The sequence below is a fragment of the Falco punctatus genome, assembly GCF_963210335.1.
Source record: "Falco punctatus genome assembly, chromosome: 7".
NCBI lineage: Eukaryota > Metazoa > Chordata > Aves > Falconiformes > Falconidae > Falco > Falco punctatus.
In genome coordinates this window covers 50,247,725-50,536,082 of record NC_137587.1, presented here as the reverse complement: position 1 = coordinate 50,536,082, position 288,358 = coordinate 50,247,725, and the positions used below count along the sequence as shown (strand labels likewise).

Sequence of the window (288,358 nt, the reverse complement as noted above, 5' to 3'; positions counted from 1 at the left end):
CAGTCTGACAAGGTAACACCAGGAGATGATCAGCCCAGCAGCACTAATACACCGCGCAGTGGAAGCTCAGTTGATCTTGAGAGAAGCTACATCCCTGGCCCACACGGGCTCCTGGGAAAACGTCACAGCCTGACCCCCTGGATCTGCCTCCGTTACACCCCGGGTGCCCACGCAGCAGCAGGTAGCCGGCAGCAAGTAGCTGAAGCGGTGCAGACATCGGTGCACAGACGGACTGGCACTGCTCCATCCTGACGGAGAGCCGCACCACTCAGGGTTTTGACTGACAGTAATTTTACTGATCTGTCGAGTTTACACTGGGAGACCTCGCTATTTCTGTTCAGCTGTAACCCACTGGAAGATGTCTTCCTGGCTGCTTCTTGAGGGATTCTAGTCACATCTGAAGCTACTTAGGGAAGGAAAATACTCTTCTTTATGAGATTGAATTCACAGCTGCAACAACAAGGCCAGGAAAGGTCTAGGATTTACTATCTGTACAGCCCAGAAAATGGAAAGAGTTGGGATCAGAGGTCCCAGCCCATGTATGATAGCAAGCTATTAAAAGAACATGTAGCATTTCTCACAGCACTGTAGAGAAAAGCTGAAGCTAGAACTGTAACAATAAAGCTAACTTTTTCAACCACAGACTTTGACTTTCTTTGCCAGATATAACGGATATTTCATAAACTTATATCTCCAATTAAATTCCTCAGTCTTAGTTACTCCCTACCATGGCCCTATTTCACAGGTTTCAGAGTAAACGAGGGGTTCAATTTACCTCCCACTAAGAGCATTAATGCATTAATTTGTCATAACTTAATCATAAGCTCAAGAGCAACAGTGAGATAGTTTGATTCCCTGCTGGCAGCCGCCTTGCCTTCTCACAGCAGATCCTAATGTGGAAGCAGCTCCTGCTAACACACACACTCAGTCAGAGCTGCGCTGGGAAAGAAAGCATGTGAATAATTTATTATCATCGTCATTGGACCAAGAATATTTTAACCTCAGGCTAACAAGTCTGGGTTTCTTCCATGGATCTAGGGCACATGCGTTTGCCCCAGATATATGATGTAAGCTTGTTTAGAGCAGATGGAACAGACTGAAATGGCAAAAAGTCACAGTCACTACATCTTGGACTATTTTATTCCTTAGGTGGTCTAAGTCACTGTAGCTCCGCTGCAGTCGATGGAGCCCTGTCAAGTGACAAGATAACTATGAATCATCCTCTATCTAATCAGATCACTGCTTAAAAATGCATGTCTAATTTAACACTAGCACAACTCCAAACTCAGTCCTATAAAACCCAGGAAAGTTATTCTGTGAATATGTTTTAGGTCATTTGGCACTCACTGTCAGTGAAATGATTCTTTACCTATCCTTTCTGATTTCTGTCTTGCATATCTGGTAACATCTTCATTGTCCACCTGACATTACTGGTATTAACTATCAAAATTAGCAGCTAGAGATCAGTACAGAAAAATTTGCACTTATATTTTCACAATAATTTCATATTACTGGATATTACACTGTTTTCTAATATATGGTGAAAACTTTCAGTCTTTGGCTTCTGGATTCACTTAGTCATTTCAAAATCAATTTGCACATCCTTTGTATGTTCAAATATCTCCTATGCCTTTTCACACGCATGCCACGAAGATTTGGATGGTAGTTTTCTAACCAGTTTCTTAGGTTAAATGTGATTTGCAACATTTGCAACAACTATGTATATGCCATTAACACCGACTCAAGACCAAGCAATTGAAGGCAGAGACAGCATTAGGCACACGTTTAGCACAAGGGATCAGGGTATAGATCCCGAGAATCCAGGAGGAGTCTATCCTTAGCACACAAATAATTAGTAATTAATAATAAACTAACCTGGATTTAAAATCAGGACAAGGACCATGTAATCTAGCAGTGGAGTTTCTTCCTTTTTCCTTCATTTTAAACCAGTTCCCTCCTCTGTTTTATTCTACTTTATCCCAGGGGATAAGTGCATTTTGAATGTATTTCTGGAAGCAGCAACGTCTGAGGCAGGCAGGTCTGCAGCTGTGAGTCTGCTGCTGAGAAAAGCACCTTCTCCTCATCTCAAGAGTTTCATTCCCACGGACAACAGACTCCGAGGTTCAGAGAAGGTGTTCACCTAGGCAGGCCACTACCAAGAGCAGAGAGAGATGGTCTCTTCTGCACTGCCTAGGCCAGGTGTTCTGACATCAAAGTCAAGAAAGGCCAAAGCTATCGGTGCCACCTGAGATGGCAGGAAGAGAGCTCTGTGCGATGGGCTCTCAAGGCCCTGGGCTGCTCAGACCGCACGGGATGACACGTACTTGTGTGACTCCAAGCACAGCGGGGACTGGAAACAACGGTTGTCTGTAGCTGGATCTGGCCTTCCTCTTCCCAAAAATGCCTTTCTTCTGCACATAATTCTAATTTTTTTAATGTATTTTTTTTTAAACAGCATGCTTTGGATCATACCACAAATGCAAACACCTAAAGGATAAAGACTTACAATTTCTTTCTCTCAGTCAGTAAACATATAAGCCCATCCAGAAGTTACCACAGGCCTGATGAAGGAGACTGTCTTCCTTGGAGCACTCAGCTGTGAGGTGCATTTAAAATGGTTTCCCTATTGTCTTAGGCATGTTATCAAATACAGATATCAAACAAATTGTAGAAGGTACAGTCCATCATTAAAAACCGACAGTAAGTCTAAATCACTATCTTTACCTTTAAATCAAAGTGAGCAATTTTCTTAGAGTGAAGGTAATTCACACCATCCAAAATCTGCTTGATGAATCTGGTTGCTTCCTCCTCACTCAAAGACTCCTTCTGTGCTAGGAAGTCAAAAAGTTCTCCTCCAGAAACCCTGCAAAATACACCAGAAAACACCCACTTACCTACTGCTTTGTGAGACATAAAATAAACATAAGCACAGCAAACTAAAGTAACAAAAAACCTCCATACAGTTAGAAAAAGGCCACTCTTGCAGATAATTTAGTGTTTTGTGCTCTGGTCTCAGGTGGGCCAAAACCTCCTTTCGGCTGCAGCTCTCCCCCCTGTAAATAAATTAAGGACTAGCTTTCCGTAATCCATTGATGCTGCAAGGTTTGATTCATCAAGCATATAAAGGACCAGAAAAAGGTACATCATTTTATGAACATACAGACATACACGTATTTCCATAGGAAGGCTTTGATGTTAACCACTTCAACTGCTATCTTTCAACATTTTCTTTTTGGATGAGACAGAGGAAATGGAACAAGTTGTAGTAGTCCACAACTGTTAGAGGATTACTTCTCTTACTGGTTGCCATCAGAAACATGAGGCAGCCAGATCTGCCAAGAGAATCTCTTTTATTTGCCTGACAGCCATTACACACTCTCATACAGGTTCTTGCCTGACACAACTGATAGGAAAGCATTCCTTGTGCTGGATTTTGAAAAAGAAAGTAGATCGTACCCGCTTGGAAGGTACCTAAAATTGTTTCCCCAGATCAAGGAAGTGCTATTAGTTACTATGAGTTTTCACATTGAAATTGAAATACATTCCACGTGTATTTAGTACATAAGACTTCTATTTTCTTTTTCGTGCCTTGTATTGAGAGCTCCAGTGCTATTTTTCTATATATTATGAAAAAGGATGATCTAGGTATTGAATGGGGTATTGGCTGCAGATGTTGCTTATCATTCTGCTTACATTTACTGTTTCCAGCCATTGATATTATTCATTTATTCTCATTCAGATTGGTTGTTGGGGCACCCACAAAGCAGCCATTGCTCTTGGGCTCAGGTGTGCCACCACCTGTGCCCAGCACTCGGAGCGCAGGCGCTGAGGCATCCAGCAGCCATCTCAGACATCAGGGTTTTGGCCCGTTGTCTGGTGAAACACCTGTAAGAGAACCGGCAGGTCCCAATGCTGGGACTCCCGCAGTTCGGCCCCGCTGTGCACGACAGGGCCTGACCCCTGGCCCCTGTGCAGCACCGGCGGTGACAAGGCGGTGACTCCTGCTCCGCCTCCGCCAGAGTAAACTATGGTCAACAGCTACAAGAAGCACAAAGAGAAGTCAGCTGCAAACAAGAATAATGTGTCAAAGGCCACAAAGGCTTATTTCCCAGCTTCTGCTGTTGCTGTGGGTGGCAGCACGCCGTGCTGTCCGAAGGCAGCGGTGTACACAGCGCCTGTTGACCTGAGCATCAATTACCGGGTATTTTTTCGCAGCTCCCCCATAGTCAGAAACTCTCTAAGTAACACGAGGCAGGACATTTCACCTGAGCAGAAGCCACTTGGTGCTTCAATTGTTACAACAAAATGGCTGGCAAACAAAAATAAGCTTATATGATCTAGGAATATGTTGCAAGTGCTGTCCCTGACTGCTGCCTCCACCTTCCTATTAATCTCAGTTACGTGGCCTGAGACTCTTATTTGGTCCCTGATTTTCTTTTTAGGTGACACGTGCCAAGGGTATCAGCACCACCATCAGCCTTGCTGGGCAGGTTGTGTTTTGCCCTGTGCGTTTCAGGAGCCAGGGAACAGTCTCTTCCCCGCCTTGCAGTAGGTTTAGGAGCCTGGGTTCCTTAGTTTAAAAATTATTGCAGCTGACTGTGACAAGCCAGTAAAGAAATCGGTAAGCAAAACCTGGTAGTCTCTTGGTGAAATCTGCGCATGGCGAGCAGGCAAATCCCGTTTCCTTAATGATTTCTAGTCAACCTGCGCTGAAGCAACCCCCCCGGCAGGCAGGGCGGCGGGGGCGTCAGGAGCCAGCGGCACAGCTCCGCAGGGACACCAAAGCCAGCCATGCCGGCCCTTTACCCTGCACAATGTCCTTGCTGATTGCTCCTTAAGGTGGACTCATTAACCTGGACTAAGAATAAAACCAAATTCTGTCTCGGGCCAGGCTGACAGCCCACGTAGCCCAGCCTCCGGCTCTCCCGACACCTGCAAAAGAATGTACCGCTCGAGGCGAGCACCCAGCTGAGCCACTTGGCAAAAGCCCTTCCATCACCGTCCCCTGGCACAGAGGACTGTGCTAAGGTTGTCGCATGTCCGTGCCTCTTGCCTGCGTGGAGGAGACTGGCAACTTTCTTTTGAGGAATCTCCTTTGCTACACGGAAGAGTGTCAGAAAATTGTTCAGCTGCCCAGACTGGAGGTGTTTCATCCCTGTCTCTCCTGCTGCCCCCAAGAGTGGTTACTTAGTATGGCTGGGTTAGCTCCTCAGGGCACACCAGGGGTTTTGGTAACCTCAACAACGTCCCGGGCAGCCAGCAACACCTGAGGCATCACTGGAGAAACTGCACAGCCCGCAAGAGCGAGGATCGCAGCAGATTTACGTGCTAGCTCCTTGCTGTATTCTCCCTTTTCTCCAGTTCACACTAACCTTGAATCAGGCAAGGCAGCAGGGACTTCCAAGGTACAGAATACAGGTACAGCATAAAAAAGATTCCAGAAGGCTGAAGTCCCTTTGTTACTTTTATCAGCAAAAGGCTCCCTCTTACAGCTACATAAGCATTTCAGTTTCTGAAGGTCAGAGATCAGCATACGTTACAAACAGCCCAACACATCAGCCTAAGCTGCAAAGATCTTAAAAGCCACCTAAAGGAAAATTCAGTATGTGTGATTATTTCTCCTTAACAAAGACTCAGGCTTTAAAAATAGGTTTGAGTGAGTTGTACAGAGCAGTAAGCAGTGTAGTGCAGGATCATTCTTATCCAAGCCTGAGCTCAGAGAAACCCTCAGGCAGAAGAGACAAGCAATCCCAAAAGCCCTTATGGAATCCCAGACAAAGAAGCAGTTCAGCACTTCACTCCTTTGCAGTAGAACACTCATAACTGCACTACAGGTTACATTTAAACATCCAGGGAGGTGTGTTTTTTAAATCAGCACCACCTGTAGAAGAGCAAATGCTCCTTTCTCAAAAGACCTTGGCTTACAGAAAAATCCCTTCCTCTGGTTCCATCTCTTTCCCTTTCACCATGTCACCTTATTCCCAGGGCAAACAGAGCAGCAAGGGAATCGATACGTTTGCTCTTCCTTCTAAGTCTAATAAAAGACAAAGGACAACGCTGCCTAACTCCTGGGAACAGCTGTCTATTTTGTGTACATGACCTCGACACCACGAGAGGAGAGGGGCCTGACATATCCATCACACCTGCCTTCAGGTGTGCTCAGCGGGCTCAGCGATGCCCATCCTGCTCCGACCAGGAGGAACGGCACTGCAGGGTCAACCCTGCGCAAAGAGGAGATGGTCCTGCCTGTGCCAGCACAGTGGGTGTGGGACAGGGCCAACATTTTAGCCCAGACTCTTCTAAACACCGGGGTAGCTTCTTTGGTTAATCAGGAATACTGGGGACATCCTTCTGAAGCTGAACTCCACTGCAGCTTAACGCGAGATTAATTGGCCAGGTGCTGTAACACTTATTTTGATAAACCACAGGGAGCGTGCGACTCTGATATCAGAGTGTCAGGAGAAGAGATCATCTGCTTACAGAGAGAATTTAATTATCTTTATTAGCAATTATCATCATCCTCAATTTGTATACAGCAGCTGAATGCAGTGGCCTTAATCAGGTCAGAACTCTGTTGCATCCAGCCTTTTAGAAGTGCAATAAGCTACAGCCTGACAATAGGACACACAAAACGTATCAGGCCATGCGAGGACAGGAAAAAGCAGAAGGTAATGAAGCAAGAGGTTATTTTAGCACAAAGTAGCTGCTAGTCACAGAAAGCCAGCTCCTTTCCTGTTTTCCAGCACCGGCTACGAAGGCCAACATTTGGCCATAGGCATATACTTAAAAAGTAACAGATGCTTATCATCGCTCACATGCCACCTGCCAGCAGTCACATTAATCTTCAGGAATTCTCCCTGGCCAAAATGCTGGCTCCCCTGGCAAGCTAGTGGTTATTTCATCTCACTCTGGGATCAAAGCCTGGATTACACACACAAGGTCGAGGCAGGTGCCCTAGGGAACGTATGGTCTGCAGAACTTGAGCCACAGAGTCTCTGTATTTCCTGGTCATACATACAGAAAAATTGCATCAATTACTCATTACCTAAAAACTGTAGTAAGTAGAATACCTCAGGGTGTCTCCTCACTTACGTCTTTACTTCAGTACCATGAATTGACAGATAAAGGCTATGTCATCTTCTGCCCAGCTCCTCTAAGACTCAGAGCTTTATAAACTAGGTGGTATTAATTGCACAAAAGAGCAGGACACAGCCCCAGAAATCTTAAATCGATGTCTGTCTGCCTTCAATACATGACAAATTTCATCCCCTTAGGCCAAGACCATAGCTCCTGACCACAAAACTCCGTTTATTAGATGAGCTGCTTCCACTCCTGGCTCTGATGAGTACAAGCACGTGACTCTACTCCCTGCTTGGTGTGACAGTGTTCAGGTGTCCCTGGTTCTCAGTGGAGATTAGGAATGCCGAGCCACACAAATACACATAAATATAAATCTGCACCAAGATAATTTACAACCCTTTCAACTACTTAAGACAGACCAACAGCACATTGTGAACTGTACAGGAGATGCTTTGGACATATGATCATCCATGCACACAGTCACTCACTTCTATTACGGTCCTGACCCTCAGCCATGAAACACCCAGACTGGCAACCAAGTTTCACCCAAACTGATTATCCCAGTGTAAATTTCAGTATAAAGAGATCCAGCCACTTGGTGCCTCCCCTTTTTCATTTCTCGAAAAAGTGATTTTATCATGGCAGATTATTTTTTCACTCAGTAATTGAATTAGGCAACGCCAAAGTTTTCTTGAAATCACTCTGGAACTAACACATTGTCCTGGTTTCAGCTGGGATGGAGTTACCTTTCTTCTTAGTAGCTGGTGCAGGGCTGTGTACTGGCCGTGATGTGAGAACACCATCCATAGCACACTGATGTTGTTAGCTGTTGCTGGGTGATGTTTATACTCAGTCAAGGACTTTTCGGTTCCTTGGGCCCTGCCAGCGAGAGGGCTCGGGGGGTGTGGGAAATTGGGAGGGGACACAGCCAGGGCAGGTGACCTGAAACAGCCCAAGAGGTATTCCATACCATGGGATGTCATGCTGAGTATATAAACTGGGGGAAGAGCAAGAAAGGGGGGGGACATTTGGCATTATGGCATTTGTCTTCCCAAGTAACTGTTATGTGTGATGGAGCCCTGCTCACCTGGGGATGGCCGAACACCTGCCCATGAGAAGTAGTGAATGAATCCATGTTTTGCTTTGCTTGCATGCGCGGTTTTTGCTTTAGCTGTTAAATTGTTCTTATCTCAACCCTTGAGTTTTACATTCTGATCCTCCTCCCCATCTCTCCAGGTGAGGGGCAGTGAGCAAGCGGCTGCGTGGGGCTGGGTTGCCGGCTGGGGTTAAACCACAACACACACCAACCGTAACACTATTAAATGTGGGGACATCCAAACGTTCTACGGCATTCAGCTGCAGATGCAATGTAGAGGTGCAAGTGATCTTCCTGTGACCTCCCAGCCACGGCAGGTTAAATCTAGTGTCATCGGAATGCTGGCCAAATAGCACTGAGAACAGAAAGCCACGCAGCAGCAAGCGACTTGGTTCCCCTCCTGACTTCACAGTGAAGAATTTGCATCGCTGGGGTGAGCCAGGGAAGGTGAAATGAATTACAGTGACCTACCTAAGGTGATATCAATTTTCTGCAGCATCTGACACTTCAGTATATTCAGTCTATCTGATCAATCTGCTACTTACTCTAATAACCTTCCCTGGGTATTGCACACTAGTAATAATGAAAACTGCTGCAGCTGGTCTATGTGTCCTGCTCTAGCCCTGCAAAAGCAACACTTTACTCTTTTGGGATATCACTAGTCCCTTCCCCTCCAATACAACCTTAAGTCACATCATCGGAATCCAATATAATTTTGATTCATACTGGGTTGTAAGACCAAGAGGCAAAAATGCTATTTACACAGAGCAAAGCTCTCCTGCCCAGGCTGGAAGGAAGGGTATTTCTTCCTCAAAAAACCCTGAACCTTCTATTCATCTTTATTGATGAATTTATTGTAGTCCTTCTACATCACGTTACGTTTTACAAAACTGAAGAAATTCCAAAACATATGCATTAGTGTCAGCACTGAAGTGACTGTAAACTTTACCCTCCACACACAATTCAGATTAACGTCACATAACCAACCCCCTGCATGCAATGCCCAAAACATGACGCCTTTGAAATGCTGTTAAAATGATACGGCAAAAGCATGGTCCGGCAGGTCTGCCCAAACAGCGGATCTCACGCTGCCCGGCTAGGGATTCTGAAAGAGGCAGAACATGTTCAAAGCAAGTTGTGTTATAAGAGATTACATGGTTAGTCTGTGGTCTGCATCCGTTTCTAACATCTCACCTCAGTTCCATCAACCATAATGAAGGGCAGTAGGATGTAAGAAACAGCCAGTGGCTCTGGGATGTATTTCTAGGCTGGTGAAACAAACAGCCAAACAAAATCCACCAGGTAATTAAATAGCTATTGCAGAGACTGGTAATTTTGATACTGCTTCTTGTTCTAGTAAACCAGCATTTCTCTGCATGGTAAACACCTATTAGCCAGGTTCTCTCACTCCTTTTCAGTCAATAAGATTAAATACAGACAAAAGCATCAAAGGTGACCCCCTGAAATACAAACTCATGTTTCAGCTAAGCAAAGGCTCCTTAAACCAAGGCTCTGTGAAGATGACTCCTGACCACACTTCCAGCTTCCCTGGGCTATGCATTTACTCTTCCAGGAAGGGACACGCACAGGTTCTGCAGAACAAGCCGTTGTCCCCTCAGTCCAGACAGAGAGGCTGCTGCTAGCTTGCCTTAAACCTCTCTTCCACAGCATGAACCATTTTGCGGTATGTAGCCAACATATAGTTTAGGAGAGTCACCCTAAACCAGCAGCCTGGCTGCCCGAAGGGTCACGATGGGTGACCTGGGGTGAGGCTAGGGCAGCCCACAGGTCACCTGGCTGGGGGGCTCGCTTGTCAGCAGGACCTGCATGGCAAGGGCTGCCCCCCATCACATGGCAGGACACGAGCAGAGGGAGCAGCTCTTCACCCCTACCCTGCTGCTACTCATCCCCAACAGCCAAAGCCTAAGGATCAAAAAACCTCTTCCCTTGCCCTCCTCCCCTCTTCCCCCAGTCTCCTCTAAATGAGGAAAATACTGGAGCAGCGAGAATGGCATGGCTGCAGGGTTTGCAAAAGGCTTGATGGCTTCACATGCACTGGGAGAGACGAAAACAGGAAGGAAAATGAAACGAGTGTTCAGCAGCCATCGGTGCTCCCTCTGAGGTTCACGCCAGGGCAGCGCTAGGCAGGCACGAGGTAACGCCTCCACCAGCACACTGCTGAAGCTGACGGCACTCCCTGGCTCAGTGCCCAACGCCTCGCTGACGCCAGCGCGCACCTGTATCCCCAGGGCACGTGGAGGAACTGGGGGGCCTGTTTACCAGCAGCCTCACTCCATCGTCCTGCCAAGATCCGTGAGGCAGAACACCACAGCCACCGCCTCCGTGTTCCGCAGCCCCTGCAAGCCCCTTCCGGGTCCTGTTTACCTCCTCCTGCCCAGGAGGGTAGGAAGTCCCCTTACTCACAGCTCAAGGATGAGGACCACATCCGTCTTGTTCTCATATATGTCGTGCAGCTTGATGATATTGGCATGCAGGATCTGCTGCAGAATAGTAACCTCCCGTTCGATTTCCTCGCGTCTCACCCCTCGACGGCTGGCCCGGCTCTGACGTTTTTTAATGAACTTAGCAGCATACTCCACACCAGTGCTTTTCTCTCGACATTTCTTCACTATAGCAAACTGGCCACTGCAAGGAGAAGAACAACAATTCTCTTAAAGCTTTCATATAATCACAACTTTCCGAACAAGCCATTCATATACAAAGGTGCAACCCCTGAGCAACACCGCTAACTGTACAAGCTTGTTCTTGGTACAGTAGCGGGGACTATCAGAGTTCTGCAATTAAAGTCACCAGAGCATACAAGGCAGCCTCCCGCTGCGCCTGAAATGCAGCAAAACCGAGCGGGGTCTGACAAGGAGGGAGGACAGATGTTAGAATCCCTAAAAACCAGTTCATGTTTAAATGAATAAGATCTGTCCCAAAAGGTTCAAATTACCGCTCCTTCCCTGGGATGCTTAAGGCATTCACGTCTGCAACACACCATGGCATGTTCACGCATGCATTACGGTACTTCCCTTAAGAATAATCTCTCAGAAAAGAACTCAAAGGATCGATAACCCTTTGGAAATGTAGAACTGGCCTCCGGTAACCAATTTTCAAATAAGATAATGGTTTATTCATATTTCTGCACTCCGCTTGATGAATTAGCTGGAAATGTAACTACAGTAAGTGCAGCTTTCTCACTGCACTACTAGAATGTCCCACTGTACCAAGGAGTAAATTGGCTGCGTTAAAATTTATAAGGCATGTAGCTGCAGTTTGCCAATAAGGTTTTCCTTGCTGTAGTTCCTAAAGTAAGATATATTCCAGCCCGACTGCAATATTTGCCCCTGATCTCCTACGAGGGGAACGCGTGGAGGCCACACGATTAACTCAAAGAACAGCACCCGTGGCTGCAGCCGTGTCAGCGGGGAACCCCTCCAGAGGGAACGGTTGTTACTGACCCTTCAACGGCACAGTAGGGGAACCTGCCCTGTTCTTCGGGGGGGCTTTTCTTTCTCCATCAAGCTCCTGAGAGGCACTGTTTGAGTTTAGAGAAGGCATCATCTCCACAGAGACGATGTTCCCTCCTTCTCAGGTGTCTTCTGAAAAAATAACTGTGATCAAGCTGAGAGATGTTGTATCAAAATTAAGAAAGGTGGTTGGCAACTAAAGTAGGATTTGAGTAATACAAATTCTACATAAGGCAAGAATGTGGAATGAAACAGGGATTATTCAGAGGATCCTTTTGCTCCTCCTGTTTTGAAGGGACAACTGTGTTGTATCTTCGAAATGCTTAAATCATCCCAGCCATACAAACGAAGGAATTCAATCATAAGCCATTACTGTACGTTTACACCGCAGTCCACACAGGATGTGCTAAGAGAGCTACCTCTGCCTTACAAAAATTAAGGGAAAAGGATGGTCTGTAGCTTAAGTACTGGAGGAATTTGAGTGATCTGAATTTTGCCGTGTATGTATCATATACCCTTTAGCAATTCACTTTTGCCTCATCAGCAAAACAGGAAAGAGATTTTCTTCCACACAGAACGCCTGTGGGTGTTTGCACGCTGCTTAGCACAAAGGTGTCCGTTTCCGTCTGCTGCTACTTAACAGACATGTTAAGAACAGTCAGTGCTGTGCAATGGAATGGAAGGGGCTCCCCGCCAAAGTGACCCCCAAAAGCACCAAAACCCATGCTTAAACGGAAACACGTTTTTTTCATGAAGGATTGCTCAGCAGATTTAATTAAAGACCTGTAGCTTTTTAGGTTTGATTTAAATTTGTATTATTTAAATTAAGCAAAGACTAGCAGGCATACAGATTTAAAACAATATTAACTCCTTAGGTTGATTAATGAAAATACCTAAGTACTTGTTAGTCTGAAGTTACGTGAAACCTGTATGGTTTGAGGTTTCATCACAAACTCTCAATTTTAACTAGTCTTTACTAAAAGCAAGTTAGGATAAAGATTTTTCACCCAATGCAAAGTTTCCTTGTTTGGACACAAACACGTTCTCTGATTCCTTAGATCTTAAAAAACAGAAATTCAGAAACTGTCATGTTTTAAAAAAGGAAAACCTAGGTTAAAGTACAAAAAGCATTGATATTATTTTTTTCAAACACAACTGATGCAGACTCACTGCTCTCCTAGCTCAAGCACCTCCAGCCCAAGTAACAGTGAGGAGTAAGAACGTTTGGTCTTGACATAAACTTAAGTCAGTTCAAACATGAATGAGGCCAGCCCGTGCCACTCAGGATGAGTTCCACTCACTTCTCTCTCCCATCGTTCAATAGGAAGCCACCCGGTATTTTCACCAATTCAGTGATTTCAGTAACTTTCATACAAAGTATTAAAATAAACTACACTCGCTTTTGAACAAGTATGTACATTCTAATGAACCTTCTTGTACCAATGGTACTTTGGAATTTTTTATTACTTTACCTTCCCGTAACTAATTATTAGTGTAGACCCAGACATAGCGATGTGTAAAATACATAATAAAATGGGACACCGAATCTGAGCTGGTGGAAAACAAGGAGCTAGTGGGGAAGCACTGTAGCAGCAAGAACAACTGTCAAGGAAAATTACTCTAGCAGCAGTGTTTGGAGATTGAATTTGGTAAGTCTGATGGCAGGCTGCTGCTGCCAAGTCTTGAAGCAGTATCTCTGCAATATAATCTACAAGAGTATGAATGGAAGGAAAAGTTGACTCCTTTTGCTCGGACACTAGTTCAAGGACTTCATCACCCACCTGAGCACATCCGTGGTTTCAAGTAGCAAGAACAGTTTATTACCATCCCAAACCTCCTCTGCCAGAACCTGTAAGCTGAGGGTTACTTCTTTTTATTTATTTTTCTATTGCTAGATTTATCAAACTCCTTTTTGGCAAGAGGGAAAGAAAGAGAAAAGACCACAGAACACACCTTGCACACGGGCCACATATGTGCTGTTACAAACACTACTGTGACAGTGAAGGTGCACCAGAGAGCTGGAGAATTGAGCCCATGGATAAGGTCATGCACTTCAATCTGTACAATTTGTTTAAGTGTACAATGCGTTTCCTGATAAAAGTGAGATGAAAAACTGTAAAGCTGTAAAAGCTGTAAAAACAGAACAGGACTTTAGTTAAAGTCTGGCTAAAACTACTGCTTCACGGAAGCTGCCTTTTGTTTTGGCAACTTGATATCAAAAGGGGGCAGGGATTAAGCAAGAAGAGGCTGTTGACCAGTATCTGCAGAATCTCACTGATTCAGAGGCAAGGAGCCCCAGTTCAAACCCATGTTCTGCCCTTTTCATGTTAATTGGAATGAAAAACATGGAAACTTTAAGTCTGCCACACGTACTCCATACCCCACCAAGCATTCCTAAGTCAGAAAAGGCTCAGGTTTTACCAATGATTACCTGACAAAACCACACTTTTGAAAAAAAAAAAATATCAAAAACATTTCACTGCATTTCCACCAAGGGGCATAAATAAATGTTAAAGTCCTAGGAAGCTATACGGCCAGGGAGCCACCGTCAACTAATCAATTAAGCAGGGAAGCCTCCAAGAACAGTGCAAATAGCTCCCCTTGCCTGGCGTGTGTGAAGGCTGCAGTCATGCAAGACCCTACCGCCAAAGGAACCATCCTGCCCAAGCCTCTTGTCTCATCACGTTCACAGTCCCTGCTGATGTCCAGCTGCTCTACAAGCAGACAGAGCAAGGCAGGGAGCTGCTGCCTGCACCCAGGAGCAGCCCTGCTCGCCCTGCCACCGCGCATGGCATGCCACAGGTTGCACCCTGCACCAAAGGGCCGGTCTCCAGCCCCGAGTAGACATCCAGTGCCAGGAATTTCCTTAGTCAGAGCACCCAGACTCGCAAGGCAAAGACTCATCTTACAGCTAACCTTCACCTTGGCTACTGTGATTTTCTCAGCCAAGATCTCTCTATAAGGAACACAACCACGCTCATTGAGTGCAACCCCCCATGACCACACTGCAGAAGCACCGAACTGTTACTGTTTTCACTATTATTGTATCCTTCACTGGCAGGGGAAATGAGAGATGCAAGTACAGTTGGAACTTATTTTATGCAGCATACACAGCAATTATATTCAGAACCTCAGAATTATATAATGTACCTAGTGCTTCGTTAACACAGGCAGCTGGTTGGAGTCTGTCTTAAATCTACCATGGCAAAGAAATTAAAAATTACGGCTGTCATTTGGTGTTCGCTTGCTCTCAAAAGCTAAGACTCCGTGGCAGAGGCAGCCTCTCATTTCAACGGGTACAAACACCACCAGACAGCCTGAAGTACTTCTCGTTGGTTTTCATTTTCATACATATCCTAAACACCTCTCAGGAGAGAGGCGGGAACAGATGGGACAGTTGTATTTATGCCTTTAGGAATCATCCATCACAAATGGAATGGAGACTGCAGCCATGTGTCGAATCCATTAATTGATTCATATTTCTGCCTCCTGATTTTATCTTTTCATGCAAACCCTGGAGAACTTAAGAGAATTAAGCTGCTACAAAAGCCCCAAACTTGCCTTAAACATTCTGCTAAAAGAGTTTGCTCTGTAGCACTGAGAGCTGTTTGTGTAAAACACCGTGGGTTTCAGAAGGTTCTTGGTTTTTGTTCTTTTTTTGCAAGCCATGCATCTTGTTTGGTTGAGACCTTCTAAAGAGACATGGTACTAATGTTGCTTTGTTCGCTTCCTTGAATTCTCTCTGGGGACATAAATTTTGCCAGCAAAATTCCAGGAGAAAATATTATTTTATGAGTGTTGATTGTGGGAACGAACACAGTCATTTTTGCATTTAAAAAGTCTAGTGATACTGTAGGTTTTGTACATTTTTGTTTACTGAAAAGACAAAAGTAGTAACAACATAGCACAGGAATTCCTGACTTCTCCTTTTACATACTTACAGTGTGGGACAACTGTTCACTGTATTACCCGTTCCCCTGTAACATACCACTTCCCCCCCGCACGTGTACCCGCTGCCCTGGTTTCAGCCGGGACAGCCGATTTTCGCTGCGGTGCTGGTGGGAGCTGGGGTTTGGCTCTGGTGTAACAATGGGACAGCAGCCAGGGGCCCCGGTTTGTGGAGTGGAGCACGGGGACTGGGGGGCAACACGGCCAGGACCGGTGATCCGGACTGGCCAAAGGGATGCTCCATCCCACGGGACACCGTGCCCTGTACAGAAGCTGGGGCAGGGGGGTTGGCTCGGGGTCAGGCTGGGCATCGGCCAGCGGGTGCAAACAATTCTGTGTTGTGCATCACTTGTTCTCCTTTCTCCCTTCCCTTTGGATTTCATTCCTCTGCCCTTCTCCCTCCTTTTCATTATAACTACCATGATTATTATTGTTGGGTTTATTTTATTTCAATTATTAAATTGTTCTTATCTCAACCCTCGAGTTTTACATTCCTTTCCGATTCTCCTCCCCATTCCCCCTGGGGGGGAGTGAGGGAGCAGCTGCGTGGTACACGGTCACCGGCTGTGGTTAAGCCATGACACCCAGGAACACCCACTCTGCCTACCCACGTCCTGGTCTTCCTGCAATTTCCTTCATCCCGTAAAAACAGGCTCGTGCAGACAGCCTTAACTGAGAGAGTTTGTGACCGAGGAGAAGAGGCTGCAAGGCACAGGGCAAAACACAAATGCCCCATTTCTTAGCCCCGGACATTTAAGACAGATGTGGTGCTGCCCATGGCCCAGCCTCAGCCTTCCTACCCCTGCAGGGCATGCCGGCTTGGCCCGTGCCTGCTCCCTGGTTCCCAGGGCTCCATCAAAGCACCACAGGGTAACGCTGAAGGACCTCCCAGCCACCTTGAAGACTGTCATAAAGCAGCAGCTGGTGGCCCTCTCCGCAAAGCAGCCCAATGCTTTGCCAAGCACTGACACGCTCAAGTACACCACGAGAAGACCTCAAAGGCAGGGAGAAAAGTCTTTGCACAAGCGTTAAAGGGCGAGCACGCCGCTCTGCCTTCCCCCCAGGCACCATGACTAGCTCACACGGCAGCCAGGACAGCCACGAAGGGGAGGGGGTGGCTCACTGGTATCGTACGTAGTCAGACACACTCTGGATTTCTTGTTAACCACGGAGCCTGCACAGCCAAGGACCGACACAACACCGTTTCTGCAGCTCCTAATGCATTTTCATTGAACGCTGCAGAATCAAACGGCCTCAGCTTCCCAAAACTTTCCACCTAGGCTAAAAAAAAAAGCAGAGGAAAGGAAAGCAGGTCTGCCTCTGACACCCGAGTTGGCAGCAGTGAGAAGTTAAGCCATTTGCTTCATTTCACATGGGGAGTTCTGTGGCTGATCTTAAGACTCAAAACTAAATTTCACAGCTCAGATGTCCAAATTTCCAACAACTTCACCAAAAATCATGTCTTGAAGTATATCTCTGAAATGAAGACGAATTGGATCATAAACAGCAGTATTTAAAACGCACACAAGATAAGCTCAGAGGCTGACACTTCTGATTTTTTATTTTTTTTTTAAAGAAATGAAGTTTGTTCCCTTTCAGAAATATTTTGGACAGCTGTAGAAAAGCCTTGTCACAGATTCAAGACAGGCTGTCCTCAATTGTGCTACTAGCTCAAGAGTATAAACAATAGCAGCTGCAAACCATCAGTTATAATATAATTTGGTAGGACATCAAATCTGTCCATCGTTAATAAGAGAACTTATCCTAGCAAGGAAGATAACCTATTATTTGCATTGCTACTATCATCTAGGAGATCTGTCGCTGAATAAGACCACAGAGACAGTACTACTGGGTGGTTTGGAGTCCATGTCCAGAAGCATGCTTTAGAGGAACACAAGTTCAGCTTATTTAACTGTGCAGTTCAGGAAAGGATGTGGAAAGGACGTGGGGAAGAGAGAAACCGGACAATCCAGAATAACAGGATAACTTCTTGCTCTTTTTTCAAAGTTTATTTTTAATACGGGTTCTGGAGGGTAACGTTCTGGGGCAGAATGTGACTTGAGAGAACGGCACGAGTGCAGCCAGCCCGTTCGGAATGCCTGAGCGCATAACAGCGGCATTGCTACGGAGCACTGGAGTAACGACAGCCTTCAAGCAGCTATCTGCATAGCTGCGGGTTTATATGAATCTTCCCCTGATAGTCCAGGAACACCCCATCACTGAGGAGCTGTCATGAAACACTGGAAACATGCAAACAAAACACCAAGATGACAGTACAGGCTACCTGACTGCAGCCAGGCTCCCTAAGGCCAGGGTGGGGAGAAGGTCAGGGAGCCGATTCTGTCATTTGAGCAGAGCAAACCACTTCTTCCCCAGACACCACACACACATTCCCTTTCTGCATGGTCAACCTATTTCTTTATGTTCCATTCATGTTCAGCTTAATTTCATTCATGAAAGAATTCTAAAAAAGAGGATTTTCATCTTCATCATCATCACTATTATTATTATTATTGGTAGTTGTTAAAACTTGAAATTCCCATTAAATGGATGATACATTAGAACACGTTGACACATACACTTTACACTGAAATAGGTTTTCAAGAAGTTCTTTGAAAAGTTAGTGAACCTGGAAAAGGACAGTGCTCTGGCTTTCTGCCCATCAAGAGGCGACACTCAGTCCCCTAGATAAGCCAGGACAGTTTACTTTGGAACAGATTTGCAAGGGATTTTAGGCAGCAATTTCCCACTGACTTCAGCAGTAATCAGATTCCTACACACTTGACAGAAAATAACACCTTAGTCTTTCTGTACTTCATTTCCCGAAGTCTGTAAAATGCAGGTAATGCTACTGGAAAAATGAAATAAAATTGTAAGGGGTAAGCACACAGTCAGACCTACAAATTTCATGCCTCCAGCCATCATCAGAATTGCAATGATAATCATTCATATTTTTATTCACTAGGTACTCCTGCACAAAAACACATGACCAGAAAGGCAACTGAAATAAAACCTAACAGCATCTCAGCCAGTCTTTTCCCTGCCTAGAGGCACATGCAGACCGCCGTGCACGCAAGGCAGTTTAACCCTGCTTTTCACGGAGCATCTGAAAACTCAGTAGAGGATCTGAGCATGTAGCTGGAATTCCTTTTGTTTCCAGTTTGGGAGCTGTCTGGTGGCGGCGAGAGGCCACTCGGCTCAGCAGGGCCAGCAGCACATGGCCAGGGGTGCCACCACTGCCTACTGCACAAACCAAAACACAGCAAGACATTTTCTGTAGAGGAATGAAGCTGGGTTAATTACCATCGATAATATACAACTGTGGGCTGGCTTCGGGGAGGTGGGCTGGCTGATGTGGGTAAGGTGCAGCTGTGGCTGGTTCTGTTAAGAGGTTGGGCAGCCAAGGAAGAGAGAGAAGAAGTAGAGAGGAGAGAGAGAGTGCACCCTGGGTGAGGAGAGACCAGGAGAAGGCAGCAGAAGGACCGGCCTGAAGAGTATGTTGGTATGAGATGGTAAAAGACCTTGTTGCAGCCAGCTAGTTTTGAGAGTGCTGTGACATTTTCCACACAGTTGGGGTTCTTTTCATTATTTGAATGGTGCCATAAACATCTATTATGCTTTTTTTATGTTCATTTTTACCTACAGCAGGTGTAGGGAGGTGAAAATTCCTAAAAAGGTGACGGTTCCCTCTTCCCATTTGAGAAGAATGGGACACAGCAATGCGGAGTACGCTGAGCCACAGCGGTACGGATGCGGCAATACTGACACCGGCACAGCTGCTTTGCCCGCACCAGATGGGAAAGTTCATTAAACTGCAGTGGACACAAGAAAATGCTTTCCAGTGAAATGGAGATGACCTTCCGTTCCCCTTGATCCTCTCCTCCCTTGCATGTTTTGTTGTTGCTTATTATGTTTTAACAAGGTTAAGCTGAGCTCTTCCTTGCCTACTTCAGCTCTTGCTTGCATGTGCACATCCCTCAAGATGGAAGCAGAGCTAAAGAAAATGGGGCTGGCACGGCAGCCAGCTGGCTTTAACGGTGTGATTACATTCCAGGCAATGTAAGGGCCTTGAAGGAACCTCCTCACACCAGAAGCCTCAAAGCCATGCAATGTAGGAAGGCAACAAGACTCAGCCTGATTGCAACTCAGAATTATATTACGCACCAGGAAGGTAAAAGACACACTGGAAAACTTTCCCCTTTTTCGAGTGATCCAATTTAAACTGCTTCCTCCCCACGTACTGAGGAAAACAGAAACACCTGGGTGCTGAACTCAGATCGGACAGAGAGTGGAACAGCCTCAGGCACGTCACTTCATCCTACCTTACAGCAGTGCCCTGAAAGCAGCAGCTGTACCCATGCGACAGAACTAGACGGTTCCGACTCACATTTGCATCAAATTACAAACACACAATTCTGATTTAAGATAATTTTCTATAGAAGAGTAGGGTAAACGTTTCAGTCTCGCAGCATCCTTCCCCACACCCCAAAATGCACTCTGTGTATCTAAAAGCAAGGTTTGGGGCACAACAACGTACACAAGGCACTAAATGAAAAACACCACCTTACTATAGGAAGGAGCTTACAGGAGAACTGAAAAAATGAGCTTTCACAATATATAACAGTGATCACCATCTGAATAAACCTATGATTTTTTTATTTCTCCTTTCTTCTTTCCATTTAGGACATTCAGTTCTGGGAATGCAAGCCTAAAAGTGTTTATTTCCTATTACAAAGCCTACCCCAAACAAAGACAAACAACGCAACTCACGTATGTGGTTGCTTGTGCTTAGGAAGCTGAAACACAGCTCAGAGATCTAATTTTAGGTTTACTAGACTTTGCAAAGTTTGCCAGTCATTGGCTCTCTTTCTCTAATGAGATGAGAAATTATGTCTGGTCCTTCAACAGCAAGGATAAAAAAAAATGACACCCTATCCAGTGTCATATATTCTCTGAGCACTGAGCCAGTGTGCTATCTTTAACCCTGAAAACAATTTTATTTATGTTTACTGACAGCAATCAGTTACTTCACAGTCTATGTCATAAATCAAGTCAGGTTCACCTTCTGTTAGCATCATACTGTCCTTTCTCCAGTGAACGAGCTTACAGCATCCTTCACTTTCATTTTGCATAGTCTACAGTTAGAGGCAAGTACAAATCCTAAAAATATACTGAAATCATCATATCTACATTCTTAAGTTAATATACATAAACATAATCACGGAGAATAGTGTGAATAGTGTCTAGCTAACCTGAATGCAAGACTTCTCTAGATTTAAGAGGTTGGTTTATTTAGTTTCAGCAAAGAAGGGTCATTTATTCTCAGTTACAACAATTTTTTTTATGTCAATGGTTTTGTTCATCATGCTTTTTTGCCACTATTAAATTCAGGCTGGTTTTAACTGGCAATCTCAAGCTTAGAAAGTCTGCATCTTATTACTTTTCCATCTTTTTCACTCCTATTTCGTTTTCTTGAAAAAACTACCCTAACAATCTTATCCTTTCATGGTTGCATTTTTGTTAACTTTCAAAGCAAAGCCCTTGAGAACTGTTGCTCAATGCCTTTCTTAAAAAAACTCAAGCCTGAAAAAGCTGTTTTCCTCTCAAATTTAAGTGATTAGAGCAATTGCTCTACTGCATGTAATTTATCAAGCTAAATACTTTCCTCCCTCTTTCCTTACACTTCAGAGATGACTTCGGCTAGTTGTGATTGCATGCTCTTCCCAGCAGAGAGGACAGGAGCCTGGTAGGAACTTCTTGTACAACCCATTTGTACACTCTCAGCTCATCTGTGAAACACAGCTCACCCAAAGGCTGTGCAAGGTTCACAAAATACATGCATACAAGTACTTCCTGGAAGCTTTTTGTAGGAAGCCTGCGGTCACAGCCAGAAAGAACTGGAAGCCTTTTGTAAATGTATCATAGCAATAATTTGTAGTACGGTTTATTTTTTGAAGACTAGGGGTTTTGTAGACTAAACCAGGATTTGGTACAGCAGAAACTTAACCTAAGCAGTAAATTAATAGTATGTCCAACAGCACGATATTTACAAAGAAACTAGAGTACAATAGCTGAAACAACAAAACAGAAATCCTGCCACGACAAGCTCAGTGAAGGGAAAGTATCTTGCTGCTTCCCTACGACTTAACAGGATGAAAGTTAAAAAACCCCAAACCTTAATCTGTTAAATACTCTACTGACATCTCTTATAACTTCATAAAGAGCTTTAAAAATAAATTGTCACAAACATCACTGTACTTTGTTTAAGCTGCAAATAAAAAGTGAGTTTTGTTTTGTTTGGGATTTGGGTTTTTTTTCCCCAGACAAAGCGCAAACAAAGTGGCTACCTCTCCTAAAGCAACTATACAGAACCTAAACTGTGACAGACACCAGATTATGGCAGAATAATCTAAAATGTATCTTAACAGAGCATTAAACAGGAATCTTGCTTGGCTACTAAAAAGTAGGTAATTTCTTCACATGTGTCAAAGATACAGAAGTAATTCCAGTTCACAATATACTATGGCTCTCTTTTGCGCCTTTCGCACAAGATTATCATAGAAATATCACTAACTTAGCACAACCCTGTGATACGGACTGAAAGAAAATTGTTATGATATGAGAAATAACTAACATGACTTCATTTCAGGCTCGCTAAGTGCTCAGGCAGTGTCAGGGTGACTTCTAACCAAACCAGTTAATGTCATAGAAAGAAGTACCACTACTCCAACAACCTGCTGCTTTTTAAACCTAATGAGCTGCTACTTTATATAAAAAGAGGGGAAAAAATCAGCTGCCACGTTTAAATACACTGGCATTTTCACCCCCAATGCATGTTTTTACTAGCTGGTTATACAGTACTCTAGAATACAGTGACTTTACAGGGTAAGTTTCAATATTCATGACAGGGAGGTGCTGAGCACCTTTGGACATACCCCATCTCTAGGTAACATCGCTGTCTGGCACCTTTCATCCACAGTTCTTTACAGCTCATGCAAAGGTAACCAACACATCCTGGCTGCTGCCAGAGGAAAGTCAGAACGGTCAAGGAACACAGACTCAAACAGAAGGATCCACTGTACTGCAGCAAGTAGAGAGCAAATCAACTACTTGAAATTCAATGCAAGATTTAAAAAAATCTAGTGTTTCTGAACAATGCTATGAGTTATTACAGGCTATCAATAAAGTAACATGTTATTTGCAGTACAGCCAGTGCCTTCAACACCATTTTGGGTCATTAGCCCTGAGTCACAAGAAACCGTGCCACCTACTGAATCATCACTGGCATCTCCTGAAGCTGTTAAATGTTTTTTGAAACTTCCCAACCACGCAAGAACAAGCAACGTGGCCCTTATCAGCTCCCGAGGCTGACGGAGCAGAGTCTGCGGTGATAGAGCACGAGCCCAGCGATTCTGGCAGGTTCCTCACAGCCTGGCAAGCACTCTGTCTCAATGATCTCAGTAATCTGACACTCAAGAATAAAATGCACACAATAAAAATTTTTCCCCACGTTATCTATCACACGTAGCTTTTTAGACTGAACGTCAGCTCTCAGAGTGGCGATGAACAGAGTCCAGAGACGCAGGGAAGGTCACAGCTGACTCACGCTCAGCAGGAATAGCTGACTTGATAAGCTGTTCCCTCTGCTATGCAGCAACACCAGCGCGTGTGCAACCTACACGCAGGAGGTCAGCACACTGTACCTTTGTGCTTAAAGGTCCAAATCCAGCTGGATATCAACGGAACATAACATACCTGGGAGCAGATAAATTGTAATAGGGCAACAGTATTTTAAATGGTTAAATGATTTTCCTCCTTCCCCATATATGAAACAGATGGAAATCATGCTGGCATTTTAATCGAGGTATTAGGAAATCATCTGGAAGTCCAAATTCACAAAGGGTTGCTGAAACTCCCCTTTCACTGTTCTTTGTGGATTCTTCTGGTCTGCCAAAATAAGCAGTGGAAGTTGCCTCCTCATTTTATTTAATCTTTACTACGCTGAAGTAAACAATCTCCTCCAGCAGCAGGATAGCACAGAAGCTACATTATTTGTTCCCTCCGCTCTGCCTACCATAGCAAACAGACAGGTCACTGGAAATGCTCTTTGTGAGGACTGTAGGTCCACAGAACTCAGATATTGAGGTTAAAACCTTTCTCACAGAAGCTGTAGATTCTGTAGTAAGATTACAAGTCCTGGCTTCAGGATACACAGTCACTCACTCAGGGGGGTAACTGAACCTGCCTTACGGGCAGCCCAGAACAGGCCAGTGACTCCAACCCAAACACTCGGGCACTGGACAGAGAAGTCCAGTGATGTGAGTGATTTTTTTACGTGTCTCCTCACCAAAGCATCACTGTGCATCACGCTCAGCTATTACAACAGGTTTTCACTCCAGCTTAAAACTGCTGATGTAGAGTTTTAACAATGATTAATAGATGTCACCTCAGCCAAATTAAGCTTGACCATCAGAAGTATGTGCAAGCCCTATTCTGCATAAGATGGTAATAATCCGTCCAATGCTTTATCATTGTTAGTCCAGTGGTGAGCTGCACTATGTTTATTTTAAGTGTATTTTTACTCATAAGTAACATTTTTCATTTCAAAAGCATGGAATGAATACCATACAGGGTCTATTTTCTCAGCTGTTCAAACTTCCACCTGCTTTCTACTGCAATGCAAAGTGGAAAAAATAGTTTTATTTTTACAGAAATGGCAAAGCAAAGCCTTGGATTAAGCCTAATATTCAGTGATTAAAGACGCTACTGAATTTGAGTTTTCTGAGCAATACCCACTGGGGTCACCCAGCTCTAATTATACTTTCAAAGCCAGATATGGACTGAGGAGATACACTAAGATCACTTCCATCATCAAGATGGATGGTGGTAATAAGGAATTCCCTTGAAAAAAACACATGACACTGTTACTAAAGTAGGGCTAAGGCTAGTTCTAAATAACCAAGGCCAGTTCTTCTCAGTTACTGTAGGTAGAGCAGCTTTGTTATTAGAAAAAAATCCCACAAACAAACAACAAAAAAATCTCAGTATCTTCTCTGCACTTTCTGTAAGAAATCAAAGATTTTGGAAACAGTTGAAAGAACTAACAGGGAAATCTGTTTGAAAAGGAAAAAACTTAAGGTTACTCACTCTGCTAGAAGGAATTAAAAATTCTAAAAATAGTGACTGCATCAGACAGCAGATTACAACCATCGGGAAGGTGACCAAGTACCAGATGCCAAAATTGTTTCAGCAAAAGATTCAATATACATCAAACACATGACATAGAAGATTTTTGTAACAATAAATAGTAATAGAGGTGCTGGTTAGTGCTCAATAATTGAATTTATATTTTGCATCAAAAGCAAAAACTTGTTTTGTGTGTGTTGTAGGAAAAAATAATCCAAGGCTATTCTTCAAGATTTAAAGAACTCATTCCAATTATAACTTAATCTAAGAGCAGAGTTAAGGTTCAAGTCTGAGAAAGCCCAGTAGTGAACCATTCCTATAGACAGAAAAAACAGCCCTGGTGTGAAGATACTGTGCGATGTGTGTTAAGGGTAAAACTCCCAGCTGCAATCACACTGCTCTGTTTACAGGGAGTCCACCTAGCTGGATGACAGCACTTTTTATCATGGATTTCCAAGTTCCTCCCCCAAAGAATACCTCAGTTATCTCTGCTTTTTGTTTTCATTACGTAAACAAATATTTACCAGCTACGCTGTCAGAACAGCACTCATGTGCCAGTCCCAAGGTCCCATTACCAGCAGTAACGTGTGTGAAGCATCGCTCGGACCAAAAGGCTCCCCCTGCCTGGGTGCGCAGGGCTGAGCCTGCACGCAGGGAGCTGCAGCGGGGTACGGGAGGCATCACAGGCCAGCCATGAAAGATCTAGCTCAACGTTCATCACGAAACCGCTATTAAAAGAAACCCAGGAGACAACTCAGTGATATTTAAGTAGTGATATTTAAGCACCTACAGCAGCAAATTCCTCAAAGTGAAACACAGACCATCCTGATATGCATAAAAATGTCACAGCCTTGCTGTAAAATTAATTTCCACGGTCTAAGCCTGGTCCACTCATATTCAGCTCACCTTCTGATTAACCAGGCACTAACCTGGGCTTCTAGGAACTCCTCAGGCACAGGACCCCACAGAAAACAGCCACACCAGTGCTCTAGTTTCCACAACTTCAGCAAGCCCTACTTGTTTTTCTTGTCAGAAGAAAAGCTCTTACAATTTTAAAGACGTGCCAGCTGCCTTTCTCAGTGGCCACCATGCTGCATCAGCAACAGTCTGTCTGTCTTTCCCAAAGCAGCAGATTTCAAAGCAGCACGTGAACAAAATTCCTGTTCCTCAGGCAGACTGAAAGACTTGGGTTTGAGTTCCTATGAAGATGAGTTCATCAGACTATGCATCTCGTATCCGTGCAAGATCTCCTGCCTCTGCAGACAACTCAGCACAGCCAGACAAAAGCTGAAGCTACAGATGAGCATCGCTCATCGTCACCGAGGCAGGCAAGAAACTGGACAGGCAGGTAAGGCTGGCACACTGGGGGGGGAGGCAGAGCCCCTTTCCTACAGTAAAATAATAATGAAGGGCAGGAGCAGACTTCCTTACCCAGACACATCACCCCAATAATAACACTACTAGTAATGGTAGCACTGGTGTCTGTTACACGTGCCTAAGCTGTTGAGCACTGCAGAGCGCTGAGCTGCGTCGTGCGGCACGCTGCCTCGGGACAGCGCGGTGCCACACACTGCCCAGCGGGAGCACGCCGCCTCAATGGGCACTGCCAGGAAACACCTCCCGACAAGGTCCGTGACACTTCCTACCCTCAGCCCAGACGTGACATGCCACCATGACACTGCCCAGAAGGCACAGATGTCAACAGCTCTCTACAGCCTGGCTGGCAACACATGTAGGTACAGATTAATGACTCTGTGGTGCAACCTTTTCTAAATTACATGGCACATCTCTGAAATTCTAGCACCCTCTGTGCACCTACCACCACTGCCAGTGTTTGCTAGTACAACTGGAAAAGGCTCCTGCAGGTTTGTACAAGAACTCCTCCTGTGCAGCTAGACAGAGCTACCCATCCAAACCACAGGTCCTGAAACATTCTGGCAAAAGGCTCTCTAGCGAGCTTTATCGCTGCCACCTTCCTGGGAACTGTATCACTAGGTCAGGAGGCCAGTTCTTCCTTCTCTTGGCCTGCTTTGGCCTTCTTTAAGAGTTTCCATCCTTGGTTCTCTCTTGCTGCCACCTCCCTTGCCACAGGAACCAGTGGTTATTTGACCTGCTGCATGTTCACAAGCAGACAAGTTTGCATTCACTCCTTCACATTCTTCAAGAAGCATTTCCCTTGCCTTGGCATGCCATTCCAGCTACACACATTGCTGCTACATCACGGCAGGATGCTCCTCAAAACAGGCAAAATTGTTAGTAGGTTTCTTAAAAAGTTTATTATATCAATGGTAAAGGATGCACTTTGCCATTAATTGAATAAAAGTGACATCTAGCAACATAAACTCACATTTGAGAATGAACACATCTTGAAAACATTCTATGCACAATAATTTTTTGAGGTATCCAGTTTTGATCAACGCCTCAGACACAGAACAAAACTGAATCTACCAGGAAGTCCGATGCCTTCAAAGAGTGATAGCACTAAATGCTTGGGAGGACTGTATAACGTACGCCCAAATCACACCACCTACTGCCCTTGGGAGAAGGTGGGAGAGAGAGGAGAATCTTCTGCTACCTCTGCAGGCACCGATTACTTTATACTGCATTGCCTTTTAGCTCTTCCAGACTTCTAGGCTAACTAATATAACTGAGGGCATTTTAAAAAAATATCCCTATAACATACTAATATTCAGTTAAGTTTTCTAAACTCTTCCCTTCTCCTATCATAAATTTTGAAAAAGAAAAAAAATTCAATATTCTAGCAATAAGCTGTGTTACAGATGTTGAAAGGTTCTCTATTATAAAATGCTAAAATTTGCTAAATGCACTCTAGAGGCTCCTCTTTTTTAGGCTCCCTATCAGCTACTGCTGGAGAACCTCAGTCCCCACAGACTTCGAACTGACAAAGCGGCTGATCCTATCTTGCAGGAAGTAACTTTAAATACACATACATGATAATAAAGTATTGCTCTCACCCAGCCAAGGCCACGCTAACCTTTCTAAGTACAGCTGCTAGAGCAAACAAGCCCATCAGCAGCCTCTTCAATGCCACATCAGACTGACTGGCCCATCCCTGCACATACCCTTGGGGGAAGCCAGGCAACAGAACTGTAAACCTAAGATTAATATTTGAATGACTGAGGGAACGCTGGAGCTAGGCAGCTCATCACAGCACACAGCTGCAGCTACGGAAAACCTGCTCCCCCTTTCTGCAAAGACTTTTCTCTCACACCATTGCCTTGCCACAGGAGACAGCTACACCTCCAGGACCACCTGAGCTGCTTCTAGCTCAGCAGTGATTCCGAGAATGACCTTGTTGAGGAGCCACAAATGTGCCATTTGCAGCATTTTACGCAGCTGGATCTGCAGAGCCGTTGCTGCAGCCACCTTCAGTGCTGTACAGTGACAAGTAGTGTCTAATTTCACCACCAGACCAGATTTATCTAAGCCTCACGCAGAGCACTTGCAGTAGGAAAGGAGGCTCCTATTACATACGTGCTGTGCAAAGACTTTCAGAGGAACAGGTGCTGGCTCTGTCACTGAGATGCTGTATTTTAACTTCTGTCTGAATCCGAGCTAGAACAAGCATTAGGCCTCTATCAATGCCTACTTTTGTTCTCAAGAAATCACAAACTCCGTCAGAGTACACAAGCAGGACAGACTCATCACAGATGTTTGAAAACCTTTGTTTTGTAAGTGAGTTCTGTTGCCAGAATGATAATAAATTAATCCTGTACCTGTCAGCAGCTAACAGCTTGTTGCAAAAATACTGCACTAATAAATGTCATCTACAGGTTCCAGGGCATCGGTCAGCATTAGCATCAGTAGGTGCTGCTCAGAGATCCAGAGGCACGATAACCCAGCGACACCCCACATGTAGCACGCAGCCGAAACAAAAGGTCTGCAGAGCTCCTGGAAAATCTGAAAGAACACGCTGCCACAGATGGTGTGACATTATATTCATGGGCATGTGTAAAGTACACAACTTGAAGACGCTCAGAGTAAGGGAGCTAATCCCAGTCTTGTGGCCCTCTTTGGGGTGCAATTATAGGGCTTCCCCGAGAAACCGAAACAGGCAGCAGAGGTCTGTTTGTTACAATCCACCTGCTTCCTTCAGGTCTTGCAGGGAACACTTTTGCCTGCAGACCTCAGCACCAAGTCACGCTGGGTTTCTCACCTACAAGGAGTATTACACGTAAAACGCTGGGAACTGGAACGTGATTTCATAGTGGAGTTTAATATCCCTCTGTCGCGTGAGGATGGCACCTGCTCATGTATACCCCTCCTTCTTCTGGTTTATCTACAAAAGGTGTTTCTTGCAGAAAATACACCCATTAAAAAAGGCAATAATTTCAGATTCCATATCTGACTGTAGCTTCCTCTAAACCCAGCCCATCACCTGATACCAGCTCACGGCACAAGCCCGGGACCAGCCACGTCTCTGCGACACGCAGCCAGGGAAGGAGGAGGGATGCTGTGAGCACACCAGCCTTCGCCAGCCCCCCAGGCAGGCTCCCACAGCCCCCACCAGCCTTTGCCAGGTTGCTGTGAGTACACTCCTCCATTCAAAAGGTCTAATAACCATCAGCTGGATGTGGAGAGCGAGGTTCATAATCTCAAAAGACACTGGATTTCCAAATCCAATTCAGGAACCAAAGTAAAAATATGCTGCTCAGTTTCCAATTTCTCATTTTAGCAATTTGACTGTTACAGCGCATAGAGCCTCGTAGGTTACAAAAAGCACACCTTTTACACCCTGCATACATACACGGCATTTCTTTACTGCTCACTGTTTTCACTATCAGGCTGATGTTCTCAGGACTATCAATACTCAAATGTAAGCAGTTACAGAAAATTTAACAGTTGAGGCCTTCCTGACAGGGAAGGTAATGGGAAAAAAGCCCGACAAAGCCCCAAATCCAAAAAAACAACTCACTTAAAAGAAATATTCTCAACTCTAAAGATGAAATCGCTGGGAATGAAAAAGCCTAAGGTTTGGCAGGGAAACAGCTTCAACTGAAGTGTTTTAATGTAACTAAATTATTGGCCCTTGAAAAAGGGTAATTGCACACACACAGTCATTTATCAAAACCAACTGCCAGACTTTGGGAAAGAAGCCAACATGCCTATTGCCCTAATTTAGCTATTTGCATATTAAAAAGAAAATCACTGGAGGGTTGGACTCTGAATGACAACCAGCTCTCCTCACCCAGAGCCCCCACGTTGCTCAGTGACTGGGGGAGCCCTGTCTCACCCAGTTCACAAACAGCACAGTGCTTAAGCAGGTGCTTATGGTTAAGCAAAGTTACAGCTCATTAATTCCACCTGTAATTAATACCTGCAGGTAAGCCTTTCTAGATTAAAAGATAGATACAGGTATTAGCCAGTCCTGCTGAAATATTGACAGGTAAATCTTTTCAGGAATACACAGGCAGTGTTTTGCAGGCAGATATGAAGATGTTCCCAGGGTGGAGCCAGCTGAAGCAGCCGTCCGGTGTGGTGCGGCTTGAAGCACGCAGCCCAGCCAAGGGCACCAGGCGCTCCTGCTTCCCAGCTCTTCAGGGAACCCACAGGTGAGCTCAGTCTAAAGCACAGACACAGGTGACACCTATCTACAAAAGACAATGTAAACATACCTTTTGTTGTCCTAGTTGCAAGGAAAGAAACAGGAAAAATAGTTAGCACACTTACCCTAAAAATATTTTAAACATTATCCAAAGCGCAGTTTTTGTAAAGGGATGTGTTTCTATCGTCGTATGTTACAATTGGTTTAGGCTATCATTCAGAGTCATTGTTTTAAGATGTGGCAAATATCACCATGTGTCAACTTCTAGAACAGTGTGGTGTCATCAGTACAAACTTACCTTCCCAGCTCTTCCCCGATTTCGTAAACATCCTCCACCTTCTGTTGCTTGAACAATGCCATACTTGGACTTTTCATTGATGCACAAAGATATCGCAACTGTAATATCAAGAAAGAATGGCACAGATTACAATCCTCCAACAGGCAAAAAAAAATCAGTAAAACACGTTTCTGGTATAGTCACTTTGGATCCATTGTAGCTTATTCATGGCCAAAATTACCACTGATCAAAAGAATTAATTTAGCAGTCTCAGCCAAATAGTGAGGCTCCAAATCTGGAAAGAGGTGAACGCCCGTAAGCGAAGAGTGTTCTCATCCCTCGCTGAAGTACCTGAGCACGTACTTAACCAGAAGCACAGAACACGCCTTGAAACATAAATGTGACAGAAGTAAAGCAACCAAGTATAATTTAACAGACTTACAGACAACGAAGCATCCACACTATGCTAAAGAGAGCTAGCATGAGAATCAGCACTAGAGGCTTCTTCACAGAAGTGTCAGCAGTCAGACCACAAACCAAGGAGACCGCAAGGCAGCGTCTCCTTTTTTTCCAATGTCAGGCGGTGTTTCTGAAGCACACAGAAACCTGAACTGCTGCTGCAAAAAGGCATTTTGATTCCGTCCACCGAGTTTTCATTGCAACACCTTTTATCACACGCTAGATGTTTCAAATGAGAAAGACATTTCTTTCTCTACATTTCTTGCATGCACTACTCTGTGTAACTGTGAAATTCATTTCCTGAACACAGTCTTTTAAGTTGATAAAGTCTGTGAGGTCTGGAAAGATAAGCCTCACCTGGGTGCATTTGAGCGTCTGGGAGTGTATTATGCTGTGGCACTTTTGGAAGAGAAGATGATCAAAGATAACATTACTCCTCAGGATACACCCACACAACAACGTAGGTTACGTCAACAGGTTGGATTTTAACACAATAACCAGCCGGCCAGCTTACGGAATGTTTGGTGTTTCCCGTATAGACGAACATTATCACCAATGACCCCAACAACACGCACTATTTAGATCAGAAAGTGTAAAATAGCTGTAAGGCCTCTAGCACCACAACAAAGTCTAACTGCACTGAGTGGCACAGCTGTTCCCACACATCTCTAGGCTTCAGCAGCCTATCTGTACTTGTCAATGTGACGTACGTTTTCTTATGAATCCCAGATGCTGCTTGCTTCAGATTCACTGGGGACTTCCAGGTTCTCTATTTCTATACAGCTCCCACATGATTTTAAATAGCAGTGTTTGGCATCTGACTGTTGCACACTGCAAAGCATATTTCACAAGCAAACAAAGCTCTATTTCAATCCTTTAGAAATAAACTCAATCCAATGTTGGAAGAAGATCCAGCTATTCTGATAAATTACCAGGCTTATAAAACAGGACAAAGTACCAAGAGCAATGGCAGGGTTCCTGCCAAGTTGAAACACACATATTTCTTTTAAGATTTTTCTCTAACAAAAGCACATACCATAAGCAGCAAATACATTGTAAATATCTAACTACTTGTCAAAACGCAACCAGCTTTTGTCATGCACTCACCTCAGAAAAAAAACCGGCTGCTTTGTTTTCCACCTTCCTTTTTATAAACCATGGGCTTCTAACACATGGGAGGCATGCCGAGTATCAATGCAATCCCCTTCCAGATATGCTCCTTCTATTGCTTCAAAGGAACAGAAACAGTCTCTTAGCACTTGTACATAACTTTTTGGCTGATGTCAGCAAAACCTACACATTAGAACAAACTTACCCGATTGCTTTGTTTCAAGCAGAAGGGCTACTGCATCAACATGTACACTGATACCAGTTGGGGAATAACAGTCACTCTTTCAAAACCCAGTAACAACAAGGGTTATCAACAAAATCGGCCGTCCCTGTGTCCGGCGCTTGGCACCAGTTACAGAACACGCGAGCCGGGCAGCAGTACCTGCTTCCATGCTCCTGCGAACAACTCTGTAATTCCGTGACGGCTCTCACCATACCTGCACACCTGCATGCAGTGCGCCCTTTCCAATTGCCATTTCCAAAGCAAAAGGAGATCCAGGACTTTGTGACCACTCGCTCCCCTCCACACCATACTCGTTAGGTGGGGAGCCTCAGCCCACGGCCAGCCTGCAGCGTGCTCCCCTCCATGCTCTTCCTCCAGGATGGAGGAAGGAGAAGATACCAGGCACCGGCATTATCCGGGCAAGCTCCACTCTCTCTCCCCAAGGGACCCACAGCTTCACTCTTACCAGATAATGGGAAGTATTTCAGCTATACATCAAAACTGCATCCTCTCCTTTTTGAAGGACGCATATCTGCACGCCTCATGGGACAGCCTGCATATTTCACGTGCCATGACTCACACGCATCTGTCACAGGCCCAAAACACATCCATTTCTGTCATATTTCAGGAGTTACCGTCTCCACTGCACAATAGACACCTGCAGGCACCTCGTGGAGGAGAGGGAAGTGCAAGGTATTCCTAGCAGCAGCTTTCACGCTCCCCGTAGCAGCCTTGCTGGTGGTCTCCACCACAGCTGTGGTGGCTCTCCTGAGGGCTCCATGAGGACTATGCATTGGCATTAACAAAGCTGTTTAAACCTGCCTCAAAACCCTGCACCGGGAACAGGTCTACCTCCCACACCTCCCAGTATAACCGTGCTCTAGCAATGACCTCCCTCACCCAGCCACCTACGGCAAAGGACAGAAACCACACAGGCAGTGACACTGACAGCCAGAATAAGCACAGCACCGTTAAAGATCCTCTGGAAATCCACCCTCGTGTTGGTGAGCCTCCACTAGATGCATTACAGTGGGTTGGGGTTTTTTGCTTCCATTTTCCATCCCCATACTTTCTCAGGCGTTTTCTGGCTGTTCCTTACTTTGCCTATATTTTTACTGGTTTTCAAGATGAAGCCAGGTGACCCATTCTAGTACTTTGGTCACTAATTCCCTTCCCAAAGCCATGTTCATGCCTGGGATGAAAACGTCTCTTTTCCCTCCCAATGAAAACAAACAACTCAAATTCTGCTTTGTAAGCAAATTATTGTATTCCTCAATCAACCTTTCGTAATCTCAGAGAAAGCTCATTGACCAATACTGCTCAAGGCTTGAACTACAGTCAATGACTGCTTTAGTAGCATTTACAATAACGAGGACATTTCTGAGCTATTGGCTCCATAGTAAGTTTACATAATGCTGCTTGGAATTGTCTAGAGCAGGATCTTTTGAAGTGTTGGTGCAAGACCTAGTTCAACACCCACAAACTTCAGAAAAAGCAAACAAAGGACAAAGCCAAGCCTTGCTAAAACCCCCAAACCTTGTGCTCATCCTGAATTGCAAGATTAAGTTCTGAGTGGAGGCAAGAGTCAAGTATGAGAAAATGCTCACATCTTAGGAGACACTGCTGAGACTCGCCCAAAGACTACAAATCCCTCAAGCTGACTACTCCCTTCATCAGAATCCAAGGTACGTAGCTACAAAAAACATTAATGCAAACACACCTAAAAGAAAACCATTGTTCTGAGAGAGAGAGTCTGTCATTCAGAAGAGCAAGTTACAAACGCTGCTTTGAGGATGGGGAACCCACCCAAGATGCCTCTGGGAACCATCACTTTATGTTTGATTGACAAGTTTACTCATTTCCCAGCATCCTCCAAAGAACATACCTATCCCTGCAGATGCATAAAATCCATGCAATATTACCTCAAAAATAACCAGAAAATTCTCACCCCTTTTGCTGATCTTTTAATTCACACCCTTGTTCTGCAAAGATCAAACACCAGCAAGCTCACTCTCAACGCCAAGGAACCGTTCAAGCACCCAGGTCAGCCTAGAGCCCCGTTTCTGAAGTCTGAACACAAAACTGTTCCAAAGTGTTCAGACCCTCCAGTCGTATCCCCGATGCGCTGGCGTTCCCCATGTCTATCACTCTGCACCATCTGACACTGCCTTCCATTCTCATTACTTCTGCAGGCATCTCTCGCTGGCTTTCACCCAAGTCACAGTTAGATGCCCAAAATAGATCCCACACTTAATGATCCAAGACAACTGTCATTAGCAAATACACAGCATAAAGGCGATGAGATAATGAAAGATCACCTTCACACACTTAAAATTAATCTGAAATAAAACCACCATTCACAAGCATAAGCATAACCCTCCCCAGCTATTATGTACCGATCTTAGGAAACTAAGGTGGTTTCACATTCAAAGGTTTAAAATACAACGTTTTTGTCAGACTCCACTTGCAAGTACAGAGCACAAGTGTATCAAAGGAGGAATGAGAGCCTTAATTTTTTCCTCTGGTCAGTGATTTCCGCATGCTGGTCAGCGAAAGCAGGCTGAATTAGAGATGGTCATTCATCGCTTACTCATTCAGACAGAGAAGCTGTGCATTCATGACCCGAGGAAATAGCAACAGACAACCTGGTTTTCTAAGACACTCTATGCTATCGCTTCTGGGGCACGTGCCCAAACAATATCGCAATGCAATGAGTCAGAACCATCCCAATCACTTTGGGTCTGCACCAGAATTCATTAAAACCAGGATGGGGGAATCTGCTACAGTGATTTTTGGATCAGACCAGAACTTTTAAGAGCTCTGAGGCAAGCTCTGCAGAGATAACCTTCTGTGTTCTTTCACGGAACGTGCCATATCTATTCTGCAACCACCCTATGTTGGGACCATCTCTTCCATATCAGTCTCTTTCCTCTAGGATTCCTACCAGTGAGCATTTCAATACAGAATTCATCTTCCTTACCCTGTTTTCACAATACTCCACAGTGCGGTATATGATACTTCACCTGCAGCCAGCTCCCCTTTACACATCCCAAATGTCACAAGGTGGCAAACTATTGTTTATCTGATGCAAATGGTTTTCCTACAGACATGTAACAAAACTGTAGCAAACCCAGAAATAGAATGCAGACCTCTGAGATTCCAGTTTCAGGCACTAGAAACACGTCCCGCCTAATCTCTTCACATTCCTAAATTCTGTCACACCATAAAACGGGATCTCATTTACACTACGAAATCACAGTTTCCCACTGTGATCTAAGGCATAAATTTAAAACACGTGTATTTCATATCAGTACAAAATCTGAACGCAGATATTCTTATTCCAGTAGAGAAATGCCTTTTTAGTGCAGCTTGTGCGGCGTGTAAAGGAAATTGATCTAATGAAATCCACTCTTCTGAAGAGGGTGACAGAATCCCCCTTAAGAGGAGTGGAAGAAAGTCAGTCCTGTTTCTCTCTCTTAAAAAAGGGTTCCCTGCAGAGGTAAGTTATTAGTCTGGCGCTACCAAATTATGTGACAATCAATGACTGGACTATACGTGTCAGATCCACAATGAATGTCTACCCACCACTGAATGAGAGCAGGATTAGAGAAAACAGAGGTGTGAACAAAACTGTTGGATCATTTGGCCTGTCACCACCCTTACGTGTTTGTTTTTTTTCCTTAGGGTATCTTTTACACTGAAGAAAGCAGTTGCAAGTGACTGAGGTAAGAGCTGGATAATCTTACTTTCTCAAGCACACCTGACATGATTAAACCCTTTGCCAAACTCAGAAGCATCCCCTGTGGCATGTTTTTATATAACCAAACAAGTTATACTAAAGCAAAATCCAAAACGCATTAGAACAAAGTAACGACTTCTGTTGTAAGCTGGTTTTTAATACTGGAAAGCGAGCAGAACAATTTAGAATCAAACCTGGACTGTTTAAAATTAGTAACTGGGGGTGGGGGTGCAGATGACACAAAACCAAAAACCAAAGAAACACCTGAAAAAAACCCACCCACCCCCAAAAAAAACACCAAACAAATTCAAGTGATATTGTCATATAGCTTTGGTGCTTTATGCAAAGACTAAACAGATTTTGGTAGGCATTAAAGCGTTTTCTTCTTTCCCCCTTCTCCTTCCCTTTCTTTCTCATTTTGTCCTAGAAAAGACTAAGCAATTCCAACAGCAAACCCCGTGTAGTTTTTACCCTCTGCTTTCAAACAAACCTAATCAAAGCAAAGTTACGTTAATTTCAGGAAACCCTTATTTTCACTTCAATATTTTCCTGTCAGAAACCAACAGCAGCCTGAACGATTTGCTGTCAGAAAAGGGAAGCAGCTGTCCCTACCTGCGTGCCCACGGAGGGCACACACCGCGCCGCGCCAGCCCTTCCCTTCCGGGATACACAGAGGGATCCCGAGGGATCCCAAGGGATCCCCTCCCCAGATCGCCCTGCACTAACGCCCTACGGGGTGCCCGACCACAGCCGCCGCCCCCGAGCCTGCCCCCGGGCACAGGCACCGGGCCGTGAGCTGGGAGCCCGCGGCGGCCACGCACCGGCCGGCCCGGGCCCCGCCGCCGCCGCCGAGCGCCCCGACGAACGGGCACCGGGAGGCCCGCGCAGCCCCCGCCGCACCGCTGCCGCAGCGCCCGCTCCCCGGCCCGCCGGCGCCGTCGAGGGCTGTTACCGCGGGAAAACGCACGGCCCCTGCCCGCACGGCCCCTGCCCGCACGGCCCCTGCGCAGGCGAGTGAGTGAGGGTGAGGGCCGCGGGAAGGCCGGACACCTGCAAGTGCTTCCGACCCGCCACCTGCCGCGGGGCCGAGCGGGGCCGCCCTCGCCCCACGGTTCCGCGGCCGACAGCCGCCCCCCCACCCCCGAGCCCCGCCAGGCTGCACCCGCGGCGGGACCCCGCTGCCGCCCCGGGAAGGACTGCGAAACCCACCGGCCCGGGCGGGTGCCGGCGACACGGCCAGGAGGAGCTCCGGGGCGCGCACGATGCCCGTGCGGACACGCACCCACGCGTGGAGCCCCAGGCAGCCGGGCCGCGGGGGCAGCAGGGCGGCGGGTCCGCCACTGCCGCTGGCCGAGGGGGTGACCCGGGGAGCCTCCCCCGGCGGCGGCGGGGCGGCTGGCACGCACGGCCCGCGCTGGAAGCACCGGGCGGGCCGGATAACCCCAAGGCAGAGCGGCACGGCGGCCCTCCCGGCTGCCCCCCGCCGCCCGGCCCCCGGCCCCGCCGCTCCCCCGCCAGGCTGAGGCAGCGCGGGCGGCCCCGCCGGTCCCCCGAGCCCGCCCCGGCGCCGGGCTGCAGCCCCCAGCGCGGCGGGAGCGGCTCGGGAGCCGCCGGGCGGCACCACGGAGAGGCGGACGGGGGAACGAGAGAGGGGTCAGCGCCCACTTACCGGCCGCGTCCGCCGGGCTCCTCCGGCGCCGCCCAGGCACGCAGGGCCCCCGCCGGGCCGCCCCGCCGCCTGTGCGGGCGGGGGCCGAGGGGGCGGTGCCGGCGGCGGCCGCTCACCGGAGCGGGGCTGCCCGGGCGGGGCCGCCGCGCCCCCTCGCGTCCCCTGAGGAGCGGCGGGCCCGCGGCGGCGGGGGGTCGGCCTGGGGGGGGAGGGGGGCCGGGGCAGGGCCCGGCGCCCCCCGCCCGCAGGGAGAAGGCGAAACAAAGCCCCCGCGTGGTGCGGGTGTCCCCGCGGCGCCCACCGCGCTCCGGGCCCGCAGGGGCGGCCGCCACCCGCGGGGCACAGCCCGGGCCGCGCTGCCCCGTGCCCGGAGGGACCCCCGACCCCCATCGCCCCAGTGGCTCCTCCCTCCAGCACCGCCCCAGGCACCGGCAGCAGCTCCGCCTTCGCCTCGGGCACCGGCGGCCTCCTCCGCGGCGGCCTTGCCCTGGCCCGCTCACCCCGCCGCCGCCAGCCGGGGCGCCCCGCACCGGGGCGGGCTCAGCCGGGCACACGGACCGCACCGCCGCCGGGGCCGCCGGGGCACAGCCGGCAGCTGGCATCGCCCCACCCGGCCGGGGGCACAGGCTCGGCCCCCGGCGCCCTCAGCCCCCCGCGGCTCTCCCGGGTGCCGGGAGCCCTCGGAGGGGGGACCCTGGTTCCGCGGCTCCGGGAGATTCGGGACACACGAAGGCAACGGCAAGGAAATAGGGCTGAGAGGGACGTTCATCAGAGGCGCTTCATTTGCACGAGCCTTGTTCTGTGTTCAACACAGGTCGATGTTGTGTGGTCGCAGACTCAGTGTTACCCGGTGAAATTGCCGGTTGGTTCGAGAATCCCCCCTCACAGAAGGAAGGCAAGGGCAGCCGGTCCTCCTGGGCATCCCCAACCCCACCGTGACAGCGCCCCAAGCTGCCCCAGACCAGGCGCTGGCCACCACCACTGACATCCTTCATCTGTTTATTCTTCTGTCTTAAAAAGGTTCCCCAAACCTGTAAAACTAGATTTTCTCCCTCTTTATTTGGCAGACAGTAATTGAAGTAAGTACCGTTTGGCCTCCTTAAATTCTTCTGGGTGAGTTAATATCCAACATTTGTTAATGAGGAATGATGTGGCATTGTTCACACCTTCAAAATCAAATATGAAGGCCAGGCTGCCTTCACTTCCCATCCTCCACCCAGTTAAGATAACACAAAGCTACGCCTATTTATATATGGTTATTTTACAAGTTGTTTCCATTGCAACAAGTTGCAAAGACAGATGAATTTTAAAGTAATTTTATACTCGGCAAGTGCCTAAAGGCAGCGCTTTCTCTTACTGCCATTAAACTCTGTTTCAGACTTGCTCCAAGCCAGGACAACTGACCTGTGCCCCACTCGCCTGCCCCAGGAGTGGGGCTCCAGCCCAGGGGTCCACCCAGCTCTCCCAGCTCCAGGAGGACAGTGGCTGCAGCTGATACTGCACAGGGCAGGAAGCAGGAGCAACAGTAAAGGTTTCAAAGGGCAGCAGAAGAATTCAGAACCCTTTGCCAAGGAAATGAAGATATTTCATTCCTCACCTTTCATTCTGCAACGTGGTATGATCATGTGAAAGTCACAGCAATCCTCCTACAAAATTCTCGAGGAAAGGACACACGAAGGCCACCTCTTCGGTTCACTCCCAGCTGGAAGCAAGGGGACAAAGCAGCACAGCTTGCCCCTGAGAGACCACAACTGCTTTTCAAATCAGCACCAGATCCTGAACAGCCCCAGTCTGATTTAATATCTGCTGGCCAGCCCTGCAAGGTCTCCAAGAGCAAAGAGTAGACTGAATCTCATCCCTGACGCTACATCCATAGGGTTTGCAAGCCAAAGCACAGGTTATGCACAAGTAAGGTGTTGCTCTTACATGGTTCTTTCATTGTTCACCCTTAAAGCACTAACTCAGACTTCTTCGTAACACCTTTGGCAATCAGGGCAAAAGCCTTTAAGTGCATACAGGACATGAACAGGAAAGAAAACTCAAAGCTGAGTAGTGTTTGAAGCGGGCAGCACAAGCAAACGGCACAGCAACTTCCAGCCACGCACCCCCCAGTCTCCTTTAGGAAGTGATAAAAAAGCCCATACCTTATGTTCCAAGGGGCATGGGTGGGCGTAAGGTGTAAATACTTGAGAAAAACAGGTAAAGAGCTTATTCCACAGTTTAATCACCAGTCACTGCACCTGAAGACATCACTGAGTCAGTTCATCAGCTCAAGCCTGAAGCCTTTGAGGCAACTCACCGCAGACATCCAGCTGTTCTGTGCACACCAAAGGTACATTCATTTGAAACACACAGGCAAGATGCAGTCACTTAAGGCCAGTAAAATCCTAATTAAGGCCAAAGACACCTTATTTACCAGGTATATTCTAGTGCTGAATGTTTTAATTACTTCTCTTTACAGCACCCCAGGCTAGTTTAGGGTAGAGGACAGAATTTTCTTATTCAATAACTATTTGTGGTTTTAATATCACATCCAGTCCTTGGTTTTGCTTTCTAGTCTAACCCACTGCAAAGCTAGCATTGTAATGGATGTCACTGTAGAGAAGCATGGCTTCTGCAGCACATCATGATGAAAATACCACTCTAACTTCCTTGTGATTGAACCTTTTACCTTCTTTTCCAGGGGGCAAACTTCCAAGGCAGAGCACTCCCTTCCTTTGCATTATCTAAGTGAATGTACTCCATGTGTGGGAATTCTTAAATCTTCAGCACTACATGGGTTCTGCTTCCAGCGAGGTCAAGGAGCAGCAGATAATGAAGCTATGTTTAGCACTTCTAAGACTCCCACAGAACGAACACCTGATATACTGTAATGCCAGGAGACTTCAGCGTGTTCTCTGCACTTCTGAGACACCCAGAACAGAGCGTGACACTGCAGGTTTTGGTCTCAGTTCAGAGCAGGTGAGCTGCATTTGTCCTTTCTAAGTTAGTGCGTTTCCTAGGAGTAAGGTATTTAACAACATACATCAGCTATACGCATCAGCCACACTTGCATCCCTGTTGCAATTCCACGGAGAGCAGATGTCTCCAGCTCAGTCCCAAGGAAGAAACAGGAGCCTCAGCTGTTCTTTAACAGGCCCCAGCAGCTGCTAGGGCAACACAGCCTCCTCACGCTAAACATGCCAAGTGTCTGCAAGCAAGACCATTGCTCCCTACACACTCTCTTCCCAGAATTTTCTTTTTATTCCTTTGGCTTAAGTTTTTGGTATATGGGACAGGAGGTCCTTAGACCATAGTCATGTTCTGCCTCAGCTGCTGCTCTCTATCCTGTTCTGCAGTCCCTCTCTGTGCCAATATCTACTTTTAACAGCTTCCCATCCTGTAGCAGATACAGAGGACAAAGACTGTGCACTATTTACCTCTACTGTGAATGACCTGCTTGGACACGCAATTAAAGAGATGTCTCAACTCTTGTTTTTCTTCCCTCAGAAACATTTAGCCATTAAGTTATCTGAAGTACCTGAGATACCCGACAGCCTCTTCAAGTGAATCAAGGTAGCTCCAAAATATAAAAATCATATCTGAAAGACAGACATTGAGGCTAGATTTCCAAATTAATTCACTATATTGTTAAGTTTTCAAAGAGCTGAAATTACACACTTGGCTACCAAAGGCTTTAGGAGAACATCAGTGGCCAGGACTACTAAAGAGGCTTTTGGTGTCATACGAATACATGTGTTTTTTAGGAAGTCTGCTCCCTGTCAACTTCACCTCCCCTCCCCTCCCAAGAAGCCAAGGACACCAACCACAAGTCACCAGTCAGCATCACCTGCATGCAACACTTCTAATACTTCACGTCTTCATGCTTCAAAGCCAAATTTGCATGTATGTTCCTCTATAGACTCAAATCAGCTTATCAGACAAAGACACCAGCTTTAATACTGTTTTCTTCTGATGGCACCTGCAGTTATTTGCATGTTATGAACACACACACAAAAAGAACCAGAGCAAGCTGTAAAGTAATAAATTTATTTACATCAATCTTTATGAAAATAACATCACTTATGTTTTGTGATTCAATTTTCTTGTACCGCATATTGCTGATTTCTAACATGGCACTTAAGGGAACATTCACTTAAACAGCTACACAATTTCATGAGATGGATTAATTTTCCATTTCTCAGTTAAGCATGACTGAATATACAACTCTGTCAAATGTAAGACCATTCACTCATTCCTGATGTCTTAAGGAAGAAAAAAAAAAATCTTTCCCTTTCTGCTGAAATATCTTACCATGTTTACAAAGACTGAGGGGAAAGGGAGAATCTCTCACAGAACACACCTAAAGGGCAACAAAAAACCCTTTTCATTGATTACATAGCTGATTTTTTTTTAAAAAAAAGACACTGAACAAACTGATAACACTGGATGATAACACCACCTGTACACATGTACAGGTAAAGCTGAAATACTGTGCAGTTTTCATAGCTAGAGATGTAGTGCACCAATTTTTTGCCTATTTAACAGAAGAAAGTTTTAAACAAGTAAACAGAAGTTTCACTGGAAAGCCATGCATACATGTATAAAGATGAAGGAATATTCTGCAAGATGCAACTTAGTGGTTTAGTTTACATCACATATACTGAGAACCATGTGTAAGGAACTCTTTGCACATACATGCATGACCTCGAAGGTAGAACATAGCCTTAGCAGTCTGTATTTGCATTAGCAGGTCTGCTAAGTGGCTGGCATGAATGTGAAACCCTCACGCACTGTTCAGAAGTTTACCCCTGAATACAAACACTTGGTATCCATGCAGTTCAGCTTTCCCAGGCCACTGAGTCACACTGTGGTTTTGCTCATTTCATTGGGTTTAAATACTGCCTGTGTATCTTGCATGTCCCTAACTAGTTACTACTCCTCAAAGTTACCAGAATAAGCACCACTAGAAGACTAATAACCACCCAAAAACATTTGCAACAGCAAGGCAAGTTCCCCTTGACATTGCTTCCTGCTACGTGTGTCTCATTTTTGTTCTGTGCAGACTTCTAGCGGCCAGAGGTTAGATGCCTTTGCAATTTTTTGATCTTTTAACTAAGGCATCAGTAATGATGCTTAACAAAAGGAAGCCAGCAGCTCACTGGCAACTTGAGTGTAACAGCATCAACTCACTTCACATTTGCAAGCTAACAAAATACCCAGAGCCAATGTGATTTCCATAAGCTTCCCAACATTCATGTATTAAGATTCACAGAGTGGCTTAAGAAACTGAGCTACTTAGTTTTACTGTACAATTGGGTTACAACTTATATAATGAAACACAGCAACACACACACAAATTTAACCATCAGCACAACTGTAAAAAATCAAATGGTCCTGTAACACTGCAGGTCATGTTTTGTCAGCTAGAGAACTTCCTGAACAGTTGCCCTAAAGTTAGTTTTAAACTTGCAACCTGAAGACTTCAGGTCTAGAAACATCTCCTGAAGTCACAGGACTAGTTCATAGCAAAGACTTGAAACCCAGGAATAATAGACCTGTAGGAATAGGGTGGGTACATACTTCTAAATTCTTAACATCTCTACTGTTGCCACTGGAAGGAAGATCTTCAGCTTGGAAAGATTTCTTTTAAGACTTGAAAACAAGATTAAAACAAAAAAAAGTAGACATTACAGACTGATTTAGAGACCAGCTCTTTCAAAACCAAGACAGTGTAACTAGAAAACCTGGTCCTATTTTTATATTCAAACACTGATTGTAAGTAAGAAAAGAATACAGTACATGCAATAATATGAAAAAACCTGCCTAATAAACTCAAGTACACAATCAAGAGTAACTAGGGAATAAAAAACCCCAAACTACTGCTGACAATAGACAAGGTAGGGGACATTTTAGAAGACAAGATACAAATCAGGATGATCATACCATGTGTCCCCTCATTGGCAAGTATCTGTTGACTAAATAAAAATTATGTGTCGTATAAGAAGAAGCATACATTTTATATCAAAAGTAGTCCTGTAAGTTACATTGTTCACCACTGATTAAATACTTCCCTTCCAGATAAACTGACTGATAATATGCTTATTTAGAGAAGGCTACAAATACGTTCTCTGGGGGGGGGGGGGGGGGGAAAAAAAAAAAAAAAAAGTGCTGCGAAACAGAAGCAGGACTTCTCTCTGCACACACTTGTTTTAGAAAACAATTACATGAGTATATCTGATAAAGTAGTTCAACTTGTTCTCAGAAACCCGTGAGAAAACACACAAAGTAGAAGCCTGATGCACTTGACTGCTCCCGACCACCAGTTTTGGTTTTTAACAATTAACCACTTCCCCAGAGCTGAGCCATTTGATGCCTTATTTGAACACTAGTTTTAGCATGACGCATCCAGACACAACATTTAAGTCAACCCAACAACCTGAAGATTTAACAGTTCAGGAAAGAACACTGCAACAGTCCAGATCATAACCAACAAGAGAGAAACCTTCCTCGTCCTTATAACCGTTTAGAGTCTTGCTAGTCATCAAATGACAGCGAGTGGCCTCCAGTCACACCTCCCTAGCCAGGAATGCTACAGCTGAACACCCAAACGCTTCCTTACAGCTGTCTCGTAGGATGTGCATGCAATGCTCACAGCAAAGCTGAGCGCATTAAAAGAATATTGCATTTTACTGCTGCAAAAGGATCCTGAATTTCTGTGTGCATGCTGTGACCTTTAGGCTCCTCTGATTAATAAATATTTGTTTTAGGAATCCTATTGCTACTGCTATCATACAATAGTTACACATTCATGCAAAAAGAATGCTATGTTTCTTCTTGAAGATCAAGACTATCTTATTTTCAGTCCTAAATAGGAAGAAGCTTTGAAATAAAACAAAACACAAAAAAAACCCCAAACAAAAACAAGCACTAAGTCTTAACAGATACACAACCAGTTAGCTACTGAAACATGGTACTCTTGTGACAAGCTCCATTCTTCTTCCATAACAGCTGGGTTTTGGTTGTGGCTTTAAGACATTGCAATCAAAAAAGTCAACAGAAATAAAATTGACTAAACAGAACTCTATCTATAAACTCCTTTGCATTAATAAGAAACTTTATCGATACAGCTGCCCAGAAAAGCATAAATGATGTTTGATCTCACTGTTTCAGTACACACTGAACATTCAGGGACAAATAGGTACTTATTTTACCTTTACTTTAGGTACATAAGTTCAAGTGTTCTCTTTGATGATCCACTTCATGTCACTTCAGGACAAGACAAAGGAATGTAAAAGTTCCTCCTGTGCTTCATTCCATACTTTTCTAGTTTGTGACCTCAAGAATGGCTAGTTTATTCAAGGACAACATGATGAAAGCCATTTGTCAAACAAACCTGAAACCAAAAAAACTATGTCCTCCCACAGTGAACCTGCACTACAAAAAAAACCCACAATTACATCAAAAAATATGGAATGGCGATGAATGTAGTAAACAGAGTGTGGACTTCCCTTACTACCGTTTCACATAAAGGCACTAACAGTGCACTGTGGGAAAACAACTGGCAATTCAGCTGATTGACCAAACCGAGACAGATATTAAGTGCCCTACATACAATTCCATGAACATAAATGTAAACAGAAATGTTTGGCCTCCATACAAAGCAGTATTTTTGAAAGTGCTGGGGTTTGGAAATCTGTCCTGCATATTTCCAAAAGCAACCAATTTACATTCTGTTTGACAGGATTAATAAAGTGTTTTGGAGGTTAACTCACTTTGGTCATGATCCCAAAGAAAAGTTTATGTTGAGTAGTTTCAACTATCCTCCTCATCATCACTAATAAGGTCTCTTTTTTCTACACATGTCTCTCGCTCACGCAGGAAATCCTCACGAATGGCTTCTAGTTCAGTTAGTTCAAGATGTACTTTCTCCAGGTGATAGGTCCTCCGGTTCCTGATCTGACGTAACGGGAAAGGATTCAGGTCTCCAAAAGCAATACCAATCAGTTTCCTGTAAGATTGCACAACGTTAAAAGACAATAATTCATATTTTGTATTTTTTTAAATCAGTTTTGTACTTCATCCATATCAGTATGTAGTATGTGGCTGATACCCCTGGTCTCTTTCACATACCTGACTGGTCTCAGATGTTATTGGTATTGCAAGGGAGTTCTGTAAAGCGCTCTGTTTTCAAGTTATTTCAAGTGATAAAGTGTTATCAAACACAGAGGGTTTTTTTGTTGTTTTTTTTTAATCAAAAACAGTTCACAAAGCCACCTGCAAACTCTATCTAACACTATAGTGATTACAGCCCTGACAACACTGATCGAAGCCGTAAGCTTGCTAACCAGAGCTCCATGGGCTAGACTGAACGCTTGGTACACGCAGCTAACCCAGCACAGACGGGGTAACTTCCTCCATGGAATCACTGAACCTCACTCAATCCCAGGACAGTCAGCTCTCAAGTTATCCAAGAAGTCATGTAAGAGACCAGATAAAGCCTGGGATAATACAGACACAGACAAGGACAATACAACACATGTACAAGCCAAACTTGACCATACAATGAGAAAGCTCTGGGATTCTGCTGGCTGGAGCACAGACACCTTGGAGCTAGTGTCAACTGAAGCTTGTCAGCTTGCATAGCAAGACATGACAAGAGTATCTATCACCCTGCCAGAGTCACGCTGCCTCATGCTATTATTCAGTCACAGTAAAACCAGTATAACTGATCTGCCTGATCAGGCCAAAGAGAGTTAACTACATCATTACTGTTGATCTATACCAAAAAAACCCCAAACCTCTTTATTTACTAAGAGTAAAAGGGGAACTGGAATTTAACTTGTTCTAGTTATCAGATTAATAGATCTGATATTATCTTAATCAGAACACAGATATTAAGAAATTTGGACAGTTTATTTAAGGGTAAGCTCTCCCTAGGTTTGTATTTTTGGGTGAACAAGAACATTTTCCTGCTATTTATAAAGAGAATGTATTCCAACAGCTTCTCTGCCAGTGCGTAACATGCTTTGGAACACAACTTTCACCTGTAGAAAAATCTAACTATGACATACTATAACCTAGAGTATAATTACGCACATGTCTAGTGGAGAAAAGTCTTTCCAGAGAGGTTAAGCTTATAAATTCTGTGCAAAATAATTTTCTGACCCATTCAGGATGTCCACAAATTCTATGGAAATAATCCTGAATTTTTCCTCTACAAGATTATTTTTTTATCTGTATCAGGAAAGGCATCATTCTACATGCTTTTGTACTGTTTAAGTTTTGATGCTGTAAAACTTGTACAAAATGGTAGAATAGCAAACCAAGCAAGTTGACTCATGCTTATCAGCTCTAGCAGGCAAATTCATATCCCCTAGGTGGCCCTACATCACTACTTTCAACTCCAACTTTTAAAATCCTATGAGAACAGATATTTACAGACCAGCACAAAGCATATTTGTGCTGTAAATATCTCTGATGCACTGAATTCTGTCCTCACCTGAACTCGCCATCTGCCAAAAGACACTCAATTAGCTCATTTTGTTAACACCAAAATGAGATCTCTTCCAGCAATATTAGAAATCTTTAAAATAGGTAATTTCAGCACCAGAAAGTTTAGACAGGAGAACCAAGGCATCATTTGATAGATAACTGGAAAAAGAAGGGAAAGCCAAATCTGCAGCTCTGATTAAATATCAAAATTTTGTTAAAATTAGATACAAGCAAAAGGAATTTTTTTTCTCCCCTCTCCCACCCCCCCTCTTTTCTTCTGCAGTCTCTGGTTTCTGGCAGTAATGCTGTGGTACTACTGATACTACATATTACACGTTTGATTATAAGCTATAAAATAGCCTATTTATCAATTATAAAATATCCCCAAGTTTGTTTTATTAATTGTTTTCTGTTAAAAATACGTGCACGCTCTTCCAAAACTCAAGTACATACTTCTCACTTCCAGATTTGGAATCAAGAGTCAGCATTTATTTTGGTCACAAACAGCTGAGTACAACAACTGCCCAGCATTTTTAAATCAAAACGGGGAATGCTAAAATACAAAGCACCACGCAACTCCCCCTCAGGAGATTTTGGAGAGGTTTCAGCAGAGGAAGCAACATCTGTTATCAAGACTTTTACCATTTAAATCACTTGCAGAACATTCCCCCTGCATCAGTCCCAGCAATCCTTTTCAAGCACAGAGTAAGGCTATTCAGTTTTAACTTCTCTTGCAGTAGGAGCCAAAGTATAAACCTAAATTCACAGGGATTTCATTATGGTAAAAAACAAACACCTCATATTCCAGTATATAATTACTACATTCTAAATCAGTGAGTTCCAGTATCCATGCAAAACATGTTCAGACATTAAATCAACCCCAACAGAGCTTTTCTTTTTAAGATTAATCTGCTGCTCTATGGTCTTAAAACTAGGAACCTAAAAACACTAGACCCTAATTTAGAAACTGTAATTCCTATGCAAGGCTGGAAGAACAGAAGAGTATCTAATTTATATTTATTTGCTGGTTCAAAGTATATCTTAAAATCAGCTGGAGTTATGTGGCATTAGCCTATGTATTGATGATGCATAAGAGATCTAAATTTAGTGGGTCATAGCTCATGTTTTTAAATAAAAACACATCCTGGTGCAAGTATTATTGTAAAACATTTTACAACTTAAGTTGCATCCACAGTGCAAGGGAAGACTTCACCTATGGTTGAAATTATTGTGTTACTACCATGATACAATGGCTAAAAAAGACCAACATGGCAAAGCAGTGTCTATCATACCTAAAAATTTACAGTTACACATTCATCACTTGTGCCTTTGTCGCAGCTAGATGAAACTACTCATGAGAAATCTTAGTAGTCAATTTCATCTCTAGTTGCTTCTAAATTAAGATCTAGATAAAAACAAAACAAGAAAAACCCCACAACAGACCATTTCTGTGCCCCCCAACTCTTTCAATGACACACAAGTTTGAGTCACCCACCTGGCATCAAGTATAGTGCGCGTGAAATAGCGAAGATACTTGAAAATGGACATTGAATCTTGCCGTTTTAAGATTTCCTCCTCTTTATATTTAAAAAGTGCCAAGGCAAATCGGAATATTACCTGATAAAAATACATACAATGTTTGGTTCTTTGTAAGAACAGAATGCACCGATTCTCACAGTTATCCATTATAAACTCAAAGGAAAAGCGTTAGTCTTCCTACAAGCTGCACTTGCACTTTCTCATCACACCTCCCTCCATCTCCCTTCCCTGTCCCCCATTTCCAAAAGCTGCCAAAAACTTCTGTTGCAGCCTGAAACCAAGGTGTTCTACCGTTCTATCCAGAAAACAATACTGGGTTTATAGGATACAAATTTTTTGAAGTTTTGAGTGCCTAATTCAGTTGTAAAACAAACACTACCGGGCCTGTTGAATGTATTCATTAAATTGCTTCAGAGCTAAAATTAAGTTCTGCTTTTCAAACGGGTTGTTTTCCAATGCCTTGAATTTTCCCAATACACCGGGGGACTGATGCTGAAGGAATTTACGATACCAGTTTGTCAATGATCTTTGGCACGAGCTGGAAGAAGCATTATTTCCCTTCATTCTGAAAAGGCATCAGTAAGTTCTGAACTTTGTCAGTCTGTACCTGGCTGCCTTCACAACATACCACGATGCTTAAAACTGATTTGAATCAACACACAACCAAGATACCACTGTGTGTTCGAATGCTCAGATGAGACCAAATGAGACCAACAAGAAATCTGACTAACACACAGATTTTGTCTACTCATCTTATTGTTCTCTCCAATTGCCTACAACATCTGCTGTCGTTATTACTGTGTTTGAATACAATGATTTTTTTCCTGCACCGATTTTCTTTCACTGCAATTTGACAAGTACAGAACACATGAAAATTCTTTCACCCCCACCCCTTAATTTAATGATAGGAATCCCAACAGTCACTGTCAGTTGTACTTGAAATGTCTGCAGAAATAAAACAAGTAGCTGCTGCGAAGACAAGTTAAACATTGGCACTTTGTTACAACTGATTCTTACACCTCTTCAATACTTCTAACTTTTCCCTCCTTCACTTAAGCTTTCTTCTTTATAAGAGTAGCTCTCATTTTGATATAATTACTTAAAACTGATTGACAGCTGCATGTAGGAGTAAACAGCACTGCCTAAGCTTTATTTTTCAAACCTAAAGCAATGGGCGGTGAAAGGGAAATACTTAGCATTTAGAATTCTTCTACGTAACTCAAGCTTTCAACTTGCAAAACACAGATAAAATGGAAAAAGTTTTGACTGGTTATTCATGCACATTTTCTCCCCTCTTTTCCTACCAGTGATTTTAACTGACAGGTTTCTTGTGAAACAACCTTCCTCCACCCTGCACTCAGTAACACCACAGTGTTTTGTTAACCAGGCAATAACTGAAAAAACTTAGCTTGTTCAGTTCACCTTTGGTCCCTCATATAGGAAGGAGTCCCAGATTTTAAAAAGGATGTCACTAACGACACTGTCCACAAATACCACAAGAAACCAGTTGAAAGTTATGAGAGTATAGTCAACTTTGTATTGTTCAAAATGAGCATGGAGTCGTGGAAGCTTCTCACTCATTAAATCCTTGAATACTCGCTGGTCAACCTAAAGAGATGAGAAATATGATGTTATCACTCCTACCTTTCCAACACATCTCATTCAAAGTAGGGCTGTTACCAATCTGTAAGTGCAAGTCAAGAGCTAACCAGGAAACCTAGGGCTGTCTAGTTAACACTTCAAAGCCAGATCCACCCAAAGCATACCTGGCCACCCCAAGGCACACCACCCTTGCTGACACAACCTTTTGCTTCTTAATCCACACCCTCCTTAATCTCACAGGGCTCCTCACACGCAGATGTTGTGTTCCTGCTACAGGTCACTAGTGCTGCCCTGGTGCAGGAGCACCGGAACAAGCTGAGGGAAGACTTGGAGGAAGGAGGCAGCACGTACCAGAGCATCACCTGGAAGTGCTAGAGTATGTTGTTCACAGTACTGCATAATGCATTCTCACCCCCACTCTTCCAGAGCCCATAACTGCCCCACCCCCGCAATTCTGAGGAAGGAAACAATAAATCGGCTCAGTCAACACTGTAAAACCAGTAATCAGAAGAGGGGTTAAGGACTGGAGCTCCAAGCAGGTATTCCAGCATTATACTCAGTCTAAACCTTGTCTAAACAAGGGTCCTGGTGCCTGGAACTCACCTCTGTCACAACCCGTTCCCCCAAAAGGCTGACCAGACACTTACCAAGTTTTTGACTGGCTGCAGTTTACAGGACCAGGCTTTGTTTTTGCAGAGCACATACCTGAGATCCTAGCAGTGTCTTAGTGTAATAATCATGAGGCATGAAAACTTCCACTATTGTTACTAGACACCAAAAAGCATCTTCCTGTTCCAAGTACAGAAGCGCAATTGCTGCCAATCTAAAAACAGGGTTTATTTGGAGAGAAAAAAAAAGATCATTATAGTATCACAAAATGTATTAAGAACAATCACAATAAAGCCTTTGTTTCTGTTTAGCAGAAATAAACGTATAACAGGAGAGCACTAAACAGCAAAACCATTAATGAAGTTTAAGATGGGGCAAGGAGATGCCTTCTCAGTCACACCAAGTGTTTTTATTCAGTTTAATAAGTAAACGGATAAAGGCGAAGGTAAAGTGTTTTGCTAGAAGCTGTTTTTTTCTGGAACTAAGCCAAAATAACGAGAAGCTTCCAAAACCTAAATATACTGCTCCGATTCCCAGACTTTTGTCTTTCCTTATTGAGGAAGAAAAAGAACAGATGGTTCTTGCATTTCACACAAAATTATTTTAAGTTTAGAAAAATCCTTTCTAGCAAGTTGACTTACATTTATCTTAATGGATATAAAGTAATACTTCTGTCTTTATCTACCACTGTCTTTAAGGAAAAGAAAAAGCTCTAAAATTTTCCAGACTAAGCATGTTCTAAGAATTTCTTAAAGTAGGAAGGAAAAAAAAAAAAATAAACACCCCAACATTCCTAGTTTTCCTGTTCCCATGACTGTTATGAAACAAAAGAATACCAGGGAATAACTTCATGTTACTAACAGCTACTTGAATATGAAAGGTTACCGCCAATATATTTCTTCAGGTAAACTCATTTTATTTCTGTATGCAAGAAGAGTTGTAACAATATGAACTGCTTCCGATGTTACACAGCTTAATAAGGTGATCACACTTTAAAAGCTTAAGAGGACTGAAGCATGAAATAAATACCCAATTTGCTTTTAGCTTCTGCAAGTATACCCAAATGCAGAATTATTTACAAGAAACCCAAAAATGACCCAGGAAAAAATTATTCTGCACAGAGTTCAAGTTTAGCAAAGGCGTTTCTAATACCTTCTAGACACCAGAGACATGCTGCTCCAAGATTGCGACAGCTGTGCTCTTCAGACATGCCTTGTGACATGCCAGTGACAAAAAAATGCATGACTTGCCTATAAAACGTCACTACCCCTACTGATGAATGCTCAGAAAAAGGGATACTTATTACTGCATTATTCACTACTTCTACTACTGCTACCACCACCACCTCACTACCTCTATTACTCACTGCCTCTATTCTACTACTACTTCTGTGCAGTTTCAAATAATAAAGCTGCTCTAGACCGAAGTCCTTTACCCTATTCTAGTACATAAATCAGTGCTCAAATTGACATCTCTGGTATTATATTATAGCGATGAGGGGAGGGTGTTAAGCTAATACACCTGCTATCAAATAGCACCTTCCCTTACTACAGATCTCGAAAGTACCAAACTATTTCAGCAAACACCAATGGCAATGACTTCAAATTTTTCTTAGCATTGTAACACGAGAATTAGCCTTAAATTTATTACTGCAATTCTGATTGAAGACATCCTAATGGAAATGCTCAAATTTGTGGCCTTAACAGTACAAAAAGCTTTCAACCATTTGTTTCTGCTTGTTTTAAAAAAAAAAAGCAAAAAATCTAACAAATTCTTGTGCACAAAAGCAAAAAGATCCCCTACAATTGACAAGAAGACAATATAAAACAACATTTAAGTAGCCCATTTCTTATGTGAGTTAATTACAGTTCCAGTTCTTTTGCCAATATGATTTTACAGGTTTCGTGATCCAGGTCTTCTGTTTATTTATTGTTTAAAAAAAATGTCATAGTTATTTATTTCTTAAAACATTATAAATTTTAACATACAACCTATAAGGCAAATTGCTGCCCAAAGCATGTTGCTATACATGTGATTTGAAAGGCTCATTATGCATGTTTTACTGCATCGTTGTAATTCAAGATTTGCAAAATCATACCTGTTGAGACCTTGGCAATATCCTATATCAGGATTTCTCCACGAAAATGCCAGCAGCACATTTCGTAGCTTCTGGATCCCTTCAGATGTTGGGGAGGAATAATGTTTGTTGTTTGGCAAAGTTCTCAAGAGGTCCAACTCAATTTGTTTAGATGCAGGATTTTGTTTTTCCAGAGCATTCTGAAGCAAGGTTTGGAAGTACCCAGGAACAGTGCTTTCCTTTAATTTTTTAACATGGACATTGACACACCATTTCCACATCTTGGAACGATGTTCATGTGGAATTCCAGATCGAATAAGATTCTTCAGTTCTACACTACGCATCATCTCTCTATTCATTGTGCTTGCGAGATAATTTTCCCATTTCACTCCTGTGGAGATCTCTCGATTTTCACTGAGGGAAAGCGATCTCAGGTCCAAAGCTCGTGATTTTGCTACTAGTTTCTCCTCATCGTCATCCTCTGGGACTGTCTGAAAACCATATATATCATATTCACTGAAATGGAGGAGGGGGGAGGAAGAGAAAAGGCTTTTAAAAATGTGTTCAGTAGCCCTGAAACTCTTAAGTTCCCATCCTAAAGTTACTTCAAATATCCCTCAAGACACTCACCATAGTTTAAGTTTTAACGTGTTTAAATAATAATTGTTTTCTAAAGTATATCCTTTATTTAATAGTTATTTTTATAATCCCATATACAAAAGACTTCATCCCCATATTCCAATGGACACTACTACTCAGATTCAGCTATCTGTGTAAGAACATGGTCAAGTTCAAACAAACCCATCTCTTCAGCAGCTCGCCTTCAGCAGCTATATGGGAACATCTGAGTCCAAGTTCTATACTGTGTCTCAAATAAAGCAATAAAAGTATTTATACAGCCAAAAGGATTTCATGATGATACTGCTATTCATTAAGGGAAATTAATAGAAACCCCAAATCCTGCAACTATATCCCTGCTGTCTTGTTTTCCAGTGTTAGAACTGGGTCCACTAACCAAGATATACATACATTTATTTTAATAGGACCAAATTACCTGACCAGGTGTGGTTTGAAAAATGCTTGTTCTGGTTGTTCATTCGTTTCTGCTTTCAAGGCATCTTCCAGTAACTGTGTGATGACCTCACGAGCAGGACTCTGCTCCTCAGAACAAACAGGAGTTTTCATTTCTTGAAGCAAGATCAAATATTTACTTTCTATCTGACAGAGTTTGGCTTCCAAGCTAGTATACTGCAGAAAACAATATATAATATTATAAGTCCTCAGAAACTTACTTTGTACCACACTTTTAAAATCTGGCTTGATATTATTCTATTAGCTTACGTCACTTAGAAACCTGTAAGTCAAGAACAATCAGCTTTACTTCCCCATTTTTGTAGCACCATAAGACATAAAGCAACTCTTATGTGTGGAAAACAAAAGTTATATATGCATTATATTACACTACTGTAAAATTCTGTATACAATGTACTCGGGAAAGACACCACAGACACTTGTGGCTTTTTACATAAAGTCTTTTAAGGCAGAATAGCAGACCAGAGATTTTTCTACTACACGTATTTTTACATGTGGAAAATCTGAGCAAGCTTTCATTATTACATTGTACAAAGTACAACTCAACCATTTTGTGCTTTTAAAGTAACAGCTTTAGTCTACACATGTTTAAACAGAAAGAAATTAAATGGCGTTTTAAAGACACAAGTCAGGTAATAGCATGTAGGAATTGTACACATGCACCCCCATGCCAAAAACACAGCATTTAGCCCTGGGCTGCTGTGTGCATCGTTTCCAAGAAAATAAAAGCAAACCTTACCGAACCATAGCAACAGGTATCTTGCCTTAGCTATGGATGTGTGCATTTTTCCTAGCCCCAGGCAAGGGAAATCATTATTTACCTGCAACTTTTCTACACTCAAATTCATCTGTATGGAAACACACTTCCAAAGTTACCATAACACAATCATCTGTCATGTCCAGGAGAAAGCTCTACTTAGTGACATATCAAGTCTTTACACATCCTGTCTTTTGTATACTTCAACGAAATTATTACAGCCTTGATTCTGAGGAAACTATGTTTCAGAAATATACATGCCTGTGTTCATAAGCTACGAAAAAGTTCCAATGGTTAATGATATTTTAAAGTCAACTACTTCTTCCAAGAACCCATTCCAAAAGATTACCTAGTCTAAGGACTAGATTTAGGGGAGATATTTTTTAAATTATTACATTTAATACACTTAAGCTATTCCATTTCCATTCCACAGTTATGTTCCCTGCGTAGCTATACAACTGAATTTTTGAAAACTGCTTTAGACATCGCCAAAATAAGAACATGCTGGGTTAGTCTGACCTTTGCCTGCCATTCTCTCTCTCTTGCTTCTGCATTTCTTCGTAGAGCAGAAAGTTCCAAAATCTCCTTATTTAAAAATTTATTCTGGGTCTTATAACCCTGAAGATTGTCCTGTTGATAAAAAAAGCAAACTGGATTTTTAATAAAAAAATCTTACAGACAGCAAATGCCTACCAGTGAAAGTATACCTTCAAATACAGAACAAGCAACTACGAATAGGACTTAGCATAAAACATACCAGGATCAAGTAAAAATATTATTTTTAGCCTTCACAAGTCAAACACACATGCCAAACACGAGCACAGACGCCCTGCACCCCCAGCAGAAGCAGCGGGCTGCCCTTGCTGCCAGGAGGCAGGCGCAGCCAGGATGCGCCGGGGAGAGCACCAGCACCATGGGGCTCCCACACAAACACCTCGCAGAACCCACCGCGTGCTGTGCAGCGGCCAGAACGCTTCACATGCCAGGCAAGGAGGGGGGCAAATGCCAGGCCTCAGGTGATGTACAGCTTTGATGGCTGCCTCCACACAAACCCATAAACCCCCAGAGACAAGCTGCCTCGCCTAACCCGCGGCCCCAGGCTGGCAGCGTTGCCTCCGAAAGCTGAGGCTGTGGGAGAGGGGCATGCCGGTGCCCTCCCAGCGCTCACAGTACCCCCACGCCCCACAGCACCTACGGGCTTCAGCCTGCTTTCTGCCAAGACCATCATTTCTAGTTTCAATTCTATTTTCTAAAGCTTTGCGGGCTCACATATAGGAAACAAAATTAATGAATGCTTATACATATTTTAAGTGACTTCCTTTTATTCCAAATCCCTTGGAATGTTAAATCCATTTGGAATACAACATTTATCCAAAGGCAAGAAAGCATGTTTAGAGATAAGTGGGTAACTTCATTAACTCTTTAACTTACAAACTTCTTAAGTCTTCAAAGTCTTACAAATTTCTGAGACATTGACTGAAGTAGTTTAGAGGGGAAAAAAAGCACATTGATAACATCTGGAGTAGCACTAGTAAGAGAGGTGCTTATATTCCTTTTTTTTTTTTTTCTCCTCAGAGCTTCCCTTTGCTATTCCACATGCTTTTTCCTCACTTTCAATATTAAAAAAAAAAAAATCTAAACCCAAGAAATAAGCTTTCTAGTTGTTTTCCTCCATGCCTGTATTTTCCTCTTACCCTTACTTTTTCCTGTTCCTTTGACTACTCCTCACATCACTCCTCCTCCACACCAATGATTAAATTACTGAAAGTACTGGACACTGTACTACAGATATACAGACCAGCTCAAAGCATAAAAGTTCTGTTTAGATTACCACATAACAAAGTTGAAAGTGTAGATTCCAAGCAGAGAAAGCCTCAGTTGATGAGTATCTTGGAGAACTGCTGTAGTGACCTCCTCAAACAGTATAGCAGACTAGAAAGTAGTTTTTATAGGGAGTAGAGATTCCCCTATCCATCAAGACAAGAGACACTGCTCTTACTTTTAGTCTGTCCAGTTCCTGTAGTTCCTTATTAGTACAGGTGGCCATGGAAGAATTTACTGCTCCGCTTTGAGAGGATGTATTGTCCTCACATTCACTGAGTTGGCGAGACAATTTCATGATCACTTCATCTTTAGCTTGAATAGTTTCCATCAGCATACCCAGCCGCTCATTGAGTTCTCCAACTTTACATTTCAGATTCTTTACTTCCTGCTGCAGACTGTCTTTTTCCAGATTTAACTTTTCAAGCTGGTTGTTGAGACCCAAAATCTGGTCATCTTTTTGGTGCAACAGCTCTAATTTGTCTTTGGGAACCCCTTCACAAAGGCGGCTTGCAAAATATTTATCATATTGGGAAGATCGGACCGTTTGCTGCAGAAGTCGCACAAGTTCCTGAGAATTTTAAAAAAAGTTTTATAACTTAGAATAGTAACTTTTACAACATCAAGCAAAAGACAACTTTGGAATGGGTTTTGCGCCTGAATCATCAGCTTACAGAAGACTTCATGGTGGTGTTTTAAGGAAAAAAAGAGAAACACGACAATTTCTAGCAGGTTAACACCTTACATGACTGGCCTATACAGATGACTTAGTTGTCTCTCCCTGAGCCAAGAATCCTGCCTAGAAAGGCTACAACAAGTTTGGGCAGAGTAGTTGACAGCTGTGGCCCAGCAGTTCTTTGAAAGCTAAAAAAGGCTTACTTGTAAGAAGATAAATATAAAGAGGGCTTAAGCCCAAAAAATTAACAGGTGAACACTACAGCGTGGAAAAGGGAAAGAAAACTAATTGCTCTGTTCCCTAACAAATGCAGAGAAAATAAAAGAAAAAAAAAAAAGTACATGCTGCTTTGCTGAAAAGGAAGTCTTTGGAGGGCTGTTTAGAAAATCTTGCCACAGAATCAGCCAAGTAATTAACTGGCTTGCCACAAGGGAGAAAAGGGGTTTCTGTGGTCTTTGCAAAAGAAGACAGCATTGAAGGCTCTGAACTAGAACTTTATTTTGAAAACACATTCATCTAACAATTCCACCATTCTCATCTTCTATTCCCTCACACTAAAGGACAAGTACTTTTGCTCACAGGATTGCATAGATCCTGGATAACTACAACATTTACTCGCTTCCATGAAAGCTGCATGTGTTTTGCTTGGGGAATCAGAGGTACACACGCCTAAGAACAGCTGATTTTTAAGGGAGTTACACTGTAAGTAAAACCCTACTTGATTCCTTGCTGAAACGAGATTCTACTATGACCTTGGAGAAGCAAAGGCTTTACATGCAAATAAGTCAAAGTGAAATTTAAAAGAAAAGAAATACTGGAAGAGTTTGCTTTAGCTACTACCAAAAGCTCTCTGAAAGCTAAACTACAGAGAAAAAAATCCCACCCCACTAAATAAAGAACATATACCCCCCAAAAAAGCTCAAAAGACAACCACCAAAAAACCCAAAACAAAAAACCAAAAAAGCATATACAGGAAGATATCCAGATCAACAATAAATGCTAAGAAAGCACGAGCAGCAGACTGCTCACTTAGAAGTCTCACCAATCCGAATTATTACCTTTGCCAGTTCCCATCTTTAGTTAATGGTTTAACCCTGTGGAAACATGGGAAGGCAAGTTCAACCCTAGTAGCATTCATAATATTTGTTAATGAAGCTGGGATTTTTTTTAAAAAAAAATATTTTTTTAAATAGCTCTCTGACATTAATTAAGGGTACAAGGACAGAAATAGGAATTGTTTTTATGGAATTCCTGAGAACTTTAGTTCAATAATGTATCTGGAAGTCTACAATGACTTGGAAAGCCATAAAGCTACACCCAGAATAAGCCATAGTCTTCAGAGAGGTCTGGGAAGAAACCCTTGGATCTTGAGGAAAAGGTTTTGCTAAACTAGATTTTCTTCTTCTTTCCTTCGCTGCACTTAAAACATTTTTCAGGTATTATCTTAATGGCACCGGGCTGAACTTTTAACAATTACTGAACAGCTGGATGATTTCATGGCCATAGTTCAGTGACAACTGACCATTTTACTTATCAAAATCAACAAAGCCCAGACTGGTAACATACATGCCAATAACCATTAAGTTATCAGACAATCTGAGACAACAGGGACATGCACAATAGAAGATCCTGCCTGTAAGCAGCAGCTGTGGAGCAGGTTATAATTTCCTATCTACTCCCTAAAAAGTAACTAAAGTATAAAAATCTGTCTGGTCACATGGGCTGTCAGGAAAACATCCTACTTGTATGCTGCTGGCATCGACGACAGTTCTAAATCTAGCCCAGTATCAACAGTGAAATTATCTTCAGCTGCCTAAGACACCATTTCTCTTCTTATTAAAACAGAAGCAGCTGTGAACAGTGTTGCACTGTATCAGTGAGATTTCTCTCAGAAGCACAAATGTAGTCCCAGGAGAGGTAACACCTAAAATGGGTGTAAATATGGGGCTCAAATTCCTTCTCTGGTTTCCCTTTGATTATCTCACGCAACAGAAAACACAAATAGCAAAAGTAGCAACTCCATGTAAAAACTAAAAAATATTTCTTCTTAAATTCAGTAGAAATTCTTTTAGATAAAGCCAAGATACTTAATCTTTTACGAAGAAGGCACGAACACTCCATGAGGGCAGTACTATGTGCACAGATTCACAGTTAGGTCTACCATTTACAAAACCTGCTTGGTGAGAGAGGGAGCAAGAGAGCTAATAAACTGTGCAAATGAGAGTTTTGTGCAGGGACCTCACCTTCAACAGATGTAAAGCTTGGCCCTGCTTGCTTCAAGACTTTTTGTAAACAAAGGTTCATTTAGCACCATTATTTTATAACCACCAACCAGCTCTTAATGCAGTTAGATGGCCAGAAAGGGTAAACTCACAACCACTGGCCAGATCCATTTGCTTTTGTGCACTTTGCCTGAAGGCTTAATTACCTTTTGGCTCAAAAGATCTTTCTTTAGCTTTTCCAACTCTTCCTGCTGGCTTTGATACTTCAGTTGCAGTTCAGAGACGAGTTTGTTGCCATTACCAGAGTACCACTCGGTTGAAGAAGAGTCACTGCTGTTCCGGTTTTTGCTTGATCCAATCATGTCTTTTAACGGGCGCCTTGTTTTGTGTGGAATGCGGCCAAAATCGAATGGAAAAGCTGAACTAGTCAGTCCTGCATAAAACAATTTCTTCTAGTTCAGTTCACTTAGTAAAAAGACATTCCAAAGCATTCAGATTTCCTTTTAAAAATATGCTTATTAAAATTAGACTTTAAGCAGCATTTAAACAGCCCAATATAAGAGCGGTAAACATGCCGTGTTTTCCAAGTTGCTTCCTTTGGTGGGAAAAATAAATAGCTCAGTCTCCTCCCCTCCCAGGTAAGATTTAGCTCTTAAATTAATACTTGCAAAATAAGACATAAAAATAACTTTACAATTCATTACAGAAAATAAAAGGACGCTTAACTATAGCAAAGTAAATTTTGCTTCAAATTATTAACAGCTCAGAGGTGATCAGACCAAAACATCACTGGTATCACAGCATACTGTTCTTAAGAGGCATTCAGAGTAAGGTTTCACCTCCATTTATGTAACCTTGGGAGTATTCTTAGAGAGCAGGACTGTTTCTAACACACTGAATCACTTGGATGGCAGCTGAAATGCTCTTAAGGAGCTGTGAAAATCTTCACAACGTTATGCCAGACACCGGTCAAATGTGAGAACCAGTTACAATGCACAGATGACCTATCCCTGCATATGCATCCCAACTTTTTTCCGCAGTTTCAGAAGCAAGCCAATATAACATATATATACACATACTTTAAAGGCAATTCTGCTCCAATGGGCGACACTTAGCTAAGTAATCAGAAGCCTCCACATTTCCCTTCATCCTGTAACTTTGCAACTCAAGTGACAAGACTGGAGATAATTAACATGCTCAGGGAACCTGAAACAGTGGACAACAAGGCTTTGTGCTTATTCTACAGTATCTGAATGGCAGGGGACTCCAAACACATTGCGAGGAATTAAGTCTTTCAAAAGAATGTGCAGAGCTCTGAATGTGGTTTTTGAAGAAAAGATAAGCTTCCACTTATGCCCTGGAGACAGACGTCATACACTACATTACAGTAAAGAAAGTAGGGCACATGCTCCCCTTCCTCCCACTCCTACCTTTACTTCCTTCTGCCAGGTGTTTCCTCTTTTCTTCCAGGGCCATCGAGTCCTCCAAGTCTTTTGGGGTTGGATCCAGCAATTCCCACTCTTCAGTGGTATAAAATATGCTCTTGCGGTTTTCGTTATTTCCTTTTCTTAAAGAGGACATTGAATTTCTGTGAAAAAGACAACAGGAAAAGTGACTTCTCCATTTTGCATTGTTTTTATGAAGGGGTTTTCAAGACAACCACTGCAAACTAAAACTAAGCTAAAACACAGATAAAACCAATACCAATTAAAAGCTCAAATAAAATAAAGCATATCCTACTAAACAGCACCTACTATCAACAGTGCTGTGTTTCACAAATAGAACTATTTTGCTTTAACAGGATATTAATATCTAGGCGACCACTATGGTCTTTTGTGTCATCTTCTGTTTTATTCTTGTTTTGGCAGTGGGAAAAGGACAAAACAAAACAAAATTAAGATTTGGAATCAGCTATTGTAGCTTAGAATTTTAGAATAACTGCCAAGCATTAAACAGAACAGCATGCAGTCAAAACACATCTATGTTACAGTTTTATATTCTGGATTAAGATCAAACTTGGGATCACCCAGGAGACCTGCTGTAGCTGAATCGCTGATGACAGACTCCTTAGCAGTTTTTCTTTCTTAAGGCAGAACGTTGCCAATTATCTGCAGGAACATTTCAGAGGCAACCTCTAAATTCCAGCCAAATAATTCTAGAGAAGAACAGTACGTTTCATGAGCAAAATGAGATTATCCTACCCAGCCTCCCCCGCAACCATCATGCAATCAGAAATGTTTAACTCCACACTTATGTCTGTTGAGTATTAATGTAGCCCAGTACTGTAGTCTTTGTTCAAATAGAGAAGGAGATTCTACATCAAGCTATATGAATCAGTTTAATATTTTAAAGTTGGAGTTATATTTAGTATCTCAGCATTTTCTACAGTCTGCATAAGATGAAGGCCCACAAGGGCGCTTTCACTCCATCAGCCGCATCCTCTCTTCTTACTCCTCAAACCTTAAGCAGAAAGTAAACCGTGTTACATCTTTAAGGCCATGTGATGATCCAACCCAGTCTTTCAGCTTCACAAGAGATTTAACATCTGATCAACGTGAACCCTAGGCTAATCGTTACGCAGTGCAAAATTCCTGTAGTCTGGTGAACTGATATGCAATCTGTACAATTTGAAAATAATCCTTAAGGTTATTAATAAAACCATTCCAACAATCAATTTGCAAACTTGACAAAGATTGAATTACACTACACATTTAATCTTCTTCCAGAAAGAATCACAGTTTTGGCTGGGGGAACACTGAAGCCTCATTTCATTGTTCAGACCTTCCATTCCAATTAAATAGATCGAATTGGTTGACAATTGACAAATTTCCTAAGGCACCCAAAATTATTAAGTGTCACCTGGTATCTCTACAGCTATTCTCTGAATAGTAGCTGAACTCTCACCATGCAACTCCATAACCACCTGTTCTGCTCTTGGTCAACTTGGTATTTAAAGCCCATCTGAACACTACCTTTTAAGGCTTGAAAAAACCCACATCGAACAGGAAGTCAAATAACAAATAACTTCTAGAAAAGCTTTTCCAAAACCTGCTGTTAGGTCCATGAATAATTATAGCTGATGCTGAATTTTGTAAAGCTTTTGCATAGAATTATTAAGGGCACTGAAGCAGCACCACTTCATTGGTTTCTATCAGACTAAAAGTAGGTAGCTGAATTTAAAAGACAGTATTTATTTTCCTAAGTACAGTGTGACAAGTACAATTGGATAAACGACACAAGACCTGACATTTGATCTAATGATATATTTTGGGTATAAGTCTTATTTTATGATTAGATAATAGGAACTTACTTTAATTGTTTCCAAGTCCATATTCTGCATAAGTAAGAGATACAAGCAGCTGACAGCATAAAGATGAAAAAAATTCCAGCCTAAATGTCTATATACGCCACAACTAAGTACTTGAAAATAGATTTTTAAAAGCATGTTTCAACTTTAATTACTTTAAGTACACACGTGGCTTAACTCCAAGACACTCTTCACTTTTCTCCCATTATTATTTCACCACTACTACCTAGGATGCAAATGCAGTTATTTATAGCAATAGCTTCTCTATCAAACACACCATACATGTGTTCAGGTGGAAGGGCAATGATTAAGGCACCAAGCAGGTTCTTAACAAACACAAGCTGCCAGCAACGTAGAGAAAACTCTGAAGTTTTAAAAAACACCCTGAGCCATCCTCTAAGGCTGGGGTCAAAATTAGTCACAATCCAATGAGATACTGGACAGTGCACACACATTCCCAAGGTGATCAGATCCCACCCCTCCCCTAAATTGCATAGAATTGCTAGAGAATGGAGGAAAACAATCAAACATAACAGTACTGCTCTGTGATATGTTTACTATAATAAGAGTTGCTAACATTTTAGTGGGGTTTTTTTGCAGTCAGCTTTTACAGTCATGCTACTATGTAATTTTACTTTTCCAAGATTAATAATTAGCTTTCACTGTTATGGAAATATTAACAATCTTGTCCTGGTTCCACGCATAGATCCAATATAACTAACTAGACCTTCTTGTGATACACGCTCAAAGAATGCTGTTCAGCGCAGTAAGAGATCACTTGTCACTTCTTGATCGACAAACGAGACTGCATATGTTAAAATACAAGACTTAATGATCACTTAATGCTTTTTCACAGGAGTTCCATTCAGAATGCTCTGAGCATAAACCAAAGCTGCGTAATGAGAAAGGCTGCCATCTGAAGGACCCTTACACTGTTACTGAATAGTTTTGCTTATTAATTTGGCATCATTCATTGCAGGACTAAATGAACAAAAAATATAGGGAGTGGAAGCATGTAATAATTATTATCCTCAATACTTATGCAAAGTCAGTCCAAATTAAGATGATACATGCCCTACCCCTCTCTGGAACAGCTGACTATAGCCATCAGAAGGAAAATTCACTTGTCCCTAACCAAACCTATGCTGAAGAAAATCCACCTTTCTCATAAAAACTGCTACAGACTCAAGTCTCAGAGCAAATTTACCTTACTAGATACAGGAACCTAGGTGCTCTTGACCTGCTAGCTCAAAATGGGCAGGAGTAATGCTAGTCCATAGCTTTTAAGAAATGTCACTGCAAGGCCTATGCTAATGTGAATAAATTTGTCAGAGGTTCTAGCATATTACCACACAGCTAAATAGCTTCTTGACAAGGTTGTCAGGCTCTTACCTCAATGACAGAATATGTGGCCAGAGGTAGTACACAACTGTACACATTACACACACTTCAGATTTTAGCTGCCAGCTCAGTAAATTCTCTGCAAAATGACTTTTCAAAAGCTCAGAAGAGGATGTTGGAGCACAACAAGCAATTCTGAAAAAGACACCGTTTCCCACTGGTATCAGCTTGCAGAGGGGAATGTCTGCTTTAAAATTTAGTGCACATGGGGGCACTAAAGCACTCCATATAAAAAAAAATAAACAAAAACCTAACACAGAATTAAAAAAAAATAATCTGTTAGCAGATACAACAAACGTTATTTTCCCAGGAAGGTTTTCAGACAGATGAACCACTGCAGTTGAATATCTTCAGAAAGAGTGGAATGGTGAAGGCTGGCATTCAGCCTGAAAGATTCAGTATGGAATTTTCTTAAATGTTTATTCCCAGAGATCTGCAAGGACTCCAGGCCATTAGGATGATGGCCTTTCTTGTATGGGCTAACTCCTGAATACCGTGCTACAGTATCTGCTGGCCACTGTCACCAGCAACCCCTCCCTCCAAGCAAAAGTGCTTCCCAACCCACAACTCCACTGTGGCCTTTCTGCTCAGTTACAAAGAAACATTAACACATCAACCCAGCAACACCAAGCAGCTTACCCTGACACTGCACTTGGACCTAGACTTTCCCACAGCGTTATCATCTGCAATTCAGAAAAAAAGCTAACAAAAAATCCAGAAAAAAAGTTTAAAAAGCCAGAAACATCATTTCAAGTATACAGGAATTCACCTAACAGAAACTGGTTTATATTATTTTCCTTCTATTATGACGAAATTTTAGTTCTACCAAAGCAAAGTGGCTATGCAAAGCCAAGAAACAATACAAGGCTACAGTTTAAACAGGACATGTAGTAACAGGATTTGCATATTTCCCAACCCAGCCATAAACCATCTTTCCTATAACTTAAATGGTCTACACAGTAGTCTTAAAAAAGAACAAAAAGAACACAACCAAAGAAAACCCCCAAACCAACACCACTTCGAAACCCGTTGGAACTCTGTGTTTAATAGGAAAGCTTTAAAAAGAATCTGTTTAGCTCAGCACTGCTGATGAAAGTGAACAACATTTAACTCGCAGCCCAAGAGGGATGTGGTCAAGTTAACCAAGGCTACAGCTCTGCTTTGTGAATTGCTCTGCAGCAGCACTGTCATATCCCTTGAGTAGAAGCGGAAGATCCATCTATGGAGGCAGACCAAAGTCTAAAAACCTTTACAAAGAAACTGTAACATAAGAGCTGAAAATCAGTAGGACTGCTTTCCTTAAAGCAATTAATACTAAGGAGTAAACCCATTAAGAGTGAGGGGATAAGTTGTGGTTTTGCTATTGTTCAGAAGGGGTCTGCCTCATTGTTGCTCAGGAATTCAAAACTACATCAGTTTCAAATCTGTGCCATGTACTTTTATTTTTTTTAAAGAAGAAATGAAGAATGGTTATATTGTTTTGATTTTCATCACTAAAAATATTTCATAAGCACTAAATACTATGACTGCTACAATGCTACCAATTAGCAGCTCCATTACACAATGAGGGATAAAAAGTAATACTAGCTGAGCATAAAACTCCCAGCTCCCTGCTTGGGTTCAGAGGGCAAAGCCACCACCAGAAGTTCTTTACAGGTCTAGAGTCCCCCTTTCAGGTATCAGTAATGCTACACAATGACATTCAGCTATGCCTTTCAAATAAATAATTAGATTTTTTTTTAAAAAAAAGTTACACTTTAAGAGATACAGTCCAGTATACTGATCCACCCCATCACCCTCATTTCTTCTAAAAAGCTCCACCTACACACATCTTTCAGTAGGAAACAGATTCTATTCTGCCAGCTACCATCAATCTCACAATAACTCTTTCTTCCATGTTCCCAACTTACTTGATTTCGGTACTCCATTGTTTAAGCGAGAAATTGAGGGCACTCGGTTGGACTGGTGCAGGTTGGGAAGCTGCTTGTTCTCCCACCAGGTCTGTAGGAGAAGTCTCCACAGCTAGAATATTTCTAGCTCTCTCTGCTGAAGCATTTTGACTTAGGACACTCAAATCTATGTTAAAAAACAAAACAAAACACACACACAAAAAAACCACACACGCACCAGAGACAAAGAGAGAAAGAAAAATAGGTAAAACTTTCAGTAAGTATAAGAATAGTAGCTATATGAAGTCACATAGTACTAAGACTGCTAGTAACATAGTTAGGGTTTTATTTTAAATTGCAACATAATTTTATTAAATGCTTTTTTCAAAAGAACTTTAAAAATAGCACAGTTTTCCTCAGTGAGCTTTCACTGTAGCCACATACTTCTGATAACAGGCCTTGTGTGATGCTCATGAAGTATTATTTCACGAGTGATTTACAATCAATTAGCCAATACTGATTCATCTAGCCTAAGCAGCTATAAAGCCATATAAATTAAGATAGATGAATAATATTAATCCAAAAAACCCCTTTGTAAAACAAGCTCAGGTCTACCAGAACTCCTAATTCAGGAACAGTGTCACAAGAACACCGTGACACAGCTTTCAGGCTGTGCTTCATCCTACAAGTGACGCTGCTGTCGCAAGTCAGTGAGCTTTAACAGGCCTGAGCCAGCGCTGTGCACACCCGGCCCGCGTCCCCGGAGCCAAGAACGTTGGCGCGGGCGCCGCAGGCCCACCGGCGCGGGGGCACCGGCTCAGCCAGGACTTAGCAGCTCTGGTTAAGCTGAACACAGCTGTACCTGAACCCACCAGCCCAACCCCTGCGCACCTCGGCCACGCTGCAGGTCCGGGACAGAGCCATGGGGACGTGCAGCCCCGGCCTGGCACTGCACACATGCCGGCACACTCACAGCCTTTGAACAGCTCCACAGGAACCTGCCAGAAACCCGCACTACCCCTCAGCCAGAGCTAGATGTCCAGAGGATCCCAGCTGATCCAACAGAGCTCGCCAGGCCTCCAACATACCACTGTCCAAGACATGCTGTAGGATCTGTAGTGCGATGTTACCTCAGCGTTCCCGTTATCCTGGATAGCTTGCTTTCTCCCTCACCCCTCCTCCAGCAGGCAGAGGGAATAGGAAACACGGAGTACGGAATATACTATGAATAGCAAAAGCACTGTAGAGAAGCCTGAAGTGGTTCATGGGCTTCTACAAACCCTCTGAACAGGCAAGTTATAAACAAGCTCAAATGTAGTTTTCAGACTCTTCTCCATACCATTCACAAAGTACAGAGTAAATTAAAAAAAATGTTGAGGACACTGATGCTTGATTCAGCAGTTACATTAGAAAGTAGCACACTGGATGGGCTTCTGACTTAATTCTCTGCATGAAGGGAAAAATCCTGGGAAATCACAATACCCTGTTTTATCACTGGTGAACCTTCCAGTCATTGTTCTGAGGATCACTTGGCACTAGCAGCCAGACCATCCCTAAGCAAGCTCTACCCCCCAGTTACTCAGCAGCTGGTTACTTTTATTTAGCCCATATTGAAAGTTAGAGGTAAAGACAGAACATTTTGTGATACAGAATATCAAATATAAAAAAAAAAATTCATTGATACTACAAATCTCTCAAACCCTTGAAAAATTATATCTGAAACAGAAGTGTATCACGTCATCTTCCAAATACAGGTATAAATTACACTGTCTTGATTTATTTCATGAACAGTGCTGATAGAAACTTCTTCAGTGCCTTACGAGCCCAACTGAATTCCAAATGCTTTTGGACCTTGACTGCTTGAGCAGAACAAAATTCACCTAAGTTAGATAAAACTAACTTTTGATCATGTTCACTGTCTAATAAAGGGGAAGGATAATAAATAGGTTTCCACAAAAGAAAAACAAACCACAAAACACCAAACCAAAAAATGAACCACCCCAAAAAAAGAACAAACCAATCCCTGTGCCAAACAACACGTGGGCACCTAACCCCAAGTTGGAATACTAACATTCCGCTTTCGTACTTACAGCTTGTTTCCTCTTCTACCCATATGATTTGACAGGACTACAGAGTCTCTTTATAGTATGGTCCAGGTAAATTAATTGCTCAAGAGCTGAATTTGTAATAAATGCATTTCCTCCAGCAGGCGTGCTTATCAGTCTGGCCGAATTTTCTGACTTCCTGAGGTTGCTCGTTGTACGTGAAACACCACTTAGACCAGCCAGCTGACTGGTTAGAGGTACGGACTATGCAGCAGATACAGCACAGCAATATAATGTGGTTGCTAATGCAATCACCACAAAAAAATTACCTTGTTTTTCAACTTACTTCAAACCGATCTCATAAATACATCATATACCATTTTTTATTAATGCAAATTAAGAGCTGAGGAATAGCATAACTAAGAACTGAAATCATAAAAACTACATTAACATTCAATCAATTCCAAGAAAAAAAAAATCCCATATGCTATGAAGAATAAATCATTTATTTGACTTCCACGGTAGTAAGGCAGCTTTATGACAAATCTTACAGATTCATTTTTGTAACATCGGCTTTCCCACAACCCACTTGAAAAAGTATCTGAGAGTATTTTTCACTACCTTGAATATTCTTAAAAACTTGTCAAGCCTGATCCAAAAAGCAGTACCTTAGCTTTACCTATATTCCAGTTAGTCCAGATTTCTAAACTGGGGCTGGGGAAACACCACAGGGGGACAGGACAAAACAGGCAAGACTACAGTGAGCAATTTTGGTTCTAGACTGAAGACAGACTACTTGCCCATTTAAAACACTAGTGGTAGCATCTGTACTCAAGCACTAAAGCAAAAGAAACCAATTTCTGTGCTCCAGTATAAAGCACATCATTGAATGTGTATTTACTGGGGGTGGGGTGGGGGGTGTGACACAACAAACCAAACCAAAAACAAGACACATGTTGTAGTCATCAACATGGAATCAGAGCCTTAACAGCCCCCCAACTCTACAGGAAACTTTTGGAGTACTTATTTAAAAATGAAGAAACAATCATCAATCACTCTGGGTCTTCACTCTTTTTCCGCAGAAGAAATCCCAACACTTCAGTTTATGGTAAAGTCATTATCGTGACTTGTCCTCAAAAATGAGATACTCTAGATGCAGTTTCAAGTTATACATAATGCAGTTTAACTGCAGGCTGCCCCTTAAATGGATGGGTCTACTCAGCCCATGCAATTTATCTTGACATTCCTTGCTCTGGGTTTAATAATAATTGAATATTTTTTACAATTTACACAAATTGGTTCAGCTTGCTGATCTGCAAACCCCCCAGTGATTTAAAAGAAAGGAAAATATTCGATCAGTCATCTAAAGTGACTGGATTACAACTGCTAGATGCAAAACAGGAGTGAGGGAACAGCACCTACGCAGACCGCAGTGACAGCGGGTTAATTTTACATTGTTCCTACGCTGAGGGAAGCAGCACAAACACGAAAGAACAGAGACTTGGGGCCAAGTTACATATTGCGGCTGGTCTGATCCAACAAGCTGCTGCCAAGAGGGCGGTCCTGCCTGCTCATTTACACTGCCTTCCTGTATGTAGCTGCTCTGCCTCATTATTGCTATGACTTGTTCCCTCCATTCCTTCCATCAGTTCTGGAAGTCACCTGACTGCACAGTAAATATATTCCACTCATTAATCTAGCCGAAAAAAAAATTCACCTTCCTTTCTGGCTAACTTTTGACCTCAACGAACTCAACACAGGGTCAGACAAACACCACAAAATGCAAAAAGGTGGACTACGTAGCAGGGAGTGAGAGGCTGAAGGTAGGAAGGCCAATGTTTGAAAGAGCAAAAGCCTGCTGCCCTTTCCAACGCCTGCAAGCCGTTACATCTTTGTACACAGACACATGCATTCTTGCTGCATATAGCTTAACAAGCTGCTAACCAGGCTGTCTGCTGCCAGAAAGGTGGTGCCAAACCACCCCACTTCACGTTACCAACAACTCTCGCGGGCTGATGCTGGTACTCACCTGCCCCTACAGCAAACCACATCAGGAAGCTACCCTGGCCAAAAACCAACCTGGAGAAAAATGTGTTTCCTGCTGGCTGCACTCCCTGCGCTAGTGTAAGGAAGGATGAGATTAGCACCAGTGCTATGTCAAGGGAGAAAGCTGGGCATTTCCTTAATTAGTGACTAGCTGTTAGACTGGGATAGCTGAAACATCAAGCTGAGACCCTATGAAAACACGTACTCTGAAGCTAGCTGCGGTTGAGCAAGCAGCCGCAAGCAGACTGCTCTCAAATTAAAGCAGTAAACTGGGTTAGAGGACAATACTGCAGCATGGGACCTGAACCAGGGGAGGGGCGAGAAGGGTGGGGAAGACAACAGCTTAACATTTCTAGTTTTACAGTATGAGCAAATTGAAATGAACAAAATATAAAATCTGTTGATGAAATATGTCTGACCTCAAGACTCTGTTTAAACCCAAGAGAGTTTTACTAATGTCTAACTTGGCACAGAACAGGATTTTACTCAGTCTTATTTATGGGTAACAAAAATAAGCAAGCAAGCAATTTCTGTAATGATTCAGGAATAAAACAATTCAGAAGTGCTCAACCAGTGTTATTTGCAGAATACAAGGTAATTCTGCAAAAATGCAGAGCAAGTTTGCACGATACAGTGACACATTTTTATAAAACTCTTGATGTCAGTCTAAACTTACATTTTGCTTGACTACAGATTATTACTGAGACTGAATTTCACTTCTGTAGTATCAGTGCAAAATGTCTTCCCATTTTAAAAGACAGGAAATTTTCATCAGTCAGATAGATTCACCACACCATACTTTTTTGGGAACAAAGTGTGGTAATTCAGAATGCAAAATACACCTGTTCCCATTAAAAACTCCAGTTTACATCTCAGGATACTTAACACAGCAAGCTTTTAAGATACTGCAACTACTGAAAGACAACTATCTAACCTAAACTGTACTTTGCAACTTAATGAAACTTAGTCATAAGACTACTTCATTTCTAAAAATCTGTTTTTAAAGAAACCAACAGGTTTCATAAGACATGAAGTCACACATAAAATTACACTTACGTTAAATAATCTTAGCATCATTAACATACGCAAAGTTTACAGAGTTACTTGATAACAAGTGACAAAAGCTTCCTAAGACTGTTCTCTACCCCAGTGCTATGCTTGTACTGATTAACTGACACTGAACAGAAACATGCATTCTGATTATACCTGATTTTTCAACATACCAGGGTTGTCTTTGGCAACAAGACCTTTGGAAAAATCACTTGGTGTAGGGGAAGTTCTGCTGTCCCTTTTTGCTGCGTCAAGGTTGTTACAATACTCCCACCTCTTCTGTTGAAGTTCTTGAAGCCAGTATGTCATATCCTGACGAGTTGCAGCCTACAACACAAAGAACCAGAGCGCTGACAAGATCACTGCAAGTCTTTGGTATATGAATACAGTAATTCCAAGTGCAATAAAAACCCCAACCCAGATAATTAGCAAACCAGCAAGGTATCATCACCCCAAACCAGCATGATTCAAAATAACCACCAACGTACTAGGTGCACCTTGTGCAAACATAACATCCCTTACTTTCATGACAAATCCATTTTCCATTAGAAGTAGTCCCACTTTTTTTCCTCCAATTTTATACTCAAACGTAATACAGTAGTATCATCTTGTAATTTTATACACAGTGTTATTTAAATATATAACTACAAATCTACATTATGAAAAAAAAAGTCACACACACTCAGTAAGATTCCCATTTTATTTTTTTAACTTGCTTTATTACCAGCAGAAACCAACAAATTAATAAGGCACTGTAATGCCTCCTACATTAATGACTAAATCTACATACTGTTATTCCTCGATGATCCCACGAGCTAACTAACTTCTACAGAAAGGTCATATTTAACACCAAAAAGCCTAACAAGAATATTTAATCTACAAGCCTACAGTTGTTAGCATAAATAGGTCATAAGTGAGCTAGAACTCAAACCCATCTTTAAGCCTCAGTAAGAACCACAGCTGTAAGAGTCATTTCAGCATGTCAAATGACAACCTACAAGTATCAACAAGAGAGTAAACGATGGTAACTGGCACTGCAGGTGCTCACTTGGAAAAGTCATTTTTATTCCAATATACACTCTCAGCTGCCACTCTAGAACAAGCAGCTGACACTAGCATGTTCACCGTAGTACACCCTACGCTCGGAAACAAGATGTTAACACTTGTGAAGAGACAGCCACCTAAGTCCTTCAGCTTGTAACCACACAGAGCGCTCACCTTTCAGCCAGTTTTCCTCCTGCCTTCTCCCAAACTGCTTAGTGGTATTATCCATGAAAAACCCTCATTACTTGGGCAAATGACTGTGTTTACCCTTTAAAGACCACTTCATTTCAAATAGCTTCCTGTTGCCTTTGTCACCTCGGAAGAGGGTACCTGTCCAGGGTATAGCTGCAGAAGAGTGAAGAGCAGCAAACCACACGGATTTCCTTACAAAGGAAGTACAGTAAGTGCTGCGTAAAGCACAAATGGCAAAAATTAGTCTTCAGTTTTGATCTGAGAACACTTCTTGTCTAGTCAAACTAAAGATCCATTTACCACCATATTTTGACCCTGAGAGCAGCTAATTACAAGACAGAGCACAGGCTATGTGGCAAACAAGAACTGATGCTTCCCTGGGTGGTCCCTCTGGCTCAGCAATCTGCCATCTTAGTGTTCAAAAATCTATCTCTGTGATTGCTATTTTACAATTTGGCTTTTTGTATCCATATAAAGTTTAACACCCACAACACCTGACGGCAAATGGCTCTGAAGTGCTGTGTAAGGAAGTTAATCATAGAACAGACACAGTTACTCCTGTAGCTGCTGCTCCAGTTCCTCTCAGTACATCATACATGGGAAGACTTAAGACACATAAATCAAATAAACATTCATAAGTCAAATCAAGTACTGAAATAAACCAAATAGTGATGCAAGAGGATACTGTAGGCTCACTTTTCTCAGTCGGTAAGAAATGCATGTAAGCAAGATATTTCTTATCTGAAATAGGAATTAGTTTCCTTTAATCTTGATTGCTCACAGGATACTGGAGGAAAACATTTCCTTCATTAAAACAAAAGAAAAAAAAAGACATGGGACAAGAATAATTTAGAAGCGTCAAAGAACTGGACACTGGGGAACATCAATCCACACAGCCATCACTGCTAGTTTAGGGCCACAGCAGCAAGCTGAAATCTACAGCCTCCGGTCACTTGCTGCAAAGAGTAAACATCTCCCCTTTTATTTCTAGCACAAACATATTTCCTTTGGAGTTTTATCCAGTGCCAAGCCTTCATTTCTGGTAAATCTGAGGGCCTATATTCCCTTCACCTAGACTTGCACACAGGCCTTGTAAAGCTATGTTTTAGTGTGCTCCACCAAAAAACCACCAAGAATTCAAAGTTTCCACTAGCACAGAATGTGACACTTCAGTGGTTGGCTTCACTACCACAACCCAACTAATGAGGCAATTCACCTGGAGTCAATCTAGGTCATACCTGCAATGAACTTCTGCTCATCACTAGTTCAACATAATAAGCCTTTTTCACAATTTGTCCCATTATCCTCTCCCCAATAGCCTTCAGGAAACCATTATTTTTTTTTTATTGGAGTTGCTCCTTGTTGTTTTTAAATTCCCAGTTGCCCTAGTTCTCTGCTGAGCAGCACATATGCATCCTCAGTTTACAACTGATGTCATTGTTACATGTTGATTGGATCATTAGCAGCTATGGTCCTTCAACTAAGACAGGAAAGCAGAGCAGAAGTTTCTCCCTCCCCTATTTTAAGTAGTTTTCCCAAGAATTATTTGGTACCCTGCTGTTCCACCCTGCCTGTTACTTTGCCTTCCTTCTTCCACATACACAGTCTTCCTTCTCGTATGGAGTTTCCCACTCCCTCTGAACAGTTTTTGCTGAATGTATATAGCCATCTTCCTTATTTCACAAGTACAAGAGTGTCCTGAGAATCTCTGTTAAGATACTTCTTGATTAAACAAAATTAATCTTTGAAGCTTGTTGTTTAAAATGGACCTTTTTTTAAGCCACACACAGAATTATTTTAGGTCTCCCTTTCCCCCTACTCCTAAACAAAAGGCAAATTTGCAAACATTTTTTAAATTCACTTTACCCATCAAAGGAAGGAACACTTCCCTGCTTGCCCTATTTCTCATGGCTTCTCTGAGTATTTGGCTTCTGCCCACCATGAGACACAGAACATTTAACTAGGTGCAACATTGATCCAATCTCGCAAAAAAAAAAAATATCCTTATTTGTACTAAACTATTGTGTGGCTCTGCAGTAAGAAATAACATTAGCTAGTCATGTTTTAATGGAGGCATTTCTGCAAGAAGAAAAACCACCATGTTATCTGAACTGGTGAGAGATAAGGAATTATTATTGTAAACTTACAGACAACAGCAGCAACACTGTAAGTGAAAAGCCAGAGTCCCATGTATTTTTTAACATAAGTGATGGAAAATCATTTTAATTTACTTAAAACCATTCCCCTATATTCTCCCACTAAGGATCCTGCAGGAACTGATGCACACATGGCAAACAGAAGAATTACTTGGGAGAAAACAACTACCCACTGTCATCCTCTACCTGGACCCGCTAGTGGAACACAGATGCCAATATTAAACAATTTCAGTAAGAGTCCAAATAAATGCAACAAGCAGACCCACCATTCTGAGCTAACTTGTGAACATTCTTATCTCAATCCCCTTCTGAACATGAACAAACTCTCCCTCAAGCTTTTTTGTGAAAGGGAACGTCACCAAAAAGTTTGCATTTCTCAAGATTTACTAATCCTGCTACACTCAAACAGCAAATTTGGAGCCAGATGGCTTTTTTTTTTTTTTTGGAGGGCAGCCCAATTTAATTAAAGCATTGCAACCACTAACCAGCAAGGAAGAAAAAAAAAAGAAATCAGCTCCAAAACACCTTTGCTGCTGAGCTACCTTCTAAGCTGAGTCAGGCCCTAATGGTGTTTGGTTCTAAGGCAATACTGCTTGAGCTCGAGCACTCCGTTATTAATCACTGCCACATCCTTAAAGATTATTGACAAATTAGAGTAAAAGCTCCTAAATAATTCTGATTTCAGCAAGTTTGGTGCCCAATACTTTCAAGGATTTGGGCTCCAAAATCCGCAGTGTCTGGAATGCTTACCGCTTGGCAATAACCCAGCAAAGTTTTTTTTCTTTAAGAACTCTGTGCAATTTCTACTCCCCTCCCCTCCCAACTCACCACTGTTCACAAAGAAGTTATCCACACAAGTGGCTAGACACACAGCCTACCATCAGTGGCCAGCATTTCTTTGTTTCAAAAGCAAGTGAACTGTGTCAGCACAAGATGCTGCTTTAAAAATAAATGAGAGATGGGCCCCTGTGTTCATTTACATGTATTCATAATGCTAATGCTTTTCTCCCTTAATGACAGACCTCACTATGCAAACATTCACTTGTCTGTATTACCAGCATTCCACGTTACAGCAAGTCTTTGCAGGATCGGGCCCTTTCCATGAAAATGTTCTCAAACATATTCTATCTGTAATTTTCTCTGCTCCTTTACCTAAAGTGATGGCACCAGTTACATATTTTAGATGGAAAAGCTTTTTACACACAATTAGCTTCTTCTAATGTACTTAACTGTTGAAAATACATAGAAAAGCTATAATCATGCAAGTGTCAGGTTGGTTATCTACGTTTCTAAATTATAAACTATTTGCCTTATTTGCTGTAAAGGCTATCGTACATTTTCCCTGAAATCATTATCACATTGAGAAAAAAACCTAAGTATATTGTACAGTCCTCAGTTCCCATCAAATGACAAAGACTGAGCAATCCAGATGATGGAATCATTACATTAGCAAAAAACTGAGGCATTATGAAGAAATAATGCATTCCTCAACAGCACCATCATTTCAATCCAGAATTCCAGTTGCTTATTTCTTGTTGCTCCTCTCAGCTTATAATACTGAATGGGAAAGACCAGATCACAAGATCTGGAAATTCTGAACAAGCGGCAAATTGAGGAAAAGAAGGCATGTGAGTTTCAGGGCAAAGACTACATTTGACTTGACTCCTTGTGCTCAGTGTGTAATGTTTTCTTGATAGATTAAATCACATTTCAACAGGAGCTAGATCAGTCAGGGGGGTGGGCTGTTTTTTGGTTTTGTTGGGGTTTTTTTTAATCTAACATCTGGAATTCATTCTGAATTCTGAGTCTACCTAATTTAGCTGGAAGATGTTTTTAAAGGCCTTAAAGAACTATTGTGTGTTGGGTAGAAGAAAATTAATTCCAGCTGCAAAAGCCTTATCCCTTGCTGAATCACACAGCCACAAAAGGCCAGTTGGTCCCCCAATATCCCTCAAAATTTTCATTAATTCCTTATTTATTATATAAACACCTATAACATAATAGCATTGTTATGGGCAATCACTTGACCGCTTTAGGGCAAGCATCATAACAACATGAGAGGTACAAGATAGAAGGTTTTTTTTTCCCCCCGGCTAATTACAGAAATGACTTTGACTGCCTTAACTGGCACCTTTTCTCAATATCCTTAAGGGAAACATGAAGGGAGCTCCAATCCATTCAAGTTCTTTCCTAGAGAATATGGGGAGGGGGGGGAATTAATACAAAATGCATGGGCCGAACAGTAACATCAGACTAAAAAGATATCAGGAAAAACCTGCAATAGGAAATTCCCTGTTCCTTATGCTTGTGCGTCAGCGTTGAGTAGAAGAATGTTATCCTCATGACTGCAGAAGACACCCATGGCTGCTGCCAGATTATTACACAGGTGGCATATACTATTTCCTACTATAGTTCTCATCATGAGGTGCATGTTTCTCAAGACCGACCCTCCTATTCAAAAAGAATCCTCAAAACAGAAAGTGCATTATGTATTTTCTTGCAGTTTTCCCCACAAAAATCACTAGATACCAACCAAAACCGAACAAAAACCCTCTAGCTATTAAAAAAAATATCAAAGCTTACACTGAGTCTGCAGTTTTAAACTTCTGTAACATAAACACTTGGGCTATAAAGGCAGATTCACAGAGAGCAATAAAATCTTTAGTTACAGCAATACGAAGAAAAAGGTAGGGTTTACACATGAAGGCATGCAGAACTGCCAATCACATTGCTTTTCCTTAACCAAATATAGTTAAAACTATTATCATATTAGTTTTCCAGTTAATGCGCTTATTCTTATATACATATGTAAGAATATATACTTATAAGGCATGTTAATGATTCCCTATTTTGTCAACCATTCATTTTTATCAAAACAGAATACTAAAGAGCTTTATAAAGCCGTCCTCTACCATCGTGTATTGCCGGTGCTCAGACCGTCACCGTCGGCCAGGTGTGCAGGAGAAGACCCTTCCCAACAGCAGGGACCCGGCAGTGTCACTCGGGTGACTTCACGGATCGCACCCTGACGCCAGGGCCGCGCTAGCAAGGTCCATCGCCCGCGGCCGGTGCACAGGCACGGTGCCTGCGGGGAAGCAGCAATGGGGAATAACGGGTGCTCGGCACGGTCTGGACCCTCTCCACCGAGCGCAGGCGGCTTCCCGGGGTCCCACTCCCAGGCGCCCCGCTCCCGGGGGTCCCGCTGCGGGAAGGGCGCGGCAGGACCCGAGCGCCCGGGCCGGGTCGGGAGGCGGCGGGCGGGGAGCGGCCGCCACACGGCACCTTTCGGGGTGAGCACCCCAAAAACGACAGCCACCCGCTCCCTCGCCCCCACCCGCCCCATTTACTCGGAAAGGCGTTTTCCACGTGTGGCTCCCGCACAGCCGCCCCGCCACTGGGCCGCCCGCCAGCGCCCGCGGCCCCTCCGGAGGCGCTTTAACGGCGCAATCACCAGGGGGGGAAGCAGCCCTGAAAGTAACGCCCGGCCCCGCTGCCCTGCCCGTCGCCGGCGGAAACGGCGCTTTTCTTCGCTGGCAAAGCCGGGCTGGCGGCAACGACGGGGCCCGGGGGGAGCGGCCCGCCCGGCCCGAGGGGAGGCTGAGGGGACGCGGCGGCGGCAGGTCCCGCCCGGCCCCGGGCCTACCTTGAGCACGGTGACGGCGCCGTTGGGGCCGTGAACCTCGAAGGCGGCGGCCTCGTCCCCCGGGGCGGCGGCAGCGGCGGCGGCCTCGGGCTGGTGGTAGCTGAAGCAGGCGGAGGCGATGTCGAGGTGCCCGAGGGGCAGCGCCTCCTGCGGCCCCTTGAAGTAGTAGAGGTAGCAGCGGCGGGGGTCGAAGACGAACCAGCGGCTGCGGAAGCCGCGCAGGGGGCCCTTGCCCGACAGCTTCTGCAGGTACCCGCAGAGCTTGGGGGCGCCGGGGCCGGCCTGCTCCCCCGCCGAGCCGCCGCCGGACCCCGCGCCCTCCCCGCCGGCCGCCGCCGGGCCCTCCTCTCCCTCTGCCGGCATCGCCCGCGCCTCGCCTCGCCGCGACGCAGCCTCGCCCGCCACGCAGGGAGCCGGGCCGGCCCCACGCCGCGCCGCCTCACGGGACTTGTAGTGCGGCCGCCGCGGCCCGGCCCGCCCCGCCGCCCCCCGCCCGGGCCCAGCCGGAGGGCCGCCCCGCCCCGCCCCGCCCCGGCCCGGCCCCTGCCGGGAGCACGGGGCGCCCGGGCCCGCTGCCGACGTGGAGCGGCGCCTTCCGCCGCCCGCCCGCTCACGGAGCAGGCCCGGCCGCGCCGCTGCCGGGTGCCGCCGCCGCGCCGGACAGCGCTTCCCGGGGCCGGGCCCTCCGGCGCTCCAGCCCTCCGGCTCCCGGCAGCGGGACAGAGGAGCCGCGGGCCGCCCCGCAGCGCCCCCCGCCCTGCCCGGCCCCCCCGGCCCGGCCCGGCGGCTGCGGGAAGCCCCCTCCGAGCCGCGGCGCTCCCGGGGCGGGCAGGCGGCCCCGGGGGAACGCTCTGGCGCCGGGGGGCTCGGCCTTGCGAGCGGCTGCAGGCCACCGGCCACACGGGTGGTGTGTTCCTGCTTCGCTGCTACGTCCAGGCACGTTTCGGACCCCAGGGCACTTCCAGCGTTAATGACAGAGAGCTCCTGTAACAGAAAACCCCTCTGTGGAGAGACCACGCTGCTCCGGGGGGCACACGGCCTTCCACGGGGCTCTGTTGGCGCCCGGCCCCCAGCACATGCCCGTGCCATACCCGTGCCCAGCGCTCTGGGTACCAACGCAGAAAGCAGGCTGATGTGGCATCATCGCCCGAGAGCAGGAGGCAACCACTCCGCTCAGCTTTTCATTCCCAACCTCAGTTCCAGCACAAAGGGCTTTCTGGGAAAACAGTCATTGCAATGGTCGGAGCTGGTGGTTGCAACGGTGTTTTTGTTAGGATTATACTATTTATGAACTGGGTTCATTGGACTGAATCGTGACAGTTTGGAAGTCCAAGTTATCCAGAAAGCCTCAATGCCCTGGAGCTTCTTACTCTGTCCTCATTTTTAAATGCCTTGATTAAGTTCTCAGTAAAAAGTAACCACCTCACCCCCCAGACAGTATTTTCATTCTGTGCTAAAGGAGGTAAAGGATAGAAAGCACCTGGACATTCAGTGTTGTCTGTGGGTCCCACTTTGACATTGACATAAGGGATTGCACAATTCTTTGAGTCCTCCCCTCCGGATGTCACCTACTGATAAGAAATGTGTTGAGTGAGGAAATAGCCCATGTTCTGTCAGAGAAACTTGAGTAATGTGTTATAGAAACTGAGGTGTGGAAGTTATCTCCCCAGTCAACTCACATGACATGAAGTGTGCTATGCTGAAAGATTAAGTGTTGCAAACTAAGGCTAGACTTTTTTTCTTTTTTCTTTTTTTTTCCCCCCTCCAGACCAGAAGAATGATTTTGCTCTGTCAAAAGTTGAGGCTTTCTTAGTAAACGTGGAAAGCAAGAAGTGTTGATGGTGCTTAGACAACAGACCAGTAACGTTTCTTCCATATATACTGCTCAGTATCTTCTTTCCCAGATATAAAGTATTCTCTGTCTTCTGGTAGCATCATGCTCTTCCTTGGCAAGTGTCATTTGCCAGAACATGAATTACACAGGGAAAACACTGACTCTCTTTAGAAGCTGCCAGTTCCTTATCTCAGTCATTTAGACAAGTTGAAGTGCCCCAGCACTTATCCCTGATCTGTTACATTATCTCATCAACTTAATGAAGAGTGGCCTTGTTCTTTGTGTGCTGAGCACCCATGGCTCCTACTGCTGTCAATACTTACATCTTGCAATAAACCACAGAACCGATTCCTAAATCCTCAAAACTTTTGCTGTCAGTACTTCTCTTTTTTGATTTTCTCTTCAGCTTCCTCACAACACTAAAAGCAGGAGAATCCCCTGATTTCACAGTTGATTTATGTAAACAGAAGTTCCCCTTCTTGGGAAGTAAGTTCCTTATTTCATGTATGCCCTCCCCCCCAGCCCCCACCCCCACCCCCACCCCCCTTTGTTTTCAGCAACAGATCCAGACGTGGACTGGTAAATAACAGCAATTGTGAATATAACTGCTCTTCCCTTACCTGCTTCTTTCTTTCATGTTTTCATGTCCAGAATGCACAGATGATATAGGTGACATTCTGTTGCTAACCAACGTCTAGAAAACAAATATAAATAGCATCTCACAAGATATTTCCCTCCTGTTCAGAGGCGAGGGCCAATTTTGTGCGTGTAACTCCTAACCATAGTGCAACTGTCAAGTAAATTTTCTATATAGCAAACCAGCAGTTACACTCCCAAAAGGACCACAAAGCTCATTAAACATGAAAATATTTGAAATTCCCTTTTTTTTGGTGCGTTTTTCTCTCCTGAAAATGAACAAATATTTTAGTAATGGCACTTTCAGCTGAACAAGGCCATCTACAACACATAAGAAATAAAACTGAATTTACTCTCAAAAATGAGAGACTGGTCTAACTCATTACAACTGTAATGGTTTTATCTTATCATGAATATAAGCATTCACAGTTCTTGAATACATTCACATTTTATCCAAAAAAAGAAAATATGCAAGAAAAAGAGTCTATCATTAGATATGGAGGCAGAGAGAGTACAGCTGGTGTGTGCGCCAGGCTCATGCTGTCATGTTTACAGAAGTGCAGGAAACATCAGTCAATAACAAGCAGCACATCTGTACCATGCTCTTGGTTAAAATGAGATCACAGCTCCAAAATTAGAATGGCTGAGAGTGTACACTGCTTCCTTTCACAAAACAGAAAGCAAAAATTACTTTGTCTCTTGTCTGGTATCTTCTGAGATACAGAGATTTAATTAGAGATGAAACCCAGAATTTTTCAGAGCTCACACTAAACATCTACTGGTTTTTGCTTTCCAGAACAATGGAACTACAGACAGTTGTCCCCCTCAAACCCTCTCCCACATCGTGTCAGTCCAAACCTGCACGCTTAGATATAGGCTAAACGGTTACTTCCATTTTAACAAATATTTTGCAGAACGTTAATTGTGACCGTCACTGCCAAGATAAATAGTGTCACTCTCCTACAGCCTGGTTATGTATAGTACTTGCATACAGTATTGCTCTACATTATTTTGAAGAGTGAATGTTTTTGGCCTAATATTATTTACATTCTTCGGAGGTCAGGAACCAAAAATTTTCCTAAGCTTTCTTTTCCCAGTGGAGACAAATAGGCAAAAAAAAATAGCTCCAAATTACTGTTCCTGGTGCAGACTGACACACCATTCTGCATTCCCCTGCCTCCCAGTCACCACAACGTCCATGAAGAACATAATATTATTACATTTCCAACATAAATTCTTTCCGTATATGCAAACAAGTCAGCCAAAGAATTACATGGTCTATATGTGTTAACCGATGGGCGACGTTTCACATACTTTTCATTCTCCGGTATTATTCTTTAAACACTAGATGGTGCTCCTTTCCTGCGTCACATTCGCCATTTGCGTTCCCCTCGGAAAATGGAAAAAAGATGCACCGTGAGTAAGCAGGGATGCTTATTTGTAGTTTCTGATTCAGTAGGAAAGACCCAGTTCAGTTAATCGTCTCATGCAAAACCAGCTGAATATACAACAACATTAAATCCATTCTTTGTCCTTTTTGTTGCACTGCATCTTATCAAGAACTCTTCACTGCGAAAAAGCAATAATTACACAGTCCACTGAATGGCAGCATTGTTTTCTAGTTACACATCTGTGATCAGACTTGTAGAGGTATCCAGGCAAGTTGGTAGCCATGTAGAGAAAAGAGTCAAATTAGACCCTTTATGAATAGAAAAGCAGGAACTACTCAACTGTAGCAATGACCTGAGCAATCTGCACGCATATAGTTATCGCTTGTCAGCATCGGTGCAGATCCAGGCTGCCTAGAGACCTGCTGTACAGCTTGATGGGAATGCTGAAGGGTGTAAGCAGAAGAATTGAGAGTACTGTTGTAGAGACAAAGAGATCAATGGGCAAGGGATATAAAGACACAATTAATAAAACACAATTATTTCAGCTGCTTACAGGGGAATTTATTTCCATGTGTATACTAGATTCCCAGCCGGGAACCTAAGAATAGGTACATATAATGGGGACTTACAGAAGTATCCAGTAAAAAGAAAGATCAGAAGAGATCACAGAGTAGACTTTAATAAAAATCTTCACGTAATCCTTTTTTTTGGTGTGTGTGTAATTGTTTTATATTACATGGAAGCATTACATATAAGAAGAATCTGAAAAGATCAAGTGGGACAGAATGGAATACAAAAGATTTATATCCACTGTCTCACAGAGAGAGAAATAACTTAGTGAAGGGCTGCTGAAGATTATCTTTATTCCCTGTATAGCATCTTAAGTGATGTTGGGCTAAAGAGTTTAAAAGTGAACCCGGAACATTGACTGGAGGGATGATCAAACTCACTTCTGATCATCAGTCAGATTTTCTTAGAACAAAAGGAAGGAGATGCTGAAGAGTTATCCTGAAAAGTAAGAGCCAAGAGAGAAAGCAAAAGAGGTTAGGACAATTAATTTTGGAGTCTATCATTGATAAATGTTCCTGTGGTTAGAAGTCTAGCATTGCACTATCAGAATGGAGGAAAGGGATTTCTTTGGGATTAGATGGCCCGTCAGAGCGCTGGACTAGTGAACAGGAAGACAAGCAACTATCCTTGAGCTGCAGGGATTCCTTGCCTTGCTCTGTGTAAACTTTAATATCCTGCCCAGTGTACTACTTCGTAACAGAGCTGCAAAATGCGTAAGGGAAGTTCTGCCACTACATACGTGGATCATCAGACTAGCAGAGTTTGTAGTACACAAAACAAGCTACCTCACATAAAACTGAAAAGATGAAAAGAGGTGACAGGAAAAAGTGTATCACTGCTGTACAAATACATGGATGTTTGCGCTGGCATTTATCTACAGCATTTAGTGAAAACAGGTGTCATATAGTGTTTTCACCTTTACTTGCTCTTACGTAGTTCAGGCCAGTGTTAAGATGTGGAAACATACTACAGGTCTACTGGGTTATATATTTGTCTGTCAACCTCACTTTGCTGCGTAAGGCTCTTCTGAAAAATCTAAAAATACATGGTATTATTTACATAACAGTTCTACAGTCCATCAGTGGTTTATGCCATCACATCTCATTAGCATTAGAGATTTTCATTTTTTCCTGTGAGGCATTTACAAGCCCATTCTCCCAAGTGCAGTAGCTGGTACAGCTCTGCGCTAGCAGAGACAGCGCAGCATTTTTCTAACTCACAGCAACAACTGTCAGGATCTGTGATCTCAAAGCTTTTAACTATTCTCTACTCCAAGGTGTGCCCAAGAGTTGTTCTTCCTTTCTGCACAACGTTTCAGAGGCCCAGGCAGTTTTCTCACCTTCAATCACAGTGTGCCCATTTTCCTGACTTTCTAACTCATTTCTTGGTACACCGCGTCCTGGCTGACATATTTGCATTGTATTAACTGCAACCACAAAACCGCGCTTCTGCAGCAGCTCCTGAACTTCTTTCACCCCAGGTGTAGCAGCAGTGGAGCACTTCCCTCCCTCCATTTAAATCCAAACAGGGACCCCTCCAAAGACCTCCAAACGGTGCACAGCCAAGCCTTTATGCTGGTATGAGGTAACGTCAGTCACGCGTGTATCGAGAGACCTTTGCTGTCTTGTCGCAGTGGACTGCCCCAGGAGCTGCAGCTAGTCACAGCCCTGGCCAGCCCTTCCTCTGCGTGCCTCGGGGGTGATTCAGGGTTAGACTTACACACAGACCCATGGCTGGAATTCTGCCCCAGACCTGCGCTTCTTAACATTTTATCTTCACTTTGAATGTCCATCTCGCAGAAAGCTGAGATTTGTCTCCCCAGTCTTTAGATTTTTAGCCGAGGCTTAAAATCCGCACATGGAACGTATGTACGTTGTGAGTGGAAAGTCTGTTCGCTCCAGCTTCCATCCAGCATCAATGGCCAAACAGCAGAAACTGATGGAGAGCAAATCATTTCAGTGTTTAAACTTCAGTGGGATGAATTCCAGCCTAAATGCTTTGGGCAGGAGCTTTTCTTCCGATGTGGACTATGAAGTGCTTAACACACTCATTAGTGGGAAGTTACAACAGTGACACCGGTTCCTTGCAAATGAGCTTTCTTCAGATTCTTATAATTCATAATTTTATCACATGTCCATTCACCCTTTTTCAAGAAATAAATACAATATTCTAGTAAAGTGTAAATGTATTTGTCAAAGCTGAATGGGATTGAAAAAAGAACTAAAGATGGTGAACTGAAAGACATGTGTTTTAAATAAGAATCTGTAACTGATACACAAATAGGCAGATTTAGCCAGACTAAATCTAGTCTAAATCTGGTCTAGAATCCAGGCTACATTCCTCACAAGAAAATGACTTTGCAGGAAATCTCTCTTGCTGTTTGTTTCTGCTCAAGACAAATATTACCAGAGCAGCTTTTCCTGTGGTTTTCTGTTTTGGAACTTCTGGCTTTGGCTTTGGATAAAGACAGGAAGCACAAGGAAAACTGAGGAAACACAGATTCAAGAGTAAGTCACAACATCCAAATCTGGAGCCAAACTAACCCCAAGTCCTTTCTAAGACAGATATCAAAGAATAGTATTATCTAAGAAAACGTGAGGGGAAAACGACCCATCATCTCCAGACAGCTGCCCTCCTGTACCCAGCTTTGCTAGCACTATATGCTAAATATGCCATTATGTTATACCACTGGCTTACCTGGCCGTAATAAATGCTTGTACGTACCCTGTTAATATTAGTATCAAAGGAAATTTTGTGCAAGTCTAGAAAATGAGATCTGCATCCTAGAAAAAGATACAAAGTACGGATGGTTGAGAAGGGGGAAATGTTACTCCTTAAAGACTAAGCTGTGTTTCCATGGCATGTGTTCAAGACTGCCCCAAAACCACTTCAGTTTATTGAAGACAAATGTTTTCCATTCTCTCCACCTCAAACCCTAACTGCCTCTTGCAGCAGCGTCATTTATTAACACCAACACTAGCAGAAGTAAAACTGTAAGCGCTTGTACTTCAGGGAAAATCCAGTAAATAGCATCTGTGGTCAGTCTGAGGACTGCCAGCCCATGCCAACAATAACACATCCTTAGTGCCCTTTGAGGGACCTGCAAACTCTTCGCAAAAGCTATGGAATATATATACCTTACTCAAAGCAAGTAATGGCTACAGCAAACATTTTTATTTGGAATCTTCTGAAGGCCTCGCTGGGTTAATCTTAAGCATTTACCACATAGCTACCCAGCCACAACTGTTGTGTCCTGACATAACTCAGTTATTTCCTGAATGTGAGATCTACGCACAGAAGCAGCTCCCCCAGTAGTTCTTTCACGAGTTTTCATTTGAAATTAATTTCTCCTGAATTTGGGGAAGTATATGACAACATCAGATTTATTAAAACAAAGAACTTTCTGTTTCTTGAAATTTCTGTCTTCAGAACCTCCAATTGAAATGGAGTATCTTATGTTACGTATTCTGCAAACATAGCAGGATGAAAGGGTGGTGGGAGAAGGCTGGTGAAAGAACTGAAAATAAGGAGTAATGAGAACAACTTAAGATGGCTTATTTACTACCAGTGCACCAAGTGTTGATTTAGACTCTTCAGTCCCAAATGAGACACAGTTCCTGAAGAATTAAGTGATAAATTTACCTGAGGAAAGCGTAAAGGGGCAGGGTACGGAGCAATAACTGTGGTGAGCTCTAGCACCAAGCGTATTCAGATCATGAGACAAGAAACATCAATTAAGAATAAAATTAAGGAATACACTGAATAACACGACGTGACGCAGAACCACAGCCAGCACTGGGCAGTGTTTTGGCAGGGTCACTGTGCACCTACAGCCAGCCTTGTGCCGACAGGATACACTGCTGGGACTGAAGCCACCCTCGGCACACAAAACTGCACTCCGTGCATGAGTGTTCAAGCTCACCTCAGGTCGCATCACCCCATGCAAACAATGCTGTGACAATGGGAATGGGATCCAGCTCACGCTAACATGGATCTCAAGTTCCCACACTTATAAGAAACTCACGTCTTGTTTGCCAACCATATAGGTGTCTCTGCAGGGAGAGTGTTTAAGTTACATGGGTGAAATTAGCAGAAGAAAAAGCACTTGCTGAAAAAGGAAAGCATAGTCGGACAGACATTCATTCATTCATGTCATAGATAGCGATGTACCACGATAAGCTGGCAGTCACACAACTAGCGTACACCCTGCTCTGTTTCTCTTGGCCTATACTGTAATGCAGTTGGTTCGGTTCCATCACATCACCAGCACCTTGAACGCTTCAGCATGAGCCTGAGCAAAAATGCACCGTGTGTGCACCACCCCCAAAACCTGTCTCTACAGCCAGCTGATATCAGGGTATTTGGGTAGGCAAGTGACAGTCAGAAACACGTTTCATTTCAGAATCTCTTTTTCTATAAGAGGATTTAAACACATATGGTGTTTTTAAATGCAAATATGGAAGAGTGAAAAAGCCCAGACAGACATGGTTGCCTTTAAGCCCTTCAGATGCATGGATTCATTAAGGCAGCGTTCCTGAGCCACAATCAGCTCCTGCAATGGTTGAAACACAGGCTGGTTGCAGGCCTGTAAAAATACTATCGATGTGTAACTTTCCTACAGGGAGAATGAGAAAGGCCCGTGGGGGCAGCTGGCGGTGCTGCCTGCGGGCTGCAGCAAGGGGCAGGGGCAGGCAGGGCACTGGGAACCGAAATGTGAAATGCAGGCGCTGAGTCACAGAAAATCACTCGGGGATTAAATTATGCAGTTGCTGAAGCGCCTGTCAGAGTCCTGGGCAAGAGAGGGCAGTGCTAGGTCAGCAGCTGGATGGATGATCTTAAAGGTCTTTTCCAGCCTAAACCATTCCGTGATTCTCTGAAACAGACAGAAAGAAGACACTGTTGTCTCTTTACGTAACAGTTGTATCAAAAATGGCATGGCTTGTCATCTCAGCATAGAGAAGAAGATGCCGAGTTTCGGTTTTCATGCCTGGCGATATGCAGAAGTGGTGAAAAGTCTGTGCAGACAGTCGTGCACAGTGGCTGCAGAACAGAAAACAGTGGTGTAGTGCCCCATAATGGAAAGTGAAAGAAGGCAGAATTAGAAGGCGTAATACTGTTTCTTAGAAGTGAGGCTTGTAAGATAGCAAGGGCTCTCTCTTGTGGTACAGGCAGATTGCCTGTAGAATCGTGCTGAAGCTATTAGCTTGGAGCTTTCACCGCATGAGGCTGGCTGAATTTGTTCAGCTAATATTAAATGTTACCTAAAATTCATTCGACGTGTTCTGAATCATATCGGAAACAGTGCACTTCAGGGTTTCCAGCTTCCTAAGACTAAAAGGACTAAGAAAGAGCCCTCCTACAGAAATCATGGGGGAAGCCGCATGGTGCCTGTTTCCAAACCTACTTAGAACACTGCAACACCTACCATCATGACAGTGCTTCTACATTAGTAACTGTGTGAAAATGTAATCACCATAGTTGGTATTTTCTATATCACACTCGCTTCAAGATGGGCCTTCTGGTTTTGTTTGGGTTTTTTTTTTAACATATGTGTGTTTCTGAAAAACAGTCTGGGAAGGTATACAGAAACAGTGGCATTGCTCATGTTAAATAATCTTGCAACTGTTATGTTGTAAAGCTACAACGCACCATCATGCTCTGGAGTGAACAGCTAACACAGTCAAGGCAGGTACTTCTGTGTCAGGTATTTGTCTTGTGTGGACCTGTGAAACTGGGCAGAGCCTGGATCTGGAAGGACAACAGCAACAGAAAGAGAGGAGCCAGAATGGGAAATCAAAAACACGAGAGGGTGAATAAGTCTATAACCATGATATCCTAAAATTAATTTCTGATTTTTCATATATTTCCAGCTATGCTAAATAAATAAATAAATATATTTTAAAATGTACGTATGTCTCATTCTTCGGTAGCCATTCCAGCCTGAGGCTAACCTCTTACTATTGCTATTTCATCGTTCTTGCTCAAATAACAGAGATCCACATTGTGAGATGTAAAAGTCTAAATCCAGATAATAACAAAAGTTAAACATCATATGGTTTCACATGATGTCAGTCCTATCTCTAAGGATTTTCTAAATGGACAAAAGCAAACGAGAAAGAAAACTCAACATTAGGTTTGTGCACTGAGCTTTCCAAGGTTTACTTTCAATTTTGATTGTGCAAAGACAAGGAAAAAGTTTCCTATTCAAAAGTTCATCTCTGATTATTCAGATAAAATGCAGTTTGAATCCAAGTTCTCCTAAGTTCTGGGCTGCCAGGTTCGAAGTGAGAATGTCAAGCCACATCAGTGTGCTCCCAGCCCAGCTAAACTATGACTTCTGTGGCAGAGACAAAGACTGACGTTGGCGTTTTGTTATCAACCACCCAACTAATGGTCCCTATGTTATGTCTGGGGACACCTCCACTCATGAAAATCTTACAGACTGGATAGGCTGTTACCAGGCTTCTAAACAGAGCCTTTTGGAGAAAGTCGTAAAGTAAAGCAGTATTTATATGCAGTGTGCAACACTGCTAGTTGATTATCATCAAGATATCAAATACTGTACATTTCACTGTAAGCCAAACATCCAGTTTGATTCTTTCTTAAAATTTGCACGGATGAACTCAACTAACTGCTTTTAATTCTGAAATAACCTTGTGAGAACTGAAGAAGAATCAAGCTCTTTGAACTTAAGTTACACTTGGATATTTATTTCAAATCTTCATTGGAATGTCTGGAGAAAAATTGTTCATAGTTTTTATCAGCTTAGTAAATGTATCAATTATATGAGAAATAAATTCTATTTTTAATTTTTTTATATACATTCTCTTTCTTGTATAGTTCCACAGATTGTTTTCTGCAAAGCATACAAATTGTAATAGTCAGGATATGATAGGACTCTTCCTGTGGTATTTGCTCTTAGACATTAAAAGTCATCATGTTCCTTGTCTTTTATTTCACATATACGCAAATCATGATGAGTATTTTTTAAAATGTTGTCAAGCTTTTATTATATTGGTTAGAACTCATAACCTCCAAGTAGTCCTAGCTGGTATTACTGGGAAAAGGGTTACAAACAGTGTTTTCTGAGAAGGTGTAATTGGCTTTGAATCAAAGCAGCAGGAATTTTTGCCAGCAGTGGGTTTTGGTTTTAATACTCAGCCTTCCAGAGAGTTTTTACTCTTTGGAAGTTTTAATTGTCATTTCTCTGTTCAGACATCCTCAAGGTATCGTTAAGGACATTTACAGTTACAGGTGAATAAAACAGTTTAAGCAAAAGAAGAAAATAAATAACCCCCCCCCGAAAGACCCATTTGGGGGACAAACTCAAACCCTCTGGTTCATTTTCCTCTTAACTATACCAAACTTACAGGTGGAATTAGTTTTTTAACCAAGAAAAGACTCTTTCTCATAGTGTCTAGTCACTCTCCTGTGCTTTTTTGGAAGAGTCTGGATACAAACTATATGTCTTCTTCCTTGTTCAGTGATGGACAAACACAACCCTTCATAATAAAGACCTCTGCAGCCTCAGGCACAGTAAAATAAGGTTGGTGACATAGCAGTTTGGGCTCATTTTCCATAAGAATCTATCCAAAATTGTGACCAAGACATCCTACATCATCTTGTGAACTTTGGAAAAGCTCTATTAAAAAATCTAATAGTGCTCTGCACTTCGGCAGTTCAACAGGATTGAAGACAGAAACATAATGAAGAGCCATTTCTGTTCCCCAGCTCCCAAAGTAGGGGAGTATTCCAGAAGCATGTCAGCTATTTCCATTCTGTTCAGTTTGCTTTCACTGACCACGCACACTGAAAGAAGCAACAAGACAAAATTCCTTTCTTAGTGGTTATTAACATTTGACTATAACTTTAACTGGTTTCAAACAAATTCTTTTTAGCAGCCCATTATGCTTACAGATGAAAGATGCAGCCAAAATCATGTCAAATTGATGATTATAAATCAAAGCTGACAACAACAAAACTCCAAACTTCTATTGTGACCTAACAAAAATCATTAAACTAAAACAAAAAATGGATCTAAATAATTTAAGGAATTCAAGACGAAAAAGAAGAAAGATGTTGCCAGCAGCACTACCGCAGTGTCAAATTTCGCAGAAATATTAAAAAGAAGGATGATACTAGACGGAAAGCAAATCCCATTCACAAAAAAGAAACCATCTAGGAATCTTGATTAAAAATTATCACAATTGCCTTTTCCTCCTGTCCCTATAATGGATTTCTAAGATAAAACAGAGTTTAGAAATTGGCTGCCTCAGCAGTCATAGCGATGATTGAAGGTCCTACTTGCGGGCAGAATCAATCAGTCAATGACCAGGGAAGTGTCCTTGACTCTCTTTCCCTCTGCACACACTTCTTCATTTTCCCCCTTTTTTAGTGGTACATAAAAAGGAGAGTAATTAGTATCAAAGGCCACAAAGAACCACAATTATTTGTAAACTATCAGATTCAATAGCAGTAGATTAGCTATCAATTACAAAATTCTACCTGCTTTATATCTTCAGGTAAATAGGACAGGGGAAGGTAGGAGGCTTTGTGGGTTTCAAAACCCTGTTCGCTGAATCAAGCTTCCTGGGTTTCATCACAGGATTCGTAAGCACCTCCGCTTCATTTTATAAAGTCAAGATTTTTTTAGGCTCTTCTCATGTCATAGGCTTAATTTTTCCTGCACTGTTATTCTCAAGGTTAACACACAGATTAACTGCAGAAATACTAAGTGTTCCACCAGTTCTCTGCTGAAAATAAACAAAATGAAAAAAATAATGAGAATGTACCATAAATGAGTCACAACTGGTATGCTTCTCTAACAAAGCTGTATTTTTCAATACACTGAATGCAGCCGACTTTACTTCTATAGCTGTGTGAGCAGAAGAAGCCCCAAACTTCTTGGCAAACCTGCAAGACCTGCAGCCAAACCCACTGGTTAGTCCCCTGGTACATAACACACAGCAGAGATGCCCGAGGGAACCTTCACATGATGCACCAACATTTTCAAAGGGATTTAACAAATCTCAAGTTTCTTCCCAGGAGGAGCTTGGTCAAAAAATGAAGATACTGTTTCAAATATTTACTCTGGCTTTGCCAGATTTTGTTTTATCAAACGCTTACTGATAATGTGGAGTGCAGTTGCACTCAGTGGTAAGCCTGCAACCTCTGCGTACACCCTGTACTCCTTCCGAGCAAGCTAACGAGGAGGAACGTTAGCTGAGTTCACTCTACGGTCTTACAGCAAACCAACACACTGTGAACTCAGATGCCCGTGTTCTCTGTGAGGCCTCAAATACTCTTTGTTTAGACCGGTAAAGCAAGAACATTCAAACTAAACGTGGAAGGCGCAGATGAAGCGGCTGAAGAAGATTTTTTGCATTTTTCAGTAGTCTCACTTTATTCATGTTTTAATTCACTCATAAAAATCAAACGGACATCCTAGAGATGCTGGTGCTGTTTAGCACAAGTAGCATGGTACTGGACCCTCCATTCGAAGAACGAGGTGGTTTGGTGCCTGCCTCCCAACAGCAATTACACATGGCATGATTTAGCCAGCTGCACACTTACAGAGGAAGGTGAGTGTATATAAAAACCTATACCCCTATAGAGCAATGGATCCACTTCATTTCTGATGCAGGGCACAGACGAAGGCTGCTCACCCAAGGTGCACAAACACCCCCAACTCCCCATATCCCAACGGGCCCCTCGCGCCTGCTGCCCACCTGCCTCGGATGGCGCTGCCGGCGGCTGCGCTCTGGGCGCCAGAGAAGGTCCTTCCCCCTCGGTTCTGCTGGGTTCTTGGCCGAGTATATGAATGGAGGTTGGAAGGAAGGGTTTGAGAAAAACAATGATTCAAAAATTCACTGTTCACCTGCTCAAATAATACGCTTGACTTCATAGTTACACAAAGAATTACAGGAGAATTTAATAACAAAGGAGAGTTTCTTCTCCAGAACAGAACACGACTGAGGCTGAACTGGTCATAAGTAAAGAGACTTGCATTAAATTTCAAATATCTCTTACAGTGCTCCTGCAGGATGCGGCAGGAGTGAAGCTTGGTTTCACAAGCTGCTCAGAAATTCTTCCTTTCCTGCATTTTATTTAACATCTAAAGACTTGTTGCTCACAGCATTTCCTTTGATTCCCCCACCCTGCAAGGTGCCCTGTGTCAAAGGGAGTTGATTAGCAGCTGCTGAGCACCATTTTGACCCCAGCTGACCTGCAGGTCCCTGTGGGCAGGTGCGGCACCCCAGTCACAGGAGACTCAGGTTTGGCATTACCCAGGTATGGCCTGGCTTGTGAACTTCAGCAGATTCCCAAACCCATTCAAAATTCTGCCGACGACACAGGTTTCCTTCACTTCTGGCCACTATTATCAAACACTCCCCTTATTTCTCATATGAAGCTAGAATATTTTCTTTCATTTTACGTATTGTCTCATAAGGAAAGAGACAATAACAATACTGGCAGTAAATGTGTTTTCCATCTCTGACAGTGCCTGCTTATTAGTATTTCTTCAGAAACAGAATAATTTATTATCTGCAGTCCTTGGTATGTGGTTTATGCATTCCACATTTGAACAAAGCAAAACATGATTACTGACCTGAGCTGATGCCTGCATGCTGAAGCGAGCAGGAGCCTTCCTGTTGTTGAAACCAGGCCCTCAAGAATACCTGGCTACTACAGAATTACTACGGTGAGAAAAAGAGACTCCTCTAAGCAAAGCAGGCTGGACTCACTACACTAATAACCCAGTATTTAATTTTGTGAATTTCTTGGAATTAAGTATGACCTCAAAATACACCAACTTCTCTGGACACAAATTATACCCTCTGCTTTTTTAGCTACTGGAGATAACTGGAAATGGAAAAAATATTGAGAATGAGTTATGTGGGATTAAGTCATTCCATCAGGAGCATTTGCTAGCAAATTCTGCAGAAAGCCAAAGTTTAGAAGATGTGTAGTAATAGTGACTTGCGTAACTGTAAATTCTAATGCTGCTGTCATTGTTAGGATGTGTGAAATTACAATAGGGAATGTATCTGTACTTCCTTATCATATTTGGTTATATCATCAGAAGGAAAATGGTCACTAAAATCACAATAAAAGTGATGAAAACTTTTAAACATATGAAAAGCCTGACTGAATTTCCTGGAATTTAATTTCTTTCTGAAAATACACACATGAATCAACCTACTTGTTTAGGCAGAGCAAGCACAGTCTCAGGTTCAGATTACTCCTAGAGGGAATTCTCTCTGAATCTACCATGGGTTTCGTATGTAGAATCTTGTATCTGCACAAAAAAAGTTGCACAATCATTTTCTGAAAACCAAAAGAACCATTTTAGTCAAAAGCCCAATATTCTTTTTCCTCTCAGGGTCTACTAGGCCATAATGACAAAGCTGAACAGGTTCCTAAAGAGAAGATAATTTCTTCTTAATGGGGATGGGGTGGGGAATCTGGTGAATATCAATTTATCCAAGTGCCATTGAAGTAGCCTGGAATATTAGATCACTTAAAAAAATATCACTGATGATCAGCACGAGTTGGCCACCAGTACTGCCTGCGGGCTACTGTGAGGAGCAGTCCGTACCCCAGGGACAACAGGCCTACTAAAGAGCTGAATCCGGCTTGCGAGCAGGAACTGGGCAGGCGAATCCTTCCTCAGAGCGAGCTGAGAACCACTTCCACCAAGTACAGAGACACCTTGTGCCTGCCTTCTTGCACCGCTTTGCACGAGGGACCGGCCCAAAGCCTTCCGTGACGCCCCAGTGGCTACCATTCCACATGGCGCATTAGCCCACAGAAGTAAAAGCAAGCTTTATCTGTCTTGAATTCTCCCAGCTGTGACGAAGCCCACGGCAATGAGCTGCCCTGGTCCTGGCACGCTGCCACATCCACTGATTTCAACTGAGAAAAGCTACATTGAAAACCAGGGGGAGGCTGTACTGGTGCCCATGACCCTCCTGAGCAGAGTTACAGCACTCCGGTCTACGTTGTCGGCACACACACCTCAGCCGCCACGGCACAGACTCGGGGAAGGCCACACAAGCCATGGTTTGTACTGCAGGGCTTGCCAGCACGCACTCAACAGCACACGTGCCAGACCAGCCATGCATGTGCAAAATAGCTGTAGCAAGAGTCACGGATCAACGTATAAAAACATTTGGATCTGAGCAAATCTTAACTGAGAAAGAATGGAGGGGATGAGTAATGTATGATGCAACGTCAAAGCATGCATGGCTGTCACACCTGGCTTGTCGTTGCTCTGGCACGTGACAGGCAGTAGAAGAAAAGGGCAGTAGGGCATTTTGTTTGGAGTTCAGGTTGTGAAAGTTCTTTTTCTGAAAGATCAAAATGGCAGAACTTCCAGCTAAATAAAGGCACTTTCATCTGTAATGCTGATGCTCTTTCAATGCTACCAAGAACAGCCTCTTCGTTTTCCCCACCAAAGTGAATGTGACAGTCACTCAGTGTCATCAACACCTCTACGAAACACCAGTAACTGCAAAACCACACAGAGAAAAAAGCAGAACATCTCTTCACCATGTCCTTTACTCTGCCTCAGACACACATCTCTCTAAGGACAGGAACAATAATAACTTTATTATCTTTAATGTCTTCCTCATCAAATTTAATTCCACTGTCTGTCCCAGCTGAAGTGTATTGGGCAATAACATTACAAACTCTTTTTACTCCTGCTGTTATTTCAGCCAAATTCATTTATTTCAGATTTTGAGCTAAGTGCAGTTATTTCCATTCCACAACAAACCCCCTGTCTCTTATCTCAGAATATAATCTGAAACTAGTCAGGCCTCTAGAATATGAAGTTTGATAGTTTCTGCAACAAAATCCCTATTTTTTAAATTTTTAATGTGCATTTCAATTTTCAAGGATTCGAGTAAAAAACATTTCTATTAATACGCTGTTTTCATAAAACCCAAGAAACAGGTTCCACCTCTGTAAGAACAGAGATAATGATATATACGGGACCTTACCTCCGTTTGACCTTAACTCAAAGAAATGGTTCTACTCAGAAGAGTGTGTTTGCCACGTGTTGGACATTTGGCATATGCCATGGCATACCCCATGGATGGTGAAATACACAGATCATCTGCGACAGAGATGGTTCACAGCAATCACACATAAAACTTGTTAATGGAAAACATTATGGGAGATAAACTGCAATGCATCAGATAACACACGTCTAAAGTAACAGAGATCAAACGAATCCACTTGCGTGTTTGCTCACACCAAATACCACAGACCACCTCCAAAGGCTTCAGCATAGTGTTTGTCACTGTTCTGAGGCAAACAAGCTAGCGTAACTTACACAGGGTAAGATGGAAAATACAGAAGGCATTCTATAAATCAATGGTTTGCTGCTGCCCGCAACATCTGTGGCCACTGCGTTTCCAGAGAACACATGACAGACAATAGGAAATAATGACTTTTACAAACACAACCCCATGAGGCACTACTACTGCAAAATGGAAAAAAAAAAAAAAAAGAATATCCAATGATACTGAAAGACAGCAAGACTGAACAGATGGAATTAAAAGCATATTAACTCGTGAAAGGGGAAAAAATGAGCCCATTATTCTGACGAATATCAGGCATTACTGACACCAACATCACACAAAAGAAATTAGTAATTGTATGGAAAATTACAGTATCTTTGAGCTTTAATCTTACAGCGTTTGAGACAGAGTAAAAAATACTGTAGAGGAGTATTGTCATTGTACTGGGTCACAGTCCAGCTAGTTGTGTATCAAGAAAGAAAATCATGTACACAAATTATTCTATAAAATCGTTATGTTTTCACGTACCTGTTTCCAAAGTATTTAGTTTTACCCCTTGTAAGATTTAACACCATATATTTGATCAAACATGAAAATCTCTGTGTAATTATCTACAGTCTTAAAACCAGTAATTAACCACAGTTTAAATCTTCTTTTATTTGTGGCATCACAGATTCTATGTAGTATCCTATAGTTCGGGGAAACTTGGAACAGTGTGAGGGAGTCATGACTGCACCAAGGTAAGGGTGCCGCCTCGCTGCTGCAGCAAAGTGCCCCGGAGGTGCGCCAGGAGACAAACCAGCCCTGGGGCAACAGGGGAAGGAGCCCGGTTCCATGGGCTGTGAGGAACCGCGGGAGATTCCAACACTGAGCCCCCAGAGCAAGAGCAGCAGGTGGTTACGGACACACCGGAGAGCGCACAGCATTTTCAGCTTACATCCGAGGGCCTGAGAGAGCACAAAGCACTGCAGCAGCGCCCCAGCTGCTCTCCTCAACGCAGACCCCATTATAGACTACGAGTTAATTCCATTGAAGTCAGCAGACTTACTGATGGTGAGTATGGAAGTAATGAAAATCAGATTTTGGCCTACAGGTTGTTACAAATCTCAGCTTACAGTATTCCCTTAAACCAATGATCAGCTAAAGGGTGTTAATAAATAACGTGGTTATTACTTGCTTTTTGATGCTGTATTATTTTATTCACTTCAACCAGCTCCTTTTCGTCCCTGAGATGCTTTGAGTGTATATAAACTAGAGATAACACACGGATACACACTTGGCGATTTTAAGAGAAGTTTGGAGTCACAGTTTTCCTTTTTCTTTGTCCATTTTTGAAGGCAAATACAGAAATGCCCATTCATATTTAAGACCCTTTTTGCAATACAAAAGGCATGTCCTTTTGCTTTTAGGCCAAATCCAAACCTGTTGGAAGTCTAAATCTCTTTCACTGTTTCATTTTTTCTCTAAATTGCCCAATAGTTCCTTTTGAATAAGTAAGCCTAGCGGAAGAAACACTTGCTAGTGAATTTGTAAGATAATACAGCTGGCTTTTCACCTCGTAACACTCCTCAGCTTGTGATGCACTGTACTGCGCTCCTACTGACTCAACACTCTTGCTATAACAGAAGACACCCAACTACAGACAACAAAGGAACTGAAAATACAAAGCTTCTTTAGAAACCTATCCCTTACCTTTGCCATCAGGTGGTATAACTTCCCTGCTACTAGGCAGGATTATTTTGCTCCAGAAGCCTTTCGAGTACGGGTACCTCTCAAACCCCAAGGCCATACTATGTTGCTCAGCTTTTTGTTACAGGAGAGGAACATAAAGCAATAAAGGGAGTTCATGCATACATTCGTATCTGCAGTATCCTGCAAGATTTTTTCCTTTAACTATGGACTGGAATGTTCCTTTGCAGGATGCTCCTGACTTCTTTTTCTCTTTGCTTCTCAGCTCAGACGGATGACTGCAGGGTAAACATCTGACGGCCAGCCCAGGTCTCTCTTCAACCGCTTTGTGACATTCAGGTCAGGGAGAACAGGGTGACAACACACTGAACACATTCCAAGGCAACTGAGGTCCTCCTATAAGTGAGGAGGATGACCTAAACGTAGAATGACACACAGTGTCAGGAAGCAAAGAATTTTAGCTATCAGAGAGTTTAAAACACAGAAAAAAACCAGCTGATCCCATAAGGACCTGACCTATGCCATCAGCGCCAGATCCTTTTTGTCTGAATAACCTGGCCCAGAATCTTGCAACCTGGTATTTTACCATACATACTCATCATGACAGAAGAAACATCTCACAAGGCTTTCAAGATTAAATGTACGTCTTGAAAGAAATAAAAAACTATTAGGCTGACATTTCAAGGCATAGGAAGTAATTTTAACATAATCTCTCTTAATGCCAATGCCTTGCAAATTGTTTGAATCAATCAAGACATCTAACTTAATCTGCTCAAAATGAAAATGACTGAGGCTTGAATCTCTTCTTACTCAATCAAAACAGTATCAGGATGGATTTATGCTAATTTTAACTTGGGTGAATAAATCAAAGGGAATTTAGGCTCCAATTCATTTATCTAAACAGAAACCAGTAGGAAGAAGTATTAAAATGCCATAAACATCACTGAATACGATCAGTCTAAAAAATATTTTTAAAATAAATGTTATTATTAACACAGAAGTTTCATTTTCCCTAGGCTATCTTAGACAAGTCTGTCCTGTATACCTTGAATATACAGATTTCCATGGACACTTTCAATGTACAACCATACCGCTAAGATGCATACTGTGTAAATTTGAACAGCAAGCTCCAGTGCAAGCTCACCACACAGAAGAGGTTCCGAGGTAGATAAACATCATCATCCTACAGAAATGCCAAAAAGATTCATTTCTCTACTTTAACAACTTTTTCAATAAGAATAACACATTTCATCCTTTGAAAGATTTAACTTCACAGTAATTGGAATAGTGACCAGAAAGGAAATTACTGTGTGCTTAGCCCAAGAATCCTCAAAGAACAACAGAATGCGTCAAAAGTTTTAATTGTAATGACTTTGATACAGAAGCCATGTAAGTGACAGAGCCCTTCTATTGACTGTTAGAACAGTAATACACATATGATTGTCTTCAGGCCCCAGTACCTAAACAATACTGGAATTAAAAAAAAAAACAAACTAGCTGATTTCCAGCTGGACAAGGAAGAGGAATATAGAGCTGCATTCATGCGTTTTATGGGAAAGATTGCATAGCTGGTTTAGAAAGAAAATGTCTTTTCATGTCCTTAGTAGTTCTGTGCTTCTTTAACTTCTTCATGAGTTACAGATGATCATATTCTTCCATTCAACATTATCAGCCCATAGAATAAGTAAAATGCAGGACCCTCTTTGAGAATAAAGACACAATTTTAACATTTGTCTTGGGAAGAAATGAATCATGTATGCAGTTACCATATACAAAAGGCAAGTATTTCAAGTTTCATAAGGACACGACAATCCATGAAATACTGGTTGAAGGTAAGCACCAAACCCAGCAACTGCCATTTCAGTGACTGAAAAGCAAACCTGGGATGTGGTTGTCTTCAACATTGGGAGCTTGATCTCGACTGCGGTTCTTTCACCTAAGGTGATCTCCATGCAAGATCCCCAGCCGTACAACACAGTGATAGAGGCATCTCATTATTTAAGGCCCGTGCTCTCTTTCAAATACTCTTGCAGAAGTCACCAAAGCTAATCTTTTTGTCAATCTTTCTTTTTTTTTGCGCTTTTAAGAGCAGTATTAAATATTCATAAATATAAAAACTATGTAGAAATACCTTTAATAATACTCTGATGCTACCTGTTTAAAAAAAGAGAAAGAAAAGAAAACCCACCACCCACCACCCAACCATCTTTGCCAGAGTGCTTGGCCAGCAGTGAAGATACAAGTGCGACTGTTCCAAATCTCCTGTAGATTACACGATGCTTCTGTCTCTTTGTGGAGCAGAACAATTCCCGCATTCCCGCTGAGTTCTGAGAAGCCATAAGTAGAGGGCAAAAGCCTCCAGAGTGCCTGAGATTCAGAAAGGCTGGACTGGCAAGTCATTTCTGGTAACACTGGCTCATAGAAACATCTTCAGATTCTTATGTGGAAAGTACTGCAATGGAAAGGAAAAGATTAAGAGCTATAAACACATCTGTCATTACGCACAACATCCTCCTGCAAGTACAGAAAGGATGGTGCAGTGTCATCTATCTGCATCTCTTCTCGCGCGCTCTCAGGGAGAATTGAAACATTCCAGGAGAAATTTCCATCGTCTGAAAATGTCCGCTCAGGGGGCCAAGCTCGGCATTGCGTTAAATCAAGTATAAACTGACCCATTAACTGGATACACAGCAGAGCTAAATGTTTCCCAGTGGTGCTTTGCTATGGCACAGCATTTGGGTTCCTAAACAAGGCAAATTAGGCAGATAAAGTTGCTGTTTCTCTTGCTGGGAACAAGAAATCCTGACTGTTACCTTCTTTCTACTTGCACTGTGATGGGGTGAGCAGCATGCCTTACTACTGCTACTGGTTTTCAAAACAACTCCTGAGCATCATCTTAACAGGACAAGCAAAGACATCGTAAGGAAGGCATGCTGAAAGCTCTGGGTAGCAATCTCTGCCCAGTGTTGTGGCAGTATAAACTCTACGTTTTTTTCTTTCTTGACTGAAATCAGAAGGGAATATGATGTATTTTTGTATGCATATACTGTAAATTTGATGCCTACACCGAAAGAAAACTTCAGAGGTTTGGAGTGTTTGAGAGGCTGAAGAGTTCTGGATGTACAGTTTTGGGATTTTGTTATAGAAAAAGAATGCTCTACCTTAATCACTGCTATTTGATTTGAACCAGAAATTTACTTGAAGGAAGCTCTGTGGTACGGATTTAGAGGAGATTAAAATTTTATACTCAGGGTGGTACCTAGGAACGTTGTATCTAGGAATTTATTCAGTCTGGACGGCACTGGAAAGTATGTTGTATAGCAGTCTGGCATACCAGCCTAAGTACTGTGAAAGAAAGTGCACCAGCACTAAGGTTTCAGAAAAAAAACCCCACAACTATAAATATCCTCACAACTCAAGAGATGTCTAGAGCTCCATAGTAATACAAATTCTTGAAAATTTAAGCCCCACATAGACAACATCTAGGAAAAAAAATACACAGCATTGTATGTGAAAACATTTTTGGCATGGCTCCTTAAAAAAAGTCCATCGACGTACACTTCCCTGGAAAGGTACTGATCGGAAATATTTTTATTTCTATCTGAGTGTCATTTTGGCCTCTGGAGATTAAGCTTTTTACTAAGAAGCAGCTGAAATATTCCGTGAAAAATACCGACAAAAATGATTCCCTTCCACTGTTTTCTTGCTAAGCACCTCTTGCCAGTTTGTCACTAGCTCTAATTTTAGTCCTTAAGAACTGGATAATCCGCGCATTGGACAGGTCTTATGAGCTGCACATTCCCTGCGAGGGAGCTTCTGTGGCTTCAGCCACCAGTGGGACCGGAGCCGGACACCCACCGCTGCACAGGTGAAGGCCCCCAGAGGGTTCAAAAATCCTGCATTGCCAGTGACACCTTCTTGTTCCATCTGTTGTTTCTCTGTCCAGCTCTGGCAGCTCCCAGGCATTACTAATGCCATACTCTTCACAAACTCCATTTCAAATCCTTATAGTATGCTTCACCCTCAGGCATTCAAATAAGCTTAAACTTCCAGGATGATTTATAAAACAATTTCCTGTGGAAAACGTAACCAGTCTTGTAGAACAGAACATTTAGCTAGTGCCAGTTCAGACTGCTAATACTTCCATTAAACTACAAGCAGCTTCATAATGACAGCAATTTTGAGTGAAATAAACCCACTGGGATCAAATTTTCTGAACCAGCAGCTGTCATTATCATTTACAGCTTACTCAAGCTTCCGGGATAACAGCCAAAAATGCATGTATCTTCTTCCCTGCTCAACGATTAGCAGTGTTTTCTTCTGGTCTGAAAAAAATTCCTCAGCCACAGCAGCGCGAATCAAGCAACAGACTTTACTGCATCTTCATTTGCTTGACAGCGGCACGGAGCTCGTGAAGGCTGGTTGTAGAGATCAAACCTGCATGGGGCCAGGAAGGAAAGGTCTGAGAAACAAGTGATGAGATAAGGAAAATCAGTCAACGTACAGTGGATACACTTCAGCTCATGCCAAGTCAAAACCTGGATCGTGGTGCCGAAATCACTGCCTGCTGTACATATGCTAAGTATGCCCGACAGTATGACAGCCTAAAAAAGCCCGACATACTGAGCTGCATGAGAAAAGCGCTTCAAGAACGGAGTGCGCATTGCTGTGGGGTCTGCTCTTCAAGCATCTTCACAAACAGGGTAAAGGAACTATTCCTTTTCATAATTTCATACTTCATTTTAGCGATGATAGTTCCTACTATAAAAAGTCATCAATGTTAGAAGTCAGGCAAGCAGAGATCACCTCCTCAGGCAACGGCAGAGCCAGGGATACAACCTGACTGCGTCGCATCCTAAGCTTCTTACTCCTGTGATGTGAAGAAGTTGCTTTTGGTGGGGGGCAAAGGCAAAGAAGAGCGTAAGAAACACTTCACTGCACATAAAAATACTCTGGAGTCTGGCGAGTTAACACCTTCACGAGGATGAGACAGCAGGTGCCAGGATGGGGTTCAGGGATCAGACACGCAGACACGCTGGTGGCCCACGGCCTCCCGGCAAAGCCTGACAGTGGCACCCACCCGGCAGCTCCAACTGCTCCTGGCAATCCCTGCCGGAACGGCCACTGCTCTGCCACCCGCCTGTCTCATTTTCGCAGCTGCTGAGCAGCTGGAGGTGTAAATCACTAGGCACTTAGGCTGACCTGAATTTAAAGCCCAGAATGCATTCAACTGAGCACAAAAAGCAGAGACGCGCAAGGCCAAATGAATTTCTGACTGTCTCTGGACACTGATGGGTGGGTATTTCTTCCATGCATCTGCTGGAGATTTCAAAAGGGACAATTTTATTTAGATGAAAATATGTTTTCACGTAGAGGAATTATAGAGGACTGTACGAGAAGTTTATTTGTAAAAAGGTTGTGATGATTGTTAAATACCTAAGGTATGAAATGTTAAAAAGGAAAAGAAAATAGAAAAAAAAAGGGGGGAATTGTAGAGGAATGAAGCTGGGTTAATTAACATTGATAACATACAGCTGTGGGCTGGCTTCAGGGGCTGTGGGTTGGCCAATGTGGTTAAGGTGCAGCTATGGCTGGTTCCTGCGAAGTAGTTAAATAGCTCTAAGGGGTATGGAAGAGGAGCAGCCAAGAGAGATTGAGGAAAAGCACTGGGAGGAGAGAGAGCGCGCCCTGGATGAGGAGAGACAAGGAGAAGGCAGCAGAGGGACTGGCATGAAGAGTATGAAGAAACAGTATGAACAGTAGATGGACCTTTAAGACCTTGTGGGAGGTTGGTGGCTGTGCCAGGGCAAGGCATGCTAACTACTTACTGAAGTTAACCTGGTATGTGATGGTAAAAGACCTTGTTGCAGCTGGCTAGTTCTGAGAGTGCTGCAACATTTTCATATCTTTTTACAATATCAAGAAGATAGTTCAGGTGGCACACAGGGTGGATGATCCACTATTCAGACGCTCGCTGTGCTTTGCACGGTCCGTGTGACACTACACAGTGACAGTGCCCAGCTGGACTGCAAACAGCCTGCGGTCCTCGCTGTGGAGGAGCACTACAGCTGAAGGCACAGAGGAGAGGAAAACAAGAGGCCTGGAATTGAGCTGGAGATAAATTCAGAAAGATAAAAGAAATCACTGCTTTAATAAATGAATCTGTAATGTGTTCAAAACTGCTACAGAGTAACTGAACTCGGTGAATAAGAACTGGGTTTTTTGTGGGGAGGGATCAGCTGCTGGAGTTGCACTCTTGTCCCGTGTCACAGGTTCTGCCACACGATAGCGTATGTTGGCTGCTATCATAGAGCACTGGCTTAGTTGTGGTCCCCAGTTGGATCTTGGTGTACTTACTGTGGCCATAAAATTCAATGGATCTCGTTACAAAAGTCTAATCACTACCTCAGTTTAGAATGTAACATTTACACAGCATTTAAAAGATGAAAGTAAGCGGCTCAGGTATTAATGATGTCAGTCTGTGATGCAGTGCATGCAGAAAAAATATGACAAAGAATGACCTCAAAAAAATAAAAAACATTTACAGGCAAAACTAACAGTAAACTGCAATAAGGACGAGTTACCCAGTTTCTCACGACCTTGTCAGCTTTCCCTGCAGCTGTTATCTGGCTGAACCAGAAACTAAACCAGAGAAACTGCAAGTTCTCTTCTCGGCTCTGAGACTTCTTCCACTTACACTCTCATTTTGCAATACAGCTTTGAAGGTTAAAAACATGTTGCTGAGTTAACAGCCAGAGGCTCAGAATCACTGTTTCAGCTGGAAAGAAACCCCTGTTTTAGGTGATGTCACACCAGGAGCTCCTCAACCCGAGGACTTCAGAGCCAAATCCTGTGCCCCAGCTAATCTTCTGGACCTGAAAGGAGGGGGAAATTACCACTGCCCTTGATGCCAGGGATGGAAAAAATCTGCCTTAAATATACACATTGCCATCTTGATCATCGAGGAGACATCTCAGTAAGATGAGTTCACCATGCCACAAACGTATCAAAGTATGTGTGTTTAAACTGAGCAACTGGATGATCAGTGTTCCAACACTTCATAGCCTGGGGCTCTGAGATGATCCGTATAGTCGGTGATCCCTCCCTCTCTTTTCTCTTTACCTGATCTGGAACAAGCTCTGTACTTTTCACCTCACCTCTCTTTTTGCCCATCTTCTCGCCCTGGTGAGTATCCAGCACCCAGGTCTTTCCACTCCTTTCCTCAGCTTCCCAAAACATGACCAACTTGGAAAAGAAAAATAATTACGACAGCCATTCCAATGGCTACAGTGGCAAATACTCCTCTCTGCTACATTCTCAGGAAATGAGTGGATGGCAGAGCATCCTCCGCTTGGACCTCTCAGTCAGCAGTTTGTGAGCCTCTGCGACACGGCAGTAAAGCCAGCCAGGGCAGGGGAAGGTGCGACACCACGGCTGCTGCTGAGCCTGCATGTCTCCCTCCAGCTCCTCACCTGCCAGACCTGCTCTCCACCTGAAGACCACTTGCACATAATCTGCTCTCTATCAGACCTGTAGGTACAGTCCAGCCTTTTGATCGATTCCAGGCAACTCTACCTGACCCCAGCAGCTTCTATACAGGTAACAGTAGAAAGAAAACATTTTCTTAGCTGGAAATATATGTAAACAAAATATCAGAATACCTACTCAGCTAAGCCTCATTAGAACGATGATACGTATCTTGTTCTAAAAGTTTGCATTGATACACATGATTAATCAAGGAATGTCTGATACATTTCTAATGTATAAAAGACATTCACATTAACCTGTAAGCACATCCTCTCAAGATGCTGATGTTTCTCAGGGTCAACAGGAATCACGTCCTCATGCATTACTGCAGGATCATTTTGTTAATGCCTTTCCTCAGAAATTTCATTTATGAAAGAAACAAACTGTTCTGCGTTCTGCAGACACTTAAAACTCTTTAAGCTCCATTAGCATTAAGAGTATCAGTTCAAATTTTGATCTGTCTTAATTCTATCCTAACGTTTAGCCTTATTTCCTATGAAAATACAGTTTATTCAATCAGTCTGTGAGCTTTGCTAATCCTCTCCAGTAACTTCTGAATCCTTTGGTAGAATCCAAAACCACCTGACTGAGAGATGATTACGTTTCTGCCAATTCCCGCAAACAGGCAGCTGTGGTGTTTCACTTCATAGATAGACGCAAAATAATTCTGCACGTTTCCAGACATCAGAAAATCTACACTGATGAACCAGTCTTTGTGCCTTAACTGCAGCAAAAAATTGAAACTAAACTCCTTCCCAGATATCAGCCAACTAACCAGGAGACATAAGTCTGCAGAAACTAGAATTTACTAATTCCAACATTCCCAAAACAACTTACAATCGTACTGTACCATCCAGACAATAGTTGAATTATCTGTCTTCCCAGATGTTAGACTTTACGTAATCAGTTATCACCAGACAAGCAGCAACACTACCAACTTAACAAAAATATGGATGAACAAAGATTATAAAAAAACTTTTTCAGGTTATCAAGCATTTGCTATTAGACACAGTTAACTCAGACCACTGAAATTCCAGGAGGAACTGGACCCAGGTTTTAGCTTCAGCCTACTCTGCCAGTGGATTTAAGATTGAAATTTGAACTCCTCCCAGTCTGGCAGTATTATATTTTACTGGCTGATCCACTGTCATTTCTTAAAGAAGACCTATCCTTGTATTACTAAAGTAACAGCCTTAAATATAAGTCTATGTAGAATGTTTTATTTGTGTGTAAAAAAAAAAAAGTCATTGTCTTTTTCAAAAGGTCTCTTTAAATAGGAAACATGCCAGAAAAACTGTCTTAGATAGCTGGGTTTTATCTACAGATTATTAGAAACTCAGCAACAAAATTTAAAAATATCAGTTATAAAAAAACCCCACCCAGATAAACACCGGATCAAAGAAAGACTGTCGTAATTAATGATTCTAATTGATTTTCTGCCAACAGCATGAACTGTACCACTGTAATAACCTCTGGCTCTTACCTTCCCAACACAAAAGACCGATGTATTTCCACATATATTTGTAATTTATACATGATATTTACACACATACCTATTCAGACACCATGGATCCTTGCTATAAGCTTAAGAACAATATGAATTTGAGCTTATAATAGAACAAAGTAGTTTCCTGAAGAAAGAACACAAACAAACAGGGGAAAAAGGAGATAATTAAAAGCATTGAGCTCAGAGTCTTCAGGTTAGGAGAGAACTAGAATATGCTCTAGAAAAGTGCACAGAGCTAGGGTAAGAAGTCATCCTCCAGTCAGCTCCCTGGTGAAGTACCAAAGTCTAACATTTTATTATGTAGCGTAATTACGTAACATGTATTACGCTACACAGTGATATCCTAAAAAAAAAAAAAAATATGCAAGAGACTATCTTTTTCTTAAAACAATACCTGAGAAAGTCCGGTGCTTTGGAAATCATGTTTTCAAAATCTGCAAATCCTAGTTTCCCATCACCATCCATGTCAGCTTCTTCTATCACCTTCTCACACACCAGAGTGATTTCTTCTGCTGTTAGCTCTTCTCGGGTCAGCTTATTGAGGGTTTTTTCCAAGTCTGATTTACAAATGAAGTTATCTGTGTTAAAATCTAAACAATAAAAGAACCAAAGAAAAGATCACCAACAACTCTCATATTCCTTTACTTCAAACAAAAAGGCACACAAAAGCGCAGTACCGTAGATCTTAAAGGCATAGATTGCTTTCAGCTCTCTGGGAGCCATTTCACTGAGCACAGAGAACATATCCACAAAATCGTTGAAGCTGAGGCTCCCCTCTCCATCTTCTGAGAAAGACTCCACAATCCTTTCCTTGAAGGGATTCTCCTGTGAAAAACAGATACATCTTACTTTTAGTATTTGGAAGATCAAAACACCTGCCGACTCCCTGTTAATGAGTATTTAATTCCATGGTTAGCTCTCTGAAGACAACTTTTTTTTTTTCCTTCCAAAACTGCACCTAAAAAGTCACATTTACAGGCATCAGCAGACTGTGCTGCTGCACAGCCCCACTTCTCGCCCCGAGCATCTCAGCTCCGCTCTGAGCCATGCTCTCTGCACTGGTGCTCATCGCCTTTCTCTGGTGTGGAATACGCGCTTCATAATGTCAGAGCAAAGGTACTGAGAGTGTGAAGAGGGTAAAGGCACTGAGAGTGTGAAGAGCACTTGCCCGTAACAGGTTCCTGGCAAGGGGTCAGAGGGCCACAGCTCCCACATCAAGAAGCTAATGCACACCAGCAGGGGGTGGCAGGAGGGGAAGGAAACAGCAACCCCATGGTGGCAAGCCAGCAAAACAAACAGGACCTTTACGCCTTCTGCTGGCATCTGACTGAAGGCTGGAGGAAGGATGAAACCACTTCAAAAAGTATCTGCATTTCACACCTGATTGATGTGGAACCATCAATCGAACCATGTCTGTTCAATAGGGCTGCAGAGTCACATCCCAGTAGAAACTTGTAGAAAAGTCTTCCATTTTCACTCCAATACACATCCGTGCCCAGCCTCGGGTTGAACTGACTACAAATGCCAGAGTTTTAACTGAAATTTCATCTCCACAGGAGATGGTCCTAAGACCCTTTTCTAGCACCCTTCCAACCCAGCTGCTGTCAAGGCTACTCTGAGTAACACAACAGTCTAAAACCATCGCACAAGCAAGCATAAGTAAAGCTGCTTTACGACACTGAAGTCCAAAACAAACATCTTCAGAGTAACAAGACAACATCTTTCCATCAACTATACAAACCCCTAAGATTAATTTGTAGCTGTGTCTATAAAACTGGGAAAATCAATTCAGTTCAGTTGAATACAAATAAAACACACAGACATCATTTGGGCTGTGAGCAGCATCTCATGGAAGCTGTTCTACAGATCTTATCAAAGCCAAGACACCAATTAACGTGTTGATCAGCAACATGGACAGTGGGATCGAGCGCACCCTCAGCAAATTTGCCGACCCCACCAAGCTGTGTGGTTCGGCTGACACGCTGGAGGCAAGGGATGACACCCAGAGGGGCCTGGACAGGCTTGAGAGGTGGGTCAACGCGCACCCCATAAAGTTCAACAAGGCCAAGTGCCAGGTCCTGCATGTGGGTCGGGACAATCCCAAGCACAAACACAGGCTGGGCAGACAATGGATGAGAGCAGCCTGAGGAGAAAAGACTTGGGGGTGCTGGTGTCCCTGCCCATGGTGGGGAGTTGGGACTAGATCTTTAAGGTCCCTTCCCACCCAAACCATTCTATGATGCTATGATCTCCTATAAATGTAAACAACTTTAATGGTAGCGTATAGTTCATGATTTTTAATATGCATGCATAATTTTATTTAACTTTAAAAGAAGCAGCATTGTGAAAGCTCAGACTTCAATCATATATCTATTTAATTTCTTTTTTTCTGTAAGTTCAATTAGCTAACAGGTATTCATAAACCATCCAATCATTTCACATTACTTTTCATAAAACAGCTGTATTTGAGAGGTAAATGACCAGAAAAAAATCTTATTTTTCAGTTTACTTGAATTCTTTCTTGATAACCCACACATGGAACAGATGCACCTACAGAACACATTTTCTGCACACCTGTGGAGACTAAAAAAGTACAAGCAGCACGGACAAAGCAGAGTTACATGAATAGATTGACATTTTATATTAATGTAGTAAATAAATGTAATGTAGTAAATAAAGTAATCATCTTAAAGGAGCATGAAGTACCTTACAGAAGTATTGGGCTGCTTATGCAGCTGCCTCTGAAGTGAAACTCAACAACTGCTAAATAGTGTGCAGCAGCTTACAACAAAAGCTGAAGATAAAGACGTTCAACTGAAATCACACGGAGAACTTGGAAGCGTAATGAAATTTGTCACCCACACAGAGATAACATTTAAGATACATTTTTTTATAGCCGCAAATAATTAAAAACTTTCAAGGATTCTTGTTAAAAGACAAGCATAACATACGCAAGCTTAAGTTCTCTAAAAGAAATGGGAGGTGTGACTGTGCATGTGGACATTTCGAAGAACATGCAGTTCTGGGGAGCAGCCTGCCTTCCTTCTCCAGGTGACTGGTCACGGCGTGGACTCACGCCACAGGATGACCCTTTGCCACGTCCAGTTCCAGGACGCAAGTACAGAGAAGTGGCCAGCCATTTGTGGGGTACAGGGCACGGACTGACCAGGCCTGTACCGCACCTACACCTATTTGTCAAGTCATGTCACCCAGCAAATCTAAGAACAAGTCTCCGTGAACATCCCAGCTGGAACTTTGAGGTACTTTTTCACAGAGGCTATACTGGCCATTCACATCCTCCGAGAGCATACCTGATCCTGGCAGAAGGTTTCTACTTAATGATACCAAAGCATTCAGGATACATCAGCTATCTAATGAGATGTCTTTGCGTCTTGCTGTTTGCATTCTAGGACTACTTCTGTGGTAGAAAATAGCTGGAGCCTGGCAGAAGGCAAATACCCATCTACTGACAAACCATGTAAGTGTGCGTGTTGATCTTCTGAGGATGGCTGAGGTCTGAGAAGCAGGCATTGGAAGCGTAATTCCATGAGACAATCAAGATTCAAAATTCGCCGCTGAATGCCAAGATTTCTCCAGCCTTTCTGCCTCAGATGACAGCCAGGAATCAGGCTGTTTTAATGGATAGGTGAAGTAGAGACCACAGGGCCGTCAGCTCAAATGACAGCCCATTAAAGCAGTCAATACTAAATTGTCCTGCAGGATTCAATGACTGAAGTAATTCCACAATAAGGAGCATGCCTACAGATGTCAAAGGGAAGGAGATTAACGAGCTCACTGTGCTCTGAGCTGAATACTTCAGGCTGAGATCACTGCTCACATGAAGAAAAAAACAGCCCAAAGAAAAAATTAAAAAAGAGATTAAATAGCGTAGAAAAGAGGGATTCCTGAAAATAGAAAGACAACAGCCTCAAAAAAACAGCAGGGTCACATCTCTCAAAGAGTCTCACAATGAAAAACAACACCTCAGAATCAGCCAGATGGCTGAGAGAAAGTAATTGTAAAAGGATCCGTAACGATCGCTCACATCATGTACGCGATGTGTAGAGGAGGTATAGCAGGTGTGCATCTGGGAGTACTGCTGAGGCCGAAGTATCTGACTTGAGTGCTTGATAGACCTGTTTGTGCTGTGAATATACAGACAGACAGACGAGGGGAACGATTCTCTTGTTTCAAATTGTCAGTTTACTGATAAGCCAAAGTAAGTTTCACTGGGGCTGAAACACATGCAAAAGGCCTGCTCTCTTCCTAAAGGCACATTAAAAATTAGTGTCTTTGTTGAATGTTTAATATTAGAGAATGCTAATCATCAGAATGGATGAGAAAAGATGTTAGAAAAAAATACCTTTTCTATTTCTAAAATACTATATTGCTTTCTTTAGAAAAAACCTCATCAGAACCATGTGTCATGGTAACAGTTGTAAACTGACATCTTAGAGGCAGCATTGGGTAACGAACAGGGAATACACAGATGCAAATATCCCTATCAGCAGTGAATATCAAACCCAGGACTTTCTGCATGAGAAATGCTAGGCGTGATCTCCTGGACTGAATAAACATATTGCAGTTGCATAAGATGAACTGTCTATTTGGCATGTCAGAGATCTTGAAAACACAAATGAATTAACAATGAATTAAATGGACCTAAGCATACTTCTTAAATAACTCTTTGCCAAATGGATCTCTAAAACCTAAATGAAAAATAAAATCTTTCCTCATATTGATTTCTTTCCTTTAACTTTCTCATATTATGTGTCTTCAGGCAGTATATCTGTGGCTTACACAATGGAAAGTATTAGCTTACCTTCAGAGATACTTTTCACATCCTTTCTGTAATTTCATTACCTCTACTCCAAAGAGCACAGATTAGGGTTCCATCATATTTAAAGGAAAAGCCATGGGGGAAGGGAGTAAAGGGGGAAATTATACTGTTCCTTCCCAGGTTGTTTTCCCTTAAGCACTAATTGTTTAAAAAATGTATCTTTTTAAAACTAGAAACTTGCACTTGTCTTGTTATAAAGCTTTTACTGCCCTGTCACAACAAAAAGGAGAGGGGAGATAGAAACCATGAAGAATTGTTACAACTAAAACTCTTCTGTTTTGCAGATTGATGTAGTGGTTTGAGAGAATCCTCCTAAATGTGCCATCCATCTTTTTAACAATCACTTCTTCTACTCAGATGACTGTGTTTCTGTAGAGTTTTTGAGTGTCACATAGCATCTATTCCAACATACAGACCTAGAACACCACAGAATAAACCATAACCATTAGTTTTCTAAGAAACTATTCTGAAGTTTATTCCTAAGAACGCAGCTAAATCTTACCAAGCCACTTGTTCTTTTCCCTTGCCCTGTAGTTCCCCTCACAGGCTCTAGGAAAGCCCTGCACTGACCTTCTGCCCTCTCCATTCTGGAGATGAATGGATTTAAAGCACTGCACCCTATTTTCACAAGCAGACTGCATTGTGGAAATAGGAGGTTGCAAGTAAAGGTGTAAGACAGGCCAAGATAACTAAGCCAGAGATGCTGGACAGTCATTACAAAATGCTTCTCAGTTTTATATCCACAGAAACACGATGAGCAGTTTCTCTGTTGTACTCGAACCCAAGTCCCCACTGACGATAGGGAGGATATTTACACGCACAAAGCAGCCTGCTTTGCAGACTACTGAAAGCCAGAATTCCTTTCAATGCTTTAATCAGGACTTGTTCAGAACTGATCAGAAGCAAATCTTTCTCAAATTTTCAGGAATTATTCCTAAAAAATCAGAAATTAACTCTTACCAGCCAAACTTTAATATATAAATGGCTAAACTGTTCATTACCACACCTCCACAGGAGAGACTGGTGCTTTGGAAGGGAAGCATAAAGTGTCCCTGGAGCAGAGAAAAGCACATTTCTTTGTTGGCTTTAGGTTTATTTTTTGGCCTTTCTTCTTAAAATCGATTTTTTTTTTTCATGTGTAGATATTGTATTCACATCATTAAAATTCTCTGCAGTGCCTACAGGGTACTGATTAAGAAAACCCTGCACAAACCCAGGTGAAGATACAGCTTAAAAAAAAAAAATAATCACATCATTCTGTCAGAATGCAGAAACGTTAAGACAGTCCAGCAGTAAGCTTAGCTCTCTACTGAAGGCTGCACTACGGTCACAACAGCCAAATAACAGATGATTCCAGTTGCATATGGAATTGCTTAAGTATTACAGAACATAACAGTGTATCATGGGAACATATGGTATTTTAACAAAAACTGGTTCACTAATGATAGCAGGAAACTGCAGATGATACGGGTAAAGCCCATCAAGCAGGTACAGTGCTGGAGGTCATGGAGGGAAAATGGCCCTCGCCTACTGCACTTGCAGGGCACATGGTTGAGACACACAGTTAAAAAGGGGCTCCAGAGCAGCAAGAAGAGAGGTCTGAAAGGGGTAACATATCCACCCAGTCCTAAGGAGGAACACCAGGATGCAGAGACAAGGAAGCTGGGACGAGCTGCAGGTGAAGCGTGGCTAGAGCAAGGGGGGTGGGAGCAGCATCAGCCTGCCCGCTCGGTGCCACTGCCCGCTGCACGGAGAACTCTGGAGACTCACTGAAGCTGCTTCTAAAATTCCATCCTGTTACCACTGCAGGATGTGTTTTCATTCTATTTTGAAGCGACTCAACATGCATTCCTGTATAAACTTACGAAAAATGGGGTGCAGGCATCGGTTCCGAACATACGACAGAGCCCCAGTGCCCCACGTGCCCTCCCTCTCCCTGGAGCAACTCCCAGGCCTGCGGCCGTCCTGTCCCGGTGGCGTGTGGAGCCATGAGCTGCCCCACTCGCTGCCGCAGCTGGTGACCAGGCCTGCGAGCGTCAACCCAGTCACCGCACCAGCCAGAAGAAGAAAGCCGCCAGCTCCAAAGGGAGTGGAATGAAATGCGTTCCCCTCCAGGAAGGCCTTTGGCAACCAGCTCCTGCCAGGGGGCCGCTCTGCACCACCATGACCAGAGACCGGCCACACGCTGCTCTGAGAGCCCTGACAGCCAGGGACGTGTGTGTCACAGAGAGGGTGGCCGCCTGCCGCCTCTACAGACCGTACACCAGCTCTGCCACCAGGCGACATCCCCACATCCAGCTCTCTGAAAACGACAGGGATAACAGGAGCAAAATCAGTTTTGTTTTGAAATGAAATCACTTTTGCTTTCTACGTGGCTTCATACCAAACAGCTCATACCACTGCCACAATTTCACAGTATTAATTGCTGCACTCACAGGCACCCACATGCTCTGAATTTCCAAGGCTGTTGCCCGTGTAACCAAGTTTGTCAAAATTAGAGAGCAGAGACTGGAGTGGAACAGATGGAGCAAAGCAACTCTGTTACTTTGCTGTAACGGTAGACCTAATCAACTGAAAGTATCTACCCCGTCTTTATTTATTTACTTCTTGTCCTGACTTTCAACTTTTAAGAACCCTGAGTCAGTGAATAATTCATTACCAATTAAAGTGAGTGCGCGTCCGTGGCGGAGGCACCCGGCCCCTCGGCCAGACTAGCAGTGCTTTGGTACAGGCTGCAGAGGGGGCGCAGGCCCGAGGGGCAGTGGGCCCAGGAGTGCCCAGGGGAGCCCCCAGGCCGCAGGGGGACATGGCGGCCATCGGCGCATACGAGCCCGGGGCACCCATCGTGCCATCAACAAACCAACAGCCAGCAGCTTTTCCAAAACTCATGTATCGAGGCACAAAGAGATGGGTGCAGGGAGTCCCACGCACACCTTCCCATCACGCCATCTGACCAGCCACAAACTGCTCCACCCACAGACAGAGCAGCCTGAGCGCCTTCTGCCAGCAACCCCTGCACGGCGGCCACCTCCCCTGCAGCCAGGACACCTCTCACGGTTGCTCCTCAAGGCAGAGACACCTTCTACCAGTGACAGGTCTTTGGACCAGCCCAGCTTGAGTTGTCCCCAGACTGCAACTGGAGTATGTGCAGGTGACCCTCCCCTGGCACTGGGACACTGCTTACCATTGGAGATTCCTCACCCGAGACGCATTCCTTACCCAAGGCGGAGAGACTTCTTATTCACAACGGATCCTCAGAAAGCAACCGAGAGCATGCTGAATTAATACTGCTGAAACTTTACTTAATATTATTACAAACTTTGCATATATAAACCTTTAGACATAAACCGTTGACCAAACCTGGGACGAAGGCTGATACAGCCACAGCCAGACCCTCCCTAGGAGCTCAGAAAGAAAGGAGGCCGTTCCGAACCTCGTGACTCAACGGGAGGGTCTTCCTCACTGTTTGTGTTCCAGGTCTCTGCATAGATCATTCTAGCTCGACTCTAACTCAAATCTCCTTTGTGTGCTTCCTCCATGTAGTAAGTAACAGGGTGAACCCTGCCATCAAGCTTTGTTAAGCTGCACTTTTACAACGTCACATTAAAACCACTTTCGCTAAATCCTTTGACTGTGATTCTTTAAGTGATCTAAATCACTCATCCGTCACAAACTGGCACAGTCAGCAGGATCCTAGATCAGGATCCACGACAAATTGGCACAGTTGGCAGGATGGCAAGTAATATCACTGATTACTTACGGAAGCATGAAATAAGTCCAGAATTCTCAGAAGAACAGGCTCATGATAACTGGTATGACTGGGAAGCTATGGACAAACAGCCAAAGGTCGCCAGGCTTTTATAAAGGATCACAGACCCCATGCCAAACTGGCCCTGACGGACCCAGGAGACCTTTGCTGTTCAGCTGAACTGCATCATAAAAGTCAGAACAAAGATACTCTGAGTGGAAAAAGGGACTTTTGTCTTTAGTCCAAGCAGTTAAACAAGTTGAGGCACTAAGGGATCACCACAGAAAAATCCCACCAAGGCTTGTCTTGTTTTCCTTTTCCAGGAATGACACCGAGGAATGACAGCAGCCCATACTCCCTGGAGATTAGGTTAACCATCGAAGGAATGCTTATCCTCCTGGCAGGAGCAATCACCGCCAGCAGGAACCCAGTCCAGTTCACATAGCAACAGGCTCGACCTACAGGGCAGAGACCCTCACTCCTTTTATTTATGCTAATCAATATGGCAGCTATAGTATGTTCCACACCACACGTATCTCAGTTGTGGCTGCAATCTGCTGGAACAGCAGTTATAAGGGAAAGCGATGAGGGCATCTTGCCCCCTGAGATTCAGAAGGTAACCTGGGATTACACAACTAAATTTGAAAGGGAATGGCAGCCCTGGTGGCATCTAGTTCACTCCACTGATGACCCCACGGACAGTAAAGCCACAGCTTTTGTTCCGACAATACGCAATGCTTCGGTACCTACCACATATGCAGGCACTGCCTGGGATTCAGCCACCCGGGACTGCACTCCATCTGTTCGGACACACAATATGGGCCCAACAAAACACGAACAAATGGCAAACTATTGATGCTAACGCATGCGTTATACGGGAACAACCAGGAGGTATTTGTGAAAGTAATACCACTAAGGCCTAAGACATTTGTCTTGACACCGAACAAAACGTTTGTCATTTTGAAATAGGTCCTGATGAAACCCCTGAAACTCACCTGTATATGTTGCATATGGGTGTGTTTGCATGAGAACCCTTTGTGAGTCAATTTTTACAGATAACACCATTGTAGAAACGTAATCACTCAAATACCCGTGTTCATAATTTTACCTGTCACAACACACCAATTGCTACAATTTAACTACATATCGTATCAAGATTTACTGCCTACCTCCATTGGGATGAACCTTACATGGGTAAGAAAACTGTTGCAACATGATGACCTGCATCAACTGCTAAAATGAATTTGCAACAATGGCTAAAGACCCCTGACCACCGTCCCATCATGAAGCAGAGATACACCATGTCCTGGAAAGAGTGAAAAAGGATGGAGAACATCACTGGGGAGATACGTTACCCGGATGGTCACCAACAGCAACAGGAATTTTGAATCTAATGCTTCATCCAATTGTGATTTTATTAGCTCTAACAATATTACACTTATTACTTATAATAGTTTTATACGTAAAGGTTTGGGACACAACAAAGAAAAGACTCCTTGTTCATCACAAGGAACACCCCAATAATGTAATTAATAGTAATATTTTATACTAAAAGCTATTTGCTTACTGTAGATCTGCAAGTGACACCATCAAATCTTTTTTTTTGCTTTGAAACACAAAAATCCTGGCTCAAAACATTAACGTGTGAGGTAAAGGTCTTTCTTTATAATAGCAGAATCTAATTTAGAAAAGTGCATTATTGATTCTGTCCATTTGTCAGAATCTGCAGTGATATTGACCTCAACATTGCCAGTAACTAGAAATGTAATGTGTATATGAAAAAAGCCAGGTGCATTGAAATTATCACTAATTTTATTAGAATTCAATAGACTCTATTTTAAGATTTAAATGTTGGCTTTGTCTTCACCTTGATGAAAATTTACTGAAGGAAAAAAGCACCAGAATTATGTATTTAGCAGCCTGGTCAAACTGCAAAGGTTAAAAGGTTTTTTTTGGTATGAGCTAGAGTTACTACCTAGATTGCTTGGAAAATGAACTCTAGGGGAAACACTCTCTCCCCCTCCCCACCATCTGCACGGGTAATCACAAAATGCTCCATGACCAAGACTGACCCTCGTTTATAACTGAGATCCTGGGTGGCATTTTAACATCTCCTAGTGTCAATGTTTTAAAAGAGTTATGGAGTAAGATCTAGCCTCCTCTAACTGGTATTTCACTGGAAACGAACTCACTAGTTATTGAAAGCACTTCCCCTGTGAACTGCTAGAATTCCTGAAATAAAGTGAGTGGTTTGACAGCAGTATTTCTAAGGATCTTCCACAGCCTTGTGAGACCTGGGAGAAGATAGATGACAATCAACTTTACTTACGGAAGTCTATTATCATTACCACCTAACTTTGCTAAGGTAATGAGATGTGCTCCTGTATCTCAAAATCTAATCATGGTCCAGTATAAAAATTCTGGTTTATATCTCAGCTTAAGCACCAGGCTGCCTTGTAAATACAGTAGTAGCCTCCCATCTCTAAAGTTTTCGTACAATAAGCTGTTCCTTAACGTGCCCCCGAGTGTTCAACCCTGTATCACTGAAGCCAAAAAGAACCTGTGTGATTATCACTTCGTGCTTTCTTTTCTGAACTTTGCCTTGATTTTTCACAAAGCAGCTATCGGCCATCTGGCAGTTAAACTCCACAGAGCCACATAACTGAGCCTGAGAATTTCTGACTGCACTATCAAGATTCTAGAGATGACAACATAAAACTTAGGGAACACCAATGGTCCACACCAGAAGTGCCAGCCAGTACAAGCACCTAAGATGCTGCAGTGATGAATGAGTTGCAGACATGTTAGAGAGAAATAAAGCTACTTACAGTAATGGATGAATGAATCAAAACCCCTGGAGGATGATACATTTTATCACCAAGATAAGAATTCCGTATTTATGCACAAGCAAAAATAGCAGTTGAAAACAGAATACTTAAAGATGCTCCCACGTACTTAGGCTTTGTGAAGCCCATGCTGTTTCATCCTGCTAGCTACTAAGAAAGCTAATTGGTTTATTTTATTATTTTATATTCATGTATGTAAGACCGTTAGCAATTTTTAGTGTATAGTTGTCCATACAACACTAATGTGCATTTTTATTTACAGCTGTCCAACCGACATGACAGCACTTCAGTAAGCCAGGCAAATATTCCTATTTCAAGATCAAGAATGTTCTTGCTTTCAGACTAGCTGCTCAGCTTCACATGACCGGTTCCAGGTAACTTCTAAGAGTAGGTCCTTTGAGTAAATCACCTCAGACAAATCTTACTGGGGCATTAAGAATAAATCCAACAGATCTAGGGATTGCTACTAAGGGACACACACACCCTGCCCCCCAACTATAATATGGGAACTGTCATAATCATCAGTCTATCCAGCCCACCAGCCTAACGCTAACTGGAACCAGCAGCAGATAAGGCAAACATAAAAAAAAAAAAAAAAAAGGGTGATACGGCCATCCTTCCTATAGTATATTCTGAGATCAATGCAATGAGCATTTTGGGGACTTTAAGTTAGATATTACATCCAGTTCATAAAAACGAATAGCAATCTGTGGAATTCTGCTCTATAAAAGTACTTAAATAATTTTTGAAGGCTAATGCTGTCTTTGCCAAAATGTCTTGTGGCAACAAGTTCCTCAATACATTCACATGTTATGTCAGCTGTCTGTAATGCCATGCAATACTTCCTTGTCCTTGTGAAAAGTAGTGCATAATTGTTCTCTATTCACCTGTTGGTATCATTCATCCCATCCCACAATCTCATGGGCAGGACAAAGATGACCTAGAGCAAGTGTTCCAAGTCCCAACTTCTTGCTCTGGTGAGTAATTTAACACTATACTGCAGAATTCAGCCTAAGGGCCTGATTAGGGCTGCTCATGCCAACAACTTCTCGCAGGCTACTGACTTTGATGCCTAATTATGACTTAAATCTAATTTTAGATAAATTTGATTTGAAATCTTTGTTTCTATCTCCAAACTGGACTCAATTTAAGGTAACTAAAATGCAAGGCATTTTTGCAAAGTATTATTTTTGCTGTTGCCTAATTTCCTTATTTGTATAATAATAAAAGCGATACAAACATTTGTTTTCTACAAAACTTACATGAAATATTTATAATATACCTGAATGGTTAACCTATAGTAAGATATTTTAAGCAATTGGTGAACTGGAAAAAAAAAAACAACTTTTCAGCAAGATCTTTATTTTAAAGTTCCATTAACACTTCCCCAGATGTACTTTTTTCATTATTAAGTATACGGGCACATAATTTAGGCTCTTTTATAAACACATAATGTTGTTGAAAAATGTTTTCTTCAATGCTGCTGATACTAGAAGTTCACATATAAACACACCCTGAATTCCACCACTGTCGTAGCCTGTTCCTACATCACACTGCGTAACACACCGGGCAAAGATGAGAAGAATGGTTTTGTTACACTACAGTACCTGCATGATTTATTAAACGTCATTCATTTTATTTGAGGTGAGGTAGGAAGGTCAACTTTGCAAGCTGTGGAGCAGGGAATTACACTTACACCCATGGCACTCAAGGACATATGCTGGGCATGGCTGATGTGAAGCTAACCTGGAGCTGGATTCTAATTAGGGGTGGGTTATGCAGCTTCAGGAGTTTGAAGGGCGAGTAGCTTTCACCAGCTGATGAAAGAACCATTTTGAAAGCTCTATTAAAAACTCATCGCACACCACAGGTTTCCATTCTGTCACTATTTCGAGCCACAATGAGGTATATATTAATTTTATTCCTATACTATGGAATATTGGTAAGGAAGGTCATTAGCAAAACAGCCCTGCCAAAATCCTTAACTATTGATAAGTCAAATAACTCAATGTAGATGTGCTACATTGATGACAGTGCCATTTATGGCTTTTAGGATAGAATGAATGCTGTCTATAATTTTCCTGGCATTATTTATAAAATTTTAAAATTTACAATGTCTTTACTTTTTATGTGTAACTTTGGAATTAAAGCTAGCCACACCATCATCTACTTTATTACAAGGCCAACCCATCATTAGAAAGAGTATAAACATATACTAGGATTTTGCTGAGTAATTCCTTGCTTAGTGTGGAAAAGAATCCTAAATTATTTCTCAGTTCTTCAGAAACCCGAATTTCTAAGCTGTACATAGGTATCTGGTAAACCAGAGTCATAAGTGAAGGATGAAAATTTTTCAATGGCCGTCTATTAAATTAAATGCTCATATGTGTTTAATCTCTAATGTTTCCATTTATGTGAAATGCTGGTCAAACACTTTTTAATGAACATACTTTAGAGTGAAATATGCTCCTCGTTCAATAAATGGTATTGTCGCAGAACTAAACACGCAGTAAGTGTGGTAATAAAGGAACAAGCTCTGTGAACTTCAACCTGAAGACTAATTAAAATGTCTTTCACTATGTTGACTTAACCTCCTTCAAACCGAATTTCTAAAGCATTGCTTACGCTTGTACGCTTTTCCCCCAAATAATCAATGTCTTACAACATTAAGGAAGAATTTCTAAATCTTTCAAGTGAAGTGGAAGGCCACCAATTAAAAGGTTTTTATGGCATTGCTCTTAATACTTCATGCACAGTGAACAAATAGTTGTTTCTACATGATAGTAATTTGAAGATGTCAACTAATTTGCAGACATGATAAAAATAGACCACGGGACCAACGACAACATAACTGAATTAACTGTTTGAAAACTAAATGCTAAAAATCCTGTTAAAACCATATTCACTTGTTGAACTGGTAATAAAAACAAATAACATCTCAATTATTTTTGTACTGGTTGCTTTATGCTACTGCTTCTCTCATTTCTAGTTACATGGACTGTCTCTCCACTTCCTGTCACACAATGACTCCATGAGACATTGAAGCTCCTGGTAATTAAGAAACCCAGTATTTACGTGCTCTTGCAGCTGAGAAAAAAGGGGGAAACTTACTTTTGATCAGCAACGTTCTGCACACCTCAGGCAAATTTTCTATCCACACACTGAGACAAGAATTTCTGATTTCTAACCGGCCCTTCACACAGAGATCCCACCGGCTTCTAAGGGATCAATGTATACCAAGTGGAAAGATTGCTGAATGTAAGTTTTGTTCCTGCTCATTTCCTTTCACACATATCTCAGCTGTCTCTGCAAGACAGGCACCCACCCCACCTAAACACTTTCCAGTTTCTGGGGCTGGTTTTGCCCTTGACCAGGAACAGGAACGGGAAGACCTCAGCATGGCACATTGCTTCAAGATATCAAAATCACTTGGCAAAACCTCTGGCAGTTGAGCTACACAATTTAAGATACAGTTTGTAAGCAGTCAGAATTGATACCTTTAGCTCAGGCATGTTTATTATAAGCTGCATAGGTAGTTTAACATCTGGGTCCTTTGTATAGTCCATGGGCACAACGTTTGGTGCCATTTCATGGTATCGGCCATGCAACCTGTAAACAAGCAGAAAAAAACAGCCAATAACCAATTTTAAACAACCAATTCCATTCATACAGCAATCAGACACAAACTTGTCTTGCAGCTCTAATTCTTAGTATTTTTAGCACACAGGTCCAAGCCCACCAAATCCCCATATTTTTAGAGGAAAAAAGAAAAGGAAAAAAAAAAAAAAGGCTTTGATGCAGTACCCAGCATAACTGCTGCTAACACCCACGCGTAACTCGAGGCACATAACTCAGTAGCGTTTCAGGCTGCCTGTAGTAACATTTCAGCACCATACGCAGGCCTGGACCAAGGCACTAACACTGTGAGCACAGCCCAGGATCACATCCCAGGGGAGACTATTGGGCGATCTGCACCACGCCGGAAAGTTGTCATTGAACAACAGCTCAGAGAATTTAAAAGCCAAATATGCAACTATGATGCTACAGGCAACGATATCCTTGGGTGACACCACTTCTGAATTTAAAAAGCCCTTTTCCTCTCCGTGACTCACTAGCATTGGGATTTAGCCTTACAATCCTAGCGCTGGCCAACACCAGCGCACAGACCATGTCCACTCCATTCCAGTTCACGCAGCTTTGTTTCATTCTTGGCGCAGCTTATTCATCAAACCAGGGTATTTTAAAGGCAATGCACAAGTGTTTCCCCGAGAGATGCAAACGTTCATAAACTGAGTTTGACCCTCTAAGGCTCGCTTACCATGCGGACAATATCACGTCACAGTTTTGTAAGGGAGCTGGGAAAGGAAGAGTCAAAGCCCGTGACAAACATCAATGTTTCTAGAAGTTTAGAAGCTGAGTACCAGTAAATTGTAAAAACTGTCTGAGTCTCCTGCACAACCTGGGCAAAGACTGCATAAATGTTTCTGCCATGTTACCTCCAATCATTAATTGAATTAACACGTGCTAATCCCACCCTTTGTTTGCTGTCTCCCGATATTCTAGTGAATGAGCACAAAAGCAGAGCCCGAAAGCCAAGAGAAAACAGCCGGATGTAAAGAAAACATAAAATTCAGCAGGGTGTAACTCTTCAAACTATCTCAGCGCATTTATTCTCACCAGGGTGGCTCACTCAAATTAGGAGTGGAAGCGTTTCAAGTAAAACGGGTATTCAATCCAAACTCACCAAAGGATCTCAAATTTTGAGCTCTTAAACCACAGACAGACATTCCCTGGTACGTAAAACATTACCTGCTTAGAATTAATTCATATACTGGGGAGATTTAATTCTGCTGATTTTCTAATTGTACTGGTTGTAGTGATTATGTCGTTCTAGCGGACAAGTATCCAGAATCCCAAGACTCTGTCAAATAATAGCACAAAAAGGCTGGAGAGGGAACACCTGTATCCCAGTGCTCAAAGATCAGTCAGAGATCAATGGATCCAGCATGAACGTGGGACCCGCCAGCCCTCTGCATGTGTTAAAGGAATAGGAAGGAAGTGTAGGTAGCTGCTGTCCACAGAAAACTTAGAAATATGTCATGTACAAAATGTAACTTTTATCATACGTGAAAATTTTGTTTCACGCCTAATCCTTCATCTGCATAGGGCAGAACATGGTCATTTTACCACATCTTAGGTACTAACACAAAGCAGTCTGGTGTCTCATTAGGTCACATGTACTATTTACATATATTGAAAAGCTGTACGTATTTTTTGGTGACGTTTTCATTTTAACAAAACAGTCCTGCCTGCTCAGTAGGCACACTAACGATTACAAGGAGAGGTTAAGAGGTTTTAAACAGTGGAACAGGAACCACGCAGCAATGCAGCCTCCCCAGCCCCTCCGCCTTGCCAGCTGCAGCTTCAGCCCCAGCAGCCCCACAGCTATTCCAAGTTCATGTGGGGAAGGAATTTCAAAAACCAGGAGAAAATAATCTACAGGCACCTCTCCTCAGCATCTCTTCGGCCATCATTATGATGTGTCACAAAGAACACATGAAATGGAACACAGACACATGTTTTGTCTGGATCTTAGGAAACTAATGTCTTTACACCCTGCAGCAGTATTGTTGTGCCATACAGGAAATTAAATATCCACTGACTGAAGCATATTTCGGCTGCTTACCACAGCTCACCCTGACATCTCATAAATGCTCTGTCATTTAAGATGGAACAGCCATTTCCCACTCCAGTAACTGATTTCTGTCATAAACAGCAGCTACAAAGATGCCCCTAAACGCAACAGAAAAAAAAAAGCTTAAAAGCACTTAAAGGAAAGCAAACCTTTGCAACCAAATATCCATCTAAGGATTTATTTTTTTTTTTAAAGCTAGATACTGAAATGGTATTCTAGTCTTCATCAAAATAAAGCAATGCACCCTTGGAACAGCTTGACCATTGTGAGCAACATTTCAAAACACACTGGCTGGCGCTGCCTGCTTATTTTAACGGCCAGGATTGTCTTCCCTGCTTTCTCCAGTATTAGACTCTTCTGTCTTTGCTCTGTCTCCTCCAACAGGACTATGAATACAGATGCCGAGTTGGGCATCTTAAAGTTCTCCACAATATCTCTCAGAAGACACAGAAGGGGTTGGAATAAAGTGATCAGTATTTCATGGTTTACTAAGCTTGTTAAGTTAACCTAAAGCCAAGGTATGGAATTTCTCTTAGTCTTCAATAAAGAACTCCTAACAAACCCTCCTTTTTAAAAAATGAAAAAAAAAACCCAAAACAAAAGCTGGGTCAATTTCTACTGGGAACAAACAAGTGACAGCAGTCTAAAAATGTTGTGGGAAAGTATCTCTTAGTGAAATACAGGCATATCACAAGAATAAATAAACACCTGTTAGTAACAAAAGAAAGACCCACAACAGTGTGAATTTTAAACCACTTTAGTACTGGGAATAACACAGTGCTACCATAGAGACTGAGTACTAAGATGACAAAAAGTACTTACTACAGGTACATCAAAAAGCAGTTCATTGTCACCACCGACTCCCGGTGATCTGATACTCAGCGCTCTTTTGAAAGAAGTACTACAGCTCCGTATGATGCTCACCACCATCAAGTAAAGTAAGAAATTTTGAAATAGTATCTACAGAGATAGCGATATTGGTCTAACACAAGAAACAGCCTTGGAAGGCCCAGGACAGGTTCAATGCTGTATCCCAGCTGCCCTTTGCTATGAAGCAACAATCTTATCTCAGTGATGGAGGCTTAGAGGCAGAGAGACCCAAGAGCGGGCACAGCCACAGCTCTTCCAGCCGCCCATGGGCATCCTTTTCCCCAGGACAGGGGTTAGTCTCCTTACAACACAATATATCCGCACAGACTAAACCCATCTTTTCTTCCTGACAGAATTCACCATCTTGTCCACAGAAACCCAAATGACCTATTTATACTGAAGTTAACCCAAACTCTCTAGTAGCAGAAAGAAAAAAAAATCTTTCACCTGGAAGTTTGGACTTTTTCAGCTGGAATGTGTTGTGCTGTTGATCGCAGAGCAGTCTGAGTTTGTATTCCACCTTAGAACCACCCTTCTTGTCCCACAGGTATCAACTACTTTGTGTCTTCTAGTATAAGGCCAACAAAAGCACTCTTATTTTATCGTGGACAGGGCACCTACCGTGTGCCCACCTGATAGCACCGCGGTACATACAGTTTCCCCAAGACTGATGCATTCTCTCTGCTTGTGCTTTTCCTACTACTTCAAGCATTGAGGGCTTGCAGTTCCTTCAAGAAAACAAATACCACCCTATTACACCTCCATACCATGGAATTGTGCTAATTTCAGAGAGCATCTCTAAGAAAATATTCAAAGTATCTCTCAGAAGGGACCAGGTTTTAGCTAAAAACATTGCCAAAGGACACAGAATAAAAAGACATTCCTTTAGTTTGCTGCCAGAGATCATAATGGAACTGATTCCTCTTTCCTTTCTGCAAGGAGTTACAGCCAAGGGCACCGAGCTGAACACCACGTCTGCTGACAGAGCTCCATTTTTAGAACCGGAAAGGGAAATGCATGCCCAGGGATGGGAAGTGGGGGAAAACAACCACAGCAAGGGAACAGGTCCCACTGCCAAACATCTTTATACCATAACATATATATGTCCCTACCTGTGCATGTTAATACATGCAGCGTCTTTTATTCAGAAACATCCACGATGCAGAAAATACTTATTTTTACAGATATCCGTGAAGATAATGTGTTCCCAGCCCGTCCGTTGAAAGTTAAGCCTTTCTTCCACCTCTGCAGAAGAGCAGGAAGGAGCGGCCAGGCACAGCGCTCCCGCACGCGGCCCTGCGTACAGCAGGACCTGCCAGAATTTGCTGGAAGGTGGAGGATGGACACAGTAATCAGCAGTGGACCTGAGGACAGCTCTGGCAGCCTGCTCTCCTCCCGCTAACTCTTCCGCTAATTCACCAAATCTCTCCAAGATCTGTAGGCGTCAGAGCTTTCCACCTGAGTGGATTTCACACTAAAGCATCCAAACGAGCCTGTAGGAAGTGGCTGTGATCCAGCTCCCACAAACAAGATTACAGCCATAAAACAATCCTCCACCTGCTTTTATCTGCAAGGATCCTGCAACTCTATTTGTGATAGCCTTATTACATGGCACCATTAGCTAATTTCACAATGAAAAAGGCTGTAAGATTTCTTCAGCTCTGGTTCCAAACCCAACACAGTACGTTGCACAAGCTCCAGTATTCTTTATAATACAACTAACAGAAAATTCAACTAACCAACCACCAACAAAAAATATTAACTCCTTTCCCCGCTGAAATTTTTTGATGCTGGAAAGTCCTTCAGGGACACCATGCACTTTTTTATGACAAACTGGATTGCCAGTCTCCCAAATGACCAGATTTTGTAGAAAACATGTTGAAAAAATAGCAGAGCTCCTTCAGCCTCTTACGGGATCGTGAGAAAGCCCTGTATCACAGTGAAACACAGTCCCTTGGGCACAAGTTTCAGCAACACTTCTGTTTACTTGAGTAACCTACATTACACTGGGCAAGTACTTATTTTTTGGCAAGGAAACTGATTTCTGATCGATTTTTCTATAACACAACACAAAAATCAGTAGGTGTAAGGGTTATTTACACCTGTAACCCTCCTGCCTTTATGCAATACATCACTACATCAACTGCTCATACTACTGCCGCACTCGGACCAAGCACTAAAACCCACACTGAGTCAGAGTCAGCGATCACCTCCCAAACGCTGCTCTGACTGGCACTGTATGGATCACTGCCCGTTCTGACGCATCTCAATAACATTAATTACTAACCATAAATAGAAAATAAACAAAGCTCAGTGGTAAAAGCTCTAATATTTCTCCTGTTCTTACAGAAGCAGAAGGCACTTCAGGTGACCTGGCCACATCAGGAGCAGCTGTGATCTAGCCAGGAAAGGCTCTCTATCCTTTCATTCAGCACAGCCCTCAACAAGAAGCATATCTGAAAATAACCTAAAAGCTGCTTTAGCTATCTGCCCTTGTCACAGAAACATTTATGTCCTTTCAGGGGAGCAATGCAAGGTTTTGCAGTGCTGTCTGAACATGTACGGCTTCGGAAAGGCAGCCATCACCTACACAGACCATCATGTACCACCAGAAGCCAGGACTGGCACCCAGCTTCACTGTCTTTGCAGGAGAGACTACAGACCCTGCAGGCACATTTACTTCAAAAAATTCTTCCGGATGCATGCAGAAGCATTTTCACATTCCTGGATGTGCTCTTTGTTGCCAAGATGCCTTGTTTACTCTGCATGGAAGAACGAGAAGAAAAGCTGGCAGTGTTTACTCCCGCAGAAGCTGGCAGTGTTTACTCCCGCAGATGACAGTGGGAGGGAATGTAGTGACAAATTTAAAGAACAATTTAATTTACTGATGATGCCTTCTCCCCACAGATTTTGGTATATGATTACGGTTAACATACTATATCCAAGGAGTGAGGCTGTGACTCTACCACTTTACTCCAGTCTAAACCTAAACTGTGATCTGCACTTGCAGAAATTTCAAGCTCAGTCACCCACTCCCCTCCCTTGCACAAGCACTAACACTTGAGAAACTGCAGTGAGGTTCAGGGAACTGATGTGTTTTAAAATACACAAGGTTTTCACAGTCAGCTCCTTGAGGTAACTGATGCAGTTACACCAGCAATACTGCCTGGGCACGTAAATGGGGGTAGACTTTTTCTGTTGAATTAATTAAGGGCAGAACAAGACTTACCCCTGTAAGCAGCAGAAATTTTTAAATCAACCCAGCTGCCCATCAACCAGTGAAAACCAAAAAAAGCTGTGTTCAGAAAAAAACCGCAAACAACACAGTATTGCCTCCACAGCCTACTTTTTGTTGATGCTAACTTTCATTCTACCACTTGTGACCATTTTATATGGTAAAAAAGGTGGGTCAGCATCTGTGCCCAGTTCTCAAGGGTGCAGCATCCTGGAGTCAGCAAGGGTAACACTGTGTGGGTATCTGCTGGACATGGCTGAAATGCCTCCAAACTTATAGCCATGCCTCCATGCTACGCCTGTGTAAAACTGAAAAGCAGAGATTTCCAAGCTTACACCTGCAGCACTCGTTTTAGTTTGCTGTTGAGCTTTGAGAGAAAGTCAGATTGTACCCAAGGTCATCAGTGGGTGTGTTAAAACACAAGGCAGCTCTTCCCTGGCTGGATACTCATAGATCACCACCACTAAATGTAGTGACAGCACACTACAGCTGGCTGGGCTGCTTTGGAATAAGAACTCTGCACTAAAAGAGTGCTGAAAACAAAAGATAAAAGCTTGTAATGGCTCATTGATTAGAAATAACCAGAAGCTTTAAAGTGGCCTTTATAACCTAATAAACATCTCACCAACTCTGATCTGCCTTTGTAGCACCAGCCACTTGATTTGTGTTGTAAAGGGAAAACATTTTTATTCAACATCTTTCCTGTTGATTCCTAAATAACAGGAAGGCATTCAAAGACTTTAACATTCCGATCAAGACTATCCCAAAGAGTCAGTTCTAGATTGTTCGTCATATTCACAGAAAATAAATAGCAAAATGGCCTAACTGGGACACCGAGACGAAGTGGCGAGTGCTGACGAACAGTCCCAAAGGAGCTCGGAGGATGCCAGTGGCAGCTCCAGAGCCACACTCCCGCGCGCTTCAGTTGCCCTGTGGGTTATTCACCACAATCAAAGCTACAGGCTTCTGCCCAGATGCCAGAGCAGGACGGAACAACTGGAGGAGGACTTCTTGTAACAGGCAGAGAAGTGACCACCCCAGAGACCAGCAGCACCACTGGCCAGTCTACCCACAGCCCTGGAAACGGAGCGATCCGAGCGATCCGCCCTTCTGAGCCCCTGGAGACAGAGAGGGCTGGAAGCCAAAGGAGCAACAGCGTTCGAGATGGGATTGCATAGACTGCAGGAAAGAATGAATCGTGCCAATGCAAAGACTCTGACGGGAACTGATTTACAGCTGAGCTGATGTGCAGAGGCTGCAGCCCCCTGCCGATGCCAGTGGGTGGGGGGCGCGTACTCTTGTCCTACAGTGCTGTTACTGCGGATGGGCAGGCATGTGATCAGAGAGCTGGGGAACAGGTCCCGCCAGACCTGCGTCTGTAAGTCTGCCACACACAGAGAAAAAGTTGCCAGAGCTCAAGCAGAAGGAGGTTTAACATGGGGCTGAGAAACTGAGGAAGGAGGCACCTCCAGGGCTGTCTGCAACTGATAAAGTGCTTTCAGGGTCTCAGATTTATGCCACACGTTCACAAACTGCTTTTGCAATGACAGTTACATGTTGCACATGCTAGCTACAGCATAAATCTCTGTACTGCAGCAATTCCTCAGTGAATTATTTTCTCCAAGGACTGCAAGAGTTTGCAACAGTCTATCAGAAAAATGAGTCTACCATATGGAGCTGAAACCAAAATGATAGGAAACTTGGTGACACATCTGAAGGCACCAGCCAGGAACATCTGATAGAAACAGGAACTCCAACTCACTAAATTGCCACACTTCAACAAAAGGATAAAGAAAAAGGAACAGTGAGAAAGGCAAGCAGGAAGAGTTGAAAGGTGAAGGAATTTCGTTACATTTCTCTTACTGATAGGCCACATCCCTTCTGTGCTTCCAAATTGAAGTTATTTTCATTATGTCAGTAAAATACAGTAACTGGACACAGAAATCAGCTTTATACAAAGGCAGCGTAAGAGGAAGAGAGAAGGTGGACAGATGAGCCTTCAGCCAGCTTTTAGTTAGCACATCAAGTGTCCTTTCATCTCTGCAATGCAAAATGAAGCAGTATAGATGAATTCAAGACAATACTAAATAAACAACCTCCTACACCATCTGCAGTAAAATTAAAATGAAATTCTACACGAGAAACATTCGTGGCAGATAACTTATAATAAATTTATTCTACAAGATCTAGTCACGCTCAGGAAGGCTTTGCCTTTCAGTATGTGTAACTGCCATTCACAGAACTCCATGATGCACAGGAAGTGTAGATAAAAGCAGTTCGTAGTATTTTTCCTTCCTTGAAGCACCACCGAAGAACCTGTCCACAGGCCTCTCTTCCACTGGTGATTCAAAGAATCGCAGAATGATTGAGGTTACCAGGGACTTCCAGTATCACCCAGCCCAGCCCCCTGCCAAGCCAGGGCACCCACAGCAGGTTTCCCAGGACCGCGTCCAGATGGCTTTGGAGTATCTCCAAGGATGGAGACTCCACAACCTCTCTGGGCAGCCTGGCCCAGTGCTCCATCACCCTCACCGGGATGGCGATAGAGGGGCGAGTGCTTCCTTGTGTTCAAACAGAACCTCCTGCCTTCCAGTTTGTACCCGCTGCCCCTTGTCCTGCCACTGGGCTCTGTCCTCCTTGCACGCTCCAGATCCCAGCTCTCTCAGCCTTTACTCACGAGAGGTCCTGCGGGCCTTTAACGGTTTCAGTGGCCCTTTGCCAGACTCTCTCCAGTAGCTCCGTATCCCTCCTGTACTGGGGAGCCCAGAACTGGACACCGTACACCAGCAGTCCATCCCACACAGAACAAGGAATGATGTGGTCCTCCCCCGTGCCTCGCAACACGGGGGCATCCTGACTGGGACACGATAAAGGAGAGCGTTATGGCACGGGAGATGCAGGACTTGGCTAGAAGCCTTTTTTTTTTCTCCCCATTCATGGAGTATACAAAAACGTTATTAATAACAAGAATAGAAGCACAATTAACAAGAAGATCAATAGCAGCTTCAGGATATACATTCTCCCTGCATATAGTTTCTTGCACAAAGTTCAGGAAGGTTCCCAGCGTACAGGACTCCCCCAAACCTGAATTCTCTTGGCAGACGCATTCTTCCCCCAGAGCTGACAGCATGGGAACTCGCCCCGTATGAACCCCAAATTTTCTAAAGGCGTGATGTGCTGGAAGAACATGAGCTGTGCCCGACCCTCCCTCCACCCCCCTGTGAGCAGCCCCGCCCCCGCAGGGCAGGCTTTCGAGCACCGCTCGCCTCCCAGCTCGGCTCGCCCAGCACTCGGGTGTCAAACCCAGCACGCAGCTGGGCTGGCCCGAAGGGCTCCTGACCTACATTTTACCCATCAAAAACATGCCAAGAAACAGGCAGAGGAAAAAAAAAATGCAACAGAATGACTAATTTTCTTCTACAAAAAGGTTCAAAGGCGTGCTGGCTGCCCAGATGGTGCCCAGCTTGGTACTTTACTGCCGTACCCCCCCCCCCCCCCCCCCGCAGCTGGCCAGCTAGGTTAAGTCAGTCCCAGGCTACACAACTTTAATTTACAGCTCTTGTGCTTTTTGGCGAGGATGGACAACCAGGAACACCTGTGTTTGACTGCCTGGGTATTTGCCAAACTGTACTAGTCTACAGGGAGAAATAGAGACAGATGGGCTGGCTAACAGGTGAGCATTACTGCTGGAGTAAAAGCTTGTCTGTTAGAAAATCAGATTTACAAAACTGAGTAAGAGAAATACCACCTTAGAAGAGGCAGCTCAACCATTTGTTCCCATTTACAATAACGAAGAGGCAGCTCAACCATTTGTTCCCATTTACAATAACGAGAGGCACGTTATCTAAACAGATTCATTGCTATGACTGAAGTGTTTTTCCAACCTTTCCTCATATATCATGTTTTTCCCCGCATTCCTGTTTCTCTCTAGTGGACGTTTTTCAGTACAACAGATTGTTTTTGAATGGTGATGCCCAAAACTGAACAGTCTGTTCCTACTGAGCTCCCAACAGTGCTGACTGGAATAGAATTCTCCCATTTTATATACAATGCTGAGGTTAATGCATCCTAGAACAGCATTTCCCTTTTTTGCAAGAGCATCAGGGGGAGTTACGGCTTTTGTTCGTTTGTTAAAATTGTGCTTACTTTGCTTAGATCAACTACCCCCCACCCTGTATTTTTTGTTATGTTGCATTCTGTGCTTACAATTTTTTTCCTCAGTTCTTAGTATTCAACTCTGTGAATTTCCTCCTGCTCGTTTCAGATCTAATGATTTCTCTGACATACTGAGCACTGTTGAAAAAGCTAATCTTGATCTTCATAGTGTCTGCAACCCTCCTACCTCAAGGTTTCTCACCATTCTTACACATTTTCTAAGTATGTTCAATAGTACCTTAGCCAAGAGGCTAGCATATTTATACAGGTAGAACAAGAGCAACACACACAGGAATATGGAAAAGGCTTTACCAAAATAAAAGATATGTCATATCTATTTATGTTGTATCTGCTCCTTTTAGCAGCCAACCAAAGGAAGACATTGGCTTTTAATCAATCCACAGTGGGTGCCTCTGAGTTTTTGTTGTGTTCTAGACACTCAGGAACAGATTGTCCACCAGTGTGTTCTGGCACCTTCCAAAGCACCACAGTTATGCCCTGAAGTTATACATACGGGTCTAATTTCCACATGCTCCTTAAGAAGTGGGGCATGTTTTCAAAGCTCTAACACATACCTACCAAGGAAATCGGTAACAACTCTAAAAATTTCTCAGCTGTCCTATAAATATTTCAGAATTTTTTTCGAATCAATGATAACATAAATGCGTCTACATTATCTGACATTCTCTAATGCGTTCTTGTCCTGGGCCCCTGAGAATCCTCTTAGTTGTGTTAAGCACATCTCAAAACTAACAGTCTTTAATAAAGACTTAAGCGTGTACTTAGGTTTTCTGGTGATAAATAGCTATCAAGCACCAATAATGATCTATGGTTTCTATTTTTCTCTTTACCAGGCATGCTTGCCTCTGCTGCAGTCTTACTTAGATTTTTTTTTTTCCTAGATCCATTTCCATTATTCTATGTTCATTTCTTCTTCATCTTAAACTCATAAATTCTACTGTTTCCTAATAATGGGCAAATTATCCACACTCAGATTATCAATCAGGACAATGTGTCTGCCACCTCTTCAACTGCACCCTGCATTTATGTTAACTTAAATCCATGCCAGTATCAAAGTCTTACACACTGAAGTCAGACCAAGCCACTCCAACACCTTGCTGGTACCAAAACGTTAAGTCTTGCTCATCTCTCCTTTCCTTATTTTCAGTTCTGTTGCTTGCTCTAGCTCTTGTGCCAGCTTTACCACTCATCTGATCCCTCAGAGAGCTGATTCAGCTCATTAAACCAGCAGAAAATAGATTTGTTGTTGTTTGGGCTTTTTGATGGGCTACTTTTCCTGCAGGGACAGATAAAAACACTTAAGCCCATTTCACCTAATTGCAGTCTCATGCTGGTTCACATCAGTTTAAATCGATCTAAATTGGAACTGCCATGTTCGTCCCTCCATCCCCACGCACACAGCTGTGCCCCTTCCCTCGCGCCCTTGCCAACACTCATGCAGGCAAACGGTGAGCCTGCCAGGGTGGCTGACTCAAGCCAAAAAACTATTCCTTTTTTGTTTTGTTTGTTTGGTTGGTAAGGTTACTCGGTGCTGGATTGTGTCCCTGCACAAGAAATGCGGCTCCGCCTGAACCGCGCCTGACATGCGCCTCCCTTGCACGGTGCCCGTGAGCGCTCTGCGGTGCTTAGAGAAACGCAGAACAGCGCTTACTGCCTCTTAGTCCAGGTGGGGACATGCCAAATCTGGAAGTGCTAATTAACGAGGGGGTCATAACTCATTTTATGAGTAAAACATCACCTCAGGCATGCAGAAATACCTCCTGATGCCACCCTGTAATTCCTTAGACAGCAATGTGCACCCAACAGCTCGTACACAGCCAACACCCGCCACTGCTGGCGTTGCTGCCAGCCACCTCTCAGCCCGGTGATGCTGCCCCGTGAGCCAACACATCACACTGCGAGGCTACAGGAGCAGAGGAAATACAATGATTCCAAGTGACTAGTCCTTCTCCCGTGATTTTAGGACTTTACAGAACTACTCCTATGATCTTATTCTTCGAAGTATTTTCCAATCAGACATTAATATTTTGCATTTTACAGTGTACTTTTCAAGCAGAGCATCCATTTTTCACTGTCCATTAATCTAAGCTCTTACCCCAAAAACATCTATTGCTCCCAATCATATTCTAAGGTTGCACCATTCCTCGTAAGTATTTTTGGTTTTGCTCTTTCTGATGCAGACAGGGTGAAAAGTCACGCAGGCAGTGGCTCGCTTCTCTCCCATACAGAGCCCACAAGCAGAAAAGTTTTCTTTAGCCTAACATAAAGAATATAATTGAGCCTAAGTGCACGCTTTGTTCTCTTCCCAGGGTATAGATTGTTTCCTTACAACTCCAGTTACGAAATACAGAATGTATTGTTAAGCTGTATTGGAAGAAGCTACGCTTCCGTTTCACAATAAATTCTAACAATCTGGGGCATTATCATTGGCATCACTCATGCCCTTTCATGTTACTGAAGAAAGAAAAACAAACCAAGAAAAAAATCCTTATTCACATTTCTAAGCTTTTTAGAGAAACAGTACTTACTAACAATCTGTCAGAGTTGCTTTAACTTAAATACTATTTGTCACATTTGACACTTCACTGTTCTTTCATCGTTCTATTTAAATGACCAGGTCTACCATGACAACAGCACCTCTCAGAGTTACCATAAGCCTCAAAAAAATATTCAGAACAGCTTTTTCACTACTGTAAAAATGTAAAACCTACAACAAAGATAACTTTCAGCAAGCTGCATGTAAAAATAGTTCAAATTATCCTTACCAGACAGAGCTTGCAACCTCAGCAGGCAATATTATCCTCATACACACAAAAATATTAAGTGTTGGTAACAGAGACAAACTACAGTGGCAACTTGTCAAAGGTGCTCAGTTGCTTTCATAGGGAAGAGGCAGAGTAAGAAGCTACAGCAGGAGCTGCCGATGCCCCCCCGTCCCTGCTGCCCCCTGTCCCCACGCCAGACTTTCTTACATAGAAAAGCATCCACCCATTCCCGAAGAGCAGGAGAATCTTTTCCACAATTCAGTGCTGCTCCCTTCATCAAGTCCTATGAATTCTAGTAATCTCCTCTACTCTTAAGTCACACTTGCCAGGCAAGGGAAAAAACATTATCATATATATAATAAAATAATCTGTCTGCAAATGTAGTTTCAAATGACAGAGTTTTGTAAGAGATACATGTAGTGTTCTGTCCAGCACCGTGCCGTTTACAGTACTGTGTAATCTGCCTCAATCAAGGAGGAAATAAAGATCCATTTCTGCTCAGGTATTCTTTTATGCTGCCACAGTTCTCCAGGACCACAGAGTGCTCTTACAGAAATAAATTGTGAGCTGTTTTCACCATGACCAAAGGTCCCCTATCCAGTACAGTCTCAGGTTCTGCATGGGGCACACACTACAAATCAAGCCCAGGATATTGTTATATAAAAAATACTTGCAAATCCAGATCATTTATTGTTTTGGGGTTTAGCATGATCTAAAACATTATCTTTAGCACCCTGATATCAAACTTCAGTGTAAGTTTTTTCTCAGTCTCAGGTGTCAAGAAAAACTGAAGAGTGCATGTGAAAGTTTTATGACAATTCTGTACAGAAATCTCTTCATTTCAGCCAGTTTTTATCTGCTTGTCAAAGCTTCATATCGCAAACTCATTCTCTTCAAGTATTTTTTATCTACTGCAACCCAGAAAAAGAGAACAGAACTTGCTGACTCTTTACTTCATAGTCAGATTTTGCAATACTGTACATTCCTGCTTGCCTATCACACAAGGACATTTTCTGATTTCATTACTTTCAAATATCTTTTCTTGTAATCTGCAGTGCATTTTTCCAAGTACACTTTCTGTGTTTTCTCAGTTGCACATGATGGCTCAAATTTAGTTTGGAAATGTTGTTTTCCAGATTAAAAAAAAAGTTTGCCTATTGAGATTTAGCAGATTCCTAATTGCAACTTCCATAGAGATGTTTGATCCTTTATTTCCTTTTTTTATCACTGTAAAACACAGATACAGTTCCGAAGCCATCCTCCCCCCACCAATGTTAGTCTTACTATAAAACTGGTCACATTTTATGTCTTATTCTTTAAATTGGGCTCATACTGCACATGTTTTAGGCTTCCTATTTGTCCACAATTTTTTCTTTAGATGTGTACAAGTACCACAATGAGTCACTTTTCTTGCAGTGGAAATCAATGAGTCTTTCAGGCTAATTCCACTATTTCCTTAGACATTATCCCCAGGAAGAAAAAGAAATTACTCCTAAAAGCAAGATGACACAGTATCACAGTCTACAAACCACTTACCCTGGAAGGGTCCAAATTCTCCAATTAGGTCAGGTATACAAAGCAACAAAGAGAACCTTAGCTAACATAAAATGTAAAATCCTTAATTCATAATTATTTCTCTCATAGAAACATAGTACAAATACAATTATAAAGCTTTTAACAATTTAAAGGGGATTTTAGAAAAACAAAGCCTTTTTTTTCAGTTTATCCAATCCAAACAAATGGTTTCAGAACTCATGTCTCAAGTAGCCCTGTGAAACAGAAGAGCAGTATTTGTTGACTGTTAAAAGACTTAGAAGGTGGCTACAGGTCTGGATATACAACAAATCGCACTACACTGTTAGGTGTCGTGGCTTTTTTCTGCCTATATCATGTATGTATCTGAGGTTTGGTGCCTGCACAGGGACATCCTTTATTCTGTATCCAACTACTGGAATTGATGACGGTACAAGAACATCATCAAACCCCTCCTGACGTCTAAACCACAAAGTCTCTTACATGTCTCTCTCACAGCTGCTGTTCTAAACAAGTTGCCCTAACAAATTCTGGCTTTACCAAAGTCAGCATCCTCCAGCAGGACTAGCAACAGGGCAGCCCTGACGGAACATATAACTACTGTTCAGTTTTATTCAAGCTGCGCGACGTTTTGTAGGGCATCACCCTCACAGAACAGCACCTCTTTACAGCTAACCACTACACACCACCCCTGGAGGTCTGCAGCCAAGAAACACTTTGCTAAAGCAGTTACATTCATGCTATGGAAATTCCCTTTTGTGCAGCCCGGACTCGACCCAAGGACACCAGTGTCTCTGCTGGGGCCAGCCCGCACTAAGCTGAGCTTATCTTTAGGGAGCTGTCACACATCCTGACTCCGTCACACCGTTTACCATTAAAATGTACTCCAGCAACGTGACTAAATTTTAAACCAGAATAATTATAGAAGAGGGACCTGAACCAAATTCAATTCTGGCTGAGGTGGTGGTATTGCAACGTTGTCACTGCACAGCGGTCTCAGAGATGCGCGCTGCTGAGGAGCGAGTGCATCATTTCTCTGTCAGTAATGAGAAAAAGGGATGCAGGAAATTAGCTGAAATACCACCTCTTATTTTTCCAGCAAAAAACCAAAGCACCCCACTCAAAGCTGTTAGTTTTTGCCTCGACACAACATCCATCTTCCTGACATTTACAGCAACAGAGTGGTGGCAAAGAACGTTTCGCTCAGAGACCACGTCCGGTTTTGATCTCAAAGCAGTTCCCAATGTTTATGAAAACAAAGGCTTCTTATGTCTGAGAAGCTAGTCAAATTTGAGAATCCTGAAGCGTTATGAGCCCCTACATCTAGATACACACCACAGATTTATTCTCACTGCCTAATACAGCAAAAACCCTCATGAAAAAACAGGTATACTGACAGGACAGGATCGATGTCATGCTTTTACAGATCCTTAATCTGAATGGTTAGAGATCAAGAATCCATGGCAGGATCCTGGGCAAGAAGTCAGCCCATACATAGGCAGAAATTACTTCAGTTTGGCTCAGTCCATCACTGCTGAAACAACCCCAAGTCCTTCAATTGCAAAAAGTGACCCCAGCCCCCGTGACTTTCTGTAGGGAAAGTTTGCACAGGAACAAGCATTCTCAGCACTCTGCAACTAAAGTTCCACCAGTTTTCTCCACACTTGAGTCCATACCAAAACATGTACTGAATGAAGGATGTACCCTCAGATATGTGTGTGTGTGTGTATATATATGTATATATAACCGAGCAGAAAGGCAGCACATTCCTTTCATAAAAGTCACTGGCTCATCCCTAGAAAGGCCAATGATATTGACGTCAAGCTAATCAGCACCTGTTTCCTTAGACACATGTATATATTGTATCTTCAGTCCAGTCCTATACTCTCATTCATTCACGCAAAATAGCTGGCTTTATTTGGTTTTCCTCACAAGTCAGAGAAAAGATTCAGTCCCTTCCATACAAATCACAAAGGAAAAATTTGATACAATTTACTTACCGAAGAATTTCTTTCCGGGTGAAGAAGGTGCAATCCTGTTAAAAAACAAGATGTGTTATTGTACTATAGCGATATTGAAAACAATGGCAAAGAATTAATTTCCCATCTTTTTGAAGGAAATTCAGATCTGTCAGGAAAACATTAGATATGCCATCTGCTTTTGACTCAGAAAGCAATATATGCTACGAAATAACTGAAACATGCTAAGGACAGGGCTATCAATAAAACCAATTTTGTTAATAAGGAACTTTGGGAGAAAAAAAGCCCAGCTTGCTGAAATACTTCCCCACTGCGGAATGACCAGACTAGAAACAAAATTAAATCAAAAAAGTAAGGGTATAGGCCAAAAACATTCAATAAATGGATCTAGAAAGTTATAAATAACAAATAGATGAAGAAAACTATCTTCTAACTTGGATTATTCCCCTATTAGAGGCAATCGATTTAATAATAAAGGTGATGTACTTGGTTATTAACTGGTTTTGCTAACAACTACTTTGTGCTGTGGTCATTTTGGTGAAGCCTGCAAACTCCGGTCCGTCGGGACCATGGGGAAAGGGACAGCCCCTGCTCCGGACAGCAAACTGTTCCGCTGGCCTCGCGGCACCACAGCCCGTGGAGTAACTTACTAGAATGCAAAGCAGAGCTCTCTGAGCATGGAAGAAGAGCTTACAAACATTCACTCGCATTCTAAACGGCTCTGCGGTGGTACTGCATTCACTCCATAAGAACATCTGCGTTTTGCTAGAAGAATTCACACACTTCACAAAAGCGCCGTAGTATGAGCAGTGAAATAGTTTCCATTATACGTCTTTCTACATCAGTCACAAAACAAGTTATATTTTCAGGTGCTGTAAGGAACCACAATAATGAGTCCCGTCCATTAACAGAAATATCCCCTCATCCCCATGGTCTTGTCCAACGCGTATTTAGGGCAAATTCTGCCCCACATCCAGACCTGGGAACACTGGTGGCAATGGATTGTTGGATGATCAGTTTAGAACATTGCTCAGGTCGTACATTTAAAAAAAATATACATCATCTTGTCTTAGAGCCAGTGGCTGATGGGGATGTGTGCATTTAGGGAACAACCACGACTCTTGCTGATGGGGCACCTCTCCCACAGGCCTGCGGGATACAGCCAGGCACTCGCCTGGGAATTCAGCTCTTAGTAGTCTTCCTCCTTCAATGGAACCTTATTTGAAATTCATTGTATTTTTAAATCAGCTAGTGACAAGGTAACATCAGGCTTGGTAAGTCTGACCTAAAAGCACATACAACCGCCGTGACCCCCGGTGCTACCCTGCAGCCCGCCAGAGGACAAGTGCCTTCCCCGGGCTGAGAGCCACTCGGCCCAGCGCCCGTTCCGGCAGGAGGGACACGCACCATCGCAGCCAGCTGGGGCAAACGGCTTGTCGCGGGTGTGCGGGCACACCATCGGTCCCGCAGCACCAGTGACAGCACCTGCCTGCGCTCCCCGTACGACGTGGCGGAGCAGCTCTTCCCCCGGCACTGCGGGGCACAACAGCGGCACCAGGCGCAGCGGGAAGCACCGGGTGAGCTTCCGACACCCACGGCACATCGTCTGGAACCGCGCAAAGTGAAACAGGAGCCAGCTGGTTAAGTCTTCATTAATTCCAGCACATTCAACACTGACGGTCAAACTGTCACTTAAGGATGCTTCATTGACTAAGGTGAGGCAGGTGCAATTTCACCAATAATTGCAATGCCCTCGGCAGCAATCAGCCCGTAATTATACAGGCCTGAGAGAACGGCAGGCACTGTTACTTAACTAGAAAGCTGACAGGGAATTTATGTGCAAATGGAGATAAAGATGAAAAAGAAAAGCCACCCTTTACCTCGCAGGAATCATGCAAAAATACCACTGGAAGACACACCCAGAGGTCAGATCACAATCCATCCCCACTGGAGGTCCACGTGTCTGGGTTTTTTTTATGTTAACGTGAATCACCTCACATCTTTGACAACAAACAGTACTGTCTGCTTTTTTTTTTTTTTTAAATCAAACAAAATTTTAACTAACATAATCTAAACCCACTGATATTGAAAACCTTTACAATAAGTAGCTGCAACCGATGCCTGGCCACTGCCTGCCTGCAGCGCTCCAGCCGCGCCTGCCACCGACGTGGAATTGCGTGTTGGGGGGGGTGGGGGGTGGGGGTGTCCAAAAAGCATTTACAGTGGTTTAGTGGTTTCACAGGCCACTTGCCAAGATCTTAATGTCACTCGGGGTCAGAGCACCACAAATTAGTTGTGACCTGGCCCCTACTGTTGCCCCACAGCAAGATTGCACGCAGTGCTTCAGAAATGCTTCACCATTAGGTCAGGTCTGGGGCGGCCGAGGCAAACACCGCAGCTCCGAGCCACCACTGCATGGGAGCCCAGCCGCACTCCTGCTGCTCCCAGCTCCTCGCTCCTGCCTCTTCCCTCATGCCACCTCGCACCCACAGATATTAGAACTGCATCAGAGAACTCCCACGGAGGAAACTCACGAGTCTGGCAATGAACCTAGCAAAACCAGATCCACTCCCAGCTTGGATTGTTTCCATCCAGTGGCTTAGAACAGAGCACCAGCGGTGCGGGTACAAGGGATGAAGCTCAAGTATCTAGTATCTAGTGATGGCAGGAAAGAGGTGCAGGACTGGCCCTTTTTTTTTTTTTTTTTTTTTTTTTTTGAAAGCACAGCCCTAACTTGGATTAAAGTCATGATGGAACAAGGGTCTAAATAACAAAATCAGATTACATAGTTGCTGGGACTCCAGCAATTTAATTAAAGACTTTTGACCAAAGAAACACGGAGGTGAGTCATCCAATTTTCTTCTGGCTACTTCATTCATACAGAAAATACACAATGATGGACAATAAATAGTAAACTACCATGTTAAAGTTACTCCCTCATAAGGAAAGGTGAAGCGGGTCCTAGAAAGCATTTGTCATTTATGCATATGACGACATCCATCTCCCTTCAAGCCAGAGATATCATGGGACCCATCTGCTATTCTGTGGAATGTATTTGAGTTCATGAAGAACTCAAAGAGCAACTTGGCTGCTCTGTCTGGACACTAAAGCCACTGGCGCTCCCGCCAGGCCAGCGCAGAGTAAATACTGAACAAAGAAACGTTACCAGAATTTTTGTAATTCTTATTGATTCAAGATTTCTGGCAAGAATTTATCCTAAGAAACATTGCTTTTATTTCTAAGGCTATACAATAGCCTGAAAAACTCCTGCTAACAGAAGGCCCCTCACGGGTTTTAGGTTATTTAAAGAGAGGCTGGGAGGTCCCCTACCCCAGCCCCCGGGAAAACACATGCTCCTCTTCCAAGATCAACTGTCCCACTCAGTCTGTCCTTGTGCTCTTGATAATCAAATTAATTAGATGTCTGACAAAGGATCACTGGCAGTTTTGGGAGGGTAAGATACCACTTAAATAAATCTGCAATTACCCGCTTAACTTCCTTATGTCTAGCAAAGTCAATAAAATAAAACAAACAAAATTTCCTATTGATTTCAATGAGATCATTAGCTTGTATAATGGGACTTGGTTTTCAAATTTGACATTTAGGTGGCTTAACTGGTTCTTAAAATATTTTGCAAAGAAAAGAGACAGCTGGTGTATTTAGCTTCCACGGCTAGCTTTGCTCTTGGCTGGTAGCGTGACCTTCTGCAAGTCACCCAACACTGCCTGTGAAGTAGGGTTAACGGGCTCTGCTCTTAAAATTTACTTCCTAAAAGAGCAGAATACACAGGCTGTTAGAGCTCTATTCTTTGATTTCCTACATCAGGTGATTGCAGGTTTAGGCCAAAACAGGAACAGACCGACATATGGTGGTCCACTACCTTTTCCACTGGTCTGTAAGCCTTCGCTGCAAACTCCTAGGTCGGTTCTGCTTTATGTTTAGTTCTACAGTTATCTGAACAAAAAATAGAGATAATTGTGCTAAGAATGCTGGTACTTTACATAAAGCGTACACACAGAGCGTAACATGAGGTATGGCTCCTGTGTCAGACCACACGTCATTTGCCCTGTTGGATATGCTGCCAATACCAGAGCGCGGCGCGCAGTTTGTGAACGGCAGCAGAGGTCACTGAATGAGAAATTATCACTCACCACTTTTTGAAGCAAGTATCATTGTGCATAAAGCACAGGTTTCAAATAAAACTAAATCTCACACAGATAAGCAAAACTTTTCTCTACAGAGAAGAAGAAAAACTGGAGAAAGGAACAGGATGAAAGAATAGCAATGCCCAAGTACACAAAGCTACTGCGAAACAATATTTCTTAAACACATTAAATGCATGTTTCTCCTCTAAGACAATACATACATTCCGCCTTTTATATGTATAGTTTCATAAGAGCTGGTTTGTTCTGATCCTACAACAGCTCCATTGGGAATTTTTATATATAAGGAAATAATATAGAAGTCTTAGCAATACAAATTCACTCCCAATTAGTAAAACAGTCTCAAACAAAAGCCAGCAAGCCACAGATGAAGTAAACCAGCGACCAACAGCAGTTCTGACAATAACCTCAAGGCAAGACAGACAGCTGTGTTACTGAGCAGCTTTTAAGAAATGAGAAGTACTGGTTGCGGCAGCATTTTAAATGGCAGTGTTTCAAACAAATTATTTCAGAAGTTTCATTTTTAAAATCACAAATGATGTTTTGCACTGTGCCAGAAGTATACAATGCGTGTAAGAACACTTAATCAAAACACCATAAAAACATTGTCCTATAAAGTAATCAAAAATGTAAGTTAAAGGGTGCTAGATAGAAACAACAGAACTTTCATGGAAGATCTATTATTACCTATTCCAGTAACATTTTACAACTGCAATACTTTTATTCTAGCTGCCATACAACTAAGACTGATACAGAGTTGTGCAAGACTGAGTCAGCAAGATATTGATGTATTTTCATCACTGTGAATACATAAAGAGTTACTGGAAGTCACTGAGGCTAGCACCAGCCAACATTGCTGAGCTGGGCAAGTACTTCAGCGAATCCAGATTTAAACACTCAGAAAAATCCTGCCAGAGTTAGTATCTGCATTAATAATAGTATTGGTATATGGACTTTTATCATTAAAAAAAGCTGGTTACGTCAGAATGTCAATGGAGATTTTAACATCCAGACCACCTTTATTCGTAATCACGTACACTTCAGAGCCACAGGCAGGACAACTAAAACACTCACTGAGTTTCAGGAGGAAAAATCTGCAGCTGTAGACCAAAGAAGCAGCAAACTGTCAATAAATGGAATTTTGCTCAATCTATATATGCACTAGAAAACCAGTAGTGTATATAAAATATATATTCTGGTAACATAAAACCAGAATCTGACTAAAGGATAATCTCACAAAACCCTTGTTCCATGACCATGCTACTTAAATTTGCACTTAGGCAGCAATACTCTATCAAACTGGAAAATACTTTTTACAGAAGGACCTGGAGAACCTGTGATGATGAACACACTTTTATATTCTTGTAAAGGGTTCATTTTCATCAAAGATCCCAATTAAGTGAAGTACAGCTTTTTAAAGCAAAGGATAGCTAGCTTGATGACCCAGTTTCACTTTATAAATGGCATTTCTTGACAGATCATAACGTAACTTGTTTCATCAGGTTTTTCCACAATTCTCATGAATTATAGTTGAATCCCACTTTGACCAGAATTTTAATGAAAGCAAAAAAACTAGCTCTGTAATAGACAAGTTCTTGTGTAGAAGCAGTAAGTCATTATTTCATATTACTACCTTTTATTGCAATAAACTGCCTAGAATATAGCCAGGATAAATATCAGTCTGTTTTGAGGCTACATTAAATAACGCAGAGTAAATAATCTCATTAATGAACAAATAAAAAAAGAAACAGCTTGCAATAAAAACAGTAATATCTGATACAAAATATCTGTGCCCTATATTCTCTAGGTTCTGTCTATTAGGAAAAAAAATCAGAACCACGTTTGTATCAAATTCAGACCATTTATTCAATTAACTCCTGAAAGGGCGACAAGCTGGCTGAGCAGGGGTGCAGGCTGCCTATGCCCCCCGCGCAGCTGCTGCACATCCTGCTCGGTAGGAAATGCAGCGCCCTGAGGTCAACCCACGGCTCTGATGCCGCTGTACTGTATTGCCTGGATCTTCTATTGCTTCAAGCATCTTTATACAGCATCACTCAAAAAAGCCTACAATTCCTGTTCGTTTTCTTGTCTCAGTATGAGGCTTGACCTCCAAAACCTACAGACAACTTTTAAAAGATGAATTTTAAAATGCTCTTTGATGGCAATGAAACACATCTTTCTTGCTGGTTAATACTTACCTCTGCCCTAGCCAGACCTTGGTTAGATTTTGCATTTTATATAAAAACAAAAAACCCAAACAACCAAAAAAAAAAAAAACCCAAGCCGAAACCAACCCACAACCCCCCCTCCCAAACTGTCAAGCACTCGGAGGGCGTAAGAACCAGCAATCCCCTGTAGAATTCATTTTCTTACACAGCTAACTTTAAATGAGGTGAATCTCAGTAAGGAAACCAATGCTTGCAAAAGCCTAACTTCCAAAACATTTTGCTAAGTTTATTAATATGTGAAGACCTGTCAACTAGAACAGTAACTAAAGAACAGGTGATGAGACAGGGTGTGTGAGATCTGCAGCTTTCTGGTCTTTCTTCAGTTTGCCTCTACCTACTTTGAATGAAAAAAGCTGAGAGGCTTAATATTATTAAGTCCTACTATGCATCTCTTTTACAAACAGTTTCAACCGGCCACCCATCGCCAGTCTTAATGAAAAGTATTTAAAACACTTGTCTATTAAAAATATTGAGGTCATCTTGTGGGTGACCCAATTTACAGTTATTTAAGTGTAAAGGTTCTGCTAAAAAAAATGACTCTTCGATATGGCACTTCATATGCAAAAAAAGTTTATATATGGGCATTTCAGAAAGTTTTAGACAAAACAAATTTGGTTATTTTATTTCATTAATATCGTATTAACGACTTAAGATTTATGTATACTAGCTCTTCAAGCAGGTTATTTTTTCTGCAGCTTAATCTTTGCTCCTGGAAACCAAAGCCACTTACATACGGTTTTACCATACTTTGAGCACACGAACTTCTCGCTTTCCCATCTCATAGTATCTCCTAAGGAATAAGCGTTTAAAACATAATGCATTTTAAAAAATTATAAAAATGTCACTACTAAAGTAGTATTTAGGTGCTATATGCACAGTGCAATTGCATTAAAGACAAAAATGGCAGAAGTTACAACCACAATGGCCAGAAATATATTCAAATAAAGACATAAGTCTTAACATAAGGGGAGTGAAGTTTTGACCAGTCTTCTAGTAGGAACTGTTGGGGAACTGAACAAAAACCCGACCTATTTTACAAAAAGGAGCAAGTTGCCTCTTTGCTTCTGCCATACTGATACTACAGAGGTTGTAACCCTGGGTATTATTGTAAGGAGTACAGGACCAACTCACAGACATGCAATTCACAAGAAGTTGCCTTGTTCTTGTTTGGGGAGGGGAAGATTAATCAATGATCCATTTTAAAAGCAATTTCTATACGGATGCCTGGGTGCGCAGTGGGATACAGCTGTGCACAGAAGACCACTGCAAAGTGGACCCTGGTGGCCAGCATCTTACTGTGGTCCAGTGTTCAGAGGACCTGGCAACCCAACTGCCAGTTCAAGAAATGAAAAACCCACATTTTAAAAATGATGGAACCATCACCCCATTCTCCCCTTTTCCGTTCTGAAGGAACCACACAAATTGAGAAGGTGGCAGCTAAGATGGCAAACTCCAAGTCCAGCAGCCCCACTGGTACCACAGCAGGCACAGTGCTCCCCCAGAATGCAGGGCAGAGGCAGCAGCCCTGTGCAGATGCTACAGCAGCAAGCCCAGGAGTTGTGTGCCTCAGAGATCCAAGAGGTCTGCAGTAACTCACGGACCAGAGGCAAAGCACCAGCCACGTAAGTAAGGGCTTTATCTGATTGCTCATGGCACGAGGCTGATATTCCTACCTAACAAATTCTGGATGTTAGCCATCGCCCTGAAACTTGTTATTTTATTGTAGTTACCATGTAAAACAAGAGCTATTACTTGTCAAAAATTATCTTGCACTAGACTAATGAACTACAAGTTGGCCTGTAACAGAGAAATCCCTCAGCTGACTCCAGCCACTGAGCCTAACTACTACCAGGCTTTGAGATCAATTACCCAGCGTCACGAAAGGCAGGGGCTGCAAAAGCCATTAGAGAACAGCAATTTCTACATGAAGAGCAGTGGATTAGGGATGACATTTCAGCTCTTGCATTTGCCAGTTTATGTCGAGAAGATAACATTAATTACATTTGGATTTTGTTTTGTTTCACTGCAGTTGTGCTCTGTTCTGTGTTCACTTTCATTGTTAGTCAGAAGACAGACATTGGTGCTTTACAGACCTTTGATTTCCAACGGGGATGTAAAAAAGCGTTTTTGGGTCTTGGACTACTAAGTCTGAGACCACTAACTCAGACTAATATGTTACAGTGACAGACTGCTGGCAAGGGTAAGATGTGTGACAACACGGAAATTAAAGAAGCTCCATTTCTTGCAATGACAAGAAAAAGCCTAGGCATTTAATAAGACAATTGAATTTATGCCTTATTTTCAGCATGGGATAACATTTTAAAGTGTTTCAACATATACCCCTAACCTCAGGGATTGATCTGTGGCTAAATATCTACACCTGTGAAAAGCCATGTTAGCAGCAACTCCGAAGAAAATCAGTATTTAAAATCATAGGTTCTACTTCAAAGTCAAGTATGAGTCAAAGATGAAGGTAAAAAGGAAGGTATTTACTCCTGTGTGCGCTGGATCTGTCCCTCATGTTATCAGGAGATAAACCAAATGTGGATTTCCTGCGCTGTTAGTTCTGCCTGTGTCCATCCCCCAGGCACCAAGCAGCGCAGGCAGCCCTGCCTGCATCTCATCACCAGCGGGCAGCTGCCGCCCCAGCACGCTCCCACCCCTGCTTCCCCTCCTGCACTGCCTCGCTGTGTTCTAGCACACTCCTTCGAGATGCCCAGTGTGCAGAGAGTTGCCTGCAGCCCATTTCAATCAGATCTGCAGTGTACTGAAACGTGACAGAAAGCTAGGAACTGTTATTTTTCTACCCTGTTAGAAATCCAGCTCATGAAATGTGAAGTAAATAAAGTACCACCAATAAGCTATCCGTAGACATAAATCACACACTGCTGTTAAGGTAAGAAACTGCCACCCGGCAGTGGACGCAAGCACAGGGATACCTGTGCTGGAATTACATTCAGTGTGTTTCTGTGACTTGTCCTTAAAAGAAGTGAAATTAGACAAGACACACACACACACCCTCCTTTCCCCTCTACTGTCACCAAAGGCATCAGGCAGAGAAGGAGAGGTTATTGCTCCACTTTTCTCTACAAAACACTCAAGAGAAAGATCCTACTAAAAGCTCCCACTGTCAAGCTAGTCACAGTCTTCACCCTGCTTCCTAGTCCAGACCTTGAGGATTTGACTCTTTTCCCTGTATATAGAGAAGGGAATTAAACTGAGTATATTCAGCATCCCAGCCTCACAAGACTATCACAGCTGCTGGAAGGAACAGCAGAATATATGCCTGTAGGCTACAAATGAAGCTTGCGTTTATGTTTGGGAAAAAAACCCACCCCACCCCACAAACATACGAGGATTGCTCCCCTATTCCCCAGCTGACAGCCGGGGTACCTTACCTGGTAGGCGTCTAGCTGTTCATCAGTAAATATCGTTTGCTTATTACCCATCTTAAAGAAGGAATTCTTCCTCTATGCAGATGCATCCCATGGGAAGCAGCTGGGTTCCTCCGTACTGCAGGCATCTAGAGCGGGTACAGCCGGCGCCAAGAAGAGCGCGGAGCCCGCAGGGCGCGGGCTGTGCCCCCAGTTTTGCGGAGCACGGAGCGGGCTGTGCCCGCAGCTGCGCGGCCGGGCCGGGCAGGGGACCCCGTGGCGGGGAGGGGACCCCGGGCCGGGCAGGTGCCGCCCGCAGGCAGCCGAGCCCGCCCCGGCCAGGCTCGCAGCGCCCTCGCCACCCGCCGGCCCAGCAGCCGGGACTAGCAGCCAGCGGCGGCCGGTGGCCCGGGTGCGAGTCCCGGGTGCGTGGCCCACCCCGCGGCTGCGGGGCGCTGCTGGGCGCCCCCGGCGCAGCGCTGCGTCACCCGGTGTCGCTCGCTGGCGCCGCCGTGCTGCACCCGGGCGCATCGGCCCCCGCCGGCGGGGGTGGGCAGGGCCCCGGGACCCGCAGGTAGGGCACCCCCCCCGCAGGTAGGACCCCTCCCCGACACCCCTCCCCGCAGGTAGGGCACCCCCCGGTAGGGCACACCCCCCCCCAGGAACACACACACAGGCAGCCCCCCGCTCCCCCCCAGGCAGCACCCCCCCCCCGGTAGCCCCCCCCGGGCAGGGCGCCCCCCGGCGGCGCTGCGAGCTGACCCGCACCGCGCGGCCGTGGGCAGCCGCGGAGGGCGCCCCCCAGCGGTGCGGGGGCTCCCAGCCGACTCTGGTACCTGCCACCAGCCCTGGCTATCAAGGGTGGGAGGTGGCTAGCGGGGGTACCAGCCCCCCGGTGGCCCGGTGAACGCGAGCGTGCCTGCCCACGGCAAACACGCAGCGGGCAGGTCACAGCGGCTCAGGGACGCGGATCTGCGCCTCGGGCTCCAGCAGGCGCAGCTGGAGGGGAAAAAAGAGTTGTCACAGCCTAAAGCAAAGGTGGCAGGTACCACCGGAGGGCTCACCCTGCATCTGAAAGTGCTACCGCCCTACCGCCGGGGGGAAATAATAAAAAGGAAAGCATGTAAGAGATGCAGACAGACAAAATGAATAAACTCAAACAAAATCATGTTATCTAACATCTGCAGAAGGATGAGCTCTCCTAAACCTGTAGGAAGAAGGCTGGGTGCGAAAGGATGGAAACAGGGCGGGAAGACCTGTTGTAAGCTACTCGGAACTGCTCACTTCCCATCTGTGCGCATAGGAGTGGGAGAGGGTCAAATTCCCACTTTCTCTGTGTAGAGCTCTGCCAACGGTCACTGTTTCCTTAGCAAGTGAGCGTGTTTAATAAAAACACCCGGAGAATTATCCTGTGCTTTTTCCTATGGAATCTAATGATCCTGACCTGGCAACAGCATGGGATAATAGGAGTTCCATTTACCTTGGCATATACCAACAAGTAACAAACATCTAACAATGATACTGGAAGCAAATACACTGTATACATAGTAAAAATATCCTATGAAGTGAGTTGGATATGTAGTAAAATCATACTATGAAAGTGCCAAACTGCAGACTGTTCTGAGACAGCTTATTTAGATCATAACATTTAGAAATGCAGATTTGATTAGCTGCAAACCAGCACTGTTCTGAGCTACAAACCCACCAGGCATTACCCTCTATGCAAAATAAATGGCCTGGGATGAGAATGGACACCACAAGGCTTATTAGTGATAAGCAAACATCAGAGCTTTAACAGTGAAAGAAATGGCTCCTACCATTTGAACATACTGTAACCCAGTTTCAGAATAAGAAGGAAGAAGCTAAGTAGTGAGGAGAACACAGGCTCTGAGTGACCCACCAGCAGCCCAAGGGAGCAGCAAGCTCCTGTTCAGACCACAGCCAAGTGAATCTGCTCGGTGCATGGCCAGTGTGACCTCTGGTTCCTACCACTAGTGTTCTAGGATTTTTTCTTTTCCCCAAGGTACAGTGGCATTGGATTCTCATTATGTTCCAAAAGACTCTCCACAAGTAAGTCAGAATGTGAAGAAAAAAAAACCTCAAATCTGTAAAATACAGTATTTCTATTTATTAAAAGTGCTCTTTTAACACTTTTTTTGAATTCTTTTTTTGAATCAGAAAACAACAACCCATAAGGGCCCTTTGAGATGGAGAATTTTCACAGTTCTGAAAGTTCTTACACATCCTCAACTCTGAATGAGCTTCATAGTTCACTTTAGTGATCACGCACGTAGTTAAGCTCATTTCGTACCTCTGATCTGGTGCTACTGAGATGCAAGAGCTAGCAGCTGTTCCCAGTTGGGCCACACCAATGTTTAAATCAAGTGATTTGCATGAAAGAGTACTCCATTCACAGACACCTCCTAATTCAAACTGCCTGTCTATGCAAATCAGATTAAATATAAATGGCCAAATTATCTTTAATGACATTATACAGAAGTGAATTTGCACCAGAGGTGGATTGCCCTCCAAACTTTTAATCTTGTGATTCTGTATACCAAACGTTATTCTTACAGTGAAAAGACTGACATCTAATTTCTTCTTTTTTCACCTGCTTTTATATTCCTGGCTGCCTGGTCCTGCTGTATCCTAGATGTCACGCTTACCAGCTAGTGTCTGTCTTTAGAATCAGAATAACAGCAACCAAAAGCAGAAGGGCTGCACGGGAAGCACCAGCCAGGTAGGACTGAGGTGTGGTGACTGAGCAGGCCAGAGACCCCGAGGTTCACAGACATGGTCCCGTTTATTCCTCTGGGCCCGGCTTCCCACTCTGCCACCTCTGCTTCTCTCTTGTGTATTAGAAATCCAGCGGGTTTTTTCTAATGTAGAGAAATGATGCAGGAAAACTGGTATGGTTAAAAGAGTTGATTGCTTTAAAAGAATTACAAATTCTTGCTTTAAAAAGAAAGACTCAGCTTACCAAATGAACAGAATTCACCAAGCGTATGGACAGAAAACAAATTGTTTCTTCAATCCTTCTTTCCATGCTCTGAAGAGTATTTTTATTAGTAAATAAAATTGAAGTGCACAGATTTTTAAAAAGAGGATTCAAATACTGATTATTGGGGCTTTCACTATACTAGCTAGCTCTTCTCAAGCACACTGTAGTGGCAATTATACTTCACTGCACAATTATCTTGCTATACTAACTGGGTAGAATTTAAAGGTGGTATAACGCATAAAGTCTTGTTCACTCCCATCTGTTTGCACGTATCAAAGATCAGATAATTCTCCAGTTTGCTCTTTTTCACTTCTTTTATCTGTTTGTATTTATCTTTATTTGCTGGTGGCTGTGAAGCAATACTTACTCCCAGCACGTTACTGCAGCAGATCGATGCTGTTCTGTGTGCACAGCAGGAGCTGACCCTCACGCTATCAGTACCAGCCTTCTGTCACACTTCACTGTGTTTCCGTTTCTCTAAACTGTCTGCTAAAGCAAGTGATTTTAAGCTATTAGCAAAACACATAGCACACCCCTTGCAATCAGCTGCAGATCAGGTTTACCAAGGAGAGCAGTATATATACTACGGGCTTGCCGTTACACTGTCCATTGTATCAGAGAACATGGTGAAGGAGCCACTGTTCACCCACTCTAAAAGTTCAATTCATGGAGCAGAAAATACACTATCAACCGCGTACACCAGAATTGATGTGTTATAGCCAGGTGGCTGTCAGCTGCGACAGCCTCACACCCACCTACGGTTGCACTCAGCTCTGGCCGCCGGGACCTGCTCAGGGAGCGGGACAGACCATGCGGCGCTCCGAGCGCCTTCAGCGCGACACCTCCTGCTCGCAGCTCTTGCTAGCCACAGCTACCACGCCAGGCGACTGCTCTGATTAGTAGAGGTGGAAGTTTAACAACCTCCAACAGGTCATACGACCTTAAATTGCCTCTGTAAATTACGCAGTGAGAAGTTGACAAGGTTTAGGTATGAAAGCGCTTATCCTCATCAAGGGAAGATCAGGCTACTGCGAACAGAGATCACTTTACCTGTTAACGAGAGGATCCACTATACAGTTGTAACACTCACATTGCATGTCTGCTGCCTTCACCACTCAAGTTGGTTTGCTACAGCTTTTAGTTGGGGAAAAAAGAACCTGCAAGGCTTTATGCCCATTACATCAAGTATTCCGACAATTTCTCCCCCATGTACATGTTTCCTTGCAGATTAGCTCTTCATAAAGATTCATTGTGTTAGCAAAAAAACCCCAGTTTTGATCTAGCAGGGCTGCCTGTATATTTATTCTGGTGCTACTTTCTATAAGTCATTAGGGCCCCTGCCTACTGCAAGCGTACGCTAAGAACAATGACTACTGGCAATGACCACAAGGGAGAAGTTCTATCCTCCACTGACGCTGTTGAAATTCCCCCAATGTCTTTGGGGCTTGTTTTATTTACTCAAAAGCTATTCACAATTTTGTCTGCTCACAGGTAAATGACAAATAATGTTCACCTATTCTGTGGCACTAAAATAATTAAAACACTTGTGAGTTCCTCAAATAAAGATGCTACAGAGCTACAAAAGTTACTGTTGTAATATGCTACACCAACTGTTCCAACTTGCCTCTGACAGTTACTTATTACTGCAAACTATAAATAAAAAATTAACCATAACAAAACAGAAAACCTGAAATAAGTGAAAATGACAGTTTGATGCTACTGCTGTGGATAGAAAAGTTGCTTTTCTGCACACAGCCAAGAGGAGGATGCTTAGGCCCCACTCAATGCATCTGGAAATGCTAGCCTGTAAGAGAGCGCTTCATGGGACTGAACAAACAGAAATTAAGAAAGATGCAAAGCTCACAGCCTCAAACTGATGAAAGATGCTGACTATCTAAGTTGCATTTGTTACAACGAGCAGGGACTTTCTGTAGAGTTTTTAATGCTAAAGAAGACAAACAGAAAGGAAAACCTTGTGCCAAATTTGTTTTTTATGATCTTATCTATCTAGCTTAATAAAATACGCTGTCTTGGAAGATGGAGATTTCTGACTACGTTTCATTAAGCCTAATTTATCCACAATAAATCAAGTAAAAACCCTTTTTTTTAAAGATGCTTTACACAAGACAACACTTTGCCTCAGAGGCAAAATAACAAAAAAAAAAAAAAAAAATTATTTCCTAAGCAGATTAAATGTAATATAATGAATTTCATAATAGGGAGTCTCAATACAGTGACCACCAGTGGAAAGAAACTACTGCTCTCTCTCTATAGGCATCTTTTTTCTAGGCAAAATAATGTTGAAAATACATGGGGAAAAAATAATTTCTCCCTCCACTCAACCTACAATCAAAGTGTAAACCCAGAAATTACATAAGATACAGTCAAAAAACATAAGAAAACAGCATGAATCAACATAGTATAGCACATAATCAACACTAATAGTGTCCTTTGGTAAGCATCATGGCAAAAGAAACAAATATAAATAAACAGGTAGAATAGAAGTATACATCTCATGGGAAGCAGTACAGTAAAAACATTAAACATTCAGCCAGTGTGTGCTGGAAACATCATAGGTCAATGTGAGATGGGAGCAAGACTCAATTTACAAAAGGGGAGGGGGGGGTGCGGGGGAAGGCAAAGAACAGGACATGTAAGGTATGGAAACTAAAGATGGCACAAAAGAAGAGCCAATATGTGCAAAGTATGATCAAGCTTTGAACCTAAACAACTATTTTATACAAACATTTTAAATAGATATCTGCAGGGTCAATTTGGATTTTAAAGACTAAAATGAAAAACTAGCAAAAGTTACTAGAAGAAAATCAGAACCAAAAGGATTCTGCACAGTTGCCATTAAAGACAACATCTAAGCAACTATTCTCAATTCAAAGCATTATCAAAAACAGAACAAAACATACACACAGTAGGCTGTTTCAACAGAGGAAAAATTGTGAGCACCTCTGATGCCCCATCATAAAAAAGAAAAAGAGCAAGCGACCACCAGAAAATAGGGTCTGCTAATGCTATACATTGTTGAATGTCAATTCTGAGAACTTCTATTCACACTTTCAAGTCAAGAGCAAATCGAACACACAGTATTAGTCCTTAGTTTTCCAGCACATACAGGAGAAAGGTAAGTAAATGGAAAGGCTGCAAGTAAGCTGAGAACCCTATCGCCAAAAACTGACACCAAATTATACCAAGACAGAACCCAAATTTTTATGTTGCTGAAGTGTGAGAAACTAAATGTAGGTTTGGTTTTCTTTTGACTTCTGATTTCAAAGTTTCAGGATATATGACCCGTATTTTATACCACTCTGCAACCACTGAGTTTAGAAATTCAGTCTTGATTTTGTATTGATGCCTGGAAAGTTCTGAATAAATGACTCAATAGCCAAAGGGACTGTTAAGCAGGTATTTGTTTATTCAGCACTGGGTGCGTGGGGGAACGCTCCTCCTAACACACACGCTTTGTCTCTTCACTGATTTCCACTTTATATACTTATACATACTCATTACATGTCTTTACATATTCACAAACTATCTGAGAGTGGGTGGTGCTTTGTTAAAAATAAGGGAACACCTTCTTGGCGCTTGCACCCTGTCTCCTGGTGGTCTTCCCTGAGGGTCTTAAAGATGAAGGATCAGTCTTCCTCTGTGTTGGACTTTCTGCCTTGTTCCTCGAAGCATGTGCAGTGCTTCAAGGCCGTCATTCAAACCAAGAAGCAGTTCTGGACAAAACCCCAGTATACTTCCTTACCTGAACTGCAGCACTAATTGCTATTGGCTATGTCTGGTCAAGCAAGGACAAGTGTATCAAGATAGATAATTTCATGAATCTGCTGCTGATGTATTGTTTCCCTCTTAACTCGTTACTTGACTTTTTCAGTATCAGTATCAAAGCTGAGGTTCTAAGCTATTGTGCAATTGTTTGACGGGAGAACAGAACAGCTGAGATAAACCGAGTGAAGAACACGGCAGGCCACGGCAGCACCGGCACCGGCACTGACCACGCGGTGAGAGGGCCCCGCACCGCCGCCGGCTGAGAGGGCCCTAGGGAAGGTGGCGGAGCGTCACCACCGCGGGTGGGAAAAGCTGATGAAGGTCAGGGGCAGCGGTTACGCCCAGGGGCCTGAGCTCGAAGCGCCCTGGTGCCAGCTCACCCTCCGGCTGTCGGCAGGACGAGGCAATGGCCCCGCTCCCGCGTCCCGCGGTGGTGGCAGCGCTGAGGCAAGTACCTCAGAAATTCAGGCAAACACGAATTTTACAGTGCCCCTAACCCAGCGCCTGTGGGGGCTGGTACGTGGGGCACTGTTTTTCCCTGCTGCAAACACCGCTCACGCTTCTCCAAGGCCAACCGGTTTCTTCCTGCAAAGGGCCCGATTCTCGGAGCCGAGGCTTCATCAAACCACCAAACGCCTCGGAACCGGAGGCCGCTCCCGCCAGTGCCCACTGGCACCTCCCGGGGCCCGCTGCTGGGCTCGTCGGCCCCGGCCCGCGGCGCCCCCCGCCCGCGCTCCTCGGCGCCTCAGGCCCCGCTGCGGCGGCAGCGCCTCCGCCGCCTCGCACGGGGCGGCCGGGCCGGGCCGGGGGCACGGCGGGGCCGCGGTACCTCAGCGGGGCGGGGGCCGAGCGCGGGGGGAGGGGGCGGCCCCGCTACGGGCGGCGAGCGGCGGGAGGGGCCCGGACACGCAGCGGCCCCGGACACGCGGCGGCCCCTCAGCGCTGCCGCAGCCGCTGCCGCAGCGCCGGGCCCCCGGGGCGGGGCGGGGGCGGGGCCGGGGGGGGCGTGCCGCTCCCCGCGCGCCGGTTCCGGTCTCGAGGCGGGCGCGGGCGTTCCGGGCCTGAAGGAGCCGCGGTGCCCGCGCGCATCATGGCCGCAGCTGCGTGGATGCCGACGGTAACGGAGGGGGAGGGGCGGGGGCGAGCCCCTTCCCGCAGCGCTCGGCGCGGGCGGTCGCCGGGGTGACCTTGGCCGTGGCGGCGGCGGCTCGGGGCCGCCCGCAAGGTCGCGATGCCGCCGGGCCCGGGCAGCGCTGCCGGGCGGGCGCAGGGCCGCAGGCGGGCGGCGGGGTCTCAACCCCCGGGGGTGCTGCAGCCCGCGGCGGGGCCCGGCGGCGGCCCGGGGGGCGGTTCGGCCCGGCAGTCACCGGGCCCACTGGGGCGCGCAGCCGGGGCCCCGGGCCCGCCGCGGGTACGCGACGTTCCTCTTGGGCCTGAAGTGACGGCCCGCCGGGGGGGCGCCGCTGCCACGCGAGTGCGGCGGGAGCCGCGAAGGTTAATGGATCCCAGCAGTGTCCGAAGGGGCGGGTTCGGCCGGGCCCGGCCGCTGCGGGATGCGGGGGTGCGGGCCGGGCCCTTCCCGGGACTGTCGTACGCGGAGCCGGCGCTGCGCGGCCCGTTACGCGGCTGGCGGCGGCAGGCCTTGCTCGCCCGGTGCGGTGACCTTGTGTGGCTCACGTTGGGTCTGAAGGAACCTTACCTCCTGGCGTAAGTGCCTTGTAAACGCCTAGTAAGCCCACCTCCTGCCCGAAGTGCCCTGGCCCCCGGCGCGCCTCGCCACCCGCTCGTGGCTGCGCTGCCCGGGAGCCCGGCTGGCCCCGCTGCCGCGCGGGTGGGGGCGGGGCGGGGGGCGCGGGTGCCCCGCACGCGCCCGCGGTGCCGTTGCAGCGGGGCGGGGCTGCGGGCTGAAGCCACAGAGGGCTGAGACCCCCGAGGGAGGGGAGCCGGGGGGCGGCTGCGCTCCTGCTGCCCTTTCGTGTCCACCTCGCGGGGGTCTGCCCGTGGCGGCACGGGCGCGGGGGGAGGGGTCCCGGCTTTGGGAGCCGCAGATAGCTGGGAATATCCTCTAACTACGCTGTGGGGACCGGTCGCTGTGATGAATTTTGTCTTTAATGCGCATTCCGTTTGGGCGTTTAAAAAACCGTCGGGCATGCAGGAGGCAACGCTGCAAAAGCTACAGAGGTGGAAGAACAAAATGCACCAGAGTTGGAGTGGAAGAAGTGGCACCAATGCAAAGAAGTTTTGGAAACATTAGCTAAAAACATGTAAAGATGCTGTCCACCCAACCCTTGGTGAAAGTGTTCGATTTTTCCCTTTGCTTTCCACGAATCTTAATCCTTTGCATATAGTCTCCTTAGGAGTTACTGCATCCTTACGTCCCGTGTGCGGTGTGTAAGGACTGGGGTCACTGTGCAGTGCCTTCCCCACACCCCCGGGCAAGGCGGGGAGTGTGTGGCACGCTGCAGGGCACAGGTGGCTGGCCTGGGCTGACCTCGTGCTAAGAATATCCACCTGAGGTGTCAGTACCCAGAATGTTAGAGAGCAACTTGGCAAAGCGTTACTTACTCGTTTCATTACTAGTCTAAGATAGGAAGCTTAAAGTGATATGATTTTAAAATGCAGATTTGCTTCAATATTACTAACTTTTTTAAATCCCACTTGCATAGTAAAATAGTATCTTTTTGTTTTATATTCTTGCAGGTTTCTCGTTTGTTAGGTGCTTTCAAAAACCAAAAACAGGTGACCAGAAGTTTTGGTAGTGCTGTGAGTATAATAGTACCATCTTTTTCTTTTAAGAAGTTTCTCAAGAAAGGGGTTCCAAAATTGGCTTTTGTAAGGTTGCTGTTGTTTTTACGTTCTCAAAAAATAAGGCCTAAATAAGTGAGCATACATGCCTTTAATGCCATGCTGATTTTATATTGGTTTAATTGCTGTCTTCGGCAATTGCATCTTAAAGCATAAGCGATAACACAAAGGGCTGTAGCAAAAGGTAGAAGTGGCATGAATGCTTTTCACAAAATACGGACATAAGCCAGTCTTCTGCAACTCAGCTGGAAATGGGCAAATACTGGGCAAAGTTGTTGAGAACCTTCTCATTTTCTTTATTTTGCAGGCTTGCTGCCAAGATTGCACTAGATTTATTTTACTGCTGCTTTTAGAATACCTTGCATCTAAAGTTCTGCCTTTTCAATGCCCTCTTTAAAGTATTTTAGACACTGATTGTGTATTTCCTTTGTGGATGTTTTACCTTCCTTAGGTGTGTGTGTTTGCAGCGCCCACGGGCCTTTTGTTTTCTTCACTGAAGGCGGCTTTAAAAACTGCTTGGGCAGAAGCAGGGCTCAGCACCGCTGCATGCACCCTTAAGCAGGACTTAATTTTAAAGTGGAACTGTGGCTTTTAATTATAAGGTTTGTAGAACAGCTAGAAAAGAAACTGAAGGGTCACTCATACAGCATAAAAAGATTTAGGTGAGGTGCCTCGGGGTCTGTTTACACCACATTACTGTTCCAGATGAAACATTCTGTGTCTCAGGTGGGGTCCTGCCATGCTGTGAAGCAACAAGAGAGCACAGAACTAACCTTGAGGCATTCCACTGGTTCTGTGCTTGCTTAACAGCAGTGTTCTGTCATCTGAAGCTCTGCCTCTTTTGTTGTGCACAGTGAATTTGCTTGGCTCAAAGCAGTTAAAAAAATCAGTCAATACATATTGAAATTCTGAACATTTTGTATGGGGAAGGATAGCAGCGTATCTTGTGAGTTGCTTCTAACTGAGGTTTTGCAAATAATGCTGTATCTGAGCTGCCTTTTGTGTAGGTAATAATGAGCGCTTGCAGAATTATTTGAAATCCTTAAGTAAAACAAAAAGAGCTGGGGCATGTACGATTAGAATAGTGATCATAATTATTTTTTTTTAACCAAAGCAGCACACTTTCTTCCCTTGTTATTCAGTGAGCCTGGGCTATGCAATTTATTTCATCTCTTTGGTGATGATGAAAGAAACAAGACTGAGAACATTATGGGAAGAAAAGAACTTGGTATTGTTAAAAATCAGCCTGAGATTTTTAGGAAGTCACCTGAGATGTTTAGATATGCATTAGATCTTTTTTTCTAAGGTGAATATAGCTTTTCATAAGTTTAATCTTTTCTACCATGTGTCAGTATTACGCAGCATGTCGATACATATTGGAGACGTATGGGTAACCAAGCCATAACTAGGTAATATTAGCTCCTCACCACATTTTAAGAAGAAAGCATACTGAGATCATTCATTTCAAAGAGCGCTGGGCAGGAACCTGCCTTTCAGGTTAAACCTCTGTGTTTTGAAATCTGAATGCAGGCAGATTTTTAAACAATTCTCTCAAAGTATTTGCACGCTCCCTTTGAAAGCAAGCTCATCGTTCTCACTTCTGTCCAGTACTGCTGTTCTTTATAGTGAATATTTGGCAACTGAAACTTTCCGCTCTTTTCTAGTAGTTACTTGGTTCCTACAACACAAGAAAATGTTTTCTATGTAGAAAACAAACATTCATTTGTAGCAGTACTGGTATTTTTTTACCTAGGTACAAACAGTAACTTTAATCCCAGGAGATGGCATAGGACCTGAGATTTCTGCTGCTGTCATGAAGATCTTTGATGCTGCCAAAGTAAGTCATATTTGTCTTGCTGTAAGCGTTGTAAATTTAACTATAACAACAACAAGTATTAATAAATGTTTTCTCTTTAACTTCCAAAAGAGCAAGTCATGTTTAAGCTATTGAAACTTCTTAACAACAGACAGAGTCTGAAGCTTCAGCTAATAAAAGATCGGACTGTGATATCGAGGCAGGACTTGAAACTGTCAGCTGGCAGAGGAGCAGAGTTGAGAGCAAATGCCGTGTTTAATTTTTGGCAGTAGGAACTCAATATATCATGTGTAATCATCTTGTTGATGTAGCAACCCTGAGCAACTGGTAGAGGATGTTCTTTCATTCTTTATGACTTCCAGTGCAGATGAAAGTGTGTGTGAAAGGACTGGCTTATTCTTAGAAATCAAACTGCCGCACTGCCAAACACGTTCACTTAAGTGATACGAAAACTGAATATATCCAAGAACTGTTTTACTGCCTGTCTGAGGAACTTCACCAGAATTTGTCAAGTTTCCTTGAAAGGAAATACAGCTTTTCAGGAAAGATGTGTGTTAAATTGTTCCGTGTTAGTAACAGCACCGAGGCACGTTCCTTTTCTATGACAACTGTCTGACTTAGACGTTCTCTTTACCTATGTATGAAAATCTTACAGTAGTTTTGGTTGTTTCTGGGGAGTCAAGCAGGAGGTGTGGACGAATAAAACCTACGTTTGGGAGTGAGTGCATGTTTGCAATGCTTAATCAGATTGGTTTGTTTTAAAGGGGATTGTCTAGTATGTTATGCTTTGATTGGTTCTGTTTGCTTGTGAAAAGCCTTGTATCTTTGCCTTTATCGTCCTTGCTGTGAGATGAGTGAGTGGCAGCCTGCCTCCACTTACAAGATGCCCATAGTGAATGCGAATTCAGAAGGCACTGTGGAACACTTGCAGGTTTTCAGTTAGATAACAGATATATTATCTGTGTTATGTACTGTCTCACAGGCAGTACAGATGATGAGTTCTCGGCGAGTTCAGTTTTCAATTATCTTGTCTCTTGCATACGAGGAACTCAACAGCTCTTAAGTGCTTGAAAGAAGTAGCATGTATATTGCAGTTCTCACAAATTCTGTGTGTATGTTGCCTAGGGAGGCATTGTGGTATTCAAGTTTATGACGGTATGTTGCTCATAGTATTTCATTTTCACTTACCTAATCACATTTTTAAAAAATTGTTTATTTCTGAGTTCAAATATCTCATGCTTGCTTGCAGTCACCAGAGAAAAATTGTTTGGGAAAGCTTGGAAAAAAATTCCTTATGCATCTTTTTGTGTAAGGGAAGTTAAAACTTGAAGCAAAAGTCTTGATGTTTAAGTTAACATAGAGTAAATGTGTTCAGGCTCCTATTCAGTGGGAAGAGAGGAATGTTACGGCTATCCAAGGACCAGGAGGGAAGTGGATGATACCTCCAGATGCCAAAGAATCCATGGATAAAAACAAAATGGGATTAAAAGGTACTGTAAGGGTTAATACAAAGATACTAAATACTGTTCGTTTTATTGTCAGTCTAATTTAAAGTCCTTCATCTGTAGCACAATAAAATTGCTAATTACAGGGGACAGCCTGTCAGGTAGTCTTCTGTAATCTTAAAACAGCCTTTCATTTCAAAGCCGTAACTCATAGATCTAGGAAATGCATTAAAGGCAGGTATTACGCCATACCGACCTTTGGGCTGTGCAGAATGCATTTCTAATACTGTTGCTACACAATGGTATGCGATAACTAGGTTCCTAATGAATAGTATCTCTTTATGTTGTTTTCAGTGAAGACGTTTTGTCAAAACTCCTGTTCCATGTAAGAGTTGTAGTTTGGCCTTTTAACAGCTGATCAGCATCACTTAATAGCACAGAGAATTCCCATGGCGTTTCAGCATAAGGGTTGAATAGGAATTTGGAGAGTCGCTGTCAGGAGTACCACTTTACCTAGGGTTGCAACTCTAAAATTCATGGTGGGGGTTATCTTCTTACTCATTCTTACAATTTTCTTTCTTTTTTTTTTTTTTTTTTTCTTCAGGGCCTCTAAAGACCCCAATTGCTGCAGGGCATCCATCAATGAATCTGCTTCTGCGTAAAACCTTTGACCTTTATGCAAACGTACGTCCCTGCGTTTCAATTGAAGGGTACAAAACCCCATATACAGACGTGAACATCGTCACAATCAGAGAGAACACAGAAGGCGAATACAGTGGAATTGAGCATGTGGTATGTTGCTGGAACTGTTGGGTTTCTGGCGGGTTTTCTGTGTTTCATGAACGGTAACTTTGCCCGTCTCAGTGGCGTAGTACTAAGAGGTTGGGTGGTGTTTTTTGTTTGCTACCCATAAAATAGTTATTTTATTGTGAAATGCATTGTTGAGATGGCCTCACTCAGAATTCTACTACTTTATCCTAAACGTTCGTACTACCGACTTGAAAAACAAGCTTAGGTTTTACTAATAATGCAACTACTGTCTTTCAGATTGTTGAAGGTGTTGTGCAAAGTATCAAGCTGATCACAGAAGCAGCTAGCAAGCGTATTGCAGAATTTGCTTTTGAGTACGCCAGAAATAATCAGAGAAGCCATGTTACTGCTGTGCACAAGGCAAATATTATGTACGTTGACGCTTTTGAGGAGAACAACAAATAGTAATATGCATTTAATTATAAATAACTTTTTAAATATTCCTTAAGTGTATAACTTCTGTTGATGCTACTGGGAGTAAGTAAAATGGGAGATTAGTAAAGTAGACTCCTCCTAAGTAAAATGGACAATACTGACCCAGTATTGATAGGGCTATAATAATTACATACTAATGTTTTTATTACTAAGTTTGTAGTAATCCTTTGACTTTCCTTGCAAAGCTCTTATTCTAAAAGTAGTCTTAAACTAGGAAAATGTATTTAAAAACTGAGGGTGAAAATGGCTAGTGTCTTTTCCAGCTTCCAAGCCACTTTATATTGAACTGAGTCATAACATGTGTGATATTACCTGACATCACCTGTAAGCCTTTAGTAAATGAATACGAGTCATTCTGAGAATTAATGTATGTCTGTTAAACTACTGATACAAAAATATTTTAGGAGGAAATGTAAAAGGCATAACTTCTCTGATTGTAATATAATTTAAATATCGTTTGTATTTAACATAAGGGATGATGAGTCACAAATTAAGTTTCTGCACTCTTCATATTTTTATGTAATATTGTGTTGCATGCAGTTTTCTTTATCTTCAGTACTGCTTGCTTACAGTAACTGCAGTATTCTTTTGCTTATTTAATTGCAGGAGAATGTCCGATGGGCTTTTCTTGAGGAAATGCAGGGAGGCAGCAGAAAACTGTAAAGATATTAAATTTAATGAAATGTATCTGGATACTGTGTGCCTGAATGTGAGTATTTATATGTTTTAATTGTGGTTATTTTTTAGTTTAAATTCTTAACCTTAATGAGAATATACTTCTTTCTAGATGGTTCAAGATCCATCACAATTTGATGTGCTTGTTATGCCGAACTTGTATGGTGACATCCTCAGGTATGGAGGTTTTAATTTAAACTAACCCAACATGTAAAATACTGTTAACGTTCCAGACAGTTACTCAGGTTATACACAGCCAGATGGGTGATGATTTTCTGCATTCAGAATTTAAAACTTTATAAATTAGACTTTAAATGGGAAGAAAGGATGACATTGTTACCCTGCAATTATTAGTACATTGTTGGGAGGGGCTAGATGATGAGAATGTGCTTCTTATTTTTTTAAAAAAAAAAGTTTCTGCTTATGGAGGCTATGAATATTGTTCAGGTGGGGCAGAAGAGCTATTTCTCCAAATATGTGAAGAATTTAATGGCTTAAATTGTAATAAAGAATGCTTAGTTAGATATTGGAGAAAAAAAATTCTAATCTTAGCGGTGAAATGATTGTGCAAGATAACTGTAGGACCATGATGTTTACAGCAAGCTAGGCTTACAGTTAAATGGGTCTGCAGAGTCACTGAAGAATGACACAGGTGGCTTCTTGGTATCCTACCAGTGCTTGTTTTATGTATTGTATTTTTTCCCTCATCTTCAAATTAAATTTCATATTTGAGTAACATTAATACTAGAGGTTCTTGATGGCAAAATCCATCAGCACACATTTTCCATTCTGTAAAATGTTTAGGTAGAGTAAATTTAATTTTACACACAGTATTTAATTGAGTATCTTAACGCGAACCTGTAAGTGTGAAAAAAACACTGCTTCTCCTTGCACTTCTAAGGAGAGGTTGAGAAAACAGCCTGAATCAGAATATATTTCAAAGTTCAATGACTATTTAAATCTTAGAATCCATCTCCTGGCTTTGTACAGATAATAAATGTAAAGGTAGCGCATGTGTAAGAAGAAATGCTTGTTGAGCTTTTCTTAAAATTGCACTGTCTATGGTGAGGCTCTTGGTCTCTAAGAAAAACTAGACTCCAGCTAATGCTTCTTGCTTTCAGAGTTGGTAGAGGAGTCCGTAGGGCCCTCGCAGCAGCTGTTAGGTTGTTAACTAAAACAGATTTTTGAAGTGTGACCATAATGCCTACCAGGTCTCTTGGACTGAATAGGCACAGAAGGAAATCCCTTACCTTGAACCATTGAATACCTACAGCGACAAATGTAGACTGTATCCACTTTTCCCCCCCAGACTCTATACAACCAAAGCTAATCAGTTTATTTTAGCTTAAACTTAAAATACTGTTCTGCAAGGTCATCCAAACTTTTCTACTTGTTAGTCCTTGATTAGCTAAGTTGTAGCAACAAAACACTACACTAAAATATCAGACTTTTAAGAGCCTTGTTTATCGGTACGTTCAGCTTTGAGGGTACAGCGATGACGATAGGCACAGTTGGTTTGTCCTTCCCCATGTTAATTTTGGGGGAAAACAAATGCAAATTGTTTATGTTTGATGATCTGCTAATGTCAGACTTGTGACTTGTGGGCTGTTCAGGAGAGAGGGGGAAAGCTAGTCTAGTGTCACTTGGAACGTGTTCCTTAAGCTACATGCAATAAACATTACAACTACTAGTCATGTACCTGAGCAAAATCTTCCATGCTTTTTAGAAGGACTTCACATAAGAAAAGTAGTTCTGTGGCCTCTTTGGAGGAAATTAAAACTTGTGAATAGTTACAGGGAACTGTACATTACAGTTTTTGCTAGTTTTTGGGACTTTTGACAATACACATACTCTGTGCTTTGAGTACTTTTTGTCTTAATCTTAAAGACAACCTTTTGTCTTTGAGTGCCTGTGTCTTAATCAGCTTTATTGTAGTATTTGGAATTTCCTTTTGATTTTCCTTTATTAAATTGTCTTCTACTAGTAGTTCTACACAGTTTCAATTGTTCTAGTGGACTACAAGTGGCTAACAGCACCTGCTCTTTCCCAATATTATTCTCAGACTGTATGGGTATATAAAATAAGTTACTGTTGCCATAAAATGAGAAACAAAAACACTGTATACCTTGCAGTGAGGCAACTGTATATAGAAAAACTTGTGGGTTTTTCTGTTTGATGGTGTTCGTTTTTTTTCCAGTGACTTGTGTGCTGGCCTAATTGGGGGTCTTGGAGTAACACCAAGTGGAAATATTGGTGCTAACGGAGTTGCAATTTTTGAATCGGTATGTCTTCTTATGTGAGGTATAGTAGTAATAACTACTTTGCCTGAACCTGAGAATGTAAAACTTTCCCATGACATATGATGTGGCTGTCATTTAACAAAGTTCTCTGTAAAACTGTTGTGTTTTTTTTTTTTTTACTGTGAAGACACTGAAGCTTTACCCAGAGAGACTAGTTGAACGTAGTTTTTCGCATGTCCTTTTACTGACGCTTTTATTCCCCTCTTTTTCGTAAGAGAAATACCCTCTGTGAAATAGAACTTGAGGTGCATAACTGGAGATACTAGGTGACCTAGTTCCCACTTTCTGATGCCTTTGAACTGAACTGGTCTGGCATTTCCCGTCTCCTTTCCAGTAACTGTATTACAATAGTGCAGGAACTCCTATTTTAACATGCTTGTGCGTGAGGAGTATGTTTCAAGTTACTTACGTGCACTTGAATTGCCTAGGACATTTTAGTCAGCATATTGACATGGTAACAGGTAGATTCACTTTCATTTCTAGGTTCATGGAACGGCACCAGACATTGCAGGAAAAGACTTGGCAAATCCAACTGCCCTTCTTCTGAGTGCTGTAATGATGTTGCGTCACATGGGACTACACAAACATGCCACAAAAATTGAGACCGCTTGCTTTGATACAATCAAAGATGGAAAGGTAATATGAGGGTGTGCAAATAAACGCAGTGAGTTAAAATCATGTCCTATCGCAGCAAAAATTAACTTAGAACATTAACACCAGAACAGTGGATGACCTGCTGTGCTGGCCTGACGCATGAGCAGTGCCACTGTCCTCTGATAGCAATTACATTATCTTTGGTGGTATTAGATCTGCCCAGCTCAGTACTAAGGACAGGCTGTGGCATTTGTTGTGTCTCAGTAATGCTCGTCTTACATTTCCACAGCTTTGTTAATTCTAAAAGCTAGAACCGGACATCTTTTTCATGAAGGGGATTAGAGGATACAAAGCATATGTATTTACATCTGGATCCTGAAGTGAAGGATGCTTACTTGCCTTTCACAGGCTTAATCATCCACTTTGTTTATAGCATTTCAGTCCTAACTTTAATACTTCTGCTCCTGTTTTTTCAGGTTGGTTATTTTCTTTTTTTCCTCCTAACTACTTTCACTCCTTTTTGGACTACAAAAGAATTGGTTTTATCCAGCGTTTACTTTTTTCCTTTAAGATTTTATGATTTCTCCTTGGCAGTAAGCGGTTCCAGATTCAAGACCCAAATGGGATATTCTCGGGGGCTTACACTCTGAAGCCTGACTTGAATATCTGCTCCTAATGTTACTGGTTCACTCAGCTACTTTGACATCCACCTTTTCAAAACATAACTGGAAAGGTACTGAAGAGTGCATAGCAGTTAGCTGTACTGGTTCAGTTATCTTGAGCAGGAGCGTAAGAAGCTGCTTTGTAATTAAAAGTAACAAGCATGCTTAAACAAAAAGCTGTCATCATTTCATAAGCGGTCTGTTTGCAGCTATCTTACTGTGTGTAGGAGCCAGTTAAAAATAATCTAAACTTACAAGTGAATAAAGAGGTGCTCCTGTAAAGTTTTCCTGGAATTGAAATCCTCCATCTTCAGGTCAGTAATTTTATGAAGATAACATAGTGCAAGTTTTGTGACACGGCTACTTGTTTACTAGTTACTTACAGCGTTGTGATTGTATGCTGATAATGGAGAGAATATTTCTCAATTCAAAAAAGCATAATGCAGTTAAAATTACAAGATCCTGAAATAGTAACCTTGATTGCCGCTCCTGCTTGCTCTTTCTCCCTTTCCTCCCTTCCCCCACCCCTGCCATTTAATTAAGATCTCTCTGTGTGTCATGAAAGGGAAAAACTAATGTTTTTTTTAAAATTACCTCCTAGACTGCTTTATTTTAGCTAGGTTGGACAAGCAGTGTTGCCCACTTACTTTTTTTATTTTACTGTCTTCATGCTGCCAAACAGGACTTGTATCTGATGAAAAAGTTTTAACTCCGCATTTTTCCATCTCTTAACTAAACTAAGCAAACTTAAAGAACTGTTAACATGCAGCATTAAGACCTATGCGTGCTTTTTCTGTGTGGGTTTCCTTTTAAAAAAAACAAAACCAAACCCCCAAAACCTTACGGAATTACTCTCAATTAGTTGCCTCTGCGTGCATCATACATGAATTTTACTTCCAAAGCACAGACTTCTTATTGAAAACTTATACTTCACAGGTAGTTACACCATCAAGTGGCCAAGGGAATTTGCAGAGCTTTGGCCAAACATGCCTTCCTGTAGTTAAGATAAAATCATGTTGAAATCTGCTAAAACAATACTTAATGTTCATACTCGGATTTTCTCTACCTGTTCAGTCTGCATAGACCTTACTGAGGAGGGCTCTATGGGAAGCGGAAAAACTCAAACCCGATGTATTCCTTCTCACCCCTATTTAGTTTCCATACACAACATGTAAGAAGAATATACAGAATTGTTCAGAGATGAGACTAGCCCTGTAAAGCATTTTAGTAATACTATTTTTTTTTCTTTCAGGTCTTGACCAAAGATTTGGGAGGTAGCGCCAAGTGTTCGGAATTCACAGAGGAGATCTGCCGCAGAGTACAGGACACAGACTAAACTTTTCTTGTACTACTTGTAAGAACTCCAAAAGGATGGGTCACACAAAGTACACTGTATGTAACCTGACATCCATATGCATATAGTTTGCTTGTCTCTTCAGAGAGCAAACTTTTTAGTTAGGGCCTCTCCATTAATAAATTTAGTCCAAATGGCTACAAAGGATGCTTGTGCCTGCTCTCAGTGGACTTTTAAAATGCTTATTTATTTTTTTTTCTATCTGGTGAATATTTTTATGTAAGTGAATTCTTCTGTTGCCACTATAACTGTCTACCATTTTCCATTTCAACTAGAGGTTTTTACTTTCCACAAAGAAAAATTATGCAAATAAACCAGTAACAGAGTTGGTGAAATGTAAAAGCACCTTAATGGTTAAAACCTACTTTATTGATCTCACTGAAATTCAAAAGATAGGTTTTCAGCCTAACAATAGCACAAGATGACCTTCATAAACAGAAACGGGTATAAAATAACTTAAAATAGCAATTTCATGTTAAAAACTATGAAAAAACCACTTTCGATACTCTGGTGATTCATGAAATACATCCTTGCCCTCCAAGGGCATGAATAAAGAAATAAAAAATTCTAGATATTTATCTATTTGTGTATTTTTAAAAAGTCCACAAAGAATTAACCAGCAAGGGGGTGAGAATTAATGTTGAAAGTAAAGTTATTTTCCAAACCTGTATACCAAAATAATTCTTAGAAGTTTTCCTTTCTGAAACACACTTTACAACAGAGTTCTAATGAGAGTAAATCATACAAAATTAATTCTGCCGTATATTGAGGGGAAAGTATTAACTTTGCAAATTTATACTAAATATTTCATGACTTCTGCTAGAATGCTTTTTGTGCTGTACTTTTATGCACAGTGTTCAGTGTGTCTTACTGTATCGACTAGTAATTTTATTCTAGAAACTCTGAATGTAAGGGACTAGTCCTGAACGGATTAAGACAGATTGAAGGTTTGGCTCTGGTGCCGACGTTCCAGAAATACATTTCATCCCTATTCAAGGGGATCTGAGACTAATTTTTCCCTGCTTGCTAAGCTCAATGGGTGTAAAAGCAGGTCTCTTTCCTTCCCTTCATCGCATACAGATCATGTGAGCCATTCTGATCTGTATGTCTTAAGGTATGCTTCCATCAGCATACCCTAAAAGAGAATGTGTATTTTAAAACTCATGACTGTAGCACAGGATTATGCCTCCTGCCAGAACCAGGCTTCTTAATGCTCCATTCTATTAATAGATACTACTCCACTTCGTGACTTTCTATTAAGATTGTTGAGGCTGGTTGTTTCAGAAGTAAAATCAATTTTGAGTAACAGCTTCCAGTGCCACTCTATAAAGTAAGCATCCCAGCTTTTTTATACGGTCTAACAACATGTTGGAGGAGGGACAGTGAGCTTTACTCCTCACGCACTCTGCTTTTGGTGAATAGGGCAACGTTTCTTTCCGTGTTTTACAAGCTGCTGCTTCCTTGTTTCTTAGATTAATATTGTTGAAGAACTTCTGAATTACCATTGCGCACAAAATGGGGAAAAATAAACTTTTCAAAGTCCTGTTGCTTGTTTTGGTTTTTTTTAATCCTAGGCTGCTATCATCTTTTGTGTATTGAGCTGATTCTTGGTACTTGCAACAAATCTTAAGTCTGTAAAATGCGTTAAGACTGGTAATGGAAATTTCATGGAAACAACATCCAGTCCTACATGAGTTTTTTGATCGAGAACAGTGGCTGTAGCCTGCCTGGCTATTGTAACTCACCAACCACAAACACTTTAGACCACTTTCTGTCACGTATGTCCTTCACATAATGATTAATTTTTCCATATGGGGAAGACCTGCAGCTCACGTCTGTCAGAACTGGTACAACCTGAATACTGAAACATGCAAACAAACGTTACTTCTAAACTCTTTTGCTTAAAAGTGCTGTAAACAATTTCAAAGATGTTTCTGTTCTGAGAGCGCTTTAATGTGAGAGCTACATTATGTCTTCCAGTCTTAATGAACTATTCCCCCACCTTTTTTGATTATTTGTTTTTAGGAGCAATCAACATGGATTTAAGAAACTATGAGCTGCTGTTTTCACAAAAGTCTGAATTCTAGCCACTGTAAAAACAGAAGAGGAGTGTCTTTAGATTGTGAAATTTGTTAGTGAACAAAAAGAAACTCTTCCCTGGGAGAGGAAGAAAACCAGCCCTTTTGTGTTTGTTTTTTTTTAAATAATTATTATTGGAGTGGTGTCAGTCTCACTAAGCAGTACTGCTAACTACTGATCTACCAAAATATATCATGAGCTACAGGCACCATCCTGTAGAAGAAACAACAACAAAAAAGATCGCTATATAAAAAAAAAATCTGTTTCAGTTTAGAAGAATTAATTTGTTATACCTGCTTTATGCAACACAAAAGAATGTTTTTAATCTGAATCATGTAGGTCAAAGTAAAAACAGTATTAGAAAATGGACACGCTGCATAGATGCTTCTGTAAAAAGGACAAACCATCAGGTGAGTATCAGGAACAACTAAATTGACACAGCAGTTTTCTAGTGGTTCAGTTCAATAGACTACAAAATCAAAACGAGCATAAATCTTCGTTAATGCTTTGATTAGGAAATAGGTTTTTTAGCTCACAGGTCTTAATACTTGAACAAAAGACTTCTTACTCTTCATAGAAGGAGTCTACTTCACTTCTGTATTTCTCAAGCACAGTGAGCCGTTTTAGCTTCATTGTCGGACCTTAAAAGAGAGAGGGAGTCACAAAAGCAGAAATAGGAACAAAAATTCCTACTCTGTTTGAGCTTTGATTCTTAAGATTTTCTATTGAAGAGCTTGTTTGGAAAAACTTCTCCCACTCAGTGTAGAAACCTGCTAAAAGTGAGAAGCAAGCATGGTATGTAAAGTTGCCTCCACATAAGCAAGAGGACTTCAAAGGGAGCTGCAGGTAAAAGGGTGATGACCTACTACTAGTACTTTCATTAAAAATAATTAAAAGGATGATGGTTTTGAAAGCTTTTAAACAATTCCCAGTTTATTCAAAGAGCCTGGTAATGTGCTTGGGGCTCTGTGGGCAGGCTTTCACTTTCACTCACTGTCTTGCAGCTTTTTTTTTTTAAAAAAAAACAAAAAAACAAGAAATTTTCAATATTGTAGTCAACCAGCTCAGTATTAGATCAAACTCGAAATTTAGACAAAGTATGTGTGTGTATATATATATATATAAAACAGAAAAACAAGAAAGAATTTGAAAAATAGAAGATGTCACAAATAGTTAACAAAACATGGCCTTGGGAAAGGAATGGATACCATAGATATGTCAGGGTGGGTCATTAGAAGATAAGTTCAGAAGAGACAAATGGTGTATGAGACCAAACAGAAAATTGCTTGAGCTATATGTGAACTACCCTAATCAGCACACTAAAAGATCCACCCTCAAGCAAAGAGAGCCTCCTACTTGTTCAAAGCCCCCTCCCCACAGAAAGGTGAGGAAAAAAAAAAAAAAGTACATTGTACCTTTAAATGGAGACCAGGCTGGTAAGAACCAGCGAGAACTAGCTGTGAGGGAACCTAATTGTGAGCAGTTTTACCAGGCTGAAGAGGCGTGCTGCCTGGGTGGGTTGCCACCTAGCACCCATCTCCGCGCCGCCATGCAATAGAGGCTGTCTTGGCTCTGTGCGTGAGACTGGCTCTCTGCACCTGGGGTAATGAGCCCCATTTGTAAGACAGCGTTATTACTGGAGATAACCAATACCATAATGCACAAGGAATTAACCAGAATTGATTATTTAATTGCCCAAACAATCTGAAATTTAACCAGAGCTGTACTTGTAAATGAACACAGACCAATACATACATACACAGCAAACCCTCTGATTTTTCTGTGCGTTAACATATACTGCCTAATGGGTTTTTTCCTTCCCCTCCAGCAGTGGTACCCAGCATTTGACATACAAAACTGTATTTGAATACTCTTAGATCAGCAGCCTCTTTACTGTCTGTATACCTCAATATAAATAGTAAATCTTACCTAGTTCTCCCCCAGAAATGGAAAAATCTCTGGGCAGGACTAGCCATTTTTGAATACAATGCACCCTGTTGGTAGCGTTCATGTTGACTTTGTTGATTCCCTCCTGAATGGCCTGGTAGATCGCCTGGTCTCTTGTAGCTACAATCTCTGATACTTTGGTGGCTTTACTCCCAGTCTTCTGGCAGAAGTCTCTAGCTTGCTCAGTGAGAATGTCAGTAGGATCGGATGTATCTGGGTCCAGCACACTCTAAAATACCAGATGAAGTGAATCATCAATTGCTCACTCTTACAAGGCAGGAAATGTTTTTCTGATCAGGTCGTCCCTGACTAGTAAGAATCAAGAAGGCTCAGCATCAACACCCAAACATTTTATAAGCCTTAAAAAGAAGAAGCACCTGTGGATGACAGTGCTTTTCTTCCCACTTGGCTACCAAATGCAAATGCTTTTGGCTTATATACAGATGACGTGAACAGACTTAAAATACGTCAATGAATTAGGCACTAAAGTCCATCTATAGACCCTGAATTTCTACCATAACTACTCCAATGTTACAGGGGAACATTTAGCTCATCATTACATTGAATCACTGTGGTGTAACATAAACCAACTTGAGATAAAAGCATTCTTTGAAGTTAAGAGTTCTTAAATTAGCGTTTCTATCGTATCCCTAGATAGGGAGTATCAGTCACAGAGGGAAACAACTTGAGAAAAACAAAAGGGTTGTTCATTACGTATGTGCCCAGAACATAAATTACAAATGTTTTAGAAAAAAGTGATTTCTCAATTGAAGTGTATTCTACACCAAAGTATTCATTATTTTGTTCTATAGTCATCATTCTTGTGTCATACGAAGAGAACAAATTGTAGAGAAATGTTTCGGTTGGAAAGCCTGTTTCTGTTGGAAAGTTTCTGTTAGAAACTGGTTTTGCCCATAACAAAACCATTTGCTGACTTTGCTCATCTGTAAGAATAAAAGCTATTATTGTGCTCCTTTACAAAGACTTCTCAGTCTTTCAACATTTCTTAATTTAAAAATTGCATTTAAAAAATAATAGGTCTTATTATATGCATAGGAAAAACAGCAGTAAACATGTAGATGTTTAGCAGATCGTCTAACCATAATAATTTTAGACCCATCAGGATTCAGTCTGTAGTTGCTACACATTTTTTGCCCACTAACATCCTCCTAGCTAATTTTCCGTCTTTTTAAAAACAGCTCAAAATTCTTTTGTTAGGTTTGGGCGTCTGATTTCACTGCAATCGATATTAAAACTGGTTTACCTTTAGGGTCAGCAACATTGACAAAAACTTCTTTTTATCTCCAATCACCATAGCATTACTAACAATTGGGAGCTCTTTTTTAACGGCATCTTCAATTGGAATTGGAGGCACGTTTTCACCTCCAGCTGTAATAATCAAATCTAGGCACAAAAAACCAAAGGCTGTTAGTTGAATTCAAATAAATTCTGAAGATCAGGTTAATGTCTGGATCAACACGCTTTTTATTCTGACATAAAGAATGAGGGATTTTTTTTCAAAGATGTGTTCAAAGAGAAGAAAACCCCTATACATTAATTCAAAAAAGAAATGCTAATATTCTTCGAATACGTGCTCTGGCTTTCAGCTCTCCCTCGGTATAACACACTTGCTCCAGGTAATTTTTACATAATCCAGTAGCAGGTCAGTTGTTCTCAAGACACTGTTGCATTATCTGGAAATTCCATGTGAGCAGTCGTTTCTTCCAAACTAGCCTAGGATTCACTCTACTTCACTGGTACCTCGCCAAGAAGCAAGTTCATTGTTTATCATGATTAAAATCGATTCTTAACACCACCAAGAGGGGTCAGACAAAAGTAAGTTACTGCTGCAGGAAGGCACTGTAACAGCAACATGGAAAGAAAGGAGAGGCAGTGCAGGAGAGCTCAGGAGAGGAGGTTTGCAGTGGAGCAGTGATTCCTGCCCTGTTTCCACACCAGGGGAACGACCAGCTGGAATCTTTGTTCTTTTTAACGTTTGCAAACTACAGAAGTGATACCTTATTCTGTTGAAAAAGGCAAGTGCATTTTTATTTGAATGGATTCATTCTAAAGTACAATACATATATTCATTGGAATTATTACAAATTTGAGTGTTATCTAAGTAAATTCCAACTCTTTGCTTTCATTACAGTGGTGACTTCTCACTGTCCTTGCAGCATGTCAGAACATGCTTCAACAAATGATGCACACAATCACACCGTCCTTTGTGCGCTAACAACTAACGGCATGTGTTAAGGATCGGGTTGGTACCCAGTTCCCCGTCAGCGATAAACTTCAAGAATTTAGATGCAATCAAGGGAATACAGCGCCCTTTTGGTGTTCACAGGTTTGGGAAATTTAGATAAGATATAACTTCCAGTCTATATTCAACCTTCTGGTATGGAATAGGCATTGATCTCGTAACTATAGAAGTTATTTATCTCCCTAGTCAACGCACTGCACACATCTGAGGAAGAACAAGTGGTGTTTATAGAATGAAAGGCTTCTGTCAAACCCAAGATAAATACCAAAGTTAGTTGTATATCCAGACTTGCCTGGGTCTATTTTTTCTTTTCATTCCACCTTCCTTTTGCCTTAGTCCTGTCTTTGTCTTCGATCCTCTACCAATCTCTCTGGCACTTAGGTGGTCTTTTTTGTTGTTGTTGGTTTTGGTTTTTTGAGATGTCAGCTTTTTCCCAGCTGATCCAGACAACTAATAACTGTAACAACTTTTTCCACACCTCTATATACTCCCTTGTATGGACTTCTCTAGCTCCATCTTTGTGCTTTGCAGCTAATCCACCCTAAAACTCCTAAGAGCACAAACCAACGGACGAAGTCCTGCTTTGGTCACTAAAAGCAAAGATTCTTTACTATGTTCTGTTAGGTGTTACCTTATTTGGACTTGGAATTAAAACTTTAATGAAAGAGGATTTGCAGGTATTTTATCCCAGACGGTCTACCTATTCTGTAATTTAGAGTAATTGTTATTAGTTCAGCAGTCAAGGAAGATGTAAGTGAAGCACAAACGTTATGATGGAACGAGACGGAGTTGCTAACTGCTGTGCTAAAGGAAAATGAATCAGATAAGAGAGCAAGTTAAATATCAAGGTATCTGCGTTTGGTGCAGGCTATTAATAGTATCTGCTTAAGTCCTGATTCCTGACAGGACACTGTGCCATCCCCTGACAAATTCACCCATCCAGGTCATCTCCCTAGTGATTCATCATATAGTCGAAGATGATAGTTACTCAATTTTTAAATCTTCAGTTACATCTCAACTGTGAGCAATCCTGCTCTCTGAATATGTATCGTGACCAGTCTCACTCTTGCAAGACTTCCAGCTATGTACTGTAATAATACTGAGGTTTATTGCTTTATCTCTAACTTTCCCTCCTGCTCTCAGGCTTCACCACTAGTCCCTGCAAGCATCACATCAGGCATCAGAGGAGCTTGGCATGGACCCATCTCAATAACTTCTGTATCATAGAGGGGCATCTCTCGTTGATACAAGAGCTATTTTCTTTTCAAAAAAAAAAAAGAGGGGGGGAAGAAATATGTAAATATATTTTTATATAATATATATTTAAAAATAAAATAAATAAAAAAGGAAAGAATTTGAAAAACAGAGGATATTTGCTAATCCTTACAATCACCAGAACATGGCCTTGGGAGAAGGAGCAGACACCATAAATACCTCCAGCTAAGAGGTAACATGATAAGCTCAAGGAGAACCAGATGGTTAGTGCACCAAACAGAAAATTGTTTGAACTATGTGTGACTTATCCTATTCGCCACACTAAAAGATCCACCCTTGAGCAGAGAGCCCCTGCTAACAAAGCCCCCTCCCCACAGAACATGCAGGGTGAAGCTGTACCTTTAGATGGAGATGAGGTTCGTAAGAACCAGTGAGAATTAGGTGTGACTAAACCTAATTGTAGTTCAAAGTGTACAAAATGTTTTACCATGTGTTAAGATTTGTGGATTTACGACCCAGCAGCCATCCCTGCGGAGACACACTCCGCAGTAACATCTTGGCTCCGTGTGTGCAGCAGCTCTTGCACACAGGGTGAAGAGCCCAGGTTTGGGATAACATCGTTACTGTCCACACATTCTAACGTACAATTGAGCCAATTTAGCAAGTTTTAAAAGGAGACTGGACAGTTTAATGAATCATTAGAATCGAAGAAGACACATGAAACCTGCATTATTATTTTATATTACTAACTGTAATTAATACTGAATAAAGGTCTGGGAGATAGACAGCCTCAGCGTAGGAACCGAGTCATCTCCACCAAGTACAGACTAGAGGGAAACCTTTCCTGAACAGGGCACACCACGCTCTCCTCAGAGGAAAGTTTATTTTACCGTCCTGTTAGGTCAGTGCTGCGGCATAGAGGAGATACACCAAATTAGATGGGCCAGTCCTGACAGGTGACTGAGCAGTGCCCAACAGTTACCATAAACACGGAGCAAGATTTTGCTTATTACCTTTAATTCTTCCAGTGACATAGAGAAAGCCATCCTCGTCTAGTTTTCCTAAATCTCCAGAATGCAGCCACCCATCCTTATCAAAGGCTTCTTTTGTTTTATCTTCCATATTTAAATAGCCCATGAAAACAGTCCTCCCCCAGAAACAGATTTCCCCGTTGCCTTCTTCATCTTCGTCCACCAATTTTACCCTGCAGCCAGGGGCTGGTTTACCACAGCTACCACAGAAGAGCAGAAAAAAGCACAAGAAGCACAGAAATTATTAACCATAAAACTGATATGACATCTAACATGCCAAATCCCCCAACCTATCAAAATACTAGTGACTGTAGACAACGCCCTGTTACCTGTTTGTAAGCTATGGAGTGTTAACTTGCTAGGGCAGATATGTTGAACTATCTAAGCATTTTTTGCACAAACTCACAACAGAGTGGCAACGCATTGAGAGAAAACAAAATAAGCTATCTTTGCTGAACTTAGTAAATACTCTTCTCATATATTAGTATTCTCATTATTTATATAGATTCTCATATATTAGTAAATATATCTTCTCATAGATGTAATGAAACACATCATATTTTAAACAAATAAATAAATAAATAAGGTCAAATTACCTGTGCTGCCTGTAAATGTAGGGCCCAGATAAGCAATGCGGGCCTGTGGTCTCACTCATCCCATAAGCCTCGTACAAGGTGATGTTCAGACCCAAGAAGAAATACAGTGTTTCAGTATTGAGGGGGGCAGCGCCGGAGAAGTGCTTCTGACAGGCCGACAAACCCAGCGCGCTGCGAATCTTTGCCAGCACCAAGTAGTCTGCTAACCTTGCCCAGAACTGCTTTACATCGCTGCTGAGTACCGAACACACAAGGGAAGGAGACAGTAAGTCACAGCAACCAATGAAACTTCCAAAACAAAATCAGACACAGATTTTGTTTAGGGATGTATTTGGTTTCCGGTGTTGACAGAAGTTACATCGGTAAGAACAGGTCACACATTTGTCATTTTTTTCATTCATTCAGTGGCTTTCATTGCTAATGAACTCCAACTCTTGGGGTGTCTGAATACTGCAAATACATAAAGAATCTATAAAATTACATTGTAGAAAATAAAGCTCATGTATTCCTGATTCTTTATCAATTAAATGTGTCTATGAGAACCTATACTGCTAAAATCTGAACATTTCCAGCCCTATGTAAAAAGCTGAATTATCAGACCAGCAAAGCAGCATCACTGCACAACCTTTGGGAACACCATTTTCTGTAAGCACTTTCACACTCCATTGCATCACACTTTAAAGAACTTGGAAACAGGAAATAATTGTGAATAACTTAAATATCTGAATTTATACAACATTCTTTGTCAGGGCAATCTTACGGAGAAAAACACCAACATTATTCAGAACAGAAGTGATTTAATTAGAGCTCAGCGAGTTCTTCGGGGGTGCCCCTGATTTTCTGTGTGGCAGAGATGTTCCTACTCACACAGTGCACACCGCAGTGTCGTAAGCTGTTCTGTCTGGGCTGTCCCCCAAACTTGCCCCCTCACATACGCATCCTCCAAATCTCCTCTCAGCAGCACCCAGCTTGCAGCAGCACCCAGCTCACAGCGACACGCTGCATCAGGGCGCTCCCCCTGCCGAACACCAACCTCTCCAGTTCACAGACGACAGCGCTGGGGGACGTGTCAGTGGGAGTATGATCTCAGGAAGGATGGAGGGACACAACTGTCACCTGTGTTTAAGATCAGCCTACTTATCTGGTAGCTACACCCCCCTTCTTGCACTGTATTCGCTGTGTTGCCAGGCCAGATTTTACCCACTCACACTTGGAGTCCCGCTGCCGCACGCTTATTTATTTATTACAAGCAGACAGCCACTTTTAGGCTGATGGCAATCTTACCCTCTGCAATACATACCTGCTTGAGCACTTCAGGTTTCTCTCTAAGCTAAGTGCCATAGCCCATGACAGCATCTTCTTCTTCATAAATCCTGACTGAGCAGAAGCGTCCTTTAATTTCTCCATGATTTTCTCCCACACTCGGGGAACCCCCATGTGAGATGTTGGCTGCACTTCTCTCAGTGTGTTGATCAAGCTGCCCTGTTAAAATCGTGAAATCGTTTCAACATGCTGCGAAAGGCCCGCAGCAGTGCTGAAGGGGCTTGCTGATGCAGTCTGCATGGTGTAATACTAATGTGTAGAACCTCACTGAACACCCAGGACATAAAGAAGGACTGCTGAACCTGCTCCAGTCAGACAGATGCGCCAACACGTGCCAGCTCTGGCACCTCAGGGGAGGCACATGCACAAGAAGGAAAACACATGGGTGGTTTTGTTCCTTTTGCCTCCCTTTCCTCCAAAAATTGCTTATACTGCTTTCACTTTAGATGAATACTCTTTTGCCTTTAAAGACCTTACCAATCTAGATTATATATTTTAGTTGCAGCCTATAGCACTGGATCCCAAGTCTAATGGATTTTATTTTTCCATAATTTTTACAATAATGGACTCTCAATCTTCATCCTCTGCAACTCTTCAAAAATCATATTCTTTCCTTGGGATGTTATCTGAGAGGAAGAAGCACAAGCTTTATTAGGTGCAACACAAGGCAGGTACCTTCAGAGCATCTGGCTCAGCAAAGTACACTTGCTCGCCCCACTTGATTCCAGTCCACAGGTCGTATATCTGCGCGGCTATGTGGCTGAGCGGGAGATAACTGACTATAGATTCCTGCTGGACCTCTGCAGGTTGCATATCTCCTGCTCTGCTGCAATGTGCTGATGTCCAAGTTATCTGTTTAAATAAATAATAAAACACGTTAGGTATGATGGTTTGTTTGTTGGTATTTTTGTGTTGGTTTTTTTTTTATTTTTTCCTTTTAACACAAACTAAGGATCCTCATGCTGTGCTAATGTAACTATGAAGAATCTGTGCTCACAGAATTTGCTGAAGACATTGCAATCTTTGACAACACACCAGACTGTTAGTTCCCTGGGGGACACTCAGTCAAAAGCAAGATGAACACGGCAGCAACATAGACTTGCAGATAACGTAAGTAAACGCAATCTTTCTCCTGCCTGCCTGGGCTCTGAATACCACCAGCTCCCAGCCCTAGTGACACACCGAGCAGGGCAGCCACGGGCTGGATGGACAAGGAATAAATTGATCTGTCCCTTCTTTTGCAGCACTCCTACTGTGCATACTTTCCTGTCAAGCTGGCACTTTTCACCACTGCTACGTCTATACGTTTAGCTGAAAAAGAACAATAAATACTCAGTGATCAGTGAGCTCCAAGGACATTTCAGTATCAGCAACAAGCTCATTGTCTTGGAGTAACCATCCCCTGGCCAAGCACTGAGGAAGACAGCAGCTGTATTCTGCTCCTCTGGGATCCTCTGGTGTATTCACCGTGGGGGTTCACAAATGACAGCCCCCCCCCCCCCCCCCTTGAGTGGGACTCCATAGGTGAATATTTTTGAAGATGTGCTGCTTGACTTCTTAGTGAAACTGGATGATGCTTCCCTCCCTTCTTCCCAATTCCTAATTTATCTCAGAAGATGCAGTCCAGGGATGCTAAATATGCATGTCTTCATTATCAGAACATAGCATATGGAAGACCCACAAATATATGTGATGGTATATCTTTTCCCTCCCCCCTCAATTGCGCACAGCAAAAAAAACCCACCAAAAATCCAGTAACACACAAAAAACCCGAACCCATCCATCCCCGACCCCCCAAAAAAACACCAAAACCCTGAAGAGGAACAGCTCTTTCCCAGAGGAGTCTAATCTAAAATGGGGAGGGCAGGACACAGCAGTGAAGAGATACAAATCACATGCAGTATTGCTGTCACACTACATTCCTGCCAGCTCCTTTTCTTTGTACGGTACAAGTGTACATTTGGTCTAAGGAAACACAGATTCTGAGAGGTTTTCAAGGAGCAGCATGCTGTCAGGCCGGGCCACTCCAAGTTCAGACGGCAGCACTGGACAAGTGGCTATGGGGGACGAACAGAGCAGGCAGGATGGGATGTTTTTGAGATGTGGCTGTATCGATTGCTTACCCTTGTCCCCCCCAAGCCTCCCAGCCGCAGGCACACTCGCAGCAGAGCTGTGCGGGGGGCACACACAACTGATTCAGCACTGGTTTTGCACAGGGACAGTACCAAACATCTTTTGACTAAAGAAGGCAGCAGCACAGCCACAGGCAAGGCATGTTTTCCACTGTTCGTCAACATAAAAATAGCCTGATTGTGATCAGCAGCCAGGAATAGTTTGGCAGCTAACGTGGAAATGACACCAGACCCCTCTGAGATGGAAGAGCATAGGATGTGCAATGTCAGATCAGTCTTTTTGTCTACCACATCCACTGTGTTCTGCCTCCAGACACCACTGTACCGTTTCCCTACGTCTGGGCGAATTGCTCCTCACAGTGTGCACATCTGCAATAGTTTCTGCTTTATTTTGAGAGGAGAGGCCACAGCTTAGATCAGCCTTTTCACAGATTGTCTGTGTGTTCAGAAAGGCTCCCTGCTTTCCACTCCTGCTCAGCCACCCTAAAAAACTAACAACATAAAACCCCAAAAAACCTGCACTACAGATCTTTGCTAGCAGACCTCTGCAGAAAGTCCTTTTTGCAGACGACTTTGCTCTTCTCTGTCACTGGGAAATTTTCTGTTCACAGCAATGCAGGTGGGGCTATTCCAGTACCAGCACTGTGCACTAGAGTTGTACTGTCCTCCAGTGAAAGATGTAGAAACCCAAGTCTAGTAATACAATATCGCCAACCAAAGCAAAAAACCCCACACATTCACCCCCATTTTAATAAAATTTGCGAAAGCAGCCTATCAAGCTGTTCTGATAGATGATGTATATGATTTGCTTGTTTTAAGATGACTGTGACATCACCTGAGAGACCTTATGCCACTCCATGAATTCTCTTTATGAATATATGCATTATATCTCAAGAAAACCAGTGAATAATAACAAACTGTTCAGCCTTGTGAAATGCTAGTTTGAATGGAGTTTCATTCTTTTACCTTGCTTATACTTCACTGGAAATTGCTGACTGCGTTTTGAATATTGCTTTGTAGTATGCTACCCATGTTGCAAAAGCAAAAGCATTTCAAGGCTCTAGTACGTACATGTAATTTCAAAACACAGAAATAAATCTCCGCATACTTTGCTATCTTTATGGTAAAGGAAGAGCCTAAAGTACATACATTGTCATGACTCAGCATAGCTCCTTTTGGCTTCCCAGTTGTTCCGGATGTGTATATTAGTACACAGCATTGATTTGGCTTTTGGGAGTTAATAATATCATCCAAAGTAGAATCAGATACGTCATCTCCCAATTCCAGAAACTCTTCCATCTAGAATATGTAACAGAAAAGATAGGATAGAAAATGCTCCTTACAAGTGGGAAAAATGCAGTACCTTACCAGTCTCAAAAATGGCAGGAACCTTCAGTGCCTGGCTCTGAACGTGTTTCCCAAGCAGGTTTCCCCCGCCCACATTAGATATATGGCAAGGCCAGCTCAGAACGTTACGTGTGAACTGCACACAGGCTGTCCTAAACTGTGCTGCCATGAGGCTTTTCAGTGTCTAAGGGAATAGTAATACTATTCCTCCGCCAAGATGGATACTATGGAAAAGTCACAGAGGCTAAAATTCTGTTACTATCTCACACTATCACAATGATTTTTAATCTCATTTAAAATAATCTGGATGTACCATTTTTTTAAGTCAGAGTACACTTGTGACATTGCATCTACAATGCCTTGTCCTCTATATAAATACAAATATAAATCTAAGCAATTGGATGAAAAGTTTCTTTGCAAAAGCATCATTATCTAGATGTGTGAATGTCTGCCCAAATTATCTGCTATTTTATAGCAAACAGAGCAAACAGATGCTGGTCACAACTTCCATTCAAATTTGGCTCAATCTAGAATGAGCAAAACCTTTTATGATGCTGGACTTTTGTGCTGCACAAATTGGCCCAGCAGAATGCTGAACCTGATCTTCTATATTAGATTGGTTGCTTCCAGATACTTCTACTGCCTGCACCTGATACACTGCCGAGTGTACCGTTGATTTCTATGCTAATCGAAAACCAGTGTATAACAACATTTTTTAAGAAAGCCAATAATCAAACAGTCAGTTTCCCATGGGAATCAGATGATTGACACTGTGCTACAGAACTGTGTTATTCAAACACAAAATGCAGCACCTCCACTCCTCAGTGGTTCCTCAGAGATCTATCTAGGGCCACCCAGCAGCGAAGGGGTGATGCAAAGGGCAGCAGAGGTGAAAAAGGAGAGGATGTGCTTGAGTTCATCGTTTCCTTCAGACCTCTGCCATTGCCAGTGGGCTACTAAGGCTACAATGGTTAGCCTCTGTGGCACCTAGACTTCCCCTTCTTGGGTGGCAAGGCTACCCTAAGGATCCCTCATCAGTTTTATGCTTTCTTGCAACAAACCACATCTCTGAAAAGAGATGAAGCAGCTCTGTAGCAAACAGAGGCTTTGTCACAGCCTATCCCTTCCCAACAGAACGTGGCTGCATCAATCTCACGAGCTCCTGGAAAGTCTGGAGATGCCCAGGATGTAATTGTTTGTGTGTGACTTAGCAGTTGTTCCTGTTTTCCTGACCCTGCTGTCTTCTCAAACTAGAATGCATTAATCACTGCACATCTGTTGTCTAGGCTTTGTTTACTGAACAGGACCCGCAACAGACAGTGTGCCCATTCCACAGAGCATGAAAGGTACAAAAAGCCAGTCACACACGCTACTGACTTTGCATTTGCCTTCTGGAAACATGCACTCATCAGTGAACCAGGGCTCTGCCTTTACTGCAGCAACTGCTCATTACAGGTTAGCTGTCAACTTGCAACACAAATCCCTTTTATCACGTCATGTGGTTTGGGTGGTTTGTTTTACATCAAACCTAATAAACAAACATTTCTGCCTTCGGTGATTTGACCTCTGAGTTTTCCTCTAGCAACATAAACTATGGCAACTGTCAGACACTCTCACAGCTGCCCTTCTCCATTGGGAAAACGTGTCCAACGTGACACCTGAACAGGGGGTTGTCAAGTGTATCAGTTCTCGGGTATTCAGGTTTCAGCAACTGAATGGTGTTCTGGAATTCATTTCTAGTACTCCCTCTTCTTACTAAGAAATATAAATAGTAAGGTCTTCTTTGTATTAATTTTTTTATTGTACTGAGATGCAAGGCACACTCTACACCAGTATGTATGGCAGTGTAACGGTACCTGTTTATTACTAGAGAGTTACATTACATTGCTATGCCACATAGCAAAAGAAGGTATGATTAAAACAAGTGCAGAAGACTTTTCTTGTGTACCCCTCAGATTATAAAACCCACAAATATTTTAGAATACTTATATGCTGCTATCTTCATTATTTTCCCCAGTTGAAGTTTTTCAGCCTAAAATCTGACAATCTGTAGTCCACTTAAAATGCTAATTTTTGTATTCTTATTACTTAACTAGTTTCAATTATATTTTCAAAATATATTGGAATAACATGTTTATAAAAATCTGTTCTGCTTCAAGTCCTCATATTTCTTAAAAGCTGGACTTCTACCACTCAGTCCTTTGTCCCTTTTTCTGCTTTATTTTTATCATGTGACACAAAGCAAACTCTCCATGTGGTCCATAGTTATTTCTCTCCGCTTGTTGCCTGTGACCAGAAGTATTTGGTGCAAACAAAATGTGATTATCATCTGTAAAAGCACAAGTGTTTTCATGTTCTTGGATCCGCTGTAACTAACCACAATTCAGTTTTCACTAGCACCAGTGGACAACTGTTACTGTAGCTGTTCTGAGAGCGCACAGTCCCACCTGAAGCCTACAGGGGCTTCATTAACCCAGTCAAGTAAAAAGCCAAGAAGACCCAAGACAGACAGTTAAGCAATGTAGCTCTAATTTTAAGTTAAACAGAAAAAGCTGGTGAACCTTTTGAATGTGCTTGCTGGAACACAAGGTAAACATCCTACAGATTACACATAGTAGAAATTCATCAAATAAATAATATCCCATGAATTGTAACTCTGTTTTAGCATTCACATACCGTATACAAATTTGGATGTCTCTCTGGAATGGAATCCTTATATAGCACAACGGCTTTCAAGCGTGGCAAGCGATTCCAGATCTGTTGGATTTTTAAAAACAAATTTATTATTTATTACTTATATCTTGTGAAGTTTTTTTCCCATTAAAATACTGCCAAAACTGTAATGGCTTGGCAGTCACAAGAAACCCCGTTGCCCTCTACCCTCAAATATTCTCCCCTAAACTTACAACTAGCTCAACAAGGAGTGGAGGGGGGGAAGGAGGGGAAAAAAAGATGCTATAGAGTCTGCTCTAGAAAACCTGTTTTCAGTCAAAAGATGGGGGAAAAAATAGTACAGTAGAAATGGCTCCTCGGCATCCTCTCTTGTGACACACCAAAGGGCACATCAATGAACAGTCTAGGTCAGGCTAGAAGCTGATCTGAGCTGCTGTGGTTACTGATACAGATGGAGCACATCCCTCAGCAGCACCTTTTGTTAAACTGCTGAAGAAATTCCTACCTCCTTAAAGAAACAAAAGAGAAAGCTATATGCACTTTCTAAGAATAAATAAAAACATGAGACTGCGGGGCTTACAGGCCGACAGCAATACTGCTGCTTTCGGCAGCTCGCCCTCCACTTTGCGTGGCTGCAGACAGCATCTGTCACACCCACCCCTGCGGGACCCGAGCCCCACACGTGCCTTTGAATTAATCACATTGTGAACGGACTTGATCAGCCTGCCAGCAGCACAAAAGCGGTGCCTTGATGGTCACCATTACGTATATACTGTTCAGATCACAACTGAAATGTTATTATTTCGGTCTTAGGTTCTTCCTGAAAAAAACAAAAGCTTCTAAAATCTCTCAGCTGGATTAAGCAGTGCTGGCCAGAGCTGTCTTGTCTTTTTCTAGATAGAAATGTGTGTTAATCAAAGCCCTTGAGCTCAATTTACAGTCTCTCTGCATGTCCATGTCAGCACAGCACAGCTTTCAGTCCACGACACTGCAGGGCTTCCTGACTGTGCTTTTCCAGAATACTTACAAAAATCTCTCTTCCTCCAAATCACATGAAAAACAGAACAACAAAATGCAAAGTAATTAATATATAACCTATATGATGTGCACGTGAAAAAATCCCACAGACATTTTCTCTCTGGCAGGTGCAATGTTTTTGGCAGAAAACTCCACCATGGGCCCTCCACTCCACCCCCCTGCTTCAGCAACTGCAGCTGGTGCCAGTGCAACAACTCGTCTCCAGCCACAGCCCCCTGCACCCACCAGGGTGACCCTTGCCCAGGAGCAGGGCTGTGCCCCCTCCCCCACTCACACAACTGGGACCTTCCGCCAAATGGTCCTTCCACCTGCACGGACCCGCTCAGAGCTGCCACGGCCTGTCAGAACTGTGACCGTTCCTTAGAGACTCCTTGTCTCTCACAGGAACCTCTCCCACCAACCCCCAGCACCAGCGGAGACCTGGAGCTGGAAGGGACCCACAGGGACGGCGGGGCCCAGCTCCCTGTGCCAGGCAGGGCAGCCTAGCGCCAACCCAGCACCGCACACTGCCCGCTGCCCGCCGGCTCCAGGGCTCCAGCTGCTGCCACCAGCTCCAGCCACTGCCACCAGCTCCAGCCACTGCCCACTGCCACCGGCTCCAGCCACTGCCCACTGCCACCGGCTCCAGCCACTACCCACTGCCACCGGCTCCAGCCACTGCCACCAGCTCCAGCCACTGCCCACTGCCACCAGCTCCAGCCACTGCCACCAGCTCCAGCCACTGCCCACTGCCGCTGGCTCAGGCGTTTCGGGCTGCAGCTGCCCGTTTGTACTGAGGCAGGACCAATGGGATCCAGTGTACACTGGGACAGGGCCCAGTCTGTACTGGGAGGGGCCTAGCAAAGAGCAGTAAACTGAACAGCCTTTATGGTTAATACTACAAGCAGGAAAAGATGACACTTTGGGAAGACGAAATTCTGGACGCTATAATCTCTAATATTTAAACGGCAGGCCTTTCCAAACTGGCATCACCATAACCTCTTCCACATACGTGATCTGCGCTTTCCCAAAGAGAATCAGGTGGTGACATTATAAAGGCAGGATCTTTATAAAGAGTGGGGGGGTTCTCCAGGTGGGCTTGCAGTGCCCCAGCCCGTGAGCTCTGCTGGAGAGAACCAGAAGCGCCAAGGTGCCAGCCACCGGCACTGCAAGGAGCAGGGCTGCACGGCTCCCAACGGCCCAAACACCAGGCAGCAGAGTTCCCACCAGGAACATGGAAGGGTTCACAACAGAGATGGTGAATATGGTATTCGGGACCTATACAGCATCAAGAAATGGGAAAATTTTGGCTTTTCAGTAACCATTTGGCCATGTTATACCTGCATTATCTTGTCCAATTGTTTCCGGTTTTCCACAACCATGATATTGGTTTTGCTGTCATGAGCAATGTAGTGGCAGGCCTCGGGAGAACTGGTTGTATATATTCCTGTGACAATTCCTCTGCAGAAATAGATACACATAGAACATATATTTATATACATACACATACATATACATGCACTTAGTATCAAAACAAATAATAATCAAGGATTAAATGAAAGCTGAAAGAGTACGACTATGTGCAAGTAAACAGCAGCACGGCTGTCATGTTTATTTCAAGTATTCAGATATACATTAATATCCATCAATATCTCTGATATACGCACACGGTAAAAATTAATCTCTGACCTCTGTGCAGCAGAAGATGCCACAGGCTAGGAGTCAGCATTTTGACGCACTGAAGGCTATGTGAGAATTAGCTCAGGAAGTGGTAAAACACCCACTTATGTCCTCCTGCTGTTCAAGCTGCACAGTTTGAATTTCACTGGCACAGCAACAGCTTAAGAGGTAAAATCCAAATTGTATAAACAGGTATCAGTCAGTATTTATCTGTCACTTCATCTACTTGAACGTATCTTGCTGTAGACAAACATAACGTATAAAACTGGGAGTCTCATCTGTTTCCCACATCTTCCAGTGATAAGATACTGTACAAAAGCTTCTGTGTGACTGTCACAGTTATGTCCATAGCAAACAGGCTCGATTTCTAAGTGTCTGGACTATCTCAGACATACTGAAAGCTATGAGACTCCAGCAGGTTGGTGAACATGCTGATCAGCTGCAGCACAACTTCCAAGACAAGACAACAAATACTGATTTGCTATATTTCCAGACCTAGCAAAACAGAAATCCCAAATCCCTCACAAAATCAAGTCAAAAAGTCTTACCCAGCAAAAACAGCTCCAACAGCTGAGATGAACCATTCTGGAGAATTAAATCCAAGGATTGATACGCTGTGAAATCGTTCTAGACCAAGCTTAAAAAATAATAAGCATAAGGTTGTATGATATAGGCACATTGGAGAAAACCATACAGCATTAAACATAGACACAATATAAAGCATGGGAAGTTTTGATATACTTCTTATTTCAGTATTGCCAAGACATGTCCATGCACATCTCTGTGTTGGTATCCAGGCAAACCCAGTATTTATCAGCAATTCACGTGATGCAAACTTTCCACTACCTGCTGTAGTCGGGCTGAGCTCTGCTGCCCTGAAGGGCCCAAAACGTTTCAATATGAACAAAAGCGTGAGTACTAATCTTACCCTTTATTTCGTCTGTTTCAAAATCTGTCCTTATCTTGCCAAATTCAGTGCAGCTTTCACCTGTTTTTCTTTTTTTTTTAATCTTCAGGCCTTATACTGATCTTTGTACTCATGCCCCTTCAAGACAGTGCAACACAGCAGCTCCTCACTTGCAGTCAAGTTCACTTGACAGCAGTGTTATCTCTTCGACCAAAACCAATTTTCATTGTTGTCATTTCAATAAAGAATGTGACTACTGACCTTCAATTAATTGGGAAAAGCCTTTTATATTGGTTTTGGTGGGTGGTTTATTTATTTATTGTTTTGTTTTGGGATTTTTTAAGGAAACAAAGAAAAAAAAAGGAACTGATTTTGTTTCCTGTACCTACCTTCAAGAAGCTCTTGGCTGCTTTCCTGGAGAGGCAGTAATACTCTGAAAAAGTTATCTTCTCCCATTTTCCATCCTTTTTGCTGGCCAAAGCATTAAGAGATCCATATTTTTCTAGACTCTCCTTGAACATCTGATGAACTGTTATGGGAGTCTGTGGACACGAGTTATCTATTCGCAGCCTGACTCTGCCGTCAGCAAAGGAAGTCCACAGAGACTCTGGGAAGTAAAGCATTATCGTCAAGGAATTCTGTCGTTGGAAAAACACTGTGTGACTGTGTACCGAGACAAGGGGATTGATAAAGATGCAGGACCAAGCACAACTCTGGCACTTCCCACCCTTTGAGAGGAGGGCTTTACCATTTTATAACTACCACCAAATATGCCATGCAGAAAGGGAAATCTTTATTTCTTACGCTTCTTTGTGCATTTTGAATAAAATGCCATCATACAGAATGATGCTGATCTGTGTGTTACAGGCACACCACCAATCCCAGCAGATTCTGTTAGCCCACACTCAGCCCTGCACAACCCACTGCCCTTGAGCTAATGGAGGAGCTGGTGAATCAGAAGGCTACAGAGATCTGAAAGATCCGAAACTTCCACCCCTGTTCAGCACTCAAGCTCCTTTTGTTTGCAGCTCTTTCCTCCCTCCTTCCCCTCCAGCTATTCTCCTTCATCCTGCCCCTGTTCCCCACTACTCCGCACAGGTTTTTTGCTTGGTCATCTGCCCTGTGTCTAGTACGTACATCCACTTCACTCCTGTCCTGCCCTATTTCCACATCATCTTTCACCTTCTTCTGCTCTTGCCTTCCTCACCCTCTGTTTCTGTCACCCACTTTTTTAGCCCTGTATTTTTCCTCCCCTTCCTTGACAGGACACAGGCACAGAGGAACCACTACCATCACCTGGCTCTCACGGCTGGTGCCAAAGGCTGGAGCAGTCCCTGGCATTCACCAGGAATGACGCTCAGAGACTCTACTTGGCTCTTGCAAACCCAGCAAGAAGCAGGCTGAGTATAAATACACTCCTTAGAGAATGTAGGCGTTAGTAAGTTGGCAAAATTTAGATGAATTCCCACAAGGAAGACAAAAAGACACCCATGACTCCCCAACCAACAAGTCAGTTCCCATACTTCTGAACCAAATAGTACAAGAACATTTTAAGGACATTTTTGCCTTAGATTTACTTTCATAAATTTAGAAGTATTTTTACCATAAACTTAAAAAAGATATATATTCTATAGAGAGCTCGTGGAAAAATTCACATCAAAGACCTTAGGTTTGTCAGAAATTTTGTCAGAAAATACAACTTTTTGAAGTTTCTGATACAAGTTAATAATCACGATTGTTTTTACTACACCTACGGAAAGCAAAACCTGTATAGAAAGCTCAGCTAGTATCTATACTGTTTCCTGGTACCTCAGTGGCTGAAAAGAACAGTTCTGGAGTGCTCAAAATACAACACGTTTCACATCCCTCTCAAATGCTGTTCCTCTAGGTACTTCATAGTGGGCCCCCAAACTACCTCTGAGCATTTCTGGCAATGCAGGAACTCATCAGCCAGCGCTGGATCCACACGCGCGCTTCAGAACACGCTTGCAGCCTCACTCAGCTCATGTCTACAATCTGCACAGAGAACCAGAGGCATGGCCAGCTATTGTAAGCTCACAAGTGTACATAAAGAAAAAAGCCAAACTCAACTTTCTCTTGTAGCAAAAAAAAATTCATTCCTTAGCAGTGCAGAATAGCTCATGCACAGTCAGCTGGTAAATGAAGAAACACCAAAACAAGCCTATTCTGCTGCCAGTACTCCGTGAAACTATTTCTGAAGATTTCACTGCCCCATGCTATTTCCTAGCATGTGCAGAGTATTTGGGGGGGGTGTGGGGGTGTGGTGGAAATTCACCTTTTTATCCCCTCCCAGGTAAGGAGATAAAACCCCTGGTACAGAAAGTGAACGGAGCAGCCAGGCTGTGATGTGTTTCCATCCAGGATTAATGGCCCTGGCTCACATTATGTTCCATTCACCATCCTGACTCACAGTCTTGCATTTGTTCTCTTGACAAACAAAGTAATAATGACAGCAATAAATACAAATAAAGCTGCTTTATCTCCTTGTGCCTTCATCTTCTCGTATGTAAATTGCATATAATGATTTTCAAAACATAGGTGTGGAGCTTTGCTTCGGTCACTGGAGGAAGGGCATCAAATCCAGACAGTTTAGAAAATAAGTATCTATAACAGATTCTAGGTAATAAACAGCCTTTATCGAAGTGTAAACAAATCTGTTATGAGTAGGTGTTTCTGCACTTAACCCCAACCCTGGTGTGGAAAGGACGAGCGAGCGATAAGGGCTCTGAGAGAAGCTGGCATTAATTGAAATGCTTATTTTCTGCAGTGACACACCAAAGCCCAGATGAAAAACTCTGTGTCATGTTCTGGCTTCTAAACCAACGAGGCTGGCAGGGATTGCAGGTGTGACTGGGCACAGGTGGGTGACTGCTCTGTTCAAAACAAAATCATACCATAAAGAGCTAAAATACATTCTATTCCATTTATTATTAAAAACGCTCTTGAACAAATAGTATCTGTCTTCACAGGAACTGAAAATATTAGCAACATTTCTACAACATTACAGAAGTTGCATAATTACTACCTTTTCACTGCAGATGTACAATAGATAACAGAATAGCTTCTATAGAGTGAAAATCAATCAAATCATTGCATTATCTATACACAGAAACCAAAAATGTACTTTGAAACTTTTGCTTTTCCTTATACAGTTCTTTCTGGTGTCAAAAAGGTATCTTTGACAAAGAGTAAGAACAGAATCAGTTTCACGGAGACTCAGTAAATCACTTTAATAATACACAATATATACTGCAAAGGACTATCAACTTGAATGACCATTCAATGTCTATTCTTGCATTTATTTGCAGGTAGAACTTAAATCTAAAACCAGTTTCCAAATCTGAATAAACCAAATAACCCTGAAGATCTAATTATTCTGTCCTATAGAATTCGTAAAAATGGCACAACATGAACATACTCTGCTGTCAGTTTGCGGAGGGATTTTGAGCAGAGCTCATCCTTCTCCGGCAGAGCCTGGGGAGGAATGGCTTGCTAAATACTGAATGAATAGATTATAAACTTTGGGAAAAGCAAAACAGCGAGCTGTGCCTCACTAGCATCTGAAAGTCAAACTGCAATGTCCAGGCTGGAAATTAACTCTAGCACCTGAAACCAAAGTGGAAATCGCAATAGAGATCCTTTAAATACATGATTAGCATTGGTACATTATACACCTGTAAGTTTACAGAGAGCATAAGAAAAAAACTAAAACAGCATTCCAGCTCAAAGTACTCAATGCCACTGCAAACAAACAGGAATATTTGTTGCTTCCCTCTTTCTTCCAGTAACTCCTATCACCTGCATTATTCTTTGTACCCAAAATGCTTTTTTCATTCACTACTATGTGATCTTGGCTCGTGTCCTTCATATGATGAAGGTCAGAGATGGTGAGAAAAGATTTGCTCCTGAATAAGACTATTTTGTCAGATAGAACAAGAAACGGCAGAGATTTCATTGAGATAGGTAGTCTTGACTGTCACTGTTTGAGCCTCTTCAAGTGTTCCCCCTCCGTGTCATTCTCTCCAAGGCCAAATTCCCTGATCAGATTAAATTTTCCATGATTCACTGTTTTTGCTGCTGAAGGACGAGATGGCGCAGAGTAGTCTCATAACATACAGTATGTAACAGGGTGACGGTACTGCAGTTTGTCTTAGGAACTGCTCTAAGCACAGCTGTTCTAAATATTTTGTATTTTAGGTGTACAGTTTTTCCACTAAAGTCTAGTTTTTCAACAAGAAACTTTACAGGAGAAGAGAAAAAAAGTTAAAAGCTTTGTTTACCACTTAAACACCTGGAGAGTTTCCAGTTATCTTTTACAATATAATCCTAGACTTGTGAACCATTTACACGTGAATACTGATTTATAAAAGCACATTTGTTATTTAATTATTTTCTACCAAGTCTGAAATAACATACAACATAAACACATTACAATTTTTGTATTTTTATTAGCCAATTGTTATTCCTTTCCGCTATGTATGACTGAACAGTTGTGGCATAGTACAGGCTGGCTGTCCCAGCCCAGATATCAAAAATTACTTTAAACAGACAAAGTAAGTGCGAGTCCTTCTGGTTTTTTTCTCTCCATGAATAATCCAGCTGGCTGAAATTGCTGGACCTCTGGGATGCATGAAGGAGACTGTGTACTAGTTTAAAAAAAAATAAAAGGAGGAAAAAACACTAATCCTACAGTTTAAAGCTAATATATGAATGAAACCTCCTCTCTCTTCACTATCTGACCTGCAAATATCCTGGTGACTGCCAGAATGGAATTTGGGAATGTAAATGAATCCTGATGTTTATGGAAGAACAACTCCCGGAGCCGATAAAATGCAAAAGAACCAAGGTCACCTTTCAGACAGGTAAGCAGGTGGGCTGTGGAATGGCCCTGCCACACGACCTGAGCAACTCTAAGTGGTATTCCACATATGTGATGCCAAAACGGCACAGAGTAACTGCTCAGAGATGCATTGTGTCTTTAAGCAGCAACGGTATTTATTTCGTGCAACGTTAGGGAGCTAGCCGGTTTGCACCGGACAAACTAACTCCAAAGATTTCAGTGAAAAGTTAGGTATTTTACACAGTTTTCATAAGAGGTTACAACATCTTTACATGCATACTCATTTGATTTTGACACCTAATCATTCCGTTCACAATAGGTGGGATCTAGGTGGAGCAGACCTTTCAATTTTCTTTGCTCAATGATTTCCTGACTTGATGGTCTCCTTATCTCCTTCAGGTGCCCACCTTTTCTTTTCTAATTATTCAGAGTACATTCCTTTCTGAACACAAACAGAGCATCACCCAGAGCATTGTACCAAACTCATCCTGACTAATCTTTTTATTTTAAGACCTTGTTCTGTTTCAGATGTGCCCTGGGAAGCAGGAGCAAAAGCAGTAATTTAACTTCTGCTGGAAAGTGATTCAGATTTAACTCGCAAAACAGAATCTTGATTATATGCCAGTTCCTGCAAAACATCACTCTGCTCTAATGATGAGAGAAGGTATTCTGGCCTTTGCTGGAGGCGTTTCTGCCTGACAGTCATCATCCCAGATTCCACTGCCATGATGCCATCACATTCTGCTGACAACACAAAGACATCATTCCTCCTCTCACCTACTATTTTTTACTTTTCTTCAAGATGTCTGTGGCCCCAAAAGCTTAACTTCTTTTTAGTAAAAGGTAGAGTTGAGTACACACAGGTTGGAGTCTGAGAGCTTGGCATCTGTGTCAAGCTTCCCCTTGTGCCAATGAGCAGATTAAAGAGAAGCAGAGAACTGGATTTCAAGTGAACCTGAAGTATCAGCCAGAAGACATACATAGCGATTCTTTAAAAAGAAAAAAAAAATAGAAACCAGCTTCCTGTTGCTTGCCTTACCACAGCTAGGGAAGAGAAGGGTTTTCTGCTCTATTGCCACTTTTCCACCACAAACATGTAACTTTAAACTCTCAGACAGAAAAGACTGAATGAGTAGTGGAAATATTTTTAAATCAGCCAAAACACACACAAATATTTCAGTTAATGGAAACTTGTTGGAGGAAAAAGGAACATTTATGAATTGCAATAAAATATACTGCTCTTCACATCAATAAACTACTACCACTGCGGGTCAGAGATATCCTCCAAAGAATGCCTCTAGAAGCTGACGCAGAGGGAGTGGTACATCAGGATGAGTACAAAATAAGCTTCATAACAATACTGACGCTTCTGAAACTGATTACGAGGCACCCAAATGGAAGCATGTGGAGGGTGCAATCAGGAGGAAACATCACTACAGAAACGTTGCCCAGGCACGCAGAAATGGAAAGTCAACACTCAGTTGGAACTGAAATTGGTGAGTGATATGAAGAGCCACAAGAAGGGCTTCTACAGGTACGCTGGCAGACAAAAGGAGAGCCAGGGATCTCATGGGCAACTTACTGATGTAAGACATGGAAGGGTCGACGTACTCAATGCCTTCTTCACCTCAGTCTTTACCGACAAGATCAGCTTCCTGGGTTTCTGTGCTTAGTGGCAGGTGAGAAGTTTGACCTACAACATTAGAGGAAGATTGAGGTAGGGACCGCTTAGGCAAACTGGACACATACAAAAATGTCAATGGGCCCAGATGGGACACTTCAGTATACCCTGAGGGACCAGGCCAGAGTCATTGCTGCTCTCCAGAGTCTTTGAAAAAGCATGGCAATATGGCAAGTCCCCACGATAGGAAAAGGGCAAATGTCACACCTGTCTTCAAAAAGGGGAAGAAAAGAGGATTCAAATAACAAAAGGCCAGGCTCACCACAGTCTATGGAAAGGCAGACTCTCCAACAAACAGAACAAACTCTCCTAGAAATCATGTTGAGCTATATAATGGTGACTGAGACCAGCCAGAATGGCCAGACTTGATTCAGCCTTGGTAAATCCAACCCAACTGCCTTCTGTGATGAAATGACTGGCTCCGAGATGGGGAGAGCAGTGGCATGTTGTTTACTTCACCTTTAAGAAGCTCTTTAACAAGGTCTCCCCTGGCATTTTTGCAAGGTTTAGACCGGATGGAGTTGGAGTTACAGGTGGATAAAAAATTGGCAGGACAATTAGTCTTCGAGAACAGTGGTCAACATTTCTAAGTCCAGCTTGCAGTCAATTACAAGTGACATTCCTCAGGGGTTAGTCCTGAGAACGACACTGTTTAATGACAGCATTATTGTCTTGGACAACAGAATGCACCCTCACCAGCTTCAAAGAGGACACCAAACTTGGGGAATCAGCCAACACACCAAAAGGCAGGGCTGCTGTTCAGATGGACATTGACAAACTGGAAGAATGGGCTGACATACACCTCCAAGCTCGACAAGGGTGAATATAAGTCTTGCACTTGGCATCGGACTAACCCCCTGCAACAGCACAGACTGGATGCCAGCTGGCTCAGCAGAAACTCCCCTGTGGTTCCCGGTGGACAAGATGAATGCAAGTCAGTGGAGATAAAGGTTAACTACAACCCAGGCTGCATTAGCAAGATTATAGCCGGCAGATCAAGGAAAGTGATTGTTTCTGCATACTGAGTACTCATGAAGGTACACCTGCAGCACTGTGCAGCTTTGGAAGCCCCAGTACAAGACAGATCCTGACAAATCAAAGCAAGCCCAGACAAGGAACTCCCAGATGGTCAGGGGCCTGGAGTGTACCATGTATGAGAAGTCCCTAAAGGAGCCAGGTTTCTTCAATCTGGAGAAAATAAAGACTGAATCTAACTGCAGTCTGCCACAGGCTGAGCGGGGTGCTATAATGAAACCAGATTCTTCTCAGAGGCACACAGCAGAAGAACAAGAAACAAAGGACATGAGCTGCAGCCATGAAAACTCTTGCTGGATAAAGAAAAATAATTTCACAATGCAGGTGACAGCCTAAGAAGAGGGACTGAGAGGCTGTGGAATCTCCATCTTTTCAGGTTTTCAAAACTCAGGTGAGCCCTCCTATGAGCAGAAAGCTGGACTAATTGGCCTCCAGTGGTCTTCTCCAACATAAATTATTTTGCAATTCCATCAGTATAAAACCAGCATGAATTAGTTCTCTTTAACCTTACCCCTGTTTTAAGCCAATATAATGTTTGCTGCCAACAGTAAGGTTACTCTGGATTTGAATATACATTAGAAGAACCAAATTGTGGCCTGCTTCCAGAGGAATGAGCCTCTATACATCTGTAGGAAAGAATGGGGAAAAAATTCCAGAACAATCTGTGGTCCTCATTAGACAAATTTACTTCTGAGGTTGCAGAACATATCAATTATAAAGAGAGACAGACAGTTCTGCACAACTAGAAAACATCAGAATCTCCTCCTCCTCTCTTGATATACAAAGCAGACCCACCACAACTAGACACCGAGCTTCCTTCTCCCAAAAGATTTTTTGGGAGAAGTTTTTGACACAGTCCTCACTTTAGCAGCCAGCATCTGCATAGCTGTGTGATATTTCCAAGTCAAACACTGCTTCTCATTTAAATGGATAACAAGTAATGCCACAGATTCTTGAAGCCAAATAAAAGACAAAGGCTAACTTAAATTGTAGGCTTCTGATTCATCAACCTAGAAACATATCTAAATACAAACAAAGGAACTGCTTAATTAAAATGGATGGGGGGTGAGTTGTGTTTGTACGAAAATTATGATGGAACAGCTGGAATGGCTTCTGCCCTCAGCTGTTCACCTCACCTTTCTTCCAGAGGCTGTGGGCACTGCAGGAGTGGCTGTAGGCATGTGGGGTCCCTCCTGAGCACTGTGGCTCGTAGCCGCTCTGAACTGTGGCCAGCAGCAACCTCTGGGAGAAAAGCCGAGCAGACAGCTGACAGCAGGAACCAGCGTCCCAGATAAATTCTTAGAAAAATAGGTCAGAGCCTTCACCAGCACACAAGCAGAACCACAGTCTCAGCAATAATCTACGTATACAATGTATGTCTCAAATAGTTCAATAAAATACCCTGAAAATTGGAAAACAGAAGTTAATAATCTTATCCATCCAAATGTATTTTCTGCTTATTGAAAACCAAAAAGCAATGGCTAGCAGTTCAATTATTGGAAAGAAACCCATTCTGTACCAAAGAACTGCCTTTTTAAAAATAAATATATATGCATACAGGTATACATTTAGACATATGTATGAAGTCTGCATGTGAGATTCCTACATAGATCTGCTTTTTTCTTAAAAAACACTTGCAGTTATTGCTCTAATTGTCTCATAGAACAAATATTCCCTGTTTAAATGAGCAAATTTAGACACCAGTGGCAGCCTCACCAAGGCAACAGGGAGCTCCTTCAGGGCTGCAAACCTCCCAAAGAACCTCAGAAAGTTCTGCTCATAAGCCTCCTTTAAGCCACACAGTAGCACGACTAGGTTAACTTACCCCCGCAATCGGTTTAAAATGACAGTAGCATGCATTGCTACAACACAACCAAGAACTGACCACAGTACAGATATTCCTTTACAGCCCCAGTCATTACACAGTACGCCAAAACCTCAATAGCTGACAGCCGGTAAGTAGGCTGCGATGCCAAAGGTAACACAAGAATGGATATGATTTTCCATGGGATCAGGCTGTTTTTTACTTCTATCTACTAATTGTCTACAAAACCCAAGAGAAACGATTAAATTTATGTAAGTTTACAGAAAGCTCCTGAAAACTTTTCAGTTGTCCTTATTTACTTCAGTTCAACTTCATTTTTTGCTGCCTCTCCTTATACCAGCCCTGAAAAAATGTCAGTCATAGTTTGATAGAACAGACACAAAAATTACATTAAAAAAATTCTGAAGACAGCTTAAATTTCCAAGGATCGTTTTTTACATACTTACCTGTTGGCTCTATGCCTTCATCTTGGGTCACCTCCAAATGAGGAAGCCAGTCTCTGCAGACAGTCTGTGCATCTGGAAAGGTTCTAAAACAAAATATACCTATTAAAAAGTTATCCAGGAGTGCCAGTAGGGTCCACTACAACCAACATACAATGTATCCAAGGGAAAAGGAAAACACAACTTGCAAGCACTTAGAAATACAAAGAAGAAAAAACAGAAAGCTCAGAGCAACAAAACCCATTTTGCCTCTTTGTTGCAAACTCCACCACAATCAGGTTAAACATGGATATGCCCGCACTCTTAAGGATAGCATTCCTCTTTCATACAGTGGCCTTTTGGTTTCAACATCAGGGAACATAGCAGATGGAGACACTAATTTTGAATCTCAACAGAGAGGCCATGAACCATGCAAGGATGAAGAATGAATTATCCATCTTAGCCTTGATCGTACTGCCACTAATATCACAATGCCTTGTCACTGTTGATACTGTTGAAGCTCTGAGGTTAGGATTTTTTTTGTTTTGTTTGTGCTTTTTATTTTTTTAAGGCTAGGAACAGAAAGAGATTTAGTTCCTAACAATAGAGTGTCTCAAAACATCACCAAAGCACCAAATTATCACTATCACATGGATAAAATTAACCTTTCTTGGCTTTAAATTAACCAAAGTTTAAAGCACAGATTAATAGCAATTCCAGACCAGAAAATCTGTAAAGTAACAGACTGCAACAGATTATATGAGCAAAACTTCTAAAAAATAAGTAAGCATTTAGAAATGACTAAATGCATAAAGCAATGCACTGCAGATTATTAATGAATAGCAGCATGCAGATTTTCTAGTTTAGCTGACTTCAGGAGAGCAAGGGGTAGGAACCAGCAGCCTTCAGGGGCCATGAACAAGTTTGGATTGCCTTCATTCCTTCTCAACAGGTACAGCAGAAGAGTCCTGAGTGCAGCTCAGGAAGTCCTTACCCTCCACAGTGGAATAAATTAACTCAAAATGTAAGTCCAAGCAATGCCCTTCCCACCTTTCAAATAAATAATAAAGAACTTCAAAAGCAGGGTTTTTAGACAGCGGTGTCGGGGAGCACACAGTAGGACCAAACAATACATCAGATATTATTTCCTATCTCATATTCACAACTAGATTTTGTAGAATACCTGTATGTGGGACACTCCTAGAATTTTACTGTTATTCACAACGAAATCATACTCCAAGAAAGCCTTAACCAAGCTGGCTCCCTTTCACAAGAGTTTAGCAGATCTGGTAACTATTCACCCATCGGCAGCGACAACCGCAGTCCATCTGCCCCCTTGCCACTACCACGCAGCAGATCTCCGTGTCCCCGAGCAGAGGAGCCGGTCACAAAAGCAACTGCAGGAGAACGAGGAGCCATCGCCCACCTTGCCTGCGAGGACCTTCCTCTCTCGTTAACAGCGTCACAGGACACAACATGGCAGCACCTGCCCGGTAAGCAGGAGTCAGGCGCTGGGAACAGTCACGGGCTTGGAGAAGGTGGATGTTGTTGAGGAACTGAGTAATTTAAATATAGAAGGGGATTATATTGCATGTTGAAATATAAACCTGTGTTTGATGTATGGGAAAATGGTGACTTCATGAAGTGGGATTGCAAGGACAGACTGACAGACCAGGAAGACTTATTTGGGAATAAAAATAGACCATATAAATAACTGAAAAACATGTGTTTGGCTTACATCTCAAAACACTTGACAGTTCTTGAATTTTTTTCCTATTTTAAAGAAAAACTACATTTGATATTTAGAAATCCAGTGCAATCTTTGCCTTTAAGTATCTTTTGAATACTAAAGCTTTTTAATTTTTTATTCTTTCACAAAGCAAATAAAACCAAGTCTTAGCCAAAAGATAACCAAACATTACTCTTGGCAAAAACGAATAGCAAAAAAGCCCTCAGAAGAAAACAATCTCATTAGCAATATATCAGAAAAGCCTCCTTTGAGGCTGCTCCAAAAACTTTTAATGATCATCATTAATGACTTTTCCCGGATAAAAATCTCTTTAGCTTGCTTTATTCTCATCCCACTGTTATAGGATACTCGTTCAGTTTAAATTATGTTCCCTTAATAGAAAAATAATCAGCCTACAAGTCTGAACTTCTGGACTTGCTCTGGTAATGCTTCAACATGCAACCATTGTATGAGGAGCTCTATGCACCTAATATCTCAGGAGTGTTGATGCCACACGCAAAGCAGTTGATACCTGCCTCTATGGATCAAGTAGCCAATTTGAAAGTTGGATTTTTTTGCCCTGAAAATACAATTAAGAAATTTCCTCTTCCACCAACAATTTATGTGTACATTCAGAACCAACCTTTCCGACTGAAAAAACATGTTTTTAATGTTGTTACTTTTAGCTTCTGTTAGGAGTCATTCCTCTAAAAAAGAAGTAAAGATCCAAGAACGATTACATTATCTAGAATTGTTTGAGTAAGACTGAATCAAGAAGAATTCAGTGGGACTGCCTGATCAGGAGCTTACCAAGCATACTGCAGCAAGGAGAAAACACTGCAGAACTACAATTTGGTGGTGAGATGCCCCAGCAAAACCAAAATGCTTTGGAAATCTGAACTTTGGCTGTTAAATCTGTTGATAAGGCTGCAATTCTGCATAAATTATTTAACGTTATTGGTGCAAGGACAGCATGTTCCAAAATCCAACTACCAGTTTAAAACTGGATTTTCTACATCCAATTTCTGAGTTAAGAGAAAAAAGTTTATGATTCCAAAAGGTAATCCATAATATGTAAAAACCTCTACAAAGCACACACAGAGGATTTGACAGTAGAGGTCACTTTAGCAAGCCAATTAAAACAACCTGAGTGCACGTAGCACAACGTTGACCAGCTAGAACTAAACAAAGCATACTCCTATATAACTCCATTAGCAGGAGTGGGTTTGGAACGACAGTATTTCCTGATATAATTTGGGATTTAATTTCAAGCTACTATTCTATCCTTGGATCGATGGCCTCACCTGCTGCCTGCATTCAATGCACACAGACCCCCACCCCACCCTGCCGGAGGGACAGCATGCTTAGGCCAACTGCCTTATCCAGAGGTTTGAGGCAAACCCTAATGGAGCACAACGTGAGTCCAGTGACCCCCACTCCTCTGTGCCAGTCAGATGTTACAGCATGCTGAGGCTGCTCTCAACCATCAGGCCAACAACCTGAAACAAAAGAATTTGAATATTCTCTATATTGGATTAACAAAGGGAAGGTTTCCTTTCCTTCCTTGTTTCCAAGATTGTAGTGAGCTCTAGTGAGATTAATCTTTGCAAACCAGTGGCAGTAACGCATGTGCAACTGGTATTATAATAGTAAAATAGTGACTGATGTAACTGACAGTCCTTGCTCCTGGTGATGAACCACCAGAAGCAAAGCATCCAATCTGAACTTGCTAGCACAGCAATTTCTTTATTTTCTTTCTTTAACTAAGTGTATTGAAATTGAAAATATTTTCTTTAACTAAGTGTACTGGGTGGAAACCAATGAATACAGTACAACTTCTTATCGTAACTACAGAAACAAAATGTAACAGCTAAATCTCTCCACTTTTATCACTATGAAATGGTAGTGCTTTTTTGCTGAAGTTAAACATTACAAAAGCTGTTTTTTCTGTTACCATCATGATACGAGTGTCTGACTAACAGCACTACTTGCTGTGATACTAATGTCCATAATTTTTTAGTTTTAAGGGACTTTGGAATTGGCCTTTTCCTTCCATAGGCTCTATGCTTCCTTCTCCGGTAACGCATATTCTAGGCCAAATATAGTCAGATACCTGCTGTCCCCTAAATTCTCTCCTCTTAGTAAAATCTTGTGAAAATACAAAGAATAAAACTGACAAGAATCTATGAAGTCAGTGTTTAATATGATAATGTACCGATGATTTCTACGGAGAATATGTTTTACAGAAATTCTCACTTTACAGAAAAACTCACAGAATACAGATTGTCCTGTATAATTAGGTTAGAATATTTTCTCTCAAATTTAAAAACTATGAACTTTATGTCGTAGGGTTCATTATATTTTGGCCTCAGTTCTGCAGAGTGATTTCTAAGATCACAAGTTACACCAATAGAATATGAACACTGTTCATGAGATTTAAGGGGAAGCTATTCATTAAACAGATCATGTATAGCAGCAAATAAAAAAAGATAAATGTTCTTTTTTTTGTGTTACTGTTTCTTATCACTAGCATTCAACTCATGTAGCTTTGTCAATGTTAGTTTTCACCAGTCGGCTCTCTACAGGGTTTATTAGAATTTTAGAAAATAAACTAGTTTTATGTATGGGAAATGTTCGCTCTTGAAGATACTGTATTCATAATATGTATTATCAGATAAATTGAGATTAATATGATGCCTAATTTTAGAAGAACAATACATTCAAGGTGCAAAACCATAGGGCTATACTCAACCATGTTACTGCAGTTTGTGTCTGCTTAACTTCCAAAGCTTTATTATAAACTATTGCATGATTATAGTTCTTTCATTACTTAAAAATAAATTATCCTGCAGATTTTCTGCAACAAAGAACGTAGCCGTTAATGAGGAAATGCTCAGTTACAGTGTCTGCTGAGTACATACTGTCACTTACATGCTTTTTCCAAAAAGCACTCCATTCATCCTCTCCCAGGAATCTCTCATAGCACTGCTTCCCAGCTCATGGCTCGCAGGAAGGCTCACTTGTGTTTGTCCATACTGTGATGATCCAAAGCAGGGCAGCTCCTTCATCTGCTTCACTATTCCTCTGAGCATATCACTTACAAGCTCCCTCACCAGGCTACTTTCAAGTGGCAGTAAGCATGTTACTACCTATTTCTTACAACACAGTCTCCACCTTATAATTAAACTCCTTTCTCTGCCTGCCTTGCCCAAAGAAATGCTTTGTAGCGGGCAGGTGTTTATCTTAGGGAGCAAGGTGTACAAATCCCCATTTGCACAAGTGCTTTTTTCTCAAACACTTCTGTTGAATTGGCTTTCCCAACTATTAAATATTAATCCTATTTAATACACAAAAAATAGGCCAAACTGGAAAATACAGATTTTTTCCAAGGCAGGACTTTTTCATAAACTTTGTTTCAATCTCTCACTGCTGGCTTCTCCTGAGAATGACTTGGTGAATTTCATCTCTAAACTCCCTACAGCTTGGCTGTTTCATTATTTAAGTAATTCATAATAAAGCAGACCAAAAAAGACTCCTTCCTCCAATCAGTGTGCATCTTTTGCTGCTTCATTCTTTGTGACAAGCGTCCTAAATATATATCTCTGTCCTGACAATGGGAAATTATGGGGTTTTCCTAAGTTTTTGTTACATGATCTCCAGTACAACTCACCTATATACATTCCACCAGCCTTAATCTACTTTAGAGCTGCTTTTGGTAGTATGTTTTGGGGTTACATCTGCACATTCCAAAGTACTTTTCATTGGGTGTTAGGCATTTGAATTAAAGATGGAATCATTAAGTAATCATCTGACAATTCTTCTGGCAGCAAAAAGCAATGGCTTAAATTACTTATGGGTACCTCTGAAAACTGTAATGATTCTGGCACTTTGCCTAGAAACTTCAGAAACTCAGCATCTTCATCTGGATCCCTTTCATTCATGAGTAATTCTTTCCCGATTCCCCAGGCATCCTGCAAGTGCTGAATGCAATATTTTGAAACAGAGCTCTGGGGAGAGGTTGTAGGAGGGAGCGCAAGACAATTTAGAACCACAGATCTGTCCTAAAGCTCTAGACAAAGACAGTAAAATCACTCTGACTTAAATCAACATAGCAACATAGTACCACAGCTTTGATAGCTCAGCAGCTAAATAGACACCTGCCACCAGCACATAAAAACCAAGTATCAAATACTGCACCTCCGGACTCTGAGAAGCTGTGACATGTTACTCCAGACATTTTGATGATGTTTTCTTGTTTTCTACAGCATAAGGAAAAAACCCCATAATAATGACACACAACACTAGTTCTTTAAACCCTAATTTGGTATTACAGGTAAAATTCTTCCTATATTAAGGAGCAAAGCAAAGAGTCACAAGAAGTCCTTACGGTCCTTTATAGGGACATTGCTGTCTATTATGACTGGTTGTCTTATTTACTAATTACTCCTCTATTCAAATTAGGGCAATATTATAACACACTCCTTATTAGTTCTATTTCAAATTTCCCTTTGTCCTTGAAGAACAGGTTAGATGTAGGTTTTAATTGGTTTTCATGCCCTCGTGAGACTTAAAAAGGGGGCCACTTATCAGCCCCGATATGTTCCTACTCTTGCAAAAAGGGCCAGCTGATTTGACAAGCAGTTTGCTTTTCAGCGCACAAGAAACTAGTCTTTCTCAAATTTCATATAACATCTTCCCACACAAAGTTATATTTAAAAGCAAGACAAATGCTTAATAAAGAACAAAGTACTAAGGATAAATGTAACAGCTGAGACCTATTTAGCCATATAACACAGTTGGCACACACCTTCCAGTAAAACCTCTCTCTTTACTTGCAAAAAATAAAGTTGTTGGTTTTTTTCTTTTGTTAGGTTTAAATAGCCTCAAAAATCAGGCCATGTATTTTGGTGAGCAGACCAGTTTTACAGATAGCTGAGAACTACGTGGGTGAATGGGGAGGAATGAACTATGTGCTGGGTTAACGACTGGACTTGGTGACCTTAAAGGTCTTTTCCAACCTAAATGATTCTATGAAGCTCTGTATTCAGCCTTGCCTCCCACAAAGGCTCTATTGAGCACTTGAGACTGTGCTACAACCCTTCACTGACCTTGGTGTAGATTTTCTGTGTTCTTCCCTGCAAAGCAAAGAGCCAGACCTGAAGCTGAAATCTTCGAGTAGCTGCCTCTCTATGGCTGTGTGCAGGGAGTGCAGCAAAGTCAGGTCACACTGCACTCATTATTTCATCTCTTCCTCATTTTTTAGGTCACACTGATTGAATTTCAGCCCTATAAAAAGTCTTTTCTTCCTCTTTCTATTTTGCTAGGATTTTATTTTCTTTGTCTAGTCCTTTCTACTTGGAATCCTACTTGCAGCACACAAAAAAGGTACATAGTTTGTTACCTAACTTCAAACCACACCAGCTAAACAACACTATTTAACAGGACAACATGCACCGACTTCTTCAAAAAAACTAACAAAGAAGCATTTATGTCAAGAACTTTGAATGCATCAAAAGTATTTGGAGTTCTAGCGCCTGTGATATTCTTTCACTAGAAATTCAGAAACAAACCAAATACTAAACATGTTTCTAATACAGGAAGCTTAATTCTCCTTTTGCAGTGGGTGCAAACCACTGTATGTATTTTTTAATATCTCTTTTAGCTTTTTTTTTAAATAAAGAAAACATGGAAACTTTTTTTTCTTTTTTTTTTTTCCTTAAGCATGTCACAAATAGAAGCATGCATGGACTAAAACAGAGGCATTATTACTAATGTAGCAAAAACCTAACTTTCATGAGTCAGTGTGTACATATACCTATACCGATCAATAGTCAAATACTGCTTCATGATCTGTGGACAGGTTAAAAAAAAAAAAACAATTCTAGTATTAACTGCATTAGGACTCCACGAACAATAACAAAACATTCAAGATTTCTTAAACTTTTTTCTTTTCTAAAAATTTTAAGTCTGCAGTTTGCTCCTAATGACGCTTATCCAGGATTACAAAGCCCAGAACAGAAGAAACCATTATGATAAAAATGATCCCAACCTACCATTTACCTGAAAGTGTTGAGCAAATCTTCAAGTCACATAACATCTAAGCTGTTATCTAAACAAATGTGAAGCTATATTTAACTTAAGAGAAACGTTAACCTGATACAGTAGCTCTGCCTCTGGGAATGGGTAATTATTACTCAGCAATACTGACAAACTTAGATTAATTAGAAGTGAAAATATTTCCTGTGAGATGTGGTGTTCTATTCTTAAAACAGGTACTTCCAAAAACTCTAGAGATGGGGACCTTTCTTTAACAGAAGATGCTGTTCCAGCGACAGAGTAACAGGGAAAAACTAATATTTTTCCCTTTCATGCTGCCTAGGACAGCAAGAAAACAGCAGCCAGGAGGGTTATCTTAACTGTAAAAAAGGTAATATAAACCCTAAACCAAACTCTTCTAAAATTCAGTTCCCCACTCCCCTCTCTAAGATATGGATTACCTGGTTAAGTTCTGTTACCTTTGATGGGAAGAAGATGCTCAATCACAAAGGCCAATTATTATCTAAGGATTATTCCCCCAAATTCAGAAGGGAAGAGAGACCTACTTCCACAGCAGCAGCTAGGGCATTCTGGAAGGTCCATTCAAAGTCGATTCTGTGTTGTAGGACATACAGAGTTACCGCTACTGAACTTCTAGAGTCTTAGTGCAGCTCTTACCATCAGAGACACAGGGCGATGGCACAGGAACATGGACTGGCTTAGTGTTTTCTTGACTGTCTGAACTTTGCTATTTTCTAGTATTTGAGAACGCCTGTAATCTCACTGCATGGCTGAAAATCCATTAATCATTTAACAGACTGAAGCATAAGAGCCTAGTAGCTTACCAGTATTTTCAGCTAGCCTTCCATATTTTTGCTAAGCTATGAGCTGCTGACTCACAGATGCTAAACATACCTCTTGTCAGAACTGCTACACATGAACTGCTGAGCCCAATTCTTGGCTAAGAGCCTCTGTGCTACCAAACAAATACTATACAACTAGATCTATGCAAACAGGATACAAGCAACATCGTCCATACGGAACTACTGTTAGGTCTAATGACAACCTAGAAGTTAGCATAGGAGAATAAATCCATTTAGAACCTTCAGTAAAATTTTCTCTCATTCTAGCCTGAAAAGATACACCTTAGTCTGCACTGGATAGCAGAGACATCATTAGGTAGACAAGGTTCTTGTGGATCTGTGTGGTAGTAGAAGACAAACTTCTGTTGTGAAAAATATCAATTTGTTAAAATAAATACTCAAGCTACTTTACCCATTTTCAGAGCTTTCTGAAATATTCATTGCATTTTCATCTTGTAATTTTTTCGTAAGAGTCTCTCCACTGCTAGGCATGCTGACAAACCCGCTAAAGCTGGTCACAAAAATGCTGAAGGACTGTGTGGGTCAGGCAAAAATAAGCTACTTGGACAACTGAAGAAACCAACAGTAACCGGTTATTTGTTAAAAAAACCCAACACGTAACACAAGAGGAGGAGACTACAGCTACAAAAGCTATTTCTTTCCGATTTTAACATGCTTGAAATGTCGCAGTGCCTGTGAGCTGCTTACTGTTAAACTTTCCTTTTAATTCAGTTTTCTTTAATTATCCATGAGAAGAATTTTAATGAGTCTACAATGCTTTAAGATGCAAATCTCTTTTGCCAAGATTTTGAACGAATTTGTTCGCAGAAGTTCAAGCAATTCTAATTTCATTAACTTCAGTTTCAAAAAAGCGCATTCAATGAAGTTATTTCCTTAAACAAAACACAGATTAATTGCATTAGGAAATGCCTTCAAGCCGGTTATACCTATGAAACCCAGCACTGCAACAGCCAGGCAGTTCCTGCAGCATCGCAACTACACCAGCACTTCATCAGCTTCACCCAACCAAGCCTGTCATATCCTGTAGAAGTTCCTACACCTGACTAAACAAATAACTTCCCAGGACGTAAGAAAGCCTAGTTTAGCTACTTTGGCTACCTACTAAACAAAAAAGATCCAGAGAATGGCTCAAGCCACGCACTGTGAGCACCTTCCCTGGGAGGGTTTTGCTCCGTGCTAACTGGCATTTCCCTAAGCCAGGGGCTAACCCGGGCCAGGGGCTGTTCCTGGGAGACAATGTTGATGACCACCCTGTCTGGAGGAGGGAGAGAGGGATGTAAGCTGTGCCACGCCGCTGGCATTCGGAGCCAGAGAACACAATCTAGAATGTTTTATTTAGTGGTACAAAGACAGCCGCAGCCATTAGGAAAATGTGAGACAAGTCAACATCTAACTTTACAGAAAGATGTGGATTTTATTCCAGAGCATCTTGCACCATATCGAAACACCTAACTGTAGATAACACAATTTGAAATGAAAAGAGAGCAAGCTTCACAGTGGGATTCTGAGGAGTCTATTCTCACACCAGAAACTTGCTTTGAAAATACCTGAACACAGAACAGCGGATATTTCAATAGTAAACAAGTGTAAATAGTAAACATATTTGTCAGGATTGATTTAGTTCCTTCATTTTGGGATAATCCTCTAAATTCCAACTTTGTTCCAACGGTTCTTTGCAGAAAGCCACTAGCTTTCTTCCCTGGGCTTGCAATTAGTTTTCCAGAAATATCATAAAGATGAAAAGAATTAAACTCTGCTGCAAGAAATCTTACTAGTGCTTTTTTTTTCTGGTCATCTAAAATCTTTTACATGCTATGTTATATGAAAGAATACAATTAGGCGACCTTGTTGAGCTGCATCTTGGGTGTTGAGTGGCTAGGTAACAGGCTGGTCTCATGGAAGGAAAACAGCTTGTTAATTCTCTAAAACCTGTACTTTCAGCAAATAAATAGAAAACCTCAAACATACGTCTCTTCTATAAATACAGTTTAGAAAGGACTTTTTTATATATCAACTTCCTTAAATTGACGGTTAGAAAATTATTTTGACGCAATTGAGGATCCTTCGATGCTCAATCACTCGCCTAGTAACAAAAGTGGCTGCAGGGCAGCCAGGCTGTGAAGCAAGGGGGATGTATCTGGGGGGACTGGTAGAGAAGAGTTGCTTTTGGACTGTGTATTGTTTGACTATAATAGGAAACTCACATAACTGAGATAATTGCAGGAATCTTACCATGTGTCAGCTACAAATATTCCTGTCATTTTAACAATAGGCTTACGAATATCATGCTGTAAGAAACAGCTCTACACGGAATTTGCCTTTGTAGTTGTGGTCCAACGTTTCTAGGGACTCTTCAAATTTCAAGTAATAAATCTTAACAAATGAGGCTGGAAATTTATGTAGAGTTCAGTAAGGAATGACCTTCACCTTCAAATGATTTTTACATGCTGCAGATCCCATGATGCTGTATTGTCCTTTTCCTTATGCCTGTATTTACCTGCATGCAACTTGAACAAGACTGCACAAGACTCAGCCTGAATCTTTGCAGTGGGATGAGCTGCTTTTTCCAGCTACAGGTTAAGATTTCTGGGCATTGACAGGCTCACAAAGCTATTAAGGAAAGTAAGAGGCAACTAAAGCGCACATGCTGCTCATGTCCTTTGCTCTACAGTTATGATTGGTATCCTTCAGGATTTAGTGACTGATACTGAAGAGCTGAAGACACTGTCACTACAAACTCGCGCTGTCACAAGATCCAACACAGAAATATTACAGAGGCCAAAACAAAGCCACGTTGTTACTAAGGTCAGTAACCAACTGAACTGTGATGCATAGCCAGCCTCGGCGTGGCTGTGGTGCATGGCACCCTTCGTGCTGGGGACAGAACCTTTCAGGTTCAATTCAGAACGCCACTATGGCAATACACCACTGCCTGTAGCTGTGTACTCCCCCATCTCTTTACTTGCAAGGGAAGAATGTTTGTATTTCACAAAAAAACTTGTATTTATTTAAAACAAATGGAGGAGTATACTAATTCTGGATGCTCCTTGCTGTTCATCCCAATTAGTTTAGAGCAGGTTGTTGATTCATGTAATAAAATAACATGTGATTGGCTGCCTTTTTTTGTTTGTTTGTTTAGTTTTGTTTTGTTTTAAATCACATAACTGGTTACAAACATCTTGGTGTAAAACAGTGCTTTTTGGTACAAGCATAACGTTGAACTGGTAGTCCTATTATTATTCCAGACCTCCAGCACCAAGTCTAAAACAAAAAAACAACTCACTCCACAACTACCACCAGCAAAGCATCTAATAAATTTTACAGTTTCTATTTCAAAGGCTCTGTTACATGGCACCACTTGTAATCTTTTCTTCATTATTTCAAATCAGTCTTCTTAAAGCCTGGTAGTTTTTTGGCTTGCTACTAATTGCAGCCCTCCGTCAGCTGTGCTTCTGAATGGCTGCTAACTGCATTCGCTGTGACTATATATACACACACAATACATTCATATTCCTCCCCCCCTCCCTGTTTCTCATAATTAAAGATTTAATTTTGGCCTCTAAACCATTTTAGCTAAAATAAAAACATGATTGATTCCACAGTGACTCTTAAACAACAGTAGGTTTCAGGGTTTAAGCGAAATTCTAAATCCAAACATTACTATTGCTAAGCTGCCATTAAGCCTTGGCAAACAAATAAGTCTCAAAGCATACCTTAAAGGTCAGGAAATTTACGCTAGCTTGGGCCAAGGAGCAGATTCCATAATGAAAAGCCCCAGGCAAGCAACAGCTCACATACACTTTTAATACTAATTCATTTCTAATGAAGGAATTCAGACTAGAAAAAGGGCAACTTTTACACCCTAACTGTGGCTCCCCATACTTGCAGAACTGAAGAGAATTTATCCATACTCAAATCAGCATCTCCATCAGGTGAAGCAGTTATCCCACACAATGCTTTGCTATCCACAAGCATAACCAGCTGCATGATTTCATGAAATTTCCAGTAGTGATCTCTCTGTAAAAACGTTTTCTCTCATTGACCATGCCACAGCAAGATGAAATTTCATGCTGCTTTCTGCTTTCTAGGGAAATGTTTCACAGTAACATAGTGGAAAAACACAGACTGGTTTGTGCAAAGTTTCTGGAATCTGAGTGGCAATAACAAAAGCACCTTAGATTTGACTCTAACCACCAGTTCGGATGGATTAAGAAAGACAATCATAAGCAAGTGGGAAAAAAAACAGAGCAGATGCAAATACACATCTGGAGAAAGAAGCAGCAGTTTCTGAGCAAGTGGAGAGCGGCAGAACATCCTGTCAGGTCAAGACAACAGTTTGTCTGAGGACAGGCACATCTAGAAACAGTTTTGCTGCTTCTTTCTGAGGAAAAGATCGGTTTAGACTCAAAGGAAGTAGCTTGCATTTTCATGTTTACCTGTAGGTGTTCATTTATCCCATCATATTTGCAGTCACGTTTTCTGCAGGTCCCAAACACAGAGATGCCCAGCTATTAACCAACCAAAACTGCCATGAACACAGGTCTCTCTTACTCCTTCTCTATTACTAGCAATAAAAATTAATTACTACAGATAGTTGCATTTTAATTAAAACTTGCCTCAGAAAACTATTCTAAAGGTCCTAGTCACTGACTGTACGTTGCCCTAAACCAGCTCGAAACAACTGCCATCATTTAACTTCTCTTGCACATACACATCTTTTACTTTCTATCACAGGCAAAAAGGTTTTCCTAAGAGCTTGTTTCTGTACCAAACATCCTTTTCAGACATGAACTATAAGGAAAAAGCTCCAGTACCATTAAAGGCCTGCTACATGAAACTGTCATACTTTAAATAGCCTTGTTTAAAGTATATTTTAAATAAGACAAAAAAAATCATAGGTTAAAAATATTATTTAAATTTCCTAACAGCTTTGTAGAAATCATGGCACCTGCTCAGGTTTGCATACTGAAGGAATCCAGCTCAACACCATGGGAAGCCTGTTGTGATTCTGATTTCACCTTCCAGAGGGGTTCCTGAAGCTCTTTATGCAAATTTAGTGTGACTGAAAACAGACACAAGTTTCAACCCCTCGGATTCCCAATTTTTTTTAGGGTGTTTGTAATGAAAGTTATTCTTGGAACTTCAATTCTTAAAAAAAATGAATAAATTGAGAGTGCTGCAAGAAATGGCAGCTGCAATTTAGCAGATTGTACTCGTACCTGTGTAGCAGGATGCTGCTTCCAGTTGTTCAGAAGTCATGATTAATGAGAAATGGTAATATGGCCAGATAAAAGACAGAAGTGCAAACAAGGAGCTTCTATGAGTATCTGTAGTGGGTTTGTTTGACAAGGGGTTGCTAGCGGGGGGCTACAGGCATGTAGAAGCTGTTAGATGTTTCCCCCACACCCAATGGAGCCAATGCCAGCTGGCTCCAAGACGAACCCACTGCTGGCCAAGGCCGAGCCCAGGAGCGAAGGTGGTAGCGCTGCTAGGATAATGTATTTAAGAAGGGTGGAGGAAAAAAATATCTGTGCGATAATCGCAGCGGAAGAGAGGGGTGAGACGGTGTGAGAGCAGCAGCCCTGCAGCCCCCGGGCCAGCGCAGCAGGGGCAGGTGGTGCTCCAGGCACAGAGCGGGGATGCCCCGGCAGCTCTCGGTGAAGGCCATGGTGAGGCAGGCTGTGCCCCCAGCCCGGGGGGTAACGGGGGAGCAGATCCCCCCCAGCCTGGGGAGGGCCCCACGCCGGACCAGGGGGTGCCCCAAGGGGGCTGGGACCCGAGGGAAGCCCATGGTGAAGCAGGTTTGCTGGCAGGACTTGTGACCCTGTGGGAACGCATGCTGGAGCAGCGTGTAAAGAACTGCAGCCCGTGGAAAGGACTTATATTGGAGAAGTTCATGGAGGACTGTCTCCCACAGGAGGGACCCCAGATTGGAGCAGTGGGAGAACATGAGGAGGAAAGAGCAGCAGAAACATGTGATGAACTGACTGTAACCCCCATTTCGTGTTCCCCTGCGCCGCTCAGGGCGAGAAGCAGAGAAATTGGGAATCAAGTGGAGCCCAGGAAGAAGGGAGGGGTTGGGGGAAGGTGGTTTTAAGTTTTGATTTCTAGTTCTCATTATCCTACTCTGATTTGAATGGTAATAAATTAAACTAATTTCCCCAAGTTGAGTCAGTTTTGCCCATGACAGTACTTGGTGAACGATCTCTCCCTGTCCCTATCTTGATACACAATCCTTTCATTATATTTTCTCTCCCCTGTCCAGTCAAGGAGGGGAGTGACAGTGGCATGGTGGGCACCTGATGTCCAGCCAGGTTCAAGCCACTATTGCATTTCATACAGCAGAGATTAAAAGATAAATGCATAATTCCTGCAGCATATGAACATGAAACATGCTGTATGCTCTCAGGACCAGGAGGGAGGCAGCCTTTTGACTCCTGTTTTGTGCTAACAGTGGGAATACCTATTTCAGAACCAAAGGCAGAGTCCTCCAGTGGTTAAATAAAATAGGCAGTAGGATCTAATTATTTCCCACTCCCAGTCCAGTCCTGCCTACTTGCTGAGAAGGGAAATTCTCTGCTTGTTTTCCTGTGTACACCCACAGAGACATTTGATCCTGTGCAAGCGAAAAGTGACAAGGTGATTCACAGTATGTGCAGCACAAGGAAAAGGAAGAGAATAAAATAGTAAAAGAGATCACCTGTTCATGTGAGAAGTGGGTAAGCAACTGCTGGTCAGGAACAACTACAGACTTAAGGAGGCAAGGTGTGTAGCAAAAGAAACAGAATTTAGCATGTACACACTTGATGACCAGGTTGGTTGAGTAAAGACACCACCACTGCCATTGCTGAGAAACATGCATATACATATGTCTAAAGGCTGTATTACTTTTATTACTATGTCAAATTAGATGAGTATAAATCAGCTGCTGAGGATTCCTACTCTGTTCCACAAATACAGGATGGATAAATCAGAAATGTTTTGCTTCATACAGCTGGAGAAGAACAGTATTCCCATCGGCTATCATGATGACTGCAGTTCTCGGACTAGACCAATGCAGGAGATAGAGATGATGTGAATAACGCCGATGGGCTGGTATCTCTCCTACTTTTCTAATCCAAAGCACCAGCCCTTACTACTTTTCCCACTAATTCTTTGAATAAATAAGGAATTTGTTTGTATGAAATGGAAGAAAAGATGGAGAAAACAAATACTGAGTATTAGAGATAAAGTAAATATAACCCGATAGCTCCCTCTAACAAAATGAAAGAAAAGCAAACAAAGCAGGAGGCTCAACCCTCTTAAGCAAAGATCCATGCCAGTGAAGTTTTTGGCTGTTACTACTAGTAACAGTTGTTACTAGTAAGAAACCACCCACCAGCCTGAGCTCAAATATCTACATACCTACACGAGGGTTTCTACTCACAGAAATTATATGCTGTCTCCTTACAACATACTATAAATTGATCTTTAAAAATAAATTCTCAGCAAAATTCCTTATGTTGCTCTGAAAGCCTCTCATCTGCTGAAGCATTCAGCTACTGCAAAGCTGTTACCAGATTTATAATTTCTTCTTAAATAGGAGTATCATCTTCAGGACTGTAAGATCATATCTAATTTATCTTTTAAGGTGAAGACTATTACTAGAATAAATGGCTTCTTTCTTTTTTTAAAAAAAGAGGCATATAGTTCTCAGCCTAGAAAAAAAAAAAAAAGAACTTTACAGAGTAAGTTACTATAGTTATTTTAGAAAGTAATTTCTGTATTTACTTGTGAATGTAATTTCACAATTGCAAAACAAATATACATGTTCAGCTGCTGATAATTATGCTTAGAAAAAATAGTAGTTACTAACACGGATTTCTTTCTTGTGGCTTTGAACTGTTCCCTTCACTGATGTTTTGTGCTATTTTTCTGTAATCAGCTCCCCCTCCTTTAGTAAGTCGACATGCTTGATGTAAGCAGGAGTACACATAGAACAGATAGCATTATTTCAATCTCCTAATATTATTTACGTTAAATAAGTGGGAAGTTCATTGTAACGACACTTGAACTTTAAATCTCAACAATATTTCATTCAAAACCCACACAGCTTTCCTGTTTTTCCCTTTTCTGCTGTTGGGCAATGCAGCCCAGCTCTGTTCTTCAGTCATCCTAACTTTTTGCTAGTACGGTGGCTGATGGAACACTGCAGCCTTGGGGTTATCACCACCACAGGAGACACTGCTTTGTAGAAGTGTTTCCAATAATAAAAAAAAAGTTTCCTGAACTAAAAAAAAAAAGCTCATAAGCATTTCTGCTCGAGTTTGAACAAAATCCATTCTTAGGTCATACAGATTTTCTGTATTTCCACTTGTGATTTTCAGTATTAACCGGCCATCTTCTGTGACAATATGCTTTCAGCCAGCTCCCACGCCAGCACCAGGGGTCTTTTTTCACCTGAGCAGTAAATAATTTATGGAGACCTTTGGTTGCCTGGAGAAAAGACGCAAGCCACCCAGCTTTCCCGCCGCGGCAGTGAGGGAAGGGGACACGGCAGGCAGCGGGCGCTGGGGCACCGCTGGTTGGATCGCTGCAAATCGCCCAGGCACCGGGGGACGAGGCGCCAGAGGCCGCACCGCCAGCTGAGGGGCCGCCGGCTGCCGCCGCAGTACGGCCTGCGGTGCCCGCCCCGCGGGGAGCAGCGGTGCCCGGCGGCCCCTGGCCAGGCCTCTCCCCCGCAGGGAGGCGGGAGCCGCCTCAGACAGGGCCCGGCCCCCCTCAGCCCTCAGCGGCTCTCGCGGCGGCTGGTGTGGAGCGCCCCAGCTCCTCCCCTGTACGTACCGGCGGTGACGTCACGCGCGGCAATTCTAGACCGTTCCAGGGCCGTGACGTAGGGCGGCGTCATTCCAGAAGATTCGGCCGGTGCCCATATAAAACCCGCGGAAGAGGCGGGGCGAGGGTGATCGGCGAGCGAGGTGGTGGGAGCGGCGCGTCTGTGGCGGGTGAGTGCGGCCCGCTGGGCCTGGGGGCGGCCTGCGGCGGGGCTGGGCGGCCCGGGCGGCGGGGCTGGGCACGAACGCGCGGTAACGCGGCCGCCTCTCCCGCAGGCACCATGGTGAAGGAGACGGAGTACTACGATATCCTGCAGGTGAAGCCCAATGCTTCCTCCGAGGAGATCAAGCGCGCCTACCGCAAGCTGGCGCTGAAGTACCACCCCGACAAGAACCCCAGCGAGGGCGAGCGGGTACGCGGGGGCCGGGACCGGGCCGGTGGGCCGCCCGCCGTGAGGCGGCAGCGCTGCCTTGCGCGGGGCCGGGACCGGGGCCTGCTCGCACCGGCCGGGTGGCTGCCGGGGTGCGGGGCGCCGCGGGCCTGGCGGGCGGGGAGCCTTAAAGCGCGGCCTCGCCTGAGGGGGGCGCGTAATGGCTGACCCGCAGCGGGGCGCGGGCGCGCCGAGGCCCCCTCCTCCAGCCGCCGTAGGAGACACCTGAAGCTGGCAGCAGGCCCGGCCGCGGCGGGAGGGCGCGCCTCAGCCCCTCTTTGGGCCGCGGTTCCTCCCGGTCTCCCCAGAGCTGCCAAAGGGAGCTCGCTCTTAGAGAGACGCTGCTTAAAGGAGGTAAATCTGACAGGATTTCCAGTGCCCTAATGGCCGTCGGGCTGTCAGATATGGCGGGTCCAGCTGCCAGCACTACTGTGCGCGCTGGGTGCTACTGGATGGATCTGTGTTTCCGAACAGGATGGGTTTCCTTCAGAGAAAATGGTAATGCAGGTACACGAGGTAACTGTCCAGAGGAAACCATTGGGCTGCACATGGGTAGACTGTTTACAACAGAACCGTTTCACGTCTTCTAGCAGAGACCCACTCAATTCGTTTGCCTAGGAGGCTAAGTCAGCACTGTGACTGGAGAAACACTGAATACTTAAATGATACTTAAAAGTTGTTCTGATAATACCTTAACATGGGACTAGAAGTTCCATATTTTTTTTATCTAGTACACTAATTCGCAAAACTCAGGCTACTTAAATAGTAGTATAGTCAAAGGTTAACTTTTTCTGCTTTTATTTTTGGCCTGCTTTTTTTATGTATAGCAGTGGTAATAAGTGTACATACACACTTAATGTACGCACACCTGGTCATAAGTGAATAATGTTTAAAATGAAGTCGTTTCAGCAACAGCAAACTGTTTAAAAATTGACTTAGTCATCTTAGTAATAGGAAATTCTTGATGGCTATTTAAAAAAATAATCCCTTAATTTTCATTATGTGGCTATTTTGATGTGTATTTAAGTCCTTGTATTCATGATCAGTAAGCAACACTAGTCTGGTCACTTACGTGTCTGTTCAGTTCTAGCTGGATGTAGCAGCTCAGCAGGCATGAAGGATCCCTGTGTAGCTCTAGAATGACTAGCACTGCTGTGGCCATTGAGTGTCTGGGGACCCACAAGGCTTTGGTGATAGTATCCTATACCTTTCTAAATGGATTTGTTAGAGGTATATGAAGTTTGCAACCACAATCATCAAAGCACAGCTTTCATATGCTTGTAAGTTCAATGTGAATCTGAATTAAGCCCACTTGTAACATGGGAGGAGGGAGGCGAGGGAGAAAAGGGGTGGTTTTCCTGGACAAAAGTGTACTTATGACACATTTGTTTAGGAAGGTTCCTCCTGGAAAAAGACCAGTGCCACAAGAGAGTGCTGCAGTGGTGCAATATGAAGACGGAGTTGTGTATAAGAGGGTTACTTTTCCTCTTGGTCGTAGTTGTTCAGAGCTTCTTTTTTCTTTTTAGTTTAAACTCATATCCCAGGCATATGAAGTTCTGTCGGACCCAAAGAAAAGGGACCTCTATGACCAGGGTGGGGAGCAGGCTATTAAAGAAGGAGGCCTGAGTGGCGGCAGCTTTTCTTCACCCATGGACATCTTTGACATGTTCTTTGGTGGTGGAGGCCGAATGAATAGAGAGAGAAGAGGTACACAGTTCTAAACAAGTTCTAGAAACTCTAACCATGCACTTAAGCATAAAACAACTGTGCTATGGTACTGCTGTTCTGCTAAGTGCACATAGTGTGGATATTACTCGTTGCAACCATAGATGAAGTAAACTGGGTTGACTGGGTTGTTGTTCGTTTAGTTACTCTAGCATTAAGATTCTAATAAAGTAGATAACATGATGCAGCCATAGCAATCTTTCTGATGAGTTCTGTTTAATTTTCATTAAAGTGGGTGTGGGTAGTCTGTAGGGGAGGGGGAAACTTTGGCAGGTTGGAGCAGTTGAATTAGACCTGTTTTTTAAGTTACCTTTTTTCCAGATCTGTGCCTCACTTGCTCGTATGCTTTGGGCAAATTGCTTCAAAGGACACCATCAACTTAAAACTTAAGCAATGTTTAATCTCATGAAAATATTTGGGAGAAATTAAGTCAAACTGAGAATGGAGTGCTGCCAAAAGCACAGTATGCTTTTTGTCTTGTCCCATGCCCCTCTTCAATGCTTGAAGGAGCAAGCAGTAACTTGCTGTAAAATCTTTGAAGTCATGCTATGAAGTGGCATGGAAATTTATAGGTAGGCATAATAGCAACTTCGAAAGCTGGTAGTGTCCTTGCATCTTGCTGTTTCAGTTAAGCTTACACAATTAGAGGTAGGAGCAGGGATAGGGTGGCTTTGATGCTTTGCTTAATTGCAGCTAAACCTTGTTCCGACATACGTACTTGAGTGCAGCTCAGTGGAAGCTGATGGAACTGCACGTGTTTTTAAGGGAGCTGAACTGTGCTCAGTTTGGAATTAACTTTACATTTCTTCAGTGAGACTGCATGTATGAACATGAGTAGAAGCCTTTAAATAAACACTTTTCCTTACAACAACTGAACCGGAATTAATCCTATCTTTTTTTTTTTTTTTAAAGGCAAAAACGTTGTACACCAGTTAGGTGTATCACTTGAAGATTTATATAATGGTATTACAAGGAAACTGGCACTGCAAAAGAATGTTATTTGTGGCAAGTGTGAAGGTAAAAAAATACCCCAATGGTTCCAAACCCCTCTTACTCCATGGTTTTTATTTTTTTAATATTGAGGGAGGGACTGGGAATTAAGTGCATGTTTTCTTATTTGTATGTTTTTCTCCTTCCTGCCCCTGAAAGTCTGCCAGGGTATTTAGTTCTTACTTAAAGTTATCCAGGAATAAGGCTTTCTTAAACACAGTGTAATAATTGTTCTAGTGGCAGACTTAAACTCACTGCAAATCATAGGTAAGAACACGTAAACTAAAAGTGTCTTAATCCAGAACTTTTTTAAAGTTCAATGAAACAGCCTTTTACTAAAATTGCTCAGGGTAGAAGTCTAACTTGTATTAAGCAACTCATTTTACTGCTATTAAGTATCCATAATGACTGGTCGTCTTTGAGATAAATCCTAATGAGGTCTTGTATCTTGATACTCAATTAAATATTCAGCAAGTGGATTCTTTCCAAAGTATTAATGGAATGTCTAGGTCTTGAAGTCAGTATTCTGTTAGATTCTTGAAAACCAAGATGTATTGGGAGGTGGGGCAGAGGCTGATAAAGTGGTATATAGAAAGCTCGCCTTTCTTCTGCTTGTAGAAATTTCTAACTTACGGAGCATGCTTCATGAAGGAAACTAAACTCCAGTTAACATTGGAAATAAATCACTAAACTACTCTTAAGTTGTCCTAAAGGTACTCTTGAAGCCACTGAGTTCCAGCCTGACTAGAGTTAACTTTTCTCTTTTTGAGACTGAGATCAGATTTAACTTTTTTTCCAAAGGTTATGGCGGAAAGAGAGGGGCAATAGAAAAGTGCCCTGTGTGTAAAGGAAGAGGAATGCAAGTTATAGTTCAGCAAATTGGACCTGGTATGGTACAGCAAATTCAAACTGTGTGTCCAGAATGCAAAGGCCAAGGTGAAAGAATAAATCCGAAGGACAGGTGTGACAACTGCAATGGCTGTAAGGTTGTAAGAGAGAAAAAGATCATAGAAGTTCATGTTGATAAGGGTAAGAACCCTGTATTTCTTTTATGTCCCTGATCATTGCCTACAATTCTGCAGAGAATAAATGGGTTTCTTCTCTCCAGGTATGAAAGATGGTCAGAAGATAGTATTTCATGGAGAAGGTGACCAGGAGCCTGATCTGGAGCCTGGTGATGTTATAATTGTGCTTGATCAAAAGGATCACAGTGTCTTTCAGAGACGAGGGCATGACTTAATCACAAAAATGAGAATTCAACTCTCAGAGGCTTTATGTGGTTTCAGAAAGACCATTGAAACTCTGGATAACAGAGTTCTTGTTATAACATCTAGGCCAGGTAGGTCTTAAGAATTGTGATGCTACATAAACTGCTTGCATGTTCCAGCGTGCCTGGACTGGGTTTTTTGGGGGGTTGGGTGTGTGTTTTTTGGGTTTTTAACAAGTTGATGCAGTAGATTCAAACAGTTGTTTAGTTTAGTTGGTTCTTTGTTCTTGCCACTGCTTCTAAAGCATTACATGCAGAATTACAGCTAAAGCTGTCAAATGCCTCTTAATGAACTTCACCCTCGGTTGGTGATAGCCAGGAAAATACTCAAGAGGCCAGAAACTTAAACTGTTAGATTCTGTTAATTCAGCCTGAAAGCAGGGCTAAGAGCAGCTGAATCTCTTACAGTAGAGCAAATAGTCTAAATGGCCTTACTTCTGTGTAGCTTGGTTGCAGTGCTTCCCAGTCCGCAGCCTTTTCTAGGGGTTGCATAGTAGTGTCCCTCAGATGCTGTGGGAACGCTGCTGGTGTACAGCCCAGCTTTTCATGGTTGTGCAACGTCTGTTTACATAAGCTTACTTCCTGCTCTTACCTCCATGTAGGTGAAGTGATAAAACATGGTGACCTAAAGTGTATCTACAACGAAGGAATGCCTGTCTACAAATCTCCAATGGACAAAGGCAGCTTAATTATACAATTTTTGGTAAGTTGACTGCTTTTCTCTGTAGCAAAGATACGTGTGTTGGCAGGAATAACTGTTCATTAAAAAAATACATTAAATTGTAGGTCCAGTTCCCAGAGCACTACTGGCTCCCAAGGGAGAAACTGTGTCTGCTGGAGGCTCTGCTCCCTCCACGAGAAGATGTCATGATCACAGATGAGATGGATCAGGTAGACCTTGAAGACTTCGATCCAAGTGAGCAAACCTACCGCAACAGTGGGGGAGAAGCATATGAAGAAGATGAGGAGGGTCCAAGAACAGGAGTACAATGTCAGACATCTTAAAGCAAGGTGGAATGGATGTCATCTCAAATGTAAATTTTCACAATGAAAACTGCATGGCTGTAATAGCCACTGCTTGTGGGTTTTGTGTTCAGCAAATTGAGTTGCTGCGCTGTCAGTATCACCTTTTTGTAACTAATTTATATTGTGTTCTTGTAGTCTTTATATATAAAAGCAAATGTCACACAGCTGAGAACCAACTGAGTTGGTATACATTTTCCTTTGCTGTGAAGGTTCTCGATTTATTTCACCAATGCTATTTATATAAGACTTTGGCAATATTGATAGAGGCTAAGTGGAGTGTCTTATGTAAATACTTTCATACTGGAAAATTAATTTCATAGAATAAACCATAGTAGAAATAACTTCTAATAAATAGAACTCTTCACATTTTATCATGTTTTGCTTGTACTTCCTAAGCTACTCTACAACCCCTTACAAGTAAATTTCTTTAAGCTCAGGCTCCTATCACCTGGATCACTCTTGGTACTGAACATCATTAGCTGTAATACTTGTACTTGTCTCATTTTGTGTTGTTCAAGCAATTTGCGCTCACTGCGTAATGGCAGCCTTTCCTGTGTTCGTCTGTTGGTATTAAGAGTGTATTCCTCAGCTCTGTACTGTAGTGTTTATGAGGTATCCTTCTACTGTGCATAGTGTACCCCACATACTTCAAATGTACAGACAGGCAAATACTTGATCTTTCAGCATCTCAGGCTCTGCATTTCAGCCTTCCCTAGTATGTGGTACACTAGAGCCTTAAGATGAATAAATCAAACCTGCATGCCCTGGGTATGCTGCTGCGGTCCTGTAATGTGACAAGGTACCATAGCAGAATGATCACATTGAAGCCTTTTTTTTCTTCCCCCCCTTTTATCTCTTTTCTGGTAGTGTGTACAAAGTCAGGGTTGGAAAGAACTAGCACCCTTTAGTGAAATGAAACCCATGATGAATTAAGCTACATGCCACCATACAATTGCTGGAACAGGTGTTGAACTTAAGTGACCCTATTAAGCTCACTGGGGCAGCACAAAGATGAGAGCAGGCTGTCATTTCCCACGCATACACCATCGCCTCAGTTGCTTTTCCTTTTGCTAAAATAAGCTGCTGCGGGACTTCGTCAACACTTCCCAGCTCCAGTCTATTTATGTATAAAGTCAGGGGAGATTAACTGAGCAGTTACTTCGCCCATGACTACATATTTCCAAAAATACCTTTTTCCAAGGATTAGACACGTTACTTGCATCTGTAGCTTTTATTTTTAAAAAAGTAAAACTTGCTTTCATGCAAAATAAAATAAAGATTACATATAAAACATATCTGATTTTGCAGCTCTGCATTTTGCAGTACCAAAACATGACATGGAAGGACAGTAGTACAAATTTGCCACAAGAGTTAACCAAAGGGCCTGAATCAAGATATTTAAATTGGACAGTCATAAATATGGATTTCTTGGTCATCTCCAACAGATACAATTTTGGACCCACTTCCATTGTATTTCACTCCCCAAACCTGCAAAAAGCACATGGGCAAGGTTATCAATAGGGCATGGAAGAAAAAAAAAATCTTGACAGCAGTCACAGTTGTTGACTACAACAAGCAGAAGAGGGAGGATTATTTAAGATCACCTTATTGGAGCTGGCCCACTTATGGCTTCTGCTTTAATAGCAGATGAGGTTGATGAACCAGAGGACACTGTCACATAGCAGCCTGACACGATCTTACAGTCCACTTCTGACAATGGATTACAGATAACTTGAAAAAGGCTGAAAAATCCTTGTCCCAGTTTACATAAATAAAACCTAACATTTTCACTCTTGCACATCTCTGAAAAGAGTATGTTACAGTGCTGTCTGCAAAGAGAAGTATTTTTCGTGTAGACTGAGACATAATGACAGACCGAAGGATGATCCAGTTTATCCTTGGGCTAATTAAGACAGCCGCCACTTACCAGTGCAAAAGAGAAAAATTCAGGTCAGTCCTCTGGCTTAGGACAGTTACACAAGCAGTTAAGTGACCCCCACCTCCATCGTGAGGATGGTACCAGCAAGAGTGAAGGGCACCCACGTTAACACACGGGACTGCAGAGTGGGTGGGTGCTGACAGCAAAGTGGGGGACTTGTACACCATTTGGCATTAATGCCTAAAAGCCAGCCTTCCCATGAGCTGGTACATCTGCCTTCCACAAACTTGGAAGATTACGGACAACAGCTAAAACACCACTGGAAATCCAATTCCACTTTGTTAAACCCGCCACGGCTGAAACGAAGGTTACAGTAAAAAAAGTACTATGGAAAAAAGAGCCCAAATAAAATCTGAAATAATTTGCTTTGTTACATCTTCCTCTATGGTTTGTTAAAAAATCACATTCTTCTACTTGACACATAACATTTGGAAAAAGAGTAACTTTGTAGATGCCTAACGTCCCTCATGGGTAACTATCACTGAGGAAAACAAAAATTAGGGTGTTACATTTGAGGAGGGAAAAGTCCGAAGTTTCAAGTGTGCTTTCAAGCATCCTTTTAGGTAATTCCATTCCTTTAAATAAGCATTCTCCCCTACAGGCACGTGCCATGTAAGTGACAGAAGTAAGTAAGACCGTAGACAAAAGATAAAAAATAAAGTCTGAAGAATGCTTTTGGCCACTCAGGATTGCCCTTATTTTGACTGGAAAAAATTAATTACATGGAAGAGATCAACCTACACAATTAGAGTATCAGTTCAATATTAAGTGCCAAATAATCATGAACAACTTTTAAGATTTTCTTACAGCAGCCTGAAGTTTAACCCTGAAGCTATAGCACCAAGTTGAGGCACAAACGTGCACAATGACACAACAAAGTTCGCCTGTGAGCACAGTGACCCAGATAATTCAATAGCAGACATACCTGATCCTGGTGGTCGAAGAAAGTATGAACGCAGGTTCTTGTTCCAGCATCCCAAACTTTTACACTTTTATCAGATGAACTGGATGAAAACCAGTATTGGATCAATGTTTAAATTAGTAAGAATAACTCTAGTGCAAAGCTTAAAAGCTCTCATACAGTAGATATAAGAAACCTTCTTCCCCCATCAAATACAGGGATGAAGTAGCAAAGAAGCGCATCTTCTGCCAGGTCCCAGTTACCTTTAAAATACACTTACTGTTTCAGTAACAGTAACATGTTAATGAGACTCCCATTTTAGCCAGAAAACTCTTAGCAGCAAGTTCTTTGGATAACGTGTTACATAGACTCGGTGCGCCAACTGCCTGAGCTGTTCTAAGAGTTAACACTGAAGTTCAGCTAGATTAATGTTCTACCACATTAGGTTGTACTTTTTAATGCAATGGCAATTTTTCAGCTGTTTAGAATCAAATTGCCCTTCTCTTAGATGTTCTGCACTTGTAGGGAAGTATGCTGCAATGGGATGACTTACACTATGAAATACTATTCACTACAACTGGTATCACATCACAGATTGGCTCTTGAGTCTTTAATTGTAACATATGCTATCCCATTATAGATTTCATGGTAATGTGTACACGTACTTTTTTATGATCCATCTTCCTTTATAAATATAAAGTTTGTTTGCTTGGGGTTTTTTTTCCCCCAATAAGCATAAACAAGTTAAATTGAATACCTGGAAACAAAATGGGTATCATCAGGACAAAAGGCTACATTTAATACCCAGGATCCGTGACCACTTAATGTGCCTGCCAAGTTCGCATGTTGCCTGTGGAAAGAACAAATTTTCAATATTTGGTGTGCAAATTCCAGGGAAGGAGCAACAGGAATATAGCTAGTGCAGTCAGGAATGGCTCAATGCAAGGTCATGGAAGGTGACTTCTAGAGATTTGTTCATCCAAGCTGAACTGGTGTTACAACAGATTTTCCATTTCAAATGGTTAACATAAAAAGAAGTCACCAAGAGTATATATACGTCGGTGGTCAAAACAGTTTCCCCACGAAGAAGGCAAAGTAACACAGGTTTAGGGGAGTGAAGATCACTGAACAGTGCCTTTTCCTCCACAGGGTCTTCCAAGTTTTTGCACAGTGCAAGAGAAGTAGGTCATAAATGATTTCTTGGGTACAGAACAGATGTTTAAGATGGGTAAACATAAACATGCAGGACTGATACACAAAAAAATTAGCCTGCTGCCTACAGGGCAAATATAGGGAAAGTAATTTGAAGGCTGTCATCCACCTATGCACTTTTTAAAAACTATCTCAGGGCATAGTATAAAGAAGTCACCAGAAGCTGAAGGGAATTACAGAAGCAGAAGGTTTGATATATTTTTTGCAGTATCAGCCTCTCTGAACAGTTAATTTCCTTTTAGCATGTCTTGCAAAACAACTTACACATCGTAGATTTTGATATAGCCATCATCTGAAGCAGTTACAAGTAACTGTGAATCTGGAGAAAATGTCAGTGAACGAATAGGCATCGCGTGACCTGAAATTCAAAGTTTTATATGGCTTAGAATGTAACTATTCCTCTTAGTAATGGCAGTGCTTAAGAAGCCACACCACAACACTGTTCCCTGTTGAAGCAACCTCTGAAAAGTCTTCCTCTCCATGCCTCTTGTGGGCTTCCTTGCACAACATAAAATGCAAACTGACAGTAATTCTGAACTTTGAATGTTAAGCCATGTCCACTGCAACAAAATCCACTGCTCTGGATCTATTAGCTAGGATGTCATATTTTCTAATATAATTTCATATTTTCAAGTGGTTGGGGTTTTTTATTATACAACTGCACAGACACTGCATGAACATTAAAAGCCCATTTATCTGTTAGAAAAATGCACGTCTTCTACAACACAAAATGTTTGGCTGTTTTTTAAAATGGGAATAAAACTGATACCATAGTAAAAAGAAAAATGATACATGTGGCAGCATGCAATTGGCTTAGCTTCGCTCCCTTGTACCGCACTACAATACAAGAAGGAACTGCAGTTCAAGAATTTAGTTAAGCATTACTGACTGTATTTTTTGAGATACGCATTTTATGATGAAAGCCTGAGTTCAGGGTTTGCCTCTAATATTTCAAGTGGTTTAAGTTACAGCACACTAAGTAACTGAATACTATCTAATGGACAGAAACATCAATTCATTTGTGCCATGGCTGTTGTATCATACTCAGATTTGGCGTTATATCCTTTAATTTTGTTGAGGAAGGAAGGAAGCCAGAACTTCAGTACTGCAAATACACAAACCATTACCTTCTAGCGTATGCAGAAGTTTTCCAGTGGCAATATCAAAAATATTGATAATGCCATCTATCGCTCCACTGGCTAAGTATTTTCCATCTGGACTCTGTAATAAAACACAAAAAAAGTATGCATTTAACAACAGTATGCATTTATGCTGTGCACCCTGTCATTCTCTTGGCAACTTTTAACAATTATGATCTATGCAAGATACCTGGGTTCCAAAAATCCTAAAGACTTCAGCGGACTTACTCACAATACGTATATAAGCAAGAACAAAGTCTATTTTCCATATATGCAGTGGGGGAATATCATGCAGTTTATATCTGGAACTATCAAAGTATGACTGTCATTTAGTATTACGTAGAGATAAACTGACAGGTGAAAACAAAAGTATCTGATTTACAATGTATTACAGCAATAGCAATCTCATATAAGACATTATCAGTTGTTCTTCTTACATATGCAATGCTAAGGATGAATTTCCCTCTGGTGTCCAGAGAATATTCCTTCTTTCCAGTTTCAACACCAAAAATATTTACTTTTCCCACATGACTTCCTGTTGCAAGGTACTGGGAATCGGGTGAAAAAGCCAGGGACCAAGCATCAACTGTATTAAAAAGAAAACATCAGTTAGCTGAATACTGTTTCTATTTAGACATTCACACACACACCATTTACTCTAAATACTCTAAACTCTACTATGTACTCTTAAGAAGAGTGTACGAGCTCATGAAAGCTTACTTCCTTCTATGTCATTAATGGAGCATAGCTTGGGCCGTTTATTTCTAAGATTTTGGGCTGATATTTCTAAGATTTCTAAGATCTAAGAAAGATTACATTTTCTAACAAGACCCTGAGCTTATTAGACTCTCCTGTAACAATAAATTCAGAATTTAAGACTGCAATGAGTGAAGTGTAAATACTTTTCTCCTGGTACCAAATCAGTAAAAGAAAGCAAAACTAGTATGTAGCGAAGTACAGAAGATGCAGGAGAAACAGATATATGACTGTAACATAGATCAACAGGCCTTGCAACGGAATTCAAAAAGCCATACCTTATTACAGCAGTACAACATATTTATCTGGCACGATGTAATTCACAGGGTTTTCTTTCCTATAAGCTTAATATTAACTACCTAAAACCTGCAAGATTGTTCTTAAATAAGGGACTGCCAGTGGACCAATGAAATATTTAGAGTAAGATCTTAGGCCCAGATTTCCAACTTGGAGGACATAACATTGATCCAGAGTTCAGCTTTACTGTGTTTTGACATGCTTACTCAGGATTGGATGTACTACATAAATAAGCATCACATATATGGCTCAAATTCAGTGCAGTGCAGTGCTTACGATGAAAGTTCAGGCTTTGTAAATCAATTTGAATAAACATTTTAATTATTTTTTAAGACATCCTTTAATCAATACATCTGTAAAAACAAGCTGGCTTCCACTCTGCTTTATGCATCTAGCAAAAAGCATATCTAAATGTATCTGAAAAAGTGTAAGTAGTGTGAAAAAATACATGTAAAATTGCCTGATACTACTTTATGCTGAGTTTATAAAAATCACAAAGATTTTTGCAGACAAATAAAGATTTTATAAAAAAGGAAAAAACCAAACAATTTAGGCACCTCATATAGCCTAATTATACACCGTACAGTATTTACTATCCAGAGTAAGTACACTTCATATGCAGAAAAAGCTAAACACTGATATCTTACCAGGACCAGCATCTATTGACTTGATTTGTTTGCCAGTTTCTAAATCCCAAAGGCGAATATGGGCATCTAGGGAGCTGGATGCTGCAATGGAGCCTGTGTGGCTGATATCCACAGATACCACGCCCAGCTGGTGACCCTCCAAAGTCCACTGTAGATCCAATTTTTCATCATTCCTTTTGTTCAAAGGATAGAAAAGCTTAGTTATGAATAGCTGGGGGTAATTAACCCATCTACAACCTCAGACGAAACAAACAAGACAACCCACGTTTCTCCATTTTCTTCAACAAATGGGGAATCCAACTTCACCCACAAAATGTGAAAATATCTACGCACAAATTGCTCTCTGTACTTAAGGGAAAGAACTGATACATCAATTGTTTGCCACATTTCTGCAAAGCATCATCTTAAGTTTGTAAGCAGTCCCACTGAAACATGACCATTACACGTCAATGCACCGGTACTTACACAGCAGACTCTCAATCTAGCAGCAAAGCACAAAATGCAACGACCATCATTTTCATAATTGCCACAACCAAGCTACTCGTGTTATTGAAGTGAAGCACATACTTAATACTGCTTTGGCTAAGAGAACAGTTTCTTCGCAAAAGCATACTTCAGTGTCACTTGTACAAGGGTTATGAGGATTTTTTTCAAACAGTAAGATGTCACTTCTTCTTTTACTCTGTTCTCATTATTCCTTTCACAGTACACATGCTCCCAATGCATTGTTTCAAAAAAAGCTGCACTTCTAATTCTTTGGTTTAGAAATACAAGTTGTACTACTCTCTGGCAGACAATGTGTAAAATTTGGCTTGCATTTTCAGAAAGATTTGCACTCTTTTAATAAAATTAAATAAATGTAATTGAATTAAAGCACATCAGAATGCTACCACTCCAAGAGAAAGCATGCACCAATGAAGATAAGCTTACTCAAGAGATGTGCCAGGCTACCCCTTCCCTGATACAACTTCTAATTTCCCTACAGATTGTGGAAATTCAAGACTGCTGTATCTCCATAGTGACTACTTCCAAGGCTTAGAATTGGTTAATACGGTGCACTTACCACTTCCAGACCTTCACTAGATCATCCAAAGAACCAGAGATCACTGTTTCAGAGCCATCTTTTTTATTTTTTCCCCAGGCAACTGACCAAATGGCATCATCGTGAGCTACAAGAGAATATAAACATAGAAATTAAAAATAAAGTGGTTTCTTTTGATGGAAGACAACTACCAGTTTTGGTCATGCTAAAATTCCTGCTTGTGATGTTGGCAATAGACCCCTGACTCTTCAGGTCTATCAGTGCTCCAAGAGTCTCCTCACCGCTGTCATTGTGATGTATTTTGTTCACCAAGGTCACTGTTGAAAAAACTGCATAGCTATTTCGGAGTTACTCTGATTTATACTTCATATAAGCACAATCCAAGTCATCTCACAAGTATATCCGCCATTACCGACTTTACATCATCCAAGAAGGCCAGTATTATTTAATACATGTCAGTGTTTTCTCACCTTGCTCTTGCTTGAAGAGAATACCGTACTAGAAAGAAAAAATAATTAATATTACATACGAGCAACCTAAAAAATAATTATCAAGCTAGCGATTAGTTTAATTAACCATGTTTTTATTTACCTGTGTGGTCATGTCTTTACGGGAGCGGTCTTAGCAGGAACGCTCTGGAAAGAGAAAACCCATAAGGCTCAGCAGTAAGGCCCTGCCTCACGGACGGGCTCCGCAGCGGGGCCTGAGGGAAGCGCCGCGCCCAGAGGCACCAGCCGCGCAGGGGCCCGGCGCCGCCGCCTCCCCGCGGGGGCTCTCGCCCCGCCTTCGCCCTCCCGAGCCTCACCGAGCCTCCCCGCGCCGTACCGGGCCGCCCCGCACACTCAGCCCCGGGCCCACGGCCTTCGCGTCACCGCCGCACCGCGATGACGTGTCCTACCACCGAGAGCGCGGCAGGAGCGCCTCTCCCCACAGCCCTTCGCCGCCGCGGCGGGGGGCGCCTGCCTGGCGCTCTCTGCTGCCGCCGTGTGGCCGAGAGGGCGCCCTGCGGCCTCGTGGGCCCGCCGCCCTCCGTCGGCCGTGCCCCGGGGCGGCGGCCCAGCGGCCTCCGGCGCTCGCCGGCAGCAGCAGGGCCCCGGGCAGCGCCCGGCCGGGCTGTCCCACGCCCCCTTCCCGCGCCCGGGCGGCATCAGCGTGAGGGGATGGCGGCGGGATGGCGCCCGCCGTGCCCTGTCGGCCCTGCGCCGCGCCGCCCCCCTGAGGGACCGAGCCCCGGGCGGGGGCCGGGCCCCGGCTGTGCAGCAGGGACTGCCCGCGCCTGCGACAGAAGCGGCAGCAGCGGCGCGGGCTGTGGCGGGCGGGGAGGGGCAGCAGCGCCAGCACCCGGGGGGCGGTGGGCCCGTGCCGGGCCGGGCCACGCCGTGCCGGGCCATGCCGTGCCGTGCCGGGTCATGCCAGGCCGTGCCGTGCCACGCCGTGCCGGGCCATGCCGTGCCGTGCCGTGCCGGGTCATGCCAGGCCGTGCCGTGCCACGCCGTGCCGGGCCATGCCGTGCCGTGCCGTGCCGGGTCATGCCAGGCCGTGCCGTGCCACGCCGTGCCGGGCCATGCCGTGCCGTGCCGTGCCGGGTCATGCCAGGCCGTGCCGGGCCACGCCGTGCCGGGCCATGCCGTGCCGTGCCGGGTCATGCCAGGCCGTGCCGTGCCACGCCATGCCAGGCCGTGCCGTGCTGGGCCGTGCCGTGCCGTGCCAGCAGCTGCTCCCGGCACAGGCCGCCGTGCCCACTCTGCGGCTGTGGCGCCCCAGCCGTGCCCGGTGTGGCGGCAGCGCGGCGGTGGCTCTCCGGCTCATCTGCCCCTGAAAAACCAGCCCGGGTGTGACTGCTGGGGAAACTGGAGGTGTTTTCATGTTGCTGCCTCTGCTTGAGTTAGGAGTGTGGGGGGGGGAAATGCCAGAATTAAAGTTCAGGAGAGTGAGTGAGATTCCCTGTGGCTTAAAATTACCGGCAAAGGATCCGCGGCCTTCCGCGGCCGGAATCGGTCCGATGTGGGCACAGAGCTCTTGGCGATCAGCGGCGCTTGCAGCTTGCCTGAGCAAGCAAGGTAACCGCCAAACCAGGAATTCCCAGTGTCTTAACACAGTTCTGCAATTAAGAATGAAAATCTGGGTAAAACTCTTACACAGAATTACAGAATCCTTAGTTCCCTGATTATTTAGATTGAGCTTTCAGAGGATTTTAAGGCATAACTGCTTTAATATATTGAATTTCAGAAATATCATTTTCTTGTTACTAATCATGCCACAGTAAGCACTTTCCAGAAGTCAGAGAAAATACTCTGTTCCGATTTCTTAGCCGGATTCTGCTAATAATTCTTCCACTTAAATTTGTTCTCAAAATGTAGTATTTTACCTTACATTTAAACGATCAGGATTTGGTTTCGCAATCCTGTATCGAGCACCGCAGTACTGTAATATAATCTTTGACAGGCAAAGTGTTTCTAATCCCTCTGGGGTTTTCACGTCATGCAAAGTTCTTCTACACGCCAGTATTGACTTTGTACATGGAACACCTCAGACCGGTGGGGTAAGGGTTGGTATTTTTCTCCTGCAGCGCACAGTGAGATTGTGGGTTATTTCCTACATCCCTTATGACACAAATCTGTATTTGTTAAGGCTGAAAGCTGATTAGATGCTGCTTTGGTGCATCAGGAGGATAATCTGAAGCAAAGTGTGCCACATGTTTAATTTGTAGATAAACTGCCTCCTTGGAATGGTAACTGAGAGCGTGATTCTATGTTTGTCCTTGTTCTGGAGGACTAGCATGCTTTGTATCTATATAGATATTTCAGCCCTAATCGGAGTAATACTTTATGAGTGCATATGTATTTAAATGCCAGGTTTTTAAACAATGTTACAAGGAAAAAGCCTGATGTATGTAAAAACATTATGATCGCCTTGATATTGTGCTAACACAGAGAAGCGAATTAGGTCAAGTCTTTGAGATGCTATATAAATATTGCAGATGGCGTTTCCTGTCCCAAAGCTCAGTTGCAGAGAAATAACAGAGCAAAACACTTCGTTTCAAAAATAATAGACTGAGTGCCATTGTGGCCAGCTACGGCAATCACAATTCCGATCAGCATTCACAGTTCAGCACCTGCTCAGCCTTACACAGAAGACAAATGCCAAGTAAGCCGTGATTTATTAAGGTCTTGAAGACACATGAACCTCCATAGAACAGTAAAGCTATATAATTATCTGGGAGCTTCAGCTCTGCAGGTACACGAACACTACAGCATTCAAACGCTGTCAGACATGTCAACTCCTCTCCCTCTCCACACTAAATAATTCACTTAATAGTGGGTTTGAGGAAAACGATCACGGTATTTAAAGTTCTGTGTGGTGTGTGCCAAGTGTGGGTAATACGTGAATATGTATTCTTGTGGTTATTAAGATGGAACGACCTTGTCAGTTCCAGACCTATGTGTAATGTAACTGTACCTGCAGAGGTTTGGATTCAATTATAGGTCCCTTTCAGGGCTGATCCATCAATTTTGCGTTTGATTTTCCGTCTTAGGCTTCAGTGTCGGATCAGTCACAGAAACCCGCAGGCGCTGCATAAACAAAGGGTGACTTCTCACAGAGCTTGGAGCCTGCGTGCAGATTTTTACCATCTGCCCATTGCGGGACAGCAGCATCAAGACAATCTCCACCTCTTCCCAGTAGCAACGAGTTGGCATTCACAATGAAACATTAATCATTCACGTCCTTCTGTGTCTGGGGACTCTGAACCGTTGTGGCAGGAGTAAAGAATCCTCTGCTTATGTTGCCTGATGTGCCTGTAGGAAACCATTAAGGGACTGCTCCTGGGAGTGAATCGGAATGGCATTCGCACTGTTAGCTCATTCATTTCAGATATCTGTCCCCTGCATCAAGTTCCAGGAAGACAGTTACACACAGTACATATACCTTTGTCTTCAAAGAGTGCAAAAGCATGTATAATGCTCCCATCAGCACTGTAGTGCATTAGCATCAGGGTAGTTGAGGCAAAAGCAAGAGACACAGAAAATCAGATCCTAATACAGTCTGCAGTTCCACTTTTGAAGTTACTTCAGTTGCTTGCATGCAGATTTGATAATATTTCTTCTTTGGGTTTTTTTCCCTCTGCTCACTTATTTCTCGGTTATATCTTTTTCAGCTGCAGTCCCCTTTCTTCCGTTTTCTTGGAACTTCATCTGCTTTTTCACTGATAGGTTTGTCTTTGATGGTCTCAAGCAGCTAAACTGGGATGTGGAGTCAAGTATAAAGTTTCCTGAAGCTCAGAGTTTCACATCAAGGCTTTGCTTTACAACAATCTCTCCTCTTATTTTTCACACATCCATTGTAAAGGCAGTGCATGTTCCAGGTGATGGCACCACACCCAGCCACCAGGCTTTATGGGATACAGAGTTGGAACTGCACACACATCTTTAGTCCAAGTGCTGGCCCAAGCAGGGAAATGATTTAATGGAGAAGCTCTTCTTCAAGATTCTGAAACCAAGTCCAAATATTAATGACATTCTTGCCCTGTGAGTTAACGAAGGATCATTATCCCATTTCACAGATGGGTGAAATCTGAAGCAAGGTGACGAATTTAGTCAGTGGTAGCTCAAGGAGTGGAACCCTTTTCTCAACCTATTGGTATGTGCTCTAACTCAGTCTGTACCTACACATTGACATTGCTTTAAGCTTACACTTAAATATTTAATTGCTTCTCTAGCAAGAAAGCAAGCCTTTCAATGTCTTCAGTCAACAAGGAGTGAAATGTTCTTGGGACAGACAAAAACAGAAAAGAAAACCAAAACTGCCAGAGACAGAGCCAAACAGGAATGAAAACGATCGCGCTTGCAGGGAGGAATTTGTCTGTCTGGCACTGTGCATTTCCACCCCAAGCTGTCCTTGCCGGGCACTGGTCAGGGGAAAGCTCAGCCCGGAGAGCACTTCCCTTCAGAATGGATGAGGTTTCTTCAGACTGCATGCAGTGGGCAGTGAGATCGGAGTGAATGAACAGCTGCTGCGAGGAAGGAAAGAAGAAAATACAACAGTTAATTAAACAAATAAATCCTAAAAGCTAGACTCCTTTTTCCATGGAAGCAACCTCATCTCCACTGTCACCTGCAGAGAAGACAGAAGTTAGATGTAATTACAGGCCTTTTAATCTCCTGCTTATGGCATTTATAGGTCAAAGGGAACCTTTCAGAGCACAGTTGTTTTGAAAGGAGTAATAAAATAAACCAAAAATAAGCAAAAAGCATTGTGCTTCATGAGAGATTTTCTAACAGTTGGTCTGTGCTTGATGATAACTGAACCCAGACATTATTCTCACCCTATCTTCTCTTTGTCCTTGTGAAAAAACTTCAGTTCTTCCTTTATTATATGCTGTATTTAATCAGAATTATTTTATTCTTGATTTTGTTCTCTCTTGCAGCCTCTCATTTTTTATGGGGCAAGAAGTGGGTCAGAGGGTTTCTAAGACCTCAACATGAGCCTGAAATGTTGAATGTCTATATAAAATGCAAGTACAATAAAAGAAACATCTGGTGCTCATTTGTCAGGATTGGAATAACGCCCCTTAAAACATCATGCATGTAGTAGGGACTTGCTTTTAGAAAGCACAAAGTTGCAATCCATCCATCAAATGTAGCAATAAGACTTTTCTGTCCAGTATGATGAATGTCACATGTTTTACCAAAATTAATGTCCCTTGCTATTGTGGCTTCAGATACACATGACAGCTAGTGACCTGATGTACCGAAACTGAAGTACTTAAGCTCTATGGAAATATTTTTGGCTGTCAGTTAATAATTGTCTGTTTAGTTGTGAGCAACTAAATAAAAAACACATCATCTAAGCCACTATTTGAAATCTGATTGTGTACTTTCTACTCTGGGATCCATGCCTGATGCTGTAGAAGAAGATGCAGTAAGAAACACATGCATATTGGTAGGCTTTTCTGTGCTAAATGTCGCCCAAGTGATGTTCAGTTCTCAAATGTGAATGAATGTCTGCAGTTATTACCTGTAAAAAGCAAGATACTATTCTCATAAAGCAAGAGTATGAAAGCATCAGGGATCCCATGCACTTTTTTTACCTAGAATGCTAGTTTTTCTACTTGCATCTGAGTCATGTGAATGTATGGAGGGTGGTGGCAAAGACAACAAGAGAAAGCAACTTTTTTTTCTGGTCTATGTAGATGAATGTTTGAATATGTTGCTGGACTGGGACACAGGGAGGAAGAAAGGAGTTTCCTCCACCTGCTGTGGGACATTCTCTGCCTGACCAAGCTGCTCACAATTCACTATTGCTGGAATGAAGGCATCATGGTCTCTGGGTACATCGTGTACTCCACTGTAAAATGTTACTAATGTTATGCTTCTTAGGGATACTATTTTTTAAAAAACAACCAATCCATTTAGCAGGTAAAATTGAGTGGGGAGCTGGAAACTGACCTGGCAATGTGGCACCTTTGGAACTTCAAGGGTCTTTTTGGTATGAAAAAGTTTTATAGGATCAAGTATAGAAGACACAACACTGGCTTTTGAGAATAATTAAGAAAACTCAGGAATAAAACCTTTCATTCGTTGTTAGTATATGCAAAAGTTTGTCATAATTAGCTCAGATACCCTCAGAAACCTGTAGTTATATTTAGTAAGTGTTTGTTCCTATGTATTTTTGTGTCACGGTCTGGAATATATTTACATAAATAGGCACTTAGATCTTCAGTGCCCGGTATCCATTTGCGTGGGTTGCTGGCAGGCAGCTACATGGATACACTTGGCTCAACCAGCCAATTACTTTGCCACTTATCTTCATGTCACTGCCCTGCTTTGTTATTGCAGCCTTCAATGCCACTTCTGTCTTCATCAACACTGTCTCATTCATGCTGTTTGCTTTGATGACTTTGCTGGGCAACCTCTTTCGTGTTCTTGTCTCCTTGTGAGAGAGGCTTATTCTTCTTCAGTTTGCCTGCTTGGCTCACAAACCCTTGTGAATCAAATTGACGGTATTAACCTTACACAGAGGAGCTATGCTGGAGGATAAACGCCACTGCTCTGCATGCTCTGGCTCCCATGGCAGTCAGCGGGAGGAGGACTAAGCATGGCACATCATGCAACAGTACGTCTAGCTACTTCTGGATGAGGTGCTTGAATCAGACGATGTATGTTTGTTAAATCTGTGTCAGTTGCTGGCTGTGAAAGCCCATTTTACAGTGGTGATTCAACATACCATTTCTGCACGGCAAGGGCATGTGTTCATGTCTCACAGATTTTACTAGGTCCTGAGCACATGTTCAAGTGTGTGCTGAATTGGTTCCATAAATACCTCACATAATGTGCTGTACACTTTCCCCTGCTATTGTGAGTTCCCATCATAGGTACTTCATTCACATTTGACGTCGCACCAGTGATGGGTGTTTCATATAATGAATAAAATTCCTGACTTCTAATGAGATGATTATTTAACTAGTTTGGTCCCCCTGTGTTTAGCAATGTGTTAGTGACATGAGCAGAAGCATGACATGAGGAAATAACGGATTTTGTATGTGAGGTAGTCATCCTCGAGGTCTCAAGCTTTCTAAGTCAGATACAGAACCAACCAACCAAAAAACAAAAACAACAACAACAAAAAAACCACACACACACCCCCCCAAAAAAAAGAAAAAAAGAAAAAAAAAGAAAAATGCTGCCTGATTTCACTGTGACTGGCGGATTTTTGCCAACAGCACAGAACACTGTATTGGAATTTGGACACTGTGATGCCAAGGAAATCTTCAGTTCTGTGTGTTTTCCCTGACAAGAAAACTTACCCTTTGAGAACTGTAACATTTGAGTTAATTTATGAGGTGACAACTCGCACCCTGTGCTCTTGACAAAAGATTCATGAATTTTGCTGGCTTGGAAATACCATCTAAAACGCAATGTCCTTTCCAAACTGGACTTGCAAGTTCCCAAAACCATGGTAGGAAACTTCTGAGGAAAGGTTTTCTTCAGCGATGGATGCATGGAAAATACTGAGAGTGCAATGTTCCCTGTGGTGTCTTGGCCCTCAGGAGCAGACTTAGAGGTATCAAGGGTGAGGAGCCCTGACGTGCTCATCGTATGATGTTTGGCAGGGGTTAGTGAGCGGCTTTTGCACTGTGCAGGAGTCAGTGCCCTCTGCATCCCTCCGAAAGAGGCCAGCTGGCTTGTGCGGCTGTGCTGCGCGGTCCTTCCATCGGTGACCCCGTTAGCTGCAGCTCTTGGTGCTCCTTGTGGCGTGGAGTTGTGTGCAACGCGTCGGTAACAACACCTGGGCCAGAGCTGATCCTGCATGAAAACAATTACCTGCTGACCCCCAAACTCTGATGTCGGGAATGAAGAGAGTGAGCTTTCAGGCCCTTGCCGTGCGCCGTCAGGTTCCGTGCAGTGCAGTCTGTAGCTCTCATTTACTCATCGTAGTTCATATCTTGGTTGCTGGCAGGCACGTAGAGGTTTATTGTTTGAGGTACTGCGGTCACCATGAAAATGACTGGGATGCTTCAAATTTTATATGTATTATTAATATTATTAACAGTAAATATAATAATAATTAAAATAAATAAATAAAAATAATTGCCTAAAATTAATAAATAATTAATATACATTTTTAAGATTGATATTAATAAATTAATACCATTGCTGGGTATTACTGTGATATATGGTGTCTCACAGTAATAGCATACGGGACTGGTACAAGTCCATGACTGGCAGTTTCACAGCAAAAGCTGCGTCACAGAAATTTTACTGCTGAGCAAGGTAGTAGCAAAAATACGCGAGTGTTGGCCAGCACAGCAATCACCGGCCTAGTGCAAACAGACAGACACAGGTCTGGTTCTTGCCCACATGGACGCGATCTTAGAAAGCAGAGAACCGTAGTTTTGGCCCAGTAACTCAGTACTGAATAAGAGAAAGGAGAGCAGTGCTCCTGTCTGGGTTGCCATTACGAATGGGGGTCTGTGAGAGTGCTCGGAGGGCAGAGGGGGTTTGGCTGGATCTTTTGTGCTTCTGAACTAAGCACATACAAGTGTGCTCAGGTCCTGACCCAGCAGCATATTTAAGCATACACTAAGTGTTTTAACGCTGAAGTGAAAGTATTTTGAAGCATGATGCTCAAGTATTTTGCTGGTTCTGAGCTTTACTAACAGGAGATGAAGGTAATAAACGCCCTCTCCCAACTCCTCAGTGAAGATTGTTGCCCAAATCCTGAAGAACCAATTTTAAGGAGATGTTTTAGGCTGATGTTTTGCCAAGGTCAGTATCTCCAGTTCCTAGTTGGAGATGCTCCTAGGAGAGTCTCCAGGCATTTTGATAAAATGTGTGCAGGTTTTGGGGCCCTCTGTGAGAAAAGTCACTTTTCAATATAAAAGGTGCTCTATCAAACATCAGAAGAGAGAACGGGAAATGCAGCTTCATAGCTGGGTGGTCTATATATTGGCACATGATCCTCTGCAGCAGTTTTAGATTGTGAAAAGCAGCTTTTCCAGCACGTGTTTAGAATTGGAATAATTTACAATGTGAAGAAAAAACAAATTACAGATTTGCAGGGTAAGTATCAAGGACCAATCGTCTCCTGTTTCCAAATACTGATTCCAGGTTTCGGCTTCTGAGGAGCTGAGCAGTGCCCAGAAGGCAGCCTTTGCTGGGAGAGTAATGCACAAAAGCTAAGGGAGACTTAGTAATATGAGGTGGAATCTGATACACTTTGGAGCCTTAAGTCCTGGATAGCTAGAATCCAGTCATCCTCCTCCTGACCCTGTAAGTGGAAGGGTAGTAAACCTGGCTGGCTGTTTATCCTCAGCACAATGAACAGCTTCTTTTCCAGAGATGGGAAGTTCCTGGGTTTATTACGTGTGGTAATAGAAATATGTTGCAGCAATTGCTGATGAGGTGCTGATTTAAAGACTGTAAGTCATGGGTTTCAGTGGACAGTTTTACCTTAGAAAGACTGAATAATAGCAGGAAGGTTTGTGATGTCTTCAGTGATCAACATCTTGAATTTGAGAGCTAGGATTCCTCCAAAAGCAAGTGGACAAAATTCAGTTGTTAACAGAGTAAGTCTGTCTGTGAGGATTTTACATTGCCTAGCTCCTTAAAGAAAATACCAGCTTGCTGAGTAAACACAATCCCCTTTGCTTTGCCATCTTTGCATTGCACAAATTCTTTTTGTTGTTGCTGGTCTGGTTTGTTGGGGGCTTTTTGTACGAATTGGGTCACTTTCCAGTCTCCTTGCATTAGAGCATGGTAACAAAATCCAATGTGACAGTTCCCCAAACATTCCAATGTTTTCAAGAGGGAGGTGTAAGGCAGTAAAGAAAGGCTCTGCCCTTGAAGGAATTTAATCTCTTGGAAAACACAATCTCGGTTCCTTCCAAGCGCTTCATTGACCGACTTTTCAGCAAACTGCTGAAAACCTAATTGGACTGTGTTTTGATTGGTAAAGCAGATCTGGGAGGCAGTCCATAAGGGAAGGGGAAGATGAGCAGGGAGATCTGAGATACATCCCCAGTTAGGGTGGACTGACCATCCTCTCAGGCTGATCTAACTTTCTCTGACTGCTACACCGTGCAAGGAGAAAGGAGACAGCCCCAGGCTACTGCTTCTTTCTTTACCTGCTTTTCTGTGGTGAGGTCTAGCTACTGCAAGTCGAGTAGACCTCAGCTGAGGCAAGAGGAGCCGAGCTGGGCAGTGTGGGCAGTACTGGGCTCCAGGGAACCAGAGCTCCAGCACGTTTAATGGGGGAGAGGAGGCTGGAGGGAGGGTGGAGGGTGTGCTCTCTGCTGCCCTTGGCACTGCTGCAGCTTGCTGTCCCGTGAGTGGATGCTGCTGCACACGAAGTGGCTGGGGGTCACGACTACCCCTCTTGCCAGAGTTTCTTTCATCCCTTCCTCCTCTTTTAGGTAACTGCCCAAAAAAGAACACAAGAAATCCTAGGGTTTGCTAGATGGTGCTGCCCTAAGGCAATCCTGTCAAGACAACACATTTTTTTGACATCATGCCAAACTCCTTGCAAGAACAGCTATAACCTTTCCTCTTTGGAGTTTTTGTTTTTACCTCTGATGAACCCAAAGTCCATGACCCATGCTCTGCAACACAGACCATATACTGAATTCTGATCAGAGACATGTTTATCTCAGGATTAAGGTGTTCAGAACGTTAGTATCATTACAGTGCATTCCACTGCAAACACACATGCTCAGATAAATTAATGCTGTAGGCAGAATATTTGTGGTTTAGGTGCGTTTTTTCTTGCAGAGTTGTTACAATTAAAAGCACTGATATCAGAGGTCCAGGAATGTAAAACTGGCATCTCTTGCCATCCTATATGAGGCCTATGTGAGATAAAGGATTCATGTGGAGTGTAAATAAAGTTTGCACCAGAAGACAGTGAGCACTGCAGAAAATCAGGATGTAAACATACAGCTGAAACAGAGAAGGAAGAACAAACCTGAGGATTCGGAGCGAATCCAGAGACCCCATTCTAGTAGGTGAGTGCAGATTTCTTCTGGAGATCCCCTTCTCTGTGTAGGGGCGAATGTTTCCTTGATGCTTCTGGCTCCCCACTGTTTCAAAGGAAATGCATTCTGTGTGTAGCTGTAGGTGTTCAGTTGTATTTGGAGGTAGAACTGACCTTGTAAAATGAGTGTAAAATTAGTAACAGCATACAATTACTAAAGCATATTTGTTGAATAAATCTCTTTCTTGCCCATCTTACATTACCTCTGAGTAACGTCATTTCCTACTCCAGTTCCAACTGGAATCACTGTACTTGTGTCTCCTAGGTCTGTCTTTTTTCATTAAGGCCTCACAACCAGCTGAAGTTCAACCTAGCCAAAAAGAGCTCCTTATCTTCCCTATACCCTGACTCCCCCCTTCCTTTCTGCCTTAAGTCCATTTCTCTGTGTTTCCCAGTCGCTGAGGAAACCATAATCATTCACTGTATTTCTCAGGTCTGTTTCTCAGACTTGGGCTTCACATTGGACTTGCCTCTTTTCTATGTTATTATAAGCCTGCCTCTAAGGCTTGTAGAGTCTTTCTCCGTAATAGCTCTGTGGTTATGACAGCCACAGGGCTAAGCCTTCATCCTGGGACTTGAGTCTCTGCTGCTGTAATATTCCTTTCTCTGTCTTGATGCTTTGGATTGCTTTATCCAGAATGATTTTGCTATAACCATTCTGATTCATCTGTGCAGACTCACTTGTTCTTTTGTCTTTATCACACTAAGCATAAGCTACTTGTCTTTGCTCTCAAGACCATTCGTAGCTATGAACCGTGGCCCTTTTATCGTCTGTCACTCGGTGTAACAGGTTCTGCAACGATCATGGTAACAACAGTCATGGGATGGAGTCTGCTTCTCTTTTTCACATGCAACAGTATATTACTCCTGGAGTAGCCTCTTTGGTTTCAATCGGCGTACTTGAGAGATTGCATACAACCCATTCTGAGCAAGGTTAGGAAAATCTGCTCTGAATTATTATTATGTAATAAACAACGTCCAGATGAAATAATTGGATCGATTTCAAAATCGGTATCCTTTGAAATAGTAAAGTAACAAGAACAGATGTATCGTCATGTTAACATGCATTACAAATGGAGTAAATAGATGCCTGAGCCGGAATGCCCTGACTGTTGTAACATCCATCAGCTCATGTTTTATAATAACAGGGGTAAGGAAACCATGAATAATTAGCATAATAAAATAAACTTATATACAATGAGAACTATAATACTGCACCATTAGCTAGTTTAGAAAGCTTTCAGAGACAGATATAGATAGACTTAAAACTGCACTGGTGAACAATAAGCTGATATATTGATCTTTGATATCCCTGTGCCCAGGGCTACCCTCTTTGCAGTCAACCTCTTTGCAGTCAATAGTAGCCAGTCTTGGTAATGATGAAACTGTTTAAAAATGAGCATTAATGGAGACTTAGTTAAGCATCATCAAGCAAACTAGAAGTAGCTCTTGTGGCCACAGAGAATCACACAATCATTGAGAGATGATTGGATTTAACAGTTTTGCTGAACAAAACAGCTCCTTTCAAATCCAAGATGCAGACTTTCCTAGAACAGCAGTTGGAATTCTTTGCTGTTTGGTTTGTTTATTTGTATAGTGGGTAAAGATCTGTTTCTGTGTATATTATGCTTTATCAGAAAGGTAACACTACCTACTTTGGAGTAGATAATAACTAAAAACTTGGTGACTACTAACGTTTATTTTTTAAATGGTGTAGGGTGAAAAGCAATGGTTTATGCAGACTCCATGATGTAAAAAATACATCTTAAACTCTGAAAGTGGCACAAATAAGTCATTAGCTGCTTTCTTTATAATTTCCGTTTGAATATATTCCCCCATTTTCAATTGCATTAAGAGTTCAGTTACGAGTACCTTTCTAAGCTGGTGGGAAAATGCTCTTTGTGTGTGACATGCATTTAATGAAAGGGATAGCAAATTGCTCAATTTTTATAATGTTCCAGATAAAATACTGCCTTCTTATAAAAGCTTGCTTAACAGTGAAATCAGTCTCATAGGTAAAGTATTATCATTCTAGCTGCAGGATTGCAGCATTCGGTGTAGGGAAAAATGGTGAGGAGGTGCTGTTACAAAAGTGTACATATGTGAAATACATTAATTTGGGTTTTGGCAGGTGAAGTTCATAGAGATCAGTACAGTGACATCCATTCTGGTAGGAGTTAATCTTTGCAGGACAGATCCAAGTGGAGGAGAACTAATGGTTTCCTAAAGCAGCAGACCATAATAGCATTTGCAGCGGCAGCCTGTGCGCCTGCCACATTGCCCCGCAGTGCTTTATACCACAGGGGTTCCTCTAGAAGCGTGCAAGTACAGCACTCTCGTCTTTGTTTTCTATTCGTGCCTGACCCAGAGGCGTATTCTGTCAATGTGCTTTCCTGTGAGGACAGGGATAGAACAAGGATTTTTAAAACATGATTTCCACATTTTTTTTCCTTACTGAATTCCAATTCTGGCATCTCACTTAAAAGTGTGACTTTGCTTTCATGCTGTCGCTGTAAATATGTGCTATGAGAGTGAGATACAGCAGGCAGAAAATCTAATCAATTTAAAGCAATGCGTTTAGAACAGAAATAGGTGCTGCATGGAGTCTTACTGTAGGTCTGTGGCTTTGCTACCACTTCTAATTTTTTAAATGCTTTTCTCTATACTGTTTATTTGGTAAAGATATGAACAACTAAATGCTGTGACCCTGCTACCACAAGCCCATGGATTGCCACAGTGACCATGCACAGTCCTGGTTAAGATTCACTAGATTTCCCTCTCATCTCCAAATTGAAACTAACCCCATAGGGCAGAGCTGGATCCAGAGGGAACTGGAAGAAAACATCAGGATTTACTGGGCCTTACATTTCACAGGGTAAAGAATCTGAAAATAATATCAGAAGAAATTTTTTCTCCAATTCTTTACATTTACAGGAATTTGTAGGACAATTACAGACAGATATGATTTGTTTCCTTCATTTGTGGCACCTTAAATTATATCAGTTTTATGTAAAAATAATATTAAGATACATAGTATTATCTACAGTACTATTCTTTTAAATTGCAGGCTAAGGGAAGTGATTTTTCTTTGTATTCTTCTGATAAACTTCCAAATATACATTCTTTCTTTTTGTACACGTACAAATGAAACAGCCTGGGGGAGATGCCAAGAACTTAAAAACTGTTCCAGTGTGTTGGCTTGTACGCTTGATGGCTTTGTAAAGTAAATGTTTCTAATATTCCTGTTGTCTTTCTGCACATGCATACAGTGCTACCCTAATATTCTCATCTGCTACAACATTACATGGTGTCTAGAGATCACAAAGAGTCACTCGAGCAGAGCTACTGCAAAACAAGCAGAGATATCATGAATAAATGACCTTCTCTTTTCTACTGCTGTCAGTGCCCAAGGCCAGGAAATGAAAGGTTTTAATCTGTTCTGAAAGCGGAGTGTTGATGTGCTGCTGTTGGGCTGTGACAAGCAGCAGTAAACAGTCTAGTCACAATAGTCAGGACTGTCATGCACTTCATCAGTGCTGTATGAGCTCTAGCTGGCCTTACAGACTATTTACATTCCACTTTTGATACACATTTAGAATTGGGAGACCATGGTGCAGATCTTTTTTTCCAGCTCATTAATGGGTTTATTGGGAAGAGCTAAGGTCTGTGCTAGGAAAATCAAGATACAAATCCTGCAAGGTACTAAGGGCTTTTAATTCTTGCTTCAGGAAGCATACGGCAGTACTGCTTCAGCTGGAGTCCCACACAGGTAGTCAGCTGTCTGTTTGTCTTTTCAGTCTGTCACTTATCCTTTCTGCTCCTGTCTCACTTTTCATTGCCGTCGTGAGTCTGTTTCGTATTTAGCACGGTGGCCCACCTACTCTTCTTGTCGGATGTAATTAATGTCACAGCATCCACAGGAAGGAATGACATTTGAGAGCTGGCTGCACAGACTGGTTCCCTCAGCAGGATCATACAGTATGACTAGTCAAACACTTCACCTTTTTTTTTTTTTGCCTAGCCTTTTCCAAAGTTGGGAGCTCTGTCTGAAACGTGTGCCAACTGAACTGGCCAGGCAAATCATGTCAGATGCGTGAGATAATGGCTTAAGCCAGCAGTACGTTACATGTATTTATGGGCTTTCTTCCTACCCAAAGTGAGTAGTGGTGTGACATGCTCTGTACAGTCAGTGTCACACCACTTGCTGCATGTGAGCATGGTACAACTAAGCCTTTAGAACCATCAGATAAAAGAGAGTTGGAAACCTTTAGCCAGCAGCAAACTGTGCTGTCACAGGCATTAGACTAAAGAACCCGGGAAGAGCATTAGAGATTGCTATGGAAGTGTGTCCTGCCTAATCACAGCCACAGGCAGCGTCTTTCTGAAGCAGGAAATAAATCATTGGAATGAAGGTCTGATTTAGCAGCAGAAAGTCAGGAGGCATTTATATGCTGTTTACCCTAAAAGGGATGGTGAACCTTGCTTTTTGCGTCTATAATTGTTCTAATGAGTTAATGTAAATGTTTCATTATTAAGTCCATGGTGCTTAGCCCATTTTGCAAAGGCAAATATTGTTTCTGGAACTGGGATATCTCAAAATCATAAGCAGTAAAGTGGTGTTCTTTTGCAGAGAGGTTTCCTGGTGTCACTTGAGAAGACCAGCAAACCTCTCACACAAATAAGAGCGGACAAAGACAATTGTAGCTGGTGTCACAATCCGTCCTTGTGTGCCTTGTCAGGAGAGCACCGTTCCCTTGTGACCGAACCAGTGCTGAATCCTGCCCAGCTCTTAGTTCCCTCCCTTGTCAGCGCTCGTGCCCCTCGGGTTTCACCCACCCGTATAGCTCCTGCGTCTGGGCCTGCAGGCGAAGGTGTTTGGTGGCCCATAGGCTGATTGCCTAAGCATCGCGCCAGCTGTGCCACAGCTGCTACACCTGTGCCACAGCCTACTGAAATCCACAGCGTATCAAGTCCTGAACAGACACTGAGTTTGAATTACTAGAGCACAACAAGCTCCCGAATACAGTTTAGTTGCCTTGACCTTTACCGATCTTTCCCTCCTGTTTTGGATCACAGACAGCCCAGTCATCTTTCTGCTGATAGTGGAACGTCTCTTTGTTCAGAAAAGCAGCCTCCATTACTAAGCTCTCTTCCCCTCTAAGTTGGTTAGTCTGAGTCTTTTCGTTACTACTACTCTAGTAGCTGATCACGGAATTTCAGAAACAAACCACCAACAACAAAATTAGAGCGTCCATTCCAGGTCAGTGGTATTCTGGGCAGAACTCTTCCTGTTCCAGAAAGGAAGATGCATTCAGCTGAGTGGCTTTCTGTCATAGCTCATTAAGCAAAATCAAAATTAATCTGTATACTACAATTTCTTTATTTCCAGATGTCAAAATCTTGAGTTATGTCTCTGACATATGGGCTCCATTTCTCTGTAGCAATTCTGTTTAGCCTCGTAGACTTCTTTTTAGCAGAGGTTCAGCAGCCTGGGTCCTAGATATATACATTGATCTGTTTGTGCCAAGAAAATATCATTCATGATTATTTATGAATAAAACGATGTAGACAGAATTACATCTGTAGCATGTGGTATAATGGGGACTTTAATCTTGGCAGGGCCTTTTTAATGTAATATTAAAAAACAGTGCGTAGTTGAAAAAGATTAGCGTTGTCCGTGTTCATAGGCCTTTTTATGATTTAGGTCTGGCTGTTTACATGGAACTATTGAGTTTTTCTTCTGGGTGTAGACTTAGTATTGCTTTTAAAATGTGCTCATAATGACATTTCTGCTTTTGTAGACTGTCTGCCCAGACACAAACACTCTAAATGATAGAACAAACAATGCCATTCTTTTTTCCTTTTTTTTTTTTTTTTATTTCTCCCCTCTTATAAAGGGAGAATCTCTTGTATGGGTTGCAAAGCCATAGCCATCTGACGCTCTGGTGGCAAAAATTGAGTTCAGATGAGGAAAGTGCTCTTTATTCAGTGACCCAAGGCAATTAATAGTAAAAAGGAAGTGTTTAGCTTTTTACTTTAAAATCTGTGGTTTGGGATTGCTGTTTAGATTTCTCAAATGGAAAGATGTTAATGCTCTTTGCAAAATAAACTGATATGACATCGAAATAAAAATTTAATTACCCCTGCAGCTTCACTGTGGCCCCTTTTTCTGCCACCTCTGATCTGAAAAGTAGAGAGATTACATCAGCACAGTCAAGTTTAAAGTTCAGCAGTTGCCCTTTGATAGGGGAATACAGATCTATTGTTTGTGGGTCAGCTTTTATGAAGATGCCCTCCTGAAATGCAGTTGTACTATTTCACCTAGTCTTACTTGGAGAGTTGATGTCTTGAAATTACTTGACATAATATCCTGTCCTTCTCCCATGTTTTTCCTGTTAACATTATTGATGGAAGATGCTCATAGGAAACTGCTCAAGGCCGAACGCATCTGGGATGCAGATGGAAGAGCTACATGGGGGTGCAGCGACACGAAGCTTGTTCTGCACTAGGTGGTGCTGATGGGAGAACTACAGCCTCTACTCCTCCAGCAGATTTACTGCCATCATCTTTAAAATAAGAGTTCAAAGACATTCTGAGATGTACAGAACAGATTTCTTAGATTCTTAGATTTTGAATGGGCTCTTTTGAGGAAGGGGCTCTTGAGAAAAATGAGACAAACTCCGTAGGGAGTTACTTATTTGTACTAATGGATTGTGTGAATGTAAAAATGTCTGCTGTTCTTAATGGACTGAAGCCCGTAGTAGTATGCCCCCGTATCTCTGATATCTCTGAAAAGCCAGAATTTCTGCTTTTCCAGGACGTATTATACGAAGATCCATCAACCTGTACATCCATTCAGAACATCAAACTTTTTATGTCTTACCTAGAGAAAAGGGAAAGAATTTTCAAAAATAGGTACTTCACTCATAAGCACTTTTGGAAATCATGTGGATCCTAACCTATACATGTAGAAGCCTAAATACAGCATCTTCTTTTGAGAATTTTGTTCATACTTTCCAAATTTGATTGCTTTCAGCTATTCATCTAAGCATACAGTGAGGCACGTAAAAATATTGCTGTTCATGGAAGAGCTGACTACCCTCTCCTTTTACTGACATCAGCGGGTGTTCAAATTATTATTAGTTCTGAAGGCAGAGGTTCTTTCATTTAGACACCTTATTGTATAGTTTGCTACAAATTTCAGCATCCAAGTTTGAAAATTGTGGCCATAATCACTTAGGTCCCTAGAGATGACCCCTCTAATCTTGACTGACGAGGAAGTGGCTTGAGTTATCTTGATGCTTTCCAGATAATGTTTAGACAAAGAATGTCTGCATTATTCCTTTTCAGTCTGAAATCTGCGGATCTAGTACTAGGGAGGAAGCCTGGAAAACAATGACCTCCTTGTCAAAGACTCTGGTTTCAGTTGGGAACGGTCACTTGGCCTGTTTAGTTAATAAGCCCCAGAAACCTTCTGAATTAGAAAGAGCAAAGGATGTTAGTTTAGAAGGTCAGAGGGTTAACAATGGACGGAGCAGTTGTACTCAAGGTCATTTTCTGAGCAAAGTTTAGCAGGACAAAACAAAGATGGGAGAAGGATTGGTAGGAGTTAGGACACCTATGGCTTACATATTTCTAGACCTCATCTTCTGGTTGTATAAATTGTCATTTCTTCACTGGAACTAGTGAAATTATAGTTGTTTATATCGGTAAGGGCTAACTCCAGACCCTCAGACTTATTACTGCTTTGAAATGGGCTGATAAAAAACCTTTCAAAAACACTTGGAATTTTAAATTGAATTAACGGATGAGATCCCTATTTCCTGGTTCTAATTTATGTGGAATGCTAAGTGCTCTGTTTTGTTAGGAAAGGGAAAATGAATTTTCTTCATCTTCTTTTTGTCTGACAGATGTAGTGGAAAGCTTTTGAAGTTAGCATATACATAAAGGTCAGGGCACCAGAGTAAAACCTAGGATTGTGCAAATGGCGTGGCCCCTATAGCTTCAGGACATGGCCCTGTTGGGAGTTCAGCCCAGTCCTAAATGAGAATATATTCCTTTGAATTCACTCATTCTTCTTCTGGACATTTGGAAAAAATAGCATGGCCCTCAATCCCTGGAGACCAAGGTCCTTTAAGAATCTCCAATGACCATGCATCAGCTTGGTCCATCTGCCCAAATAAGTAAATCTTAATAGACCTGCGTTGTCTTCAGAGAAGAGCTGACACGGTTTGATTACTTTTATATTGACAGCTACAGCTTTATTAATGCCTTTTGTTGAAGTGAATGAGAATTGCAGAGTTCTTGAAAGCTTCTGTGAAAATCACTGATTTCTGATGTCGTGATTCCTGCGGTAGTGATTATGGGGAGTGATTATGGGTAATGCTTCCAATTTAACAACCAAACTTCAGCAGTGTCACGACCTGAAGTATCAAAGCAAGGCTGTGCGACACGCTGAGCACTGCTCTTGCTTTCCTAGCACTGTTCAGTTATTTGTTGTGACCACATAGGGAAACTACCAGGCATAGCTCAAAGGAAAAGCTGGGGTTAAAAGCTGCTTTATCAACATCTCTACCCCTTGCCTAACTCAAGTGCACATTTGGAGACATCTAATAAATACACCATAGGAGGTATTTATTTAAAAGCCTCTGATAGGGGAACGGTAACTTTGTTCCTGACTTGGACATACCTATGAAGGCTTTTTTGCCTTGGAGATAGCTTGGTTTTATTGCCTAGAGATCTATATAGACTAGTGTGTCCCAACCGTGGGAGCTCAGGAAGCTCCTTCCTCAGATCCTCAGCTCTACTAGCACAGGCCTTGCCTTATGTTGCCCTTGAGCAAGTGCAAGTGACTTTGCTGCTTGGAGAGCTGTTCATCATCTTGTCTGAGGCAAAGGTACTGGGCCAAAGGGAAGCATCCCCAAAATTGCTTGAATCAGTCTGAATAGACTATTTCATTTAGCTTCCTTCAGTAAAGGATAAGCTGGGGAAAGAGAAAAGGAGGCTAGAGCCTGATTGACTAGTTCGTCAAAAATCTGTTTGGGTTCTCCAGGATCTTCTTCATTCAGAGAGCCATCCTTGATTCACAGATCCACAAAAAATCCATTAAAACATGCATAGAGCTCTTCACAGAGCATGACTTTCACCCCCAGGACATTCTCAACCGTTATGGATTCTGAAATTCAGTAAATTCTTTTTTTTCTTTCTGAAACACAGTATTTTACCCAATAAAATGTAAGTTAGTATATATAAAATAAAAAATTAGCCTGGAGAGGAGGAGACTCTGGGGGAACCATATCACTCTCTACAACTGCCTGAGAAGGGGTTGCAGGCGGTGGGGGTCGGTCTCTTCTCCCAGATAAGAAGCGACGAAACAAGGGGAAATGGCCTCACGCTACGCCAGGGGAGGGATAGGTTGGATATTAGGAAAAATTTCTTCACTGAAAAGGCGGCCAAGCATCGGAACAGGCTGCCCAGGGAGGTGGTGGGATCACCATCCTTGGGGGTGTTTTAAAAATGGGTAGATGTGGTGCTTAGGGACAAGGTTTAGATGGACTTGGCAGTCCTGGGTTAATGGTTGGACTTGATAACCTCAGAGGTGTTTTCCAACCTAAATGGTTCTATGATTCTCTGATTCTATTCTATAAAGCTCCGTTTAATCATCTGAATAGATTTTTTTCATACAAGGCTGTATTTAAAACTTGGCAGATTGTTCATGTTGCTTCAAAACTGTTATTTTCTGCCATTTTGCTTTATCTGAACTGAAGGGGCTTGGGGGTTGGTAACTCCCTTCCAGCTGCCAAGCCACAGGAGGAACCCAAGTTTTGGGAGGCAGGAATTGTTCAAGGCAGCTGGTGGTAGCTGGATGGTTTGGACAGAAGGTGATGTCACTTATGTTCCTAACACTCTCAGTCAATGCTCAAAGTCTGTACATGAAAAGGTCCAACTACTAAAAATCTGTATCGGATGTTGGTTATTCAATATGACCCTTCTGCATAACGATTTAGCAGTTTGTAAGTGGTTTTCCAAAGCAGTGATCTAAACTAATTTATATTACAGATAGAATATTAGTCTGAGACTGAGTGGTCTTGATTTTCCTCTCCACTGATATTTGTGGGTTTATTCTGGTACTGGCCCAGGAAAACACACCCATGAGCACCTCTAAAACACGGTTCATAGTTATTGTGTTACTAACATTGCTCATAGGCACTGCCGGATCAGGATCAAATTGCTCAGCAGTCTGCAGAATTAATGCCCAAGTGAAAAGCCAATCAAACTCCCTTTGTTTCCAGAGTAAGAGCAGCAAATTTTACTTTGGTTAAGAAGACAATTCTCAACTTTATTGTATTCTTGTAGCAGTTCAGAAAAGAAGATAGAAAGAGCAGGTGGCCAGCTTAAAGCCCGACAGCGGAAGCGAACACAGATCAATTAGTTCCCCTTGAAAGGTTATGCTGTAGGGAAGGAATTAAGATGATAATATTTATTTTTCTTCAGGAACATAAAACTGGCAAACGCTTTCCTATCTCCCTCTAACAATCCAAGAATTCATTTACTTTCCTATTAGTTAGGTCTCAAAACCCAAAAGGATAACTTGGGACTGGAAATCCCTCTAGCGTTTTAGCTTGGGAATAGTGGGCATTCTTTCAGCTTAATGAGAGTGCAGTAGAAGATACAGGGCAACACTGCAGAAATGCTGGTTACTCTGCGTATATTCGTATTACGTTTCACCTATTGTCATGCTAGAGGCCCATTGTAAATTAATTTGGCAGATAAATTTACGATGGCAATTTGCCTTTCAGTTGTATAATTTATTCATGTCAGAAATAATTTATTATATCCTCCCTTAAACCAATCTTTTTATTTTTTCCTAGGGTACCACCTTAGTAAATAAAATTTATTGTTTACACTGAGCCTTGTGTGACTTAACAGTGGTCAGACAATAATCCCAAGGGGATAGTTTTGGTCACATTACTGGTCACTTATTTGGATGGATGATGGAGTGCCCCGGTCCCATCTGCACATATATTACTCTCTTTTGTCTTAGGAGCACTGTTGGAGAGATTAATTAGGTCCATCTGCAAGGAAGGACCAGCCTTAGGGGATTCAGGTAAATAAAATAAATGCCAAGGGGAAAAAATGCTGAGGGGGATGTTTTGAAAATCGAACTGTTTTCCATAACATTAATGGGGAAATTACATACAGAAGGAGACTAAAAGAAAAGTAAAACTGCCTTTTGGTCTGGGTTATTTCAGTGTGACCTGATAAACATATATTGCTGCTGTGCTAGGATAAGGATCTATGAAGAGGGTTAAAGTCCCTGGGCAATACTCTCAGCTAATATAAATCAGTATAGCTTTCTGATCTCAGTGGAGCTACCTTCACCTTATAACAGTAGAGATTTGAGCCATATCTGCCACAGCGATATTATTTCTGTCCTTCGAGTGATCCAAGACATGCATCCTAATTCACATTCTGTCTCCTCTTAATTTTTTTTATTATAACAGTGCTATATTCCTTGTGGACCTTACATCCCACCTCTGTTTTCCTTCCCTTTAAGCCTCTTTCCATGTTTTCTTCCTTATCTTTTTCTTTTCTTTCCTTTAAACTTTAAAAAGTTCAGCATGCAAATGAATCTAATAGTATTGAGCTAATTGCTATGATCACAGCTTGTAAAATAGAAACGTAGCTCTCACTGACTTTTATTATTATATGCATAATTAATTGGTGTAACTAGTACAAAAGCCATGTGAAATTTGTTGCCCTTTAAGTTACATCTCACTCTGTTGCCTTACCAGTCTGAGTGGGGAATTGTATTCCACAATGCAATGGGATTACAATCCACAATATTTTCATAAAACACAAAATGGAAGAACAAAAAGACCATTTTTCTCCCTGAGCTTTCACTGTTTTAAGGGATTGGAATATGAGTTGTTTTGCTTTTAAACTTGTGATGGAGTGGTTCCTTATGAGTTTGGAGTTTAGCTCCTGCTGACTTTTAAATTAATTAGTAAAGTCAGAGAAACATGAGTGCATATTTTTGAGATAGAGAGGAGAAACATGAATGATTTAAAAGGAAAGGGAAGAAGCTTACAGAAAGGATGCAAAGAAAAATGTAACTCAATGGGCAAGGGAGGAAGAGCTGTTGGTGATCAGCTCGGCTGCTGTGTCTGCATGAAGAACCCCTGGTGACAGGGAAGGTCCTGGCTCTGGAAACGCACGTGCCTGTCTCCAGCCGGTGCTGGCAGCAGGGGCCACACAGGCTCGGAGAGACAATTCCTTCTGTGGTTGAACTTCGGGGTCTGATTGTAACCGGTTGGTGAGGCCACGGTATGCCATGGATGAAGGGAATGCCTCAGCGTGTGAGTAAGGTGTGGATGAGTACACACCGCCAAGGCCAGGCAGACACCCCCGAGCGTATCTGGGGGGGTTGTTTCACAAACTGTACGGTAGAGGTGGATCGGTACCTCATGGTCATTAGACAAGATTATCATGTAAATAAAAATGTAACTGATGTCTATGGAATCAGGATGAATAGCTCAACATACTGCCCCTGCAGAATAGACCCTTTATTGCCCAAAGGCCCTTGTTCCTTCTAGCTTGATGCACTTTCTAGATGAAGGGTGTTCTGAGGGCTCTCTCCTGGTCTTGATAAAATTGGTCAATGGCCATAGTCCAGCACCCAGAAAACAAGTCCTGCATCTTAGCAACACTCTCACAGCCAACATGTGCTGGAATAGTTCTTGTTTGTATTGGTGGTGCAGCAAAGGAAAGAAGAGTTGTGGAACTTAAATGGTCCTTTAAAGAATAAATTGTTCCCCCTTAAAATCTTCTGGGCCAATTTATTTTCTCAGGCAGAGATCGGTGGTTCCTATCTCTTTTATGCTGCACAAACTTATTCTCAGAGGTAGCTAAAGACTTTGTCCTGCAAAGCGTGCACTGTATCACTTCCACAAGGCTTGCTGTACATGTTCTGCAAGATTCTGGAAGCAGGCCTGGGTCATGTAGTATGTCATCAGCTGCGCAAATAGGAAGTTGAAACGGAGGGACTGAGCAGCATTTTTCGTCAGTTTCATAGCAATACACAGACCTGGTAGTGGTTTCTTGGGCCTGCAGCCTTCTCTTTGTAAGGCTTGACCCTACCTGCAATAGGGAAACGATTTGTGTCTCTGCGTTTTTCTTCCCCAAGTGTTTTTTTTTGTTTGTTTGTTTGTTTTAGAGTTTTTTTTGAGGCTATTGGAAATCTTTAAACAAAGTATTTCAGATGGGGACCAATTATTTTGTCATTTAGTAAAAACTGGAAAATGCTTTGTGCTCTGGTTCCTTGGTTTGGGTTTTTTTTAGAGAAACCCTGTTATTAAAAACAGATATCCCTCAATGAAATTTTCATTTCCTGGGAAAAAAACCCACATTTTCCATCAAAATATTTCAGTTAAAGAGCTATGCCAGGTCTCCAGGGTGTCCTTCTGAAAAGACAGGGGAAAAAAACTCAGTAGAAAAAGAGTGACTATTAACAGCCAAATATTTGGTTCTGTTCTGTGGTTCTTACTCAGGTAAAACACTTCCTGGGATAAGAAATGAGAGCAAATTTCAGCATGTAGGAACTGGAGAATCCTGCCTAACATATGGCTAAATTAACTCCCAGATCTATACATTTTCCAGGAGTGAACGCATTTTATACATACCTGAAGTAACTGACTTGCTGGTTTTACAGAGTGAGCCTAAGAAGTGAAGAACGGTTGTGAATGTACCATGAAGCTGGCTCAGCAAAGGTTTTCCTACAATTAAAATACATCTGGCTCTGTTCTGAGTGGGAAGTCACAGACCCCTGAATGTTTTGAGTATTTCCTTACGCACAACAGCAGAAAAACACCACATGCCGTAACCCATCAGATTCTGTTCCCCTTAATTGTGTGGATAAATCAGCAGCAATAAGGAATCTTAACTTAGAATCTTTGACCTGACACAGGGATTCAATGCAAAGATGATGGAAACGGTCGTGGGAAGCGCGGGAGGCACAGCGCGGCACTCTGATCTTTAGCACACTGGTGTTAATTTTGAGAAGCGTGAGACAGCTCGATGTGTTGCTCCAGAAAGGCTGGTGACCGCGGCGGGCACTGCTCCTCCCGGTGCCAGCGGAGTACCTGCCGGTCCTGCAGCCCTGCCCGCCGGCTTCCGGGGGGGCACAGCGCGGTCAGACCGCGGGGGCGCCATGGCTTCGGCCCTCGCCCCTCGCCAGGGGCAGGCGTGGGGGCTGCACCCCGCCACCCCGGGCAGGGCCCGCGCCCCGGCACCGCCGCGGCCGGCGGTCCCCCGGTGGCAGCGCTGGGCCCGGCTCGGGGCGGGGCGGGGGTGCCCGGTGCTCCCGTGCGGGGTCCAGCCCCGCGCCCGGGCAGGCTGCGCCCACTGGGATGGCCCGTGGGATCGCTGTCCCTTCCCTGCCCGCTTCTGCGGCCTTTCATCGAGCCCTCGGGGCGCACCGCGGCTGCGGGACGAGCGACAGCCGGGCCCCCGTGCGGGGCAGCCCGCAGGCAGCTGGCAGGCGGCACGGCGGGAGGGCAGGGCGTGATGGATGGGGCCGGGGGCGGCCGGCGGGGCGGTGGCGGGGAGGGGGCGGCCGGCTGGCGGCGCCGGCCCCGGGGGAAGGGGTGGGGGGCGGGGGGTGTGACCCGCGCTGCAGCCGCCGCCGCGGCCCGCCCCGCTCACACGGTGCCCGAGCCGCCGAGCAAGCAGCAGCGCCGCGTCCCCGCCGCCGCCCCGCCATGCCCAACTTCGCCGGCACCTGGAAGATGAGGAGCAGCGAGAATTTCGACGAGCTCCTCAAGGCGCTGGGTGAGGCAGGGGGAGCCCGGCAGCGGGGCGGACGGCGGGCTGCGGCCGGAGCCGCGCTCCGGTGCCCGGTGCCGGCGGGGAGCCGGGGGCGCGGCGGGGCCCGACCGAGCCTCACCTGCCCGGTTCGGGGGCTGCGCCGGGCCGGCGGCTCCTGCCGCGCTGTGCGGGGGCGCCTCCGGGACCCGCGGGGCCGCGCTGCCGTCCCGGGCGGGCGGGCTGCGGGGCCGGGCTGCGCGCCGAGCCCTGGGGCCGCGCTGTCGCTGCGGGCGGCGCCGGGGCTGGCCCGGGCACGGCTCCTGCAGCTCCGCTTCCCCCGGTTCCCCCAGGTGTCAACGCCATGCTGAGGAAGGTGGCGGTGGCGGCCGCCTCCAAGCCGCACGTGGAGATCCGCCAGGACGGGGACCAGTTCTACATCAAGACCTCCACCACCGTCCGCACCACCGAGATCAACTTCAAGATCGGGGAGAGCTTCGAGGAGGAGACGGTGGACGGGCGAAAGTGCAGGGTAGGAGGAGAGCGGGACGGGGGGATGTTGGGCGGGCGGGTGTTTTTCAGGTGGGACAAACGCACCTGCTGGCGGCGTCCCCAGGGCGCGGCACCGCAGCCCCCCACCCCCTTCCCCCAGCAGCGCTCGGGGGGCTCTGGGTGCTCCCCGCGCCTCGTCCCTCGGCTGGCAGCGCCGTTCTCCCCCGTGCGCGGCAGAGCCGCGGTCGCGGAGCGGGCCGGTGCCCGGGTCCCCGTTGCGGGGCAGAGCCGCGGGCGCGGAGCGGAGCGGGCCGGTACCCGGAGAGCGGCGGTCCCTGCTCGGCAGCTCCGGGCCGGCGGGGTGAGCGGCGCGTTCTGCTCCCCGCTCCCCCGCAGCCCTCCGTGCGGCCCGAGCTCTGCCCAGCCGGTCCCTGACGGGTACGCGGGGAACGGTGGAGCAAGAGAGACCTCAAGAGTCAGGATCTGGTGCACAGACCTGGCATAACTTTTGTCCTGAGCTGAACCAGCCGAGTTCGCAAGCGGGACCGCGGACCGGCGGTACCGGGGCTGCAATCCTCACCCGTTCCCGCACAGGTGCGTGCCTCCGGTTTGCTGTCAGGTGAGTGTTTAGCAGCGAGAGGCAGCCCTGCAGCCGGTGTTGCAGCAGCCATGATGACACCCCCACGCCGCACCCACCCCCGCAGCAGCAGTGCCCCGGCGGCGCTCCCCGAGCGTGGGGGCTTGAGCCCTGCGCGCCCCTGCGTCCCCCCGGCGTGACCGCTCGGGGGCTGCGGGGCGGCCCCGCTGTGGGGTCCGGCCGTCGGAGGGCTGGGCGGTGACCGTGGCTGTCCTTCGCAAAAAAGGTATCGAAGGCGTGGGTGGGTTAGTTATCCTGTCCTCGGGCACTCTCACATTGTCAGGGAAGTATAGGAAACACTTCTAAAAGAAGTATGAATAAAGACTTTCAGAATGTAGTCCCAAATAAGAATACGTTTTTAGAAGTACCCTGTGATTGGTGAAACATTCGACTTTTCCCAAATACGATTTCTGCTAGATCGTGGGCTGGCTCCTGAAACCCTTTGCGCCACTTAAAATTCCGAACTTACTGTCTCCAGCGCAACTGCTGTAAATTTAAATTTATGCAAAAGGGAGGCAGATTCTGGGCATCAGGGACCATGTAGGACATCCACTTGATCTCTAGGACGAGTTACCATATATTTAACAGTTTGTTCAGGAAATGTTGCCGACTTTGCTAATTTATCTTGTTCGGCAAAAGTAGTGTTTTAGTGTCTTCATGCATAATGCATATACAATAAATGTGACCTGCTTTCTAGAGCAGGATTTATCACTGCAGATGGAAAAACAATAATTATGGCTGTAAGCTATGGAAGTTGGAAAAATCTGAAAGAAATGTGTTTTGTGAAGTAGTAAATTTTTTCCATGTGTTGTGAAATTATTTATAGTCCACTCTCAGGAGTAAGTTGTACTGCTGTGTGTATATAACCAAAATGTGGCCACAGAGCAGAAACTGACAGGTAATAAAATAATACTTCAGGATGTAATTCACAATATCTGGCAAAATTGCTGACTGGTGATAGATTTTGATACACTTTACGGGGTGGAGGGTTTTGTTCTGCCAACTAACTTGATCCATTGTTCATACAGACAAAGAGGGAGTCCTATGTAGTCGTACTGCAAGGCATAGCTTCTATAACTGCTGTTTGTGAAGGGTTGTTGGCTTAAAAAACCTATTGTTTTGAAAAAAATACTTAAACAGCTAATTTTAAATCAAAGTAAAGGGTTTTTTCCTTCAAAAGTCTGGGAATTGTTAACTTGAACTTACGCATACATATGCACACACATGTATGTGTATATGTATATGTTCACAAACTAACATTACTTGCACATTCATTACAGGGCATCCTTCTGCACAGCTGTTCCATTGCACTGTAGAATAATAGTTCAGTGCTAGAATGAAAAGCAGCAGAGTCAGGGCTTGCTTGTTTGTGAAAGCTAAACAAAATCCTATGTTTTTCTTCTTTTCCTTTTTCAGTGGTTTCATAGTCATTATTGAAATGCTTTGAAAAATGCCTAAGGGTATTTCAATCTCCAGGCTCACAACCATAAAAAAAGTAATACTGCAAACATTAGGATTGTAACAAAGTTTCTTTAATTTAGTTGTGATTTATTCTAGTTTGTTAGCACAGTAAGTGTTTAACATACAGTTAACATGGCACAGTGCCATATACCATGAAAGGTTATAAGTGACAAGTACTGTGTTATTTATGATGACAACACGATACTTACGGTTCTTTATGCTTTTACACTAAGGGGATTCTGTAGTGATAAATAACATGCCAGATCAAACCACATGTGTGCAAAGATGCTTGGGAATGTAGACACTACATTATCACGTGGTTCTAAATTATACTTTTCAGCATCAAGCGTTTTATGAAAACTGGGTGGCTTTTTAATTTGGCAACAGATGTGGATTTACACTGAAAAGACACATTTACAATTACTTTTTGATTAATATATGCCTGTTTCCAAAATGGCCCCTCAACACCTTAATTTTGATTTCACCACTTTCCACTGATACCTTTTTCTTTTTGCCTTTATCTGTGTGTTGCTCCTTTGCTGCAGCAATTATTCTCACTGCTGCTCATTGTTGTCTCTGCTTCATGCTGCTGGGGAATATAATTAATGTTATTCCTAATGGTTTTCTTGCCTGCAGAGTTTGGCCACTTGGGAGAATGAAAACAAGATCTATTGCAAACAAACTCTTATTGAGGGAGATGGCCCCAAAACATACTGGACTCGAGAACTAGCTAATGATGAGCTGATTTTGGTAAGAAACTTGAACCCACCCAATACATGCACCATATTAACAGTTTTTTGTTACCATGTAGCATGACTTACTATTTTTCCTTACTGAAATCCATCTGGAAAACTACCATTTTCATAATCCTCTGCAGTACAATTTATACATCACTTTTTTTCCTTTCTTTTAAAATGTTTGTTGTTGTGGGGTTGTTTTTTTAAGAACAAACGAAGATCTATGCCAGCTGTCACATTTTATTGCTATAACTTTTGCTGTACTCCTACTGGTAGAATAATCACAAGTGGGCCACTTCTGCTCTGTAAATTCATACCACCACCGAAGAATTCATGTGATTTATTGCAGATCTTCTCTGGCAAAAGTGAGATCAAGGCATTTGACCTTATTTCTGGAGAACCTTCTTTTTTAGTCATGTGCATAAAAAGTTGCTTCTTATCCACAATCACACGCTGTATAGCAGGAAAGGTGTGGCATGTTGTTAGCATGCTCTAATCTCATTCTGTTCATGAACATGTAATTCCTTCCCCATCCCTGCCACCTTCCCCAATTCCTCGATCAGATCTGAACCAGTTCAGAATTGCCTTGAGTTTCTCCGCAATACGCCGGTTTTCACATGTGCAGTCAGCCAACACCCCCAGTCTGGCGTGACTCTCCTATGGCAGCAGGGTCGCAGCAGGCGCGCTGGGCAGCACCTCTGCAACTGCCTTGCCATGTGTGCTGCGAATCGTGGGGGGTTGGCGAGTTATATTGAACTCAGTCTGTTACAGCTGAGTTCTCTTCACTGAATCTTTCCTCAGTAGTCACTCTACATTAATGAAACGATATTCAAAACTGGATAAAGACACACTTTCTCCGGGTTACAAGTCGCACAGTTCAGCTTGAGTTCAGAATCATTTTATTGTACATGTTCTTACTGGCGAATTCCGGATAAATAGTTGATTTGACTGTTACACCTCATCAGTTTGGACATGGAAGACAGGCTGCTGGAGTGACGGGTAAGAAAACATCAAAGCAGGGAGATTTTATTTCAGACTCTCACATGAACTAAACCTCTGCACTTTAAAAAACAAACACCCTCCCCGGTGTTTCTGTAAAGCAGTTGAAGCTCTGTTTTTAAGATTGCATCTGAAACAAAAACAGGACCCAAACCTAACCAAGTGTAAACAAAAGGCTTTTAAAGTGTTAATATTGTTCCAGACATCTTGGAACAGTTCACCCACCCCTTATGAGGAGGTGTATGCTGCTAGTGAAATCACACTGACTTCTATTGAATGAATACTCCAATTCTGGATAATTTCTTTTGACTCAACCACTGGAATTCTTTATATTATCAAAAAACTCTGGGAGGCAAAGTACTTTGATCTCTGCTTCACATCTTTATGTATAATGCAGTGGACAAAATACATTCGCAATGATAATTGTTCCAGCTTTCTAACAATCCATTTCTGTAGCTTATTATTTAAGCAACAAACTAGTGAGGCAGCTGTTAAATGAAGAGAACTGCTCCAGGGAAAGCAGGAAAGCCAGTCATAATACAATTGCCTCCTGCAATCAACAATGTGAACTTGCCCTGCTGGGGAAGGAGAATGAAGTTGGTTAAGAAACCAGAGTGGTTCAAAGATTATAAAGCTATCTAACCTTTTTTCTTGTATAATACAGTCTGTTGAGATTATCTGAATTAATTATTTTTCAAATTAGGGTATAAATTAGAAAAACTTCCTTCTTATTAAAATATTTCCATTTATAGGAACTCAAGCACAACTTTTGATAAGTTGTTTTGCTGGTTGATTTCCTTTCCATTAAAAGTGCACATTATTTCTAATCTGTACATGTCTGGATTCAACTTCCATGATTACATATTGCGTATAAAAGAACCTAAATAATATGCCTGAAGTTACTGCAAATACTTGTCTTAACAGCACTGATCAAGCTGCCTCTTGGAAGGAAGAACCTTCTCGTTGTTAAGCTAAACCACTGGGAGACCTTGAGCCCTTCAGTATAAAGCAAGCTTTCCTGGAATTGTTCTTCCAGTGCTTCCATAAGCTCCAATTTATCAGTATCCTTTGTAAACTATGAACATCGGAACCACACGTAACTGTGTTGCTAGCAACCGCACTAGCACCTGACGTAGTGGTGACTTCATCTCCCTACTCTTACCTGAAATTATTCTGCTTTATATCCAAAGACTCTGGGAACTCATGCTCAGCTGATCACGATCCCAAGTAATCTTCCTGGTTTCGGATTCCCCCGACTGATCCCCTTCCCCTCTCCTGCAAGCTGGGACTGTGTTCGTCGGTAAACGTAAAATGTACCATTTTACCGTGGCCATGATGAAAACAGTAGTGTTTGCTTCCACATGGTCCAGATCATTCTCTCTGCCCGTCACTATTTAATACGATGTGCAGTTCCGTTCTCCTGCCTCCTTCTGGAGTGTAGTGGCCTCTTTTGCTTTATTAAACGGTAGGACATGACTTGGTCCTCAGGACAAAGATTTTCAAGCCCCTCGTGACATTTGATGGGACTGAATGTACTAAATCTTTTAAATACATGGGTCAAGGTGTTCAGAATCTTCTGACACCCTGATGCTCAGCAATGAGGCATTTCTAGGAGTAACAGTGGTGAATGTGAGGGGTCTGGTCCTTCGGAGAAATTGAGATGGCCAAAGCTAACTCTTCTGGGAGGCAGCAAAGGGTTCTGCTGTTTGGAGGAAGGCAGAAGAGGGTAAGGGAAGTGACATTTTCTCGTCTGTGGCCCCTAATTTTAGAATGCTAGAATATTCCGTCCAGACTATTATTTGGGTTTAGAAGCTAAACTACCTGGAGGGACTGGCTGAGGCGTGCTCCTCAGCTGTAACGGGGAGCACAGTAAGGATAGCAGCTCTTTGTGAGGAGACCCTGTGATCCCATTTGATCCCATCATCGATTGTGTGTGGGGTTTTCATCCCACCAGTGAAGAAAGATTCAATTTAAGATAAAGTAATCTATTAATAAATACAATATTAATCTTAGATTATTGTAAAACATTTTATCTTATGCTTGGAAATTTTCCTTGGATCTGAGTCTGCAAACCCCTGCTTACATCTTACTTCTTCAAACCTAGGATCACAGTAAGAAGGGATCTTTCTTTGTCTTCTTTCTTTCTTCTTCCATTCCCCCAGCTTTTTTAGGGTTCTCTAGGGCCTGAGATTCATTCTCATTCAGTCTTGCTGCCCATACCACTTCAAACATTCAGCAGTTCCCATCTTCACACTTCTCAAACCTCCCTCCCTACCTGAGAAATACTTTGTGTTCCTTTGCTCTTTCTGATGTGCTCCGGTAAGCTCTCCTCATTTCCATTCTGGCAGAGCACCTTAAATAAGGAGAAGGAAACCACATTCTTGTGAAGTCCTAGATGTCTGCAGCTGGGAAGCTGTCTTTATGGGGCAGAGCCTGCGATGTAGCAGTTTAGGAACTCTGTAAGGCTGGTACTTAATTCTCACAGTCTCTGCGCCTGTTTCTCTATCCAAAGAAATCTTCCAAGATGCCTTGAGTCTCCTGCTCAGCTATTACATGCATTTGCAGAAGAAATCAGGAAAACTCATACCCTGTTCAGAAAAACTTGCAAGAAGGAATCTAAACTGTGTTAGACTGAGGCATGAATAGAAAAAAGGCTTGGGGCAACAGGCAGGGGGTAAGGAATGAGGTTTACTCTCCTAATACTGGCTGCATAAATGTTGGAGCTTTGCCACATCATTTTAATCTAATATGCTACGTCGCTTAAGGGGTCCATTTGATTATGACATTTTCCTAGTGGAAGGATGTATTTTTCTCCCCAACACAGCACATTAAATAAATGCATTTATTATCACATATAATAATAATTTTAAAAATCAGTGTTGAATTGTCATGACTACCACAGAGCTAAAATAGAAACCATATTACTGTGTAATTATCAACCTTTCTTGCATCCTGGCAGAAGTATTCCTTATGTTCTTCAAAGATATTTTCTTGGAGCAATATGTGGTCTTCCATGTCACATCACATCCTCTGGTACACAGATGCTGGGAGTAAACTAGTTAGCAACGGTTTCCTTTACCTTCAGGTACCAGTTAAGTTTGCCTTTAATTCTCCTTAGCTCCTTGCAGCATGGAGAATGAGATTACCCTTATCAGTAGCATGAGTAATATTTGGCTCATACAATGGCAGAGGTAGGTTTAAAGTCTTGTTAGAAAAAGTCCTTTCAGCTGCGTAAAGGAAGAAGGATCAAGCTCTGCTTTATAAAAAAAGGTGCTGTGAACGCATTAGAACATTGCAACTACTTCCATCAGTGCTGTTTATATTAATCCCGTCAGAAGCACTTGCTGGGATTTCAGTGCTGCTTTTTAGAAGTGCTGAACAATACAGATAAAAAAATTTACAGGGAATATGCGAGCAAGGGAGGGTGAAAATGACAGTTCCCCATCAAAGTCCACATTTGTTTGTCTTGGTTGTATCTTTAGATTGTATTACATTGTACTTTAAGACTGTAACCACAGAGAATCAGAGTATCTGTATTTACAACTCCACATTCATAAATTATACTTGGATTAGCACTTGAGCAATTAAGATCAGAATATAACACAAAAATATTTATTTCCTTGTCTAAAAATTAAGATCTGGGATAAAGTCTATTCTAACACTCTTTCTCTTTTCTTTTATACTCTATCTTTTTGCTGTGGCTGTGTGTTTTTGTCAGGGACATTAATGAGCTATCAATCACTTGTGTAAGTCAGAAGAACAAAAGGTTGGCTCTTTACAAAGTTAAAGGATGCTTCTTCCAAATGTTAGCTATTCAAATGAGAAACATTTATATTCAGACTTTATCTGCATTACTGCTTTCATGGCTGCTCATGCCTCTATATATTTTAGTTTAATCTGTAACACAGAAACATTTTGAAGTGGGTGATTACTGAAGAGGGACTTTAAAAACAGCCTCAAACCGCATTTTACACAGTTCACGTATCACACAGGGGTTCTCAGAATCAATTATAGCAAGGGTCAAAGATCAGAACATTAGGGGGGTTTCAAGCATGGTTTCTATTCTACATTCCCTCCCCAGAAAAATTATGCCATAGTTGATTAAAACTGGTGAGCTGTGGAGCCTAGATGAGCGAGTGAACATTTTTTAAATGATATTGCTGGCTTCTAAAATTAAACATAGTAGGTAAGACGGGTCAGTGCAGATTTGACAGGATACTTTGCAGCCGAATGCTGAGATTTGTGATGTGCCTAAGCCTGGTATCAAGCAAGGTTAAGCTACCTAAGTGTTTAACTTTTCTATAGCTTTTGGAGAGTGATCTTAAGTAAAATCAGTTATCAAAAGGAGGGTCTACTCTTACTGAGGTCAGTGGGTTTTTTTGCTGCTGACCTCATTAAAGCAGTCTTGATAAAAGTTCAGAAGCTTATAATAATAACACATACGTATGTGTTGCATGGACCTAATGCTTTAATTTACTATTTGCCATGAGCAGAGTTACAAGGGGGCTTAGGTATCTGCAGTCTCTGCTCACTAGTACAGCCTGGTCTGGGTCACATCCCAAACATATAAGCAGAGAAAGATTCATAGAATCATTTAGGTTGGGAAAGACCTTTATGATCATCAAGTCCAACCATTAACCCAAGACTGCCAAGCCTTTCACTGACCCATGTCCCTAAGCGTTTTTAAACACGCCCAAGAATGGTGATCCCACCACCTCCCTGGGCAGCCTGTTCCGATGCTTGGCCGCCCTTTCAGTGAAGAAATTTTTCCTAATATCCAACCTATCCCTCCCCTGGCGTAGCGTGAGGCCATTTCCTCTTGTCCTGTCACTTCTTATCTGGGAGAAGAGACCGACCCCCACCGCCTGCAACCCCTTCTCAGGCAGTTGTAGAGAGTGACAAGGTCCTCCTCCTCTCCAGGCTAAACACCCCTGGTTTCCTCAGCTGCTCTTCTTAAGACTAGTGCTCCAAGAAGCCAAAGCCATTTGCATCTTTATATATATTTTTTTATATTTATGTATATAGCCTTTTACAGTATCAGTTGTAGCTCAGATGTTTGCTGTGTACTGGCTTTCAAGACTACCTTTGTCTCACGTTCTTACCTCTGTCATTCACGCATTGCATGGCTCGGAGGAAACTCTGTAATATAGCAGTATGCAAACACAAGTACCAATGTTTAGCTGCCTTGGTAAATGACCTGATTTTGCACGGTCCTGTGATTCACATCCTGCAGAAAGGGAGGCTGTATTTTGGGTGATTTGCTATTAACGTCCAAGTGTGAAGGTCAGGGCTGCACCTTCTCTGACTGTAATGATCAACCTCTTTCATGGAACATCACAGGAGTCAGGAGTAGAACAGAAATATGCAGTATGCCTTTACTGGAAAGATTTATATCTTTATTCTGGATAACATGGAAGTATGCACGTGGACAAAGCCTTCCCTGAGGATTCATTTAAGTAATCTCCTCTCTTCTCCATTTGTTTGCCGATGTGCTCTGTCTTCCCTTTGTAAGTTGCCTCTGCAGGCTGGTCAGTCACAAGCAGGTTAACGGGATTTTTGCATACACTGGCAGAAGTGGTGTTTCCCAGGTGATTGTTTCAATGACAGTCTTCCTAATTATACTGTGTGCTCCATTTGTCACAAAGGCTTCTTGGCAAATGTTTATAAAGAAGGCCTTCAAAAAGCAGATTTACTCATACAGTAATATATTACTGCCCTGTAATTCTCTTTTAAGTTCTAATGATGCCAGTGACCATCAGATTCAGAGTGAACATGTTAGGGGTCAATTGTTGGATTACCCACTGTGCGGGGCTTTGTTCGCAATGTGCTTTTGGACTCAACTATAGATTATGACAAGCTAAGTGAAGAAAACAATTCTGTCATTTGCAGCCATTGCACATTTAAAATCCTGGTTTAGATTTAGACAGAAGCCTTGCATTGCAGCGTTTTGTAAGAGAAGTGGGACCTTTGCAAGCTAATGAAAATCCTGCATCTTCTCATCAGATTTGAATTGCACTTTGGTAGCGTTGCACTTTTTTTTAGTTGCTTTGGTGAAACTTCACCACCAAATAGCCAGGATTGCTTGCTCTCTTTCTTTTTATTAGGAAGTTCTTCTCCTTTGGGTCACGGAAATCTTTAAAGTCCGTTTGTTCTGATAGGAACTGTCACTAGAATTGGAACCACAGACCAAACTGCTTTATCCTACCCCTGAATACAAGGATTTGAGTGTGAAGGGCAGAGGAGTAACCACCTTTTGATGTGGATCTTCCCCTGAGCTTGGCCCCAGCTGTACATAGTAGATGTTTCTGTGAGAAACCACGAGAAAAGGAAGACAGAAAGTCTGAACATGTTCCTTTTTGCTTTGTTTAGCAACATTTAATGGAATTTTATCAACAGTAGTAAGTTACAATAAGATAAAGAAACACCTTTTACCTTAGTCTACCCTTAAACCACGTGCATAACCATGACAAGCAAAGCCATTTATTTATGTGCTTCAGTATGGAATTAGGTTGCTAATCATCTGAATGGGTGTAAGGTATAAAATCTAAGTGCTAAAAAATGCAGCTTATTCTTGAAACAGGTCAGAAGCCACAGAACCTAAGCTGGGCCTTCAAGGAAAGGATGCCTGGCTCTTTGAGAAGTGCCCAGCGGCTGCATGGTACTCCAGAGTAATTGCAATTGGGCTTTGCATTCCTTTTATCTTGTTATGATCTAGATTGAAAGATTGTGTTAAATTATAGTGGTTTTTCAGACTGTGAGACTGGCGTGTTGCAGAGGATGACAATCCTTGTGTATAGCAAGGTTTGGGGGAAGGAGTTTGTCTCTTACTTTCCCCAAAAGAAGACGTTTAAATGTTCTAGGAGCTTACGAGAGCTTTGGCAAAGGGCTGCTGCAGCCTTTCTGATTGAGCTGGCGATGTGGTACCCGCTCACGTCCTGGGATGCAGCTCCAGATGTCAGACCGGGGCCCTGTCAGCTCCTAAAGAAACTGTACAAAGATGGGTTCACTACTATTGGTGATTTGTGTTGAAATATCAGTGGGGGACCCAAACTTCGCCATGCTTAGCAGTGCCTGAACATGCCACAGGAAGCCAGTCACTGTCACAGTGACCTTCCAGTCCACACAGACAACCTCAAGCCCTGGATGGCCTTGACTCTGACTTGCTTGCTCTGGTGAGGCTCCTGCCAAAATAATTTCACCTTTGTGTATAATTTTGGAAATGCCAAAGGAAGCTGTAGTAAGGGTACTTACAGCTGGTGCTGTGGGCAAGAAACTATCTGCATCCTTTAACATTACATTTTCATGTATAAGCTAAAAATTTATAGAAAGATCAATATGATAAGCTTTTTATATGCATAAACCCAAAGCCTGTACCTCCAGAATACTAACAAATTTTTCTCCTTGGTAAAGTGAACAAATTATAAGCCAGAGTCAGTTTTAAAGCCAAGTCCTTTCAAAGAGGTGTTGGCCAAAACAGGTGTAGAAATCATTAAAACAAATAAAGTCCAGCTGAATTTTCCTGACACACCGGGGTAGGTCTTGATTATATTTTTCAGTGAGACCTTGGCAGTTCTTACAGCCCAGCATCCCACCTTGCAGCTCGGTGGTGGTGAGCTCAGAACTGTCTGTCAGTGTAGCTGAACGTGAGGTTTTTCGCAGTCAGTATTTCCTCGCTCTTGCAGCCATTATTTCCTTCATGTTTAATTGCTTGCTTAGATTTTAGCCTGCCAGACCTGCCACTACAGACACGTGCTTGGGTCGCTTTCTCAGGTCGCTGCCACAATTCTGTCCCGCATGCGTGTCCTGATGCTCTGTACTGCCGTACTGCTCTGGTGGAGTTACCTTTAAGTGCAGAACGACAGTGATTTAAAAAAACACGGGCTGTCAGACGCAGATCTGGAACTGTTTCAGTCAGTGGTGTAACATCATGTAACACCAGCTCTGAAGTCTCTGGAAATTGAAGGTGCACTGAGGTATGGAACCTGGTATAAGAAATGAGGTTTAAGTGATGTGGAAGGAGTGATCTCCACCACATTTTTCGGTGTTATGTGCCCTCATTTCCAACCCTTATCAAAGTTAATGAATTCACTGCTTAAGGTCACGGTATCCTCAAAGAAGGTTGCGATTGACCCTGCCCACCGTACAGCCCGGGAGGTTTCGGTATCCCAGCAAGGTGTGTCAGCATCTTGCAGCAGCGTTATGTTTACAGGCTGTAGGTGTACCTTCTCCAGATCTTCAGCATTGCTCCTTTGGCTTTGTTTGAACTCCTGTGATTTATACCTGCGGATACCAAAGAATACCTTTTGAACATGCCATCTGAATTCCACCCTCAGCATTTCCAGTTCAAAGTGCTGCAACTGTTTCTAAATATAACAGTACATTCCAAATTCTCTTTCTTTTCTCATGTTTATTTTAAATGCATGCCAAGAAACTACAGAGAAAGGGAATTTCTGTGTCATTTATCATTCTGACAAAATTCATCGTGCCTTGGAAAAAAGGTCACTTACATTGCACTCCTCTTCCAAAATGACTCCTTTCTTTACTCCTGGCTGTCAAAAGGCATAAGAAAATGTATTTCTGCTGTAGAACTAGCTGCTATAGCAAAAATAACAAAAAAATATCTTAAATATTTGCTGATTCCATCTCTTCTGATTGATTTCTGTTTCTTTTCCAGACCTTTGGTGCTGATGATGTTGTGTGCACAAGAATTTATGTAAGAGAGTAAAACCATCAATTTACTTGTCATCTGGGATGAAGTGGAGAACTGTGAAAAATCCCCAGTATAATGAGTATCTGTGTGTGCTGTTACTAATGCCAATGCCGTGTTGTATGTGACCGTGTGTGTTGTATCTGAACCCATATCCTCCCTTGTGTATTTTGATTTCACTTTTCATCGCAGACACTGTTCCTTCCTACTTTTATACCATCATTTTCCATGTCTGCTTTGTATTTTGTAGTTGTCCCTTGCTATGGTTTCGTCAATTATTAAACTTATTGGGCATAACTCACAGCTGTTTTGGGGTGTTTTTAACAGAAAACCCAGCAGTGCTTTGGTTAGATTGAAACAGTTTGTATGCTGTGGACGTCAGAGCAGTGTCGTGCTGCTGTTGGCTGGTGTGGTGCTGCCGAGGGACCCTCCTGTGGGAGGGCAAGTGACTGGCAAGGGTTGGCACAGGGCGCTCTCAGAGCCAGGACTCTGCTTCTCTCCTTCTTGCTGTCCTGTCTCCTTGGCAGAGTTGTTGAGGAGTAATTCCTGTGTCCTGTGGTTACTGGGACTGTGATTCAGTAGAACCAGGCGAGATCTTTACCCTCTTCCCTGCTGCATCCCTGAAGAATGCCCAGACTGTCCCTGCTGGGGCACTCATTATCCAAGCAGAAAACCCAGCTGTATCTACAGGACAAATAACACTGCGATCATGACTAATACTTACTGTCATCACACCCAAGCACCTCAGGTCAGCAGAGTCAGCAGAATCCGACAGATTTCACTTGTCTTGGGCCGTGAAAGGTAACGCTGCGGAAAGCTGCCGTTCCCTTACCTCCTCACCCGCGACAGAGACCTTCCGATGGCTGCACTCCCCCTCAGCGTTACAGCTCTCGGGTTTGGTGCCTCAATATTTCATTCTTTGAACAACCAAGTATTTCACAAACCAGGGCCATAGTTCAAGAATGAAAGAAACACCCAATTTAATGTATTTGTTCTGGCTCAAGAGTTCTGGCCACAGCACTATCAAGTATTAGATTCAAGCTGAACAGACATTACTCTAATGAACCAGAAACTCTTCTGTTGTTCAGCCCTGGAAATACCTGGAGACTGAGACTAGGAGCACTACTTATTTCAGTGCCATAGCCAAGCTTATCTGTTCAGCTTTGCAAGAATAATTTATCTGCTTCATGTCACCTAGTCATAGAGGATTTTTAAGAGGTTCAGAATAAGCAGAGCATGTGCCCTGTTCGCTGGACTGTGCTCAGTATTCAGAATGGGAATACGGGTCTGAATCTTGATCGTCTTGGGATATCCGTGGGAAACAAATTGCTTTGTCTCTTTGTCACTCTCATAGCTATGCAGAGGAATCCCCTTTGGTAGGATTGTCAGATTGCCATGGAGAACTCAGCCTCCTGTTCTATATATTGCAGAGTGAGCTATAGCAGTGCAACAGGAGAGAACATAGGATGTTTTCTGTTTCTGCTCTGACAGGTCACACTTTCTTTTTCTGCCATCAGCACTCAAGATACAATATTGCAACTGAAAAGGGGGATCTTTTCTTCCACACTCTATCCTTAAGCCAAACCCTGCTTCCAAGAGTTTGGTTCAGTTGGTACCAATTAAATACCGTGCGCATTAGCTCACATGAAGCGTGGACTGAAATCAGTTAATTGTGGTTTGGATGCAGCTGAAGCTACCTCTCCGTAAGAATGAAACCATGAGGGGGAATGACAGTCATCTATCTTTATTTTCTGTCTTCTTTTAAGATTGAAATTAAAATAGTTGGGTGGTTTTCTCCAAACAAATTCAGTTTCAGGAGTATCTGGACCTGCTTGTGCAATCAGCTGTGCCAAAGGGACTCCATAACAAGTGCCAGGCTTGAGCTAGCTCAAAGCTTCTCTGTGGTGCTGACAAAACTGTCTTGCCACATCAAGGCTGAGGAGTGAATCGCACTGCGCTGCAGGACGTGCTGGCACATGCTGCGTCCTGCAGCAACAGGAGCCCACCAGCACTGCGAGTGCTTTGCCTCCCAGAAAGTGGGTGGTGGGTGTGGGGGGCTGGGACAGGCTGGTGAGGCAGGCAGTAGGGCCAAGGCCAGTAGGTAGTAGGGCTGTTTTGCCATTCCAGAAAAATGCTACTCTTAGCAATGACCTTTTTTGCCTGTGTCTAAAGCAGCCCTGATGCACGGTTTGCGAGCTCGGTGAGGTGTGGGTACGAATGAACCTCACGTTGCCTGAAGCGAGTGCATTTAATGGGAGCAGTGATCGCTGTGTTCCGTTTCTGGGAAAGCTCATGCTAAGCTGTTGTGCTGCTCCAGCAAATATCCTTCAGAAAGCTTTCCCCTTAACTCAAAAATACCAAGTCAGGTTTCCATCCAGTTGGCAACTACTATCCAAGTAGTAAAGTGTGAGCTGTGTGACTGGGTTATAGAGGTTGTGATTAAAAACAGGCTCCTGAGATATGAACTACCCTGCATAACTGGGAACGTTCTTCTTCCAGGACTGAAACTGTTCCCCTAAGCTTCATTTGCAGTCTGGCACAGCAGAAGTTCCTTTCTGTAGTAATTTCAGCATGGAAGCTTCACCACTTGATTGACTTCCATGGACTTACATTAGAGTTACTGGTGCATGGGTAAATTCTTACGGAGACTAGAATCGGTCCAGGGTGTTAGTTTTATGGCTCATTGTTGAAACAGTGCAAAGGCCAAATTGCATTTTGTGAGTCCTCCTGGATTTAAAAGCTCTAGGCACACAAGGATTTAGAGTGATTTTACTGGCTAAAAGCCTTGCAGTTCTCTTCTGCCTTTCTTTTCTTTGCTGAGATTAAGCTCCTGGGGGAACACAGAAGTTGAGCAATGCCAGGGTGGCCATCAGAGACAGTTTTGTCCACTTTTTGCGTGAGAAACCATGAATTCACTCTCCCTAGATGACGTGATGGAAGCAGGGTTACTGTAGCTGGCATCCACAAAAACTTGGTCTCACTGTGTCCAAGTGTTAAACAGTTGCTTGGTGGAACAGGATCCCGAGAGCTTCAGGCAGCCACTCTGCACGTAGCAGGGAGGGGTGTTTGCAGGCAAAAGTGCCAGGACAGCGGAGAGCCTAAGGGCTACCCAAATGGTTTGTGGGTTCCTTGATAGCTTGTGGGTGTTTGAAAAGGGCCCTGAGGATTTTATGGGTTGTGCCTTCCAGATTCAAAGGAAAGACAGACTCCCTGCATCACTGGGTCTTGTAATCTGGCCTGTGGTGGGATGTGGCTGGGGGCTGGGACAGCCCAGCTGGCAGCTCCGTGTATCGGGGAGCAAGCCGGAGCTCCCTTCCCCTCACGCCGCTCTGTTCTAGGCAGCACTTGCCACTTGACCTGGTAGCACTCAGTGGTGACGAGCATAGGATGGTGACAAACAGCTCACCTGCATCTGGATGGCAGCCGGTGGACTCCTGTGCACGTAACCACCCGCTGGTGTCTGCTGGCTTGCCAGTCTCCCTGCCCAAGAAGCCGGATTTCTGGGGTCTGCCAGTGCTCAGTGGTGATGGCCAAATGACTTTCAGGCTTTGTTGCTAAGATCTTTCTGACCATATGAGTGAATGTGTCAGGGAACCCTTCCCAGTGAGTTTATCACATACCACTGTTTATGTTTGAGAGCGTTTCTCCACACAAGGCCAGCAGAATACAGATAGCTAAGAAGGTGAGAATTCTTCCTCCCTGAAATCCAAAGGCTTTGCCTTGCAGCTGCCTGAACGGTCCTGCTGGTTGAACAGATAGAGTACAAGTGAGTATTCAGTTGCCTCAGCATTAGGTATCTACAACTATTTTAGTGTCCTGTGTATGCCAGCACAAAGCTGGCATATAACACAGGCTCTGCATGAGATCTGTGCCTTTTTTTTTGGAAAGGCAGCAGCAGACCTGAGTCAAAGCCTGAGGGCATCGCCCACAGATAGCTGTGGTTAGGGACTGACTCCCCACAACGCCTGCAGTGCTGTGCGCTGCATTGACCATGCTGATAACTAACAGCCACAGCAAGGCAAAGAAAGGGCTCTACAGATATCTGCAGCAACTTGGCACATGTGTAACATTTCACAAAAAAAACCACTTCCCCGCATGAGTGGAACACTAGGACACAGCAGCCATATTCTCTGCCCTAAGGCAAGAAGAGTTCATTTTAGGATTTTCTTTTGATTTTCCATACTTCTGCTTTTATAAAATATTTATTGTTTTTCTCTTCTCCAGGAAAAATAAACATCTTAACTAGTAAACAGATCAGGCAGTGAAGCTGAATTCAAAATAATCCACCCTGGGAAACCCAAAATATGAAAAAAAAATAATATCTCAGCCAGAAATGTGATATTGCATTGAATTGTTCAGTTCACACGTATTTGTACCACCAGCTACTATTGTGTAGGAACAGAGCTGTCCCAGCGCATGCCCTGTGCCCTGGAGAGCTACTGCTGCTTTAGCTCAAGTGATCACTTTTTGCACTCTGAGTGCAAAGAGATCTGTTTCTGCTGACGGGAAGCTCCAAATCCCACATGGCTGCAGAATCCAGAGTCTTTGAATCCTGTTAAAACATGTGCTGTCTGAATACTGCCATGTCAGAAGTGTAACAACCTGAGGTGTTCCCTTTGATACTACAGATGGCTGGCTGGCTGGCTAAGGATGGTGGTGGGGAAAAATGCTGTTATTAATAATGGAGGAATAGGTGGGAATAGATGTCAGAGTGCTTTCTGCTAATTTCTTCATTTTCAGCATTCCCCACATTGCGCCCCAGAACATAAGGCCAGCTTTGATCGCAATCAAGAAAACCCCAGGATTCTCGAAATTTCAGTTCATTTTTAACTTGACTCTTGCTGCACGCTGCTGAATCAGAGGAAAGTTCTGAAACCAGGGATTTTGTCTTATATCTCATTCTGTTTCCACCCGAGGGCCTGTCAGTGATGCTCCACCAGCACGATCCGTGGCAGGCACTCAGGGTTTTTGCCATGTTCTCAGAGAGAAATCTGGCAGCTAATCTGTTTTACAAGCTTGAGCATGATTTGCTGTTGAATGTGCTCTATGGACTTTGCAGCTAGAGAGGGAAGTGGTGAGGCTTGAAACGATTCCTGCAGCAGGCAGTGCTGCAGCCTTCTGCGATACTGCTGCCTCCTGCACAAATCAGCTGCTTACTGGGGGAGGCAGTTCAGTGTCTCAAGCAGAAAGGGGGTGACAGTCTAGGTCACTGGCTGAACTACAAATTTCTTAAAAGCCCTGCAGACATGTATCTCAATGTTAATCTTTACAAGATGTTCATGTAAAGCTGGTAGACTGATTCCATCATAGGTCTGATGAGTTCCCAGAAAGTTTTCAAAGGGCTGAAGCTTTCATCTCCAAGTAGCTGCCTGCTGGGAGATAAAGGTGCAATTGGAAATCAAGTGATCTTACAGAAACTGCAGATAGGGACAGCTATAGTAGGTCAGTGCAAAGGTCCTCTTTCCTCCTGTATCCTGTGCCTAAGACTCTTCCCTGAGATCCCTGTGAACCTGCATATCTCTTTAGCAGGCTGAAGGACACACAGCTAGTATGCCGCCAAATCACACCTTGGAAATACCTCTGTGTGCTTGTGTCCCATTCACTCTAATTTCCTCGCTGCTGTGTTCCACATGCACAAAAATATGGCAGCACTTCTTTACTCCCATCAAAGAGACCAAGAGACCTGTCACTTTTAAAATGCATTGAGAATTTTTGGTGTCTCAGGTTGGGCTGAGACAGACAGCATCACTGAAATACACAGCAGTTTTGATGGCCAAGGACTTAGGGGTTCTACCCACTGTGAGTAAAATGAAGAGTTTGCTATCCTTTTGTGTTTAGCTTCCATTCTGCCCTGTGACACAAACCCAGAAAATACACCCACAAGATGAGCATTTATCTTAGCACCTCTGGAGAAAGATCAGTGATTTAAAACAATCTTGATAGAAAGCAGTGTTATCATTGTGACTCGGAGAGACTTTCTGACCGCTAACCTATTGCCCATGTCAGTGCTGAGATTCTGATGCTATTAAGAGGTTGCTGATTGCTGAAGCTATTTCTTTCCATTTCTCTTGCAGTTGGGAGATTTTTAAAATGTTCCATATGTGGAAGTTTATGTAAAATTGACATTGTGCCATAACGATGCATAGTGAGCCTGGAACATCTAAATAATGATATTAATTTGCATATGATCCTCCATAGAGTGTGCCAGGACATCAGCAATGGCTGCAGTGAGAAGTCTGTGTCTCAAGTAAGCACCTAATAACTCTTTCTGCAGGAGTTTTTAACACTGAGCTTATGCAGTCTGTGACAAGGCTAAAGACTGAGAACATTGCAGTTATTACAGAGCTTGAAGTCCAAGTTCCTTTTAAGGCACTTCACCAGCAATGTGTTTTAATCAGAAGTATTTTAGTGAAGTAAATTGGAATCATCTGGACCTGACTGGCACCATGTTCTCTCAAGTGTGATTTATTTCCTAATTCCTTTAATGAACTTGATATCAATACTTTGTAATGAACATGAAGAACAAACAGTGAGGGTCTCTAACACTTTCCATTGGCATAGGTTAGGCAGAAATGTTGCGGTCGTTGCCTTTGCTGCAGCAACAAAGAGAACCTTCAAAACAGGGCACAGGACAGCTATGGGAAGGGTCAGAATGCTGTAGAAGGACCGTTTTCAGGGACAGAGCTTTCCTCCTTGCTATTGTTCAAGAAACAGGAGAATGAATTAATCCACCGGTTTATCGCTGACATTTCATCCTGCTGGAAGAATACCTCTGGAGATACTGCAGGACTTGGGTTGGGGCGCATCTTGCAATGTTTCTCCCAGCCCTGTATCCAGAGTCCCAAGTAGCACGGACAAAAAATTACATTTTCAATAAAGGGAGGAAGGAGGTAAGAAAGGTGTAGTGTGTGTTTGTCTGTGTGTGAAACTGCCACCATGTCAGAACACCTAGTTCTCACGCGGCTCTAGTACTAACAGCTAAAGATCAACACAGTGCTCGTTTGCCTTTCAGAAAGTGACCAATTTTGCTCAAAAGTTACTCACTTCTATCTGACTGAAAGATAGACAGATGGCACGGCTGAAGGGCCTTGCTCCAGTCTCGGGAAACCAGGGTAAAATACCGTGAGAGTGTACAGCTGACACAGTTTGAGTGACGGAAGGGGACACTGTCTCCTCCTGCAGGTATGGTGAACCCTGCTGTGAAATGTACCGTTCCGTTATTTTCCCAAAAGATTTCTGATTTTACTGTGCAGATTGACACTGTGGCACACAAGATTTTCCGTACAAAACTCAAACAGCTCTTTCCCCTCTCACCATGGATAGTATTCTGTGTGTTATGTCAGCGGGGAACACTCTGCATTGTAGATAAAAGTTAAAAAAATCTCAAATACAACACTTGGAACCATAGAAGGATCTCAGAATAAAGCCCTGAATCTGTTCCAAGGTAGGGAGGAGGAGAGAAAGGGAATTTATAACTTTTCCTACCATTTTTTTTCTTCTTTATTTTGGCTGAGAAACAGAATTTAAGGAAGAGTTTGAATATTCTGCCATAATTAAAAGCATGGGAAGAGCATCTTTGTATGCTTTTTAACTCATGTGAATTTGAACAAATTGCTGTGTAGCTCCCTAAACTGTTTGACACTTGCTCTTGTTAGGGCAAACTTTGGTTACATCTACTTTTGACCCTGATATCTTGTGAAAGAGTAAGTTGCTCTCTACTAAGTTTAAACAATTGCATGCGCTAAATGCTTGTACTAAGTGCAGTGGCCTGTTAAATTTAGCTTGAATTTATTCAGGAATATGTTAATTTTATGAATACTTTTGAGTAAGTAATTATCATTTTGCCTGAAGCCTGTCATTTGGATGCTGCAATAATTAGGGTGCCTGTTAGTCAGGCTTTAACATCTAATAACACAAAGCAAATAACAGAAGGAAATTGCTGGGTGAGGAGGAAAAGTTTGTGCCTTGAAGATATTGGGACAAGAATTTAAAAGATGTGTCTCTATAAGAAAGACAGGAGTTAAATAGGTTTTTGGAGCTGATTCAACAGTGACAGCGTCGCAGAGTCGCTCTCACAGATAGCTGCCGTCACAGCTGGGTGGCTGGAGGCAGAAGCAGGCGGTGGCCCATGGGGATGGTTGGGGGCAGCCGCCCTTTGTATTGAGTAGGGCGTAAGAATCTGACGGCAGCCCACTGACGTGCTTCTGCTACAGGGAACAGTTCACATAAGCTGGTCGTAAACAGATGAGGTCAGTCTCAAGGAAATGATGAGAACCTACAAACATCCTGGTGTTCACTGGCTGGGAATGGGATGAACCTCCTGCTCAGTTACCTGGTTCTGGGAGGTCTATAATCATTCTTTACACTGCAGTCTGGGCAGCAATTTTTAGGTCATTCCTATGAAATCCTATTATTGCCTTGCACGGATTTCACTACCATAGCTGCCTACAAATATGTAAAGGTGGTTTTTAAAATAAATTCCTGGCTCTGTAGTTGGGGCATATGCTCCCAGCGGAGTCCAGTGAGTCTCTGCACTGTCCAGAGTTTAGTACAGCTGCATAGAAGATGGAAGGACCTAGCTGGCTTTGGAGGGGTGTCCATGGAAATAAAATGTGAGACCTATGCCTCACACAAATGTGAGATGTCATGGAGCCACAGGGTAGAGAATGCTACGCACGGAGCCAGTGCCAGCCAGCAGGCAAAGCCAGCTTGCCTTTGGCCAAGGAAGCAGCTGCTGCTCCTGCTCCTCCTCTGCACCTGCTTGGCCACCGTCAGGACGTGCCTTCCTGGGTGTGCCTGGGAACAGGAGCAGGAATGTAGGAAAAGACAGGCAGGCGAATGGTCAGGGAGTGCAGCCATGATTCACCGAAATGGAAGATGTTTGTTTGGGACACACTTTTATCCTTTGAAAACAGATGCAAGCCTGTCCTTATATTGGAGGATGCCCTTTCACACAGCGCTTTCATTCCACCTAGTTAAGGCCTCAGTCCTGCAGACAGTGTGTTGGACGTTGCTCACTTGAAAGCAATATGGTTACTTGCTCAAAGGCTGCATAGCATGTGTTGTCCATGCACACACACACTTCTGCACTGGGAGATCTTGGTGCAAGGCTGCTGAAGGAAACTGCTGGTGTGGGCAGAAGGAATGTCTTTTAAGGTTCATCTGTAAAATGCCAGCTGCATTGCTGACTTTAAAAATAGCAACAGTGCCTTTTGTATACATGACTTTAAGGGCACAATTTGTCTTATATTGGTACAATAACTACTGTCTTCTCATGCTTAGCATTGCAAGAATAGCCAGAAGGCATTCAGTCTGCATGAAGTCTGCACCAGAGATGTTGTATTCTCCATAACCAGTGGTAAAGTCCTCTATTGTTTCTGGAAATCTTTGTAGCTTGAATGCATTATTCAGCTGTCTCATCATCTGTGTGCGTGATAAACTGGGTGCTTTTGACTATTGTATTATAAAACCGGGGCTATGAAGATTAAATGGCCTTTTATTTTATTAGGGCAACAAAGTGATTTATGAAAAGACACATCCATTGCCCTGCTGGGAAGTTCGTATGTGCTTTAAGCCCCAGAGCTGACTGTGGGCTGAGACCGTGCCTTTGCTGGAGTTAGGCACCATTTCTGTTACTGCGGTGCACAGGAGGACTGGGCTGCTCTGCGGCCCCATACTGCATGGTGCCAGGTGCTGCACAAAGACGGTCTGAGGACCTCCCAAGCTTCAGTCTCTGCAAATGCCCTGGAACAACAGTCCTGCGGATGGAAAGACACGTTCCTCTTCCTCACGGGGTTCAAATGCTCCACATGCAGGCTGTCATCTCTTGTATTTCAGTGGTGAGCTGGAGGGACAGGAGGAGGATTAGAGCAGCACAGAAATCATTCATGTAGCCTGGTTTCAGCACCTCCCCTCTCAGCTGTCTCCCCAGCGAAGCCTTCCTCCAGAGCCACGCCATTTTCACTTCACTGCGTCCTTGGCTCAGTCTGGGCCTCGGAAACACTGCCCCATCTGTCGTGGGGGGTGCATGTGTGACTCGGGACAACCCTCACTCGCATGAAATGAAGCTGTGCTCAGCTTTAGTCTGGAGTTACAGCTGGGCGCATCCAGCTTGGTTTGGGCAGCCACGATAACTGGCTGAGGACACTTGGCTTCATCTGGTGAAAGGTAAATGACTGAAAGGATGAACACAGGACTTTTTAATTGCCAGGCCACTTGAATCAATAGGGAACTCTGCATGCTACTACGTGTGGTCTCCATGGACCCCATATGAAAGATGAAGGCAGCTGTGACCTCGCTTCACCACCCTTGCCTCAATCAATAGCTACCAGCTTTTAAAGTCCCAAAAGGTGTGATTAAGCCTCTGCTGCATGAAGTTAGCATTTCCTAGCATACAGCCCATTGTCCTGACTGAAAGGACCTAAAAGCCCTTATTCTGTGAGGGTTAATGACCAGATGTCCCTGGAAGGAAGCCCATCAGCCCTGGCCCTCAGTGCCAGGAATTACTACAGCTGATTTCATTCCCCTTTACATCCATGTCTTAGCTTCAGTGAGCAGCATGGAGCACTCCACTTGAGTAAATGACTGTATGTGCACAAGAATAATGCCAGTGATGTCCTGGGAGGGGGGTGGAAAGAAAGAGTTGTGGTTTTCTTTACTGTGATGTGGAGGATGCTCTTAGTCTATGAGAGGAAGCATCAGAGGGATGCCAACTCAAACCTTTCCATACCTGGGAGTACGATGCTGCATGTTTCAAATCCATATACCCAGCACTTTCTCTGGGGCAGTCCCTCTTAGGGAGTAAGTGCTCGTGTAAATGTGATAGTGCCAGTGAGGCTTAAATCAGACTGTCCCCTTGTAATAGCAAGACTTTAATAACATGGGAATAGGACAATTGCATTGTCTGTGTGAAAAACAGTAAGGGCAGGTTTATGCAACAGCAAATGCTTCAGCACCTTTAACAGGAAGGGAATGGGCAGTATAGTTCGGAGAAATAAATGAACAAAGCAAAAGTCGCCTCATATACGATGTAAGTTGCACATTTAGCAGTGCTAATATTGATACATCATTCTCTAAGGGCCATTTCAGTGTCACCATTTTCATGCAGAAATCCAACGGTACATACATCAATTTGAAAGGGTTCTTTGAGCAGCTGGCTTTCTTACTTGCATTTTTCTTTTGCTCTGTCTCATTATTGATCCCAGAGCTCAAGGGGCTGTGAGGAAGTCTCACTCCAAGGAAAACGCTAATACTGGTATCTTGCTCTCCACATGGTGTATTATTGACTGTATGTTACTCCACTCAGGCAGCACAATTGGACAGGGAATTTGGTTAGCACAGTATAACCAGGGTATGTGGTAATTACTAGGGTGTCGTTATCAGTCTTACAACGTGTTTTTGCAGTTGTTAATTAAGGCTTTTATTTTACTTTGTACGTTAAAATTTTGAAAAACCTGTGAACAGTGTTGATAAATCTCTAGTCCCTATAGCCGGCAGCAGCTTTGCTTTTGGAGAAAGAAAAGCCACGTAAGTCGTCTTTCCATAGCTTGTGCCTTGCCGGTGAAGCTGTGTGTAAGGACAGGTCATTAAGGTTTTGCTGCTCAAGGATGGAGGCAGAAATAAACTTATGCACGCACAGAGTATGGAGCACATATGAATCCAGTCACGATGCAGTCGGAGTGCGAGATTAGTTTCCTTTGAAATGCCATCAGAAAGCATTTGTTCACAATCTAGGTCACAGCAACAAAGGCTAGGGGAGGGATTGACTGAAGGCAAAAGGAGTGAAGCTGAAATTACCTATGTTCAACAGCTGCCTAAGCCAGATGTTTGCAGTGTTAAATATTCTGTGGGAACAGAGGTCTGTACCCATGTAGACTCTGCAGTAGGAAGAAACTGAATTGTACATTTAAGTCCACACAATGACCTTGTAACTGTCTAACTTGTGCTGTTGCTAAAAATTTCTCCTTTTCATGCTAATAGCATGCTTATTTTCACAGCTAGCTCACACTGTTTTTTTCTACTGCTTCACTTCCATCGCTGAATAAAATAATTGTTCTTTGGGCTCAGTACCATGAACCAAACATTGATACAGATTAAGATAACCGGCGGATGAAGGGAACAGAAAATCCAGCTAGACTCATTTAGCATAAACAAATATTTTGAGGTGCATTGCTCAGGCAGTGATTAGTTTGCCAGCTGTAGGCAGAGTTACAGAGGAAATTAAAAAGATGGAGTCTGCTGAAAACTGCAGAGGGAAAGAAACTACACCAGGGTATACTGATTCATAATGCAGCAGGGAAAGAGTGGGGTTTAGGCTAAGATCTGCTGGATTTGAAGATTCTTGCCTCTTTGAGAGTCAGTCCATCTGTGAGGCGCTTTCTGTATTGTCACGCCAGCAGTGGAGCAGCAACTTTTTTTATTTTTTTAACAGGCAGGAGGAAGAGGGAAAGTCCTGCATAAAACCCAAGCTCTCGTAAGAGGAAAATACTGCATATACCTTTTCAAAATCCTTTGGGATGCAGCTGCAGATAATGAAGACAAATGATTCCTTCAACATAAAGGTGATAATGGAAACAAGCTATGCCTAGAATTCACCTCAGCTTTAGATTCTGATGGCAATAATGCATAACGGAGACTATCAATACAGTACAAGGCAGAAACAGACAAAAGCTAGAGGAATGATGAGTTATTTAAAATCTCACAATGATGTGTACAAAAGAATCTGAGGCCGGAAATCATTGCTGAGATCATGGGAACATGAACAGTACATGCTGAATAACAGAACACTATGGCCTCGCTGTCTTTACTTGCAGATAGTACAAGCAGCATCTCTAGTGCCCTCTCCAAAATGAGATATCTCAGAAAACAGCGCTAAGAGGAAAATACTCAGAATGTTTTCAGAAATACATTTCTTTCTAACAAGAAACATCAAACAATCAGGCCCCAAAACTCTCCTGTCAGTGATGGAACATTAGCCAGGAAAATTCAGTAGGTTTAGGGTAGGATTTCTACTGAAAAAATGCAACCACGTATAGAAAACATCCCAGTAATTTTGGCACTCAACGGTATTACAAGAGATATGAGAAAGCTAGTTCCAAGTCTCTCTTCATGTTTCAGACGATGCTGTGAGCTTCAGACTGGTGATATGGAAGATGCCTGTTTATGGTAAGAGCTTTTTGGCAGCCTGAAGCTTCTCCTAATCCCTGGAAATGATGAAAAGATCTGAGAGAAAGAAATCTGAACTATATGCACTTCTAAAACAGGATACTAGTCACCTTATCACTGTACACAATGCTATCTGACAGTGCAGTAAGGCTGGAGTGTCCTTCTGTGTCACTTCCTCTGATTTTGAAGAAAAATTTGGATTATATAAATTAAATTACATGGAACAGAAAATACCATATTTTGAGCTGGAAGTTCTGAAGAGAGAACTGAGAAGGTTCAAGGATGGGATCAAACAGATGGGGGAGCAGAAAGCCTGGTGTGTTTCTGCCAAACTCATCTCAGGATTCCCGGATAACACGGGCACTGCCTGAGCCCGTGTGGACCTGGCGCAGCAGGGCAGGCCTGCTGTGCGCACAGCAAGTGTGACGTTGTCACTGAGGTCTGCTCAGAGCAAGGCTGTAAGTGACACGCACGCTGTTGGAATAGCTGTACTTACAGATCAGTGCTGGAAGTACAGCTGGCAGCCTGTATTAATAAGGTTTAATCTGTTATCCAAGGAAACCGTACACATATCACGGGAGCCTGTGACCTCCCAGCGGGAGACTGACTACTAACTTCACTGGGACGGTTTAGAAATGATCATGTAGCCCGCCCTTCAGGGCCTCTCCGCTACCAATTTATTATCTCATATGCTTTTGAGACTGTATCTCACACCTGCCCTTGAAACCTCAGCCTGCTCCTTTTCAGACTTGCTCTTGTAGCTCTCTGAGACTGCCACACATTTATAAAAATGCCCAGAGCCACAATATTATCCCTCCTCAGGAAAGCCAGCTGCGGCAAGGAGTCCCTGACAGACAGGACAGTGGTGTGTAGCAGATGGGCTGTGCCATGGCTCCTGATGCTCCTGGTACTTGGGGCTTCCCCAGCTGCCTGTCGCCTCTCAGGTGCTAGAGTTTTTACAGCAGGAGCCGCCTCTGTTACACATGCACAGTCCATGTTACAGTGGGGCCTCTGATTGCAGGCAGCAGTATATTACTTCTAAACAGAAAAATACCACTATGAAGAGAACAAAGACTTTCAACTGAGATGAGCCTGGGCGGCAGGTATCAAAGGGCTTTATGGCTCTTCTGGAGGCACTTCAGTCCAGTTGGATTAAAATCAGCACAGCTGTTCCCCAACTGGTTTTAAAAATGCTTCCAGCAAATGCCACTTCCTGCTGTTGCTGTTCTTCTGGAGGCTACACCACACTGCTCAGCTTAGCTCAGGGACTTGCTCTTCCACTTCCTCCTCCTCCTCCCCTGTATGTTTGCTTCAGGTCTACCTGTCTCCACCCCAAGTGCATGCTCTCTGCACTTCCCAGCAACAACCTTCAGCACAAAGCTGCTGAGAAGAGCATGGTAAGGGGTTACCAGTAAGCAAATGAAATTGCACACGCAAACAAGCGAAGCTGTGAGTATGGGAGATGCCAAGCTCCTCTTGCTCCACTCTCCCCACTACACGGCTCAGGCACCAGGAGCGTATAGCTCTAACTGGTTCTTCCTGCGCTGACGGGACAAGGAGAGCACTGCTGTAGCCAGGTGACCCCTCATCTGCCTTGGGGCTGCAAGACAAGGGGCAGTAGGACAGCTGTCTCCTTGGACAGGCCATGTGGAGGTGAAACGTTCAGGTGGTGAGGACTGCACAACCAGCAACAACAATTAATTGCTTCTATCTCTGCTGTGGCTGATGGGGTGCAGAAACCTCTGGTAGCAATGCAGGGATGAAGAAGGGCTGGAAGGCTCAGGTCTGTAACTGCACTTGGAAATGAGCAATAGCGTGTACATTTAAACGATGACAGTTGAGAGTGCCTGTACTGAAGAAGCCAGGACAGCAGGACCAGAGCAGCTCCTCTTCTGCTAAAGAGCAGCAGATGGGTGACCCTGGTGGGAAGCTGAACAGCAGAGGGACGGAAGCGTGTTCATTTGTCTAAGCTCCTCTGATTGCTCTCCAATGCACTGTGTCGAGTAAGACTCTTACTGTGCTCCAGCCTGGGTTTCACTTCATCCCTAGGATGCAGATGCCATCTGCAGGAGCTGCTCGATCTGATCTCCTGCAAACTACAATAGCTGTGGAAGGAAGATTTAATTCTAGTGGTTGAAGAGGTGTCAGAAAAGACTCTGCCTGTGCCCCTGCCTGCGCCCCGAGAAGGCAGTACAATTCTTTTTTGTGGAGAGAGCTGCAATGAGGGGTGGCAGCCAAACTGCATCTCAGCTAGGGCCCGGGGGTGGGGGACACCGGTTGCCTCAGGCACCCCCCTTATTTTAGGTTGTAGATTGAAGGTCTCTCTCTGTAGAGCTTCCCACCTCCAGCAAAAGTGTGTTTGACAGTATTTAGCCAGAAAGACTGGAATTGTCAGCTCCCACAGCTGCCATCTTCCCCAACATGCCTCTTGGGTTCTCCTAAATACACAGGTCTCTGGGATTTTTACCTAGTCCTGACCTGAGGACCATTTTCTAAGACAGACGATACGGTGTTCTCCTCTCAGACTGTTACTGGTTTCTAAGGAGGATGGGTATGGTTTTGAATGGTCATGAGCTTCTTGAGGTGGGTTTTGTCTTGCTAAAAGCCTCATTCAGTGCAGTACATTAAGAAGTCCTGAGCACACCCCCAACATCTCTCTCTGTCCTTTGGGTCACAGTGCAGGTAATGAAAAATCAAGACTGAGCTGAAAACAGAACTTACTGTGAGCCAGGTCCCAACTCACCAGAAAACAAAACGCAGAAAGTGGCTTGTCCTACTGTGGAGGTTTCCACGGATGACTGAAGATTGTCACATGTGGATAAGCTGTCATCATATTAGAAGCATTTAATAGCAATCAGCCATTAAAAAGAGCTTTAATACCATCCGTACTTCCCTTGCGCTAGGGAATTACAGTGCCTGGTGCTGAAGGGTGTAACTTTATGATCCTTCTTCCCAATTGTTTCGCTAAATCTCCCAAATTTCTTTCTTGTGGATGTATGGGATGTGTTGCCTCCTGCCATCCCTCTCTAAAGGGATGGAGCTCTGGGCTCTCTGCAGTTCTGATGTGCCCAGCAGTGGTGCCCTGCTCGCTTTGTTCCCTCCAGATGCGAGAAATACACATTGCAGTACTTGCCAAGTTAAGCATTCTCCTGCAGTGAGTGAGGAAAGCAAGCAATTTGGCTCCCCAGAGCGGGTGTGAGCTGATGGCAGGTGAGCTCTACCTTCCTGGGAGGGAAAACACTTGTTCCCGGAGACCTAGGGCTGAAAGTTTGGCCAGCAGTGCCTGGGCTTGCAAAACATCTTGAGGTAAGAAAGCTGAACTGTGCCTCCCCCCTCAGCTTCCAGCACTGTTTAGGAGAGAAGGCAACAGATGCCATCCATTTAAAACAAGCATGTCAGTAACAACCATAGCCTGAACCAAAACAGATGTCATCTCTATGGCTGTTAAGCCTGATATTTCACAGACTACCATAAGTGCTGGACAGTGTAGCCTGAGGTTCTCCAGTTACTTGTTGTACTTCCTGAAATGAAGACCTCATGCTCACAACTCAGGATCCAGTTAATCTGCCGTCAGCACAAAATAGTCCTTCTTCTTCCTGACATCTCTGGGAAAAGACTTTGCATACAATGAGACTCTGCTGAGTAACTCAAAAAGGCAATTTTTCAAGCTCCCTGATCATACAGGAGGACCAGTAGTAGTGCAACCAGAAAATAGGTGCCTGCTTTCACAATAGTAAAAGTTCACCATCCTATTCTTTCATTACGTGATCTGTTTGGAAGTAAGCATGTTTACTCTGCTGAATTTCCCTTTTGGTACTAATAAACTCTTCCCAGCAAGGCTGTTCTCCCAAACACAGTTTGTGCAGGATCCCATATACTAGCACTTCTCTCACAAGTAAAAATCATCTCAAACACCTCTTTTCTTCATCTTGAAAAGTGAAAGGTACTGAGGCCCAGAAATAAGTTTTGCAAAGCAGCTTCCATGATACTTGAGCCTCTCCTTATACCCAGCCTGAACTTTAGAACAGTTCACGTGCTACCTCTAGACATTTACAAGACAGCGTTATCATCTGATTTACCGAGAGTCTGCTGAATGCTTGGGAGGGTCTTTTGGCGGGGTTTTAGAGTTCTGTACATCTGTCTAAACAGCAGCTCTTGCAAGAGAGTAAAACTGACTTTTTGACTTCCTGAGTGCCAGCATTTTAGAGGAAAAATTATCACAGCAATTGCTATTGGTGAATCAAGTAATAAATATCCATCTGAGGTAATTAATATCCCAGGAGTGAGAAATCTAGGGGGTGTGATTTCCCAGTGGAGCCCTAGCAAGGGTAAGAAACTTGACTTTCAACGTCTTTTGTGCCACTGGCTCATGCAGCACAGACTCATTGCCATACAGCTAGTGTTAGGAATAAATGCTTTCTTCTCTGGCAGTTATAAATCTAATTATTTTGATATTAGAGATTTTGTGTAGTGATTATAAGCAATATATAATCAAAAGTGAAGCTTAATTTCATATTCTTGAAGATGACATGGTGACACTGAGGATACTGTTTAGAAAAGAAATATTACAAAAGCAAAGATTGTATCTCAAACCATGTGGTACCAAAACTAATTAATCAGTCATGTTCTTAATGAAATATCCAGCCTGCCACGTTCTTGGTTTACAGCTCACCTAGTTCCTGTGGCTTTGCTGCTGTGGCACAAGACATAGGGGAATGTGACTGTTTGGGTTTTTTCTTACAAAGAATCCAATGTGAATACAAACCTCTTCTTCTGTTTCGCACTAAAAACGCCAATGTCAAAATGTCTTTGTGATCTTTTTAATTAGCTGCCCCAACTAGCTCCAACTTTGACATAATCTATGCATAAATTACTACATGTCTAACCCATATCTGTAGATTCACTTGCAGATCTTAGACTTAATTGATTGGACTGACCTATACTTCTTAATAAACCTTTTACAGAGGTTTCTTACGTTTTCATTCTTAATCCCCCAAACTCACTCATGTGAAAAAAGCCCAACCCTTCAGTTGCTGTGTTATTTGTTTCACCTGTAGCTAGATATGAAAACTAGGTTTTACTCTCCTCCTCTGAAGATCTCTCACTGCCCTTAGGGGAACTGTGTAAGTTTTACTGCATTTGTGCTCTAAATCCAACTGTCCTATCGAAGTGTGTGTAGCCAGGAGTAGAAGAGATTTCATTCAAGGGCCTGTACTTCAAATTGTAGGACCAACCTGCTTCTTGCGTAGAGGAATGTATGGCATAGGTGCTGTCTGGCTGTTCCTGCTGTTGTCTTTCATCCATCTTTATAGAAAAAGGGAGGAAGACAAAAGAAAGGCACAAGCAGAAAAGCGTCTTGCATTACACTGGGTTCTCTCTGTCTTGGCATGATCCCTCTTTTATGTGACACTGCTGTGGAACATAGATCTGACAGCATTATTTAGCTCAGCTTTTTCCACAACAAAACTGTTTTCTCTGTTTGAAGGCTGAAATATGGTGAACAGCAATACTGAAATTCTCTCTATGGAGTGACTACCTCTTGCAGAAGTAGCACAAAGTAATTCCTCGTATTCACATTCTCTTCTTCACTAAGACACTCCCATTCAGCCTGCTTCTGTCAGCTCTCATTACCAAACAGCAGTACCCATCCCCGTTTTTCTTCTGGATTTGACTTATTTCAAGATGTTGGATGCCCGCTGGGAAATGGAGAAAACATTCTGGAAACTGCAAAACCATCTTTCTTCCTAGACTGTTACAACTTAAAGGACTCCACGATTCTAGAAGAATCACACAGGAAAAACCATCAGGCGGAACAGTGGAGTATCCCAGGTGCTAATAAGTAAAAAGAAAGAAAATTTTCTGTAGAAATTGATATTAAAAGCCGAACATCAAATGGCCAAACATTGTGCTAAAACCAAATATATACGCAATTTGCTTTCAAAAAAATCTGTCTGATATATAGGAAGGGCACAAAAACCATTTGGTGCTAAAGGATTTATCGCGTGAACAAGAAATACTCCGTACTTCCTAAAATACCTTTCCCTGGATGTATCTGACCCACCGAAGTCAGCCTTCAGCCAGCAGTGGAAGATAACCAGAAGCCATTTTGTCACCGGCATCCTGCGGACTCAGCCCCGTGAGACTAGAGGTGTCTTTCACAAAGGAAAACAAGTGGGTCAGTGATGGTGCAGAATGTCCCTGGAGATGCATCTTATCTGAATTTGTGACGAGACAAAGCTGCCATCATTTGTCTGCCAGCACTTCATCTGCTTGTCACTGCACCTCCCAGCACTGACCCCAGAAGCCCCCGCCACAGTCCTCTGGGAGCAAATGCGTGGCCAGCATGTGTGAGGCAGCCACACGTGCCGTGGGGCAGAGGGTGAAGCTGCCCTTTGTACCATGATGTCAGTCTGCAGCCCTAGCTGCTCGTTGGGGCTCTGCAATGAAAAATGACCACACTGGTCCAGCAAGGGTAAAAGGGATTAACAAGACGCCAGGTGTAAATAATCTACACGAAGCAACAGACCACTTTGGGCACACTGAACATACTTTACACAACTGAACTGGGGGAGCTCCTCTAGACACGTCTCAGCCATGTCCTCCAGCATATTCCTTCCCACCAGCCTAGCTACTTCTGCCTGCGGTCTCTCCAAGGCATGCCAGACACCATCACAATCAGCAACAGGGAGAAAAATGCCAGGATTATGGTTGCTTGTGCAGTTTGGAGGGTAACTTCTGCAACCAGCATACCAAGCCATTCTGTCACAGTTCAGCAAAGCAATGGCAGTTGCAGCCAAATTGGTCAATTAAAGGCTGAGTCACGGACACCTTTTTGGTAATCTTTGCTGCCAGAGCCCGCTGATGAGTTCTGGTTGTGTTAGTGCCTAAACCCTTGATA

The 288,358-nt window shown here is 43.0% G+C and overlaps 8 protein-coding genes across 15 annotated transcripts in view; 4 read left to right on the top strand and 4 right to left on the bottom strand.

The window, feature by feature from the left end:
• DAPK2 (death associated protein kinase 2) overlaps positions 1-41,747 on the bottom strand; it is a 60,566-nt gene extending 18,819 nt beyond the window's left edge. For 3 of the 6 annotated variants that reach the window (XM_080395607.1, XM_080395608.1, XM_080395603.1), the window contains exons 1-5: positions 37,827-41,747; positions 32,193-32,313; positions 30,648-30,745; positions 10,601-10,822; positions 2,725-2,863 (exon numbers count right to left, since the gene is read on the bottom strand). In XM_080395607.1, coding sequence (XP_080251733.1) covers positions 2,725-2,863; positions 10,601-10,822; positions 30,648-30,724 — 438 coding nt within the window. In that variant the 5' untranslated portion in view covers positions 30,725-30,745; positions 32,193-32,313; positions 37,827-41,747. Of the gene's footprint in view, positions 1-2,724; positions 2,864-10,600; positions 10,823-30,647; positions 30,746-31,068; positions 31,244-32,192; positions 32,314-32,400; positions 37,288-37,366; positions 37,797-37,826 lie in introns of those variants that run through there. The other 3 variants (XM_080395604.1, XM_080395605.1, XM_080395606.1) reach the window with 3 other exon arrangements.
• Positions 41,748-44,617: 2,870 nt separating this feature from the next.
• TBC1D2B (TBC1 domain family member 2B) lies at positions 44,618-92,714 on the bottom strand. Its single transcript, XM_080395564.1, has 13 exons — positions 78,469-92,714; positions 71,607-71,760; positions 66,314-66,479; positions 61,126-61,283; positions 59,902-60,128; positions 56,976-57,368; positions 55,496-55,606; positions 54,182-54,375; positions 53,149-53,643; positions 51,147-51,264; positions 50,262-50,447; positions 48,796-48,917; positions 44,618-45,816 (listed from the first exon to the last, which is right to left on the bottom strand). The coding sequence occupies exons 1-13, from the start codon at positions 79,555-79,557 to the stop codon at positions 45,621-45,623; spliced, it is 3,609 nt and encodes a 1,202-aa protein (XP_080251690.1). The 5' UTR covers positions 79,558-92,714; the 3' UTR covers positions 44,618-45,620.
• Positions 92,715-99,239: 6,525 nt separating this feature from the next.
• ACSBG1 (acyl-CoA synthetase bubblegum family member 1) lies at positions 99,240-210,097 on the bottom strand. The gene is made up of 21 exons (XM_080396355.1): positions 207,139-210,097; positions 198,123-198,205; positions 188,664-188,881; positions 187,916-188,004; positions 187,028-187,148; positions 184,674-184,754; positions 181,800-181,949; positions 179,194-179,370; positions 178,496-178,677; positions 177,196-177,429; positions 176,582-176,799; positions 173,355-173,494; positions 172,073-172,319; positions 170,712-170,784; positions 169,814-169,925; positions 148,406-148,456; positions 138,638-138,672; positions 121,861-121,972; positions 107,607-107,754; positions 107,324-107,519; positions 99,240-100,347 (listed from the first exon to the last, which is right to left on the bottom strand). The coding sequence occupies exons 1-21, from the start codon at positions 207,216-207,218 to the stop codon at positions 100,326-100,328; spliced, it is 2,769 nt and encodes a 922-aa protein (XP_080252481.1). The 5' UTR covers positions 207,219-210,097; the 3' UTR covers positions 99,240-100,325.
• On the top strand, positions 156,151-169,607 carry IDH3A (isocitrate dehydrogenase (NAD(+)) 3 catalytic subunit alpha). Its single transcript, XM_080395616.1, has 11 exons — positions 156,151-156,285; positions 157,869-157,931; positions 159,727-159,810; positions 161,165-161,279; positions 161,839-162,026; positions 162,282-162,415; positions 163,086-163,188; positions 163,267-163,331; positions 165,352-165,436; positions 165,938-166,090; positions 167,963-169,607. The coding sequence occupies exons 1-11, from the start codon at positions 156,259-156,261 to the stop codon at positions 168,044-168,046; spliced, it is 1,101 nt and encodes a 366-aa protein (XP_080251742.1). The 5' UTR covers positions 156,151-156,258; the 3' UTR covers positions 168,047-169,607.
• A 5,509-nt stretch (positions 210,098-215,606) lies between the features above and the next one.
• DNAJA4 (DnaJ heat shock protein family (Hsp40) member A4) lies at positions 215,607-221,368 on the top strand. Of its 2 annotated transcripts, XM_080395540.1 has the most exons (8): positions 215,607-215,731; positions 215,837-215,973; positions 217,518-217,698; positions 218,629-218,733; positions 219,508-219,735; positions 219,815-220,045; positions 220,576-220,676; positions 220,760-221,368. In XM_080395540.1, the coding sequence occupies exons 2-8, from the start codon at positions 215,842-215,844 to the stop codon at positions 220,976-220,978; spliced, it is 1,197 nt and encodes a 398-aa protein (XP_080251666.1). In that variant the 5' UTR covers positions 215,607-215,731; positions 215,837-215,841; the 3' UTR covers positions 220,979-221,368. The 2 variants fall into 2 exon arrangements, with proteins under 2 accessions (XP_080251666.1, XP_080251667.1); XM_080395541.1 differs by lacking the exons at positions 215,607-215,731; positions 215,837-215,973 and adding an exon at positions 216,001-217,271.
• Positions 221,369-222,215: 847 nt separating this feature from the next.
• SKIC8 (SKI8 subunit of superkiller complex) lies at positions 222,216-229,898 on the bottom strand. 2 transcript variants are annotated; one of them, XM_080395544.1, is made up of 11 exons: positions 229,758-229,898; positions 229,524-229,567; positions 229,403-229,430; positions 228,954-229,059; positions 227,891-228,063; positions 226,628-226,776; positions 226,179-226,272; positions 225,316-225,409; positions 224,597-224,689; positions 223,864-223,942; positions 222,216-222,487 (listed from the first exon to the last, which is right to left on the bottom strand). In XM_080395544.1, the coding sequence occupies exons 2-11, from the start codon at positions 229,533-229,535 to the stop codon at positions 222,398-222,400; spliced, it is 918 nt and encodes a 305-aa protein (XP_080251670.1). In that variant the 5' UTR covers positions 229,536-229,567; positions 229,758-229,898; the 3' UTR covers positions 222,216-222,397. The 2 variants fall into 2 exon arrangements, with proteins under 2 accessions (XP_080251670.1, XP_080251669.1); XM_080395543.1 differs by having other exon boundaries at positions 229,738-229,879.
• LOC308067170 (uncharacterized protein) lies at positions 229,817-254,861 on the top strand (the record flags this gene model as incomplete). Its single annotated transcript, XM_080395542.1, has 2 exons — positions 229,817-230,573; positions 230,644-254,861. The coding sequence occupies 2 exons, from the start codon at positions 229,817-229,819 to the stop codon at positions 230,814-230,816; spliced, it is 930 nt and encodes a 309-aa protein (XP_080251668.1). The 3' UTR covers positions 230,817-254,861.
• A 271-nt stretch (positions 254,862-255,132) lies between these two features.
• Positions 255,133-268,597, top strand: CRABP1 (cellular retinoic acid binding protein 1). The gene is made up of 4 exons (XM_080395545.1): positions 255,133-255,290; positions 255,617-255,795; positions 258,490-258,603; positions 268,264-268,597. Exons 1-4 carry the CDS (start codon positions 255,221-255,223, stop codon positions 268,312-268,314), a joined length of 414 nt encoding a protein of 137 aa, XP_080251671.1. The 5' UTR covers positions 255,133-255,220; the 3' UTR covers positions 268,315-268,597.
• The last annotated feature ends 19,761 nt before the right edge of the window (positions 268,598-288,358 follow it).

Bases quoted from the DNA above. Each gene is read 5' to 3' on its own strand.
- DNAJA4 (XM_080395540.1), top strand. From the start codon at position 215,842: ATGGTGAAGGAGACGGAGTACTACGATATCCTGCAGGTGAAGCCCAAT. The intron at 220,046-220,575 runs GTAGGTCTTAAG...ACCTCCATGTAG, and splicing joins TGTTATAACATCTAGGCCAG to GTGAAGTGATAAAACATGGT. The intron at 220,677-220,759 runs GTAAGTTGACTG...ATTAAATTGTAG, and splicing joins GCTTAATTATACAATTTTTG to GTCCAGTTCCCAGAGCACTA.
- IDH3A (XM_080395616.1), top strand. From the start codon at position 156,259: ATGGCCGCAGCTGCGTGGATGCCGACG. The intron at 159,811-161,164 runs GTAAGTCATATT...AAATGTGTTCAG, and splicing joins AGATCTTTGATGCTGCCAAA to GCTCCTATTCAGTGGGAAGA. The intron at 163,189-163,266 runs GTGAGTATTTAT...ACTTCTTTCTAG, and splicing joins TGGATACTGTGTGCCTGAAT to ATGGTTCAAGATCCATCACA.
- TBC1D2B (XM_080395564.1), bottom strand. From the start codon at position 79,557: ATGGCACGGGCATGTGCTGGGGGCCGGGCGCCAACAGAGCCCCGTGGA. The intron at 71,761-78,468 runs GTAGGCCCGGGG...TTTGTGTTGTAG, and splicing joins GCGCCGTCACCGTGCTCAAG to GCTGCAACTCGTCAGGATAT. The intron at 66,480-71,606 runs GTATGTTGAAAA...TTTTTAACATAG, and splicing joins TGTTGCCAAAGACAACCCTG to ATTTGAGTGTCCTAAGTCAA.
- CRABP1 (XM_080395545.1), top strand. From the start codon at position 255,221: ATGCCCAACTTCGCCGGCACCTGGAAGATGAGGAGCAGCGAGAATTTC. The intron at 255,796-258,489 runs GTAGGAGGAGAG...TCTTGCCTGCAG, and splicing joins TGGACGGGCGAAAGTGCAGG to AGTTTGGCCACTTGGGAGAA. The intron at 258,604-268,263 runs GTAAGAAACTTG...TTTCTTTTCCAG, and splicing joins CTAATGATGAGCTGATTTTG to ACCTTTGGTGCTGATGATGT.
- SKIC8 (XM_080395544.1), bottom strand. The intron at 226,777-227,890 runs GTAAGATATCAG...TTTTTAATACAG, and splicing joins GTCAATAGATGCTGGTCCTG to TTGATGCTTGGTCCCTGGCT. The intron at 225,410-226,178 runs GTAATGGTTTGT...TTTGAATTTCAG, and splicing joins ACTTCTGCATACGCTAGAAG to GTCACGCGATGCCTATTCGT.
- ACSBG1 (XM_080396355.1), bottom strand. From the start codon at position 207,218: ATGCCTAGCAGTGGAGAGACTCTTACGAAAAAATTACAAGATGAAAAT. The intron at 188,882-198,122 runs GTAAGTATGTAA...TTTACTTCCCAG, and splicing joins TGAAGGCATAGAGCCAACAG to AGTCTCTGTGGACTTCCTTT. The intron at 121,973-138,637 runs GTAAGTAAATTG...GCTTGTTTACAG, and splicing joins ACCCGGAAAGAAATTCTTCG to GTTGCATGGCCGATACCATG.